The sequence below is a fragment of the Xiphophorus hellerii genome, chromosome 9 (assembly GCF_003331165.1).
Source record: "Xiphophorus hellerii strain 12219 chromosome 9, Xiphophorus_hellerii-4.1, whole genome shotgun sequence".
NCBI lineage: Eukaryota > Metazoa > Chordata > Actinopteri > Cyprinodontiformes > Poeciliidae > Xiphophorus > Xiphophorus hellerii.
In genome coordinates, this window is record NC_045680.1 from 19,678,475 (window position 1) to 19,934,230 (window position 255,756).

At 39.1% G+C, this 255,756-nt stretch overlaps 3 protein-coding genes across 3 annotated transcripts; 1 reads left to right on the forward strand and 2 right to left on the reverse strand.

Annotated features, from left to right (window-relative positions):
- The first annotated feature begins 24,872 nt into the window (after positions 1-24,872).
- On the forward strand, positions 24,873-204,094 carry ncanb (neurocan b). Its single transcript, XM_032572020.1, has 16 exons — positions 24,873-25,248; positions 62,671-62,753; positions 78,794-79,023; positions 79,134-79,302; positions 86,561-86,735; positions 88,168-88,295; positions 91,694-91,987; positions 93,649-94,512; positions 100,130-101,281; positions 121,318-121,434; positions 161,262-161,375; positions 185,643-185,801; positions 187,530-187,612; positions 188,835-188,979; positions 196,259-196,441; positions 198,029-204,094. The coding sequence occupies exons 2-16, from the start codon at positions 62,681-62,683 to the stop codon at positions 198,163-198,165; spliced, it is 4,023 nt and encodes a 1,340-aa protein (XP_032427911.1). The 5' UTR covers positions 24,873-25,248; positions 62,671-62,680; the 3' UTR covers positions 198,166-204,094.
- An 8,428-nt stretch (positions 204,095-212,522) lies between these two features.
- hapln4 (hyaluronan and proteoglycan link protein 4) lies at positions 212,523-222,755 on the reverse strand. The gene is made up of 7 exons (XM_032573075.1): positions 222,605-222,755; positions 221,403-221,535; positions 220,096-220,285; positions 219,713-219,885; positions 219,476-219,591; positions 217,027-217,213; positions 212,523-213,671 (listed from the first exon to the last, which is right to left on the reverse strand). The coding sequence occupies exons 1-7, from the start codon at positions 222,605-222,607 to the stop codon at positions 213,280-213,282; spliced, it is 1,194 nt and encodes a 397-aa protein (XP_032428966.1). The 5' UTR covers positions 222,608-222,755; the 3' UTR covers positions 212,523-213,279.
- Positions 222,756-229,222: 6,467 nt separating this feature from the next.
- Positions 229,223-240,382, reverse strand: tm6sf2b (transmembrane 6 superfamily member 2b). Its single transcript, XM_032571313.1, has 11 exons — positions 240,183-240,382; positions 239,874-239,980; positions 238,039-238,142; positions 236,661-236,758; positions 236,419-236,522; positions 235,088-235,170; positions 234,586-234,710; positions 233,694-233,795; positions 232,515-232,607; positions 230,124-230,243; positions 229,223-229,578 (listed from the first exon to the last, which is right to left on the reverse strand). The coding sequence occupies exons 2-11, from the start codon at positions 239,951-239,953 to the stop codon at positions 229,342-229,344; spliced, it is 1,146 nt and encodes a 381-aa protein (XP_032427204.1). The 5' UTR covers positions 239,954-239,980; positions 240,183-240,382; the 3' UTR covers positions 229,223-229,341.
- Between the last annotated feature and the right edge of the window lie 15,374 nt (positions 240,383-255,756).

The following is a 255,756-nucleotide window of genomic DNA, read 5'->3' on the forward strand; positions in this document are numbered from 1 at the left end:
TATTTGGAAGCACAGCTCATTCTGCTTTGTTTGACTAACTCCCTCGAAAAAATGTCAATTAGCCTTACCACATCACCCTCCCCCTACCTCACAATAAGGACGGAGAACCATTATTCACCAGTGTGAACTTGTGAAAGAAAACATTGTACGTCTATAGGAGCTAGAGAGAACGGTTGAATTGGTATTGCAGGCTGTCACCGAGCATAGCAACATACTTCAAACTGAACAAAGCTGTAGAGATGTTCAGGCAGCTGTGATTGTGCATCTGAACTACAGAGGAGAGATGAACTATCATCTGTTTTAACCCTTAGAATTGTTTCTACAACAATTAAAGAAGATAGCGCCTCCAATTAGGAGTTCTCCGTCTCATTAAAGCTTGTTGTTTCTTTGTGAATGTGACAGGTGGCAAAGCCCTGCTTTGTTCCTAAGGGGGGTTTATGTGTGCAGGTTTGCCGAGGTGACAGTGTGGGTACAGATATGTCACTGAGAAGATCTGGTAGGTGTTAATGCTGCAGAGCGAAGCAGCAAAGTGATGAGCAGGAGGGTGATGTTGGTTTGCACAGGCCGATCAGGGGTTGCTTGTGTTCTTGGCGTGCACTGCGCAGTCTGTGTGTTGGCATGTGCTAACACGTGGAGGTGTTTTCCAGCTGTCAGATGGGCTTCCTCCTTAATCTATGCAGACAGGTTTGTAATTGGAGCCCTAAATGGAGAAGGGAGGAACCCGCATCTGATGGTGCACCCCCAGCCTAAAAGATGAAGAAATAATAGAGGTGGAGGATGGGCTTGAATGTGTGTGTTTAGAGGGGTGCAGATGGGTTAGTTGGTGTGGAAGTGGGGGGTTCGAAGTACAAAGACAAGGCGACATGTTGTCCTGGGGATCAGGGGGCTCTCAGTCTGTCTCCGAGGCAACAGCATCAGTGTCTGGGTCGATGTGCTCGATCCCCACCTGCTCGCCCACTCAATCTGGCCAAAACCAATTGAGTGCCTCTATGAATGGATCCCAAACGCATTGCTGATTTTTGTTTCTGTGCGTTTCATATGCATTTCAAACACTTTCGGTTTCAAATCTCCCAGTCGTAGACCTCACAATAATGCGGCCATCTCCTTTGGTCTCGGCTTCCTCTCACAAGCACACCCACAGCACAGGATGATGAACTCACTAGACAGGTGCCATACTGCTGAGAATGACAATTTGCCTTTTGGAAATCAGTTTCTGGCTCCATTGTGTTCCCTAAAATTGAGTTAGTCCATCAGTAGACGCTCAACAGCCCCCCATTTTTCCCTCCCACCTCCCTCTTTCTGCTTCTGTAGAGCCTTTAATGATAAAGTTAGAAGAGGACTGTGCTTTTATGGTAATGTTTTAAATTAGAAAAGCGTAGCACATTATGCAACTCCGAGAGAGAGGGATGCATTTTGTGAAAGTTGTAATAAAAAGTTATTGTGCTGGGGAGCAGGCAACAGTGCACAAATGGTAACATGTAATTATTGTTGGGATTCAAGCAACTCCTACTTAAGGGCTCAAAATGCATAAGTATATAACATAAGTACCATAAAGAAAAGATTTCTCTGTTCCAACTCCATTACAGCAGACTCACAGCAGCTTGTGTGGCATTTTTTCTGATGGGGTCAGGCAGTATGCAGCCAGAGTGAACAGCAAAGACAGCAGTTGGTTAAGCCTCATTAACTACAACATTTAAAAGCAGAGACGTTATCTGTCAAAACAAGTGGTTTGGAGATCCATCCATCTCAAGTTCTCTTGCAGAACCTTCGGATAGACCATCCAATTATGTTGTATTGCTCAGGATGCAGGACCGAGCTAGATGTGGTAAAACAGTTCTCTGATGGCTGGAAGGTGTAAAGAAAAAATCAGGGTAATGTCCTCAGCCAGCTATCTGTAGTTACATTATCTGCTTATTAGTTATAATTTATCACCCGTAGGCATTTTCATACATTTATCTTGACAAATAGCAATGTTACCAAGTCTCATTCTTCTGAGGTTCAATCACTTTTACACTAGTTCTCACTTCGTATGAGCAGCCAAAGCAAAGCAATTTTTCAAACACTGCTGATATGACTCAATATTCTGAACACAGTGGTATTTTGTTACATATTTTTAGTGTCTTGAGCAAACCACGGTGGATGGGTTTTTTAATGTGCAGCTTTTTCAGTTGTGTTCCTGACAAATGTTATTGACCAAAGCATATTTTTAGATGCTTCATGAAAATTAAGAAGTATTAGTAATTTCACACTTTTTTTTAATGCTGACCTCATTCATACCGGTCTCATCCCTTTTGCTATTCAAGAGCAGGCAACTCTGCACATAGATTTAAAAGGAGATGGGAGATTAACCATCTTTTGAGGAAAAAATGCATCAGTTAGAGCCAGTGAAATCATCTTAGATTGAATATTTCACATCCCCATAATAAGATGGAAGCTGGGTGCACCTTTGGGAAATGGTGGTAGACAACAAATTGGTGTTTTCTTTGCTCTAGATGAAACTTTTTAGTGGCTAAAGACACTGCATACCTGCATAAGGTACAGATTTGTAACTTTCTTCATCATCTAGATTAGAAGTTTCCATGCATGGGGTGTCCAATAAAAAAGCGGCATACAATTTAATGTGTGACAACGTTCTCCAGGTGGCAGCACCCATCTTCAACAAATTGCAAAAATCTATCAGAAACTGAACAGCTTTCTATACATCATCAATGTTCAGAAAGAGAAACAACTATTTTATTAAAATGGCAACGGATGCCACCGTCTTGCAAACAAAAGTAAATCAAGAGATTTTGTAATCATAGTATGAGCTATGTCTTATAATTGCTAAGAGAACAAGACGCAGATTGCCAAGTCTTTGAAATTATTTTCAAATGTTTATTTGAACTCTGCCAGAGTTCAAATAATCCCCTTAATTATTACTGTTTCAGTTTTTTTTTACTTAACTGAGAATATAGCAGTGAAAAGTTGACTCAAAATAAGCAAGTAATCTGGATTAACATCACTTGAATGTTGTCATTTAATTTATTTGTGTTTTGACCAACATCATAATTATGACTGAGTGGACTGCTGATGTGGGCTTTATTTATGCCGCGCTCCAGCTATCAAACATTCCTCTGTCCCAGATAGTATAATTTACTCTGAACCCCTCCGGTGCATTTTCAAAACGGGATAATTGTGTTTTTCTGCTTTGTTTACAATTCCGAATTTTTCAACTTGTCTGCAGGTGGTGAAATCTAAATGCAATTACTTGGAGAGTGAATGGGAATATTCTTGACTCAGGTAATGCATCAACATCAAGGGGGACTGATATCTGGCGGTGAAATATGATTTTCTCTGCATCTGCTGAAATAAGTTTCCAACCCTGGTAAAATGAAAACAAACTGCTCTGTTTGCCTTCCACAGCCTGTTTACCAGAAGCTAAGGTGTGGATGGTTGGTGAAGTGATACAGAAAAAGAAGAAATGAACTCTATACACCTAATATCTAAAAGAATATAGGAAGGTGCTCCATTCACAGAAAGTAGACATTAAAGATGGATATGGAAGTTCAGGGCTGCACACACTCTGCAAAGAATGAGATTATGGCGAGAAATTTGATTTGCTCTTTCATCTCTATCTAGCTACTGAGCTTCATGCTCAGAGAGATGTAGGTTTATGAATGTGCTATAACAATAAACCCAGCACACCAATACTTGGTTCCTCGCTGCAGTGCAGACTGTGATTCTGAAGGGTGTAGTTCAGATGTCTTAAACAGGGTGTAGTGGGGAAATTTTAATCAACTGTCAGTCAGACAGCAGAGGCAACAACCTCAGTTATGAATTTCGGAAAAACTTTCTGTCAGGAATTTTGAGTTCAAGACTTTTCTTTTCTTCAAAAAAAAAAAAAATAAACGTAAAATTCATGTGAAACCTTTAATGTAAAGCTTTATAGAGATGTCAGTTTTGCACTTCAGATTTATCTATATAGAGATTACAGTCAAATATCTTGTAAGGAGCCTGTGGTGTTTTACACTAAACTCTTTTGTTGCAATTTTTGCCTAATGAAAAACAAATATTTCTCCAACATAACATGGCGAGCATAATTAAACGATCATTATGTAAAGCAAAAGTACACTTTTACAATAAGAAAAGAATAATGGCACTGGCTGTATTTGTCATGACTGGATATGTTTCCAAACAGCATATTTGTTTTTCCTATAAATGTGCAAAAGGTTAGCTGGTCTGGATTGTATAACCAGTAAGTAAGGATTTTAAAGGGACTGATGGAAAACTGCATTTGGTTTTGATAGCGAGGTGTTTAATATTCTCGGTACACTCATCCGTTCTTAAGTCCATACCCAACACATTCTCTTTAACATCAGACACTTTGATAAAAGAAAGTTTGAAACCGTAACCAGAGAAGTCATTAGAATGATAAAATATTGATAAGCATAAGCTTTCAATTAATTGACACCAAAACAAATGTAATGACTTTTATAAGCTTTTTGACACCTGTCCCTCATACCAGCGATTTCAGTTTGTAAATCCGGTAAACTCTTAATAAAGTGCTTGTAACCTGAGATTAATGTCTCCGCCTGGCTCTAATATCAAAACTGAAGCTATCTTTTTTTGTGAAAGACTAAAAAAATAAAAAAAGATTGAACAAATATTTTTATCAGAAGCCCACAGGGCATCTTTAACTAATAGAGCTGAAACAATCCTTCACACCATCATATTCTGTCAGCCCAGTCACATTTTTGCTATTGATTTTCCAGCATTTAAAGGTACATTGGGCTGAAGGGCTGTTTCTACAGCAAGGGTCAAGCCGAGCACAGGAAAGAAAATAGCTTTTTGCTGCTTATTTTTGTGTTTATTTCTCTGCCTGACTTGCCTCCTTCTAACAGTACATATGTGCACTAGCATGGCATATCTAAGCCATGATAGCTTAAATAATAGCTTTCTAGATTAATTGTGATTGATCCATTCAACATGCATGTGTAAATGTTTTTCTGGATATGAGTTTTACTTTGATGCTAAACTCTAAGTATTTGGATTATTTCAAGGTAAAGTGAAATAGACGGTAAGAAGGAGGACAATGAACAATAATCGACAATAAACAGATGTTTATTGTTCATAAACAATAAACATCTGTTTATTGTTTATAAACTGTTCCAGCTGTTTTTCAGAGCAAAGATTTGTGCCATTAACAAAAAGAAGTATGTAATAGTCATTGTAAAAAGAAGTATTCCTTTTTTCAATGTAAGATTTATGCATCAGAATTTAATAAATAATAACTGGTATGCTCCATGTTCTAAAATTATTTAATCTTAGAAGCTGGAAAAGGCAAGAAAAAAAGCATCCAAGAATTTCAATAAGTATTAAAATCTGTGTGGAAAAGAACCAATCTTATGAATGAGTTCTAGTTATTTGTATTCACTCCTCTCCTCATAATTGTTTCAGATCATTGAGATCTGGAGACGTTAGTTTTTGCTCTCTAAACAATCCACCACAGCAGGTCACAAGTGCAATACGCTGATTCTTTTCTTTTCCTGCATTTCTATTGTAGATTTCCAGATGGGATAAAAATGTCAATAAAATAGTTTTGCTCAAAGGTGCCCACATCCTTCGGTAAGTTCAAATCCTCTTCTCCACCCTAGTGCTTAAAAGCTAGTGAAAGGTGTTTGAGCTGATATGCTGTGTCAGATTTTTTCAAGAGATGCCGCTTTGCATTTTTAGTGAAGATCTTAACATTGGTGTCCTTTGCTCAAGTAAGTCTTACGGGTCACTCAGGGGTGACTTGGCAAACCTAATTCATGTTGGCGTATTCTTTACAGAAAATAGGCTTTCTCCTGGCAACTCTTCAAAAACAAGTCATACTTGTGCTATCTTCTTCTTTTTGTACTGTCATGAATCGACAGTGAGGTCAATTTAATTGGACATTAAAGCTCCAGTACGTAACTTTTATAAAACAAAATGTTTCTATTTTTTTTACACATTAAACTGAGTATAAATTTTAACTTCCATTCCCCCATTATCCGGTTTCTCCACTCCCTGTCCCCTTTATCTCAAATCTCGCGATATCTTTAATGTAATGTCAGCGATTCTCGCGAGACTTCCACATAGCCAATCGCTGTTGGGAATTAGTGTCACATGTACCATCGCAGCCTATCTGCTAGGCATATTAGCATTAGCCGGGATGTATGAAACATTAGGACGCGTTGGGAGGAGCAGAGCGGCAGGTTAGTTGAGCGTCGTGTCATTCATCATTCACCTTAAATCTGTATGATGCTTACATAATGTGCTGAACTGTAGGAGCCAACTACTGAGAGCCATAAAGGAGGTGAAAAAAATCTGTTTGTGTGAGATAAAACTGCGGAATTGGTGAGTGTTTCCGTGTGTGATTTAGCATTAGCTCATTGTCACTGTTTGTTGGTGTAGCTGCTAAATGACTGACTGCTAACCCATTTGATGGACAATGAGGTGCCTTAAATATTTATTGAGCACTTGTTTAGATTTTTTTTTTTTACATTTCATGTTAACTAATTTATATGGTGCATATTTATTGGATTTTTCATGGATGTAATTTATATTGAATTTTATAATTATTGAAAATGCACATTAACTGAAATTGACTGTTTTAGAATTATTTATAGTGCAAAGAGTGCCATTTAATGAATTTGTGTGCACACTAGAATGTTTTGATTATTTATATATACAGTATATATATATATATATATACTGAGAAAATGGTCCTGTTTATTATTTAGGCCAGGTTTGATGGCGAGCTAGAGCCCAAGAAAAGATTGCACTTTTGGTGCTGGAAGATTTCTGCCTCTCCTGCCAGGCTGGTAGGAGGCTCCTTGCAGCTAATGAACAATTTTGTCCCCACTCTGATCTGACTTTAGTCAGCTGATGACCTGCACTGCACCAAGCACTTTAATTGTAATCTGCTTGGGATCTCTAATCAACCCCAGCTTGGGGGTAGATGAACTGAAGGGTGTGAGTCCATTTATGTTGGAACTGAGGGATTGATAAATTTTGGTTTTTGTTTATTTTGTTTTTCTTTCTTTTTTGCGCATTTTTATATGGCCATTTGGATGTTTCCACTGTTGTAAATATGTATATAATTTTTTTTTTTTCACACTATAAATACAAGGCACTCGCAACTGCAAAATTCTAGTCCGTCTGCTCCTTCATGAGTCGCACTTACCTTCTGTGAAAACTAGCCCATTGATCTTATTGGTCACAATCCATTTGCATTTATTGAAAATATAGTATATTATCTCTACAAATATGCTACAACTGTCTCTAAATTGTGACTACAGAATATAAGACAATCTATAGAATCACTAGAAAGCAGGAGCAGCTACTACATGGAGTTCTGCTGATAAAATCTGCAGAATCGTTAGGCTGTGGATTTTCCATCTGAACACCAGGGGCTAGGTATTTTTCCATTGTTTTAATTTTAAGAACAGTTACTCACTTTACTCTCCAATAGCCAAAATGCCATTTCTCACAATGAATAGAAGAATCAGAACATGACAAGATGCCCCAGAAGAAATCCACCAGCTGACGCCTTTTGCTCATGGAGCTCCACAATGAGGTAGACTATTTCCACATTTTGCATTCCCTTCACAAATTCAGTAAATTACTCACTTTGTTTTACAAAAACAAGGAAAATGATGTTTCCTGCAGCTGTGGTTCCATTTAGAACTGAAAATTAATTAGGACTAATATGTGATTTGATCTTTCTGCATCATAAAGCATCATAAAGGATTATTTGTGGCGATTGCATAGAACATTGTGGGAAATTCCTTTTTAAATTAGTTCATTATTCTTGATTACTTCTGAAACTTAAGTGATATAGTTTCATTTTCTCAGCTGCGTGCCATAAACGTTATTGCCCCTTCTGGCATTTTCCTGCACAATTATCAGTCGGTCGCTACACCAACTCTAAAATGAGACAAGAGGTGCCAGTTCATGAATGTGGCTGCATTTTTTCCTTATGAAAGTGGGAAAAAATAAAATAAAAAAAATACTCTCACTGGTTGTGCAACACTAATGGACTTCTGGCAACATGTCTGCAGAAATGTTGTCAGTCTGTGTAAGTCCAGGGTATTGTTAGCATACATCCTCACAATCAGCTATTTGTATCACTTTAAAGCAACTGCACAGTACACATAAGGACCAAACAGTTTAGTTGGTAATTGCAATTGCTAACCTGTTATTTACTGAAATAGCCGTAAGCTCGCTAGGCTGTATCTGGGCATTATGACCTTTTGTTATTTTTAGAACTTAGCTGCTAAGTTGTGGCAGGAGGAAACATCTCCTGAAAAGACAACACAGCTTCTGCTCTGGTCTGTCAGGCAGAATGTCAGCAATGAGACGGGCTTGCCTTGCTGGTTCTGGCTCCAAGAACTAAAGACTACCTTTAGTCTTTAAAAAAATACAAAATTATATGCAACAATGCAAAGGGAAAAATCAATAGTTATTTGAAAGATAAGAAAAATTCAAATTTTGCCAACATATAATTAATTCCTTTTGCAGTAGATACCATTTTAATACCTTAAAAAAACATTTGGCAATTGGACCCTGAAATCTTCATTCTGTTATCAGACATAATGAAAATAAAACAAAGAGAAATTCTGACCCATTTACATTCCTAAAATGCAAATATAACAATTTTAGCAGTTTGTAGTTTTAGTCTGTTGAGAACATTCATGATCTTGATGTGGACTGACAAGAAAATTAGCTTGACACCTCTGCTGTAGGAGATCAGTCATTATACATGTCAGTAAGCCATATACTGCAATATTTGTCAGTCACACATAATCATACATCCCAGAACACTCACTGTTTTACATATTAGAAGCCTTTGGCTCAAGTTTCAAAGGTCATCTGTGAGGCAAAAGGACAAGCTATTGAAAGGTTTTGACATATAAACACAACCTCTCCTCTAAAATCTCACTTGCCTTGCCACATCTATTTAACTAATGTGTGTTTTCATGATGTGTGTGTGTGTTCACAGTTGTGTTTTAGTTCGAGAACTCATGAAGCAGAGCCATTTCCATCAAAGGGCACGACATATGAGCACATCTTAAAAAGGGTGGCACCCATTTTGGTATCTGTAACATCAACTTGTACCAGAGGAGTATAAACACACACAAAAGATACACAGCTTTATCTTTAACACAAACACTTCAGCAAACATCTGTGGGTCCTAAAATGTATTCTTTATCAAGATCATCAGGGGGGAAACTGGAGGTAACAATATGGACACAGCTGCTGCCCGGGTCAGTCCATTTTATGACAGACACACCCTTCAGACACCCCAACGGAGGCAGAGCAGTAAATTGACGGCTGCGTCTAAGGAAAGTGTCCATTATGAAAAACGGATACAAAATTTAGTTTAATTTCAGATGGTTTAAAATAGTTGACATAACAGAGCTAAAGAAACAGAAAAAGTTGTAAATTTGAACTTAAAGTGGCTTGGTGGTTTTGCCATTCTGTTTGAGTCATTGCTAGAGATTCCTTTTTTCTTTTTCTTCTTTACGCAGGCCTTTACATTCATACAGATTCATATGATATCTGACATGCATCTTTAGACAGCATGATGCCTGTCTGTATAACATAACTGTAATGATATATGAGGCAGCATTGTGGCTGCTCTTATATTTCATTTGACTCGCAAAGAAAAAGAGAAGGATCAACATGAAACAGAAGCAAATTTATATTGCCCTAGGTTTATCTCCTCATGGTGAACAATCCATAGCGAGATGGGATTATTGTGGTTTCCTCTCTGTGCAGAATAATCAGGAAAGGTTATTTACTTTCCATTTCATAATACCAAATAGAGCAGCTGTTCTGGCATTAGCCCGTCATTGCCTCAATTTATTTACTGTTGTAAAAATTTGCTTTCAAGCAAATTCTTAATTTTGCACAGATTGCTCATTTAAATATAGCACAAGCAAAACAGGTTTGTTGTCATGTGTCTGGTATGCTTAATCCACATTGACTGTATGCTGGTTTGTGGTAAATTTGTCTTTAACTCAAAGAGTTTAAAACATGCAAATAAACACATTTTCTAATTAATTTATTTCAAGATATTCAATAATTGATCTCTACAGCTCCTCCAGAGTTCACATGTGCCTCTTGCCCAAGCGCACTATTCAAGATTTTAATTTCTAGAGCAAACTAGATAGCTGTTAATCATTTTACATTTACTCCGTGTTACTTCTGTCTTTATATAAAATCCCAGAAAAATATACAGAAAGTTATGGTTGCATTGCAACAGCATAAAAGTAATTAAAACAGTGTGAAACGTTCCGCAGAGCCCTTTACAACACAGAGTCTTATCTGTGGTTCATCTAATTTTTCATGATTTACCTCAAGTAGCTCGCAGTAGCACTGACATTTTAACGCTCGGCTCACGTTGCTTAATAGAGCACCAGAAATCGCTGAAGGTCAGAGAGAACGGCACAGTGAAAAAGATGAAAGAAAATTATGTGCACGATGTAAGAAAAAAATTCTGGCATGTACAGATGAATATAACCCACCGTGTCGCAGTCCATAGGGGGGCTCTACAGCTGGACACCAGGCATATGGACTAAAACATACCAGGGCTTTTTGTGGCCCTCAATTTTACAAATAGTTCTCTGCGCCAGTCTATTCGCACATGCTGTCTCCTCAGATAAAGCCGGGCTGAAGGGGGTCTGGACCGCATGCTGCGACTCCAGGCTTAATAGACCCTTTTCACATGACGTCACACAACTTCCGTTTTGGCTCGAAGCTGTGTATCCTTAGTTCCGGTGTACATAGTAAGTAATGATAAAGTTGTCTATTTCATATATATATATATGTCATATATATATATATATATATATATAGAGAGAGAGAGAGAGAGAGAGAGAGAGAGAGAGAGAGAGAGAGAGAGAGAGAGAGAGAGAGAGAGAGAGAGAGAGAGAGAGAGAGAGAGAGAGAGAGAGAGAGAGAGAGAGAGAGAGAGAGAGAGAGAGAGAGAGAGAGAGAGAGAGAGAGAGAGAGAGGTATAAATCTGATCTGACAGCATATGTTGATCAGACAGATCACCGGAGCATGGAGTTTACACAGTCTCTAAAACATTTGCCTAAAATAAGATTTGAAGATATATCACGATTTGCAAACCAGTTCTCTCTGACAAAAAATCTAAATTAGACAAAGGCTACAAATTCTTCACCGAACAATACCTGTTTGACTATGAAGGTAGGTATTTTTGTTTTGCGTAACCGTTAGCTTAGCATTAGTGAATTTTGTTAGCTAGCTAACTACGTGACATAACTGTTCCTTAACCAGAACTTTTTACTGTTTTTGAACTATAACGTTTTAGGCTCTAATCTTGATCAGATTATTAAATTATAGACTGGAGTTGCCACTCATCCCATAAAATAGGGATTTGTTTGTTATAAGCAGAGATGTCCGGTGCCGCCGCTGCTTTGTAATGCCTTTAATCGGACCACTTTTTCGGTAACGAATAATCTAACGAGTTCGTATTTCAAATCCAGTAATCAGATTAAAGTTATTTATCCAAATCATTGCACATTAATATTTTCTTGTGTATTTATTTTTATTCCTTCTTTGCGTCTTTGGGAGAGACTCTGTGACAGTTAGCAGTGACAGAAACATGAACAGTGCATGGAGATGCGCATTTTGTTGCTGGAAAAACAGAAATATCGTCAAGCCCAACTGTTATTTGTGGCTTTTGTCTTGTTTTTTCTAAACTTATAAAAAAGTAATAAAAAAGTGAACCTCTAACGTTACAGCGCTGACAGGCGGCCGTGTATATCTTTCCTAACTGTGGCTAAAGCTGCTGCTAGCTGGTTTACTCATGATCAGAGGCTGGTTCCTTTGAATACAGTTGGAGAATGGTAAATTGACAATGACTTATAACGGTTATCTAGCACGTAAACACTGTTTTATAAAACACAGAAAGTGAACCTCTAAACGTTACAGCGCTGACAGAGAGTATATTTTTCCTAAATGTGGCTAAAGCTGCTGCTAGGTGGTTTACTCTCCGATCGGAGGCTGTTTATTTTATACACAGATAGAGAATGGTGAATTTACAATGATTAGTAACAGCTATCTAACACTTAAATGCTGTTATTATTAAACTTACCTTTTATTATATCCTTAAGATTATGAGAATGCGTGAAGTTTTCAGCTTGGTTCCCAAGGCAAAATCACACCGGAAGTAAAGATACCCAGTTTTGAGTTATGGCGGCCATTGTCTGACGTCACTGTGAAAAGGGTCTATTATGCCAAGCAACAGACTGAGAGAGGCATTCTCAGACGCTTCAGTTGACAGATCGCTCCGCTGAGCCTCTACAGGGTGCGCTTTCACCGTCCAGCAGGCGAGCCTTTACAGCGGGTTTGCTTCCCAGTCGACTGCCGGCTCTATAAACACCCCTGGTTTGTTTGGATTCTCGTTGGGAAGCCGGAGAGGATAGGGGAGAAGTGTTCAAAGAAAACACTTTTGGGGGAGGCAAATAAATAAATGACAGAAAGGGAACATTTAGAAGAACAAAAGCTGGAAGCTTATCACATCTTTCGCCTCCGGTTTCATTGTTTTTTTCGGGGGGGTTTTGTTTGAGTTTTTCCTTGTACTCAACTCTGCTGCTCTCATTCTTTACAGGCTGATGAGCAGGACATACTTACATAGTGAAGCACTTATTTTATTGTTCCTTTCATCAGTCACTACTATCTTCGTTGAACAGCCTGAAAGCAAAGCACCCGCCACACGGATGGCAAATTAACAGGTTCTGGTGAAGAAATGACGAGGAAAAGATGATCTGGTGATATGTGCCGCTCGCCAGGCTGATAATGAAAACTGCATGAGATCTGCCATTATTTACAGAGTTACAGTGTTCGTGAAAACCATATGCTAATTAATGCTGATCCCTGGCTCATTATGTTGATTTATAGCAGGTCTTCAATAGAGCTGTTGACTGCAGGAAAAAATAGCGCTCCATTAAAAGACATGGCGTTAGCATTACTCCTGTGTGTTACTCAGGGTGGCTCAGAAAAGCCTTTATGTTTTTGACTGAAGATATGTCCATATCATTCACACTACAAGCGGCGCTACTCTGAGGCTAGCAGCATATAGTTTTGTGCAATTACAGCTGTTATCTTGAAATGATCCCTGTGTTACCGATGTCTGTTTTCCGAACCATATCTTTGATTTTCTGTTCTCCGCTCTGCCTTTTTGTTCCCTCAATGCTAAATATTACTCAGCTTTTAGAGAGTTGAAATTACGTGTAATCTATCACAGCAACCTTCTTTTGTGTCACAGTCTAATTATCAGAGGGTGATTCATTTGGAACAATGAGGCTCTTGCCACATTTTTGTGCATTCAGTGATTGTGTTTCTGCTTGTAAAACATATGATACAGAATTTTCAATTGTCGTCGAATTGTGGGTAAAAGTCTGAAAACCTGAAACCCCAGAGAGTAAAGTGGTAAAATAGTAAATACATTGCATTTGCTGATATCATAGGATTCCATAGCACATTACATTACAATCAGTCATTCACCCATTCAAACACTGATGGTGGTTTGCTGCACTGCAGCCAAAGCTACACTAGGTCAGACTGACAGAAGCTGCTATTCAATCTGCACCAGTGGATAAAGTGAGTAAAGTGCCTTGCCCATGGACACAACAACTAATACCTACAGATGTTGTAGCAACGTAGAGCATACAAGGCTTTATCTAAACACTCTTTTCCTTATCAGTGCACTACCACTTTGTTAGAAACATTGTAGACTCGCGTCTAAAACACAAATTTATTTATTCCACATCAGTCCTTTTGTATTTTTTGCATGAAATCAAACTTCTTCAAAATGTTCCCATTTTCATTGTGTGGAATATTCACCATCATCAGATCTAAATATCTAAAGACATCTAAATATCTTTAGATTCTCAATTTCATAAAGCTATTTCACTAATTCTCTTTTCCCTTTCCAATCTTAATTTACTGAACTGAAACCTTCTATATACAGTATATTCCAATGTTGGATTTTCCCCTCCACTTACTAAAAAACAAAACAAAACAAAAAAGCAATTTCTTCCACCACAGGAACATATTTGGATTCTGCCATTAACTACAAAGGACACATCAATCTTTGTATTTCTCAGGTAACCAGACTGTGAAGATCATTAAACATCAAACCAAAGCCTTCTTGCTTCTTGCACCTCTGCCAGGTCAGTCAGAAAGCTTGTGATTGGACGAGTGTTTATTACAGACCAAGGAAGGCCCAGATAACAACCTCTTTTCTCCCCCCCCAGCTTCATTCATTATAGATCGCCTGCCCCCACCAGCACGGCTTCATTACTCCTTCATTTACAGCTCCTCTTCTCCCTCATTTGCTGACTCCTGTTTTTTTTTTTTTTCTTTCACTGGAGCCTAACAGGCCTCCTGGTGCTGCTGTCTCAAACCCCCATCAGCAACCCTCCTTTCTTTGCCTTTGTCTTCTTTCTCCTCTTGCCGTCCTTAGATCCCTCTACTGCTCTCCATTTTCACTTTTTACCATCAGGTAATTTAACTCCTCATTCAGGCAGGGTCCCTCTTGATGATAAATGACTGAGCGCAGTGCACTGATTGCCTTTTAATGCTGGAGTCAGTCTTTTCGAGGTCACTGACCCAGGTACTGGGATTTCCACGGGTTCCGACTCCAAAACATTACACACGAGCACGCTTACCAAAAATGAAGGTGACAACAGACCTTTTTTCCCCTTTTTTTTTTTTTTTTTTAAACTTAGTTTTTATTTATTTTTTAACAACAGTGACACTTTTCCAGTTACATTCTTCTGTCTCTCACCGATGTATATCTTCTGCATTATAATTTGACAAAAGGAGATGAGACAGCAATAATACTGACAGACGTTATAACAATGAATACAACAGAGAGAGTGATAACAAAAGAGGGATGAAAGCTAAATAAAAAACACACAATGAAGTCCCCTGTGATGTAAGATGGTCCACACGTTCTTAAGCGCAATGATGGTTTATACCGGTACAAAAGGGCAATCCTCTAAGTTTGTCACTGAATTAATTAGTCCATCTTATATGAAAAAGTGTTTTTGAAGCCTTTCTTCCATCAAATAAATATCCCAGACTATTTTCATCCATGTGTTTATGTAGGAGGCCCAGGTTTTAGCCATCTGATAGTTATGCATTTCAATGCTTCTCTTTTGTTGATGTTTTTTCAGAATACCTTTCTATTGATAATTCCTTCTTAGTGGCTATTGAAAGCTGATTCTGAAGTCACACCACCTGGTCGGGTATCTTGGAAATCAGAAAATAGCCAATACCAGAGGCATCTTTTCCCTCAGCCTGCAGTTGAAATCAGACATTTACACGAACTGTATGAAAGCACCAGACTGTGAAGTAAAACCTTTTTTCACCGTCTGACATTAAATTAGAAAAGACTAGCTAGGGTTTCCAAAATTATTTTCATGTTCTAAAATACCAGAATAATGAGCACTTTTAAATAATTTCTTGTTGCCTTCTTTAAATTCGAAGGTTTACATACATTACTATTACTACAGACTGTGCATATTTATAGGCAACACTTCAAACTCATTGCTTCTTTTTTTTTTATGACATCATGGAGGAAAACCAAAGGAAATGAGCGTAGATAGCACGAAGAGAATTGTACGTCTCCACATGTCGGGTTCTTACTCGACTACAATTTCCAGATGCCTGAGGGTGCTACGTTTATCTGTTCAAACAGTGATATGAAACACCATGGGGATGTTCAGCCATCATACCTTTCAGGAAGGAGATGGCTTGTGTCTTAATGGATTCTAAATAGGACAAAGATGTTAATTTGTTGAAACACATCATGTGGTTTGGTTATATACGTGTGTGTGTGTGTGATGCTACAATAGCCATTGTTACCTTTAAGGAAGAAAAGGCGTTGTGTGCATGCCTTTAGAACCCAATTCCAACTGTGAAGAGGCACAATATGACGGCATCATATTCTGTGGGGGTTTTGCAGGGGAAACTAGTTGACGTCACAAAACAGGAATGAGGAAAAAACATTTTGAAATACTGAGGCAGCTTCTCCTGTTATGTGTGTTCTGTTATACATTATTTTATCCCCTTGTCACGTTAATAGAACTGGGCTTGGAGTTTTAATCCTGCAATAAAATAATCATTAGCTGGCCTAAACATTGTACAGCTATAGGATCCATTTATCATAGACTAATTGACCTATAAAAATGTACATCTATTGATTGGCCTTGAGGTTGCTTTTGATTAATATTCCATTACCTTGTTTGGCCAAGTCTCTGTTGTTACTAACCTGATACTTGTACCTTTTTTTTATTCTTTAAATGTTGCCTCTAAATGCACTTGCAGTGCCACGTAAAAAAAAAAATCAACCAGTTCCACCTTACACTCTCCTATTATTATTCTTTTTGTGGTTTCAGCTCAGGATGGGGGTGCTTTAAATGAGCTCCCTCAGAGGAGGACCGCTGTTGGAGTTTGTGCTCCACCTCTCTGCAAATTAGCATCAGTTTGTCGGGAATGGTTATGCAACCTGTTAGGATATTCTACCTCTACATGAAAATTTAAATGCAAAGATTTCTCAGGCTAATTGGAAGCAGGAGGGCAGAAGCAATATCGGTGCCAAATGCTTTCTGCTTTGTTGATCAAATGTACCATGTGCATGTATTTGTGGGGATAAATGTATTTGTAGGTGGGACTGCGCTGAAGGCATGGCTCCAGGGAAGGGGTTAAGTGCTGGGAGCTGCTGTGATTAACTGTTTTTCCTTTTTTTTTTGTTCCAGGTATGTCTAGCTTGCTCACTGTCTGACTGTCTGACTCCCTTCTTTTTTTTCTCTCCACTGGGGGGTTGGGGGGCTGTGCCCCCCAATGGTTTTCGAGGCAGATGGCTTCCCTTTCATTGTCTGGTTTCTGCAGGAGGTTGCTTCCCATTAAAAGAGCGTTCTGCGCTCTGGTGTCGCCTGCTGCTCTGTGCATGCTCCGGACGGGGGTTTGAATTGAAGTGAAGGTTTAATGCAGTTAGCTGGCTTCATTAGCAGGACAACGGTTTGGGATTTTGTGATGGTCAATTTGACTTTATTTTATAAAAAAAGTATGTCAAATTTAATACAAATGGACAACATAGAAAAAGACTTCAGAAAACTACGGGGTTACATTTGAAGCTAACAGCACTGAAATAAACTTGATCGAAGTGAAACCAAAGGGGTTTAATTTGGACACATTTACATTGTACAGTATTTTGATATGACTTCTAGTTTGAATAGATGTCGGTTAAATACAAAGAAATTAAGTGAATCTTGTTCTGTATTTAATATTCTTAAGTCTGGTTGATTGGTTTTTAAATTCATGGTCCATAATAATTTTTAACCATAAAGTTCTCAGTATTTTTCTATAAAACCCATATTAATAATATAGATGGAGTAAAAAGAAACAGAATAATAATTTAAAAAAGAATCAATGGGTGATGGGCTGTTCATGGAGGAGTTGAACATCTGCTCTGGGTCAGGTCAGAGGCCTGGTGTGTCAGTGATTGCTCTGGATTAGGAGGTTTGCTCCACCTCACCAGTTGGTGCTAGTGGAGGAGAGTGACACTCCAAAACTCCCCAGAAACACAAGAAAAAGTGGCTGGATTTGTGCTGTAAATGTTCAAACTGGAAACTCGGTCTCTTTCAGAGCATCTTTTTTTAATTTTATTTAAAAAAAAAAAAAAGGTTTTATTGGCTCTAGTGGCCTTTAGTTGATAGTTTATTTGATATGTCTCCATACAGGGGTTGTGCTTCACCCCTGCGCCACCACAGCACACCCCAGAGCATCTTTTTGACTCTTCAAGCGTCTTCCTGGTTTAGATGATCTCTGTAGTGCGTACCTGGAAAGAAATCACACAAGAACTACAGATCCAACATCCTTAATCTACCTTCTTCTGTCTTTCTCACTCCCCTTGCCCACAAACACCAAAGGAAGACATGAAACGAAGAAACATTACATTTGTACTTCTGGTGTTTTAGTGCATTTGAGTCATAAAGCAAACCTTTAAACATGACAAACTTCCTCACGAAGGCCAGCAGGGACATCTAGTTCCGTACACAGAGGTACTAGAAAAGTAGGAAAAAATGTTTGTCTAAAACTATCTCAGCATTATAATATAACAATCTGCAATATCTTTGGTTATGACATCTTCACAATCTTTTTATTTTTTTTAAATAAGTGTTGAACGTTCAATGTCGTTGAGCACAAAACAAAAACTAAGCAGTGACATCTATATCTGAGCTCTGAAATGAGAATGCTGCTGTAATTCGGATGCTTGCGTTTGTGTACTTTTGATTAAAGCTTATAAGTGAAACTCATAAAGATGTCAGATGACAAGATTTTGTAAAATAAATAATATGCTTAATATAGAGTTTAGACCTGTAAACTTAGTGTGTAGACAGAAGCGGGCAGAAGACAGAAATCAATGAGCCGATTGCTACAGGATGTTAAAACTTGGCAGAGTGCCCTGAAACAAACTCAGGCAATATACAAAACAAAAGGTGGAAGGAGAATTATCAAGAAACATTAATTAAACACAGAACTAGAAACGGAGTCATAGATAAATAATTCAAAGCAACAAAATGCTAGGTGGATAAGACAAAATATGACTGGTGATACCAGCAACAAAGATCAAGAACACGTTGACAAAAAACAAAGGCATGTATGGCTGTGGGCTGCATGGTAAACAGGTGAAGGGCAGATAAAACTAATAAAGATGGAGGAAGCAATCTAAAGCCTCAAAGAGAAACGCATACAGAGGATGCAAAACCCTAGAAAGCAAACAGAATGATTTAAGGTATGAGAAACGTAAAACGTACAAAAACAAAGGGGAGATGCAGAACGGGAACAACAGACACAGAACGAGAAGAAGGCACAAAAATAACAAAAACTTGTTCAACCGTGGAGGAGGACACAGAAATGAATGAATACATCCTTAAATTGTGCCTTGTAGGTTAACTTGAATAGTTGTGAGAGGGTTTGTTCACCATGCAGCATATGTCCCCATAAAGCCCCCTTCATAGTACTGCATATCTGCTTTGCATTTAAATTGAGTAGAATGATTCTCTGAAGGTAAATAACGCTCAATAATTGCCTTCCTATGGAGTTCGTACTATAGTCTACAAAATGTAATCATTAGATAACCAAGTATCCCACAAGTTTTTTGTACCTCTCAAAACAACTGTGCAGCATGAGGTTCTCTCACTCAATGTGAGCCCATTCTAAAGCATTTACATCTGTTAGAAAAGTGTTGCAATAGTACCCTTTAGTTAGTTTTATTTTTCAATACACAAACACTCTGTGGCGACACAAAGTAATGTACCCTGTTCTAACGCAGCAGAACAATGGGAATTCCGCACCTTTGATCCCAGTAAACATGAACTATTCAAAGCCGTGGGTGCTTTAAAGACTAATTCAAAAACATTTCAGGAAGTATGTTGCACAAAATCTGCCTCATTTCCTCATATTTACACTTTGATACATTTTTCAAAATGCCAATACATAGAAAATAATCGCATCTCCTGGAGCAAGACGGCAGGGTGTTGGCTTGCACAGATTCAGCTATAATTGGAAATGATAATGTTCCTGAATGATTGCTCGAGGGTCAAACAAGCCAAGTTATTGTGCGAATGAGAAGAGGCCCAGTAAACAGATATGTTTTCAGAAGGTGAGATAGTTATGTAAATTGAAAAAAAATTATATTTCAAATAAAGTTATGGCAATGATCTCCTTCCATGTTATTTCATTTAATATCACAACATGTGCAAGATATCTGTAATTAAAAGAAGAGACAAATATTAGTAGAGTTTAAAAACAGAAGTGCATTTTCTAATGGAGACTGCAGCTAAATTAAAATCTCAAGTGATGGGAAAACAGAACAGCACACATTTTCCTCAGTGTCATTATGTCTGCTGTTAACAAATAAATCGTCTGTCACTAAAAATAAAAAAGTAACAACACAGCTTCAGTGACTTCGTTGGAAAAGCCCCAGCAGCAACAATGCTTTTAAACATTCCCTGTGAGTTTTCGGTTGCTTACTGTTCCAGCTCATTTGTACTATGTGTGTGTGTGTTTTTTTTTTTTTGTTTTTTTTACAGCTTACAGAGTTAAGCCGAAATGCAAATAAAAAAAATCCCTTGTCACAAATGAAGGGGCAGAAGCAAAGTTTACTCCAAAGTGCTCTAGGGAGGGGCTGGGGAAAATATTTCTCTGCTCTGCCTAATTATTCCTCAGGGTATCAGGGGTTGCTTGACAGTGTTCTCCGTGGATTTATTTATCTCTTAGCTTGGCTTAATTAAGGTATTAACAAAATCCAATAAACTTTTGCCAGAGGACTCTTCAAAAGAGAGCACAGCTATATGGATGCACTGAGTACGTGTCAGACACGTCCTGTAGGGATTCTGGCCATCACCGCCAGACAAATCTTCTCCAGGTCTTTCAGGCTTTGTAGCTCCCTCCAAATATTCTTCATACTGTTTAGGTTTAGAGCAAACACTGAGCTACTCCACTCGAAATGATTCTGATGGAGCCACTCCTTAAGGTTCTCTCATACTTCACCCAAACTGTCGAAAGTGGCTCTTATTTACTTACTCAATGTTCGTAGGAAGACATTCGCCTCCCCTTTTCGACACAAGGCGCAGGTTGAACTATTTTGCGCAGTGTGTTGTGTGTTTGGTCAGAAGTGTATTTCCTTGCTTTATACAGACATGTGCTCCAAAAGCAATGTTGATATTTTGCGTCAAGTAGTCCACTATCCAGTTTTTGTATCTGCAGGAGACATAAGCACTTTTGAGGAGCCGCTGGTTGCATCACAAGAGTGACTCTCGTGTTTCTGCCCACAGCCATCTCTCGCTCTTTTTTTTGATTCAGATAAAAAGTCACAGGCAGAGCCGACTGTTCAGCGTAGCTTTCATGTCCTCCGTTGTAGCACTGTGTTTGCATAGCATACAAATCATGTCCCACTACTTTTCGGACTCTGGGGCTGCTCACAATATAATGACTCCACCCACTGGACCTCTCACTCGATTGTTATGGAAAACCACCCAAGTTGTGTAGAGTGGAGTCGCGTCAAGTCTCACTGAGGATTAGCTGAAAAGGGCCATAAGGAGTGATTCTATAAGATGTAATTGTAGTAAAAGCTTGTACTACAAAATTTTGACTGAGAAACACTGAATATAAATGAATGGTACATTTTTCAGATTTTTTAAAAGACATTTTTCTCGCACCTCACTGATACATGCTGCTGATGGTCTATCAAATAAAATCCCAATGTGATGTATTAAAGTTTGGGGTTGTTATGTGCTGATGTGAAAAACAACTTTTACCTTTTACTAGGCACAAAACAAACCTTAGTGATACATCTTCAAGACTTTTAGACATCAATATTTCCCTAGCCTTTATGGCTAACTCGGGGAAAGTATTGTGCGTTGTCCAGTTTGAAATAAATAAAGAACAACAACAAATATATTTCACTGTGTTTATGTGTTTGCTCTCAGTATGTGATTGGTTGGATTTTAGGAAGTGAAAGTGATTCCTAAAGCTCATTCTATGGGGAGTAAGCTCCCGAACAGAGCTCATGAACCAAGTGTGCAGCTTTCTACGATAAACTGAGGTTTATAAGCAGGCATCATATAGATTTCTGATTTGAACTATGAAAATGACTGTTGTTCTAAAAAAGGTCTTTCATCATCTGAAAGGGATAAGCTCTAAGCCTATCTCTCACAGTCAGGCACCGAGCAACTATTTCATGTTATTAAAACACCACAAGCCACAACTAATATTCTCTTTTATGCTCTGTGAACGCTTTGATTTAACTGCAGACAAAGCAGAATGTAACTTCTGAGCATGAGCTTTGATTGAGGTGAAAAGGAAGGAAATCCATTACCACCCTTATGTCCCTGAATCTGCTTTTTAAGTTTGTCTAACAAAGTTAAGGGGTTAGCTGCATAACCCAGAGTCCTCCTGTGGCCATTATTTGGCCTTTATGCGTTTTCCTGGCCAGGACTTTTAGAATCCACTCTTCATCTACAGAGCACCAATAGACGGCCAAATGAGCTAAGGTCAATAAAACTGCTGACAGTTTCTCATGAGTTAAAGTTATACTTTGTCAGCATAGTATTTACATAATGACAAGGATGAGATAAGGCCAAGGCAACGTATTTCGAAAGACCTCTGCAGTATTTCTCACTTCACTTTAACACTGTCTTTTAAGCAGTTTCTTTTGGTCGTTTTGAACATTTGAGCCAAACACTTATTTTTCATGTTTCTATTGTTGTATGCCAGATTTTTGGTTCATTCACGATGCATAAAGAAATACTGACGTAATGACAGAAGCTGCATTTCTATCACCTGAGTAATTCCAAAGTGTACTCTGAAGTTCACATTAACTCACCAAGAGCACACAATACATTGATAAAATCAAACTAAATTTGATTTAAATTATAGGTGATTTCCAATGAAAAAGGGCCACAATTATGCATACATACTAAAACCTGCATATACATCCTCATTAAAAAGCTACATAAATAATCATGGCTGAATGTTTGAATAGTCTTCATATTTGGTAAAACTAATTTAAACTGTCCTAATTCTCAGCTGTTTGTGTTTTGTTTCTCACTTATGTTTGTATTTTGATCATTTTAGTGTTATCAGGGTCTCTCTAGGTTAGTTCATTTCTTTGTGTTTAGTTTTTGATTCTTTCTTGTTTTGTGTTCTGGACATTTTGTGTAATATATTGGTTTCAGTCCTTAGCTTTAGTTAGACAGCTGTGCTGTGTTTTCCTTCAGTTTCTGCCCCAGCTGCTCTGCATTTTGATTTTACTCACCTGGTCGTCATTTCACCGATTGCATCTCCACAGTATTACAGCTCCTTTGTTTCTCTGTCTCACTTCTCTATTCTTCTGTATCCTCCATCCTGGTTCTTGTATGATCATGTCCTGCACGGCATGGTGCTGTGTGATGGATCATTGTTACAGTCTCGAAGAAAGAATAGTTCAAACATCATCAAAAGCCCAGAATTAATGACAGTAGTGTGTATAATGAGTAAGGACAACATTCTGGGATGCACTGCCATGTGATTTAAACAATAAAAAAAGTACGCGTTTCTAAAAAACAGAGAGAAATTTCTATGCCGGTTTTCTTTTTTCTTCTTGTTTAGCTTTAAATTGCATGATTTTAAACCTACAGCTGGATTATTTCTTATTGGACTCAACGACCGGTTTTTGGACTCAATTTTGCTCTTTTGTTGAATTCTGAAAATTCTGAAGAAAAAAATAAAAGGCTTCCAGGCTTTTAACTTCTGATGCAACAGTTTTATTCAAGGAGACATTTTCTCATGTCTTTAAAGCACCGCAGTGCTGCTGGTTCAGAACCGTGGACAGCTCCTATAGTCCAAGGACTAGTGGCGATGTGTAGCTTTTAAACTATTAAGGGTCACCTGCAAAATGCCTTTGGATCATTTTGCTGCACATGGAAATAATGCGCTCTGTGAATAAATATTTCATACCAGAAAAACAATAATACAAACAATCCCAGCCATGCTTGAGCAATATGAACAAAGCCTTAATCTTCCTCTCATGGCCATAGAGGCTCCCAGGGAATCATTAGTCCTCACATAGTGGCTCCTAAAGTGCGGGACTTGTCTTTCCTATGAATGTATACAAACAACTCTTTTGCAAGCAATTTTAAATTAGTTTTAAATTAGTTTGCAAGCCATTTTAAATTAGTCCAACCCTATATTTCATTTTTTTTTCCTCCACATGTACCCTAGACTTTATAATAACTTCTATTATGCAAAGAAGGCATTTGAAACCAAACCCGATTGTTGCCAGTTCAACCTTTAAGCAAAATTCTAGGATATTTTCTATGTAAATCTAATTTGATAGCCTTAAATTGGCTGTTACAAGTAAAATCCTATGTTGAGATCATTGCTACATAGCCAGAAAACATTATTTAATCATTATAGACCAAAAGGGACTGTGTGGAGCACCTTAGCTTGAGGATATCAAAATTATAACTGCATCTTATTGTTTTCTAAAAAAATTTAAGGACTCAGTGAAGCGCCATTCACCAAGAAGTCAAATTATTTGTCAATAGGCACCAAAATTCAACAGGTCAACATTTAGTCACTATATAAATGATATTATGGTGTTTATGGACACAGAGCTTTGCAAAAGTATCTGCATTGTACATTTTGGCCTCTGTGACAAGTTCTGTGTGGCAGAAAACTAAAAGTTAGTAGACATTAACAGACTGTGACCACTTTGAAACACTGCGATGACAGCATCATGCTGCAAGGGACCTTCTCTTTAGCAGGGACCTGGAGTCTGGTCAGAATTCATGGGAAGAAGAATAGAGCTCAAGCAAGGCGATACTAGAAGCAAACTTGATAAAGACTGCAAAAGACTTGAGACTTGAGTCTCAAAAGGTTGTCCTTTTCAGAAGGACAACCTTGAACATATCAAACATAAAAACCAAACAGAAAATGGAATATTTTCTATCCACCTCAGAAGGATGAAATATTTTTATTTCATTAAATGCTTAAAAAATAAGTTTTTGATGGTACAGTAGAATCTCGGGGGAAAAAAAATTGTAAGGTATGTATATATGTATATATATATATATCATAAAAAATGTTTTCGAGTTTCCTTTCATAGTGTTCTGTAGAAACTCCTGGTCTTTGTGTTATCCAAAGACATCCCCCCCCTCCCCATTATCGACACCCACAGTCTTTCTCACGCTGGGCCCCCTCGTCTTCCGCCTCCTTCCCCCTCCCCGCCACCCCTCTCTGCTATTTGAACAGAGAGCCCTCGGAGCTCTCTTTTGTTCAGTAGCGCTCAGCTCCTGGAGAGGTGAGCACCACTCCGGCTGACGCTCATCCTCTCGACGCGGCTCCTCCTCTCCAGAGGACGCGCGGACTCGGTTGGAGCTCCAGGTGCATTTTCACTCACAAAAAAATAACAAACCTTTTCTGCCGTTCTGTTTGCCGACGTGACACCTAGAAGCGGCACTTTGGACCCGACCGAGCAGGACTCAAAAGCTTTGATATATAATTTTTTATTATTATTATTATTTTCTACGGCGTCCGTTGGATGGTTTAGCAGGTTCACTCTCTGTGGCGCCACCACCTGCACTCTATCAAGGCGACGCTCCTGTTAGAGAGCCTCAGCATCACTCTGCATTCCTGTGGACGGAGCCGGATTCCTCAAAGGTGAGCGCAAGTTGTTTCATCTGCCTCTGATTTGCCATGATGGGAAATAAAGTCATTTTAGGTGCTGACTGAGCCTGTAGAATGAAAAGTAAGAAGGGTTGCAGATAAATTAGGCATAAGGTTGGACAAGACGGAGCTGTGAAGCTGAGTCCACTTTCGGCAGCACCCACACTAAACGAGCGCACTTTTGATTTTTATGAGCATTTTCAGTAATTGCGTGCCCGTAATATCTAAGACAGTTCTATGCTGCTAACCTTTTCAACAGCTTTGCTTCATGACAAAAAGTGTCTTAGTATGCAGCATCTGTTAATTGCAGAGGTATGTTGAAAGTCACATTCCCCCTTTTTTTCCTTCACATGCTTAAAGCTTAAAAAGACATCAACTGTACACAGACCACGTTTTGTTGTAAATCCCACTTTCTGATCTCTCGAAAAGCTTCAGACATGTTTTGAATGAGACTAAAGTTGATAGGCAGTACTGTGTAAAGATGCCACAATCAGAGCCGACAGCAAAACAAAGGGGGAAAAAAAACCTGAGACAGTATCTTGGGTGGCGCTAACAATCAGCCAAAAAAGTCTGTGAATACTTTCTGCTGGAGGAAACTTCGTCTTCTAGGAGTAAGCGTGTGCAAAAAACCACCAAAGAACAGGAGGTCCGAGCCACAGTTATGTTCTGCGGCTCGGTTGGATATCTCCTAGTGAAAGGTGTTGTTGGTTACCGAAGATGAAAAGGGAAACTCTGCGGCTTCATTTCCCTCCTCTCCCCTTTGTTTTAATTTTAACGAGTATATGGCATCATTTCAGATTTTGGATGGTGGAGGGTGGGGGAAATAGAGGAGAGCTTCTTATGACCCCATGGGAAATTAAGCAGCGGTCCAACCAAGCAGTTTGTGAAACAGTTTCTACTCCCTCTTCCTTTCTCGTGCCTTTTTTTTCGGTCTGTCTGCCTTGTGCTCGCGGCATGTCTCAGGTATTTGCTCACGCATGGGTGCACAATCATCTAAGCTGCCTTTTGTAGGAGTTTGAGACAAGGTGTCCTTCTCAAAAACTGATCCAGAGCTCCTTTTCATTATTAATTTACCACCCATTATCCACACCGACCTCCTGCTACAGGTATATTTTGCCTCGGATTGTTGTGTGCTTGTGTTTAAGTGGGCAGGCCGCTTCTGAAAGCCAAGTCAGAACCTACAAACAAGCCAAACTGTTTTTAATTGAGCAGCCGTGTGTGGATTTTTGTGTATGCGGTACGTGCCAGCTGCTGCTAGTTTCTAATTCGCTTGGGCATCCTTTGCTTCTGGCGCATGAATAGGGAAGTGGTTCTACACAGAACAATGTTTAAGTCCCCCTGCTGCCATTTAAGACTACCCTCTTCTTGTGCTTCCATGCATATAATGCAGATCATCTTTTGTGTTTTCCCTCCTTGTCCCCTCTGTTCTCTCAAGATCTTAGTCTTTTTGCAGCCCCCCGCTTATCAATCTTGCGGCATCGTCATTGTTCTCAAAAGAGGTGTTCTCTTCTTATGTCTTTGCCAGCTCGCTGCTCCTATTCTCACATTTTGTGTGCGATGAGGCATCGCAATGGATGAACAATATTTCTTCTGAGAGAGGCTCGCTGCCTCTTTGTGGCTCTGCTCCAAGTGTGGTCAAGGCCAAATGCGGCGCTGAAATGCTGTCATTACATCTCACCAGCGATGGAAGGAGGGGAGAAAAAGGGAAACGGAAAGAGCCCGGGGCCAGTTTGACGGCATTATCTGCTCCTTGCATTGGGTTGCATTTGTCACATATTTCAATAATGTGTCTTTTCTGGCTGGCTGTACTTGGCTTAGTGCAGACACTTGTAGCTGAAGATGGGGGTGGAGGCGTTGGCACAGATTCAATTGTGCTCTTGAGTTGCGTCCAAGCAAATTGGTAAACTGTGAATTTTTACAGCGATTTTTTGCTAATGTAAGACGTTAATATCCCAACAATGAACCTTCTGCTACGCTTAAACCAAACAAAGCTAGTCTGGCGTGGTAATGGAGGGCACAAAAAGATTGAGAGGAGCCAAGCGGTTCCAGAAAGACGATCTGTTTGGCTCAGTTCTGGTTGCTGAAGTCAAATTCAGCTGAAAATCCAAATCCATTTGTGTTTATCTCTTTTTTTTAAAAACCTACCTTGGAAATAAGACTTTTATAAATTCAAACCCCCAAACATGCACACCCAAAATGAAAATGCATGAAAGGGTAAAGGATTTGCTGACTAATGGCATATGCACATTCTCCAGCCTGTTTTACAATTCACTCCACCACAATTTGCGATGTAAATTTTGCTGTCCGTTCAAATGGCCATATGTAGCTCAGACTTTTGGAGACTTTCAGACACCTGTTGTATTATATCCTTCGTTACTGTCTTCAAGAATGCATCTTGTGAGAAAGACTTCAACGACCCTGCTGGGTGGATGGCTGCTCTGTCACTTAGATTTCTGTGTTGTTTGTTAAAATTTTGCACACAATATTAGTGGGATTCCACAAACAGGAAAAGGACCAACAGAGTCTGAAACCATGTTCTCTTTTTCAACCTTCAGTACATTTGAATTTAGCCCTTGAATTTCATCCAAGAAAATTAGTGAAGTTTGAATTTTTGCTATTATTTTGGTAATGGACGATGTTAATATTCTAACAATAAAACTACTACTACATTTAAACTAAAAGCTGACTTAGTGTGGCAAAAATAAAGGCTGAGTGTAGCCATGCAAATGCAGAGTATCAGAAAGGTCAATCGGTTTGATTTTTGGCAGTCCACCAAAAACCTGGTCAAGTCCAGCCTGAAATAAAATTTTTAGAGCTGTGGTGCTATGAGTCAGCTGGGGTCCTGTGGTGCTAATAGCTGAATATATTTCCTGTACTTTTATAGCAGAAAAATGTGTGACTCATTGTGCAATGTACAGAGAGGAGTCCACAACAAGGAGCTCAAAGCGGGCATAGCAACGAAGTCTCAGAAATCAGGACCTGAATGTGAACCCCTCAGTCGTAGAGAGAGCGGAGAACATTAGGTTCCTCAGAGCACAGTGTATGATGACCTCACCGTGTCAAAGAACACCATTTGGATCTGAAACAGGTTCAGGAAAAAACTGGGAACCCGGAACAAACACCTCTCCCTACCAGCATGCTAAGCGCCCTGCAGAGGAAAGCAAGAGAGGATGTTAGAGTTTATGGAGATCACTGCCTTCAGTCCAGGCTGCATTTCACAGCCACATCAGGCAAACAGCGCAGAAGTAGCCTGTTGGTGTAAAGCTGTCTTATTTTGCTGATGCATTGCTTCTACTCTGGACTGGCAGTTTATTGCTTTTAATATCATCAACTGTGATTTTTACTCGTGTGTTTTTCGCTGCAATCTTGCAGAGTGCAGGTTTTAGTGTAGACAAAAATGAATATACGGTTTTAGTACAAGGTGGCAGATCAGAAGGGAAAGCCAAAGACTCCTGCATAGAAGAGGTAATTCTCAGACTTGGATAGCCCTGATCCAATTAAGCAGTGAAAGCCCACACAGCAGCCTACGTACACCCTATTCAATGCAGATACTATAAACAATCATGACACTATGTGCTTTGACTTGCCTGCCAAAGCTACGTAGGTGCAGTGTACATGAGGGTACGTCACCATTCCGACTGCCATCCGCTTAGTTTCTCCGTTGCTTCAAAGAAGCTAGGTGGGATGCAACACTTAGTTTCTCCGGCTTCAAGGTAGATGCTTCGCTGTCGCTACCTCGATGAAGTCCGTACCTGTCCTCGCAGGGGCACTTCACTCAGCTTGAGTGTCAGCCGCACGTCCACCGGAACCCTCCAACCCTGTGCCACTGAGCAGATGGGGCTGAGCAGGAGTGGGCTGCTTCTTGGTTCACTTTGGCTGAGAATAAAATAGCCTGGTGTGGCACTTTGAGCCAGCTACTGCACATATAGGAGCCAAGCAAATGAGCAGCGCAGCTGGGCCATCGTTGGTCAGCGGCTGAGCACACAAAGCCCAGGAGACGCAGAGGCAGAAAAAAAAGGTAGCTTACCACAATCCCTTCAGACACTGCTCGTTAATATTCATCAATCACCCACCTCCCATCCGCCCCCGAGGCCCCCGCTCTGCACCCCTCTCCCACCGAATGCATTATTCAAAGGTAGCATTTTCCCTATTAAATACTTTTAATAAATAATGACATCTGGTAACAGTTTTGTCTGCTGAATTAATGACAGCTGAGTGTATTTTGTAGCAATCGGAGGTGGTGTTGAGGTGGATTTCTGCTCAGCCATCTCTCCTCTCAGTGCTTTCTCTTTGTCTTGGCTCTTTTGTTAATGTCAGCCGGGCTGTCAGTGGATCAGAATGGGACCGTGTCTGTCTCTATCAGTCACCTTCAACAGCACGCCGGAGAAGAAGCAAATATGCTGAAGCTGTTTATTTTGCCATTATCTCTGTGTTTTCCTGGCTGAGATAATACTTGGAAAACACAAAGCTCCCTCCGGCCGCTTCGGCATCGGGCACCAAGTTGTCTGTTTTGTCCGTTTTATTCCCTTTCCCTTTCATGTTTATATAAACTCAGTCGGGTTTAAACATCACACACATAGGGATGCGTTACTTAAGCACACTGACAATGTAAGCATCACTGTGTACAGGCTGTAGCTGTCAGACTCTGATGAGCTGGTAAACACATAGTGCTTGAGAGGCCACAGATGGCCAGTGTTTTCCCTGTCTTGTGAGCTTAAATTCCCAAAGGAAAGGCTTGCTTCTTTTTTTTTTTCCACTTTAATTTGTAGCATCTGAGGGATGCCGCAGATCTCGTAGAGTTAATCCAGGCAGGAGCATCGCGACTAAAGTTGGAGAAGAACAATCTATTGTTCCCGAGAGTGATTTCTGTTTGTCTTCCTCCGCCTCACCCTGCCTGAGTGGATTCCACACAGAAGGTCTATTTATAAAGCCGAGGCAGCCGTGCGACACTTATAAAGTCTCCCTCACTAATCAGAGACGTCGCTCTGGGGTTGTCGAAACCAATCACAGGGGAAAGTGAGGGAGAATAGGAAAGTTGTGTGATTAATTTCATTCAGAATGCTGCCACTGGTCTGGTGCGTTGTCTTTGGTGGCTTCTGTTGTGTTTGTTGGTCGTTCTTATTGAAGGCGAGGGGATCGAACATGTGGACTTGCTTTGTTTAAGATTTGTCTTTTGTATTTATTTTACTGGGGTTAAAACGTGAAAGACAGACACAATGTAATGCATAATTATGAGAGAGTGAAAACAATGACATGGTTTTCGAAATTGAATATCGAAAATGTGTTGTGTGCATTCGAGTTGAGCCCCATTGAGTCAGTACTTAATAGTTTTCTGCATCTTGAGACTTAAAACTTTGCCCATTCTTCTTTGCAAATCAGTTCAAAGCCAGTCTGACTGGATGGAGAGCATGTTTGAACTTCAGTTTTCAATTCTTGAATTGAATTTAGGCCTGGACTTTGAATGCAACATTCTTATGTGCTTAAGACCTAATCTCAACCATTTCTTTGTGGCTCTAGCTCTATGTTTAGAGTTGTTGTGCTTCCATGACTTCTCTGCATAAAGTATCTTCCAGACTTCCCATAATCTCTGTCGAGCTTCCCTTTCCCTCCTACGGTTTTTCTATGTTTCATTGTGATGTTACTGTATATTTAGTTTATGGGGCTCTATTTGTTTTCCCCCACAAACCGTACAGCTATAGGTCTCATCTGAAGACACCATTTTTCCTTTAATCCACTTGTCTGTCTATCTGTGCGTTTGAGTTATGTATTCTATGTTTTTACATTTTCTTAATGGATTGGAGTTTATGCCGGCTTTTATATTTTTTTCAGATCATTTGATATTTAATTTTCTGAACCAGCGACTTTGTCCATTTCAGTGGATTCGCATACAGGCAGCCAGACGTATAAATAGATGATGATATAAATAGATTAAAACACCTGGATGAAGTTACTGTGCCTGCATAAAAGGGCAGCAGAATCAAAGCAAAATTCTCTCTTTGGTGACATACTGGGTGAAACGTGTCATAATTCAACATGATAAATGGATTAATGTGCAAGACAATTGTGCCATAGCTGGCTGGTGTTTAAACCTAAAGGAAAGACTCTGATACTGTCTCCAGTTATGGAAAAGAAGTAATTCTGGATTATCTTCTTTAGCTAACACTAAGCAGAACATGTTTGACTCAGCAACTTCATAAAACTTGACAAAATAGATAAAATAAATGATCTTAAATGTCTCTCAGCAACTTGTGTCTAATAAAATAAGTCCAGAAGTGATCTACTAAGGTGTTAGCTTCAGTTTCAAAATCCTATTGTTCAATGTTCTCATATTAAAATGCTGAAAAACATGTTGACGTGACCAGGAGTTTTCATTGGCTGAAATCAAGGAAGCACCTGTTGACACTCACTCACAGTCAGCTGGCTGAAACAAGGCTAGTACATCTTTCCATTGCTTTCAAGTAAGGAAAATGTCCACTGTTCTCAAATATTTACAGTTGGAAAAAATACTATATATCAAACCTTTGTTGGAAACTGTAGTTGGCAACATAGAAGCAGCATGTCTAGTAATTAAAGGCTAAACTCCAGCAGGTAGTTGAACAAATTAATCAGCTAACATCAGCTCATAATATCAGTGTTACTCTATGAAGAGAAGTGCAGCTGAAAGATCAAAAAGTCTACAATGTCTACTTGAAAACTTTTATCCATTTTGGAGATTACCTTTTTATATTTTCATTTACATTCCAGTAAAAAATCAAATGCATAGATATTATTGAATTGTAATAATAATATGTTGTAATATTTTTAAACATGCGCCACACTCTGCCGGGGTATTTTGCTTTTTAAATTTTGTCATCTGCTCCTGACCACCAGGGTCCGCCAAAACTCTCCACCAGGGTGGGTGTGAGGCACAGATTTTTGTAACTGCACTAAATGTGGAGGGTGGCGGTGAGATCAAATTCAGATGGTGTAGTCAAATAAAGCAGACAGAGGAAAGGGTCAGACAAGGAGCAGAAGAAGAAATCAAGCGTCCAGCTTGTTCTGAAGAAATGCAAAGTGGGTAGGTTTGTTGTTTTCCCATTTTGGATTTGAATAACTGTATTGTCGGATTCAGTGAGAGCCTAAATGCATAGAGAAAAATCTGAGTGGAAAGCTGTGGTTCTAGCAGCCCTAAAAAGACCCAAATATGGGCACATTTGTTAGCGACCCTACAAATATTCAACAAATCAACAAAAAATATCTTACCACAATCACTTGATCAAGAGATTTAGAAAAAAACAGATGCACAGGACTATTTAGGAACAGCAGCAAACCTAATCTTCAGGGATTTTGGTCAGAATTGGACAAACACCTGGTTTAGGTCTAAAATGTGTTTGTAGCTCATGCCAGTTTTGCTGCTGATAGCAACGTCACTCCAACCCTTTCACTATGTGTGGTTTTGTGAAAGCAATCTGTGTGTGTGGGGGTGTGTGTGTGTGTGTGCGTGTGTGAATAGGTTTGAGAAATCCACAGATCTGCTGAGCTAAACAGACTGAGCAAAGGAATTAAAAAAAGGGTGAAAAGGCCAGTGAGAGAGTTATGTGCAAGCGCTGACATCCCTGACATTCACTGCTAGACGTTGACTAATCTTCCCACCTAATTTGCTCACAATTAGTTCTCCCAGGTTTTCTCTGTGCCATACACAGCAGTGAAATGATAACATCTTGGCCCTTCTCTGATCCTTTGTGAACGTATATAAAAAAAATCTCTTCTGAGTCTCGTTCAAAGAAATAATGAAAAAACAACACTGAATCTGATTTAGCTCATAATTTGTAAGGCTCGTAGCAGGTCAGATGTCCCATCGGCGTAATTTGCAGTGTGGTTCTGGAGTTGGTATGAGATTGCCAATGTTCCACCAAAGTTGCTTTTATGTGGAACCATGAAGCATGCTTCCTCTAAAGCTCTGAGGCATTCAAGTTAAAGGTAGCAGAGGAAGGCAGTGCGGTACAGGCGTGTGTGGGAACAAGTAAAGGCCTCAAACTTTCTCTTCAGCCATGTTCCTAATGTAAGACTTAGTTTTTTGTGGAAGGAGGGCATTTGTTTTGTTTGATCCCGCACAAGAAAATTGCACTTGTTAAAGGAAATTTACATTTAAATAGCTGTAGGTCCTCAATTTGTTACAAACACAAACGTGTACAAGTTTTGACAAAGGGAAGCTACTGAGCTGTTGAGAGATGTGGACATAATGTGGATTTCAGTTTTTATGACACACAATGCTTATTCGTTTAATCTGACAAACAAGCTTCATCAGAACACATTTTCGAATTTACTGGAGGTCACTGTACTTTTGTGCAGGGCTAAGCTTTCAGGATTAAGCAGATATGCAACGAGCTGAATTGTCCAATGAATACTCAGCAAAATGAGGAAAGCTGGTGATAAAACATCAGTTAATATGTTGTATTTATATTTATTCTTTGTTTTTTTTCTGTAGACACTGTTATAATCTGTAGATACGTAATGTAAGAGCAAAATATGACGAGGTTGAAAATCACTGCTTTTGGTTAAATCCTATTTATTTGTTGGAATAGTGCCATCAAAATCAAGACCTTAATGCTATTGAGACTCAGTGGCAAGACTTAAAAAAAACATGACTTTTCACAAAAGCTTTTCGTCTGAGCGTTAGCTGTTACAGAAGGGAATGGGCAGCTGTAATTGCAGTGTAAGGTTGTTTAACGTGCGTGAAAACAAATTTATAAAGCCAAAAATGTTAGAGTTTATGTGGAAACATGTTGAAAATGTGTACTTTTTAACATGTATGTTCTACTCTGTGTTGGGCCATCAAATTATTTCTCTATAAAATACTCTTTACTATATAAAATACTAATCTCTTTAGCTGATTAAATAGTTTGTGGTGGCAACATGACAAAAAAAAAAATCAAGGGGTTTGAAAACTCTTGCACGGGATTCTGTGAGCTTGTTCAAGTTTTACCACTTTGCTTATTAGCATGCGTCCTCTGCATGCACGTTCCTCTCGGTGAATAGTGCAGCTTCTCAGTTCTGCTACAATAAATTCACAATGAGCTGCTGGGGTGCATACCACTTCTGTTTTGTAATTAACTGTCACCCTGCAGAATTAATAGAGATGAAAATGAAGAGCCTTTGCTACAGTCACTCAATCGCTAGTTCGGCAAAAATTATACTAATCGTCTCTGTGTGTTTGTGAGTCTGTCTCTTCTTGTCTGCGTGTGATTGTGCAACTGAAACATCTGTTTCCGGCTTGAAGAAGGCTTCATTTGCTCCGTCCGTGTTCGATAGGGATTCTACCCTTCAACAGCTGTAATTAAACAGGCTGTCTGTCCTAATAATACCCTTTGAGCCTAAGTGCTGGAGCCCCCTGGATTGCTCCCTTACTCCTTTGATAAATTTGGCTACTGCTTTCAGATGCTTTGCTGGGCGGCTGCTGGTGAGTGGGTGTGTGTGTGTGTGTGTGTGATAGAGTGGTTGGTGTGGGAGTTCTGCTGCTACATCCCCACGTGTCCACCCCCTCAGTGCAGAGATTTATGGGTTAGGGGGGCTTCTGTCTGTGATGGATCTCTGCTGGACTGTGGGCTGAGCCATCTGACTCGAGTCTGTCGCTGCAGGGGTTACAACAGCTGCTCTGGAGACCGTCGGAGAGCTGGGTGTGCTTAGTCTTTAATAAATAAATCTAACTTCTCCACTGAGTCCTAACTCGCTCCCACTTTTACATTAGTCTTCCATCTTCTTATAGTGGAGAGCAGCTGAAAGAAATTCTGGAGGGAATTTACAAAAGCTGTGCAGTCCTTTCAAATCTTAGCCACTTCGGACATGCTGTCTGCTTTATTTCTGCATCAAATTCACAAAGCAGATTGCATTAATTATGTGCAGACTCGAGTCCAGCAGTTGGGAGTACTCTGTGCTCGTTTTGTCTTCAGTCAAAAACACAGCAGATAGCATTAAAGTGATAGAGATAGGGGAAAGAATTTTACTATTGTTATTTCATTTAGCAGAGAACATCAAATTCAGGCATTCAGACTTTTAAAAACATCTTTCTGGAGGAATCCTTGTCAGAATGGCATCTCTAAATCAGTAAGGAATGCTGTAAATTTTGAAAGATTGTGGAATGATACACGCGTTTAACAAATTGATTCATTAAAAAAAATGTATCGGACTATAAAATTATTATGACTCTACACCTATATACTGGACTAAGCTGTTACATCAGAATAAAAAAAACACTTGTCCAGCTGTCCATCACTTGGACAGTTGGACAACTGACCTACCAATACTTCCATGACCTACCAATATTCCAATAATCTTTCTGCAATGTGTATTTTTGTCATGCAATAAATGCAACATAAATAGCTGTTGTCTTACAGAATGTTTCGCTGTTCACTCTTGATCCAATATACACAAACACGGGCATGCTTTCCCACAAATGCATGTGTGCCATTTCATTCAAATGTGAGCAAACGACACAAACAAAAAGAGAAGCTATTCGCTTGGTAGCGCTATTTTAGAGTTGCTTTTTAATATATATATTTTTTTACATTTAGTGCCTGCTTTTGTTGATATCCTTCCTTTTTCTTTGAAAGCCCTTGAGATGTGTACTCTACAAGCCCAGTTGTTTGTACAAAACCCAACCAATAAACACATAGAAAATAAGTATTTTTCAAGCTCGGAAGGCTGCGGTCACCTCAGGCATTTAAGGCTGAGCTCTAATTGGGCCTTGTCTTGGCATGACCTTCATTCTTTGACAGAAAGGGAATCGGAGGAAGACGCCCTGAAGCCGAGGTTAGCTCCTCTTTCCTGTTACTGTCCTCTTCATGTCAAACCACGAACCTTAACAGGGGAGGAAAGGATGTTCGAGCAGCCATTAGCTCACCGTTCCCCTTAAGTTTTTCCAAAACGATCAAAGCTGTCTGCGGTTGTGGACTAGATGTTTTAGCGCTGTGTATCTTTCTCTCTCTCTCTGTCTTTTAGACTGTATTTTGTGTATCTCCTGATTGTGAAATCGCAAGCCTTGGATCTAGAGAGTTCACAAAAAATGAATTGGCTCTGCAGTGCATTATACGATTTACCCCAGAGCCATTAGTAGTCAAGTTGTGTGTGCTTCAGGTGTTTTGGAAAGGCAATGCGCCCTGCTACCTCTGTGCACTGATTTTAAAAGGTCCCCCATGATTTAGCTGGTAAACATTTCTGAGACCACCTGCCATTACTTTACATACCTAAAGGCAATAGACACTGTGGGCACATACTTGAGTGGATTTCAAGTGGTAGGTAGAAGTTCACAGGGAATCATTAGTTCGTCCTTTGAGCGATTTGTGCCCGAGTGTATAAAATTGTTTGCTATCATGGTGCCTTAAATTTATTACTCGAGTAATGAAATGTCAGCTTCTCCCCTTTGTTCTCCTTTTAAGTTGATGAATCAAGGCAGCAACTGAACTTTGGCTCCGTGAAAGAGGCCAATCATGCTTCCTGATTGGAGTGTTTATTCTTAATCAGGATCTCAGACAGGACAGCGTGTTCAACAGCTCATCAACACACCGCAGTAATCACAGCATTTGTGATTTCTTATGTGTTACTACAAACAGCCTTAATTGGGGTTCGTATCTCCTGCGACCACAATGCATAAAGAAGGAACTGATGAAGACCTTTTGCAGGTTTAACAGCACCATTTCCTAATGGAGATGGGCATTAGCATTGTAATTCTCAAGACCACAATTGAAGTGATTCTTTTTCTTATTTTTTTTTAAGAACTCTTATTTTTGTGTGCATTTACAGAGTACTTCCCAGCAACATGTACTCTATAGTACATGTTGCGGCGACTACGGCCGTTTTGGCAAGTAAGAATTTGCAGCGGCTTATCTTGTCATGGATCTAAACTGCAGCACCTCGTTTCCCCTGTGGCATCTGCTCTTTACATTGGCTGTCAGATAAATGAGCTGTTTGCTTTTCTTTGGCAGAATAGTACCTTTCAAAAGGTCAGGGTGGCTTCACTGGGGATAGGAAGCTCTGCTGATCAGGCCAGGCTCTGCTCTTTGAAATACCCATGACTCGAAAGTGTTAGCCTATTACCACAAATCATGTAAGGTGACTGCCATCTGTGTCTCAAACCTAGCTTTTAGTATTGCTTTTCATTCTCCTACTATTTACTGAGCAACTGGTTTTTACTACTGCAGTTGCAGCAGCACAGAGGTCTCCAACTGTGATCCCAAATCTAAGAAAGGCAACAGATCGGATTGGAATATTTCTCTCTTTCTACTAGACCATTTCACTGTACTGTATCTCATTTACAGAAGTTACTGTATCTCATTTACAGAAGTGTTCACATTTCTGAAGAAGTATTTTTTTCAAAGAAGTTATATGAATGATCAGGTGTTTCTGAAACATTTCAAAAGTGAATCAATATGACAGCTCTTCGCTGGAAAATATTGGATATTGGAAAACATTGCATACTTTATTTTCCATCCATCCATCCATCCATCCATCCATCCATCCATCTTCCTCCTAATTATTTTCTTTTCAAAGCTCACCCTTACTTCTCTTTCTCACTTCTTCAGTGGTTGTGAAGACCTGCACGATCAAAATTGATTAGTTTAATTTTCTAATTATTTTGCATATATATACTATACAGTATATATACAGTATATGTAAATAAGAGGAAGGTGTTAATGATGGGGATAAGTCAAATGTTACATAAGCAAAGAGACAAAGAAGTGGAACATAAAATGCATTAATGAAAGTCATAAAGTGACTTTGAGCGAGCTTTCCTAAACTTTTATGACTCCTGATGTAATGTTTCTCCTCTTGCTGTTTTGCTAATTTTGGTTGCCTAATTGGACATGTCTTAACCCCGAATTGTAATTTTTTCTGTTTTGTATCTAGTCAAAGCTTCCGTAAATGAGATACAATACAGTGAAAAGGTCTAGCAGAATGAGAGAAACATTCCAATCCATTGCCTTTCTTAGATTTGGGATTGCAGTCTTTTGTCTGCTCCCGACAGCACAGCACATTCTGTCTTCTGGATTCCTTCAGGATGTTTCAGGGATTCTTGTAGCTGTCAAAATGGATCAGATGTAACACATTTCTTAGGCAGAAAACATCAAGTCTGTATCCAGACAATTCTTTTATCAATTTTACAGAGTTTCTATTCCCAAACTGCACTGCCAAATGTTGCCCAACCACAAACTTCATTGTATTTTATCTTTATTTTAAGTGACAAACCATCACAAAGTAGTCCACAATTGTTAAGTGGAAGAGAAACTGTAGATGATTTTGGAAAACCTTTACAACCAAGAATCCTTTAAGTGTGATGGGAATTTACATTCAGCCTCTCTGAGTCAAAACCACCTTTCACCGCAGTTGCAGCTGTAACGTATTTAAGGTATGCCAACTTTTCTTATTTAAAATTTTATTGTTGGTGTGAGGTTTGGCCTTTAACTGGACCATTCTAGAACTTGAATATTCTCTGACCTAAACTATTCCTTAGCAACTCTAGCTATATGTTTAGATCCATTTGTCCTGCTGTAGGGTGAACTGCTTGATGCCTCTGATATGTTTTCTTCCAGGTTTGTCCTATCTTTAGCTCAGTCCATATTTTTGCCAACTCGAACTAGCTTGTACAACTCCCCTAAGCATGATACTGCTACCACCATGTTTTACACACAGAATAGTGTTGTCTAATTCTGCAACTCCTCCAGTTCAAACAATATGAAAAGTTCAAACAGTTTGCATCTTTTTTTCAAGACACTGATTATGAAAAGTTTAATTCAGACAATTAAAAAAAAAAAGGCTTTTAAGTTGTCTACATTCCTTGTGCACTTTGTGTTAGGAACTTAAGACTTACTGTATGTGTTACTTTTGGGGTGCATTTACTCCATGTGCTTTTTGGGCAAATATAAAACCACAAGAAGTAACTGGCGAGGCAATATTATTTCCCTCTTTTGTGCTCAAGTTTATCTAATAACGTAAGATATCGCTTGGCTTTCGTTTCCTCTTGATTCATAATATCTGGGTAATGTGAGCGCATTTTGCTAAATGTATGTGTACATTTTTTAGCACATTTACTCTTACACCTTCATTCTGTTAGTTTTTGAAAAGAAATATTCGGCTATAGCCACATTGTTTATTTACCCTTGGCTGGCAGCTTTGGCAGGTCTTGGCCCAGCTGTCTTTGTTTTGGGGCATAGCTATTAGCTGCTAGCATTTTGCCAGAAAACTCGTGTTCCTGTTATCGGAGCTCATAGCTTTGTGCCCTCGCCATTGGCAAAAGACACCTATGTTTTAGTTTGACCTTCAGATTATCATGTTCAGTTTTGTCTCTCTCTCTCTTTTTTTTTTTTTTTTTACATATTTTTCTGCATATTTGTCATTTTCTACTCTGTTAGCTCCTCACAGTGACATAGTTAAACAGCTAATTTAACACTTAAAATAGAAACAAAAATGCATGGTTGTGACTGAACTAAAAATGCTCATAAATTTGAAAACAGATTTTTAATCATGTACTGTATGTACTTTAGTTAACATGAAGTACAATTGTAAGGTAAAGATCCATAACACTGGGACAGTTCAACCCAAAAATCTGTTTTAAACAATATTTATTTAAAGTATGCTTTTGCTACATAAAAGCTAACTAAGGATGCTAAAGGAGTAAACAAACTTCTATGGCAGATCATCAACATATTCTCATATTTTGTTCTGCAATCAAATAATGAAACTGCACACCCATAAAATGTAAAAAGAAAAATCAATTCCAAACCTGTAGGTTGCATTGTCTTGATAAAAAAAAAAAATATATATATCCCTTTAAATTTATTTCCCCCTGTGCCTTTTTACATGGCAACAGTAGAAATATTAGTCAGTGATGCTTCTCAAAAAGGGTTATTTCCTGCTAAACATCTCCACCAGCAGTATTTTTCCAAAACTTTACCTCTCTGAAGCATTGAAGCTGAAGTAAGGTAATCTGTTCTGTCTAGACTCACTTCCTATGGTTAAGGTACCAGGCAATGGCCATATACTGTATTAACAAGATGCACAGCAGTGCTGCCAATATGCATTTCCCTTTATAGTCTTATATTTTTGACGGCAGCCTATACTTTTCATTGCAGCTTGCAAGCATGGTACGGAAGCCTGGAAAGCCTATTTTTAAGGCATGATGCAGAAACTAGAGAAAAACATATACTTCTTCTTCTGACATTTGAGTTTAATAGAAAGTAGCTTGTACATTGGTCTTGAAACTAAAATCAGTGCATTTCTCTCAGAAATCAATTGAAGTGCATATGTGAAGCAACGTTTGGAATCAAATACATCCCCGTTTTTCCCCCGGATGAAGACAGGAAACGGAGGGAGGAAATGAAGCCCTTAGTGGAACAGTTGGCTGCTCTGACAGGACAGCATTTATCAAGCTTGATGGATCACAGCAGGTTACCAGGTATGAGACTAAAGAAAGTAATAGCACTGAGAACAGGCATAGGCCTATTCATAAATATCACATCAGCATTCAGCTGATGTATCACATTATTGCTTGCAAAGATCAAACTTGGTTTGATTTTTTTCCGGGAGATAATTACCAACTGTGTTTGCAATTTGACTCAGTTGCAGCAGTGGGACCTACAATCTGATACAAGAATCAGAATCGTGCATCATGCCTGCAGAGTCCCATTACTGCTGGAAATGCGGGAGGACGGGCGAGGGAGCCCGTGGCTGTGTGTGGTCATAGCGAGGTGTGTAATTATCCAAAGCCGGCTGACAAACTGCTGCAGGTGCAAGAGGGATGGCGGCAAATGAGCCTGAAGAGAGGTCAGAGGAATGCGCCAGTGACGCAGCATGCCAAATTCAAGGTTGTGCCGGTTTTGTGCAATAACGTGACAATATTTCTTTGGTTTACCTTTCTGCCTGAGTGTCGATATGCAAAAGCCGTGTTCTCCTGCTGTTGCCACCGTACAGCGTATTGCTCATTCAGAGCGGATGAATAGCGCCGCTGCAGCGTGAATAAATGGTACACAAGGGTGCAAGGCTACAGTATGAATCAGGCACCTTGTTTGCACTGCTAAGAGTCCAGGTGGAAGAGGTGGAGGTTAACATCACCAATCAGGGTAATTAATTGCTCCAATTTTGTCATTAAGTGCCGAGTTGGAACTGAGAGCTGGCACCTGCAGGGTCTCGGAGAGGGGAAAGAGTGAAGAGGGGAGATGCTGGTAGCACAGGAAGTAATGACTGCGAAGTGCCAAGGAGCAAATAAACTTGCAGAAACTGAAATTAAATTTCTCCTGAAGTAAGTGATGTTGTGATACAAAAAGAATATGGATTTTGTTCGTATTGTGGTTTTGGTGTACATGAACACAGACTTGAACTCTCATATATAGGAACGTCTTTTCTTCAGGTAACCTCAAAATGTTCTTACCTTTCACATTTCACCAAATGATCATCCCATGGTGATGTTCGAGAATCTCTGTGTATATATAATTTTTTGATCCATAGTTTGTCATAACTTTAAAAACATCAGTTTTTTATGCATTAAACTCTAAATGCGAACTTGACTTGAGATCAAATTTTAGATACGGCTGTGGTTTATGTTGATGTAACAAATAACAGAGTCCTCTTCTCCATGATGTTGCATGAGAAAGCTGAATGCAATCTGAATAATTTCTCTGAATGGCTTGTCAGCCTCTGTGATGGCACCACCATGGGAAGTCTGGCACTCTGAGGCAGCAGACCGCACAAATTCAGACATGAAAAGAACCAAAACCCAGCAAGAGGTTTCTGTAATCCTGTAAACGAATGGCCAGATCAACTTGAAGGATTTCTCTGTACTTAATATAGTCTTTATTTTACATTTTTGTGCATCATATACTTGCACATTGCTATGTTTGTAAATTTGTTGTGTCGAGTTCCTTACAAAGATGCTTGTTTTACTTTTCCTCCAAGTCTTGGGCATGTTCTGTCAATAATAATGTCCTTAAGTGCGTTACCCAGTTCTAAATCCACAGCGGTCAAATATCAAGATAATGAAACAAACTTAGTCAGATCTGAGACTTTCTTGTGCCTTATTGGCCAAGAACTCTAATTTTTGAACTGGTTCCATTCAGGTGCCTTCAAACTTCAGTGCTTTGTTGAGAACTGATGCCTGTTTCCACCATATGGGGAAACCGAGCATGCACCCCCGCAGTGCCAAAACAGTAGAGCTGGCATTTTTAGCTGAAGGATAACTGGTTTTGATTTACACTAGGAGAGTTATTTATTCATGTAAATTCATATGGTAGCACTCTAGATGGTGTGAAGCTATGCACATTCGCAGAGGCTTATGTGATTGTGTTTATTGTGTTCCAGGCAGAGCTACTGTGTTTCCGTCTCCTTGCAGACATTAGGCAGACATTTTTTTTTTTTTTTTTACTTTTGCAAACAAAATGTAAGTTGCCATAAAGAGCATCAATAAATTCTGTGGTGGAGACTTGTTTTAAAAGTGTGGGGTTTGGGTTGGCCCTATAATTATTGACCTCTAAGTCTCTAGGAAAAAGAGAAAGTCCATGCAGTGTCCTCTGTAGTCAGGGATACGCAGCTGTGTGTGGAGGTGTATGTGTGGACTGTGTTTACAGCTCCTGGGGGTTTGGACCTTCAATGGGCCCTGCTTGTGCCAAGACACTCACCGGTGATCACACAGAGAGTGAACAACAAGGCAGGAGCCCGGAAGGTGAAGAAACAGTTCAAAGTCAAGATGGACAATGAATGTTTGCAGAAGCATAAATAAGAGACAGACACATTTCAGGATAGTTTAATGCTCATTAAAATTTCTTTACAGTGGTCGACGCTTTTTATAACACCAATTGCTATATTTAGATACAGAAGAGCTCTTAAGCATATGATGTGGCTGGAAGGTAATTAGTTCTCACTTCACAAAATGACGATATACATCGAAAATTAGTTAATTGATACCTTTGTTTCTACCCTTAAAACTTGTTCATACATTTGATTCAACATGTGAGATAAACTATTATTTCTCTCATTATGCTCTGAAGGATTTCTACTTGATTAACTTTTCCATTTTTGTCGTACTGTCATAATTTTCTTTGGATTACCGGTGACAGACCAACACACATAATTCTATAATTTTTGAAGTGGATTAAAAACAAGGCATAGTTTTAATTTCATTAACAATAAAAATTGAAAAGTGTTGAACGCAGCTACATTCTCGTCCCCCTTTTGTTTCTTATGTGCTTAAATCTAGTGCAACCCCGTTATTTTCAAAATTTATCCAATTGGTAAATAGAGTCTGTAAGTGAGTCATTTAAATTTTGTATGTGTGCTCAAGAGAACATTCTCATTTATCATGCAGACCAGAACAACATTTTAGAGAAGTTTAAAGCAGGATTAGGTCACAAACCAATATTACAAGTTTTGAGAATCAAAATATCTGGAAATAGAGAGAAAATAACAAAAATAACTTTAAGCTAACTAATACATGACATGGGGCTCGGGTTATATTAAAATTGAGCTTTCTGCTACATAGCACATTTTGCCTAAAATGCTAAAGAAATATAAGTGGGTTAGAAAACTAACACTGTACTTTACCAGGAACACACCATCTCCTTCTTGAAATCTGAAGTGGCCAGCATTAATGAAAAGATGACTGTGCTAAACAGAAAGTAATACTGGAAGAAAATCAGACGCTGTAAAGGACCTGAGAAACCTGCAAAGGTTCACTTATTAATGGGACCGTGAACCTAAACAAGCAAGGAGTCAGAGCTACAATGGAGTGGCTTCGATCAAAATGTATGTTTAAAAAAAGGACATAAACACTTTTTTAGTGCTGAAGTGAGCTTTCAAAAGAGTGGAAAAGAAATGTCCCATTTTCAGACTACAGATGAAGGACAAGCAGAAAAAAACGCATTATAAAAGTTGAGGAGACACAGCACATTAGAAGCATGTGAAATCAAATACATTTGTTTTGCATATTCAGAATCGCTAACGACCCTGAGTTAGATTAATGTATCCCAACGAGATGAGAGTAGGACGCAGCAAGCAAAGAAAGTATTTGAAGCAGTACCTTTGATAGACTTGCATACTTATGCACACACTTTGAATATAAACTACATAAAAGTCAGTTTGTATCCTGAGTGGGGTTAGACAGAAAATATTAGTTCAATAAACCTTTAGTTCATTTCAATCTGCAGGTTTAAAAGCCTTTTGGTTCATTGGTTTAAATGTTCTTCATTCCCATTAAAAGCACCTTTGTGCTTCAGCAAATAGTTCAGTGAGGGAATACAGAGGAGCAGGGAGATAAATCTCCACTTTAAACAACCCAATAAGTAGGGTGTCATCCACAGAAATAGGCTCTCCATCTGTGGTCGTTGTGTACATGTGGGTTTCCGTGTAACAGATGGTCTAAACAAAGTTGGCCTGATAAGGAGGAAGAAAGTTAACTTTGCCCACTATCTCAACTCCTAAATAATTTCTTACATTAACGATTTCTTCCAGTTTTTAGTCTGCTTGGCTTTGCATTCTTTTCTCTTTTATTATTATTCGTTTTCATTGAATGCTTTAACAACACTCTCTGTGCCCCCTCACCTGCTCTTCTCTCTGCTGATGTGCCTCTCTGGTGATTTGTAAACTGCGTGTTTCTACTTTTGCGCAGGCGGTCAGAGGTCACACTGGCACTGATGCCCAAATGAAGCTCTTTGTTTAACATCAGTTGCAAAAGTCTGTCTTTGTGTGCTTGTGTAGTAGTGCATGGGCGCCCTAATCTCTTCTTTAGCGCACCGCATGGGAAAGACACTAAAATGAGGTTTGAAATTAGAAAATGGACTGAATAATTTTCTATAAATAAAGATATATATAAATGTCAACGGGTGCTTCCCTGCCAGAACCTTTGCTTAGCTACCAGGATTTACTTGCAGTGTGACTGAATATGTCAGGAAAATTCATACTGCCGTGAACTGGTTGGTCCTGAACACTAAGCCATTGCTCATGAAACCGAGGGTTTGATATGACACACTAATAGCTCTGCTTTCAAGCAATAATAGCGTCGTACAACAATAAGTACTTTTAGACTTTTATATTATTACAATACATTTAATTAGCAGAAGTGCTGATCTAAATGGCTTCCTTTGGGGGGCATTGTTGGGTTCAGTGTCTTGTCTTTATGATTAAAAGGAAACCTCTCCACCCTAACATAAGCATTTTTAGTTTGAAGAAAAAAGTGTAACTGCAGTTTCATTTCATTAAGCTGATTTGATAAAGAAGCAACCAAAGGAAATAATAGTAGTTTCATTCAGTTATGTTACAGTTAGTTGCTTTGCAGTTTCGTTTTTGAGCTGCTCAGTTTCTGCTTTGCTCTGTTCCAGGGTTGAACATAGTTCCTGGGAAAACACTGACACTTTGGACTGATCAATAAGACGAGTGAACAGTTCTGGCTACGTATTCTCTTTCAGCCGCTAACACTGTTGTCAGCTGTTAAACAGGCCGTTTCTCCTTCAGTAAAATATCAGTGGTCACTTTGTTGCTGTAAGGTCAGACTGGGGCTCATTATTTTTTTCCTGAAGATGGGTACAGATGTGATTAAGCACTTTCTGCATGTCTCTAATTAGACTTGAGCAAGAGTTGGGTTGCATTCTCTTAACAGATTTTTTTAAAAATTACTTGTTTAATGTTGCAAAAATAGTCTCTGACTTTGCTTAAAACCTTTCAATGGTTACATGAAAGTGTAGCTGTGTTATTTAGGACACAGCTACACTACTCCAGATGGTTTTAAAGATATTTACAGTAATTTACATGAGTACAATATTCTCCCCAAAATGAGAACACCGTCCAAATCATCCATTTTGACTGACAGGTGCTTCACATGATCCACGCTAAGGTACAAAAATCCAGAGAAGCAAAACTCGGTGTTGCGACAGGTAGGATGCCATGATTGGTACGCATTCCTTCGCATCCAGTTTAATGTGTCAACTATGAGTTTAGCTTAACATGTCTTTGCTATCACTGTTACTGGTAGTGGGTTAGTAAGTTAGTAAGTATTTCCTTCTATCCCTGTAAACATTTCCCCCACTCTTCTCCCTTTCATTTCTCCTTTTTTCATCTCTGTGTCCATTACAATTAAAATAAACCCAAAGCAATATCGTTATTGTACTACTGCTTCTGCTTCCCCTGCTACTACTAATGTACCCACTGCTACTGCTGTTTCCTCCGCAGTTAAATCCAGCGTTTTAGCTGGATCTTTACACCGTGGAATAAATGGTAAAAGCAATGGCGAAATATTTATTTGATTAACGTTGTCTTACTGATTATCTTTTATGAGCGGGGCTGTCTATGTGGTGTGCTGATGTATTTGCCTTCTGCCAATTGCATCCTCTCTCTCTCCCATCAGTTTGTCTAAAAATGTATCATCGGTGGACCATCAATGCAAAAGCCATAATGCTCCACTTGTGAAAGTAAAACCTGTTAGGCCTCGACACTCAGACAACCACCAGCTTATAATACACTGGAGGAAAGTCTGAATAATGGTAAGTTATTACATGAAAGCTTAACTGCATACGCAGCGGCCAAGATTATAACATTATTACCAGATATTACTGAATTCCTCATTATTGCACTGTTGTTTGGCACAGATATTTTTACAGGACTTTACTGCCGGTTGTGCACACGCCTTGTTAAGGCTCTCTGAATCATCTGAGGTCCATCAGAGCCTTTATTAGTTGCAGGTGGAAGAAGAAGCATCCAGGATGTGAGGGACTGTCAATTACTGGTAGGAACATGTTAGAGCTAAGATGATCAAAGACCTGCCTCATGTAGTCTGCTTTCTTTGTTCCTGTCTCAAGAGATGAGGGAAAGCAGGGGTGTTGATGCTCTGCTGCATCTGGCTCACACTCGAATGACTTCTCACCAGATCAGGAAGTGAGCTCACATGGCGTCACACCAACATGTGCCCATAGCTGCTGGTGTACCAACATGCACGTCTACATACAGTATGTAAACAGTATACATTCAGTATACCATCCTTTATCCTGCCGCTCTGCCAGAGAAACTGGCAGAGACAGAGAAATGATCGCTGTGCCGAAGATTGATTCAGCGTGTTGCTGCAAATTACTTTATTTCAACGTCTCAACTGTCTGTTGAAATCAATTATCAAGCAGTCTGTGGAGTTTACACGACCGGGGTGGCCAAAATCAGAGTCCAGGATTTGGGTTGTGTAGAAAGATGGCAAGTAAAAAGAAAAGGTAAAGACCTTAAGAAATCGGTTGTTTTACAAAATCAATAAAAAAAATTACATTGCATCGATGTTCAGTCCTAGTCCTTAAATGCCATATATGCATTAAACAGTTTTGGGGGCTATTTAAGGTGGCAAAATCATTTTACTCATTTAGCCCAAATATGTTGAACCCAGGCAATGCTACGTCAGTAACAATGTGGCCCTGTATAAAAACACCACATCAGCACGTACTACATCGGTAAAATGATCGATTTAAAGCAGTTTTCCTCCAAACCTATCACAGTCACCAAACAATGGAGCATGTGGGCCCAACACACAGCTGGTTACACACCCAGGAAATTGACACTTAGCCACCACCCTGCCAGTTACTGGCCGTAAGAAGGGTGCGACACCTTATAGATTTAAAAGGGACACAAACTTACAATAAAACAGGAGCAATCACATTTTCCTTCTGAGACCTCAGTCCACCCTATTAGCCTCACAGAAAACAATCAGTTTTATGACCAATTTACTAACCATGGTGATAATTAGGAAGGGTTAAAAAGTGCTGGAAATGAAAAATGCTGGGCTGTATATCTAAAGAGAAGATATCCAGGCCATAAGGCAATGTCAATAGAAGAGAAAGCCTCTGGGTATCTCAGCTGAATTACAACGATGACAGCATGTAAACTTTGCAGCGCAGAGTAAAGGCAACAGCTGGTTAAAAATTGATGCCGGTGGCAGCAGACAGGCCCGTAAAGACATTGCAAAACAGCCCAAAACTAACAATCAAGCGCAGCTCGAAAGAAACCCTCCTGCCCCTTCCCCGGGAGATATCTTTTTTTTTTTTTTTTTTGTTTATTGTCTCAATTTGATTTATGTACAAGCCTAGCCAGCCCACTGCATGCTCAGTGCATCACCATCTACCATTAGTTGTCACTCTGCGACAGCGCAAGCTGCTGGAAGCCACAGCAGGCACTCCTTTATCCTCGGACCGAAAAGAACAGGGCAAGGGCAAGCGTCAGATAAATAAGTGAAGGCAGGTCTCATCAGTTTGCATTTTCTCAAATGAGTGCGCTTGAGGATCGATCCGGCTCAGGGCTCGTGCTCTGCCTCCACCTCAGACCCAGGAATTGTGCTTGCACTGAGGCATCGCCATTTCCCTTTGCAATAAAGCTGGAAATAGCAATGTGTTGCCATGAAACCCCTCTCTGCCCGCCTTTCTCCCGCTCCATCACTTTTCTCCTTCCTCGGTCTCTCCTCTCATCTTCTTGCTCTGAGGCCTCCCCGCAGCTGTTTGTCTCCTCTGCATCTTCCCTTGCTGCACATCGGAGCACCGTCTCACACCTTCCTCACCCTCCTTATTTACACTTTACCAGCACTCTTGCTGCTTTGCCTCTCTTAAAAAGGAGTCTGGAAACATCTGCACACTTTCATGACTCATTAGCCCCTCAACATGTGATTATTTAATGAGCGGGGCGCACGTTGAAGCCACTGCCACAATTAGCATGCTTACTCTCCTTCCTCCCTTCCTCGCCTCTTGGCATGTGTTTTATTAGTGTTTTCAGCATTTGATTTATTCTTTCATTCCAGTACTTTGATTTTTTTTTTCTTCTGCCTGCACAGAAGAAATTGCACTGTTTTTGCTTTAATGCCATTTCATTCTCTAACCAGTTATTCCCTATGGCCTCAGTTTGAGTATGATTTTTTTTTCTTCCCCCTCAGGTTTTCAAATGATCTCGTCTCACGTCCAGCATAACATCTCATTTTGCTTTTTGTGCCATTCCCCTAAATCTACATCGTAGTACATTTAGCAACAAACAAGAGTTCAGCATATCCTTTGTCAATTTGTCCCTTCTCATTGTGGAACGTTGGTATAATCCTTCTCAGATTACAGAGTGACAATAAATTATGTTTTGTTTCCCCTATAGAGTCATTGTCTGTGTCTCTCCTCCTTGGCATTGTGTTGATATTTAACTGAATCATCAAGACCTGGACAAAGCTAAATGCTCTATCGCTGTTCCCATGAGCCATGACCTGTATGAGATTCTCAGGATATGATGACCTTGAGTAAAATTACTTTTCTCGACCCAATTGTTCTAGTATTAAGACGAATATATTTCTACTTCTGACTGAGTTAAACGAAGGATTATTTTGGTTCTGTTGAGTAATAAACCTTATTTATATGTCGAAAGCTCATCTGGGCTGATTTCACACCGTTGCTGTTTGGCTCACTTTGAACTGGTCAAAGTTAGTTCCCTTAGACAGTCGACTTTGTTTGGGAGCTCTAATTGCCCATCTGAACTCTACTTCAGACCAAACAAGGGAACAAAATGACTCTTGGTTTAATTTGAAAGGATCTCTTATCTCAGTTCAATTACCACAGGAAATCAAACAGACTGTCGTGAACCAAAGAGAGGAAGCGGGAACACAGAAAGGGTCGACATATGATTGAAATTATAAATATATGATCTGAACTTTTTAGTTCTTGCAAGACCTCCGTAAGCATCTATATAACCATAGTTGTATGTAGTCCCTTGCTCTCTGTTGTTTTTCTCAGCAGTGCGGCTTCCATTGAATGTATGAAGAGCAGCATGCTGTGTAGCCGCTGCTTCTGCCTCTGCTCTTACTGAGTAGCTTGTTGTGATTGTGCCCCAAGTGAGGAGCTGATATAAGTGTATTAATTTGTCAAACGGTTTTGTCCCCTTTAAAAAGTGCAGCATGAAAATGAATTCAGCCTGATTAGCATTTCCGTCCCAATTAAACTCGGTTCTCTTGGCTTATCAATGTTGAGTTGATGCGTAACCCCAGTTTAGATGTAGATATTTTATCTAAATTTAGATGTAACAAACCATCTTGGCATAAACGTGTTCTAAATGTGGCCTGGCTTAGATATTTTAATGTGAGATATTTGTGTGATCCAGTGAAAATCATCAAATGGGCAATAATTTGGATTTTTTTTTTTCCAGTTGTGATAGTGTGGTAAAAAAAATATTTGAAAAATGTATTTTTTGTATTTTAGAGTTTTAAAGAACAGGTGTCCAAATGGTTTTTTTACATTTTGTTTTGGATATTTTTGTGGTCCTATTTACTATGCAATTACAAATAAAGTAAGATTTTAGTTTGTCAGAAAAATGTTGCCTTAATGGAAAAAAAAAATCTCCCTCAGCCTCAACTGCTTGTACTGACAAGCCAAATATGCGCCATTCTTAATTTGCAGTCGGGAATCGCACAAGATCAATTGAGGGGCCACAATTGTCCGCCGGGGGCCACACTTTGGACACCTCCTGATCTAAAGTAACTGTTTCAGACATAAAAAGTGTTTTACTTGAAAGCAATTATATACCAATTGAAGCCGAGACGTCGTCACAGACTTTTATGGACCATTTAGAGCTTGATTAGACGTATTTTCAACTGACAGCAGTAAGTGCTCACCGTCGCACTGCTTCTGACATTTTACTGAAATGACGTTTAACTGTAGAGACAGAAATTGTATTTCTGAAATTGCCTGCCAGTTTCAGATCTGTTGTTGCTCTACCACAGCTGATTCATCAGGGCCATATGGCCCAACTATCTCCTCACCATGTCAAAGCTCTGCAGAGGGTTTGCCAACAAATTTGATTGCGTGTGAACCGAGGAACGAACTTAGAACATGCAGGATGTTGGCCTTTGAGAACTGACTCTGGACATCACATTTTAATGCACTTTTATGCCTCACTGCACCAATCAGCATTTTAGTTTTTGCAGAAGGACAAAGGATCAGTTTAGTTTTTCACAAAGTTCTCATGCATCTCATTTAAAAAAAAAAAAAAATGATATCATATGATATGTAAAGGATTTTGTTCATGTGAAGCTGAATTTCCCTAATTTTAGTAAAGGGGATTCCACTTAAACAGCTAGTTTAAGTTGAATGCTACTTTTTTCCACTACAGCTAATTGATTGATGCTGTGCCTAAAGGTTTTCAGTCAGTCTGTAGCTGATGTATGAGGTCAAGTCTTTCTTAGCCTTTTGTGGCTAAGAGGCTTTTTCATAAATATTTGTCGTGCTGGATCAGATATCCACCTCTGTGAATATTATGCGAACACGCCTTTCAAAAGTTGGCAAGCCTTTCCTTAGATTGTTGTGGGGTTCATGTTGTGTGTGCGTGTGTGTGTGTGCTTCAGATTGATGTATCTGTCCGGCAGACACAGATACTGTGCTTGTTATAAATTGAATACTGCTTTAGCCGTCTATCAAAGCAGCAGATTGTGATTTTGTGACAGAGGTCGCAGATCTGGATGGTTCCCAGGATTTAGCCCGGTTTAGATGTCAGTATACTGGCAAGATGAAAGTTGATTTAATGACTTTAGATCTTTAAAAGCGGAGCCTCTGGGCATGTCAGACATACAAATTTATCTGTGTGCACACAATTTGTGCCATATATAGGTACTCCTTTCTTTATATCTGACTGATTTTCTTTTACTGCTCCTCATCCCCCACAATTTCTGACCTCCTGAACTCTCCCGTCGCTTCATCTGTGTTCTTTTTCTCTGGCTGCCTCTTAGCTTCTCCTTGGGCAAATAAAGGGCAAGGATATACGAGCTTCCTGAACGACGAGCAGCTCTCATACCTCTTTTAATTAGTCTGGTCCCTCAGTGTGGCTGCACAGCATGACAGGGTAGGTGGAAGGTAGTGAAGAAATGAAGTCTGTATTTTAAAGGGTGATGAATGTTTTACCTGCTTCCATGGGCTGGTAGTGGATATGATATGATTATTGTCGGACACAATACAAATGAACCTTCGAATATTATACTAGATGAGCTGACTGTATGTTGTAACAGTAGTTTGGTTTTGAGTTTAAGTGTGTTTATTTTGCTCTGTATCATTTTATTTTTCACTCATTATTTGTCAGACAGCTTATACTGCTGCCAAAATGTTAACTATGAGTTTGTTCATTCATAAAATTTGATCACTTTTAGTTTATTTACTCTAAAGGACATTGTTACCTAAAATGAATTGTTGATAATTAGAAATGTAAAATACACAAAGATTTGTTTATAACCTGTACAGCACTGTCATGTGGGGTTCTGGGTCAATTTGCATCTTGATTTTGTAACCAGCTGATACCACTTCATACTATTTTTAGTAAGAAAAATAGTATGAAGACACATGAATAGTACGACACAATAAATTATACTGATTTATTGCGTTCATTTCTTGGTAGTTACGTAGACGTGTGGCTTATGTACATAATCATAAAATGCTAAAGTATCACATATAATTTGTGTATATAATTTCTCTGGATTTTATATCGCACCTAATTTCCATTAATCAAACTGTAATGAATATCAGTTTTACCAGGTGACTCTAATGAGAAATGAGAATGTGTGACCCTTGATCAAATCAAAAATAATTAAGTAATTTACTGCTAGCTCAAAGCTCAAAGTAAACATCCCACTTCCATTTCCTGTTTCAAAATAAGAGCTTTTTCTGCAAGCTTTAAATAAGGCATTTCAAAAAATTCCAGTTATCTTACTAACCTGATGTTCCTGAGTAAATTCAGTCCTTTAATCTTTATGAACCTATAATTTATTTATTTAATGTGAAATCTGTGTTTTGTAACATTTTTACAACAGTAAACTTGAAAATGAATTTGCAAGTTTGAACATTTTTATTTGAAACATATTTTTGGGTTAATGCAGCAATTTGATTCGAATATTTCAAATGCTAGCTTTTATTTGACTATAGGTATGTAGTAGCATGACTGCACAAAAAACTATAAACCAACACAATCAGCACATCATTATAAACCTGTGATCGCGTCCTGTTGGTCAGAGGAATGTCACAGACTGTAAAACGTGTTGTGGCTGCGGTGCCGGGTTGATAATGCTGGTTAACAGGAGCAGCTCCGGAGCCTTTACCCCGGCATGATGTAATACCTCTGCACCTCTGAGTTTGATTAACAGGGGAGCCTTCACAACCTGCAGTCAACAGCTGGGATTTATTAGCTCTTATTCACACTGGGATCCCACAAAGACAGAAAAACAGACAGAGATGTTCAGGTGTGAGAGAGACAAAAATACCAAGACATATGGACTGGAGTACAAGAGAGGGGGACAAGAAGCGACATAGAGAAAGTGAAGGAGAGGGTGAAGGAAGTGCAGACAGGACAAATCTGGCAGCTTTCCAACCTGAAATCTGTCCCGCTCCCAGCTCTGCTGTGATAAATTGACATCCGTTCACCACAACTATCTGCAACTGAACATGAAACATTTTTAAACCTGTGTGCTCAGTGATCTGTGTGCTCAGATCAAGACAGACGCATTTACTTTTAAAGAAATGATTCAAAGATCATTTTGAGACAAGATAACTTACTGTGAAAACACAAAATTGTTAAATTTTCATGTTTTGTCGTGAGTCCAGTGGATTGTGTAGATAAGGAAATTCTAAATAAAATAACTATAGCATATAGGATAAATACTAGACACTTGATCATACCCAATTGGTTAAATTGGGTATGATCAAGTGTCTAGTATGTTAAAATGTCTAATTGTAAATAACAAATAAGATTAGTCAGCGTATTTATTTTGACCATTTTATTTCTACAAGACCTTTAAAACAGTTGACCAAAGTAACAATCAGCAGTAATGTCATAAGAAAATATAGAGTTCACAAAAAATAAAAACTGAATAGAGGATACCTATAATTAGGAGAACAAGTACCAAAGTTTGTGTTTGGTTGTCTATTTCTGTGTCATAATGATTCTTGGCAATGAATATTACACTGTTGGAAAACTTCTTCTTTCCCTTTAATGGTATTATGTAAGGAAAAATACACCCATGGCTTTGTTACAATAATTTTATGCTAATTTTAGATTTATAAAAACCTATAAAATAATATTAAGAATTTCAGAATAACATGATGTACTACATAGCATTAAATGTAAAGTCTATAAATTGACTAACGATACAAACAGTTCTAACTCAGTACAACACAATAGAAGAAACAAACAGGAAAGCTAGTAAAAAATTTACCAAACTGTGCAGCATTCACTAACTCTTCATTTTGCTTTGGTCTAAAATCCTCATTCATTCATTGATACACCTACAGACTCTTTCCTCAGAGGTATTTACCACACTGCCTTTATTCTGTGCTTGTGCACAAAACGTTAAAATTGCTTCTTTTCCATGCGTTCGCCTCGAGCTACATTCACATTCAAGGCGAATGTGGACGCCCAAGGAGACCTTGATGTGCTCACAACAAGTTTAACATTTGCCACCTTACAAAGTGGCTGTGCAGGCCAGCAAATGAGAAGTCTGAGACATTTGAAAATTGCCATACCCCCACCCATCATGGATGTAAAAAGCTTTCTGTCACCTCATATTTCTGGAGGAGCTCTCTGTTCCTCTGTCTGCTTTCTCCTTGCCCCTTTTCATTTTCTCATTGCGGTGTCTTCCTCCCTTTCTCAATATGTTTTTTTTTTTTCCTCACCCAATCTGGCCCATCTTTATTCACAAATAAGATGAGCTTGCTGTTTCTACTACTACAGAACCAGGTAATATGTTTGAGGCAAAGTAATGGAAGATATTTTGCTATCTTTACAGGGGGCCTGGCCGCATTGACGGTTGTAAATAAGAAAGACCTGAGTGGCTTTCAGCTGTAAGTAATAGCTCTCTATATAGTTTTGGGCTGCCCTCTTTACCATCAGGGTGCTTCACATGTTCAATTCAGCTAGCAATCCTAGATAAGACACCCGTCCTAAATGTGTATTTTTGCCTCATTGATTAAAATTGGAGGTCAGAATTGAAGAACTTTATCAAAAATGGATCAAAGTGTGAGCTTTCAGTCCAACAACATTCCTTAATGAACAGCATACAATGTTCTTTTTGTGGGTTTCGGTTTTCGAGTTAAGGTGAGATTATGTGGGGCAGCACTTCATTGTGACTGACAGCATTTTTGCTTCATGTAGTGAAATTTCTGCAACAATCTTAGCCTCATTTTTTCCTTTAAATCTTTTCTCAACAAAGAGCCCTTTCATCCCGTCCTTCTCAGCTAAAGTCTAGATAAACTAAGCATTTCCTGCCAGCAAAAGGAGCTCATAATTCATGTTCAATGGTCAACATACAGTACAGACCAAAAGTTTGGACACACCTTTCTAATTCAATGGGTTTTCTTTATTTTCATGACTATTTATAAGGCAAGAAATCCCACTTATTAACCTGACAGGGCACACCTATGAAGTGAAAACCATTTCAAGTGACTACCTCTTGAAGCTCATCAAGAAAATGCAGAGTGTGTGCAAAGCAGTAATCCCAGCAAAAAGTTGCTACTTTGAAGAAACTAGAATATAAGGGGTATTTTCAGTTGTTTTACACTTTTTTGTTTAGTGCATATTTCCACATGTGTTATTCATAGTTTTGATGCCTTCAGTGTGAATCTACAATGTCAATAGTCATGAAAATAAAGGAAACTCATTGAATTAAAAGGTGTGTCCAAACTTTTGGTCTGTACTGTATGTGTAGCAATAGTAAGCACAGTAGCAAAAAGGCAAGTGCAAAAAAGGTTTAGATTTGCATGACACAAGAAAACTGGTGAAATTATCACACAAAAGCTGACAAACACGTAAATTCCTATATGAAGGAAAATGGAGGTGAAGTAATTTTAAAGTAGATCTTTTGGATTTATGGATTTGAATGTGAGAGTATAAAAATTTGAATCCCCTACCAAGTCTCAGATTGTGTAGCAGGTTTATACAAATATGGACTTGCAACACATCATAGAAAATGAAGATGTGGAAGATGTGATTAGTCTATACCAGCGCAAAATGAAGTTGATCAGAGCAGGACTTTAAGGGATATCTTTGCTGTGGCTTAAATCTTGTTACAATGATTCATGGGCTGCACAAAATTGTATCATTTCAGTAACCTACATTTTGTGGAAGATCAAAGCAGAAATATTGTCCTTTTATTTTGCTTGCTTATTTGACTCGATGGAGCATAATGGAAACAAATAAATAAGTAAATAAAACATTTAGCTCTAAAACAGGAAATATTTTTAGACAGCTGTGACCAAGCCTCGAATTTCTCAGGATGAGGACTTAAACATATGTTAATATAAACTGGACCGTGTGACTATAACTGCCACTTGATTAATTGCTGACCGTTTTCATGGAGCATTAAATAGCACAATCATGTAAGCTGATTTAAAATGTCAGTGCTGTGAATATTTTGTGTGTCGTTGTGCACCGGAGGGAAGGATTTTATAGATCCAATCAGTGGCTATTAAGTCAATTTCATCATCCACAATGAAACCAAGTGCTGTCCAGATTGGAGTTTTTGGACAGCCTGACCTCTTCGAAGGTGGCAGAGGATGCACCATTTATAGATGGCTCTCATCAATCAGTACTGATGGACAGATGTATCTGCCACATGTCAGATACATTAACACTGTTTAAGTGTTTGTTTGTTTACCGCAAGTCAGATTGTTTCAGCAACATTATTGAACATGGCATGTTTCTTTAATATCATGCTACTTTAGTCTAATGGCTGTCAGATGGAAGTTGGACTGAATCCAGCTTTTAATGTGTGACCGTTAAATACTAATGATGGACACCTCTGCTATTAAAATAATAAGATTTTAAAGAACGTTGGCAGATGCATTATTTGTGCGAGGATTTATGCCTCAGGTGTCGTTTGTCTCTAATTATTAATGCTTATTAGAGATGTTGTCACTTCAAAATTTAAAAGAAGTTTGTTTTTTACTGTCTTCTATTCATCCGTGTTGTAAATAAATGCATGAGTGAGATGCACATGGTTTGATAAATTACATATAAAACTTGTCTTTTGATTATTTCTGCACCTCCATGTATTTGGCACATATTTCTCTTATTTATATATAATGTGCAATAAGTAGTCCTTCCTCTGTCCATATTAGTACACTTCATCCTTCTTACTCAGCCATATTTATATTTGTATATCTGCATCTGTAAGTGTTTTTTTATGTTCAGGATTCAGTGTTCCAAATATATCCAGCATATTTTTAAAAATTGATATTTTTTTTCTGTCACAGCATGCATATTTTTCCAACTCAGTAAATAAGGTACTATTATTTGAGTGTGTAGAATCTGGGCAAAGGTGTTATGGGATAGGAGTGTGTCAGGGTAGAGTTTTCTGGATTAAACTCGCATGATCTGGATTATGTTCTTAAGACACAGTATATTTTTTTATACTACAGCACTAGAATACTCTTGCCTAAATTTTAGATTTATTTTTTATATCTTAGACTTTTTTTTCTGTATTTGTTTCCTCTCCCTTGTCCCCTCACAGTATTTGGCTAAATACCGACCATTTTATTTATTTTTTTCCTGTCTGCTCCAAGATCCCTCCCAATTTTCATAATAATAGGGTTGATAAATAAGTTATCATATCAGTAAGTCTACCTCAGGTTGCTCTAGTTTATGTTTCTTTATTGAACTTTTTGTTTTGAAAATTCTGGGAAAGTATAAAATTGGATTTTCCAATTTTCAATTACAATTGACATTTATTTTCAAGTCCATATTTTCTGTCTTGTCTTGTTTAGAATTCATACTCACTCACTCACTCACTCACTCACTCACTCACTCACTCTGTTGCATTTGTAATTTCTATATTTGAATCCTATATAAATCTTCTGATGAACATGACATCATTCTAGACTCATGCCATGAAGCAGACGCACACACAGAACGTTCTCCTATTGCGAGGGGGAACAAACCATTTATGTGTGACTCAGCGTGACAGGTTGCATGCTAAAACCTTAGTAATGTCTCTGTGGCAGAGAAACTGGCCTTTGTCACCTGAAGGGTAGCCTCATTTTTCATTCAAAGGGACTTATTCACAGACACTGATTGGCCTAACACCCCCTGTGATAGCAGTTCTGGTGTGTGTGGAGAAGAGGAGGTGGAGGTGGGGTGGACAGCAGCGATGTGGAGTGATGGAGAGACTGACAGCCGCTTGAGTGATTAATGAGCCTTTTTGGTGGTGCACTATTGTGAGGAAAGGCTGTGTGGACAATCTGAAGGGGGAAGAAAGAAAATAGAGGATGAGCACATTACAAAAAACAAACATGAAAAGACTTCAGGAAAAAAAAAACGTTGGCAGCCAATTTTGTCCAAATATAGATAGACAAAAAAAAAGGTTGCAGGGAAGATTAGGACTGAATGACAGATGGGTTGGACGAGTCATCCACCATGAAAAGAGAAGGTTGGGCTTAAAAAGGCTTCTGACAGGGATTGAAAACAAGATGTAACAGCTTGTCTTTTTCTGTTTGTATGTGCGTCTCTTTGTCTGTTGATCTGTATATAACAATCTCAGCTGTCTTTCGTCCCATCACATTTACAGTAAGTGCAGGAAGGGAGGACATCGCTGTGTTGTTTCGCCTAGCAGACTGCATGTTGTGCCTCATGGCTGGTCAGCAAGTGCTGATGACGAGGCAGCGTTGACTTCTCAAATATGCGTTTAATCTTGAACTGTTGGTGACTAACTGTTGACGATGAGTTGAAACATTGTTTTGAGTAAGTTCAGACTTTCAACACAGGACTTGAGCTAAGAGGCTGAAACACGAGATCCTTCAAACTTGACAAACTTTTGCTTGTTTTTTTTTTACTGTGAATTTTTATTGTTTGTTTTTTAATTATTCCTGGCGAGTAGCTCAAGAATACTGACTTCCAAAGGCAAATTGAATGCACCACCGAGGAAATCGTTTAGCGATAAATCCACACACAGAAATGAGAAAATAAAAAAACTTCTGTTTTTGCTGTTTTCTTTTGCTCTACTTGCTGCTGTGACCCTTAAAACAAATATTATTTGGCTTCTGCTTAGTTTCCTTCTGGTTAAATTGGATCTTCCTGTTAATGTGCTTGCTCACAATGACGGATTGCTGCAGAGTCAATGACTCAGCTGAACTTGCTCAGATAACTTTGTAGCTACTGGCATATTATTAGCTAAATTTTTTGTTGTATTATAATAACAACTAGATTGAATTGTATCTCATTGTAGTAGAAATCACTGGACAGATTTTATTGAATATTTCTACCAACCTGGGCAATAGTTGGACAAGTTTATAAGGTGCCTTGAGATAATATTTGTTCTGAATTGATACCATTTAAACCAACTGAATTTAATTTGTATTTCTACTTAAGTACGCAAGTGTTGTTGTCATATTGAGTGGATTTAGAGGAGGACCAAAGTACAAACTGGAGACTCAAATGGACATAAAGAATTTATTAGCAAAATGGAGAACTTATAAAAATTGAGCCAGGCAGGTAGCAGCAGGGCAAAAACAACGTAGGATTTAAGAAACAGGATAGCAGATGAACGAAATGAAAGGAGCCAGTAGAGAACAATTTTCACTGGGGAGCTTAAATATACTGCGGAGGGAGTGGAAATGATAAAGAACTAGGAGCAAATGACAGATAATTGGTTGCAGTTGGGGAACGGAGCATGGATGGGCAGGTGAGGCCAAATTTATTAACTGGGATCGGGACCAGGAAGGGTGAGATTAAGGAGACAAAAATTAGTAAAAGCCAAGATAAATCAGAAGGGGAATAAGAAAACACTTGGACCTAATAAAATAGTAAACAGAAACATTAATGTAAATAAATAAATCCAAAATACTAACCACAAGACTAACTGAACTGACACAAGGGATAAACCGAGATGGTAAGAAGTAAGAAAACAAACAATAAAAAAAAAAAAAAATAACACAAACATTGATGAAAGTAAAAGTATACCAACCATCTATGGGTTATGAAAGTTACTGGCTCTTATTATTATTATTATTATTAATGCTTTGCTTATTGACAATTCAGCTTATGAATTCAAAGCAAGAAATCCACTTTGAAAACACCCGGTACTACTCAGTAGTTGTATTGTATCGGGTCAGTGTTTTTGTCCTTGGCTGTATCTTTGGTTCGGAGTCAAACGGGTCGGCACCGCTGCAACTGACACCGGCTGTAATGTTCACCTTCTGCTCCACCATCTGTTGAAACCTCCTCTCGCCTTCCTCCCTGCCCTGCGGCCTCCATCGGCCCGTTCCGTCTCCTGAGGTGCCGTCTTCATTATTTACGCTCGGGACCCACGGCAGAGGCCGCCTTAACTAATTTCGTCTCCGCCGGCTGCCTCTTGTGAGACGCACATTAAGTGATAGTCACATACAAACAAAACAAATTTGATATATAAACACAGGCAGACATGGTAATTACTTGAGCCATGTGTGTCTCCACCTCTTGTTTGCTCGCTGCTATCTTTACGCTCTGAGACAACTTGTACAAACCTGAGAGGTTGTGAAGAAATTTGTGCCAGGAAGCATTTCACAACTCTGACAGTAGAGATAGTCCCTTCATAGTGTATATTTTATACGAGGCATCTTCATTGAAGAATCAAAGGCGGTGTATTTGTTAGACTTGGGGGGGAGGGGGGATAAAAACAACAAAGTCCCTTGTTGGCTTTTTTAACATACACATATTGTTTTCCCAAAAAATCCTATGTAGATGTATCAGAAACAGCTTCTGGCAGCCCAAGTCTCAAATGAATGTTGCTCTATTTTATGTGATAACATCAATGCAACTTTGATACTTCTGCTCATTTGAGCTTTAGCTCAGTACATTGCAGCCAGGGACACAGCCAGTTAAATTCTGCTGTTGAAATGCATCATTATTTGTCTGTGCTGTTCTTTAGCTCTAACTTTCTTTTTGCTTTTGTTTGGTTTATTTACTAAGTACATTTTACAGTGCCTTAAAAGCTTTGGCATGTTACAAAAACAAACTTCAGTATTTTTGTTGTTCAGATTTTGTGTGACCAAAACATAGTAGCACATGTCTGTGAAGAGGATGGAAAATGATACATGGATTTCAAAAGTTTAAACGGACAAAGCAAAAACTGGTTTAAGCATTTCTACTTAGCAGCTCGTCACTCGGCTAGCCCTAAAAGTCTAGTGGAAATACTTCCACTCAAAAGTCACCTCAGTAAAACATGGTGGTGGCAGTGTGATGCTGTGAATATGCTTGTTTTTTCTCCCAGCACAGCAGGAAAGTTGGACACAGTTAGAAAGATGGATCAAATTAAATACTGGGGAACCCTGATTAGAAACCTGCTGGAGACAGAAAAAGACTGGAGAGTGGTTTCCAATATAGCAGGATGACCCCAAACAGTCAAATCTGAAGTGGAACTGATTAAATCAAGGCACATTAAAATATTAAAGTGGACTAGCCCAAAAACTATGACCACAATCTTTGCCAATGCTTGAAAACTGATGTACACTGAGACTGTCCTTTCAACCTGACTGATCTTGAGGTATTTTGAATGAGCAAAACTGGTAGACACACAAAATCATACCTGAGGCTACAACATGAGTAAAAAATTAGTCAGTAAAGATTTACTCAGTACAAATATGTTACAAACAACAGTTTTTAATTGTTAATAATTTGGTCTGTCAAGTGAAATCCCAATAAAATACATTATTTTTGTAACATCAGAGTGTGAAAAGGGTTCAATGTGGATTGACACTTTTTACAAGGTGCTGAATGTTTAGCACTTTTACCAGGTTGTGTCGTCAGTAGTATCGACTCAAAGAAAGAAGTACCAAGCTTTACTTGGCAGGCTTTCCTGTGTAAAGTTTTCAATTTTTCTTTGTTGCATATGTTGGATTTTTCACAAGATATTCCAGCTTCTTATGTAAGTGTAAAGATCATACTTAATAAATGTGCTGGTGATTACTGACATAATACGTGTGCTGGATTTTGCAGGCTTTATGTCTAGTTTTTCCCCAGTGCAGCCACTTTGATGGACTGATGACTTGTGACACACAACCAGCTTTTGTTAAGAAAATGAATAATGTTTATTTGAATGTTTGCGACTTGACATCAGCATCCTTAAAGTCTTGTCATCTATGAAAGACGGGTTGTTTTCTTTCCGTCTTCGACATGGCATGTTGCTATTGGTTTCATCACCTTGGATACAAAGTAATTTCGAGCACTGCTGAGTGAACCAATTTATTTTCAGCAACACTTTAATGTGAAGTAGGAACACAGCAGATTCAACACAAATCCTTAATTGTAATCTCAATGGTTCTGTCTTGTCCGTGTCGTGAAACGGCTAACTGCAGTTCATCATGACCTGCTGCAGTTCTCTGCTTAAAACTCATTCATGGGGAAAGAAAAAAATAATCTAAAGTGTGTGAATTCACATTCTCTTTTTATTGTTTTTGTCTTTGCCTTCAGGTGCAGCAAGATGCTGGGTGCGCAGCCTGTGTACGGACTAAAGCTCTTGCTGGCCCTGATAATGCTTCATACAGCCGATTCAGGTGAGTGCTTATTACCAAGGGTAGACTTTATAGGAAATAGCTTGCCTGCTTTTAGATTTTCATTTTATAGCTTGGCAACAACTGAGCTGTTGAGGTCTGAATGCATCGACTCCATCTCAAAGTTAACTTTCTCTGTGTTCAAGGTAAAGAGCTGAACAGTTCAACAAGACAATGCTGCTTTGTCGTGATTTTCTGTTTGACTTATAGGCTGGTAGAGAGGCACGAAAAGTGTTCTTCCAAGTCATTATTAAAGAAAAAAAATCCACATTGCTTTAACATTTCCCACGGTAACCAAAAGACTAAATGGTTTAACCCTTCTCTTCCAATATCTAAGTCACCCTCCTGCAAGGCATCCTCATCAACTTGTAAGAGATTTGGGGTTTTAGTTTAATTTAATTTAATTGGTTTATTTTGGTAGGGACAGACATACAGCGACATAGACAAACTGAACAAGACAGCAGTCCCATGTTTACGTCATAGTGCAATAGCAACAGCTAATTCGCAGCACTTGTCCCTAGATGGGCTTTTTTTTTTAAAAAAAACCTCTAAAAGTTAAAGTAATAATCGAACAAACAGTGAAACATGAAACATCAAAAGTGGGTACAGTTCTGTTTTTGACATAACCAGAGTTTTGTTTCACAGACCTCAGCCAGCTGCTGTTGTGTGTAAATAATGAGTGCTAGGAAATCAGCCGACTGCCCAAAGTCTTAATGATCATTCGACAAGAAAAAAAAAAGCTTTCAATAAAACCTCCACATGTTGAAATGTTAACATTTAAAAATCACACATGAGGTAAAATTTCCAGTTTTGTGACCAACTGGAGAAGCAACACAAAACCATGGGAAAACTCAGCCTTTAGGTCTAATTCTAACCAAGAACATGCTTTAATAAGAGCTGTCACATGATATAGTTGCTTAAGCAATTCATGAGCTTGAATTTTTTTTTCAAATCCTGTCAAAGTGACATCATCAAAAATGGATCACAGCTTGCTTTAAACTTTGCTGTTGTTTTCCTTTTGAGCTTAATTATTCATCGTGCAAAGCTGATGAAGAAAATTGCTTTTCAGCTCCTTCAGTTTTTTCTCTCTACCAAACTGCCAAATTGCTTGTTTGTTTATTAGCATAATTAAAGGTCACTCTGGTAAAAACAAAACAGCCAAGAATAAAAAACCCCCCGGAGCATTCAAGGATGATTTACCATAAAGGTAATATTAAAGCTTGAAATGCAAATACCTTTGGTGGGATCAGACCCAACCAGGCACAGTTTTTTGGATCCCTCAGTCACACTGACATGTCCATTTTCTGCTTTGTCTCTGGCTCCTGTCTAAACACTCGTCAGACGTCCACAGCGTATTGACCATCTCTCCGACTTTGGCTTGTAATTACCCCAGCAACTCTAAGAAGAGAATAAAAGCATGAGATGTAAAGATGCAGAAGCATTCTGATCCACAGAGCTTACATTTATCTTCTAAGCCACGTCTAAGAAATTGAAATATATTTTAGGCCTGATTAAACCTCAGAGATATTGTATCCAATTCCAGTGAGGAAAGCTGATTAAACTTTCTTTTGATTCGTCTGAAAAAAAATAATAAAAGCTGAAATTTAGGATGTTAATTATGTAATTATACATCATCAAGTCATCCAAACTTTGGCAAGAGTTTTGACATTTTGCGTGTGTTTGCCTGTCTGTCTGAGTGACCTTTTGAAACCGCTGATGCTGATGAGCGAAGGACAGTGTGGCAGAGGAACAAGGCCCGGGCATTCGCAGAGAATCGTGTGAAACTGTGAGTCATTTGTCAATCTGTGCCGAGGATCTGGTTGCCCCAGCTGCCTCCCGATCTGTCTGTTTGGCAGTTTTATCTGTCTATTCCAGGGGGCTGTGCGGGAAATGGAGGGCGGGGGAAAGTATTCACATCCGTCAGTCATTCTCCGGCCTTTCTGCACCCTGCCTGTGCACTGCTGATGGATATCTGTGTGTATCTATATGTGTCTTTGCGTATGTAGGGCAGACTTCACGCCCCCGCGCTGCTCCCCGGTGTCCTCGCCGACCGTCTGCTTCGCTCCTCGTCGTAGTTTTTCTGCTCGGTGTTGACTCGGGCCTCAAGTTTGCAAGAACGAAGACAGTGAAAAATCCAATCAGCTTTCCTGTGTGTCTATATGAATGTGTAAAAACACCCAAGAAACTCTAACTGTGTTACAATACCCTGATTTACCTTGTGTTACCTCCTCCCTTCATGGATTTTGCGCTTTTATTTTTCCAGCTAAGCAAAAAGTCACAGGGAGGTAAGCGGACCACTGGGAGGGCTTGCATTAATGCTCACCCCGTGACACCTCGCTTGACGGCGCAGAATTGGAAAAAGGGTGGGATGTGAACGCAGAGAGCAGATTAAGGAGCGGGGGTGTAAGCTTGTTGCAGGCGTGTGTGTGTGTGTATATGCGCTGGTAATACTGTGCTTGCACTTTTAGCGCCACTACTCCATTGCCTGTGTATCGTGCTTATAAATTTTAAAATGTTGGGAGCTTGTCACACAAGATAAATGTACTAGAACGCCACAGAAGGTGCAAAATTAGTCACGGCAGAAGCTTCAGGGGAGTTTCTGTAAATCCCGGCGCAGCCTGGTCTGAAACGGCTGAGATGGGAAGAGAGCTGCTGCGAGAGGGTTAATATCTGTCTCTGAGAGAGAGAGGTGGAGGAGATGGGAGGATGCTGGTGGGGTCAGAGAGGATTTGAGGGATCTGATTGGACAGCAGCACTTGAGGATTTTACCTTGGTGATATTCAGAGATTTGCTCCTATTTGGCTGCAAAGGTTTGTCGGATCAGAAAGAGGATCCAAAACGTTGGTATCACAAATGTTAACGTTTTTATATGGGATTTTATATGACGTATCATATTAAAATTACTTAAGTTTACAGTAGAAGTGGAAAAGTAAATGCATTCTGCTCCCCATCATTCTGATGACCCTAAATATAATCCATTTTGGGTTTATAAATCCATTTCCTCCAGACGTCACCTAATTACTAAAAAGGTTTCACTTCTCTGAAGATCTTAGAGATTTGTAAGGAAACATTAGTTAACAAACAGAAAATAAACATTCTTTCTAAAAGTTACATACTGCAGCTTTAAACATTTAAACAGCTCTCATAACACAAACATGAACACGTAGCAGCCAGTAGTCTTTCTTTAACTGTGAAAGTTGCAGTAAAGACCGTAGGAAACTCAGTAGAGACATAAACAAGCTTTTACAGATTTGCATTAAACTTACATTTTCAAGCCTGCCTTCAAGTTTTCTTAGAAAAGTTATTAGTGAAGACATATATCTACTTTCCTCTGGTGATAAACTGTTTATCTTATGCTTTGCTTCATTTTGTTTGCCATATTTTCTATAAGTTAGTTTTTGGCGTACAGTTGAAGTTGTATTATTTTTTGACTAGCTTAAAATTGTTGTTGTGAAACTGAGTTGTTTTTAAGTTGTAGAGAAATAAAGGCATGTTTCAAAATTATTCAGGGCAGGGTTGCAAAAAAAAAAAAAAACTAACTGAAGGAGTCTCCAGGAGGCAATTAGGGGGAGAAGTAGAAATCGCAGACCCGACCCCATACAGTCTCTCCAGACATAAGCTTATGAACTGCACTTAACAAATCTGTTTGCTTATCTTTTGCTTACTTCCAGTGGAATTGAACTTATATTTACTTTATAAATCTGTATTTCTACCCTTTTTGTATATTCAGCAATAAATCATATTAACACAAAGGTGCTCTGTGAGTGCAACATGTCAAACCCAATTCTGACATGCTGGAGATATTTTTATCGACCACAATCTGACGGGAATGCATCAGGATTTTCACAAGCAGTACAAGCTTGGAAAAACGAAAGCAGATAATTCATGGGGATAGAAACGACTCAAAGAAAAACTAGAGATGACGCAATCCAGCATAAGATGTTGGTGGGAAATACAACGGGAAACGCAGACATGGAAAAGTTGAGAGGATGACTCCTTGGATCTCAAGTAAAGGAAATGAGAAGCTACAGAAACTATTTAGGGAGCGGATCTCGTGTGAGAGGATGTCAGCTTTCAGACTTTATTTCTGAGCGGGCTTGTTTTCTTCCAGTGAACATGAGCACACAACCAAATAGACACAGAACTGTTGCTTTAAACAGCTGTAGTTACAGCTGGTGGTTGGAATCCATCTTAATGTTTCTATATGCGCCTTTCGGATTGTGTTCACTTTGTGTTGACGTATGCAGGCCGGCGATCAGACAAAGCAGACCAGTATGGTTATTCATTTCATCTGATTTCTCAAAGCCTTGTACTTTATACCAGAAGTGTGTTTCTTGTGTGAGTTTCCACAGTTGGGTACAAAACTGTGATTTTTGTGTTTGTCTGATGATAAACTCGGAGTTGCTCCTCCCAGACTAAGAGTTTTGCTGAAATTTGACTTCAAATACGGTTGAGTACGGAAAGAGGGCTGGCTCCTGTTTTGAGAATGAAAAGATTTTCAACATTAAAACTGTAATTGATGACTTATTCTGTGACAATCATTACACTTATATAAAGTGTTGTGCCAGTTAACACTTAACAAGATATAGATCTCTCAGGCTAAACAACTTCACTCGGATTAAAATGAATTATTTTATGTTTAGAGCATGCAGGTGGTGAACTTTTATCTCCCACATGAATTTCTATTTTATTGATCATATTTTCTGAAATAGCTAGTAAAAATATGCATCTAGATGTGACCTGGCCTTGCCAGATGCTTACATCAGTTTAATTATCATTATCTGGTTCTCTTCACTCATAAACTACAGTTTTTAATACCTGCCCAAAACCCAAAGTCATTCTAAAAGATTGACAGAGAAGATGTCCATCAGGACACTGTTTCTAATTGTCTCTTTTAAAAGCACATCTACGTTGATTTTCTTTGGTGAAAATCCAGATTTTATTTAATCCTAGTTGAAAAAATCAAAGATAACATCTGTGCTGGTATTTCAGTTTCCTGTATGATGACCAGAGAGAAATGTTTAACCTCACAGACTGCATACATTTGGAAAAAATAACCCCCCCAAAAAACAAAATGTTTAGGGTGCAAGAATTTTAAAGTGATGCGAGAAGCATATGTTTTCTGTCAATTCCCTACAAAGGGTGCTTATGTGTTGCTTTTATTTGTGCCTTGAAACATAAACAGTTGAAATTGTTAACTTGACAGATTCACTCCGTCTGTCCCCACAGACAGCTGAAAGCAGTCATTGGCAATTTAAATCTTTATTGTAGTTTTTTTTCCGAGAAATATGAGTTGTAGAAGAAGTTAAAAAGAGATTAAAAAAAAAACTAGTGGTGAAGAAACTATCGATTTAAAATATGAATCAACTTGCACTACATTATACTCCACCCAATGCAAGTCAGCCATAAACTTTGCATTTTAATCTCATTTACCAGAGTAAACGTTATAAAGTCTTATAAAAAAACACCTGTAATTAAAACATATTATTTAAAATGTATAATTTATGTTTGACTTAGTTTGTCTTTACTGTCATTATTAAAATGTTGGCGTACATCATTGTTCGTACTGTTGAAAAGAATTGTTAATAATAACGAGAGAAGCAAAGGCAGGTGAAGAATAGGGAAGGTAATTGCAGAGAAAAAGAAGAATAGGCATATATTTAAAAGTCAAAACAGGATACCCAAGACAGCAAAGAAAACATGGAAAATAAAGTGAGGCAATTTTAAACTGAAGCAAACCACTCAAGAGATCGGCGAACAAAAGATGCATCAAAATATGCCGGTGCACAAGAGAAATTCACAACTTCATAAGTTGCGTAAGGGGATAATTGCACATGAGCGAAACATTGAGCGTGCTAATTACAAATCGTGATGAGGCGAAATGGAGAAACAGGATTCAAAATAAACCAACAGAGACAAGAAAAAAAAAAACAGCCTTGCAGTTTAGGGGAATGTACTGGGAAACAAACTTTCACCTGGCTTCACATTCACATTTTATTTGTATAGCACATTTCAGCAGCAAGGCATTTCAAAGTGCTTTACATCATATCAAACACAGAAACACAATGCAACATAGAATCAACAATCAAAACACGACATTAAGTCAGGTTCCATCAATAAATTTGTAATTGATTACGTTTCAAATACAATTTGGATTTACCTGTTACACTCCTACTGTGTTATATGGAACAAAACACCTATTGCTATTTTTATTCCCACTCACGCTCACAATCGCACAGTTTAAAACGATGCAGACAGCATTTTAATGGGCTTCTGGCATGAGGCTCCGTACACCTCTTTCACAGAATTTCGAGCAGGGACTCCGCCGTCCCTCACGGATATTTGTGCAATTCTATGGTACCTGTTAGTGTCTAGAATTTACAGGGTTTGTGTTACGCGCAGTGACCCTCAGTCACTCGCCGCTTGTGTCTGAAAGAGTGGGGTCGAGTAGTTTTGCAACAACTGAAGGCAGAAGTTGGGACATTTACTCAAATGTTTTGTTTTGTTTTGGGGGGTTTTGTAACTTGGTAGTACTGCTTTGTTATTGGTACATATCAAAACTCAAGATTCTTCAGTACATAAATCTGTACCGTCTAATTAGGAGAGGTGGCTCTGTGGTTGGGATGAACCTGAAGTCTGTGGAGACCGTGGTGAAAAAGAAGCCCCATCCTATAAAGGCCCCTATCCAAATTGAGCGCAGTTCTGGAAGATACCAGCCAGCTCTTGTACACTGTTTTGTCCCAGCAGAGGAACACTTTCATGGACAGATTCCTGTCAGTGGGCTGTTTAACTGAGAGGCTTAGGAACTCCTTTGTGCCACGGGCCATTAGACTCTGTAATGCTCCTGGTGGGAGGAGGATGGGTGGGAAACAAGGAAATTAATGTTTCTTTTTGTCATAGTTTTTATGTTTTTATTGTGCGTTTTTATTAAGTTTATTAAATAATGTTTTTCATCTTTTTTTGGTGGTTGTGTCTGTATGTGAGCAACAGACTACCTCATAGTTCCTCCAGATTAATAAAGTCTCTCCTAACTGAACCTATTGTTTATATAAAAGTGTAAAATTTAAGATTCCATTGGCGTCTATACATGCCTCACTACCTTCGCTGTTCCTGTTTTTCTTTTAGGGAGTGTTAATTAAGGCTTATTTAGAACAACTAAAATCGTTCTGCCTCCCTGTCTGCAGACAGACCACAGACCAGTTATGTGTACGTGATCTAAATGTTAATTTTCACTGTGTAATAGTGCAAAAATATGTCACCAATAATATTAAATACTGTTATCTTAGGTAGTCAGTGAGGACTTATCAAATGTGGCTTTTTGGCATGCAGATGATGATCCACAGCTAAATCTGATTAAACTGTGGAAAATCTGGAAAATTGATGCTTACTGATAAAGTGTTACTGAGACTGATCACGTGCTACATTGTGTCTTAATTCTTTTATAATACACATCATTTTTTACACCTGTTTTCTTTATTTCCTTTGATTTTCTTGTTTTTTGAGAATTCATACTCAGAATTCAGATTTTTTTTTTGCACAGAAATCTAAGAAAAAATTTTAATTCTGACTTTTTCCATAAGAATTTAGACATGTTTCCTCTGAATTTAGATTTTTTTTTCTTTGAATTTTTCAAAATTAATCTTTAGTAACCACTTCAGTACTTGATATCATCCCATCTGTCAGCTTTATTAACTCTTCTAAAAAGTAATCTAAGATGCAGCATCTTTAAAGACAAATATGTAAATATCATTTAATTACATCTGAATTAATTTGAGCAGCGCAAACAACTTCCACCACTTCTAAGCAAACCGTCAGCCACAGTCCGGTTGTTTTGTTGTTTCAACTGTCATTTCCTAATACTTTGATCAACTAATGACAACAAGCTCCTGTCAGACACTATTGTGTCATGACTCATGACCTGCAAATCCTTCTACACGAACACACACACACACACTCACACACACGTAATAAGCTGATATACAGCCGAAAGGAACGGACTGGCTGCAGCTGCGGTGGATGCCCTCGATCAGTTTCGGTTGCTCTTCAGTTTAAATGATCAGCTCTGCACAAACTGTCTTTATCTTAAAAAAATGTTTCTGCAAGAATTTTTAAAAACAACCGAAGAGAAAAAGAAGAATGCAGAGAGGGAGGCTGCGGAGCGGCGTCTGCAATTGTGTTCCTATTAAAATGAAAATGCCATTGCCGCCCACCCTGTGTCTGTGTGCAACTTGGCATCAGACACCCAAAGCCTTTGCAGCTGTTTTTGGTCATTTGCATACATCTACGTAGAAAGGGAAGGAAGATGAGGCAATGTTGACAATCACCTTGGTGATCAGGTTTCTCTATCTGCAAGCTGCAGGAGGAATATCTGTCCTCTCAAAAGACAAGGTTATTAAAAGACCTCTTATCAGTCTTGTTTTTTTTTTCATTTTGTTGTTGTACATATTTTCTAATGGGGATATTTACATGATAATCACTCTATATTTCAGTAACAGCCCAAGTGACTTATGCATATGAAAAATCTACAAAAATTAGTAAATGTATAAAGTTATGTGCACTGAATAATTAAGTTGTATCCTGACTAATATAATTTAATACATGAGGAAAAGAAGTTGGATAAAGAAAATCAAGAAAAATATTTTTGTTTTGTTTTGAAACTCTGGATCACACCATGAGGCAATACTGACCAATAATCTGGTCAGTCTCTTGAAATTTTCTTGAATGATAAATAACACCAGAGATGTGCATTGTACAATTTGCTGAGTCATTCTTCATGAGAATCTGTTAAAATATGAAGATGGATTTCTCTACAAAAACTGGTTTTGTGGGAAAATTATGCTTGCAATTAGTTTCTCCATACAGGGAAATATCTCGAAGGTATCAGAACCAACAAAGACTTCTCTATTAACTGTATTTTTAAATTTCAGTGAATATGTTGAACACTTATTTACTCTGTCATTTTGCAATACTTTACATGAAAAATCAAAAGTTAGCTCACTTTTGCTGACAGTAAATCAACACAAATCAACTAATCTGTGTTGATTTTTATGTGTGGTATATATTTGGGTTGTTATTCCTGCCTTGTATAGATTTAATGTTACTTGCCTGATTAGGAATATATTTACAGATGAAAATGTTGTTTTCAGTAGATATTTACTACACTGAGTAGGTGCTTGTTTTATTTTAAAAAAATACATCTTTTTCAGAATATTTGTAGAGTGAAATTATGTTCTGTTATCTTTACTTTCAGAGCTAGCGGGGCTTTGCTCACTCAAAATAAAGCATAAAGACAAATATGACACCCAGACAGATAACCAAACAAAAGGCAGCCATGTGAGAGTTGCGCCTCTGACAATGTTTCCATGTAAAAGCGGATTTTAGACAACGGTGATGTTTCGGTCCGTATTGTTTTATATTTGCCTACATTGAAAAAGAAAAATGTTCATACATTCAATTTTCAGAAGTGAAGTGCATTAAAGGGAATCTAGCCTGATTGGGTAGGATGAAGAATGCTTCAAGTTTTACCTTAGGTTTCATCTTTGTGAAAGAGGTTTTAACCAGTCCAAATAAACAGAGGATAATAAAGTGCTTACCTCCGCAGTAACCTGAGAGGACATTTTGGTTTCGCCAAAAGAGACAAAATTACCGACATCTGAAGCTACTCTTTGGATATCGGAAGCGTGCTCTAGTTCTGTTTTCTACAACTCCTATTGGGATTAAATCATTTTCTTATACTAGAGTTATATTTCTATTTCATCTCTTTCAGAACTCGTTTTCAAAGTGCAAATACCAAAACCATTATCAGATGAAAGGTTGCTTGTGTGATCAGGCTAGTCATTGTATGTTTTCCTTCCCAATTCTTTCATTTCCTCCTCTTATTGTGCTTTCAAAAACCCTCTCACTCTTTTTTTTTTCCACAGGTCATCTCAGTTGATGGGCTGAGCTCCTCTTGAATGCTGAATCAGAGGCCATTTCAGAGCACAAATCCTGTTTCATATTGCCAGCCAAAGTAATATAGACCAGCTGGGGTGGGAGTTAGACAAGTAGCGCTTGTCTAAGCGATGCCACTAGGAGAAGCAAAGGAGTGGATATTTATGTGTGTTTATGCGCCTGTGGGGAGAGGAAAATGTGATGGGAGGGCTGATGTTAAGCTATCAGGGAAGAAGCACTCAACCTCTTACAGTGAACAACTGAAAAGGCATAACGGCTGCACGAATGAGCAATGACAATTATTCATGTGCCTTTTTGTGTGTGTCTGTGTATGTGTGTGTGTGTGTTCAAAGGCACATTGGCCAAACAGCAAGGGATAATTCATGACTATTGTACATTCACATGATCTAATGTTGTCATGTGAAAATATATACAATATGTTGCTAAAATTTAATGTCTAATTTGTCAAAGTTTTGTCACAAAGTGAAATTTCTTCTGTTTTGGTTCCAGTGTCACATCTAAATGTTTCGGAAAATCAACCAAATTTTAATGTCAGACAAATATAAGCTGATGAGTAAATACATGTACTCAAGTTATATTACTGATATTGCTTCCAGGCCTATGTAAACAATAAATTACTGAAATGAAAGTAGCATAACATGAAGCAGGCTAACAGGGCTCCAAACGCACCATGTCCTGATGAAAGGAATTCAAGAACAGATGAGAAACAAAGTCACTAACATCCAAAAAGGTGATGGAGTTTTATTTTTATGACTTTTGGACTCTAGCAAGCCAGAGTGAGAGCAATTATTCACAAAAACATAAAAGATGGAAGAGTGGCGAATCATCTTATTCAGTAGCTCACAAAAACAACAAGAACAACATCTGAGCTGCCGGCCTCACTCCCCCTTCCTTAAGGTCAGGGTTCATTATGGCACAACAAGAAAGAGACCGGGGTAAATGCCTTTCACAGGAGAGAAAATAACTAAAGGGAACAAAAGTGTCCCTTTCACAATTGCAAGAAAATAACGTGACGAGCCCAAGACTTTTTGGAAAACATTCTGTGAACTAATCAGACTAAAGTCGTACACTTTGGAAGATGTGTGTTCAGTTACATGTGGTGTCAATGAAAACAGCAATTCAGAGAAAGAACCCTATACCCACTGTATGCCACGGTGGTAGAAGTGGGATGATCTGGGGCTTTTGTGCTCCTTACCACAACTAAATGGTACTAAATGGTGAATATCCTTAAGCTTGAGCTCTCTTGGGTTATACAGAAGGACCAGGATCTGAAGCATACCAGCAACTTTGCCTCGGAATAACTTAAAGATTTCAGAGTCTGGGCTTAAATATGTTTGAGCCTTAAAACACAATGACCTGACCTGACCTTAAAACACAATGCTTAAAAATGGTTATACACTGAATTAAAGCAATTCCTCAAAGAAGAGAGGGGCTGGTTTTGTTTTCCACAGACAAACAAAAATGTTTTCGAGACCTGACACTTTATTTGCCAGGTCTGTAAAACACTTGGTGAAAGATGCTGCTGCCAAAGGTGGCACACTCAGTTACTTGGCTTAGCAGGCAATCACTTTTTTTACTTAGAGGTCGGTGGGTTTGGATAGATTTCTTTTCCCCTGTAATACATATAATCCGTGGTGTAAAGTCATGCAGCCCATGGAATCTGTTGAGGAAAGCTACATCATAAAAACACATTTAAATCTTAAATGATTCAGCTCCCGTTCGTCATCTAAACTCATTGCTCTAAGACAGGCAATCACTGCAGACTTTGGTCATCCAGTTGTTGGACATGTACAACAACAGCATATATACAGCCCTACAGTTTTCAAGATTTAAAAAAAAATGGCAATATATATTTGCAAAGTTAGAGGAGAAGCATGTTCAACGAGTTTAAGATTTTCGTTAGACAATATTTATTTACATCGATAGTGTGTGGCTTTCCAACATCTTTTTGCGAACGCTGCCTTATAATCTCTGGTATTATTTAGAAGGTCTAAAGCTGCTCCAAAGAACATAAGTTAATTTAACTCAGTAGTTTGCAGGAGATAAGAAATATTTCAGTTTTCATATGTTCACTACAGACGATAAATTTGATTTAAGGATCGTCAGGAAGATGGGTAACTTGTGAAAAAATATCAAACAAAACCATGAATGCATCCATGCCTTCTCTTCTTTACCTTGTTCCCATCATGTGATTCCTAATGTAAATGTATCTTTTCAACAAGGACAAATTAAAAAGTAAATCTGTCATACAAAGATAAAGAGAAAATAGAGAGAGAAAAAAAGATGAGTTGAAATAATGGGTTTTAAAACTGGCATGTAGCCTGAATTGTAGGAAATGAATAGAGAGAAGAGAATAAGCAGGACTCGGGGGGGCAACATGACAAAACAGCAGTGTGTCTGTGATTGCTGCAAGTTTACTGTTCAAACAATCTGACATTTAATTACAGACAGGACAGGCTGGTCCTGTGGGGAGTAACGCTTTAACATGCTTTCAGTCAAGTGAGTCTGCAGAAGGACAAATAAATAGTTTGTAGTGGACGGTAGCACTAATGGAAATAAATCAGTGAGCTCTTTCTCTTCCTGGATGTCCATCGTCATCTGTGTTTCACTTGTAATCAACAGACTTCATAAATGTTCATCGGCTTCCTTCAAAACTAAATATCCAGACAAAAATCGGTGGTTGGGATTGTTTGTGGTGACTTTGGTTTCAGCGTTGCGCTGTATTTACTAGCAGCTGATTTCATTTTGCAAACAACTTTGACACATTTCCAACATTTAACTGACTCTGCTGAAGAAAAGAACAAACATGATCATTTTACCACCATCATGCTTCAGGATGGAAAAGGTTTGTTCACGTTGTTAGTTTTCCATTTTAGCATTTTGCAACTTGAACGCAATTTATTTTGCCATTCTTTCAGTGGTTGCTTCCTTCTATCCATATGTGAAGTACACATTTAATGGTTGGACTTTTGACTAACCTGAGGCCTTCCCAGAACAGCTGTGCTTAAACTGAGATTAAATCACTCAAAGGAGGAGTCTATTTACTATCATTAGTTCAACAGGTAATGGTTTGCTCTAGAATTCAATCAATGGGAATCAGTGGAAAGGGCGCCGAAAACAAATGTGTGCAACACTTTTCAAATTTGCAAAATAAATTTGAAAACTGAGTCCTTTTTTTAATGATTTCAGAATTGGGAGTTAAATTGGTTTGAAATAGAAATAAAATGTATCAAAGTTTGTTTCTTGTTGCACCTTGACATAACGTGACGAATTTGCATGGCAACGTAAAGATTTTGAATAGTCAAAGAATGAAACAAGGAAGGTCACAGTGAGTTTATTCCACAAATAAATCCACAAAATTATTCCACAAAAAAATCAAAGGAATGAAGATCCAAACTAAAGAAACAGTGAAAATTGGAGCAGCACATGCCTTCCACCCCCATGTCTGATTGCATCTCTTTGTCTCTAAAAAAAATAGAAAACTAAGAAAAGAAAAACAAAGAAAAAAAAAGTTTCCCCTTTGCTGTTAAGAAGGGCAGAAGTTGTGACAGGCAGCTTCTGCTCCAACACCACTCCTGTGAGAATAACCCAGCTGTCAGAGATGTTAGCTGGGATGTAAAAAAGACGGAGCGAGGCAAACACGGTGAGAGCCGCTGTCACAATGAGACTGTCTGATGAGGGGCTCAAAGCCAGGGAGATCATGACAGCAAGTGGGCATACAGTATCTGGGATGCCTTATTTTTGACAGATTCACGATTGAATTTGAATTATTTTGATCGTGAAAAACAACAATAGAAAGCTGGATCCCTTTTCTGTGGAACGTGTTATAAGTATAGATTTAACCATTTGCCAGCTGACTGCAAAGAACAATGAAAGGGTGTGATTTTGTTCATCACAAATGTTGACATTCAGTTTCGATTCCATTTATGTGTGTAGCACCAATTCTCAACAAATCATGTCTGAAGGCTCTTTACGACACAGACCCAGTTTTTGTTCTGATATTTATGCAATGTGACAATATAATTTCATGAGAGACCAGTGGAATGTTTTTTAAATGAACATCTAACCCTAAGGCTATTTATTAAAATAAAAAAGAAACAAAAAAACATTTTTTATTGCTGCAGAACTCCGCTCTAATGAAAACAGAAATTAGTTGTTTCAATTCAGCTGTTCGGGACCTGCTGTATGGAATATCTCAGCTCGTTTCTTCATTTTTGCTTGTTTCTTTTTGCGGTCGGGTTTCTCAGCATTGTCTCTCTAGGCCAAAAAGAATTGCCAGCTGTGGCTCACTCAGACGCCGTCTGCCCGGGGAGTGTAAACTCAGCCCGGAGGGCTGCTGGATGTTTGGAGCAAATTTAAGCAACCTGCAAAGATGTCTTCCCAAAAACATAAAGTGTGTTCCAGTGAATGACACAACATGATTAAATTGTAATCCAGATTTGTTTAGTTCAACTCCATGTGCTGCGTGGTTTGATGTGTGTGTAGTTGGTCAGAGAGGCATCATGGTCTCGTTCCATTGCTTCATCGTATTACTGATTCCACTCTCAGAAGCAAACAGAAGAATAGTGTTTCCGCCATGTCTGATGGCAGATTTCGTTTAGGGAAATTTTTTTAAATATAATTTACTTTTTTCAATGCGAGTGTTCTAGAGAGACTCGATTAAAGCATCACCATGTCGAAGCTCTACATTCCCTCAAAGTCTGAAACCTGCTCTGAGATTGTTACTTGTTGTTACTATTGTTACTATTATTACTTTTCTTTCTTTTTATACTTGGTGTATTTTGAATGTTTGTTTTCATGCTTGACTCTGTGCACTTATCTTTAAAATAGCCAATATAAATGGTCAGACTGAAAATGCCGCTAAATTTCAGGTCAAAGAGTATCAGAAATATACAACAACTAAAATGTAATTTATTAGATCTCAACAAAACTTGATGAAATAAGGGTAATGTTAGCATTTTAGTTCTGTTACTGTCATGATTTCTAGTGTGAGGTGGTGAGGCAGATGCAGTGGACCCAGTAGCTGAGAGAAATGATGATGACAGGACAACACGGACACTCAAAAGACACAGAAACCCCAAATAAACACACAGAAAAACTCAAATCAACACAGAGAAAACCAAATCCATACAGTTATATCTTTAGTCTGCAACAGTTGTTGAAACGAGTATTTTGAGATACATCCACCAAAACTAAATTGTCTACCTGAGGTTGACCAAGCGACAACAGACAGTACTTTAATCAATTTGTAACGTTGGGATCATCTGAGCAGCGTGTCAGTCTGCGAGTGAGGATTATACCAAAGTGCTCTACTGAGTGACAGATCTGCCTCTAGCAGCGTGGCTAACAACTTGGTCAGCTGATTCAACATGCATGTACTGCCACTGGGATTTGTAGAGACTTCATTTAGAGGAAGTGCCTTTTTTTTAATACTGTTCTTAGATGTAACAGGAAAGATAACAGGAAAAGATAAGGGAGCAAGAAAAAGAAGAAAACAAAAATCACTGTGTTGGATATAAAGAAGCACATATGGATCAGAGGTTGGAAGCGCTTTTCTAAGGTGTTTACTTCTGCAATGCAAATGATTCAATTCTTTTATGTCAAACAAGGCATTAGAGCATTTTGATAATGTATTATAGGTGTTGTACAAGCAGACAAATATGAGATCTTGTTAATAGTTATATTATGACAAACACATTTTTCTTGGAGGTAATGCTTTAAATAGCAAAGAGGTGTTTGGTATTGATTTTGTGATGCACATTCAAGGGGTGATGTAAGGTTTATCAAGCATGTTTGACATTTTCCCTATTCACTGACTTGTTCTGTCAGCTACAACAATAATGCTCTGCTAGATCACTGACAATCATCAAAGACATTCAATGAGTTTCTGACTATTTTGCTTTTACTCCACAAACAGCAGGATCATAATGGAACTAAAGAAACTGGAAGGAAATCGCACTTTTCGGCCACGGGAATCAATTAACCGAAACCTTTTCAGAGTAATGAGGAATAGCGTTCAGCGGCCGCATTTACGAGAGCGGATTGATTAATCTCGCTACTTCTCTCTTCCCCTTTACCTCTGCTCTCCTCAGGTTTAACCAGTGCTGACACTGTGGTGAATATGCGGAAGGTGACTCATCAGACCATTACCGAGGAGCTGTCTAAGACGGTGCTGCTCCCTTGCCTCTTCACCCTTCGCCCTGGTGCCAGCTCTTTCCCCGAGCCCCCCAGGATCAAATGGACCAAGGTTTGGGGTCAGCGAGGCTCCGACGGCCTGCAGAAGGAGCAGTCGGTCCTGGTGGCCAAAGACAGTGTGGTCAAGGTATAGCAGTGACCGATAAAATATGAATCACTTCGCTGGATATTAACTGTCTTGCTCTACTGTTATTTCCATCTCTTCTTTTTTATTCACTCTTTCTCCACATTTTTCAGGTGAAAAAGGCCTTCCACGGTCGTGTGTCACTGCCTGGGTACAGTAAGGACCGCTACAACGCTAGCCTTGCTCTGACTGGGTTGCGGTCCAGCGACTCTGGACTTTATCGCTGTGAAGTTGTGGTGGGCATCAATGATGAGCAGGACACCGTTCCACTGGAGGTCACAGGTAAACAAAGTGTTATCTCTATTTGAACAGTTAAAGACAAGAAAAAACGAGAAGCTTGGAAGCACACTGTAGTGCTGGTTCAAGACTTTTCAAGGATTTGTGAAACTGCATATAATTGTGACTATTTCCTTTTGTTTTTTTTACTTGTATAACTGTAAATTGTTTTTGGTAACACTTTATTTGACAGGAAATGTTGCTCCTTTGTTGATTTGGAAAACCTATAGTACAGAACAAGACTGTGTCATGAAAAAGTACAAAATCAAAGTCTTAAGGCTCATAACAGCTTCACTGTCATTTCCACTCAATTATAGTTTAATCAATTAAGCACGTTCTCCTTCATGTATTTAAGTCTTATTTCTTCTCTGTCTAGTAACTTTGCTTAAAATAAGTTTGTACACATATCAAAATGATTAGATTGTACTAATATCAAACACTAAGAGCATTAGATTACAGAATATGCTAAAACTTGAGCTTATTCTTAAGCCAAAAATCAAAATGTTTGTAAAATGAATTAAAAAAAAGAATCAATTCTGTATCCTTGTGCCTAACAGTTTGATTGACATCTTGCAAGGATTAAAATGGCTCTCTGAGCCTTTATTTACTGCTGTTTATAAGATTTTGCTTTCAAAATTAATTGGATGTCTCACATACAGCAGCTTGATCGATAAGACTGCCTTCAACAAGAGACAGAGTGCTGATTTACGGCAGCTGTAATTTCTTTGGATATTTATAATTGTTTAATTGATTATTCATAATTACTCATCAACCCAGATACTCGGAGAGGATCAGTGAGGACTATGCTGCACATAACAATGGATTCCTGTATAAACGCTACGTCATTTTAAAATACCTTCTTTGTTCAAAATAACATTTCTGCACTTGCATCGACTCAGGCTGTGTTTATACAAGATCACTGTCTGGAAACCGTGAGAATTTTTGGATGATGATTGGAGAAACGTTCCACGTTGAGACAAGCCTCCTTCAGTCGGCTGTAGTTGTCATGCCAGGCCTCTACACGGATGTTAGCATGTTATCGAAACGCGCGGTGACGTTTTACCCTTAGCTTCCACCTCATTTAGAAAACGCCCCTACAAGCCAAGTAATCATGTAACACACATATACTCATCAGATTTTGTGCTAAACTGAACACATTAAGTAGCACACAAAGCACAATGCTATCTGTCATTGTCTTTGTTGTTATCCGCCCAGGCATGCGTAGAACGAACCCAGTGTCTGTGCATTCTGCGCAGGTGCGCCTTCACATCTGTGGACTATCTCCCACCTCCACGGTTTGTGTTCACAAAACGGCTCATTCTGACACCGGGTTGCAAAAGTGCCAGCATTAGAGACTGTTAATCGTTTTGCTTTGTCTTATGTCATGGACTGATTTGACAATAAAGGCGTTTGGTGGTTTAGTTTCTTGGGGGTGCTGTGCTTGTTGGGCCAGATAGTGTTATTTGTGTTTTGACTTTGTTCCTGAAAAACTAAAATTCTTCTAAATTCTCCTTTATTGGGATTTCCAGCTGGTTCTGATCTTTTACATTTAGCTACCCACAGAGGTTTACTCTTCCAACAGTTTTAAGTCTGTTTCAGTTGTGTGAGATTGATAGGTCTTTGCTGATCAAGCTGCAAACAATAGCAAAAATTTCTATAAAATTTCTGCAGGGCGAGTATTTGGGGGCCGGTGGACATGTGGTTAATTATTTTTTAGCATAATTAACCATCTCAAAGCCATCTCAAAGTATTCCCAGAAGGGGGAGGTTTTGCTCTTTTTTTTTTTTTCTTAGTTCCATTTCAGCCACTGCTGATAACAAATGCTCTCCTCATATCGCAAAGCGGTACGGTTCATCGCAGTTTTATTTTGAAAAGAAACACGCACAATAAAGCGGTGGCATGTCCAATGTAATGTGAGGTATCGTTTGTGTTCGGTCACGTGGTTTTCAGCCGGACAACACAAGCATCAGATTTCTCATCACTAAAAGGTGACGGTTTCACTGAAAATCGGCTCTGTGTAAACAGAGCCTTAGTTTTATTTATGGCTATACTAAACAAAGAGTTGGCTCCATGGTTGGGTTTATTAAAATGCCAGTTTGAGGTATAACGTCTTCAACTAACATTAGATTACCAAAAGTACAGAAACCCTCCTCCAAATTATTGAATTCAGTTGTTCCAATCACTTCCATGGCCACAGATATATAAAGGCATGCAGACTGCTCTTATAGCTGCAAGGGGGATTCAAATCTTTAAGCTCTTTTAGCCTATGTGTCAAGACTGGAATTTTATTAAAGTTCATTAATATATAAAGTCAGGCGTTCAGTAATAGCTTGGAGAGTTTCAAAGACTTTGTTAAGGTGTTGTAGTTATAAAGCTGTCGCCACATTATGTCCAGTTCACTCAAGTTTATGTTTAATGGCAAGCTGCTATAATCACCAGAGCAACTGCACACCTTGGAGCAAACTTTGCTTGTATAAATATAGCCAACATCAGCTCTAAATGCAGTGACCTTATTATTTTTGAGAGGCACAGCATGCTACAATAGCCACTGTTTTAAGTAGCACAAACATCATTTTCTCCTTGTCCATAAATTACCCTTAAGGGAATACGTGCAAACTACAACAGGGAAAAATCTGGCAATTGTGTCTTATCTGTTTTCCATTTTTCTAGGTTTTTTAGAGCCCAGTTTTCCCTTCTTAAATAGCAGCATCTTCATTAACCCTGATATGATGCTTTTGAGAGCCTGTGTCCTGCAACTCTTGGCCAATCAATGCCACTTGTTCAGAGTGAAACTGTTTATGAAGCCAGTGAGGAGCAGCCGCCTCTGCTGTTTAGTCTTTATTGGCAAGTCCTGCGACGTGACAGTGCTCAACCCTTCTCGCTAATTCTGTTCAGGTATCAAATTGGTAATTTGCAAGTATTGATACTGCTCGGCTGTATCATTACATAATACTCCACACCACTCATTTCATCCTCAGAACTGTGCTTTATTTTTTAATCTTCACTTTCTTCTCCTACATATTCATTCTATCTCTCTCTGATTGCCTCTGTCCTCTTTGCTTCTAGTGCCATTTTTGCTTTTCCTGTGTTCTCCTGGGCTAAACCGTCATGTTTCTTGGATGCAGCCCAACAGCTACATGGATAGTGCTAACATATGACATCATGTCACTGACTGAGATGGTGTGTCAGCCCTGAAGATGGTTAAAAAGCAATTGTGATTACTTATTCATATATTTGCTTTACAAGACTTATCCATTTTAGATTTGTAAGTGGCTTCATACAACTAACATAAGTCAGGAGGCAGAGATTACGTAACTCTGAAATGTTTTCTGAAGATATTTGGGCTATGCTCCATAATAGTTTGAGCCGCTTTAAATACAACTCTGAAATTTATAAAGGAATTTTGTTTGCTATTACTCTTGAGGCATAGATATTGTGTATTTCACATTCATTGGTAGTCCTTGTAGATGTGTTTAAAAAAAAGTTACAAAATAATTTTGCACTGACATTAAAAAAAAGCGATGTCCCCGTTGGGCCAATTATTGGTGGGCTGGTGGAGAATCTGTTCACCGCTATTCTCCATAACTGTTTAAAAAACAAAATAAAATAAAAAAACAGAGTTGAGTGAAAGGAGAAAATGACTGCAACATGTTAAGAGGAAATTGTTGGTTGTAAGAAAATAGGCTCACATCTTGTTTCTGTTTCCGTTCCTCTAAATGATGAAATTGCTGTTGTCACTGTGGGAAAATGAAACTTTATTAGTAGAAATTTCATTTTTGGCCCTTCTTTACAAACAAACATCTCACTTGAATATCTTGTTATACTGTTTTTTCTCATTTTTTAATAAATAGTAGACACTGATCAACTTGAAAGTTAGTCTATATTAAAAAAAATCAATAACTTTGTAAATCTAAAGAAGAAATGTTATAGTCGCTTAGTATAACATTTTATTTATTCTTATGTGACACGTTTACATTTATTTATATCTAAACCTAAATAGTTATTTAGTATATGTTGGGCAGTAAATACAATCTATAATAATTCTTAGTTAAAAAGCAACACAACAACTTACTGCTTGTTGGAATATTATTTTAATGATTAGAAACTATAGAGACTCGTATGTGCTCTCATTGTGATTTGTTTCATGACATTTTGCATTAAAGTCTTGTCAGTTTAATATCTAAGAATGATTTTAGAGATAATTACATTATTTTCTTCTTTGGATTTTAAACTGGACTGTCTTAGTCATTCTCATAAAACTAACCAAGGTATAAAAAAAATCCAAGTTAGTAGTAGGCTATTGCTGTGATAATTTATGAGTTTTAAAGCTCCACATTAAAAAAAAATTTATTAAGCAGGTCCTGTCTAATTTCCAGTTTTTATTCTGTAATTTTGCACCAAGAATCAAGAGCAGTTTTCCCTCCTAACTCTTAGCAAGAAAGCAGATGAGCATATTTCATAGAATTATGCCCTAACCTTTATGTTTTGGATGCAAGTTTTATTCCTGTTGTTTCAGAGTCATCTTGAATTGAAATTCTGCGTGTGCTTTTTCTGCTTTCACAAATTAATACTGTTTTTTTTTGTCTAACAATGACAGACAGAGTTTGCCTAGTATCCTGCACCCTGCCAGGGGGGCAAAGAGTACCAACTACTCACCATGCTAAAATGAGGGCATCATTCAGTCACATATGGTGCCTCTCTGCTCTTCCCCTTAGAGACCGTGTGAGAATGTGCAAAGATGCTGAGGGTAAAAATAGACATAAGGTGCTGGGCATTCAACCCTCTTGTGGAACAGGACAGGGTTTCCTCTTACTGAAAGGAAAGTTATTTGTATCTCCTGCGCACATATTAACGAGCAAATTAGCATCTGTGTTTGGACAAAGTCCCACAGCCTCAAATCAAAGGGATGGAGGATGAAAATAAGGGCAAGAAAAAAAAGGAGATATTTCAGAGGGTTTATGCTCCATATAGCTCAGAGAAGGAGAATGACCGAATAGTCAGATAGTCTGCAGAGACCGAGGAGAATTCTGTTTGCATCTTATGTTCAAAACACTGGTGCTAGCTTTTTCACACTCAAGCCTGTACTGTTATTCTTATACTTAAACTGCCTCTTTGGCATCTGTCTCACATGGAATCTCTCACTTTCCCAGACAAAGTCATAGAGGATAAAGGAGGCAGAAGCACACAAGCTTGCATGACACTGGATGGTCCTCAGGGGTGTGTGAATGTCAGGCAGAGATTGGTAGATGGACGTGTGGACCTTTCACAGTTCAACTAAGCTAGTTTCTTCTAGTCAATTTTATTTTCTCACCACCCGTTTTCAGCATTTGTGCGTACCCTGAAGCCTTGGTTTGCACACTGTGGCACAAGCTCCGATGACAGTATTTCGACTGCTTGTTATCATTCTTACTACAATTTAACGGTGTCATAGTTTTAAGAAAAGGTAATCACCTTATGCTATCTTTTTTTTTAAAGAACAGTTTGCCAATCATCTTATACTAAGTTATTATAAAACAGCTACGCTTCAGTTACAAGTATTGTGAGGCTCTCCTTCATTTTTCATGCCTTGAGTGTTTATGGTTGTTTTTTTTTAACTGAAAACATATCCAAAAAACAACATTTCTCTTTGTGATACTCATAACAAAAAAAGACCAAAGAAGTCATGTATCAGCCAGCTGACCATCAGTGCACATCAACATTCATATGATGTGCATGTTGTTCATGCTATGTAACAAAGCCAGAGCATTTCCCAGTGTGACATAAATTATGACATACATTTTTAGCTGGTTTGAAATCATACCTTGTTTATTATGAGATAATTCATGCTGATGTAAGAGTACAATCAAAGCATAACAAACTGCTTCAGTTCAAAGATTATAATTTGTGGGTTTTTCAAATGGATGTGCTCCGTGTGTCCAGGTGAATACCAATATGTATTTCTCTGATTTGTATTCACACAAATGGTTGTACATAACGGTGCCTGAAAGATCTAACAAGATACTAATCACCAAAAGTCTGAATAAATTTTATTTTTCTTTTCCCTGTGTTTTATATGCAAGACAGCCATTTTGATTTTCCAACCTGAAATTTAGAATTCTGACTGTGAAACTTTTAACTTTGATAGTTTCATTTTAAGACAACAGAACGCAACACTAATGTGATACTTGTCGTAAAAATGCTAAAGAGTCACTGCCTTTAAAAATCCAATACACATACCTGCTGAAAGCTTTCCGTTTATGCATCTAACTTTAATATGCGACCTGACAGCGCTGTTGGTACCCACATCCAGCAGCCGCTGAGTGACAGGGATTTTACCCCCTGGTAGGATTGCCAGGCTATAGAAAGCATTGTTGCTCTGTTTCTTTGTTTGCCTTGCTTGTCATTCCATCATGAACTTAGGAGCGGGCGAAATTCAGCACAGGGACTCTGTGTGTAGAGCTAAAGCAGTAAGATAAATATCCCCACTGCTTGTCACACACTGTATACAAAGGGCAACATATGTTTCTTTTTTGGTTTCTTTTTTTCATTGAGCCAATGGACGACCTGATGTAAATCAGAGACGTGTACATTACACACAGGTTGCTGAACCCCAACTCTGCTGGTTTGTCCTGCACAGATGGAACAATGTCAACACATGATGACTAGAGCTAGAGGGCTCCATTGTTTACCTCCGCGGATGAACGTGCTCGTGCTTTAATGGCACGAGGTTGCTGTTCATAAAACGTGCTTAGATTTGCAGGGTGCAGGCCGTAAATTTGTATTGTTTTCTGGCGCAGCCTCCCTGCTTGTTCTAGTGTCTTGTGTCTCATCCATCAATCAATCACTTTTATTTATAAAGCACCCTTCCTACTAAAAGCAGGTCAAAGTGCTACACAGAACTAGAAACAATAACCCCACAAAATGAAATGTACCTTTTTAAAATGTGTGGAAAGTGGATGGACTGAGCGCGGATGATCCGGTTCAGGAACTGCAGCCAAAAAGTGTCTGAGTGCCACATTCTCTGTGGCACTCAGAGAGCACACTATTCCACAGATGGCTGTCGTAATACTGGAGAGCAGTATTTCCTTAAGTATTCTTGGGCCTGTAAATAGACACTTGCCTGAGGATCTCACAGGTTTGTAAGTTAATAGCAGCTCTGCAAGAAAGGATTGCCCAAGACCATTAAGACTATTTAAAAGTCACTAAAATAAATTTAAAACATATTCTGAGACTTACAGGGAGCCATTGCAATGATTTTAAAACGTTATCTTTGTTTATATCTTAGGTGTAGTGTTCCACTACCGGGCCCCTCACGATCGCTACGCCTTGTCCTTCGCTGATGCCAAGAGGGTGTGCATAGAGAACTCGGCTACCATTGCAACACCTGGCCAGTTGCAATCAACTTTTGCCGATGGCTATGAGAACTGTGACGCCGGCTGGCTGGCAGACCAGACTGTACGGTGAGGCAAAAAGATTTCCTCTCCTATACAGAGTTTCAAAAACTATGGAAATAGAATAAATAATACTCGAGTCTCTCTGCAGCACATCGTCTTTTTCTGTTATTTCTCCTTCGGCGAAAATGTAGCCAGATATACGATTGTCTGGAATCCAAGTGACTGAATAGAATGCTCTTCATGCACACTACAGCTATATCTGACTGTCAGTTCAGTTACGAGGCTTTCTGCAGTAAGTGAATATTTTAAGAACTTCCAAATAGCTTCACTTCTTATCTTGTCAAAATATGTGAATTCTAAATTAAAACCATGCAATAGAATTGAAACTGATTGCTTGTTCGATGACTGGAAAATGAGTTAGTTACATCTGCACCATTAGAGCCGTCTGTAAGGAGGCTCGCATGTGCTTTATTTTACCATTTTCTATTAAATCCCCTGAAAAAAAAAAACTCCCAATGAGATCTTGTCTAATTCCCCGTATCTCCATTTTAATTCCAAATCACTGTTGCTTCAGCAGGCAGACATGCTGTTTGTTGTCCTCCTGACAGCTTCTTTGCCTCCTTGCAGTGACACTTCTTTCTTCCCAGTTGTTCCTTCTGTCCTGCAGCCTTGCTGTTTTTACTTGGTAGCTAACTAATTGGTCTAGATTCAAGAGTTTATGATGGCATATCAGCCACGAGGGAGGTGTCCAATTAATCCAAGAGGAAAAGCACAAAGAAAGCCATTGTTGTTTGTTCAGCCACAAACAGAAATAGAGCAGCAGAAGCCACAGACACCAAAGGTATATATATATATATATATATATATATATATATATATATATATATATGCTGTATATATATATATGCTTTTTTTTTTACAAGTCTCTGTATACCTATTGAAATCTTTTAATCAGCTTCTTTGTTGTGCCCTGGTGCTACAAATCAATGTTCTGGAGGAATAAGTATAAAAGTTTGTTCAGGCATACCGAGTCACTGAAGGAATTACTGATTGTTTTACCCTCTTCTTTGCTTCTCGCCTCTCCTGCTCTCACTGTTTCTCTGCTTCTGTCTTATGAAATGTATCACAACAGTTTATGCATAACTTGACAGTAAAATATAGCTGAAAACAAAACAATTAAAACGAGTTAAGGGAATATACACAGTGTACATCCTGCTTTTGGCAGGACATAGATTCTACTTTTTTTCACTGCCAGGGTTCTGGATTTGAGTTTTTTGGGTTTTTTTTCCTTGGGAAGATGTCTTTAAACTTGCTGTATTCAGAGCAGAAAATGATAAAAGTGTTGCTGGGTTTTCATCTTCTACTCGGGAGCATGGACCCATCCCTGGGGGACTCGGTCTGTCTGCGGCTGCTTTTTTTATGGCCAAGCCATATAAATCTTGCTCTTTCTTCTTTAACTCTCTCTGTGTTTGCTCCTTCCACTTGGTTTCCTCTGCAGGTATCCCATCCAGTCACCTCGGCCCGGCTGCTATGGTGATCGGGAGGACTCACCCGGTGTGCGTAACTATGGCAATAGGTCTCCTGATGAGCTGTTTGATGTCTACTGCTTTGCAAAAAAACTTCAAGGTAAGTGCTAGGAAGCCATTAATTTAAGTTAATTCAAGCAGGTCTTTTGGTTCTGGTCTGCTTTTCCATCTACAGCACCAGAACCAAGCACGGATTATCAGCATTCAGCTTCTATGTTCCTTAAATCTGGAACAAACTTCTAGAAAACGGCAAAACAGCCAAATATTATAAATCAAGGGTAAAACCCACCTGTTTAGGGTTGCCTTTGATTAATAACAACTGGAACATCATAAAGTGTAGTCAGTTTTTTTTTAACCTGCGATTGTTTTCCTTTACTTGCCTCTGCAATGCAATGGGGTTTGTCTCTGCTGTTTGTTCTCTTGCTTGTTTGGGGTTTTCCTTCTAATCATGTGAAATAATTTTAATCGCCTCAGTATTGCGTTAATATAAAATTCAGTACTTATAATTGTCCATATAAACATACACTAAAGGATTACTGATTCCTAAGTAAACTGTCACAGGCAGCAGATTGTGTACTCCTAAAGGAAGTATAACATTTCTTTCATTGTGCGATTTCCAATCTCCAATTTCCAGAACAATAAAACGGTATCACTTCTACAATGTAGTTACAGCTACAGATTAAATTACTCTTGCTCACCAATCAGTGTGTCCCTGTTTTCATTAGTGGTCAGATACAAAGCTACCAAATTGCAAAAATATAAAACGATGTCGAAACAAAATGACCATTACTGACTGAAGTCTAACTCTATATCGCATGAATAAACCTCTATTTATTTTCCTCTTTAAATGCTTCTTACACCTTTTGGAACATTTAATATCTTCGCGCTATAGGAATTTTACCAGTGTTATTGTTATGCAACCTATTAGTGTCCAGTGCCTTCAGTAATTAGGAATATTGTCTTGGCTTATGCTGAAAACTGCAGCAATGCTCCACTGAGTGGGAAAAACTCCCCTCAAAATGACTAACTGATTGACAACACTAAAAACCAAATTAAAATACTGTTTGGTTTTCAGTAGATTTGGAGCCCTTCATGTTAATTTCTGAACAACTTCACAATATTGTGTTAAACATTACACAGGAGAAGTTTTAGTAACCCACTATTTATTTTCTTCTCATATGGCTTTACTGTTAAATGATTAATTTCTCCCCTTTTCCTCCTGCTTAACATAATTTAAGGTTGGCATATAGAACGGTATTGTAGATTCTCCCTACAAGTCACTGTAAATGTCAATGTTTGCACAGCAATTTGAGTTGTACTGTTCGTGGGAGAAGAAGCTACAGCACCTTCATTATTTCCCTTTCGACACAGTAGTTACAGTTAAAAAAATTTAAAAAGTTACAGCTACCACTTAGAGCATACTATTTTTCTTCCTGAGTTGCCGCTTAAGCTCCTCCCTTGTGTAATGTTCATTCCAGAGGGGAAAACTCCACCAAAATAAATATATCCCGATGCTGCAGGTGTTTAGTTTTGTCTCCTTATTCTCTGGTTTGTGGTTAGCCTTACGTTCCCATTCTCCTTCCTCTTCCTATTCCTCCACCAGCAGCTTCTCAACTGGTTTTTTTTTCTGTTTTTCCCCAGAATCATGCAGTGAAATGGTTCTGCTCAAACCCAGCTGTGAAGAAATTCCTTTAAACATGTTCAGACTTCAATGAATTCAAACTCAGCCGTGCGTATTACAACTGTAAACAGCATTTTAGCTGCTCAAATCCAGCGTTGGAGGTTTAGTTTTGCTTACTGTGAGATGTAAAGCAAACCTTTTTCAACATCTTCATTAATTTTGCATAATGCACAAAACTTCCTGTCACTGTAAACTGCATTTGCATTCCCAGAAGCTCGACACTTGCTGCGGTAAATACAAGGTTCTTTTTCTCTCCAACATGTATGTACAAAGTTTCAGATTTATTATAAATTTTAAATGGGTCTAGTAAGTGTAATGAACTCTGAAGATAATAAGAAGCAAGATCGATTTACACTTATTTTTTCTTATATTAGACTCTGAACGCTTCGGGAGTTCAGACTTTGCAAATATTTGTATTTTTAAAAATCTCAGGGGAAATGATCACAGCATTTGCACACAAAAAGTTTGGCACAAAAAAAGCACAGAATTACTTATTTATCATGAGGCATTCATGTTATCAACTGGTTAAATCTGCTGAGGCGACCAGCCTACAGTCATCTAATGGCTTATGACACTTATAATTTATCTGCTGTATTTTTAAAACAGTGTTAGTTTAATAAGACTGGCTGGTCCTGCTATTTTAATGTTTCCACCAGAACTGTTTTCCATGACTTTAAATATTGTTTGCATTCTAAGAGGAAAAAAAATAGTAGTAGCCCTCAAGTTTGCCTGGCTGGGCGCCACAGCAGGTGAAGAATGGCGACTGCCTTTCTCACTTCTCTAAAGAAAACTGGTCACTCCAGCCTGTTCTCTGCCAAAAGCAATTTAAACCATACAACGGTATGATAAAAAGGTTTGTTGGAGTTTTAAAATATTCTCAGAGTACTTTATCTGCAACCTGTTTCTGATCTATATAACAGTCTGTACGGACTTGAGTCAGCCATCAATGCTAATTTTGAAAGGCATCTCCAGACCAAATAATAACCCAGTACATAATCCACCTTGATATTTTATTAAATTTTGGTTGCCAGGCTGAAATTAGATGTTTGCTGTACTTTAATGACCTCCTCTGTACTCCGGAGAACAACTAATACAACAGCAGGCTTTTAAAACCACAGTCTGACCTTCTCAGTGGGTGAGCTTATTTGGGTCGTTTATTAAGAGGTGGTTCAGCCGCAGGTATCATCAAATGTAATGGAGAAAGGTCAGAGTTTTCTAAAGCTATTTACACTTTATTTATATGTAGAATGCCACCGAGATGCTAAGGAGGCAAAGGTTGACTGATTCAATTAATTATCTTTTTTTCAATAAATGACTCAGTAGAACATTGTGAAAAATATGCATCCGTCTATTTGCCTATATCTACTGAATTTTGACGGGCTGCTGGAGGCTGGTGCTTAGACCTAGAGGGCAAAAGGCAAGCTGCATCCTGGTTGCCTCGTCCATTACAGAGCATTATTTCATATCTGCATACGTAACATTCTTTTTCTTGCTTATTTTCATCACTAATGGCAACTATTTCTAACAGTTAGTTTCCTTTTTAATTGGTTCCCCGTCATTTCATTTCACTTTGTCTTGATTACTGAGTTGAGCTGAACACAAAATTGCATTTTCTTGACTGTTGGCTTTAACTGTACTGAAGCAATTTTCTTCCTGTTTAAAGATATTTGATTTTGAAAAATGTGAAACGAGGGTGCTACTTTCATGCCTTAAAAGTATTTACTTTTTCATCATAAAACAACAAAAAGCTACAGACTCAAATGTATTTATTAAGCTAAATCAACCATGAAGCCTGTCAAAAATGTCTCCATCTCCAGGTGAAGTGTTCTACTCCACGGTGCCAGAGAAACTGAGCCTGGCCGCCGCCTCCACCCACTGCCACTCTCTGGGAGCCCAACTGGCCACCGTCGGGCAGCTCTACTTGGCTTGGCAGGCTGGTCTTGACCAGTGTGATCCCGGTTGGCTGGCCGATGGCAGCGTCCGTTACCCCATCAACGTCCCACGAAAGAACTGTGGCGGAGACGAGCCCGGGGTGCGGACGGTCTACAACAACCCAAACCGCACCGGCTTCCCGGACACCACCGCCCTCTTCGACGCCTTCTGCTACAGCGGTACCGAGAGCTCTCTGGTGTCTGATAAAGCCAATGTAAAACTGTTTGGGTAATTGCCATAGCAACAATTGCGAGGTCTCGGGACTTGCTTTCCATTCAGATTTTTAATTAGCACTAAGTGTGTGTGTGTGTGTGTGTCACACATGAAGGAGTTGGAGGAAGCCTGTGACATTTGTGTTCCTCCTGGTGGATTTGAGAGCTGGTGTGTTGGGTGCAGAGGAGGCTGAGAGACAGATGAAAAGAGGAAGAGGCGAGAACAAAGAACATTGCTTATTGGCTGACGTTGCCATTTCATCTTGAGTCAGATGCAAGTTGAAGAATTTACAGAAAAACTATCCACATCTTCTGAGCTGGTCCACATTTTGTCACGTTGTGACAAAATGCCGCAACATTCTAGCACATAATTGTGATTTAGTTTTTTTTCTTTTAAACACTTTTAATACTTTACTCCTAAATATTTACTATATTTACTACTAAATTTTTAACTGAAATTGAATGAAAGGTTAGATTATTAAAAAAAACAAACATTGATCATTGATCATCTCAGGAGCTGCAAGGAGTAGACTAACGCTTCACACTAAACAAACATCTAGACACTGAAACATGACAACCTCATGTTTCAGTGTGGGGAAGCGAATGAAGCTAAACACGTGGCATTGCTGACTTAATAAGAGGATGCAAAAGGCTTAAGACTATGACAGAAGGATCAGACAAAGTGCAGACCTAAATTTAATAGAATATAGTTGGCAATAATTGAAAAATGATATTCCGCTTTGCTTTGCCATCCAATTTGATGGGGATAAAGTTATTTTGCAAAAAAAGAATAGGCAAACGTTTAAGTGTATAAATGTGATAATCTAGACTAGACCTTCTGTAACCGTAGAGAAAAGATGTAGAGCATTAACTCAGCAGTGCTGAATACAAATGAATGGCACGCCTTTTACTTTTGTGAAAATAAAATAAAAATAAAAAACATGTATTTTTTTCCATCACCTTTTCAAATATGCGCTACTTTATGTAATCTGAAACTCAAAATACGCCCAAAGTTACTGTTTGTGGTCATGATGTGACAAAGTTGCAAGTTACAGTTTTATTTTCACATTGATCCCAATGCACTTCAGCTGGGTCACTGATTTATTGCTTCTAATTTTATGGCCTCGTATTGGTTTGTCGTCTTGCGCCGACTATAAAATGTACCGGCTTCATTTTCGAGACTGACATTTCCATAGATGAAGAAAAATGCCAGTTTCATCTTTCAAAGTGTCATCGCTAAAGTGAACCATTTGCATTACCTCAAATCGTTTTAAGTGAGCAAGAGCGGCGTGGAAACAGAGCGCCTGAGAATCTGTCAAAACAAACATATGATGGATGAATCCATCTGCACATTTGCATTAATATTCAATACAAATCATGCCTGCTAAAGTGAGATGTTAAATTGTAATGTGATTTGTTTGATAACAATTTTTACTTACACGAATCTCATTAAGACCTATTTATATTTGTTAGTTTAAAATGACAGGAGCTTGTTTTGAAAAATCAGAACCTCAAGCAGACGTGTCGTTTTTATGTTTTGCATTCACTCCAGCACTGATTATAATGACAGGTGTTGTGCAGCTGCAGATAATGCAAGTGAAGCGAAATGTGAATGTTGTGTGTTGCAGCCCACCAGCCAGCAGCGATCCAGGCTTCTGAGGCGAAGGCTTCGTTCCAGCCTCGGAGACCAGCATTGGAGGCCTCGTCTTTAGTCACTGAAGCCCAGAGACGGGGCCCCTCCGCCCGAACGTCCATCTGGGCTGACTGGTTTTCCTTAAACAAAACCGTAAGCCCCTCATTTAGTAAGAACGACGAGTCGTCCGAGACATCCGAAGAGCATGATTTAATCGACTTGAAGCCTGAGGAAAAGTGGGATGAAAGACACAATGGATCCACGATCAGCCCGATAGACGCTTCTGATGGAGCTGGCAGCAACATCACTTCTGGCTTCCCGGACCTCGAAAGTGCAGAGAGGCGTGGGGTTTCAGCTCATGAGGACCTGGATCGCAGTTATCTTGGATCAGACGCGCCAGTGTTGTCCTCCGTTGATTCTTCCACCCCTCAGCCTCAGGCAAGTTACAGTCTTCTCACTGAATTTGTTAACACTCTCATGAGGCCCTTTAAGTTCTGGACAGGGAGCAAAGGGACTGACAAGACAGAGAGGGGACCCACACTGCCTGAGGAAAGCGCTGCAGAGAATCAAACGCAGGGAGAGGCGTTTGGCAAAAATCTGAGTATCCCTAAACCCGGCGGAAACAAGGGCAGCATGGACAATGCCATCCTGGAGCACAGAAGTGGCACTTTCCCCCTCAGGGCTCCCAAAAGCGGACTGCAGAATTCAGAAAAGGGGCTGTCAGAGCAGGAAAAAGAGCTGATGCCTCTCATTAACCTGGTGCCTACGATCCAAAATGCCGAGCAGAAGCCCAGCAGCGCTCACCCTGCGAACGGAGGAACCAGCTCGATCAATGACAACCTGCAATCCACGTTTAATGGTAAGACCTCATCTGTGATTTTCACATGTCCGACATGAACTTATTGTAACCCCAAAAGCAATGCTGTTTCGTTTGAATTCAAGCCGAACAGAAACTGTTTGGCTTTGAATGGAGGCATGGTGCATTTAAATGCTGCTGGTAAATACGGGATCTAGTTACGTCACCCTTTTCAAACAGTCTCAGCCTCTGCGCTACACTTTCAATTCTTTCCCCTCGAGGATCCTGTAATATATTCCTCCGCAGGGCAATTTGAGGCATCGCGTGAAATTTAATTAAACTGTAATTGCAAACAAACAAAAGGGAGGCGTCATGTAGTGTATAGAAACCTATCGGCGGTGCTTTGTTTGCCGTGCAAGCCTGGCGAGCTTGAATTCCTCTCGTTCAAAACAAAGCCGACCTGCATCCAAACTTGAAGCTTATTCCTATGAGTCAAAGATGCATCAGGCTTAAAAGATTAAATGTGGTGAATAAATTAAATGAAAAGGAAGCAAAATAGAATTTTGGTCTTTGTTAACCAAAAACACAAGAAGGCCTTCTTTGAGGAATGTGTGGCTAGTAAAGGTCAACAGTTTATTTTCAGCTGATATGCTTTAAAAACCCTAATTTTAACAGACTTACTGCGTCTTCACTGAGAGTTAATGTGGGAGGGATAAAGTATGCAGGGTTTTTCCCATTTCCTGAATAGTGTGGATTGGATATATATTCAATGAGTCAATGTGGGGCAAACTGCCAGTTTCTTATGGTGTTTCTCTATCAGCTTTTCTCTTGTTGAGACTGAAATTATTGCCCATTCTTCTTGCAAAATTGCTCAAAGTCAACCAGACTGAATGAAGGACGTCTGGGATCATTAAGGTTCAAATCATGCCACAAATTCTCAAGGTAAAGGGTTGTCCTGCTGGAAGGTGAAACCTTGTCTGAGTGTTTTTTTTTCTCCCAGTGTTTAATAGGCTTTCTTCCAGAATTGCTCTGCATTAAGCTCTATTCATCTTCCTATAAACCCTCACCAGGTTCCCTGTCCTTGCAGAAGAAAGGAGTCCTCACAGCATGTTGCTGTCTACCACATGTTTTATGAGTGAGGTCTTTTCAGAGTCTTAGGTTTCTACCGCATATAGCCTTTTGCACACAAGTCAAAAAGTTACATCTTTTGCTTCTTCCGACCATCACCTAGACATCCACAACATGACTTTGCAGAGCAGATTTCTGATTATCTCCTTTCAATAATTAAAAAAAAAAACAATTTTAATTCCATAAACATCGCATTGTGGAGTGTTTCAAACAGATTTTTCCCACCATAGCAAAGGATATTTGCAGCTCCATGAGCTCCTTTTCATTTAATGTTTTCCTTTTCTGGCCCATAAGTCTACACTCTTTTCATTTCGAAGATGAGAAAAAAAACAGGGCCTCCAAGCTTTAGATGTTGCTCTAAATCCTAATCCTGCTTTAACTTTTCTTCTGGCATGTCCGCCATGTTCCTTGGTCTTCATGACTCTGCTTGTTCCATAATGTTTTCTAACAAACTTGCTGAGGACGTCAGCAAACAGCTGCAGTTAATCTGGGATTAAATTACAGACAAATGGATTCTGTTTACTGTTCAGATGGCTCCCAGAGACACCTGGTTGCACTGGCTTTCATTTATGAGGACTACAGTGAAGGGGGGTGAATAAATATGCATACCACACATTATTTCTGATCATAAAAGAAATCTAAATCATGCATAATTTATAACCCAAAACTGAGAAAAAAAATCGAATGAAATTTTAGGTTAAAAAGACGATTAAGAGGTATTATTACTTCTCTAAGGCGTCGTACAAGCTAGAAGAGTCCTACACCAAAAACTAACCAAGCAATACATCTACCGTAATAATAATAATAGACTGGGGAGACACACAAAAGCTGTAGAGGAAGGTGTAACACAGCTCATGGCGAAGGGAGGCAGCTTTGCTTCTAATAGCCATGACAAAAGGAGAGGACAGAGAGTAAGGCAAACACTCTCACGCAGACAGCTAGAAGAATTATTCAATAAGTGCTCTGCTTTTCTCACCTTACAGTTCCTGGCTTTATTAATATTAATACTCACCGTTGTGTTACCTGAAATCCCCTGGCAACTCCATATCAAGGTATTAACGAAAACTCAAGCTTTAGTCGCCATGCATTATTTACAGCCTTATCCAATTAACGCGGAGGCAGGCCTGCGCCTCTGCTCACTCCAATCTCCATCTACGTCTCAGCCAATTAAGGGCCCGGCTCCTCTGAAGGTAGACGCTAATGATCACAGTAGAGGGTGGGGAACAAACAAGACCGCAGCAAGGAATCGGAGGAAACGAGAGAGATGGAGAAAAGACGGTGAGGTGAAGAGTTTTTTTCTCTCTCTCTGTCTCTCTCTGAAGCTGCTGTGATGGGAAACTGCCAAGCTTAGGTTCCTTCCTATGGACTCATCAGAGGGTTGAGCTAACTCTGCCACAGCACACTGCAGGATGTCTGCTGGATCACAGCGGTCCTTTGCAATTAAAAGTGACATGTTGAGTTTTTGATTAAGTAGAACGCTTTGCTTTGCTTTGCCATGGATGCAATGCATTCTGGTGAAACGTTCATTGCTAAAGCGTTGAGGTTGTTGCCAACTACTGGCACAAAATAGGTATTGTTGATATTTGATTTGCTGCAACATTAAAAACTGCATAAAAAAACTGAGAGTGGAATCATTTCAGCCAAATAAATAGCATCTTCATAGCAGAAAAAAAAAAATCAAATACACTTTTCATTGTTGCTACAATAGCAGTATAAAAAAATATGTCAAAACTGAAAACAATATAAATGAAAACGACAGATTGAACAAAATATAATTACTATCCAGTGGTCTATGCTTTTTACCTGAATCTTTTACCAGATGGTAGAAGCTCAAATTTTCAACACGTTCAATGGAATCATGGTAGGAAATGGGAGACGATTCGATCTCCACCCGTCCCTCCTGCCTGTTAAAGGGGCAGTATTTTGTAAAATCAACTTTTTTAGGTTTATATTGTGCTATAATGTTATTTTCTCATCAAAATCATACATGGAGTGTTTCTCTGATTCTTTCATGCATATTTGGAAAACAAATCCTTGAAACTTGAGATGTCAGATTGCCAGTTAAGTTTCTTTTAAGTTATGTTTGCTATATATTGCATTTTTCTAAAAAAAAAAAAAAGTTACTTGACTATGTTATAAAATGCCACTATGTGCCTGGAAAATACACGATGTCACTCATTTGAAAAGCACTTTGCAGATTTGCACAATCACATGACTATCTCCCTCTGGAGACGTTCAATTGACAAGGTCTAGGTCAGGATGACTTTCTAGAAACTAGCCACTGATTATATTTGGACAGCTTGACAACCAGATGAATTCACAATGAAGGGAAAGCAGCTTGTGGTAAATTCTCTCTTTTGTCATAAACTAGACTTATTATTCAAAAAGCAGATTTGGAAATTACTTTTAATTCAACATATTCTCCATTTCGGCATGCTTGGCGCCCTTAAATTGAAAGAGAGTATATCTTGCAGGCTAACAAACAAATTTTTTCAGTCTGTAAGTATTGTTTTTTTTTTAACTATCAAACAATTCTTTGATTCTATTAATTCCACGTTTTCCCTTTAAAAAAAAACACACACATACACTACACGTCTCACATCAGCCCAGTCACCCCTGAGCCTGAACTGGTTCCATTGAAAAATGTAATGTAGATGCTCCTGACATGGTTCATAGATCCCTGCAATAAGTCCTCAGTGGATTTTATTAGACGCCGTATCTGTAGATGGTACGTTGTTTCCAGCTCCCCTTCCCTTCTTCCCTTTGTCGGGCTCCGCTCTCACAATTTAATATCATGTCTGCCTGACCCAGGAGATTCTTGCAGCCCGCTTACCCTGGTGAAGTGGAGTGAACGCAGCCGAGGCAGAAGCACTTACAGTTGGAAGCACGCAATTACAGTCTGAAAGGGGCTTATTATAAGTTTGTTTTGCAGCGTTTCTGCTTCGGGTTGATTTTTCCTTTCTTCTTGGTCTGCTGCCGACAGATTTACAGCAGCACAGATGAACTTAACCGGTGCTCTAAATGCTGCCATGAAATCATCCAAACCTACACCTAATCGTCACATTTTATTTATTACATGGGTCATTATGTAGATGATCAAACCAGATTAATGTGTTTAATTATTCCCACTTCCATCAGCGTGCAAAATAAAACTATGTAATTACCTATTTGGATTATTAATAGGACAATTATGTCTGGCTACAAGGCTCTTATGGTAATGAACCCGCAACTCATAAACCTCACTTAGGCATAAGGCAACGGAGCACCTTCTGAATAATTTACGTTCAGTTTAATGTTTTATGCATGGACATCTTTGTGTATGTTCTGGCTCGTGCTGTAATTTGTTGTGCCGCTGCACTTTTAGGACATGTTAAGCAAGCCGGAGACAGAGCTGAGCGAAGATGAATGCTGCATGCACCGGCCCCTCACAGATGCAGCTGCAGCGCTGCCCTAAAAAAAAGCCACCTCATACCAGCCATGACTCACTCATGCAGGCAGAATGAATTATTGATCGTGTTGACAGAGTCAGGTTTAAAGCTTGTAAGCTGATGAGGTACAGTGGACCACTTAATCTAAATAAAATGACCCCAGATGGAGCTGGTTGCAGAGCTAATTATTTGACTATTGTGTTGCAAACGCTCCTGTTTGTTTCCGTATGGCCTCCACCGCTGCAGGTAACTGTATATCAGCAAGAGGCTGTTTGGAGTAAAACACTCCTCAGGGACTGAGAGTAGTAGATGAAATTACGTTCAGGTATAGGCTCTCATTTGATGTGTGTGCATTTGCTGCATATTTTTGTTTACTTTTCTGCATTCCAGTGTTAATTTTTGTTTATTTGCTGTTAGCAAACCTCGTTGTCAACAACAGTAGGTTGTTCAAACAAAACTTTGTGATCAGTCACCTGTTCCACCATCCCTTTCTGTCACTTTGAAACGTATCTCCTCTCTTTAGCGGTCTATTTTAAGTCGTTTTGCTACACTTTACCCACTTTCACAGTTATACTTTTGTCTACAGATGAACACTAGTTTCGATTTCAAATATTTTTATCTTCAATGTGAAAAAAATATGAAAGAAAAATTCCTTTAGTTTCCTGCTGGGGACCACAGAAATGACATTAAAATAAATGAGTAAATACAGAACATTTTTATAAAAAACATCTTGAATAAGTTATGGTGAGGTGTTGAAAAGGAAACCAAGGATAGCAAAACTGTGCAAAATTGTCAGAAAATATCTGTGAAGAAATCTGTTTCATTTGGTATTAGTCAGACTCCATTAAATTATATTTCTATAATTTTAAAAAGGCAGTTTAGTTAAAGAAAAATAACTGAATATATAAATACCATTGAAGAAGTTGCATTGGTTTACCATTAAGCTGAGAATGGCTCGCCTCAATAAAGCCAAGCTGGTGCTAAGATGTGGTCACCTTTTCCTAATCATTGTAAAACTGTGATCTGTTTTTATTGGCAATTACAAATCCATAGATTTAGATCCTCACCACCCCAAGTGTTCAAATCATATTAATCACTTCTCCATGTCTTTTTCTTTCTTTCAGAATTTCTTCCTTCTGATCCCATTGAGAATTCCTCACCTTACAAACATGTCAACAAATCTGGCCTTCAGGGTTCCAAGCAAGGCCATTTCCTTGCTTCCGTCTCCAATGCTCACTTCCATTGGCCAATTAAGTCAGAAAATGGTCCCAAACGAGGTCGTCCTGAAAATGTGGCCTACCTGGATGAGCAAGAATCTTGGGAGCCAAAAGAATCTAAAGCAGGACCTCTGGAGTTGATGACGCTGCCCGACTCCCTTCATCAGGAGAACCTGGAGAACTACTCAGGTGAAGGCAAAGATCAGGATCTAGAAGGTGCTTTGACTGACAAAGGCAGAGCTGTATCAGGAGAAGAGAAAGACGTGGAGGGAAGTGGAAATGGAAGCAGCTTTCCGGCTGGCTTTGAAGTGAAAGTCAACACACTGTCCAGCATTGGTGTCAAATTAAGTCCCACATCCAAAGTTTCACCCAAACCAAGTAGTTTTGTGACAGTGGGAGAGCACACTACTCTGTCTCAGTGGCTGCTGGTTAATCAACCCACTGCCTCTCCTCAGGGTGCCATGGAGTCAGACACAGCTGAGGAGGCAAAGGGAGAGATACTGTATGTCCACAGACCAACTGAGATGCTCTCTCTGCCGTCTTCTTTGCAAACACAAGATGAGAGTAAAGAGATGGGGATGGCTTCCACACCTGCAGCTCTGCTGGAGGTACTGACATCTTCTGAGGTGACCACAGTCGAGCCTTTGGCCACAGAGCCACTCAGAACATATCCTGCCACCACAGTCCTTATCTCAGAAAATACTTCAGACACCTCTTCTACAGAGGAAGCATCTATTTCCATTTCATGGGTTCAGGAAAAGCAGAACATTAGTGTACCGGACCAGCAAAACCTTCTCCCTGTGACTCTGTTGCCTACTGAAGGAGCTCAAACTGGAGTCGTTCAATTGAGCACCAAAGCCATAAACTCTGAAATTGGCCTGACAGAAATGGAATCCAGATCTGCAGTCACTGAATCTTTTGTTGTGGGAAATGTCCGGACACCTTCCACAGAGTCAAAACCAGAGGAACACAGAACCACAGAGGCTACAGAGGACAAGGATGCTAGCAACCCGTTTGGCAGTCTTGTACCTGACTGGGCTTTCGGCCTCATTCCATCAGGTAAGTTCCTTTTTATATTACCAGAATATGAACGCATTGATAATGTCCCATCTATCAGTGATTTTGCTTATAAATAGGAGTTTTCTTAAGTGCTTTGCTGTGGAAATATGTTTTACCTCTGACTGAATTAATCTATTTTTGAGTTTGTGTCACTCTTAAATGTTCTCCAATTGTGAACAATTACCCCTCGTTAAATCACATTTTGTGGTTGACATTGATCTGATTGCGCTCAATTATGTATAAACAGCTTTTGTATGAAACCTTTTCTAACACATGAAGAAAGGTCTCTAAAAGCCCTTCCTTTTTTAAGGTTTTAGAAGGTCTCTAAAAGCAACACATCATGCCCCTGTCCAGGACCTTGAGTCACAAATGAGATTTATAGATTCAGAGAAAAATTTCAGCTGTTAGTGCAACTCTATGTGGCACATTGACCTCCATGACAGGTGGTGTAAAAATAAACAGTGGGAGGACATGAAATGTCAGGTTGTACCTTTTTCTTATCCTAATCTGCTGTCTTATTAATGGAAAAAGCAGGGTGTGTGTGTGTGTGTGCATGTAGGGGTGGGGTGTGCAGGCGTGTGTGTGTGTGTGTTACAGTCTTACACCTGGAGTACACAAGGTTTTGATTGGTTGCTTGTCTGTTGCTCTTTCTTCTGAAAAATGACCAGTTTTTCAGAGCTAGAATATGAAGAACTGGTGCAAAGCAAGAACTAGCATAACTTTTGATATGGAGGCAGTTTGGTGGTAGAAGCCATTGCCCACCAATCAAGATCTTAGAGGTTTTAGTCTTGTGGTCATCATAGAATAACTGCAAACAATACATCCACGGTCATACACAATTGTGTAATCCACAAAGAACGCAGAACATCATTTAAAACACGGTGGGTCTGACTTGTGTTCAATATTCAAAAACGAGAACGAGGCAAAAATTGAATCCATGGAAAAAGTTCCATAGTGAAAACTACAGGTTGTTTAGGATAACTTTTTTTTCCCTCTTAATAAATAAAACCATAATTTTGTTTGATATTAAAATGTATTTTAATTAGATGTCTAACATCTAACTGTGGCAAAAAAGTAATAACAGAAGATATCTGGAAGGCACTGTCTGTAGGGGACTTGATGAGAAGCAAAGGATTAAAGCGCCAGGAGGATGTTATCATTGTTGCACGGACACCATCTGACTTCAGAGTCTCTATCAAATGTCTCAAATTTAAAACATCCACTCCCCTGTTTCCTCCCCTGTGTTGCCTGTTGTTTCATTTTGCCAGTCCCCTCTGCTTCCTTGTCTAAAGGAAGGAATGGATTTTTATTCAACCCTGGTTCTCAGTTTATTTATTTTTTTAGCCTTTTCCTTCTTTTTCTTTTCCTTTCTCTCACTCCCACGCTATTACAGAGACAGCTGCAGACAGCGAGGCACTGCAGCGAGGTGAGACCAACTAGGTCTTAGGCAAGTAATTAGTGGGTCAGAGTGAGTGCAATTAGATGAACTGGGGAGCGACGGAGAACCTAGTGCCCGACAAATCAATGCAGACACAAACTACAAGATGGGACTTGTAATTGACTGCGGTCTCTTCTCATTTTCCAGTTTGCTCGCGTTTACTCTGTTCCAGTTTTGGGTGCTGGCCTCAACTTTTTTTCTCACGCATTCATTGTGCACCATGACGGGAATATTCTGGGGGGGGGGTTTGTCTCTGTGCGCTTGAATTGATTTTCTCTCTTTTATTTTTTTAATTGGACTTGCTACTGTGGCAAGATAAATGAACAAACATTGCTTTCTATAGCCACTTAGTCCCTTCTTGTCTAAATTATAATAAACATGTGCAGGCTCAAATGTTATATAATGTGATTTTTAAAGAACCTCTCTTTTTTTATTAATTAAATTTTTTTTCTCCAAGATATTTTTATGAAGATTTTCCTCTTGAAAATCTGATTACGGTATATTCCAATCAGAATTCACTTTTTTTAATGAACACTGGATAAAAGCAGTTTTCAAAGCATTAAGCCCATCTTTGAAGCTATAACAACCAGGAAATAAGTGAAAAACAAGATTAAAGACTAAATAAAGCAACCAAATAAAATGGGAAATAACGTTTTAACACTTTTATTTGACTTAAAGCACTGGGGGTTCTTGACACTCAAGAGTGCAGCACACATAGAGAAACACCCAATTATGAAATGAAAACAAAAAGGTCTGAACTTTGACTGGGGCATTCTAGCGTGTGTCATATATGTTGATCTAATTCGTTTTCTTGTAGTTCCAGTTTTATATTTAGGATTGTTGTGATGAAAGGTGAACCTCCTCTCCAGTTTCATGTCTTTTCCACCCTCTAAAATATTTCTTTCTTGGATTTCTCTATTTTTAGCTCCATCCATGTTTTCTTAAACTAATACCGTATGGAGCACATTATCTCCATACTCTTCCACATTTGTTTTGTTCTCTAGGTGGTTTGCAAACAGGACTTTTTAAGACTTTCTTTCAACAGTGGCTTTCTTCTTATGAAATGCTGAAGTTCATAACTATTAGTTGCATTGTCAAAAGGTCTTTAAAGATATGTTGAACAGTCTTTAGTAAGAGCCTCAACTGTTGTTGTTTTACAACCAAGACTTGATTCAAACTTTCTCCTAGCTTGTCTGCTGTCTTCCTTGTCTTCATGATGGTGATGAGCTGTACCGACACCGTTTGCTGATCGGCTTACCTCAAATTCTGATTCATGTTTCTGTGTATTGGCACATAACATAAAAATTTTATATATTTTGTGTCTTGTGGTTGTGAAGTGATAAATTGTGAAAATACTTCAGTAATGATATGTCAAAAAAAAGTTTTCATTGTGATGTTTCACAGGGGAAGTATGTTTTACTATTCTATTACTTTGTTTGTTGTTTTAAAACGTTGCTTTATTGTTTTTGCATAACTGGATCTACCACAGAGAAGGTAATTTGCTGGGATTAATAAGTCATTTATGTCTATGTTTTATCTACAAAGACCAGAGTACTGCACGTTATTGTATTTTTTTTTTTCTTCCCCAAAGCAATTGCCTTTGTTGAGAATTGTGCTCATGTTTACTGTGTGATTTGAAGCAGGGGACTCACCTGAATCCATATAATAAGAGGAACAAGGGAATATTCTGATTAGATCATGGTCTCAATAGATCACAGCAGACCAAATAACAAAAGACCAAACACTGTTTGCTCCAGACTGAGTGCGTGCACCTAATATATTCTGTGTGCTTGCTGTCTAGCCTGACAGTGACCCATTATGCAGCCATTTAATTTGGTGAATGTGTAAATATGTCAGATTGATTTGTTCGCAGAACAAAAACTGATTCACGTAGCTACGTGTCTGAAGGTCATTTTCTGTCATTTATTACATAAAATTGTTGCCATGTCATTCTTCTGCGGGTTGCATAACAACATTTAATGAAATCAGTCAGGACAAGAGAATGTTTTTCTCCATCCAGCTCATATTTAATTGGTGCGACTGGCCTTGCAGTTGGCAGGGAATAAGAAGCACAGTACCTAGCTGGTGTCGTTTGTAGCTGTTGCTTTTTGGTGCAGCTGAAGTCACAGCAGCCATTCATACATGGGGATGGAGACAGAAGAGGGAAAGGGAAGGAGGACAGACAGCTCTTGGAGAAGAAGAAATGAGAAAGCATGTTGTCAACAATGCTGTCTGTATGAGTACATACATCTTTTTAATCAATGATCAGAGATTACACTAACACACAACTACAGAGACTAAATTGCTTCTCTCTGTCTTTGCCTTGTTTTTTTTCCACATTTCTTTTTTCTGTTTCACGTGTCATTCATTTTTATCAGACCAGGCTCAGGCCCCTCTGTGCTCTGTTTGGCAGTATATTGTTTTTGGTAAGACACTGGACTACATAACTCCACATGAACTTTTTGCAATTCCCCAATGTGGTAGCCTCCAGCTAAAAACAACACAAAGCAGGTCACACACACGCACACACACGCCCACACGCATACACACATTATCCAGCTAAATCTAAGCAAAGAAGCACAAGCGAGGCAAGTTCACGCTGGAGAAAAATTCAATAATTTATCTTTTGTGTCACACCATTAAAAACAAACACAGAAACACACTCAGAAAATGTCTTAATCCCTCATTTCATACCCTGCAAGGCAGTACACACGTTTCATTTTATATTTCTTTTGTAATAACTCTTTCTTTCATACTGTGCAACTCCCAACCCGAGATTTCACAAAGTTTTGTAACATTTAGTAAAAATTACAGAATTGATTTCCAGTCCAAAACATGCAAGCTATAATGGAAATTTACAGCAAGGAGGCTAGGCAGCACTGACATCCAGCCCCTCTTGGGTGATGAAGCAACGCTGGGGCATATAGTATTATTGGCTATCTATCCAGCTTCTAAATTACTGATGCCAGTCTGATGCTCTGGCAAGCAGGGAACAGGATGCCTCTGAGTTATTGTCATCTTGACTAAAGCCTTGTCCCAGACTAAAGATGGATCAGACCCCTGGCAACATCAATAACACGGCAGCCAGCCCACAACCAAATTAGAGCGCTAGATTTGGAGGAGAAGAGCCTGTACGATGAGTGTGTGTGTGTGTGCTTGTGTGTGCATGTGACAGGGACAGCCTGTGGTGGCAAATTGTCAGATTGGGTCTGTGGATGGATGCTCAGTCTGTCTGTTGGGGACCTTGGATAGGCTGTCTGGAGCAGAGCGAGGGCATGTTCTCAACACTGCATATAGAAGCCTATTGATTTTTCTACTGTCTTTCTCCCCGTTGCTCCCATCTTTATTCCCACTAACCCTCTTTTTCTCTCCCTATCCCCTACTTATTTTCCTTTTTTTTTATCTCCCATGCTTCTCTTATCCCTGACTTTTCCTTGTATTACTCCTCTGGTCATTGGTGAGGCAGCCCCTGGCATAATGTTTTGATAGCTTCCTGAACTCCAGCGTGCTACAACATGGCGCGGTCAATTCCTGTCGAACTGTAAATGTCCTCTGGACTCGTCGAACCTCACCAGTCACCTCCCTGTAAATCTATCCACGGCTTAATCTGCCATTGTTCGCTCTGCTGCTCCTCAGCAAGTTTCTCTTATTCTTTCTTCTAATGGTGTAATGGTGTAATTCCTCAATTTGTTCATATCAAACACTCTTGCTGAATCTAATCCGGTGCACTTGGCAGCCCCCTATTAAATGAATGGGATTTGTAACAATGTACCCTTTAGGGACACCAGGTTCCATCATAGAGTATGATGAAATGGATTTACACACCACTGTGTGGTGAGAGAGAGAAAAGATTTTCTGTATCCCCTTGAAAAGTAAAGACGGTAGAAAGTAGTGACCGATTATACTGTGGAATTATGTTTTTATGCAAACATGTTAATCGAGTGTCTGTGAGATTCTCATAGTCTGATTACCTTGAGTAAAAATATCAGTGCCAAAGTATATTTACAAAACTTAGAAACAAAAATCTAGGATTTTTTATATCATTTTAAAACAATTTAAAGCCAGATTTGTCTTTCTGTTGATAAGACAATACAACATGTTGACTTCTGTAATCTTATCAACCACAGATATTGAATGTTTTTGTGTTTTTGGCACTGAATTATTTCCAAAACACACAAATTGGACTTTGCTGTAAGCAAGAAGAAAGTTGAGTTGCCTCCCTTCAGCCAGCTAACCAGCAGCCCATGACAACATTTGGGTTAGGGGCGTTGCTTTGCTCCATACAGCCAGGATAGACTTTAGTCACTCCTGCACTTTCTGTGGCATCTCATTAAAAGGCCTTTAGCCTGTAAAAACCAGAGAAGTGAAAATTTAAGCAGCTTTGGTACCACAACTTTTTAAATCTTGATAACTTTAGTTAATTTCAGTAAACTCCAAAAGAACTAATACTTAAGAATTGGTCCATTCCTGATCGCTAATATTCTGTAATAGCATGTAATGGCACACGATTTCTGGTAAACCTCGGAGCGTATTTGGCAAAAACTGCAATGAAAACACCTTTTTCACATCACAAGAGCCATGTGGTCAACAACCGGATGTTACTATTTCCGGAAAAATGAAGACGACAGGAAGTGGTAGGGGGATGATGGCGCTGTATGATTTTTAATGACTTATTGCCTTAACAAACTTATTCAGATGTAATTTTAATGAAAACAGCACAATTACAAAATAATGTTTTTTTAACATTACCAGAATATCAGTAAAGTTTTACTCACATTTGTAACGGAGCGCAGTTACATAGAGAGAGGGACCTGCAGCAGCCAATACACTCACAGACTCTCTGTGGGAATAATGGAGTACTTTATCATGAAAGATTATGTATTGAGGAGTGTTACATTTTATACATTTGTACTAGTTTCAAAACACTTTGAATTTTAATCTATTTTGCACAAAATGACTTTGGTGTTCAACGATAGAAAAAAACAAAACATTTCTGGTCTTCTGATGGAAAGTAGCCGTTATCTTTGCTCAGTGACATTTTGAATGAAAGTGTTCATTTAGAGATGTAAAAGTCAATCAAACTGTTATGTTTGTAAAGCTAATGAACCATCAGGATTTTCACTTAACGTACTAAAGATAGTCAGAAAGGCAAACAAAAGCTGTTTGGAATCGACTTTTCTTTATAGCATCATAAAGTGCTTTATTATCTTTGCTGGCGATTATTCAGCCTCCAGGAGTCTCATCACAGGAAGCTCTGTTTTATATTTTTGGACTGCATCACCCAAAGCTGCTGTTATGGCAGAGGAATGACTGAATCATTGTTTCTCGTAGAAAACCTCCAGGTGCAATAAAAAATAAAATGCTATACTGTTATGAATATTTTCTCATTTTGTAGCCCTGTTAAGATGTTTTGGAGGGCAAGACATGTGCTAAATTAAATTCACTTCCTGGATTTCTTGAGCGAAAAACATGCTGTTAAACGATGTTTTTTTATTATTATTACACAGAATAAGTTCATATATATATATATATACAGTACATTTTCTTTTTACCTCACTGAATGTTTCATACAAGCCAAGTATGAGAAACATTTTCTCCTTCTTCTTGTAATTGTATCGGACTATTTAGATCAAATGATTCACTGAGGGGAAGAACAAAACATTTAGCCACACAGCAGATGAAGCCATCAGCTACTCCGGGTGCACCTTTTTTTATTGCAGTCATTTTCATTTAAACACCTCCTTAAACCAGATAAAAGGAGACCTCTGCTGAGCCTTATGTCACCCCATTAAAATCTCAGGCTGCAGTTCAGTGAGAGAGGCCTTTTTATTTCTTCCCCACTATGAATCCCTTCGTGTCAGTGTTTACTGTCAGGTACAGCCTTGGGGCCCCCGATGGTGCGTAGAGTTTCATAAAGCAAAGAACAACATCACCTCTGTATGCCACCAATTGGGAGATTATGGAAGGGATGGATTGAAACAGATAGCTTGACAGCAAACTGTCAGACAGAATAAAATCCTCTGTGTGGAGTCGTCGTGTGTATGTGCAGACTGGAAAAGTCTAACCTGGTGAGGTTATGCAAGCATCACAATGGAGCATTGAGACTAAACCAGATTAAAAACCAGAAAATCCTTCCTGCAGGTGAAAGAATATTTCACTTTTCCACCTGTATCCAACAGCTGGTCCCTCAGGAGATCAGAGACAGGAAACAAGCTGAGATTTCAGATCACATTGCATGTTTGGTGCCCTGAAAAGTATTCATACCTCTTTTTCGCACATTTTGTGACATGTCAGACCAACACAAAATAATGCATAATTGTGAAAGGGAGAGAAAAAGATATATAGTTCTCTCTGTGACTTTTATAATCTCAGCCAGTGAAGACACACATCAGATTTGAACAGCAGTGCAGTTGAAGTCCATCCAAGTGGCCAAATAAATTATCAAAATGTGGTAGTATGATGAGTTCAAGCTTGTCTTGCTAAAAATGGAGGTGCAAAACTTTCAATTTCAAGATGCACAATTCTGGTAAAGGCATAAATAAGAAGCTTCAAACTCCCACATTCCTTCCACTTGACAAAAAATGTGCCTCTTCATGTTGGTATGTCACATAAAATGCCACTGTGACAAAATCTAAGAAAAAGCTGTATGAGTAGCTTGAACGGCATTGTTCAATGTTACATCTGACATACAAGAATCCAGGCATGGTGAGCGATGGCGTGGATTTGAAGAGCTGGATCCTTGTGCTGTTATTCAAGGTCTATTTTTAAAGTTGTTGTCAGACAAATGCATATCCATCAACAGTTTAGTCAAAAACACGCTAAGGCTCATGTCCTCGGAAATGGAGTCAGCTGCCATGAAGGTTAACACTGAAATGTATGAGTCCAAATTGAGGTTACTTTGAATCTATAGAGAAGTGTGAGGTGGGGAGCACGAGTGCACCCATCTGGAGTTTCTCAGCTTTCAAATTGCCTAAATGACTTCTCTCCCACTCAGGGCGCCGGGGTGGCTGAGGCGTTTGGTGGTCCCGGGCATCAGTCAAAACGAATCATGCAGCAGCCAGCCCACAGCAGGTGGATGTGATGAAGGGGGTCTCTCTGTGCTCATTATGACAGACACAACCACTGATCTGTCCTTACAGCAAAGATTTGTGGGAAGGCAAGAACATGACAAGTAACAAAAGGTGGAAGGTCTCTAAAAATGCAGAGATTATAGACGGCGTGTTGTGAATTATGAAAAATGTTGAGCTGTGCTAGAAAGTCTTTTTCAGAGCTGCTAGTGGCAGGAGCTCATTCACATTGTATAAGATGGGTCTTTGCTAGGATTCAGAGATAGATTTAAGCCAATCTTTCTGTCTACCCTGCTGTCAGAATACCTCAGGAGTTCAGTGAAACTGGAATAGTATGTTTACTTGGGAATAGGCATTCAGCGGCTCGGAAACTTTAACTGTAATGCTTCTATTTATGGTCCTTTTGTTGAACTTTGTAAAGTCGATGGAAATGGCAAAATTTCCATCAAAATCTTTTCAGCAAAAGAGAGACAGATTAACCAGCTTTGAGTCAATCAGGGTCTCTTAAAAGGTCAATAATGGGTTGTTATGAAAGAAAAATCTTTGTACCACATAACTTATAGCCTATTTTGTTTAAACCCCACAATTAAAGCAAAACAGAAGAGCATCTTTTATGAGCAACTGAAGAAATCAAACTTCAGACATAAACCAATGTGCTTCATTTAGCAGAAATTGATACAAACAATGGTATTGCACTCAAAAAGTAAGAAACTAAGCTAAATATTGTAATCTTCCACACAATTTGAATGTATGCTGGACACAGGCTTGCCTTTGTAGCAACATTTCACTTCAACACAGACTCAAATATACCCTGCAAACACCAGGGGGAGGGGAGTGGTGCTTGGCCGCTGGGCTTGGCCTTCGCTGGGGGACGTGGCGATGCGTTGGTGTTGGTTCTGTTCTCTGCATCTCTCTCTGTGCCTCTTTGGCCTGGGGGCTGTTACTCCTACGCTTCACTGCTGACCTGCCTCTGTGCCGGGTGTGCGGCTACTCTGTGGAGGCGCCAGGTGTCTTTCTGCCTGAGGCTGCAGCGAGCTCCAAGAGCCAAGACTACCTGCCCATGGCTGTTTTTTGTGCCAAGTGGTGCGAGCTACCATCCTCACCAGTGTAACTACCAAAAACCTTTTCCACACACACACACACACACACACACACCCACACCCACCCACACACGCACACACCCACACACACACACACACACACCTACTCTGTATAAACACATGTACACACACGCCCTCACCCCCTCGCACTTATTCACCCACACAAAGAATCCAAAGGAGAGTATAGAGTTTGATTAAAGTGTTTACCAGATTTAGATTAGGCCTTTGTCTACATGGAGTATCCATTCATCCACCAATGGGTCAAAACTGACCAAAACTTTTGCTTAAAATTTTATTTAAAAACTTTACAAGAAAAGCCAAAACATGGGCCACTGGCCAAAGAGAAGGCATCTCAAACTTCTAAAGCAGCATTTCAAAGTTCTTTTTCCATGCATAGCTTGGACAGCTTTTTAAGGTCTGTTCAATTATGGCATTTTTAAACATAACATAAATATCACTTCAAATATTTGTGGAAAATAAAGTGAAAAGTGTAGACAGACAGCATGAGGAAATAAGCTATTCCAGCAAGTGGACATAAATTGCAGCAATAACAGCTAAAGGTTTATATTTTTCTTGCTTACAGATTCACGTTGACCTCAATGCAGGACCAGTTGAAATTACAGGGAAGTTCGAAACACAAACTATAATCAGAGCAGATCACTGCTTTCCATTTTATGCTCCCATCACATTCTGCCCATTTCACACCCCACCTGGTACATACATTAGTTAAGAGAATTGTGTTTCCTCGAATTTCCAGTTGAGAGAAAACACATCAACAGCAAAACATCTACTGTTTTTTTAATTTCACAGCTAAAAAGCATAAATTCAGTCAGTAAGTTGGCTGAACTGGTTAAAAAACATTGTAAACTTTTTACATATTCTTTTGCTGCCATAACGCCACTCTAAAATATTATCTGAATGTAATTTCCCTTTTCACATAATCACAAATGGAAATACTTGAATACTGATTACTCAATTGTGCACAAATTATTTTTGATTTAACACATCTATCTGTATGTTTGGGGTTTCCTGCACATTAACTGATCCACTGTGAGACAAGTCAGCTTAAACTTTTCAATGTGCTACATTTGCGTGTTGAGCACAAAATGGAATAATGAGAATAAAAATGTGTTAATGTAGGGGTGTGTCCTACTTTGCATTGTCTTGAAAATATCCTGAAAAAATAACCAAAATAGAGGAAAAGACTACCGCAGGTTATTTCCCTGCCAATAATGCTTTTTATTCAGGATGAGCAGGGATGCTACCAGGCCGGTGTTGTAACAATAGACTCTCAATTTGTGTGTCAGTCTCACCGTGGAGGCCAGCGGATTGAACTGCCGACACATTACTCCTCCCTCAACCTTTCCAAGCCGATTCACTGTGATGCTCGAGCTACAAGCTTCTCACTGCGAGCACATCTGCTGCTTTCTGCTGTCTCAGGCTTCTGGCCGTGTAGCTGCGGGCTGGAGACACGCTCTTTTCTGAGTTTGTGTACTGGTGTTTCGCTTGTGCTGGTTTGATGAAAACAGTATGCGTTGCTGAGAAGAGGCAATGAAGAAAGTAATTTACAGTAACTGGGTGTATCCAGAAAACAAAAAAGAACAACTGGTAATTCTCAGAGTTATTTTATCATGATTCCTTTTTCATGTTTTTAATTTTTGTGTTTGATAACTCACATGCACTACATGGCCTTTCAGAGGTATTCATAGGTCTTCTTGAATGTCAAAGCACAAACGGGATGAGTCGGGGATAAACAGAAATTTAAAAGGGGGCTAGGTTATATAAGAAAATCTCGACTTTTTAAATATTTCATAAGATGTCGGTCCATTATACCAACGCTGAACAAAAAATGTATATCTGCAAATCAATTGAGAGGATGGTAATGGAGGTTGTAAATCAGAGCAGTAGCTAAAGATAACTATGGAGGAGCTGCAGATATCTTCTGCTCATGTTGGAGAATCTGTTCACAGGATAACGTTTTGTCAGCGAATGCAAAACTGTTGGATGCTGACAAAGACTTGAGACTGAAGAAGGAGTCCCTCTTCCAGCAGGATAACAACCCTAAACATACAGGCAGAGCTACAATATATAAGTATTCAGTATGTTGATGCAAAGCTATTGGTTGCCTCCCCAAAGGTCATGCAGCTGAAATTGCAGCAAAAGTTTGTTTTCTAAAGTTTTAACTCGGAGGCAGTGAAGACAAATGCGTTCAACATTTTTCAGATTCTTATTTGTAAGAAATGTTGGAAACCTCATCTCATTTCCTTTCCTCTTCGAAGAAGCAATGATGCACTGCTTTGTGTTGGCTGCAATGAAACACAATATGAAAAGTGTGTGGAGGCTTTTCAAGGCTCTGTACCTTACTGGGTTAACTTGGAGCATTAAAGTGTCAACCAAATTAACAGTGGTCTAATAAGTAACTGGCATTCCCACAAATATTGACTGAGCTGGTCTAAATAAACTAAACGGCGAATGGTTTAGAAACGAAATGCTATGCCTGACATAGTCGAGCAGATTCAGCATCCAGAGATGTTTTCATCCCCGGGCACTCTGTTACACAGACACATACAAGTGTGTATGTGCAGTTGGACTCAGAGCGCAGCATGTGGTCAGAAGAACTGAAATAGCGGCTCTGACCCCTGCTGTGCTCATCAGTCCTAGTTTGTCAGAGTCTGCAATGCTCAGGAACGGCACAGTAATGACGGCACTGTGCCTCTTCCATGTGCAACTTTCCCTTTAAAACATGAACGCACTTCCAAACTGTGCAGGGGGGGAATCCGGAGACTCTGGTCGAGGTGGAGTTGAAGTTCCACCGTTTCACTAAAAATCACTTTTGTAACTCGGTGGGTGCTCACCTGATCTTCAAATAGTGATGAAAGAACTGTACAGCCACATGTACTGATTGACCTTCCTTCTTTTAATGCATACATGTCTCGCGTTTTTACCTTTACAGTAATATTTTGGAATTTTGGAGATATTTATTTTGAAGAAATTCTATTGCACATTGATAAAACAACCTATATTTATTTCAAATATCTCTTTTTTCCCAATTTGATTTTCTGTTTGAACTTCAGCGAATCAGTTTTGATCAAGTCCAGATGCTGAAATGCAGTAAGGATGCGCTTTCATGGACCAGTTGGTTTTGTTTTTAATTGTTTTTTGTATGTTTCTGGAGTAACGGTAACTAGGACTTCATCCTTAACCAGCTACCGGCTGGTCTTACTCTTTGCCTACATTATCCATGGAAGCAACACAGCATATCATATCAATTGGGCATGAGGATGAGCTTTTAGTTTATATTGTTAAAATTAAAGCAACAGGAGAGGCAGACATTAAAAGAATAATTTATTTCCATGTGTAATAGCTTCTACTGTTCGCACATAAACACACACATACACAGCAGTCACAAGCTCTTACCTTTTAAATGAATTCCCACATCTATTATTTATATTAAAAAATTGGATCATTATCTCCAAAATCAAGTTTTATGAAAGATTAAGTTGGAGTTATCCAAAATGTTGCTGCTGCTGAAATGATGTTCAGATTAACAGCAAAGCTGCACAAAGCTTTTAAAATTTTCCTAAGCTCGTATAATTTATGTGGCAAGATTTGAAAAACATGAGACCCTAGGTAACGTGTACTGTATTTTAATAATGGAAGTAGACTGGTTTGACTGGCTCATTATTCATCTCTAATTAATGTTTGGCATTTATTTAGAATGACAACCAAAGAGCAAAAACGTTTTCAGTAACGTGAAGTCTTCTCTTTTGGGAGCATGACTTGGAGGAAAACCGGTTCCAGATTTTAGAGTAAGAACAACAGTTGTTTGGCTTCAATGGTGACTGCTGTGACATCTGCTGACGTCACTTGCTCCAACACACAGTTTAATATATTTGCCTGTCCTCTACCTCTTGCCCTCTGTTTCTCCTCACAAGCCAGCTTGGTAAATGAACCAGTTTGAAGAAATCCAAGGATGCACTGGGTTCTTTGCCCCCATATTAGACTGCATTTTGGTCTATATTTCAAAAATATGGGTCTCCTGTTTCCATCCCTGACTTGTTTAGTTTGCTGTGGCAGAAATTATAGCTCGTCTGGTCCAATGAGTTGCTTGATTTTGGAATGCTGCCATGTGACTCCAGCTTGAGAGACTTTTTATTTTTACAGACTTATTTCAAGAAGGTGCATGTATTCTTCTTTTCCTCCTCAATTTCTTCAACCATCTCATTTAACACTTGATTATTTCAACTTATAACAAATCAAATTACAGTTTCCTATTTAAAAATAGCATACGGTGAAGCTTATCTTGGAGCAGGAAAATCACAGAAATTCACATTACTTTTTGCTGCCCTACACATAGCAACAACCTTTAGATGTTTTGCAATGTTACAATCTCTAAGACTGTATTCCTGTAATTCTCTATTGAGTTATAGATAAATGTAGCTGTTACAACATTTTCTGATAAGACATACTTCAACTTTTTATTTTGTTTTAAAATTAACACCACGTTTTCTTATCTTTGTTCATCTCAGACGCTGAAAGCTCCCGACTTACTGTGGGCTTTCCAAACGTAACTGTATTGTCAGACCTTCGAGGTGAAATATAGTTTTGTTGTTATGAGGCTGCTTTTGCTGATGCATAATTCATGCCTTCTTAAATCATATAACACATGTTTTTGCAGCCATCATGCAAGTGACGGTATGAATATTTTACACCTAGGACTCATCAAGCTTGCGCGACGATCACAGCGGCCCTCGTTTAAGTCCTTACTTTGGAGATTATTTCCGCCGTGCATATGGCTCTAACCATTCTGTGCTTCAGTACCTCTTAGCGACGTAGTGTAGCATTAAAGTTTAAAGCTCTTCCCGGGCCCAGGTGATGGCTTATCACTCTCATAGATGGGCAACACTTGAACAGGCTGAAGCATGATCTCTGTCTCAGCAAAGCTATTACAAGGTTCACTGAGTCTAAGCATAGCCACGCCGCAGCTGGATGAGCAGGTGTATATACAGTGCATGTGCAAGGTTGCTTTGTGTGTGTGTGTGTGTGTGTGTGTGTGTGTGTTGCACATTTATACATGCAGAGTTTGTTATTACGGCATTCCAGTTGAATTTGGAAGCAATTCAGATTGAGAGTTTTTAGGATGTGCAACATTGCATACACATGTTCCTCTGTTCGGTACATCCCAAGGTTTTCAGTTTGCCAGGAAGTTTTAAATTTTACAAACTTCGCTGAGTTCGATATTTGTGGCAGATATACTGAGTGTCCCACAATCTGGGAACTCAACTCCCAAAGCTGGAACTCTGAGAGTCTTACATAATCTCTCTTCTACTGTGTCTGCCCTTCTTCATTTGTCTGTTTCATCCGGCTCTGCACAGGACATCCGTGCCCTTCTTTGGACTCTTCTCTCCTCTGCTTCGTTTTCTGTGTGGCAGAAGACAGACACAAAGTAGGGAATGGGGAAGCAACCTATTTTAAGACTGGTGTGTAATTAATCATAAGCTGCAGCCAGCATTAAGACATGAAGAAATGTATGATAGCTTCCCTCATCCCCCCCAGATTATGTTTTTTCTCTCACCCTCTTCTTCATGCTAAATTTTAATCCTCTCATCCCATTTTATTTATTTATTTATTTTGCAGACCAGGGCATCTCCCTATCCCATTTTCCCTTCTTACATGCTCTTTTCATCTGTGTTTCTTTTGCATATTAAAGTTTTGCTCAATCATTCCTCATTAAACGGCAAAAGGCGTTGGGAAACTAGAAAAGAAAATGTACTAATCTAAATATTTTAACACAAAACCAGCCATAAGAGTTTGTGTATTCAAGCTAAGCATTTTCCTTGTGGTAAGATGTTGCTTTCGTCACACAATCGATACCTGGAATTTTACCACGGAGCCTGCAGGCTGTTCTTCTTGGACAGATGGTGATGAACGCAGCCCCATTTGGGTGTAATAAGTCGTTACTAATTGTCTGCAGATTGGATCAATGTCCTGTTCTGTTGCAGCTCAGCTCACTGTGTCACCACAGACAGCGCGACCGCCATATTTCACTTCACGCAGATAGCTGCTAGAGGACAAGTCCTTTTAAAGTCATTATTAAGGCAATTTCGCTAGGACCAATTTAATTAGGCTGAGAAATGGTTTCTTTTAAAGAGGAAATTGGACCAATAGAAGGATGCTTTCAAAGGCGTAAGAACATGCTCAGCCTCAGAGGAGTAAATACAAACCATCAAAATGTTCTCAAATCCCAAACAGCTTCTGAATGACAGATTTTTTTTATTTTTTTGACATCGGTAAAAAAAAAAATGCTGTGTGTTGCATTAATGGAGATTGCGGCAGGAGCTGCAGCTACTTTATCACCCAGTGTGGAATGACTGACAGCAGAAACCATGAGAAGCTCACATCTGCGGCTCGTGAGACCTTACTTACTATGACAGCTTGATGAACTGGTGCTCAGCTGTCAGCTATACTCTATGTGTACCACCACAGTTTTTCCTTGGCGGACACATGTGTCTGTCTCAGTGGTCACATTCCTGCTGTTTGAGGTGTTGTACTAATGCTGCATGCAGGGATTCACAGATGAAAGAATAATGTTGTCAGTACTCTGCCTACTACCCTTCAAAACAATCTGCACTAGTTTTGCATTTTGGAAGGGTTTCCTCAATACCTGACAAGACTATTCATAACACTTGAACTTTTTTTTTTTTTTTTACATTTTATCACATTACAATCTTGAGCTTATGTGAATTGCATAACTGAAAAACATTGTGGTATATGGTTCCAATGTGAAACAATGAATATCTTTGCCAGGTGTTAAAACTGTGTAGCTACATCACAAGTCATTTAATCCTGTGTAACTGCTGGATTAACGTTAATATATATATAACTTATAATATTTATGAAAATCCCACGTTTTATACATGCAAATAAATGCAGGCAATGTGGGGCAATGATTGTGAATATTGTAAAACTGTGCAGATTTACATTTCAGTAAAAGCCGTAGAAATAAACTGCAACATGAAAAGCAACTGTGATTTTTACTGTAATCTTTTAGTTCTTGGGAGACGGACACCGTGTAGGTATTATTGTTCTCGATGGAAAATCGCCTCGCTGTCCACCTCTGCCACCCACACGGCTGAGTCGGTCCTCTGAAATTTGTCGAGTTTGTCATTCACAGCCAGACTGTTTGTCCCACCGTAGCTAAAAGAAATGACACTATCGCCCCACAATTACATAACATGTGGTGTCACACACAGAGAAGACTTGAGTCTCCACGGACAAATGTGGTCCTGTCTGTTGTGAGCAGCAGAATTTCTGTGTCCTCTCAAAGTTGGCAGATTATTATTTATTTTTTTTGGTCCAAACAGATGAAACAGGAAAAAGAAGTACTAAGTCCTGACAATTGACAACTTCTTTGTTTTCATATTAGCATTTTTCGTTTTTGTTGCATATTTTCATCTTAAGTGAAAGAATAAAAATCAAGTGAATATGGGGTTATTGTAGAACTTAGTAAAGTCAAATTGATTTCTGGCAACCACCTTCGTATGACTCTTTAGGTCTATATAGGGTTTGCACATTTCATAAGATCTCACTATTCTTAATGATCCAGGATTATAGAATACCATAGTTTACATAACAGTAGTCAAGCAGACTTCAAATGAGTATTCAAAACATTCATCTCAGTAATTATAATGCTGATGTTTGGATTATTGGGATAAATGGGATTTTGAAAGATGTAGTTTTACTAACTGTTTAGACGAGCCAAAGAAGTCCCAAAGATTAAGTCTTAAGTCTTGGTTGTCTGCAACGTGTGGCTCTTTGGACCTTCCATAATGGCTCTTAATAACTCTGGTGAAAAATACTAAAGAATCGGTTCAGGTTTTTAAACAGTTTTTTCAGTTTTTTTAATAAAATACCTGCAATGAATTCTCCTAACAGAGTGACACTAACACTATCTATTCTTCTTCTCATTAGGTTAGAAACAGTTCTTTTTTTTTTTTTTACATCATATTGCACAGATATCAACATCCCATAGAAGACAATGTATCCAACATGTTTTACGAAAGTTTTCTGGTTTTATTTATTTTAAGCCAAACCAGAGAAATGATTTTTTTGTGGGGTTTATTTCAAATAGTTCAATTTCCCGGTGGTAATTCATGTTCTGTTCAGTGAATATTTCTGAAACTTTACAGTTTAATTTCCCGAGTTTCTGTGTCACAAGGATTTACCCATAACTTGCCCTCTGTGCCTCAGCTCCCTGTTCTGCCTCTGCTGTTGCTCATTCACTAATTTAACTAATTTGTTTTACATTCCAGTAATGACATCCCCAAAATTGAAACCTCTCTCACTTTTGATTTAGATCCCCCTGTTGCCTGTTGTCTGTGGTGACCTTTTCGTCTTCTCATTCCCATCGATGCACCTTGTTTTTGTTTTTTTTAAGTCATTTTATCTTTGTTACTCAACTGCACCATGATTCTGCCTGCCTCCTCCTTCCATTTGGGTCATACACTTTGCAAAAATGTGACATCCACCAGGTTTCTAAGCTTACGTGTTCTTTATGGCATTGTGTAATATCTAATTATCCCCTAATTAAAAGTGGGGACTTGCACAAGCTTTATTCTAATCTGTTGCACAAATATTTTCTTATTTGTTTTCTGGGCTCCTTTGCTGCTATTTTTAAACGGAGAAATTGAGAAAATACGTCCTTAGAAATAATATTTAGTGATGATAGTATTTTGTTGTCATGCCAACTTAGTAATTGACTTGACATGGCAAAGCTAGAAATCTTGAGATAATTCGTGTATCCTGGCAAATACGGTTACAGTAACATGACTCTTTTTCTCTTTCTCTTAATGAGAACTGAAATTGTTCAAAGTGACTCTTAGGGATGTAACATTTTACCAAATTTACAGTCATCATGGGGGAAGACAAACTTCAACACAAATGAATCGTAGTGTGTTGAGAATGTCCAGATCTACTTTCCTTTTATATTTGAACTACTCTCTGAACACAGCATTCCCAAAATGTTGACAGTGGCAGCAGCATGCTGTGGGAACTATGTTCTTGAATTGTTTGTTGAAGGTGGATGGAGCTAAATTTTGGGGCATGACTGTAAGAAAAGTGGCTTAGAGACTGCAGATAGTTTAACATTAGGATGAAGGTTCACCTTCCAGTGGGACAAGAACTTTAAACATGAAACCAGAGCTGCCATAGCTGGTTAGATTAAATCACAGTCTTGTTAGAATGTCCCGGTCAAAGTCCGAACCTAAACCCTCTTCAGAATCTAAAGATTTTAATAGCTGTTCACTGAAACTTTCCAATACGACTGAATTTCGAGTTGTTTTCAATGAAGAATGGGCAAAAAGCTCAGTTTCTAGATTGCTTTGTCAACCACAAAAGACTTGTCACTGTGTGAAGCTGTATGCATCATTTCCCTCACATAAAATCAAAAGAAAATACAGAAAGGTTTGTGGTTGTAATGTAGCAAAATGTGAAAACGTATGTGGATACAGCATATGTGTTGTATTTGTCTGCTATACAAAGTCCCTTAGTTATGGTTAGACATATACAGTGTGTATCTTGATATACACTCGCTTATCTTTGCACAGGTCTCCATGAATAAACAAACTCACACCTAATTGAGGGCATTTCTGTGCTTCCATGTGAATTGCACTCTGTGCTGCGCTCAGCATCCTCCATGCTCATATATCATTAAGTGAGTCTGGGTGTTATTATGGAGAAAGAACACCGTATATTAGATGGCCTGACAGATTGTGTCAGGGCCGTGCAATCCTATCAGGACTAGAAATTAAAAAGACACTTAATCTACCTAGTGCCTAACAGTCTCTTTTTTTGCACACATAGTAGGAAACTCTGTGATAATCACTCTTTGCTCTAACTGTCCTTGTCGTAGTCTCCTTCTCTCTCTCAGTCAGTCCCCTTCTAAAATTTAAGAGCAGTGATTATAACTTAATCCTCTCAATCTCCAGCATTTATCCGCCAAAGCATTTCCCATGAAGAGAACAAAGAGCAATCGCCAGCCACCTAAAATGAGTGTATTGCACTTGGTGCACAACAGCAATATAGAATATACATGGATTTCTGCACCACTTATGAGCAACTAATTAATTTGGATGTGAACTCACTGGAAATACTTGAGTTGTGAGAGAAAAGAACAACAGGAAAGAGGAGGAACTCTTTCAAACAGACATGATCTATCACCTTGTGGAAAGAAAGAGAGGCAAGGACAAATCAACGGTCTGTCAGCCCACTCTGCTGCTCCATCTCTATTAGACAGCGTGGGCCATCTGTCAGACAATGACTTGCTACTGCTCATGTTCTAGCTAATTAAGGAACATTTGTAATTCTTTTTCTTTAAAAAATAAATAATTTTAAGTTAACCTTCTTATACCTTCTGCCCATCTCTTTGTACAGTGGAGAGTAACCCGTGTCAGACCAGCCCCTGTCTCCATGGCGGAAGCTGCCTGGAGGAAGGCGATAGCTACAGCTGCTACTGTCCTCAGGGCTACTCTGGAGAGAACTGCGAGATCGGTAAGTCTCGGCCAGGTTAAGCCAGAGTGCAGACACCTCGTATAGGTCAGCATACGCATGCGGCGTCAGTGTGGCATAAGGGGAAATAATGGCCGTCATATGCTGAGGCTAACATCTGTACTCTGCTGTGCATTGGGTTCATGAGGAAAAATGCCAGCTTCTCTCTGCAGGCTTTTGTTTCCAGTCTGTGTCTGGAACTCTGGATCCAATCTCAGAGAAGCGACTGGTACGCTGGCAGGTCCAGGGGTTTTGGGCCAGGCTCCCTGATTGAAAGTGAAAAGGGAATATCCATATGCTGGAAGTCAGTCGTGTGTGACAGAGACTTTTGGTGGTGTAGATGCTCAACTGTGTGTGCGATTATTTCCGCACGAATGTGTGTGTTTTCACCTTCTGCCCCGTGAGAAGTAGGCAGCTCATCTTTCCACTCAACTGTGAGATGGGAGAGTGTGGCTGACAGAAAATGATGGTGCAGTGATTTAGGTGTATGAGCCTTTCTGTCCGTGTGTGGGGGTGTTTGTGTGTGTGACAGAGGCATGCAAGGACAGACTGTCCACAGAGGAGCTGTGAGCTCAGCGAGGGGTGGAGTAGCTGATTAAAGTGCAGTGGCAGCAGGCAGCACAAACTGCTGCAATGACGAGACAGAAAACAACAAAAGAAAGAATAAGAAAATCTGTGAAAGTGGATTTGGAAAAATCACCAACAGCATCTCAGCTGAAAATAGCTGCCTTTTAAACAAGTCAGTTCATTATAGTATTTGGACAAAGATGCATTGTCGCGGATTTCCAGCCAACAGCTTTGACCTGCCAGCACTTTTTCAGCTGTTTCTGATTGCTCTTTAAGAACTACTGAATATAATAGGATGGTGTGTAGCACATTGAAAACATGGTGAATGGCCTCCAAATGACTCCAAAGTGTGTTGTACTACAGTCAGTGGTTCACCCACTCATATACACATTCAAACACTGATTTAGGTAAGCTACATTGTAACCACATCTGGGACCGACTGACAGAAGCGAAACTGTCATAAAGTCAGTGCCACTGGATCCTCTGGATATTTCTGGTTGCTACATTTAGCGTGGTTAGCATTACTGAAATATTAGTTTCCATATATATTCCCAAGGAAGGAACTCCTTACCCTAAGTCAAATACTTAAAAAAAAAAATCATCAACATTTTTAAATCCAGCATCTTCCATAGCAGAGGTTAAAGCTGATATTTTCTCTCTCACACTTTCTCTTTCTATCTTTCTCTCTCTCTTGTCTCTATTTCTCAAGCATTTTTTCTGTACATCTTTGATTTTCAATTAAAAGAAAATATAAACCTGACATTTCACTTTATTGCAATGAAGACACGCTTAACCATGTGAGAGGAGAGCCTTCATTAGTCAGCTTTGATATTTTACTCGGGTCAGTCAGATATTATATAATGCCAGATTCTTCATACATGGGAGCTTGACTTGAGGTAATTTTATTCATCGCACACAATTCAGAAAAAGTCAGAGAACAAAATTCTGAGAGGCTTGGATATAAAGAGCAGTAAAGTATAAGCATTTTCGACCCAGTCAGCTTATGGCAAGCTCAAGTGCATTTCTCACTGACTTACTTGTCCTCATCCAAGCTAATGTTGAGATCTTTACATAGCCATCTTGTTCCTGAAATTTGCTTGGTTTGGGTCATAATGATTTGCTTGATGGTCAGGTCACAGTTTAGCTTCTGTGGTGCATTTGATAAACCTACAATATATGAAGCCCATAGGAAAACAAATGATATAAAATTTTGTTCATCTACTTACTATAATCTAAATAGAGGAGTTGGGGTCTTCCAACTTTCTTTCTGTTGAGTATAGAAAGAAAGTAAGATGCAAAAGTTTATTAGACTAACAAATGCAGTGCACTGCACAATAAATGCACTTGCAGCCCCGCATTGCTTCACTCCTATTAATCCCACAAAATGGAGCTGAGAGACATAAAAAAAAAAAAACTTAATAATGGCAGAAGTTGTATTGCTTAATCAAACAGTAATCAAAAAACAAAAACAGTAAAAGCTTTTTTAAGAGAGAGAAATACAGATCCAAGCTAATGTTGAGAAATACAGTTCCTGGGATTTCTTCTTTTTTGGTACTTGCCAAACTTCAGAAACACCCAAACGCATCTTAATGAGCAACCTGAACCTCCTTAGCTGACTTCTATCAAACAGGAGAAGAAGCCATTTTCCTTAAAATTCCCTAACGGTACCTTACCTTATCTCAGCCACTCAATGGAGGAATTTAATTTCACCCATTGTTTAGCCGTATCTCGTAGCCATAGGTTAGAGTCAAAGCGTATGAGATCAGTAAATTGATAGCTTCTTGGTTCAGCTCTTTCCTAAACACAATAAATTGCAGCATTTACTCCATCATTGTAGATGAGGCCCCCATCCATCTATGTCCTGCTCCATCCTGCTGCTTATAAATTAGACTCTTGAAATCATTGCTTAAGGCTGAGACTGATCCTTGACCTGGAGAGAGGAGTTCACCCTCATAACCTTTGCAATAGTTTTCTTCTTTACTTTAACCCTTCATTTTCTGTACTACTGTAGAGTTTAGTTCGTGTGAGTGTTACTTTTGATTATCTCAACTGTTCATGGATAAGTCCGTTACCCTGTGTCTATCTATATGTTGTATCCTCTCACTCGGGTTTGCTGGGGGGCTGGTACCTATCTCAAGTAATCAATGGGCAAAAGGTCAGAACACCCTGGATAGGTCAGCAGTCTCACCAGCAACTAAAAGCATTTCAGGCCGGAGCAATCATTAAATCCATTTGGTGTGTCAAGTCTGCATATCGTTCATGCTCTTAATGCCTTTTGTGAGATTTTTTCCAAACCGTGGGTTTTAAAATGAGAGTGTGAAGCATTAATTTCTTCAGGGAAAATGTTTCACATCCATTCTTTTTTGTCTGTGCCAGACGCTGTGTTTTTCTCAGACTTGTTTTTCCAGAGGTACGTAGACCTTTGTTTTGTTCCTTTGTTTCAGTAATTATTAAGTAATTGCTAAAGCAAAGTATTATTTGCAGTAAATGTGTAGGTTTTCCAGGTTTAACATTCCACAGAGGATCTCGATGTTGATGCACAACCTTGTTCCAGCTTTTATTGATGCAAAGTTGTTGCAAACAGCACTCAATCTGGCACATCGATTGTGGCTCCTGGGGAAATAACTGTGGGTTGAACTGCTTAAAAAATATGGATTGCTTACAGGAACCACAGTATGCTAGTATATAGATATTGAAGAAACTCCAGTTTAATGTTTTTGCCCTTAGTTTAGTCTCAGTTTATCCCCTTACATTTCTTAAATTAAACCCTAAGAGTTAAGAGTTCAAGGTTATTCTACTGCTTATTCCTAAATGCCTTTATGTTGGAGCTCTGTAAACCTTATTGATCCACACAGACACAATACTATGAGCTGCGGCTTTGGGACTCACTATTCAAAAAAGGTCAAAGGTTAGATGAATAAGGACAAGAAGGGCATATTTTCCTTTGGCTGATTATCAGTAACCTTTAAGGCCCAACAAAAAAACCCTCATTATTCACTTGGAGATCAATCAACCACAGGATAGATCATTTTTAAATTTAAAAGCATGTTTTACTTACACACACAGGCTAATACAGTAATGCCTTGCTTTGTCTAGCTTATTTGGATGTTTTATTAGGTTTAAAAGAATTTCATCAGTTTTCCATTGGAACCTGAAGTAAATGCTGACATTTATATCAGGGTAAAGATATATGAAAGTCCATTAGTACTATAATTTCCTATTAATTGATTACTTCCATGTCCTTCTCCCTGGGCATATTTCTCTTTTTTAAAGTTTAACTGCACTTGTCAAATATTTTTAAAGTGTGTTCATGCTGATTAATCAGTTTAAGAGCTGTGCAGTTTATGGTTTTTATGGCCAAAATGGTTAATTTACTCAATCAGTAAATGGTTCAGTTTGCTTTTGCCAATGCAACAAAACACTACCCTGAGCATGGCAGTGCTCATTGTAGTACTCAGGGTCTCCCAACCCAAATTTTATCCAAACCAATACAGGATTCACCATGACATCTGTTGTAGGTAAAAGGAAATATATTTTAAGCTAATATTGCACTTGAAAACCCCAGATTTTGCCCCAAAACAATGGACAAAGATTATACATTGATATAAAAGGTAACATTATTGTGACACAGCTTTGTGGTTCTGCCTCTTATCTGGCTGCTATTTAGTAGATTGTCAAAGATAAGACCTGGATATCATTTTCAGCAGTGAGAGTAGCACATTTTAAGGTAATTGTGGTACAACACAGAAAATTATCTCATCGTGATCAGTAAAAAAAAAAAAAAAAAAAAAAAATTCAAGTTTCACTGTGCTCTGTATTTATACAAATAACTACAGTAGCTTGCATGCATTCTCTGACAGGTGGATTAAAATGCTGTGCTTCCTCTTACACAGAGGCTGAAAGCAGTTTTAGAGGAAAAGAAACCTGTATTTATAGGGAAATGCAAGTTTCGCTGTAAATAGTTTATTAGAAGCCACAAATGTGATTCTCATGGCAATTACATAGTAACAGAAAGTAACAAGGTGGTCAAGGAAGCAGCAGAAATTTTTTTTACCTATTTCGAGTGCTGAATGGTCATAATTGCCTTCACACTGATATAAGGTTTTCTAAATTTTCTGCAGTCCAGTGACACTTGAACTCGTCTTTGAGATGCAGTAGACCATCAGGTGGTTCTAATGCTGTGTAGAAAGATAAAAAGATTTAATGGAGATAAATGGATTATGGCCTACTATGTGGTCATAATCCATGAAGTGCAGTATACACCATTTTTCTATCTGATAAATCCTTTTTTTTTTACTTAAACCGCCAGTGGCTGTCAGTCAAGACACAAGCAAAATTAATCTAAAGTTCTGCATTTTTTTTGGGAATCCCACTGATGATAAACTGTAGATCCTGCAGCTGAATATAAATGATTAGTGAGTCAAGTCCCAGCTTGACAGCTTGATGGCTCTGTGTTAATGTGACAATAATACATTCTATAGTTCTTCTAGCATGAATATTTGTTTACAATTGCATGACATGCAGACAGCAGATTTTATCCCAATGACTAAGAAAAAAAGGTGAAAAATAAATAAATAATAATAATAAAATTGTCCATTTTCATGACATCTGACAAAAAACCACCTAAAGGTTTATACTCAAGGAGTTATTGCCCATCATTTCTCATGCCACACCAACAGCATGAAAAAATTTTATTTTTTCTGTCTTTCATTTTTCAAAAAGGAAATACAAACAAGTGCATTATACTGGATCTTTCTACATGTTTTCCTTCCGTTTATGAATATTCTAAATGTTTAATTCTCAAACAATTACTGCATAATCTTTAATCCGTTTTAAAATAATATGGTAATGAGCCATGCTTACTATTTTGTGGAGATTAAGATTCTGTAGCTTTAAAAAGATTCTTCAGCGAATGCATCTATTGTGGAATTATAAAAGCAGACTGACCAAGGAGAATCTAAACTTAAGTCCAGTCATGGTTTGCTCTGCAAGTAATTGCAACTTAAATTCATGCTTTTATGTTTATATTGCAATGTTATTTACAGTTATCAGTTTGTCACTAAAGTCGGTTTTCTATGCAGTTTGTCCTTTCCTGTTTTGACAGCAGATTAATTCATTCTGACACAAACACTAAAAATAATATGCAGCCATATTCAATAAATTAGAATATTAATGAAAAGTTAATGTGCTTCAGTAACTCAGCTCTCAAATAAAACATTGACTGATGTAGTAAAGCTTTTATTTCTGTTAATGGTGATTATTTCTCGCTTACAGTTAATGACAACATGACATTTAAGATTTTAATAAAAAAAATAATGCAGAAATGTAGCTTTGATGAAAAATATGCTAAATAGCAGCTTAAAGTTTGTTTTCTAAAGGTACTTTTAATCTGACAAAAGTTCCTCTTTGGAACCCATTTTCAAATTTATTGACTATGACTCTACACTTGAAAGGTGTACATACATTTCACTTATATTTGCTTCTATTAATAGAAAGTGAATAAACAGAAACAAAGATGGTCATGATGTGTAGGAAAGGTGCACACTGCTTTTCACAGGTTTTCTTTTGTTTCTTTAGCGGTGAAACCTTGATTTTTGCTCCGTCTAGTTGATCCAAAAAAATCTGCGGCAACAACCAGTATTTAGGTGTCTAAACACCTACATCCAAAGTACAGTCGATATCTCACTACTTAGTGATCCATGTCTAATATTTTATTCAAAGTCTTTCCTGCTTTCTTACATTTCTCATCCTTCTCTCAATCTAAGGTGGTACAAAAGCCTGGAAATCACATTTTTCCAGGCTAAACCATTAATAAGGGCTTGAGTGATCACAGCATTTATTTTAAATGTATCTTTGTTCAGAGTCAAACAACACTAGGTTTGAAGTTCTATCATTGAGTCAACTCAATGAATGGACATGGAAACAAGAAATAGAACATTTTTGGGATGCCAAATTAGCAAGTAACTGTTTTTGTTTGTTTGTTTGTTTGAATGTTTCTGCCACCCCCTGACAAAATGGCACCCTGAGTATGTAGTCATGTTAAACCCTTCCTCTGGAAGCAGGCGAGTTAATAGCCCAACATTCATGTTCTAATTCACTCTTCCACATTGATTTTAGCAGAATTTGTGTCTTTTGATTATTTAAAGATTTGATCCTTTCAAACATCAAAGATAACGCGAATAGGCCAAGAATGATGGACACTACAAGAAATAAAAAAAGATAAGCGATGAAGTTCCAAGACCTTAAAAATATTTCAGATTCAAGAACCTAGAAATTGCTAGGATTTCTAATTGTTCTCTGTCCGGGTTTTGCTTGGTCAGAAGCACCTGCTCCTGCTCTATTCAAACATGGATTTCTGTGGTAAAAAAAACGTATTAACCTGTCTCATCTGTCTCTTTTTGTGGGTCAGGAAATCGCTTTGATTTTAAATGGAACACAAGTTGGGCAAATTATTTATGGTCAGCTGCTGGAAGACCTCAATCAGCCCATCTGTCCACAAGTTAAGCGAGAGACAGAGAGCTGGAGGGTGAATAAATTCACTCCGTCACCCATTTATATTCCGCTGGATGATCAACAACATTAATAATATTAAAAACAGGCAATCGCTGCCATTGTTTGTTTGGGGTTTTTTTTCAGGGTTTCCAACAACAGAATCAAAATAAATTGCTTTTAGATAAAGTGTTTGTTTTGGGTTTAAACTCAGTCTGTGGAGTGAGGTCAAGATGGTAATTGATCCTGCTACACAGAGAAAATTACTTTAGAGAGACCTAATGGACACCCTTCTGTCAAAATTTAATCGGAGTTTGATGGATGAGTGATTAATGACCCTAATTAATTGATATTAATTTCCGGTCACATGATGCCCCTCCCCCCATCAGGTCACATGACACCCCTCCCCCCATCCGGTCACATGATGCCCCTCCCCCCATCCGGTCACATGATGCCCCTCCCCCCATCCGGTCATATGACCCCCCGGATGTCTCATGACCTCAGCGTGCTTAGCACGTGTTACATTATATTCCCGCTAATTTCAATTCATCCAATAGAAACAGAGACAGGCTCCGAGTTTTATGACTAATACAATTAAAGTATAAAAAACAATAAGTGATAAATAATCTAGAATAATATACAATATGATATATTTAAATAGAATGTTGTAATTAACTCCGGTTTTGCTCACCAAGCCGTTCATGTTTGTGCGTGTGTCCGGGCAGAATACTGTACAGAGATGTCCCTCAGGATGTCTCAACGCCTTACAGTGTTTAAGGGGAACTCCTTCTGACCTCTATGAGTTTGAATTAGCCAATAGAAGCAGAGACAGGCTCCGAGTTTTATGGGTAATACAATTAAAGTATAAAAAAAAAACAATAAGTGTTAAATAATCATTAGTAACATACAATATGATATAATTAAATAGAATGTTGTAATTAACTCCGGTTTTGCTCACCAAGCCGTTCGTGTTTGTGCGTGTGTCCGGGCAGAATACTGTACAGAGATGTCCCTCAGGATGTCTCAACGCCATACAGTGTTTAAGGGGAACTCCTTCTGACCTCTATGAGTTTGAATTAGCCGATAGAAACAGAGACAAGGGGTTCGGTGTTAGAAAATCATTAGTAACATACAATATATTATATTGAAATAGAATGTTGTAATTAACTCCGGTTTTGCTCACCAAGCCGTTCATGTTTGTGCGTGTATCCGGGGAGAATACTGGGCATACATGTCCCTGAGGATGTCTCAACGCCATACAGTGTTTAAGGGGAACTCCGCGTGACACGTGTGGCTATGTATATTCCGATCATCTCAATAGGGTCTCTATCGGGGGTTGATTGATATGATGTTAACGCCAGCACAGGATTCATTCTCGTGACTTTAGGGAGGGTGGGGGTGGGAGGCCCCATGACAGTGCTGTTCACCAGGCCATTTGTGTGTGCGTGTGTGTGTGTGTGTGAGCGTGTGTCCGGGGAGAATACTGGGCACATATGTCCCTGAGGATGTCTCAACGCCATACAGTGTTTAAGGGGAACACCGCGTGACACGTGTGGCTCTGTATATTTCCGATCATCTCAATAGGGTCTCTATCGGGGGTTGATTGATATGATGTTAACGCCAGCACAGGATTCATTCTCGTGACTTTAGCGAGGAGGCCCCACGACAATATTGCTCACCAGGCCATTTATGTGTGTGGGGGTGTGTGTGTGTGTGGGGGTGTGTGTGTATAAAGACATATAGAAACAAAAGTCCCCTCTTGATAGGGTGGGTGTGCTTGTCCAAGCAGATGAATGGACAGAAACCTCTTAGGCCTCTTTAAAAGGAGCTAGCATCTCTACGGAGAAGAACCACAGCTCTGCACGACGTCAAGTGACTTCTGGTACAACAGAATTTTTTTTTAGACTTGTAAACTTATTAATTTTCTTTAAAGAAGTATTATTTTGAATTATGTCTGACTTTTCAGGAAGATCTGCATTTTTAAGTTCCCAGGTTCTTTCAGGGTTGTTTAATCGTAAGTAAATTCAATTCTTAAATTATCTTTCTCTAATCATATACTGTACATTTATATATATATAGAAATGCATCATGCTTAATAATGATTTTCTTATTTTTAGATGCAGCCTCAGAAGATCCAAACATCGTCTTAGAATCGGAATTTATAAGCGGTAAGTATGTTTTCAGCATAGCTTTTCCTTTTTTCTTTTTAGTCAGAGTTGTAACATAATTTAAAATATTATTTGCTTACAGATCTTGCAAATACTCAGGAGACACACCAGGATCTTACAGGCTTAAACAAGACAATCGGTAATTTATTTTCCTTTTTTCTTTTTAGTCAGAGTTGTAACATAATTTAAAATATTATTTGCTTACAGATCTTGCAAATACTCAGGAGACACACCAGGATCTTACAGGATTAAACAAGACAATCGGTAATTTAGTACCTCTGTAACCAGAATTCTAAAAAGCGGGAAAATAAAAACTAATATCCATTTACTATGTATCTATCTTCTTACAGATGTCCAGGACAACCACAGAAAGTACCGCTTGTCGCTGAATAAGAAAAGAAATCACTCTGAACCTATCAGAACATCACCTCACACAGTGAATGCAGCTGTGACACAATCCGGTTCTGCTATTACAGGAATACAGAGTAAGTTTTTTTTCTTCTAAATAATAACCTATTTGAACCAATCAGGAAACTGATTTTTTTTTCATTTTACAGGCTTAACCCCTGATGAAGATGATGTAATCATTATTTCATCTGAATCAGAAGACGAACTTGTGGCAGACTTGCCTTCAGGGCAGAGATTTGATTTCAGCCCCGTCACGCCTCCTCCCACGCCACGGGAAGCTGCCGAAGCAAGGCCAGAACCTGAAGCGGAGCCAGAATCGTTACCTGAACCGGAACCAGATCAGCTACCTGAGAGGTCTACTAATTCTCTCCGCCTATGTAAGTTTAATTATTTGTTTTAGATAATAAAGATATATACCTTAAATGCTTCTCATGTCTGATTCCAATGCAAGTCCCTATTTTCAAACTCTTATTTTAAATGGAAAGAAAGATATATATCCGTAACAGAAACGCTAATAAAGTTTGTCTTTATAACACCTCAAAATGCGAAATATGGGGAGGGGTGTGAATATTTTTCTACACTGGGAACATGTTACTCAAGCCACCCCGACACACAGAGACAGAGACAGCAGAGGGGAGGGGTGTGTGTATGTGTGTCCAGGGGTGTGTAGGGCTGTGTGTGTGTGTGTGTGTGTGTGTGTATGTGTGTGTCCAGGGCTGTGTGTGTGTGTGTGTGTGTGTCCAGGGGTGTGTAGGGCTGTGTGTGTGGGTGTGTGTGTGTGTGTGTGTGTGTGTGTGTGTGTGTGTGTGTGTGTGTGTGTGTGTGTGGGTGTGTGCATGCGCTTTTTTGTCTCCAGGACATAACAGCCGATGGTCAGGGGTGAGTGACCCCCTCCCCTGCAGAAGATCCCTTGCTCTCTCTGTGCGTGTGTATGTCTAATGATTGTGCCATGATGTAATAAAAATGAGTTTGTGTGTATTTATTTCCCCACACACCATAATTTAAAAAATAAATAAATAAATACATAAATGCTTTTTCAGTAAAGTATTGTTTAGAATTAAAGCAGCCTTACCTAAATGATTGTAATCACATTAAATATATTTCACAGCTTTCAACGCTCGTGAAATACGAAAGAGGCTCACTGCAGAAAATCTACAAGCTCGAGTTGTTTTGCTGGACGGATTGATTACAGGTACATTATTTGAATTTATCTAGTAAAATCACATCTCATAACTGTTAGAAGTTTATTCCTAATTATTTATTCCTAATTATTTATTACAGAATCTTTTCTACTTCTGGACCGACCTCCAGCTCGAAAAAGACGACAAGCTCTGGCTCGCAACCGAGAAAAAGTTAAAATCCTGCTACAAGCCGTCAGAACAGTGCTGCAAAATGTTTCCTCCGATGCAAAGGTGATTGTGAAATGATCCATGTATGATTTGTCTCTTATAACTCAGTAAAGAATGGAAGACCAACAAGCTAGAGTTGAATCATCTCAATCAGATTATTCTCAACAAATAGCTGACAATATCCAAACTCTGCAAACACTTGCATTAGCATTGAATACTGGGGGAAATGACTTTTCACAGAGCCCTGCTCTTAGCCCTGCTAGGTCATCAATCTCTGATATTTTAAACGCATCTGAACTCTCAGACTATTTCAGACAAATTAATGATGCCGTTCACGGTTTAAATGACTACATATCTCCGCAAAACTCACCGACTGCCTCATCTGCGCTGGATGAAACTTTTCAAAATACAGAACCTCAATCAGATTATTCACAACAAATTATTAATTCCATCCAGATTCTACAAACAATCGCTTCAGCTTTGAATACCGGGGGAAATGACTTTACACAGAGCCCTGCTCTTAGCCCTGCTAGATCACCAATCTCTGATATTTTAAACACATCTGAAGTCTCAGACTATTTCAGACAAATTGACGATGCAGTCCGCGGTTTAAATAACTGTATATCTCCGCAAAACTCACCCGTTGGTTCACCGGCTACTTCGTCTAGCATTTCATTAGATGAAGGTTTTCAAAATACAGAATCTGTGTTACCATCTGAAACAGTTTCTGCAGCAAATGATCAAGCACAGCAGCAACAGCAGCAGCGAGGAGGTAATCTAGATCAAAATCAGAGAATTGAACGTCAGCGTTTCAATAACATTGAAATAAGGAGATCGTTATCAATCGCGCCTCCAACCCACGGTGTACCTGACATTGCTGAATTCTACACCGCAGTTATGAATGTTTTAACTGATCTAGCTAATGCTGCAAGATCAATAGCTGTACGTAATGACGTTGTACAGTTAGAATTAGCATGGGGTAATATTTCTCATCACATAAATATCTCTGTTACTGATAACGATGCAATCCTGCCTGCATTTGAGGAATTTTTAGATGAGCTCGTTCAATCTAATGCAGAGCTGCCCTCAGAAAGTAATTTGGAGCTGATTCTCCAGATAGTCAAGAACCCAACAGGAGGTTCAAAACGCAAGGCTGAAAGAACATTGGAATGTGAATTGATTAATAAGAAGAGGCGTCACCTGTATATTGTAGAAAATACAGGAAATAAATTGTGTTTTGCTACCAGCCTGGCACATGTAGCTCACCCTGAATTTACAGATAAACAAGCTCTTGAACAGGGAAGAAAGTGGCAGCATCAGGCAGGTCTAACTGATCAGACAGCGGTTACATTCAGCGACGTCACAAAGTTTGAAAACATTCTACAAAGAAAAATTGTAGTGTTTCATCGAACCTCAAAAGATAGGGCTTTATCTAAATTTGAAACAGATTTCCAAAATCGTTCAAATCCCTGCTTTCTCCTCCTCCATAATAATCACTTCTATGGCATTAGGAATCTTGCAGGTTTTACCGGATCGAGATATATTTGCAAATTTTGTTACAGCGGTTATAAGAATTCTAACACCCATCATTGCCAAGGCTACTGTGGTGTCTGCTGTTCTTACAGTTGCACACAATTGCAGTACAATCCAGTACGCTGCGATGACTGTAACAGAATATGTCGAAACTCTACATGCTTCGATAGGCACAAAGAACCTCGCAACAGACCTCATGCTGAAATGCTTGTAAGTGATTGTGAGATGATCAAATTATGTTCTACGTGTAAAAGGCTGTATCACGTACCTATGACCAAAGAGAAAACTCTACACATATGCGAATCAAAATGTGTCGTCTGCGGTGAAAAAAATCTACCTCCTGGTACAGATGTAACTCTTAACGATCATCAATGCTACATTCAAACCAGTACTACTGATGACAAACTTCATGACAAACTTGTGTTTTACGATTTTGAAACATTTGTCGATCAGAGCGGCGTACATAAACCCTTTCTAGTCTGTTCAAAATCCATGACAGGTGTTGAATGGCACGCTTATGGCCTGGATTGTGCACAGCAATTCCTTCTTCATTTTAGAAGAACTATGTTTAAGGGATACACTTTCATCGCACATAATGCTCGTGGGTTTGACAGTTATTTAATGCTTAACTCTATGGTGCAGTTAGGTATCAAGCCTTTTCTAATCATGCAAGGAGGAAAAGTTCTTTGTTTTACAGACCCCGATTACAAATTGAAATTCATTGATAGCCTGTCATTTCTGACTATGAAACTGAGTGCCATGCCGAAAGCACTGGGCTTCCATGACCGCTCGAAAGGATATTTTCCCCATGAATTTTCCGCCGAAGAGCATCTCAAGTATGTGGGTGTGTTTCCTCCTTTAGATTCTTACGGCATCAAACTTATGAATCCAGATGAGCGGCAGAAAATTACTGATTGGTACGGTGAAGCATCCAAAGGCATTTTTGACTTTGAGAAAGAATCCCTGCATTATTGCAAAAATGATGTGGACATTCTTTTTCAAGGTTGTGTTAAATTCAGAGAGGAGTTTTTTAAGGAGACAAATGTGGATCCCTTTAAGAACATCACAATTGCTTCTGCATGCATGCAGGTTTTTGTGACCAATTTTCTTCCGGAGAAATCCTTGGCGATCCCATCCGCTGTAGATTACAGGCGTGGGTCCAAAACTTTCTCCAATGCTTCAATTCAGTGGCTAGAGTGGAAGATGGACAGTGAGAACTTACATATTGAGCACGCGCTAAACTCGGGCGAACGCAAAATCGGACCCTATTTTGTCGACGGATTCGCAGTAATCTCAGGTTTAGCCACCGTATTCTCTTTCAACGGGTGTCTTTACCATGCCTGCCCTCGGTGTTTCAAGCAGACTGAAATGTGTCCTTTGAGAAAAGTGCCGTTTGAACAAATTTATGCAGCTACGATTGAAAGATCTAAGATTCTGCAAGCCGTTTATGGTGTTCGAGTCGAGACTGTGTGGGAACATGAGTGGGATGAAATGAAAAAGTCTGATCCAGGGGTAATCAGATTCCTGGAAAAATTTGATGCGCCAGAACCTTTGACCCCCCGAAACGCTCTGTACGGAGGTCGAACTTGTGCTCTAAAGCTCAGGTTCACAGCTGGACCGGGTGAGTCCGTGCATTATGTGGACTTCACATCTCTCTACCCTTATGTAAATGCTACGTGTGAATATCCGCTAGGTCACCCCACCCTGATTTACAAAGATTTCGATGATCCCGTCAACTATTTTGGTTTTATCAGAGCTACCGTTTATCCTCCACGAGGCCTGTTTTTTCCAGTTCTGCCCTACAAGACATCTAGGGGTAAGCTAGTTTTCACTCTTTGCCGCACATGTGCAGATATTAACAATCAAACAGGGATCTGCACCCATGAGGACGATGCTCGATCTCTGACAGGTGTTTGGGTGAGTGCGGAGTTTCAAAAAGCATTGCAATGTGGTTATCGTCTTGGAAAAATCACTGAGGTCTGGCATTTTGAGAGAAGCAGTAGCTCGATCTTTAAAGGCTACATTCACACCTTTTTGAAGGGGAAACAGGAAGCCAGCGGTTATCCCCCTGAAGCGATGGATCAGGAGAGCAGGTTGAAATATGTGAGAGATTATCAAATTAATCAAGGTATTCAACTAGATGCTGGGAAAATTGAGGTGAACCCTGCTAAAAGACAAGTAGCTAAACTGTGTCTCAATAGCTTCTGGGGAAAGTTTGCGCAAAGAAATGATCTCTCTCAGACCAGCTTTGTAAGTGATCCTGATGAATATTTCAATTTTTTTTTCTCAGGTAAATACGTGGTGAAGTACTTTCACTTTATCAACCCTGAAACCTGTCTGATCCAGTGGAATTACAGCAAACGTTGCATCGTTCGTCCTAACAAATCAAATAATATTTTCATCGCAGCATTTACCACAGCTTATGCTCGTTTAAAACTTTTCAGCTGTCTGGAGCGTGTGCAGGATAAGATTCTCTACATAGACACAGACAGCCTGATCTATGTGGTAAAAGATGGTGAGAGTCCTCTAGAACTGGGAAATTATCTCGGTGATTTAACCGACGAATTAGGAGGTGACACCATTCAGGAATTTGTAGCAGCGGGGCCTAAAAGTTATGCTTACCAGACCAAAAATCAAAAGAAAGTGGTGATCCGGGTGAAAGGCATCACTCAAACTTATGAGTGCAGCAAGAGAGTCAATTTTGACAGCATCAGAGAGCTGGTGGGAGGGTACTTAGAAGGGTCCCGACACGGTGTTATCAAAACACCGCAACACACCATAAAACGCGATAAAAAAGGGTTCGTTTTAAGAAACGCGACATTTCTTAAAAGGTTTCAGGTTGTGTATGACAAACGCAGGCTTTTTCCTGATGGTTCAACTCTACCTTTTGGTTATTAGAGTTTAAGAGACAAGGAAAAAATAAAAAAATAAAAATGTCTTATTCCAACGATGTTCAAGAGGTATACTTTGACCCCAGATTCACGAAACCGTTCTCATGTATGATCGTTGGGGCAAGTGGTTGTGGAAAATCATACTTTGTAGGGAAAATGTTGCAAAATCTTGAGCATGTCATGAATGTTGTACCGGACAATATTGTTTGGATTTTTACTTCTTTTCAACCATTATATACTGAATTGCAAAAACTGAATAAAAATATTAAATTTGTGGAAGGACTACCTGTTTCTTTTGACGACGAAGATTTATTCCCTGTGAATCAAAGTCACTTGGTCATTTTGGATGATGTCATTTTCCAGGCTTCTAACCACCCTGAAGTAGCCAAATTGTTCACCCAATATCGACATCATAGAAATATGTCTGTTCTATATCTCACCCAGAATGTATTTCAGCAGGGTAAATACAGCCGCACCATTAGTCTCAACAGTAATTATATGGTGCTCTTTAAGAACCCTCGAGATAAATTACAGGTGGATATACTAGCGCGTCAAGTCTTCCCATCAGCTAAAGCAAGTTTCCTGGAGAGTTTTGAAGATGCAACCAAAGAAGCTCACGGATATTTAATCGTAGATCTTACTCCTAGCTGCCCAGAACGTTACAGGTTAAGGACGGGGATATTACCCGGCGAATGGCCAGTGGTGTATGTACCTAAATCAAAGTAAGTCAGAATGTCTGCACGCATAAAAAGGAATGCTCCGATGCTCAGGGCTCTTTACCAGGCCACCCCTCAGAAGCGTAAAGATATTTTAGCTCATTGCTCACCGGATTTTCTTAAAACTTTATGTGAGATTGCTCTGAACATTCTAAAAGGAAATATTAAACTAACACCTTCTCAACACCGGAAATTGAAAAAGCAGCGAAAAATTATCAGACTGTTGGCGGATAAAAGAACCGGATTAAAGCGTAAACAGCTGGCTCTTAAAAGTCAAGGAGGAGGATTTATTCTCCCCCTGCTAGCTGCTCTGACTCCGTTAATAGGAAACTTAGTGGGCGGAATCCTCAGCAGATAGAACAAAAGCAATGGCTCTTAAAACATCTCAAAAGATGTTTCTCATCTCACCTCATCAGTTTAAACATTTGAACTCCTCAAAGACTTCAATCAGAGATGCGGCGGAGGAGGATCTGGATTCTCAAATGAGAGCCATTTTGAATGAATCAGGGCTCACTGCATATGAGAAAATTAAGAAATATGATGCTTTGCTACAAAGATCTCTATCTTTAATCAAGCAAGGTCAACTAGAAGAGCCACAGTTATCTGTGACTGTGCAGCGTACCAAGGATGATCCTGAACTTAGAAACCGTGAAGATGATTCTATTCAAAAAACTACCGAATTGGATGAAACTGCTAATGAAGTTGTGAAAGCGCTTCCTGAAAGAGATCGTAAAAATGCTGAATACATTTTGAAAAAGCTGTCCAAAAGTAACAGCGGTTGGACATCTAAAGCAGAATTTGTTTATAAAGGAAATGTCACGAAAGGTTCTCATTTGGTTGATTTACTCAAAAACCTTCTGCTTCCGTTTAAAAGAAAATCCCAAAGCCTCCTCCCTGCAGGATGGACCGATTTCCTTTCCACACTGGATGAATTAAATTTCCCGGTATCGTCTGTTAATAATCCACAAGCTCGTGAACAATATTTGCGTGTCAAGACAGACGGTGTCAAAATCCCTTCCAGAAGAGAAAAAAAGAAGAGTATCCTATCCCCTAAATTTGATTTCGGGGATGAGGTGACGGATGTAAAAAGTACGCGTAAAAAGAAATTTATCTTATCCCCTAAATTTGATCTACAGAATAAGATCAGAAACAGACAAAGTATGCGTAAAAGAACAAAACCATCACGTTGGATTGCTTTCACTCCATAAACTCTCTGACAACAATTCTTTTTTTTTCAATAAAATATTTTATTAAAGAATTTTTCAGGTGTACAGTCTCTTGTTTTAATACAATAATATTAGAAAATCACGTTAACAATTTGTGACAATCTTTAAACATTTGCATAGAACATGTTCCGTGGTGAAAAGAACAAAACTTTTGGTTTTTTACACAGCGTTGATATTTTCTCACAAAATCTGAAACCATGACATCATTTTTTTTCACATCCCCGGGGTATGAATCAAGCACTTGTTGCATTGATAAACCACATGCTCTATTACATAAGTAATAAACACAATGATGACCGCAGACAACAGACAGAGTATCTTGAAGTTGATTATTATGATATATTATTTTTGAAGACCTGTCTTTCAAAAATTTTACGATGCTCGTTGGATAGAAATCAAAGTCTGGCCGAAAGCCATAGGAGTCAAAAAACGTGGCAATCCCGTTCCCTTCCAAAGTAAGAGCTAGCCAGTGTTCTCCGGGCATGTGAGCAGGATGTGTGTTCACAATAAAATATGCGGGTCCTGCGTACTCGTGTGAGAGCAAAGACAGTTCATCGCATGCCCAAACTCCACAAAATACTTTCCCCAACAGCTGGTGTAGCAGACTCTCAAGTTGATGATTATTCATGATTAATAATAATCCACCAAAACCTCTCTTTTAGAATTGATCTCCAGAATGGAATCGTAACACGTATATACGACCAGCGTGGTCGTGTGGGGTAATGGTACTCTGAACCGGATCTCTAACCTCAAGTTTCCGTTAGAAACCGGTGATAAAGCTTCTGTGTCCTCTCCCGGGTTGAGATTAAAGACAAACAGTGAGTATCCCTGGTTAAAATCAGTTCGGTCTATGCTCAGCGGAAGGTCTTTAAGATGACGGCCTGATGCAGAGAATATGTTGTAAAATTCTCTGACCGATATTCCTTGGTTGAATTGGGGCTGGAAAGCTTTGCCCGGGATCTGTCTGCCCTCCTGACACAGAGCCAAGTACTCAACATCCATATGTTTAAAATGAAAAGGTGACAGGTCCCTTCTTCCTGTGAAGGCCTCGTGATGAACCATTCCCAGAACTATATACTTTGGTATAGCCCCCAAAAATAGGTTCTCCTGAGTACATATTCTTGAGTTTTCAGGGATAGAATATGTTTTAACATTAACTCTGGAAAGTGGGTACAACGCATTTCCCCGCATTAAAGCAGAAGCGTGTCCTAAACGGACCGCGGGAGAAACCGATACTTTTTTCACAAAAAGAGAAGCCCCCAAAATTTTCAATCGAAAAGTTGAGTCACGGGCTCCCATCAGACAAAATGCATCGCTGGCTCTTGTTAATTTAATCCTTAAATCCACAGAATTAAGCAGCACCCTCTCACAGAAAAATATATCAGCATGCAGTGCCCCCAACAGGTGCACTTCTCTGGACTCAGCGGTGAAGGAGGCCCTTTTATTTAAACCCTGGTTTGGACCATTATTTACAACTATAGAGTCTATGGCTCCCGCCGTATCTTTGTAAAAAAGACCTGCGCTAAATTGGCTTCTCAGCGTATCTTGAGAGAAATTAAGTAAAGTTTCAATCACTGCCCTGTAAGGATGGGTGGAACTCGACTGAGATATCAGCCGGTCTCCCAACGTAACGTCGCATTGGGAAAATATTGTGTTAAGAGGATAATTAATTAATCCCACAGCAGCGTCATTAGCCAGGTTGCTACCATCGGCGTTGGTGATCTTGATGCGTAGATGAAGCAGGGTGTCATTTAAGTCCAGATATTTCTCACCTCCCGGGATCATAAATTCGATAGGACCGTTGTCCGTAAGAGCTGACAGCGGTAAAATTTCAGTGTAGACCTTGTCCTCTATAGATAGCTGAGTCATAGGGGCTGAAAATAAGTCTAATTCGGCTAAAGTGCATTCCGGTGATTTGTGATGCAAAAGAGCCATGTTTTATTGAAATATATCTTTGCTAGGAACAGAGTTCCTCGCTTTAGCCTTCCTTCTCCCGTTTGATTTCTTTCGCTTCAGTGCTCTACGTATTTGTAAGTTTCGCGCACGCTCTCCCGGTGGGCGCGTCCTTGCTCTTCTTGACAGAACCATAATTCCTGACCCTTCTTGACCCTCTTTAGAACCAGATATTTTATTCATAGCTTTGCCTAGAACATCCGTGGCAATATTGGCGGCTGCTCTTTTTAAGTGAGGTTTAGCCAGGGCGAAACCTGATTTGACTAGGGGCGACACAAATCTGAATAATCTTGAGAATACCGCCCCTATACCTCTGCCGTACATCACCGGCGCCCCATAGAAACCAGGTAATGTGCCCCCTACCTGGTTATGGTAATAATGTACAAACCGGTGAGGATCATCTCTCAGATTTATCTGACTCATGTTACCTAAGATTTATACAGTTCTTCTGTTAAGGTAAATACTCTCTTTCACGCTGCGAGGGTGAGCCCGTATGAATGATGACCTTATCATCAGTCGTATTTTATACGAATGTTTCTCATCGAAGTTCATACAGTTATTATCTCAGGCTTCCTCGTGACCTCACAGGTCGAAAATGTAATTTCACGATTGCCTTTCCGTAGGTAAAATTTATCGGAACGTTCTGGTCTGATTTCAGTTCTATTTGAATAGATTCGATATGTTTCCGCGCCACAGGAAGATAATCGGGGGGGTTAAAGGTTTGAGTGATTATATCACCGAATTTACCATCCACTTTAACCGTACGCAGCAAAGGAGCATAACTATCCCCCACTATTTGCTGTTCGACCACGTCGCTGTAACAATAAATCATGTAAAATCCTGCTTGCATGTCCGTTGGTTGAGAAGCTTTTCTATCAAAAGTTAACCATTTTCCAGGTTCCATGCCGAGCATGTAAGCAATCGGAGCATGGAAACGTATTTGATATTGTCCTCCTGCTTGAAAGAATAATTTATTTACAAACGCGTAAATCGGTTCAAAGTAAATGTCGGATTTTATTTCTCTAAGGATAGGTTCGATTTCTCCAACCAGATGTGTCGTGTTTTTGTAGTGTCCGGGAGTAATACTTTGCCGAAACACCTTTTTCACTTTTCTTTCCCTCCATTCAAAGTAAGCTGATTCTTCCGGGACATTATACCAGGTGTGAGGATAAGAAATCTCTGTCAAGGCAACTTGCCAGGAACCTTCTAAATTAATATGCTGCGCTAAATTCACACGAAAACTTGAAATGGTATTATCCTTAAAAACATTTAAACCCGCGTTTGAGGGTAAAGTAACGTAGAACCCTTCATCCTCTACCGAGCGCTCCATGGTGTTGTGTCAGGTGTAAGATTTACTGCAGGTGTCTTTTATACATCTTGAAGGTCAGCCAGTCTGATCCAACTGTTAAATTTCTGAGGCCAATTTTTCCACCGCACAAAAACCTGTTTAACCCCCCTTACGGTGCGTCGGCTTAATATCTTTTCCACTTGGTACATTTTATCTTTACACAGTTTCACTTTCTGAAGCTCCTCCTCGTAAAAAGAACCTTGAATAGGTTCGTTATCAAGATCTTTGAGTTTATACACAGGAGGAGATCGAAGTATGGTATCAGTCACTGTAAATACTTCATCCGTAAAACTCTGCTCATATTTTTTATCAAAAACGCCGCGTAATTTAGATAATCGAACCAGATCCCCGGGTTTAAGCTTAGGTTTGGCATTCTTGCGACGTGTGCTCGAGGACGTACCATACAGGTTCTGAAAGATTTGAAAGGCATTTTTTGAATTCACTTCCATAGGGGTAGTTTTAATACTTGCATGGTAGCTGTGGTTGTAGCTTTTCACCAAGTCTTGCACAACATCGACGTAACGACGGGTATTATTAGCTGTGAAATATCTCCACATTCTTGTTTTTAACGTACGATTAAACCTTTCAATCACTGAGGCTTTTGTTTCGCTTGCTGTGGCAAAATGCTCAATGCCGTGCTTTTTCATTAAAGCTTTAAATTTTTGGTTAAAAAATTCTTTACCCGCATCTGTTTGCAATTTTTTAGGAGTCTGACTATCTTTGAAAATGGATGCAAAGGCTTTTACCACTTCATCCGCAGTCTTCCTCTTTAAAATTCGTACGTATGCTCTTTTAGAAAATATGTCAATGACTGTTAATAAGTAATTATAACCATCATTTTCCTCAGTCAAAGCTTGCATGTCACAAAGGTCTGCTTGAAACTGTTTTAAAGGCCTCGTGACAAAAACTCTGTTTCTTGGGAAATTTATGCGTGCAGGTTTATGCAAAGTATAAGTGTCTTGTTCCGATAAAAAACCTTGTACTTTTTCCACCTTAACCTTCTTTCCCGTTTCATCCTCCAGACCTCTTTTCAATCTCTCTATTCCTCCTAAACTACCGGGATGTGATGGAGTGTAATATACTGTCTTCATTAACCTTTTCTCCGCCATCCTTATGTCAACTGCTTTGGTGAGCGGATGTTAAATAATGAGAAAACAAGATCATGGTACAAAGGATTTATTCTTCCTTTAATAGTAAGAAATCACAAACAGTACAATTATTTACTAGAAATTACAATTAAATGTTTTAACGATAATACGTGTATAAAGATATATTTAATGCTAGTCAATCAGTCATAAAACACAGGTAAAGGATAATGAATAAAATACTTAAACATGCTAAATAAGATGAAAAAAAAGGATAATAGATGTACGAATTAAATACTTAAACATGCTAGATAAGATGAAGAAAAGGATAATACTTAAACTAAATCTATAGAACTAGAAAAATACAAGTCAGAACAGAAGAGAGATTACTTTTCATTCAGAGTGTAACACTCTGAAACAGAACGAAGCTGGTTGAGTTTTTCATCAGTGGACATGTTTTGATACATGTCGTTAATTGCAGTCTGGATTCCGAATGCCGATTTCAGTTCGTGTAAAACTGTTTCTGCAATCATCTTCACTTTTGCATCCTCAACCTGTATGTGGCGCTGCTTCAGCAGTTTCTGGACAGCCGGAATGAATCGTGGAGTCAGGAGTCGCTGTGTGATGCGATGAAAGTGGAGTTGGTAATATTCTTCCTCCGGTATTTCCAGGCACTGATGTTGTCGCTGGCTTGGGTGATCTGTTTTGCACCCGTAGCAGGTTTCCTTGACATATTTGGCACAAATTAAACTGAATAGATGTAGTAAGGCTGTTTTTACACCACCAATCAGCGTGCTCGGTATCCATCCATCAATTTCATCTTCTTGTTGAATTGGAGAAGGTGGAGGATCAGAGTAGCCGGTTGCATGCTCTCCAGAATTCTCTGCTGCCGGTGCTGGGGGTTGGGAGTAGCTGGTAGCAGGTTCCCCAGAGTACTCTGCTGCTGCTGCTGTCGGAGGGATACCCTCTTCAGCTAGAGTACTCGGTATCAGAAATTTTGTAGGAGAGAGTGCCGGAGATGATGCTGATGAGGAAGAGTATAAAACAGGAGAAGGCGGGTAATATGGACCCATGTTGTAGCTTCCGGGAGACGGAGGAGTGAAGAGGCTCTCTGTAGAATAACTGGGCTCACCCCAGTTTGATCCCCATAGTCCATAGCTCCTTACTTCTTCCATTCTAAAGGTCTGGTGTCAGAAGTCCCCGCAGCGCTCTCATTATATAGGGTAGAGGGGGGGGGGGGGCGGGTCCTCAGAAGAGGGTCGGGCCAGAAGAGGATGGCAGGACAGGAAATGTCAGAGTTTTCTTCACTGACAAAATATCGAGCCAGCAGCGAGATTTTCGGAACAGTTCTGAAATCCGATCCCCGACTTCCGTCATTTTCTCAGACCAGGCCTCAAATGGGAGAGCCAGCATGGTTCTGAATACACCACAGTCCACATTGAAAGCCTCCAACACAAACAGGTCTGGGGAATTCAGGCTCTCGCCCCTCCGTCTGCTCGCCCTTAAGGACCAGCGCCCGGATTCTGTAGTTTTCGATTCCCACACTGCGCTGAAGAGAATTTGTCCCTTTCCAATTTCAGTATCAGTCGGGAAACACTGTCTTCTGGTTTTCTTTGCAGATCGAGGGTCAGCCTCATCTTCTCTTGTATTTCGCTCTAAGACCAATTCCATATCTTCATTGGCACGAGGAATTGCAAGCCTTAGCACTGCCCAGTCATTATAGGTGAGGCTGCATGTATCCGATATCGGTGAAAGCTCCTCATCCTTGTCCAGCTGGTACAGGTAAAGCTCTCCGGTCTCATAACGGAAAACATAACCCCATGACCCCCATAGACCATGAGGTTTTAAAGACCAGTCTGCCTTGAGGGATCCAAGTACCGGGCTCTGCACGCGGCACAGATAAAATTTCGATTTCTTTGGGGCATCCGCTCTAGGCCCGGAGTTGTCATAGATGGATATCGGGGTCTCGCATAGAAGAGATGTTCCGCCTGTCACTATTTCTCTTTTATCCACAGTATTTGAGGCAGATGCATCAGGTGACGAAGGTGAGCTTACAGGTTTATCCAACACTGGGCCCAAATCCGGTTTCACTGCTATTGGGATCTCATATACAACAGCACGTTCTTCTTCAGCAAGCAAGTATTTGTTCATTAACGGTGTTGACTTCATCATCTTAGCGAATGTCTTAGGGCTAGGTAACTTCGAATCCGTATCAGCTGATGCAGAGGAGGTAGGTCCATTTTTCTCAGCAGCAGGATGAACTCGTTTAGTTCCATTCATTGTAAAGTTCTTGAACAACTCTTACAAGTAGAGTGCTTGATTTTTCCAGCATTACTTATAGCAGAAACAGTAAAGGTCAAACCCCCCTGTCTCTGTTTCTATTGGATGAATTGAAATTAGCGGGAATATATTGTAACACGTGCTAAGCACGCTGAGGTCATGAGACATCCGGGGGGTCATATGACCGGATGGGGGGAGGGGCATCATGTGACCGGATGGGGGGAGGGGCATCATGTGACCGGATGGGGGGAGGGGTGTCATGTGACCGGATGGGGGGAGGGGCATCATGTGACCGGAAATTAATATCAATTAATTAGGGTCATTAATCACTCATCCATCAAACTCCGATTAAATTTTGACAGAAGGGTGTCCATTAGGTCTCTCTTACTTTGGTAACTCTGTTCCTGCTTTCCATTATTCAACTCCTGTTTCCTCCACATGGAGCTTTCTCATGTGTGGAATCCCTTCCTGCTTATTTAATTTTTATTATTATTTCCTCATTTCAACATTGATTTAGTAAAAAAGAAATAGAGGCAACTGTGAGGATGTAAAAAAAAAAAAAAAAAAAGAGATAATGTGGGTGAAATAAGTTTTAGCTTAATTTCCATTGTTTTTCTGAATTAGACATTGATAACTTCATTTTTGCAAAGAATTAAGTCCTCTGAAACTGAATTAAACACTCTGGGTGAGGAACCGTGAAGAATACTATGTCTCTGCATTCACAAACAAATGAAGAATTTCATCATCAGTTGCAATTATATAATTCAAGTAGAGACATTTTCATTGCACAAGGTGGATTGCTAAAATCAGTAAGTAAATAGTGCCTTCGGCAGGATTCTGTTTATCTACTGCAGAACGACATTTAGTTTTATTTTAACATTTAATAATATTCAGCAGACAATTTAAAGGATAAAAATCAATTATTTTAATTTCAACTTTTTTAAAGAGATCTTAATTTTGACGTCAATTTGAGCTAAGAAAATTTTACATCGACGTCTCCAACAACAATCTGCATGCATGTCCTGAGGGTTGGTTTTTCCTTGGCACAAAACTTGCTGGGTTTTTTTTTTTTCTTAACCCGCAACTTTGCACATTTTCTTGCCTCTCTTCCAATCATGCTGATTAGATCTGATTTACATCTCCCACTTCTCTTTCCCCTGCCGGTTCTATATCTTTATTTTATCAATTGTCAATTTTCCGTTCCTCAATTGATTTCTCACATCCAATTTTCGTATTTGCCGCTTTATTTCATCCCAATGTTATTTTTTTCTTTACTTATTTCATTTTTTATTCCATCTACAGCACCATCCATTTTAATTGGCACTCCTGTTAAAAACGAGCAGAAAGCCTTACAAGGCAAACTCATCATTCGTTGCCCAAAGTGAGGGAAAAAAAACTGACTTTGATTCAGTGGGACATTTTAGTCCAAAGACCTAAAGCTTTTTAAACATCTTTGCCATCCCTTCTTCCTGTGACTGTTCCAGTACATTCCAGTGCTACTTGGCATCAGCTATGGTAAATATTGAAACTGCTCAGCACAGCAGTCATCGAGCTGAATACAAGCATGGAGCCACCTCAGCACGTCTCCAAAGTAACACATTTCATTTTCTGCCACATTTCTTGACTCTCCTCCAACCTCTAACCTCTCCCCCTCAACACTTCTCTTTTTCTGGCTCATTTCCCTGTTTTTTTTTTTTTCTTCCATGCACACTATTTTCCTGTGAAAGGCCAACACAATTATTTATTGCTGTACTTATGCATAAAAGTAAACTTATCCAAGCCCCTCGACTCACTCACCTACACATTCCAGTTGCTAAATATACTCAAGGTAGTGCAGCAAAAATATATTCTGCTGTCTCTCGTGGATCTGACCTCTGATACTTGGCACCTGTTTTGGGCTATCATACAAAAAAATCAATATGTACCAGAGACCGTATATGGAGCTGATGCATAACTCATGTTCTAGGAGGCTATGAGAAATCTCGCCCTGCTGCATTTCTGCATTAACTAATTCATCCTCTGAGACGGTATCAACTCATATCAGCTCATGTGATTCAGTCTGAAAGATTCATGAGTTCGACGCTATTAATATCGTTTCCCGGAACCGACCTCGCCAAAGCGTCCATGGATCTGTGCAATGAGGTCAAAGACAGGGGAAGGGCAGGAGGTGGTTGAGCGTAGTTTCTGTTCTATTGTGGTCTACTGAAGATCAGTGGCAGCTGGTGAGAAAAAGAATTTGTGGTGGGGCCCATGGATTTCCTTTCCTAGTCCAGTATAAGGTTTCAAATGAACGGTACAAAAATGATGACATTTCCACACTAATATAACATTCTTCATACAGGAAAGTAACACGAAGGGTTAAACTAGCTAAAAGTAAAAGCTTTGTTGAGTAACTTGCTAAATATACTGTTTTTAATCATTAATTAAGTGCCAAAGGCTAAAACCAAATCAGATTCAAAACTGTGAAGAACTAAACTAATGCATACGGGTTTAAGTCTGAACAAACAACAAGTTAAATTCTACTAAAACTGAAGAGAATTGACTAATAACACCGAGCAGCAGAGGCCTTCCTACCTAAAAGAACTAAATCACATTGGTAAAGGATAAAATGATCATGGCTACAAACAAAAAAGTAACCTAGAAACACAAAAAAACTTAACCAGGTTCTGAGGAACAAAAACACCAAGTGATCCTCCTGGATTTATCTGACAACCAGGCTCTCAGTGAAATCTTACAGACATGAATGTTCACAGATCTGAGTCAGCAAACAGGACTTCAACTCCTCTTGTACATCACCACAAAACAAAACACCATTATATCAACCAGTATGTGTGTCATAAAAGGCAACATGAGCATCACCTTTAATAATAATTTAAAAAACAACATTTTAGCAACATTTATTCGGAGCAGCATTGGCATTGTGCTAACCAGAGCAACATAAGCATCAAATAAACCACTTCAACATTCATGACTGATTAACTGCAAATGATGGCACTTGAGGAACGGGAAAAGTAAACAACAAAAAAGAGCAGAGCAGTATGGTAGCAAGAACTAATAACACATGCAGAGGAGTGGAGGGTGTCACTTACTGGACACCTGGAAAATCCTCTGGTGTCGTGCAGGTGGAGAAGTCAGAGTTATAAGCTTCAGCTCCAACTTCATCAAGCGATGAAGCAAAACTTTTTTGCATAATTCATCAAATTTTGAGTGCCCCAAAGACATAAAATTCAGTGATGCTGATTGGCCAAATGCTTATCAATTTTCCCTAGCAACCACACACAATTGGTTATATTTAGCTTATTTTCTGGGGTGTGATCAGCATGCCATTCTAGCGTGATTCATCCAGCTGGATGTTGTTCTGAAAGTTGTGAGAAATGTCTCTTTCTGAGAACCTTGAGTCCTCTCTTAATTATGATATTAAAATGTCAAACTTTTTTTTATATTCATCTAATCAGTTGGCTGAAAAGAGCTTAATCAGATTTACAAACCTGCTGCAGGGGAAAAACAAATCAAACGTAGGCAACACAAATGACAGGAAAACTTGAAGAGACTCCACTGCTTACTAAATTCCCCCAATTATGTATTGCAGCAGTTTATGCAGAAAGACAGATGAAAGGAGGCATTTCTGCCATGCTGCTCTTTCAGGATATTCTACTTAGCCTTTCATTCGTTATGTCTTGGTTTTACCCTTTTTGGCACCAAGTCCTCCAGGTTTCAGAGGTTGGATTTATACCCTGTTGGTTTTTTTGGCCCCAGTTTCTTGACCTTCACCCCGCTGCCATGCACCGTTGGAAAATGATGCATTGCTGCACGTGCAAAACCTAAAAGCTGACTTTCAGACCGCTGTAGTTTCACCATAAATTTAAGAGCTATTCTCATTTCTCCCCCACGGTAATTTTGGTGAAATGTTCTAGGTCTTCCTTGCAGCCACAGCAGTGTGAGGCTGATAAAACAACAATCGACTCAGCGAGGTGACTCTAGTGAGTCACGCACGAGGCTGAATGTGACAGTAAGTGTGCAAATGACAGAAGACGTGTCTTTTGTATGATTGATGGCTTGCAGTTTGTCACAGTTTGTCGGCAGCTGAGGGGCTCTTAACAGGCCATGATTGGCTGGCACAGCCTGTGTCCCCATGCCTCATTAATTCCTCCATGCCCGTGGAGTCTTCAATCAGCATTAGAGTTGGCTATTCCCCTTCACCCCTTTGCATCGTTTGTATCATGTATGCTCTTACTCCAGAGCTGGAAAGCCAAAAGATTTGGTACTGATTAGAGCTGCTGGACCTGCAGCTGTCTGAGAGGCTTCACCTTCTTTGGATAATGAAATTAACACAAGAAGACACACAAGATGCACGTGACACAGCTTAAACACCGCTGAATCTCCTCCAGATTAAAGTTACATTGCATTCATTAAAGAAAGGACTGTGTGCAACATTTAATTTTCAGTTTTCAATCAGGGTGGACTCTTCCTGCTCCCCTCACTTGTCGGGACAATGAGAAGTAAAGGACATACTGAGTGCAGAGCCGAATGAGAATAAGCTGCATGATGTCTGCGGGTGTGTGTGTGGGTGTGTGGACGTGTGTGTCCAGTATCTTCTTTTGTGCAAACACATCCGTAGATTAATGAGCTTCTGGCTGAGTTGCCAGAATTCACCGTTTTTTGTTGTTATTTTTCGGGGGGGTTTTTCTTGTGCTTCAGCAGAAATATTCTCACCTGCCACCACCTAAAAATGCTTCATCTTCTTTCTAATTTACTCTTCAGCTTCAGTGCCAGGTAGAGCGAATGAATATGTATGAATATGGCTTACATGTGTTTGATTTAGCTGAGGGGGTTTGTATATGTGCCTCAATACGTGCAGGGGTGTTTGGGTGTGTGTGTGTGTGTGCGTGCGCGCGTCAGAAGGAAAGTATCTTGATCCGCTGGATGACAGCTGTAGGAGGAGCTGAGAGATATAAAGGCTGGTCACATATAAGAGGGTCAAATTGATTTCCCATGAACACCGGGAACAGGCTTTTAAACATGGGGGGCCTTATCAGCGTTCCAGAAACACTCACACAGTGAATAACAAGTATCTGTGAACTCTGCTGTCGGGGAAGAAAAAAAAAAGCTCATTTGTATGCTGCTTGATAGATTTCAAAAAACTACAACAGACATTTGAGTACATTGCACAGGGGCAGGAATCCACAAGCTGTACCTAGACAAGATCACAAGCTTTCTGACTCTGTCAAGGTGGAGACAGAGTTTCTAGACCTCCTCAAAACACACGAAGAAAATTATTAGCACTTACACACACATAGAATAGAATAGAAATGCTCTTTGTTGTCACACAGTTGGGAAATTTGGGTGAAACTGCAGCAAAAGTGCATGTAAGAAATTGAAGCCTGTGGGTTAATGTAAAGATAAAAAGTATAGAAAATAAGCAAAAACAAAAGTAGCAATAATATATTGAAAAGTAAGGACAAAATGGCAACATAAATACTGTACAGGCTTCAAAGATAGCAAGGAAATTTGTTGCGACAACTAAAATCAGAAGACAAAATATAATAAAATAGTGGCAAAACACCTTTTAGTAGAGGTAAATAGTGTGGGCTGTTTCTTCTTAAGGACTGATTTGTTGCGGTTTTGCCCTAAACCGTAGGAGCCATCACTGAGGAAATATTGCTGCTTCACTGCAAGAACGGCTGCAGTAGATGATTCTAATGGCATTTCATTAAGTTAAGATGTGCTGTAAATGCTCACATCTTAACTTAGTTCAGGTTGCATCTGTGTTGTATATAGCTGTAGATCAGATCATTTATCCTGATCTACCTTATGGTGAAGGCTTAAAAAAAAAAAAAAGAAAAGCAGGTGAAATCAAAGCACCAGTGTTAATTGCCACTACCTCTTAGGAGAACCGATAGTAGAAATTTTAAAACCGATGTTGATGTTGCTGTCTCTAACTGATCTCGTCAGCTTATTTCTACTCATATTCTTTCAAAATGGTTCAATTACTTGGCCTCTCTGATGGATTGTAATCTCAGCTGTCATTTTTGCTCAAAATGCGGCGGAACGGCCCTCGAGCGGAGTGACTGCCAAATACAATTAAGTCTCATTCTGAAAATATTAATCATATCTGACATGAGTGTGCCGTGTAAATATAACATCGGCGCCAACATTTAGACATGTTTGAAGTGACAACCTAAAATGGCAGCTGTTGGTTCCTGCTATGCTGTGTTTAAAAAGATCATCTAATGGTTGACAGAATAATGATGCAGAGATAGCAATATGCAGTGTTGCATTTTACTATTGCCCTTGTAAATAACCAGTGGCGCAATATTCTCAGCTTGGAAGATTGTAAGTGCACTGTGATTTGAAGTCATGCAGGAGATGGAAATGAAGAGCCCTGTTGAGGGAAGCTCTATACCATGGGAACAGATTTAAATCCTAAATGATTCAGTCACCTAAAGTTTCTCCTCCAAGATCAACAACTACTGCAGACTTTTGACAGACTTGTGCGCCGTCAGCACAATATGTCAGTTTTACATGTGTAGATCCAATGTTCGAGGAGAAGCCCGTCCGTCCACATGTCCACTTATTCTAAGCTTTTTGTGAAGGGCTTTGTAAACAATTAGTTTGCTCTTAAACTCAGTTCATTGAGCAAAGGGTAAGAGTTCAGAACTGGACTGAGCTCCAGATATGCTGATCTCTTGCGTTTGTAAATACTCCAGCCGCAGCATTTTGAAGAAGTTGGAACAGCATTGTAATAATTGAGTCTGCTGTAAACAAAGACATCAACTAATGCACTTGGTAATAATATGCTGCCTTTATGATAAATTTCATGTGGTCATCAAGATTCAAATCACCCTCAGATTTTTGACTTTGAGCTTTTTAAACCAGCAGACCGAAGGTGGGCACTGATTCTTAGTATTTGGGGTACAAAAACTAAGACTTCAGTTTCATCTTTATTTAGCTGAAGAACATTTTTATACACCAACTATTAATCTGCTCAGTGTTAGGGAAAGAAAAATAAAATCATGTCATCAGCCAAAGCCTGAAGCCGTTGGTCTTCCTTCCAATGCTTGCCCAAATCTTACACTCAACACTATTTATGCACTTCCCAGTTAAATCAGTCCTTTGTTTGTGTGTTCAGCTGATTATCCAGACACCTGCTATGCTGACTTGTTTCCTGTGTGCTTCTTATCTTCATTAAATAAATATTTACCACGTTTCTATTGACTTCCTGTCTTCGTTTGGATCCAGCCAAAGAAACAACCATCGATCACAACAGGTTGAGACCTGCAGCTGTGACAGCAGCAAAAGACAAAGTATTATCTGAGAGAGTTTACTGCAAATGTACAGCAGATTTACAGTTTTTTATTTGGGAAAAAATTCTGGAAGCCATGAATTATCCTTAAAAAACACACTGAAGTTAGGATTCAAATTGTGATAAACGGTGAAAAATTCAGTAGATATAAATACTTTTGAAAGGGATTGTATTTGAATATATGTCAATTTCACTTGTACTATTTTCAAAATTGTCTTTACTAACTGATTGAACCAAAAAGGAAGAGGCAATATCATTGTCTTGTTTTTTTTTTGTTTTTTTCCTTGAGCTGATTTTTGGTCTTCTTTCTAAAGCAGCTGCTTAGAGATGAGGAAGAATTTGGTCAAAGACAGAATAAAAGGCAGAGGTATACAACTTGAAAGAGAGTTTAGAGAAAAAGTCTTTTAATATTATATGCTGGAGTTCTTATTGACTGCAGGAGCCAAACAATCTATAAAAAGAGTAAATAATTCTTCCTTAAGAGGGCACTTCTTTGATTCAGGAGGCCTCTCCTTACAGAAATAGACGCAAGACTTCAGCATCGCTCTGCGCTCTGAAACGCAATACTATATAAACTCACTGTCAGTGATGAAATGATACTGACAGGGCTGAATGGGAAAAAAAAAGATAATTTCCCTCTAATATTACCACTTTAAGTGTGTCAGAAATAACGACAGGAGGCAGAGAATAGCCTGTCATTCACCCCTCCTGGGAACTGTTCCACTTAAAGTTGCTGTATTTTTTATTTTTTTTCCAAGTTTGGACATTCACAGATGTTTGCGCAGAAAGAAAAAGAAGTTATGAAGAATAGATAATAGAGAAAAGTGAAAGCATCTGTTTTAAGATTTTACCCTTGGGTGAGCTAAGTGAGAAGGTGAGTGGCTTTACAACCGGGCGCAATTGCTGCTAATCAGATTTAACACCACACAGCCCGGAATAATGGTTGTCCGGTTCTGCTCTGCATTTGCTGTCATCCTGAAGTCCTGCATACTTCTGCTGCTCACCGCTCCTTCTCTGCGCAGAGACAGAAATAGTGTGTGGTTGAATGATACTGGTGGCAGCTGGCGTTTCTTTCTCCTGGTCACCTGCATCCCCATCCCACACAAAATATAAACAGACTCTGAAGACACAAGCAGTAAATACACATGCACACACACGTGCGCGCACGCCCACCCCCACACACACCCAGACGTACAGCATTGGTGAGCAGAGTCAGGGTGTCAGAAGTGAAGGCTAGCCCGGCGATGTGAGATATTGTGACATTTTACCTCATTACATTTTCCTAGGTTGTTATGAATGTCGGAGCAGTGCTGTCAAACAAAGCACAGACCTGTATGAAACACATTGTGAGCCTCCCCCCCACTCACACACACATAAAAATAACACACACACACACACACGTTCCCATATTTATATCTCCATCTCGCTCCATCAGGAAGCGAGATGGAGCCATACCTTCTCTCTTTATTTGATGTTCCTGTGTGATATTCTGGTAATGTCCACCAGCCAGTTTCTTAGGCTCACTTTCCTGACATTTCCTTGATGTGTGGAAATATCTGTTAAACCACAATGATTCGGATCACTGCCTGTATGTATGCGGCTGCACATGATGTACTGTACCACTCTGTCTGAGGGGAATGAGGAAGAGACATATCTTTGTTCATCCTTACATGTTAGCCAAGTACAGATGATGAAATGCTTAAACCAGAAATACGTTATTTTATTTTAATGTCAGAGGTTGATCAGGGTTTCTCAGATTTCCCTGAAGAATAGCTCAGAGCTTTCAATCGCGCTGCATTTATGTTCTTGTTTTCTCTTCTTCCTACTGAGCCTGTCTGTGAGGCTGCAATAAAACCCAGAGCAAATACACGGAACTATTCTGATTATTTGCACACCTACTCCTCCGTCAGTCTTCACTTAACTCAGTATGAATGCTCTTTGATTGCCTCTAAGTGCAGTGTAGTGCTTCACTTATTCCAATATGCATGTGTGGCATTTAAGATTTTCCGCAAATTTCTCGCTGAACAAGGCTGTTTCTTATTTAATGAACTTGCACTTAAGCGACATTCAACAATATTCCTTGGAGATCAAACAACTGAAAAGCACAAGATTTTTAAGGACGAATCTCGGCGACCTCATCCAGAGAAACTTTTCTCTTATCACACATGTAAACATCGTCGAAGCAAACACACACGTATCTGTAATTTTGTCATCATGTTTAGGTGGTGGTTGGACCCAAAAGCAGACAGGCTGAAGCAATATTCATTAATTGGTGAACGTTTAATGAAGAATAAGAATAATCGCATTTTACATCCTTCTCCGATCCCAAAGGAGTTGAAAAATAGTCTTAATGGATGCAGAGCAGAACTAAAGGGCGGACAGAGAAGGAGGAAGCTAAAGCCATCTCTTCCATCAATCATAATGAGAAACGATCATATCCCCAACTTTGTCTCTCTGCCCAGGTTTCTAACCACATGGACAGAGAGTTTAAAAGAGGAGAGGCAAAAGCAAATGAGGTGGAATAGCAGTATTTACCAATAACTGAAAGTGTCATCCAGGACATGTTGAATAGCATCTCTGCTGCCCAGAAATTGAGCTGTTAGCATGTTATGACAGTCATGATGCTGTCAGAGAGCAGCGGTCTTCAGTCAGAAGCCTTATCAGATTCACCGCAAGACTGACTGCTACCGGAGAACCTTCCTGCCCACAGTCTCCCTCATATGATCCAAGTATCTTTGAAGGTACTCGGATGATATGAGTTAATTTAATTTTCCCTTCGGATTAAATAAAAATACTTTTGAATTCCAGTACAACAATATACCTCTCTGTACTTTAAGAAATATGGACATAATCTTTCTAACTCTGTTTAGTTGGTATTGGGGAATACTATGCTGTATAGCTGCTCTGAACACTTAAATAGTGATTGATAAATATTAAATACTCATGATCTCCTCAGTAAACAAAATAAGGTTTTTTCTTTTCTCTTTACATCATCAAGCAGTAAAAATTCTAAGAAAACTAGAGAATAAGTATGCACAGATGTGAGCTGTTTGGTTTAGTAATTACACCACTGTTTTCTATGTTGATCTGCATCCTTAGGGGGAAATATCTGGATTCATTCATTTTACCCGGTGGCATTTTTCGTGGAGTGTATATTTTCAGACACTAACTGAAATATTAAAGTGCATGCTCGAAAACAACAAAACAATTAGCTGTGTGCCAATAAGCAGTAATGCTCTGCTATGGCATAAAGGGAGAGAATCGTTTAAAGAAAGTTATTGTGTAATTAAAAAAGAAAAAAGGAGTTTCTGCTGATAAAGATGGTTGTAAAACGAACATGTGAATTAGTAGCACATATTTACTCTGCAAATAAATAAAATAGCAAATGAAGAGGTTTACAATGTTTACACAAACACTTGTTGCTGTTCCTGTCCTTGTTGTTTGCAGCAAAGACAAGTAAACCAAAATTTATAGTGTGTTCAGACATACTCACGCAGAAAATCTGCTTTCTGAAAAAGCTCAACATGGCCCATTGAGCGTTCACGGTGTCTGGATGAGCAGCAGCTAAACAGAAAGGTATCCATCTTTGTAGAAGGCTTTGGAAATGTCAATGCCCCTCAGCAAACCAAAAGGGAAGTCAATCATCCAGGGTCGCCGCTATAAAAGACGACAAACACAAAAAGCCTTTTAACCAGAACCTTCGTGTGACAAAAAACATTTCCATTTCAAAGCCTTTATTTTACAGCATGTTATGTCGGTTTATTTTTTACATAACGGCAGCTGTGGTTCAGCTGCAATTAGGAGAACGTAGAAAGCCTGACCCGATTTGTCAGAGTTCCAGGGAAGCGGAGGGTTGCGCTGGCGTACCGTACGATTTTTAGCTTTGGATTCCGTACTGATGCTTTTAGCACGAGAGTGCGGCTCTGGCTTGCTCTGATAAATGTACATTTTCCTCTGGGTGTCTGCCAAAATAAAAAGTCTTCCTCTTTGATATTAATATCGTCCCCTCATGACCTCTGTAGAACCTTGTTAGACGTGAAGTCTTTGGGTGGCATTTACTGGTTCAAAGGTTCTCTGTGTAATTGATCAGTCGGCTGTTTGATCTGTAGCTACGGCTGGCATTTAGTCTCGTACAGGAAAAAAGGAAAAAAGGTGCCTTCGTGCTCTGTCGGGGTTTCATTTATCCGTGGCTGCCACCTACTGAGGCTGGTTGTGGAAGAATGCGACTCGTAATGAGATCTTTTCGCACCCTCCAACCTTTGTAGATGCATATTTACATAATAAATCTGCACAGAACAGAAGGTAAATATACACAGGAATACTGTGTTTTGTATTTGTTGCCATCGTTTTTTAAAATTTGCTTGAATGTTAAATTTTCATTATGTCTAACCAGCTGTTCTCCTTCTTTCCCACTCCATGTTTTATTAGTTAATCTTAGATAACCAAAGAGGGAACACTTAAGACATTTTGAAAGATGCTTTCAAAATTGGGATCTTTAAACAGTTATCAGTTTGATAAATGAATAGCTGTCATCATAAACATTAGATAAGAAAAAGCCATTAGTTTTTGCATTCAGAAAAAAAAAAAAACAGTTGACTCCGTCTTCACAGGAGCAGCATTTATTGAAAAGCGACTTCAAGAATAACAGAAAAGGAAGCTGCGGTTATTTTTGTGTTACAGAAAGGGTAAAAATACTTCAAATGTTCCCCTTTTTGACGTTTCTTTTCATCAGTTGCCGCAGATCGTTTTTACTGTTGAAAATAGAAAATAGGGCATTATGCAAAACAGCTCACTGTCACACATTTAGAAAAAAATAAAATGCAGATAATGAGTGAACGCATCCACACGCGAGCACTTATGAAAACTAAGTGGCTATAAACATTTATATCATTTATATGTCTGTAAACATTTGTAGCTCTCGTGTCGAAGCGGAGTGGTTGGGAGCAAGAGCAGCTGAGCCATGCAGCGGTGAATTGGGTCAGTGGATGATGAGGTGCACAGCGCACAGAGGTCAGCAGCTTTTCTGCAGTCAGTAGCTACAGATTTACAAACGTGACGCAGCATTTTGATTCACTCAAGAGCAGTTCACAGAGAACTCAGAGGTTACAGCGGCTGAGCATCTGCTTCCTAGATGCATCCCCTGCATTAGCCTAACCAGTTAGCCTATGCTAATAATTACCAGTGTTTTGATCAATACCTAGGTGAGAAAAGAATAACTGTTGCACATTATATGCTCTCGAAACAAAACATGAAAACAGAATATGTAGGGTATATGTCAACAGAAATAGATTTTTAGATTATCTGAAAGATGGGTTATTTTTAGTCTGGATTTTATTTCATTATTAGTGCGTTCCTTCGTCCATCTGCTCGTTATACACAGTTCATCTTTCACAGGGTTATGGGGAGCTGAGACATCTCATAGGGTAGAAGGTGATCAGGTCAGAAAGAGAAAGAGAGAGACAATAATTGACACTCACTAAAACCAGAGACAAAAACAACTAACTAGTCAAAGTAAAAGCATTTCTTCAGAAAACAGGAGGAAAGCACAGCAGACATGATTGACTTTTAGATTTCAGGTAAATTCGGGTAAAGAAACCACATTTAAAATTACTTTTCCTACATCCCATACAAAGAACCGATTGTGAAGCAAATGGAGAGATGGATTTTCACCAGAATTCGGTAAAATATAAAATGTTATGCAGTTGGTATTTAGTAGAGATAGATTACAAGTTTAGTGAAAGCCAAAAAAAAACCCCTATGGAGGACCGCAGACAAATTCATGGGTTCACGAGCGTGAAATTGTTCATATCTGTTAAACACTTTTATATGGCAATGAGAAAGAGTTGTCTGGGTTTATTTGGCTTCAGAGTTCACTGGTATTTTACAGGAGAATTGAAGACATAAATCTGAGTGCTGGAAGGAAAAGAGACCGCAGGGGAGAGAGAATGTGGACGGTTGGGTAGAGGTGATCTTTAACTCTGTTTATCTGAAATAAACAGATAATTAACACAACAAAATGAGAAATGGTAGAAATATTTGTTAAGGCGAGCCCAAGGATTTTTCTTTCCTGGTATTTTTTTATTTCCTTTTTAACTTTTTTAATCATGTTTTATTCACAGACACAACCTTTCTGTAAACCTACAGATATTCTTTGAACTAGTTTATTTGGGTTGAATGCACTGACAGTGCTTCTCAAAAGTATTCATGCCAGTTTACCTTTTTTATGATGTTGTCACTTTAAAACCTCAAACTTCAATTCAGTAGTAGTCAAGCACTCCTCAAATCTGAGGATGGACAAAATGAAGCCATTGTTGAAAGAAAGTAATAAAAAGTTCTGTTTGTAGTATGCTACAAGACATGTTTGGGACTCGGCAGGTGAAATAAGGTGCGCTGGTCAAATGAGACTAAAATTTAACATTTTGGCTCACATGCAAAAAAGAATGACTTGGACTAAATATGAATTAAGATTAGGACTAAGTTTCATCATCCAGTTGGATAATAATCCTCAACACACAGAGCTGCAATTGAATATATCTGATCAAAACATGTTTATTTTTTGGAATAGACCAAAGTTTGTGTTTGTAATTTTGGCAAAATATGAAAAGGTTTAATGGTTATGACTACATTTGCAAGGTGAAACATGATTTTCACAGCTGCGTTGTTTGGAACCTTTTCAGATTCCTGCAGTTTGAACATGAAAGGAGAAGAATAACCATTTAAGACAGTTTGATGCAGCATGTGAAGTTCATTTTTATGGTAGATAAAGTAATTTGTTTTTTGTCATTTTATCATCATTTCTTGTCTCATGCCAGACATACATTAGGACAGACATACACGGCTGTCCGACCTCAGAATAAATTGAGTGTCTTATTCCATTTCCTCTGGATCGATATCTTTTGTCCGCATCGACTTTAGCCTTTGAGATCAGCCGGCCCTAAGCGGAGCAATAGCAACGAAGCTGTCATGCTGTTCGCACCAAACGGGCTGATCCGCCCAAACGCTGCCGCCTACAAAGCTGCTGTAATCCGACCCCAAAAATCACTAACTTCCTCGCAGAATGGTATCACCTCCGCTCCGTCTTTCCACTTCCACCCTTGTTTCCATCCCCTCAGCCTCCTCACCCAGCTCTGCACTGCTTTTCAGCATCCTCTCATTTCCATATCTTCCTTCAGCCCTCAGACGTTGTTCTGCCTCCCACCATGACCTCTTGTCAGAGCTTCAGAGAGTCTCTCAGAGCTTGTGATGGTTGAGGATTGTTAAGTTGCCAGCTGCAGCTTTAATGATTGTGCCTTCAGGCCGAGATCAGCCAAAAAAAAGAAGAAAAAAAACATACAATTGGCATTTTTCTACTGAACATGAACTTTTGTGGAATATGTGGTTGAATTTGTTTATAAAGCCAACATAATTCTTAAGTTAGAATTAAAGAATGTTTGCCTAATTAAAATTGATCTGTATATATGTTTTGTGGTTCCCAATGAGTGAAGCATTTGAATTGGGTCCACTGGTACAAATTGAATCTTCTGTGTGTGTGTGGGCGTGGGGGTGTGTGTGTGTGGGTGTTCGGTGCATGCGCTCTCCGTTGCTTTTGCTGCTCAGGGTTCGACTGCAGCTCTGCGCCACGTCCTGCAAACACGTTGCAATTAGCTTCATGCGCTCCACTGCATCCCCAAACAGCTCGCTGATGAATTCAATCAATTTGCCCTAATTATAGCTTTCACAGAAACACCTCTAATCTGACTAAAACTTAGCGTTGAGCTGTGGCAGGTAGCTGCATAAACTGCTGTTTGTAGAGGGATGTTTGTGTATGAAAGAGTGTGTTAATTTGTCCTAATTTTCACACATCTTCTGACATCACAACCTCAAATATAAATGGGGTTTATTGGCATTTTAAATGGCGGACTAACACAAAGTAGTTTAAAACGGTGGCCGCTTAAAAAAAAGCAATCTGGAGAGTTTGGCATTCACTTTGTCTTCACCTCCTCTACTTTGAATAAATATGCTCAAAAAACTTACAGGGCAATCCTGTGGAAGAGTTGAGGCATGTATTGTTATGGCCTAGTCAAAGCCCAGACCTAAATCCAAATTAGAGTCCAGCGTGACACTGCACAATCAACGTTACATCCTTATCTAATTTGATGATGACTTGCGTGATTTACAAAGGCGAATGTTTATGTATTTTACTCGCTGGAAATGGTAGAAGCATATCGCTACACTCATGGCAATTAAAAGAGGGTTATACAAATATTGACCAATGTGGGATAACTAAATATGCAGTACCGATTTTCAGATTCTTATTTGTCAAAAATAAAATAGATAATTGTAGGCTTTTCTATCCCCTTGCCAAGTGTGCTCTGCTTTGTGTTGCTCTGTCACAGAAAATCCCATGAAAGTCCAATGAAACATGTGGTTGTAGTGTCTCAAAATGTGAAAAGGTTCAAGGAGTACAAACACTTCTTCAAAGTAAACATGTGACTTTGACTCATCTCCTGTTCTCCCTTCAATCTTTCCCTTCAGACATTGACGACTGCCAGTCTAATCCGTGCCAGAACGGAGGAACCTGCATCGATGAGATCAACTCCTTTGTGTGCCTCTGCCTGCCCAGCTACGGCGGAGCTACTTGCGAAAAAGGTAACAATGCATGCAGCGAGCGCTGCCTTCCTCTTTTTGTTGTGTTGCGTGGCAGCAGAAGAAGAGCAGAAAGATGATAATGAAGAGATGTAGATGATAGAGGGGAAGGAAATAATTGGGAGCAGAGCAAGAAGTTTGGAAAATGAGTTTAAAAACAGAAAGACAAGAACACAAAAATGAGATGAAGAGGCTGCAGATGCGAGGTGGTGGAGTAGAGGTTGAAGAACTGGAAAGGATGCGGGGAGATGCTGATGACATGGGCATAGGAGGAGAGGAGCATGCTTAAAGAAAGTGAAGAAAACGAGACTGAGATAGAAGTTTAATGAGGGTGTGTGAATGGAGGGAGGGAAGAGGGGGAAGGCAGGAACAAGAGAGGAGGAAGAGAAATAAATACAGGGAAGCCCTGAGAGATAATATGATGGATTAATACAGAACACCTGCGTCCAGATGGTTTCGTTTTCTATGAGGGGAATTTCTGTTTTATGGAAATTACCAAAATTCCCACGTGAGGAGAGGGCAGTGGAAGAAGGTTAGATGGAAATATGACAGACATGTTCACTCCAAAGCTACGGGGAGGGAAAACCCACAGCTGCTTTGTTTATTAGTATTCCTTCTGACCTGATTTTGACCCTCGCTGTGTGTTCCTGTTCAACACAAACACAAGAATAGCCCGTTTCATTCAAACTGAAAAAAAAAAAACTGACAGCTGGGGAAGAACAGAGTAGCAGAAATTCAGGAGAAACTGATTGAAAGTTTGTCTGTTTTTCTATACTAATTCCTATTTTATTAGCAGTTTGCAATTAAAAGGTCCATGCAGTCCTCTACCTATTTTCAATACTCGTTTATTCTTGTAGGGTCCCAGCAGGGCTGGAGGCTAAATTCAGGGGTCATTGGGTGGGAAACGGGGTCACATTGACAGGTCGCCAGTTCATCGTAAAAACATCAATTCCAAACTCTTACATTTACCAAATACGTACATCTGTGGCATGGCGATAAATCAGCATTCACGTCAAACGCATTAGTGATTCGGTTCAACTCATCTGATAGAAATCATTTCCAGAATTTCATCTTGGGGATATTTGCAGAAATATTAGAGAAAATATCACTAATATATTCCATCATATTTCAATAAAATAACACGCCTTGCTGTTTTTCAGCAACGGCATGAGAGAACATAAGAAATAGGAGGTTTTAAGAAAAACATAAATTTTGAGTATGCGAGAGAGATCAACGTGCAGAAAGATGCTCAGAGACTTTGATTTATGACTCATCGTTCATCTCGACTTTTGAGTTACTGCAGTTTTTCATTAAAACAGTGGAGTACCTTGTCTTGTTACACTCTCAGGATGGAGCAATCAATGCCAAACTGACAGAGTGCAGAAAATGAAGCACAGTAAATAACGAACTATTAAATGATAAATGCCATCTAAACAACAATGGCTTTATTTGGCAGATTTAAACAGAGAAAACTGACCGATTAGCCCAGAATGTATCTTATTTTTTTATTTTGCTTTTGCAACAACTGCATGTTCTCCATTCCTGATCCAGTTTATTATATTTGCCTCTGTTTATGAATGATCAGTTGTTTGGACACAAGAAAGTGCTGGAATTACTTGGGGTGACAATCTAATTTGGGTTCATTTTAAGTGTAGAAGTGCATCCTAACCAGTCTGAAAAGAGATCAAAAGGTTTGCTTTTTACATATTTTGTGTTTTCAAACTGTACATTAGTCTTGGTTACACGTCTTTTAAAAGTGAGAATTTTTACCAGCCCTGAAAATGCTTGGGTGTGTGTCTGCGCTGTGACTTTTGGAAACGTATCGCGACTGATTTTAATACACTCAGATGTCAACAACATCAGCTGAGCAAGCATGTGACATTTGATATGAAATTTGACAATTTATTTTCTTCTTTCACCACAAAGATGATGCAAGCAGATACCCACATTTCAAGACCATACTAAAGGGTGTTGTTCCCTGTACGGTGCTCTGTGGGAATCTAGTTGGCAAACATAGATCTTGGATTTCCATTCCCATTGCTTGGAAACGCAATAAAAAAGGTTTGAGGTTCTCCCCACGTGAAACCAGACATTTTTTTCCTCGATCTGCATCCACCATCCACATTATAGCTGTATACTATCAGGAAAGCATGTTATCGGGACAATGTTGTTCAATACTGCAAAGAAGATATCGATTAAGATTAGCTCACATTTTACTGACTCCTTTCTTTAACATCACATTGTTCCCACAATTCTCAATAAGCGTCAACATCAGGCAATAAAAGTACTTTTGTGTATCGAGGGCATGGAAAATCCACCCAATTCTGCAAATATTTTACAAGCAGGCCGAATATACTTACATAGCAGTTTAAATGTAATATTCAACTAAAAATCAACAAAACAAAATTTGCATTCAAGCAGTCCTTTGCAAGTGCAGTATTGGACACATTAATGTTGTGTGATTTGTCATGTTGTACATTTGTAATCCACCTGCAAAAATGTTGATTTTTAGAAAAATTCCAAATGAGAGCTACACATTGAATCACATTTTACATGTGCAGCTTTGGTTTTGTGAGAATCTCCAGTCTAGCTCAGCTTTGGTCATCCTCAAGATCTACTTCTTCTAAATTTTAATGTAGTCAATGTCAATATTACTGCCACCTTCTGGCAGAGCACATGTATTACAGCATCAGCATCCTTTCTAAAATCACTAACAGTGCAGCATTAGGAAGCATTGATTTCTCTGAAAATGTTTGTGTTTAGCTCTAAATGTGTTTGTAATGCAGCAACTTTAAACCCCCTGCTTCACATATTGATCCTGGTGTGTATGTTGACTTAATGTCCTTTTGACAATTTTTACAGCACTTTACTAAAGAAGGTTCAGGTTGAATAAAATAGGTTTCAAGTACCTGTGCTACATCAGCTGGACTTTGTCCAAGTGTGCCATAAATTGATATATTTTAAAAAATACCTTTTTATTATTTCAGTTTTTATCAGAGGATCTTCATTTGATCTGATATAAATGTTTAAATACACTGCCTGGCCAAAAAAAAAGTCACCACCAAAAAATGGTCACACTCTCTAATATTTTGTTGGACCGCCTTTAGCTTTGATTACAGCCCGCATTCGCTGTGGCATTGTTTCAATAAGCTTCTGCAGTGTCACAAGATTTATTTCCATCCAGTGTTGCATTAATCTTTCACCAAGATCTTATTGATGATGGGAGAGTCTGACCACTGCGCAAAGCTGGTTGCTGGTTTCTCGATCAGTGACTGCATGTTGTTTTTTATGACCTTTTATTTTTGTGTTTTTATGCTGCCTTGCTGCTGAAATGTGCTATACGAATAAACCTGATTGATTTTTGGATTGATTGATTGATTGATTAACTTGCATGTACTGTGACCTCTGGTTAAACTAATATACTTCCTGTTGGCAGATGTTATTAACTGGAGTCACACATTCATATTTATTCATAGATTATTGGTAAGTTCAAGAAATTTTTGTAAAATGGACAGACCTTAAATTATACTACAAGCTGCAATGATGCGGTAAAATCAGTGTTACTAACGTCGGCGTTCAGTGGTCATAATGTTATGCCTGAACATTCCAATTGCCACAGTTAATGTACTGTATAATGTGCTTTTTTCGGAAACACATAGATCTTCCCAATTAATCAATAAAAACATGCTACTTGCAAGAATATTTGTTAGTTTTCACCAGAAGGATTTATGTCAAACGTCAACATTTTAAAGCCGTTTATGATGAAGTTATCATTTTCACATATAAGCATAAGTTAACGAAGGTGATGCAGAACGTTATGTCCTATATCTTGTCCCATATCAAAGAAATTGAGAACAGATTGTCAAAAAGAATCACTAAAATTTCATAATAAGCTGATCATTTACAATTCATAAGGTAAAATGAATCAAACTGCATCAGATTCATTTCAGTGCAGACACATAAATATTACAAAGTGGATTCTATGTGAAAAGTAAAATGTGGAAATCATTGCAAATCTCTAGAGCGGCGGTCCCCAACCTTTGTATTACTGCGGACCGGTCAAGACTTGGGAGGAGGACTTTATTCAGCTGATTTTAACGCTGTACAAAAGCTGCTGGAAAAGACAAGTGATTGGTTGTTGACTTACAATCCAGAAACCACGTGCTGCACTCTTGTTGGTTGTGCAGGAGGCTCTACTTCTGCTTTTCAAAGCTGTACAGCTGTATAATTGTGCATCAGTTTGCGGCCATTTTCAAATACGAGTGTAAACGTGATGGGGACGTAGCTAGCGGCAGCTTAGTTGCATTTAAAGTAACAAGAAGTCTTAAAACAGCTCGTTCTAAAAGCTCAAAATAGGCCGAACTGATTAAACTTAAATGACCCGAAGAAGCAGCACAGGAGCTTTTTAACAATAAAAACTCCCCCCAAAATTTAAGATAAAACAATATAAGACCATTTTGGGAAATTAAGCACCATTTTTAATTTGAGCTGAGGTGAAAACCTGCTGAGAGGCAGGAGAGGAGTCTGCCATGAAGAGGAAAACACGGTGGAAAGTCAGATAAGCTAACTAGGCTATTATGGGTTTCACCTTCCTGTCGGAAGCAGTCTGTTAGTTTCTTTACCAACAACATAGTGTTTTTATGTATTTTTTTATAAACAACTACCAAAGTAGTTTGAAAGTGAACTGAGCCAAGTGCTAATTCTTCACCGTTCATGCTCGGCTCTGGAGAACTCGAACAACTCTAAGTTTGTTTGTTTTCACTACATGAACTATTAGAACTAAAACCAGAACCGGCTGCGAGCTGAAAAATAGAGCAGAAAATGTCCAAACAGCAAAGAAGCAGGCAAAGAAACCAGAGGCATACGGACCGCTCCGGCCTATTGTCGCTGACGTCACATAGAGCCGCCATCTTAGAGCGGCCCGCTCCACTCGGTGCTACGTTAGTGAAGTATCAGCGCATTTAATTCATCATAAATCGCTAAATACTTAACAGATTTTCACGCCTTTTTGCTGGAAACCTTAACTAAACAGCTATCATAGCTATTAAGTTTTTTAAACAATAAAAAAAAACACCGACTCCAAACAACTTTTAAAAACTATTCGTCGCTCTGTTCAATACTCCCATCCTCACTTCCAACGTCTGTCATGGCACCTCGAATGATTAAGTGACACAGTTGCAAAGGGTCAATTTTTTGGGTTATGTGGAACTGATCTGAGCGTTTCCATAGAAACGAGCAGAAACGAAACATTGCCTCAGAACTACTGTGACCTCATTGTAGCTATGACCTCATCTGTGATGTGGTCAAACGATCAAAGAACTTCTGAGGTTATGAGGGCTTGTATTTCAAATCATCAGTTCATATTCAGTCATCTCTTCGAACTTCAACACTGTGTCTAGCAAAGCTTTTCGTTATGAACAGGATTTTAGTTGGCGTGTTTTTTCCCCTGGGTTTTGGACTTGGATATTTGGTTAGCACCAGAATGCAGAAGGTTTTTGACAAAATCTTTCCTGGTAGCGATTCAGACGAAAGTGTCTCTAAGGACGAGAGCACTGAGTCTGCATATGATGATTTCGATGCGTTCCTTTTTGAACCTTCCTCCACTGCGGAGGTTCCTTGCGAGCCTTCCCTGACTGGGAAGCAAGCTTCTCCGGCTGGGGAAGCTTGCTTCTCCCAGAATGATGATCTTGATGCGTTCCTTTTTGAACCTTCCCCGGTTGGGGAAGTTTTAGAGGAGCCTTCCTCGCCACAGAAGCAAGCTTTCCCGGCTGGGGAAGCTTGCTTCTCCCAGGATGATGATCTTAATGCGTTCCTTTTTGAACCTTCCCCGGTTGGGGAAGTTTTAGAGGAGCCTTCCTCGCCAGAGATCCAAGCTTCCCCGGCTGGGGAAGCTTGCTTCTCTGAGCAATTGATTGATTGTGCTTTTCCTTTTGGTCCTTCACCGGCTGGTAAGGACCCCAAAGTTGAGTCCGAAGGCTCAACTTTTGCTCGGACGAAGATGGCACAAGAAGACTGGACCCATGAAAAGAGCGCTGTCCAGACCACTGATATAGGGAAGGATTTCTCCAATCTTCCCTCAGAGAAAGAAACAGTTGAGTCTGGAAACTCAAGTGCTAGTTTGTCAAACGCAGCAATATATTGGTGCCATGCGGCAGTTGATACCTGGATCCACGAAGCTATCCAGGAAACTGTCCGAGGGAAGGATTCCTCCAATCTTCCCTCGGAGAAAGAAACACTTGAATCTGAGAACTCAAGTGCTATTGTGACAAACGCAGCAATAGAAGATTGGTGCCAGGTGGCAGTTGGTTCCTGGATCCAAGAAGCTGTCCAGGAAACTGTCCGAGGGAAGGATTCCTCCAATCTTCCCTCGGAGAAAGAGACAGTTGAGTCTGAGAACTCAAGTTTGACTTTGACCAAGGCAGCACAAACCGATGGGACACAGGCCCCCACTGATTGCTGGATCCAGGTACCGAGTGCTGCCCAGACCAATGACATAGAGAAGGATTCCTCCTATCTTCCCTCAGGGGAGACAGTCGAGTCTGGAAAGTCAAGTTTCGGTTTGACGAGTGATCAACTAGAAGCTTGGACCTGTGAAGAGAGCACTTTCCAGACCATAGTGGTACAACTTCTGTTACTGTTGTTTTTTGTTTTGAGTTTCTTGTGCTTTTTATTTTTATTACGGTTTTGCTTTTACTTTAGTGTATTTTTCTGGGGTTTATTGTTTCTGTACACTGTTTATAAACTTGCTTCTTTTTTCAGTTTGGTTTCAGAAATACTCTAATGAGAATGACTACAATTGGTATTTTTTTAAATTGTTACCCCGCTATAAAAATCCCAGTTTTAGAACATCCTATGTGTTGATGAACTGGACTAAATTGTTCAAAATGGGTAAAACAGCAGTAAGTGTGAACCAAAAGATGAACTGCAGTGTAAAGATTGGAAGGTTATTGAAAGGCAGAACCCTGTGAAAATAAAAACTTCTGAACAAATGGATAGTAAATTATGGGTTAATATGAGTAAATCATTTATATAGAATTGGGAACTGGAACATTAGATGAATATATGAATTATTTCCCTCCATGCTGAGAAGGTAGTAAACATTTAAAAAAATGCTTCAGCAGGAATATTTTATAAAAAGGAGGTTTTAGAGGGAGAAGAGGAAATCTAAGATCAAATAATTCAGGGTGTTGTGGAAAAGAAGGACATTTGGCCAGAAACTGTCCTGAAAAACAAAACGCCTGAGTATAATTAGAATCAGCTCTGAGTGAACCAGAGTCTTATAATGAGACATTGCATCCCAAATGAGATGAAGTGAATGAAATGGAAATTGATCAAACAAAGGAAGTTTTGCTAAATTTACACAATTTGCTATCAATGGTTAACATTAAGCCTGAAATAACTATTGGTTATTGGGGAAAAGATATTTTTGTGTGACACTGGTGCATGAGGAACTACTTGTAGAGAATCAACACTAAACTGTAATAAGACATGATTAAAAGCAACTACAGAAAGAAGAGAGTGTTGCAAACAAAAATAAGCAGGAGGGAAGCAACAAGTATGTTTATTTAGACTAGAGAACAATGAAGCACCAGGGAGGAGTTGCAACTCCTGCTCACAGCAGCTTGCAACAGCTCAGCAGGGGAGAACAGGCAGAAGCTGCAGCGGTGCTGCAACTCCGACCCCCACCAGGTCCAACTGACCACCATATGAAGCCCCCTGGCAAAACACTAGTGCATGATAAAAAAAAGTTACAACTTTAGAAGTAAAGCAACAGAAGACTCCCAAATTTTAAAATGAGATGAAACTAAAACATATCTCATGATACAAGAGCCAAATGCTAATGAAGCAGCAGAAGAATTAGGAGTTTCTCTTGAAATCCTTATCAGCTCTTTTTCCTGCCCCTGCAAGAGGTGAGAGGAGGTTCATGAAGGGGGGAGTGGGTTTGTTTTGTGGTCCATCTGACAATAGAGATAACTCAGGCTAGTGGAGTAACCTTAAACATAAATTGTGAAATCTAAAATCGCAAAAGATCCAATGAACCTTTTTCCTAAGGAACATAGAAATAGGCTTTTTAAACCTTTGGGTTTTGCTTGGAAACAGGTTATAGGAAGTTGTAGAGAAGTCATTATCATCGCATAACGCAGGATTTTGATGTAGTTTTTGTTTCCTAAATTCAGGAAACAATTTCCTCCATAGAGTGGGTTGTTTAAGTAAGCAAATGATTGATGAGTAATGAAATAATATGGAAAGTTTTAATTGATATCAATTAATTGATATATATTTAATTTGTATTTAAATATAAATTTATAAATCATTACATTTATAAATGTATATTTAAATGAGAGGATTTGAGATTTTGGTTTAATTTCAGGATGGTCATTTTTAACTAAGCAAGAAGAGATAACTGTGGCCATCTAGTGGTGTTTTACCTTGATAAATTTGACCATATTTACAGGTAAAACAGTAACAAAACGCCCCTTTGCTAATAGATCTTCTATAAGCAAAACAACTGCCAGCTAACCTAGCAGTTTGTTAGTGTGTAGCTCACACAATAGGTACCAATGAGGTCTCTACTGGAAATAGGTTTACTGATCAAATAACAAAAAGCAGCAGCAGAAATAAAAGTGTTAAATATAGAGGAACAAACTATTATGCACAAAAAGATACCTAGAGATATGCAATAGTGAAGCCCTGAAGTAGAAAAATGATTGTGGATAACTAAAAGGGCAGCTTTGAATACTGGTAGAATGTTTCAGGTAAAATAATAAAACCTGTTTCATCGAAATCTCTATTCATAGTAGTAGAAATTGTGATACATTAGCATGTAATGCATCATCAGGGGGGATAATACATTACGGTTTGACCTTTTATACAATGCCTGGCCAAAAAAAAAGTCGCTACCAAATAACGGTCACACTCTCTAATATTTTGTTGGACCACCTTTAGCTTTGATTACAGCCCACATTCGCTGTGGCATTGTTTCAATAAGCTTCTGCAGTGTCACAAGATTTATTTCCATCCAGTGTTGCATTAATCTTTCACCAAGATCTTGTATTGATGATGGGAGAGTCTGACCACTGCTCAAAGACTTCTCCAGCACATCCCAAAGATTCTCAATGGGGTTAAGGTTTGGACTCTGTGGTGGCCAATCCATGTGTGAAAAAGATGTCTCATGCTCCCTGAACCACTCTTTCACAATGTGAGCCCGATGAATCCTGGCATTGTCATCTTGGAATATGCCCGTTCCATTTGGGAAGACAAAATCCATTGATGGAATAACCTGGTCATTCAGTATATTCAGGTAGTCAGCTGACCTCATTCTTTGGGCACACAATGTTGCTGAACCTAGACCTGACCAACTGCAGCAACCCCAGATCATAGCACTGCCCCCACAGGCTTGTACAGTAGGCACTAGGCATGATGGGTGCATCACTTCACCTGCCTCTCTTCTTACCCTGATGTGCCCATCGCTCTGGAACAGGGTAAATCTGGACTCATCAGACCACATGACCCTCTTCCATTCCTCCAGAGTCCAATCTTTATGCTCCCTAGCAAACTGAAGCCTTTTTTTCTGGTTAGCCTTACTGATTAGAGGTTTTCTTACGGCTACACAGCTGTTCAATCCCAACCCCTTGAGTTCCCTTCGCATTGTGCGTGTGGAAATGCTTTTGCGTTCACAATTAAACATACTCCTGAGTTGTGCTGTTGTTTTTCTTCGATTTGATTTGACCAAACGTTTAAGTAATCGCCGATCACAATCATTCAGGATTTTTTTCCGACCACATTTCTTCCTGGAAGACGATGGTTCCCCACCATCCTTCCAGTTTTTAAGTTGGACAGTTCTTAACCCAATTCTAGTAGTTTCTGCAATCTCCTTAGATGTTTTCTCTGCTTGATGCATGCCAATGATTTGACCCTTCTTAAACAGACTAACGTCTTTTTCACGACCACAGGATGTGTGTTTTGCCATGGTTGTTTAAGAAATGAGGAGTTACTCATTGCATCAGCTGGGGTTAAATAACTTGTTGCCAGCTGAAAGATAATCGCCTATGCAGTACTTATCCAATAGGAGGCTTGTACCTATTTGCTTAGTTAAATCCAGGTGGCGACTTTTTTTTTGGCCAGGCAGTGTACCTTGACAATTTTGTTAAATTTATGTTGAGACTCTCGTTAATGTGCATCTTCAGTACAAACGCTTGATTGGTTTCCTACATTCCATTCTATTTAACCTTCAGTTTTGTGAACACTTATCTTCTGCTTTTTTGTGCCTTACTCTGTCCCACACACACACACCCACGCACCCACCCCCACACGCACGCCCCCACACACACGCCAACACAACCTTTGTGTGCCACACGTTTTTACATTCGCTGGAGCGGCGCCTCTGTTCCCCCTCGTGCTGTGTTGCTACCATCATGACTGATTGGGAGCAGCAGGGCTGATTGTGTATAACTAAACTCTCTGTTTTCCTGTTGCTTTTATCTCTCGTTGCCCTGGGCCTGCAGAAATGGGGAATTCAGCAGGGAAGAGTACAATTCTCAACAGACGTCGCTCTGTCATTTCAGCGGGATCACCATTTTATATCCAGAGGGAGGTTTGAACTGCAACTAGAACAGCAGAAATGAACTCATTTGTTCCACCAAAGCCTCCATCCATTTAAATGTCATCCTGTTGGTCCCTTTCCCACTAAAGTGCTCCAGTTTCTCTTCTTTTTTTTTTTTTTTTTCGTTGTGTGCTTCGGTGCAAGTGTTCCCGAGTGTTTGTGCTTGATTATGTTTAGAGGTAGGCATTGCGAGCTTCAGATGCAGGCCAGATACGGTCCGCTGCAGGCTTCCTCCAGTCTGTTACCATGGAGATCCCATCTTGGAGTCAATAAAAGTTAGCTGACAGTGCTCAAGTCCTCAAGTGACCATACTGCAAGAAGAACATTTGATAATTCACAGGTTTTATCGGCGGATTTTACATTTGTTTGTTTTCATTTTCAATTTCCCACTTTGAGACTTGAAGTTTAAGGATTAGAAATCATCTTTTGCCTGTAGTAAAAATAATTGTACTATTAAGCTTTACTTTATTGCAGCTTTTGTTAAATTTATTGAAGGTAAATACATTTTAACAGGAGATAGAGTGGGTAAATAAACCTCAATTTAGTGTTGACTCATGCAAAAACTAAAGCAGAGTCTCTCCTGCGGATTTTTTATTTTTATTTTTTTGCCTAATCAGAGAAGACACAAATGATTCCTCTGCAGCCTGACTGGGACGAAAATCGACAAAGAAAGCACAATACCTCTTCAGTCGCTTTGTTCCAATCTCATTTTTAATACATCTATAACTTAGTGATTCGGGTTTTTTTCTTTGCTTATGATTCTTCCTTCTCTTGTCTGTCTAGAGAGAAAAAAACTGACAATATGTGTACATCTCTGAGTGTGGATTTGCTGCTCTGCTATCCCGCTACTATCTCTGTTTGATGTTTCCCTCCTTGCCGTTCTCCCTCCGCTTTCTGCATTTCTGTCTCTTTTCTTCTGGTGCGGCGGTAAAATTATTGTTGTTGTACTCTGTTAGCATTCGCATGTTTGCACTCCCGTGTGTCATTCCGTGTGGGAACTTGTCGCTTTGTTTCGCGTGGGGCTGAAAACAATGATTTATGTCGCAGGTTAGTAGATGTCTGTATGGCGCTTTAACACTGTCTGGATGTGTGAAGGTTGGAGAACTTTTAGCTAAAGCAAACATCTTTTCTCTAACCCATCAGCGTGCAAACACAACATTTTACGTTCTTTATGTTACAATCACAATCCTGGGGGTGTTTTATTCGGCTGCAGTTTTCGAAGCATTTAAAAAAAAATAAACATTAGAAAATTGACCCAAACATATATATTAAACCTCTTTTTATATGGTAGTCCTAGTTAAAAAACTGTGCAACTAATTACCTTAAGATGTCAATTTAGTCTGAAAGAGAGTTCGACAACCTCAAACCTGCCGGGACTCTAAAACTAAATTAGCATTTAATGACAGCATTATACTACTGGACTGGACATTTTGTGATTAACATGCAATGCACACGCACCATTGCAATGCATTACGTCAGCAATACTGGTGGTTGGGAAAATGACAAAATATCTCAAAAATACCTGAAAAGGGGATAAAATGTTTTACTAATTGTCAACACTACAACTAGATAACAAGATAACAGTGTGATCCAATTTTGTCACATTTTGCAGGTCAGTAAAAAGTTTAAATTAAAAAGGGGCTAATAATGGTGGCTATATTTATGAGTAAAGGTCAGTTATGCTAGCTTGACTTTTGCAATCTTAGCATGTTCATGTGTTGTGTATTTCGGGCAGGTCAGGGTTTCCCCCAGAGTATTATAAGCCTGGCGGGCCACCAGGCTAAGCACTGCTTATTTAAGTCTTTTTAAAATGTTTGCATTTTTTAAGACTTTATAGTTGATATCCAGGTGTTAATCTTCCAATCTTTCAATAAGACATGATTATCAAGTGATATTTTCAAATTTCCTGTCAACTTTAACCATTTTTTAACTCAAAAACACAGCTGACCGCTGGATGAATGATTGCTCTAGCACCCTACCACCGGGCTTAGCAAGTTTTAGCTAATCAACCTTCCCTGTATTGGACCGAATGTTAACTTTGGGGTATTATGTTCTGGTCTTTGTGTGGGAAATCTTTACTTTTATGGTTCTGATACTGCAGGTACACTTGAACGTCATCTCTGTTTGGTCGGTTAGTGGAGCTGTTGTCAGTCTGTTTGACAAATGTCAAAATCTTTACCAATTGGCTCATTCGTTTGTAGAATGTTTTGATATTCATAACTCATCAAATGGGATTAAATATTTAATAGTGGATGTGGCTCCTACGATGTGTATTGTATAAAATTAAATTCATTATTCAATATAAAAGAGAAATTCATTCAGTCCTCTGATGCATCTTGACTGAACCGACAGAAACCAAATTTATAAATTTATATTTAGGGGAATACCTGTTTTGTGTATCACAACATCGGTTCATTAAATTTTATGCATACTCTTGCCTCATCAAAACCTACTAGGAAAGACGGGTTAAGAAGGTTATAACATCAGAATTTACACACAAAACATGCATTTTTAGATATGCATTTGACAACTACGCTCTTACTGCAGCAATAGTTCAGTTTTGCATTCAGTTTTTGACTGAAAGAATTAAAGGAAAACAACGCCCTTGTTGTGGAAAAGTCAGCTATTCTTTTCAAGCACAACGAAGTTGCACCTACTTTAGACACAGAAAACTAAACTTGCTTTTGACAGGGAAACAAAAACTAGACAGCATAATGGGGAACCGAAGGCAAAGTGGAGCACAACCTACCTCCTAAAGAGGTGAATCTGGGGCAAACAGATATACTTTTGAGTGTGTCTATGCCAGCAGCAACACTAGTGCAGTGAGGTGGAAGCAACCAACAGATGATTTACTCTGAAACTAATGAGGAGCAGAGCAAGACGGAAGTCACTAACAACAGCAGGGAGTGCATCACAAGACAGCAGATCTCATCCTGTTGCCACTTTTAACACTTGAAGTCAGTCTCTGTCCAAATTGGACATTTAACCTAACATAAGAGTCTTTTCTTATTGTCTGGAGACAATTCCACTGAGTCACTGGCTTTGCAGCAAAGCGTGTGGGGGACAGTGGAGAGCAGCAGTTTCCTTTCAATAAGAAGCAGCTCCAGAAAAATCTGACTCAGTATGAGTGACCAGGTCTCTGTTTTACCTAAGCACACAAGTTAATGACGGTAACTTTATTTGGCAGGGAAATGCTACAACAAGCTGATATTAGCTTATAAATTAGTGGAACTATGTAGCTGGGTTAATGAATGCTCATCGTGGCTGTCTGTGGTTTTTTATTATTATTTTATTTCCTTTATCAAACCTCATTGAGATTCACATCTCATTTTCAAGAGGGACTTAGGCAGAAATCTGCAACATGCAGCAACCTGGTTGCACAAAGGTAAAACAAGTTGAAACCTATGCACAAGTTTAAGACAAATTGAAAAATAGTTTAAAAGCAATGACACTGATAGATAGATTCATGTTGCGTGTTTTTAAGAACCGCTCAGAAAAAAAGTCCAATGAAATAAGATCCAACATCTTTAGTTCACTCTGTAGGAGCCATCACCCTGAGTGCGTGCTTCCCTTTTTCTGTTTGAACTCGTGAGAAAATTTTTTTTTGTTGGAGCATAAAGAATTTAAATAGGCTGGAGCCAAACTGTGTAGAGTTTTATGAATCGGTATCATCAAGTGATTGTATCTCCGTACGCTTTTTCACAACATAAACACTTTTCTTGTTTGTGTGGCAGGTTTCTCTCAGCCAGCTCTCCATGAAAAGCTTCATACTGTACAGTGGAAAGAAAAACTCCAACACTTTCTTTGGCATCTTAGTATTTTCACTTTAAAGATTGTAATGGCTTGACAAAAAGTTTTCTGTATATTTGTAACAGGTACTTTTGTAAACCTCTGTATTTCGTAATATCTGTATCTGGCTGAAACAGGATACAGGCTAACTCTATTTTTTCAGTTTTTCTTAAAAATATTAACAATCTAGCCAATATATTTACCTTTTGACTCAAACGTGATTCTATCCAGCTGTAAAACAACTATTGGACATTTTGGAGTGTTTCATTTTGTATACTGTAAACTGGAAAACTGTGTTTGAGTTATTTATTTATTGTTCTTTATATAATTTAGTGATCCTAGATTAGAGTAAGAGACACATTTTCTTCACGTCATCACAGATCCTGCAAAAGCTCTTTACATCTGTAACCAACAAGCTGCTTGGAAGATGAAATAAAATTTTGCGCATCTCTACAATTCTTAAAACCCATCTTTGCAGTAAACATTTCTGCTTCTAACACGTGTAAAGAGGGACACACGGTTAAGTCTAAGAAGAAAAGAAGCTGGAGCCCATTTGGTTATCTCGTCTGCAGCAGTTGCACGCAGAGAAAAAAAATACACACACACATGCACACACACATATAATTTTCCTGGAGTTTAGTCTAAACCAAGAGAGATTATTCAAACGGTGTCACTCTCACCCCAAGATTATATTAAATGCAGCTCTTTTCAAATCTCACATCATGCAGAAAAGCAGGAGAGTTATTCCAATTCAAGGTGCATAAATAGACATATTTTTTCTTAAGGAACTGTTTTTCTCTTTCCTCACTTAAAATAAGTTCAGACAGAGGGGAATGAAACTGTGAAGAAAGAAAGGAGACACAAAACTGGGGGGAGAAAAGCACAATAGTAAGAGCCGTATCTATTTTTCTCTGCTGTGCAATAATGAACATGTCTGATGGAGAGGTGTAAAACAGTCCTCTGAGCAAAGCTTCATGTCGAATCTGTTTCTTTTCCTCCTCGTTCTAATACCCCTTTCTCGTCCTAATATAAATCAGATTCTGCTCAGAAAGCAAAGTTAAAAACAGATTCCTTTTCTTGATTTTCATTTGTTGTTGGAGTTTCTGTCTCAAACATTATTCAAAGAGCTTGCTCTATTTTAAGATCTGCAACAGAATGCCTGCTATAATGTAAGAAAAAACTCCAAAACATTTGACTGTTAAGTGTTTTGATTTAAGCATTGGTTAATTTTTTTTCTCTCTCCTTTTGATGTAGTTGAGTAGAGAGCCAACAACTGGGTTTGTTTTTACGCAATCTTCCTGAAGTATATTAATGAAGTTACTAAGCTGAATTGCTGTTGATTAACCCGCTAAACCCAGACATGCTATCACCTCTGGGGTTAGCAAAGTAATTGCAATCAGATTTCTGTTTACATTGAATAGAATTGGATCAGTCGTGGGCATAAAACAGGGACAATCTGGTGACTTTGTCCTGCTTGTTGCGAAATTAACTTTTGATTTAGCTGAGTTTTAATTGGCTCTCTATTTATTCCAAACACACTCTCACTGAAACGTTTTTATGTCTTTGAGAAGATGTAGAGGCACATGTGGAAATAAATTCACTTCCCCAGAAGATGAGCTGTCTAAACAAAAAAAAAAAAACGATCTGGAAGCTTTTCAGTTTGATTTCCTTAATATTTACACAAAATACAGAGCAAGTAGGTAGGTTAGGTATCAAAGCTGGGACCAAATTAACAAACAATTCATTAATAAAACAAGTGTATTTGGGCTTGTGATGATTTGTGTACCTTTGGATCTTTCACACAGGAAGGAGTAGCCAGTTGAAGGTGTTGCTACAGTATTTGAAAGTACAAAATACAGAGAAAAGACAAGATTTCTTCTGAGTGGATGGACAATCAGCAGATATTTTAACAAGGAGAACCAGAGTTTCATATTACAATGCTTCAGAATTTATGAGAAATTACATTCGGCACGTTTTTCAATTACACGTGTTTTCTTTTTCATTGTGGGCACAATCAGGTTTTATGGAGATTCAACAGTAACCAACTTGCCGTAGAATTGGCCATATTTTTGCTAGTGTTGGGGAAAAAAACTTGTACAATTGTATAATTGTATCCCAGTACAATTGTATAATGATGACAGCATGTGATATGGGTCCAAATATTTCCCTTCTTCCTTTAGACCTTTTCCATATATTCCAATTTGAATAAACTTTGGGGCTTTGGCTTTATGTATTTCCTTCAATTTTCATTTACCTCTTTTTCATTCTGTGACGTAAATGCTCTTCTAGTCTTAAGAATAGTCACCATGTGTTAACTGAATTACAGTCTGAAGCTTGATTAAAGTTAGTTACACCAATCCCATGTACATGCTCAAATGTAATTTTTAAATTGCAGTAAAATAACACTGTTTAATGGGTAACACTTCACTAAGAAGTCGTGTGGTGACTTCAGTTTTCTCTTTTTTTCTACCTGTCCACTGTTTTCTTGGCAATTACATGTTTTATTACTTTTGCAAGTAATTGTTTGTACATCTCAACAATCTGGCCTTTCATCTTTTCCATGAAGGAGTCCTGACAGTGTTTTAGCCTGACAGAAAATGACATGAAAGCCAGATTTATGTGCAAATTAAACCTTTGATGGGCCAATAAGCAACCTTTTAAATCTACATGCTATATTTAACCTGATATTCAATAATTTACTATTTTTGTCTTTTGTTCTTGTTTCTACTTTGTATTTTGAGGCTCCACTTACAACCAGGATTTCTGATCCCTCCCCGCAGACTGTGAATACTTGTAATTTCTTCCATTGTATTAAGACTTTGATGAGAACTGTACAGTTTTTTTTGTTGTTCTTGTTGTTATTTTTAGCTGTGCACATGAAAATTATTCACAACTGGCAGGGCAAAAAAAGCCTGACAAACATCTTGCTTGGAGTGCTCGAAGAAAATCACAGACTCCATGTACAACACATATCGGGATCTGAGTTTTTCCTGATAAGGATTAAAAACCCAGTGAGCCACTAGCTAAAATCCCTGGCCTACACACACACACACACACATATTCTGGATTTTTTTCCCCTTCTAGACAAAAAGGCATCAATTTCGTGTGCTTTTATATCAGCCTGCTCCATCGGCATCAATCGGCAAAGACTCATCTGGGGTATAATAATGCAGAATGAGTCCTCAGACTGGCATCGGTCATTCCTGTTGTGCTCTCTAGCTCCAACGCGGTAACATTCATTAGTGCTAATTGTGAGAATCACACTATTAAGATGTTCCATTAATCAACACCACGTTCATAATAGCCATTATTAATTCCTCAGCCATTTGCACATTCCTGACACACTCGCACTTTTTGACACTGGCTATCAGCAGATTCTCACTCTCACTCATTCCTTTCCTCAGCGGACCACTGTCATCTGCCCTCTCGCGAACGGCACACTGAGCTGTCAGCTTTCAAAGACGGCGGTGCACACACACACACACACACACCCCCACACCACGTGTGTAAATGCAAACAGCCGCTTCATCATTCGGGGGGATCTAAAAGAGCCAGGCACCCGACACATCACTCGACGATGTGAATAAACGACCCAATCAGTTCGCTGGAAGTTTATGGCCTTTTATTTCCTAACTGCTGTTCGCTAGAGTCTCTGGGAATATTAATCGGCCCCCACCTCCCTCTCGCTGTCTGACAGAGTAAAAATGAGAAAAAGGAGACAAGTTGAATAATGTCTAAATATTTGAAGAGGTTGATGTGATGTCGGGCTTTGAGTCTCTCTGTCAGCGAGTGGGAGAAGAAATCAGCAGAGACTTCGTTGAAGATCTGAGGGGGAGAAAACATGGCTTTTTATTTTTGATCTCTCTTTTTTATTTCTCTTCTCATCTCTATATCTTTTTCTTCTTTCTTTGTCTGTTTTCTTTACACCCACTCTGGAGTTAGCTGCTCATTTGGTTTTTTTAGTCCTCCTGAGGAATTTGCTTTTCTGCTTGCAGCTTATATTTCAAACCCATTGGTTAAGGCTCTAATCGGAGCAGCACTGGGACACCAGTCAGGTTTTTTTTTCCCCCTCCCCAACATAGGGTGTGTATAAAAGTGTGAATTTCTGTGTGCTTCCTCTCTCTTTCCCCTCCTGTCACACCTACCCCGAGTCTCCTGTCCCTGTTCTTGTAGATAACAAACCTTTCTCTACCTCCATGAGCCAAACTGGACCAACTCCCAGGGCTAATACAATGTACCAGCTGCCATGTGGGTGGACACTTTTAGCAGCCAGCAACCAGGTTAGATGCTGGTATAAAAGCCAAAGTTGGCTGTCAGCAGATAAAATGACAACCAGCACTGCCTGATTCTGGTTCCAAAAGACCTGAGACAACACTGGGCTGGTTGCTGCTCATCGGTTGTTTGTGCTTGCAAGCATGCTGAGAAATGTAGACTCTCTTCAGCTCTTTGCCGTCCACACCTCTGAAACAATTACACGTTGAGTGATTTCTTTAATGGAAATTTGAAAAGTGTAGCATACATTTGTATTCATTCCCTTTGAGTCTTTAAAGGACCACCATTCGCTGCAGTTAAAGTGCCAATTTTGTTGGTTTTTATTTGTTTCTACCAGCTGCTGTACATCTAAAGATAAGAAAATGTTTCTTTTCTCAAGATCAATTAGATTGGATTCACAGAATCACCTTTTTAGTCCTACCACAGACCCGTACTTAGATGTAATACTTTAACCAGGACGGCCCACTGTAATAGATGGTGGACTCCATGTTTTTACGTGTCATTGCTCCTACACAGCTGTGGTAATGAATGAAACACCTCTTATTCTCAAGTTGAGCAGTGACCTCACAATGAACCTTTTGATTCAGCTGTGTTTAACCAAGAGGCCATCCTAATGGTGCTCCATACTGTCTCTTGCAGTTTGGAGTTTGTTGCTCCTAAACCGTAGCTGTGGTTTTATATTTTGGGTTTAGTTTCATTGTCGGACTAAAACTTGAACATCTGGTCCACCTCTAACAGGTTTTCACCCATCTGCCAATCATATTCCCATAAACTCTAACCAGCTTCCCTCCTGAAGACAAGCACCCACCATAGCATGACGTTGCCACCACTGTGTTTCAGTGTGTCAGTTTAACTTTGGTAGTTTTGTGCCACAAAAAGTTTTCTACTTGTGAGTCAAGAAGGTAGATTTTGGTCTCCCTACCAAGTGAAGAAATATAACAAACCTCTTCACTGTTTGTTATACTTAGCATGTGGCAAACTGCTCACGAGTCAACAGACATTTTCTCCTTTTCCTAGTATAACATCTTAGTAGTAATACTTGGGTAGTTTTACAGCTGTGACATAATCTTTTGTCTTCTGATGCTGGACCAGTGCTGGGAAATAAATCAATAACAAAATACTGTATATCGCAATAGATGCATCATGATAGATTATTCAGTAATTTCACTGGACTTTGTCTCCAATTTACAACCGCACATCATTCTGGGGAATGTAGGCAGAGGAAAGACTTTAGTCATTCAACCTCTCACGGCCAACTAAGCAAGATGGGTGGCATCAGCTAACTCACACTCACTCTTTGGTTACCTAGCAATAACTTGTTGCGTATCTTGCGCAGCAGCAGCTTCGGGTCCTGCCATCGTGCTTCCTAACTGGAATGAAAACTGTGGATAGGATAGGAAAGGTCACACCGCCAGTATTTCAGATATTTAAAACAAAAAACTAACCAATAATTATCAATATCGACTGATATAAAATGCTTGTATTGTGATACGTTTTTCAGCTGTATCGCCCAGCCCTTTGCTGGAATTAGCATTACATGCACACTCTGTTTACTAAATAGGTGAGTAAAGTAGGCTGCCTACATGCCACGATTTGCAGATTTTTATATGTAAGAAACCATGTATCGTTTTTCTTTCACTTCACAAGTACTTTTTGTTGGTCTGTAACATTAAATCCCAATAAAATAGTTGGCATGGAAACTTTCGCGGGGCGATGCTTTAAAAAAACGTCCATTTTCCTTTTACAGATTAAACTTTTTACTAAAGGTAGAGGATGAACCACTACTGAAACATGGCAGCAATGCCTTCCAGAACACAACAGCCTTCTCCTGATCCTTAACGAGAATAAAGATTTCCTGCAGAGTCCAACTTACTGCACAGGCTTTGAAAGCCCAGTAGCTCACACCAACTGGATATGCAACCAAGTCTCAGTTCAGCTGCTCCAGTCACTTTTCTCAGTTGAGTGCTGGAGACAGAAATGGCTGTAGGTGAGGCTCAGGTAGCTCACTGTGTCCTGGTGAGTGGGGCATTATATGTGACGCTGCATTAAGGTCCCGAACTCTGTTGCAGGGTGTGACTGCAGAGCTGTGACAGGCTCTGTGTGGAAGATGTGAGCTCTGGCAGGGACCTGCCAGGGGCAGTGGGTGAAGACAGCGCACAGTGTCCTACTGAGATGAAGCTCTTGAAAGCCACGCTCAGCTTCTTTACTCTGTCCAGGATTTCGTCATGCTCTTCCCCGTTGTGGTTGAAGCCTCGGATCTTTGTCGTTCCCGTCCACACAATTCGCAGAGAGTCCTGTCAGACCTTTGTTTTATATTTGTATTTGTTTTTCATTCTGCAAACTTTCTTGCTCTTCAGTAAATCTTTGTGTCATTCCTTTTAAGTTCTTTGAGTTTTCATATCTCTTCAAATCTCTATTCTGCAGTTGGCATCATTAGTGTGTGCAAAAACAGCGGTAAAAGTCCTTTCAATTCTTTTTTCCCCTAGTGTTTCTAGTGAAGCACATTATCAGCTTGTCTCTGAGCAAGAAAAAGGCTTTTTTTAAAACACAGTGGAAAAAAATGTGACTTCTTTATTCTGTCTAACAAAAGATTGAGCTCCAAGTCTTCAGGGAAAGATTAAATACTAACATCCAGAATGTCAAATGAACGAGAGTCTCACTTCATGTTGAACCCTGTTTCGTTTTGCCCTGAATTAATGAGCCGGACCGGAGGGGCTGCTGAGTACCGGGAACAAGCCAAACCTGTTAAGATGGCTAATTGAGTTTTATGTTTTCAGCATATTTTGAGGTCTTGAGACTAAAATCTCTTATCACCAGGAGATATCTGAGGAGGAGAACTACACCGTGTTCCAAATTATTATGCAAGTGATATTTTCTCAGATTTTCTTAAATGGTCACTGCAAATGATAGTCAGTATAATTTTCAAGTCATGAACTATTACAGTATAAATCAAATTTTACTGAACAAAGCTCCCCATGAGAACAGTATTTTTTTCAAAAGTAAAAAACTCAAAATGCACTGTTCCACAGTATTATGCACGGCAGATTTTCTAAACATTTTATGGATCATAAAGAACTGCAAACGGTCATTCTTTGAATGTGCAGCATTAAGTGGTCACATGTACTAAAATCAAAAGCTATTTCAATCAAAAACATCTTAACAGACCGAGTTACATGTTAACATAGGACCCCTACTTTGATATCACCTGCACAATTCTTGATCCATTGAACTTGTGAGTTTGTGGAAAGTTTCTGCTTGAATTTCTTTGCAGGATGTAAGAATACCTTCCCAGAGCTGCTGTTTTGATATGAACTGCATTCCACCCTCAGATCTTCTGCTTGAGCAGGGGTGGGCAACTCCAGGCCTCGAGGGCTGGTCTCCTGCAACTTTTAGATGCGTCTCTACTTCAACACACCTGAGTCAAATAATGAGGTCATTAGCAGGATTCTGGATATCTTGACTGCATTTAGGAGGTGATTCAGCTGTTGGATTCAAGTGTGTTGGACCAGGGAGACATCTAAGAGTTGCAGGACACCATCCCTCAAGGACCAGGATTGCCCAACCCTGTGCTTGAGGATACTCCAAATAATTTCTATTCGGCCGAATAGTAGGTTCACGCACCGCAAGCCTCTGGAGGATCCTCCACCTTGAGGTTCCAGAGGCTCCAGCAGCTTCAAATAACTGTTTGCTGCTTTGTAAAGGCATTTTAACAGCTGCTCTCTTAATCCGATGAATTTGTCTAACAGTAACCTTCCTCATTATGCCTTTATTTGTACAAACCCAGCTTTGTTCTGAATCAGCCACAAATCTCTTCACAGAATGATAACGCTTCGGTCACTTGGAGGAAACTCAAAAAGCAATGAAACTAAAATCCCACATGCTCAGTTGATCCTTAAATGCAGAAAAACTTCAAACTGAGACAATATGGCAGAAGTAACGCATCCTGTCTGGACTCAGCAGAACACTGTGAATCCCACACCCCTGATCCCAACACACATCTACTGATCAGAGCAAGCCTCACACAATCCTTAATGAGATGGCAGGCCTCAGTCCTCCTTGTTTAGAATACCGTTATCACAATAATGTCCAGCAACACAAGACTGAAAACTGTGTAATATGAGCTTAAAAGTACCCAGAATAGCACAGTTAGCATGTTAATAAAACCATACGCAATGTGGAAAAATCTAAAAAGTTTGTATTCAAGAGAATCTTGCAGGGAGCCACAAAATGATCAAAATCAAGAATTTTCTCTCCCCTCCATTTGCAATTAACAAAGATGGAGATGAGGATGGTCATAATTCACTGGTAAAGATGCATTTTCAAACAGTGCAAAAGCGGCCAAAGCATTAAGTGATACTGTACAAACTTACTGAAAATCGCCAAAAAATATTTCAAGTTCAGACATTTTACAGACCAGCCCTCATTTTATTTATGGAGTTATTCAGACTTTGACCTCGGTTGTAACTTCACGTTTCATGTTTTTCGCAGTGAATTTCTGTGTCCAAACTCACTTTGTTTAGTTTGAAGACAACATGCCTGCAAAGCTGGAAACACAAAATATGCTTTATCTCACCCCATGAGGCAGGCCTTGTCACAATAACATACTCCACTCCTTTTGATGAAATTATGTCATTCCTCTTCATGGCACTGAACTCCAAAAAAGGTTGCAGTGAGTGTGAGATTTTCAGGCTCTTACTTCGTATTTCGTCTCGAAACATCCAATTTTGTAATTCTCCACTATTTTTTGTCCTTATGTCCTTCATGGTTAAATCTAGATATTTCTTCATACTAAGGGGGGCCCCATAAGGTCCAACTTGAGCTGCCAAAATTAGCGATGTTGCTTCATATTTGTTGTTGGAGAAGCTTGGGCTCTTTTTCTGGTCATCATACCATTGGCAAAGACTTTCCATCGATTATACATAAACCCGTTTACAAGTACGCATTCAAACGGTGCAAAGCTTAAGCTGAAAGGCACGCACACATCACGTTTTACACCGTGACACAATGCAGCCCTCACCGAGATGACAGAGGAGGGAACAGATGTAAAAGATGAAAGGAGAGAAGGAGGAAGAGATAGCAGGATGGGTGGAGGGAGAGTAAGTGTGCTGACAGGACTGTGACGGGGCTTAATTACCAAGCGAGCGCTGCATGCTGGAAGCAATTTCTAAGGATTGTTGTCATTTGAATGGATTAAAACGCCTTTCCACTGGACTAGGCTGTCTCACTGCCAGTTTGTTTCTGTGGTGGATTAGAAGTCGAGTCGAAGGCATAAAGTAGAAAAGGGACGGAGGCAGAGAACAGTGTCACAAAGGGCACTTTAAGGCAACACGGTGCAAGAGGGGGGAAAAAGATTCACGAGAGAAGAAAAACCGCGACAATCCTGTACGCCGCAAGACAGGAAACGGGCTGTGTGAACACACAAAGAAATCTGAAAAGATTAATAACCTCTCCCTTTTTATAGTCTTACACTCTTCTTCTCTCTGTTTTGTTACAGTGTGGATGTTTACCAATTTTAGTAAAAAGGGAAAAAAAAAGCATGCATAAATTTTAAGATGAGTAACGTGCCTTTTATGGTTAACCCTTCTTGTCTCCCTTCCTTCTCGCAGACATCGAGGGCTGCGAGCACTCGTGGAGAAAGTTTCACGGCCACTGCTACAGGTATTTCAGCCGCAGACACACCTGGGAGGATGCCGAGAAGGACTGCAGGGAGCACAGCGGTCACCTGGCCAGCATCCACACTGCAGCAGAGCAGAATTTCATCAGAGGTGGGTGGAGGTCGCAATCTATTCACAGAAAGAAAACCCATAGAAACCACACCTAGGAGGGAAATTCACCAAGCAGTGCAGTCTCTATATTTATTTGAAATTGTTGCTTATATGCTACTTCTTTTGTTTTTGCTGCTGGATTCACTGAGCACATTGTAATAAATAGTCACAAATACAGGAGGTGCAGAAGTAACTGGAGAGAGAAAGTGTTTTAATGTTTTTTTATATATTTTTTTAATTTACAAAGAACTTCTAATCCTCAACAGAGGAGCAAAAACATATATGACTGCAGAATTCTTAATGACCTTTGTAATCAAGACGTGACCATGTACTTTGCAAAAGAAAGTGAAATGACAGATTAACTATGGAATAAAACGATTTGATTGAAATCAAAATTGTATTAGACATGTAGTCTATTCAAAGTTTTTAATTTGGCTAATTAAGGGAGAAAATGGTCAAAGCAACGCTAAACTGATTTCATAATTCATTATTTTTTATTTTAAAAGTACAGTGCAAAACTGACAGATACTGTCCTTTTGATGATTGTTTTTTGTCGAGCAATCTGAAGGTGATCAGTTCACTTTCAGCCTTCTGAGGTTTTGATCCAAGAACAAATCAGACAAAGTTCAAGTTTTTTTCCCCTGGATGACTTCTTTCACAATGTCACACAAGGAAGTAGTGTGTTTGAGGTGATTCTTCAAAATACATCTACAGATGTGCCTCCAGTTAACTCAGATCAGTTCATTAAAGTAAAAGATAACAAAGCCATAATATCAACATCTGGGTCTCTGTATATTGTGCAAAGAAATAGTAACCTCAGCTTATGTACGCTACACTTACTTCATTTAAGGCAAATACATATTTTTAGCTCTTGGAGTTTTTTATGGCAAGTAAATAGAGAATTGCAAGTTTTCTAGTCAAACGAGTGTTTGATTCTTATATTTCTGCCCGTCTTAGACTCACTGTACAGTATGTTTGTTGACCACAGTCAGCAGTTTGTTTCAGAGTGAGCATACTCTGTTCTGTCTCTCGGCGCCTCGTCTCTTCAACCCCGTCGTTTTCCCCCTCCAGCAGCACTCTATCGCCACTTGAGTTATGACATCAGGATCACCAGCAGCATGATCCTGAAATGTTCAACTCGCTGTCTGTCTCAGTGAGACCACAATACCATCCATCTACCGCTTCTTCTTTTTTTTATTTTATTTTTTTTTAATTTCCAAAAAAAAAATAAAAAGTGCTCAGTTGCCTTGAAAATCGGTGTCTCCACCCCTGCAATAAAGGGTTCAGAGCCATTAGCAAGATTAATGGACCCATTAATGATATTAATCATCAACGTGATTGAAATTTTAATACGTACAGTATGTGCAGGGACTTTTGCACGCCCACACATGCAAATGAGTTTAAGCCAAAATTCCATTAGGAAAATTTCATTCACAAAAAACAAAACAAAAAAAACCCCACTGAACAGTCATCCTTTATGCATCTCAGACATTGCTGGTTGCAGTTATTGTCTCTCTGCTGCAGCCAATAAGTAGGACCTTCAGTCTTAATGCAGGAAACTTAATTTCTCAACCGAATAAATGTTTTTGGACATTAAAATCATATGCGATCATACATTCTTTGTGTTTTAGACAGACTTGGAGAACACCATTACATTTTGGCAAAAGTGTTTGTTAAATATAAGATTTCTAAGACTTGGTTTATTCATTTGTCTTACATCTGACGCAGGTCTGAGCCACGACAATACCTGGATTGGGCTGAACGATCGTACAGTGGAGGATGACTTTCAGTGGACGGACAAGACGGACCTGGTGAGGAAGCAATTACTGCTAACCAGCAGAGTTTAAAATGCTACATATGAGGGATGTGATGAGACACAAAATAATATCTAATTTATACAAAAAAATATTCTGATCACTGATGTACTTTTTTTTTTAAATAAACTTGATTATCATGTAACGAATCACTTATCAGAACTGAGTTTTCCTGTTTAGGCTCTGTTGTCTTATATGTAATTTCCTCTACCTTTAGCATGTATCGATTTATATGATATGCACTTGGATTTATTTTTTGCTTCACCGCTGACACACAAACTGTCTCAACATTAAAACCAAGCCCTTTATTTGTTGCCAACATCATTGCAGAATTTGTCAGTAACATTAATATAAAACTAAAGGTTTATATTAAAGGTAAATATTTAAACTAAAGGTAAATATTGGAAAATAGTCCACACCAATGGAAGCAAACACATCAGTAAATGCAGTAAGAACTTTATAAAATCCAAGTACTGTGAACAGATACTTGGATCAGACTGCGCAATCCTGGTTTCGTGAGAATTTTGGTTGTATTTTTGGAAAAATACAACATTTGTTTCTTTCCACAAATACTGTAGAGGTTTTATGATTTACAAATTGTTTTAAATTAAATTAAGCCTGATCTAGTGGATCCCAGACACCTTAAGAAAACTGAAATGGCCCTTTAGTTCCAGCAGGAAGCTACATTGTAGCAGATGCCGGGTGCAGTTTTCTCAGACTACTTGCGAAATAGTTTTTACCTCATTTTGTTCGCCTGCCACCATTTATCTGTTCTGCAGATAACCCAAAGTACTCCCACAAAACTATTTTAAGGTAATGGATGCTTTTCCAATGTTAATGTAACCAAATTTTATCAGCAAGTCCTACCAAGTCTTCATTAGCTGACTCTGTCGACATATCAGGGCAGCACAAGAACTACTTCCTTTCTCACTTCAAAATAAACATCTCAAACATAGTATCTGTTTCAAAGCGCTTCAGAGCTGACAGAAAGCACAAACCCATTACAGCAGACAACTAGAAATCACTTTTAGAGATGGATGACACTTTGACAAGAAATCTAATGCCGTTTTAATGAGGTCTTATTGCCTCCCATAGTGAGTAAAACTGTATAATCAAAAACATTCAACACATGTTTTGTTTATTTTTTTATTCAGCTGTTCAGCTGTTATTCAGCTTCATTCTTAACTTTCTGCATGTGTACGTTTCTTTACGTCTGTAGCAATATGAAAACTGGCGGGAAAACCAGCCTGACAATTTTTTTGCCGGAGGAGAGGACTGCGTGGTAATGATCGCCCACGAGAACGGCAAATGGAACGACGTGCCTTGCAACTACAATCTGCCCTACGTCTGCAAGAAGGGAACAGGTGAGAGCCTGGGGCTGCAGTACGGAGCAGCACTCAGCAGGATGGAGGAGAAATTCATCAAATTTAAAGAGTGAGACTGAGGAGCAGGGGCTGAGCAAGACGGATACAGTGGAAACAACTCTGCTCCTCTTCTCAGTTTGAGATTTAAAAGTGCAATTATGAGGTATAAAAAAAGGTGAGCAAAAGTTCTTCAGAGATTTTTTTTTTTTTTTAGTATATATATATAAATAAGTTCAGAAGTGTTCCAGCCCCTCTGCTGTTAAACCTCAGGGATTGATAAAAAAAAAAAAAACTTAAAATGATTATGAACACCCTGACTATGTCATACTTTACATTACACACGTCTCCCGTAAGGAGGAAGAGATTACCTCTGAGCCTCTTCAATCAGGACATGTTCAGCTCTTCAGAGTCTCATCATCCTCTTTCATTGACATTAGGCAACTTTCAGCAAGCTGCTCATAAATTATTCTTATAAAGCTTGGTCTTCATAGACAACAGAGCAAACATATTAATTAGTTTGTCCCTTTGTGAACTTCTTGTCACCTGTTGAGGTTTCTCTCTGTTCTACAGCCAGAAAACTGCCACTGATTTACATACAGGACGCATTTATGGTCAAAGGCTAAGATACTGGCATATGAGCCTCCTTCTTTTAGCGACAACTTCCACACCACACGTGTTTTTTTGTCAGTGCGACCAGGAAGCACCAACAAATGACACATCGGTGAAAGATTTTTGACTTTTTGTCCAGCCTGTACCAGTGAATTTCTGGTCATCAGCCAATTTCTCTGCACGTCTCTTTGACTGATCTTTAAATCAAAAATTAACTGGTTGTTTTAAAACACTAGGCTTTATGGTAATGGAGATGAGAAACCAAAAACACAAATAGAGCTACAACTAATTAAAAGTTTTGCTGAGGATGTCGCAGTAAAGAGCTTTAAAGGAGAAAGCTCGGCCTTCTTTTAGACAGTCACTATGATAATTTAACCAAATCAAGTCTGCTTCTCCAAAACACAGAGAGCGTTCCTTCTGTCGCTGACGTAACGTGGAGCCCTCCGGAGGCGGTCCTGCTCCATTTCAGAATAAGCGCAGAGCTATTTCCTTCACAAGGAAGGTGTTGCACCACCTCTGAAGCACACTCTCACAAGTCCCCAGCATCGGGCCCACCTCTGACCTCAATCAGTCACTTGAAATCACCAGAATCTTTTCATCTTCCCGCTACTCCCCGCCGTCAGCCCCTTCTTCACTCCAAGTAACCCCGTGCACTGTCTTGTCCGATCAGTGGAGTTTGTCAGCGCCACGCTGCGAGTTCCCTGCCGGATTTCTAATTACCCCCGCTCAGGTGATCTATTTGTCTTCTCATCACATTAACCTATCAGACATTGATCGACCACCTGGGAGGCAGCCAAGGAGGCGCATCACGCAGCTGGCAATGATTTTTCTTCCTGCTTAACTCAGAAGAGGAAAGAGATTAAAATGAGTAACATTATATGCATATATATGTACACACAAAACAGTCTTTTTAGATTCTGTTCAAATACCGAGCCTCATTAGTGATCTACTTGTTGAAACTGGGAAAATTGTTTACCTTCGGATTACAGTTTCATTACTAATACATAATATTAAGTTGCTAAACTTGGTGTCAAATTCTACATGTTGCATTTTTGTAGAAGAGATAGAGTGCGTTAACATATTTTAGTAAAAGTATGTTTTTGTTGACATTTTTATTATGACAATAATGCACCACTAATTAGCATTTTGAGGAAAATTGGAAAACTAGACCTATTAGGGGTTAGGCTGTGCATTTGAATTTGGAAAGCCTGCCCGGGAAATCTCAGTCATTTGCTTTGAGCTCTTTCATAAAAAAAGAAAAAAAAGAAAAGTGTGAGGGGGATTCACCTTCAGATGACATGCAGTCTGAAATTGTTACACTTTTGATGGATTATTGTGTGCTAGAGGTTGGAAGCGGAATTTGCATGGTGTCCTGTGAGCCCTCCATAGTTCTTCAGCTCCTCTTGTTTTTTAGTCTCTTTTTTGAGAATTTCCATAGTCTAAAAGTCTCAAGAAAAGCAAAGTGGCAGAAATGACAACTGGGATATGCAAAGAAGCATTAAAGGTGGGAAGCCAGAACATGGCGGTTTATATGCATTGTAAGCTGAGTAATTGGTATCTCTGGTGGGGCTGCGGAGATCTGCAGCTCAGGTGGGAGAATGTTGCGTATTAAACAAACGTAACATTGATGGAAACGTGGCCAGAAGAAATTCACTGCTTGAAAAACCTCTGTTTAGTCTCTTTCAGTTTGCCAAAAGCCACTCTGTGTTGGACTCGCACAAGAATCGAAGAATATCTTAAAAAGTTTGAGGGGTCTGAAAACGTTTGCAGGACACACTAAGATTTTTGTGTTTCTTCAGTATTTTTGGTTCTAGTGCAAATATCGTAGTACACTCGAAATGAGACAAAACTAACTTACAAGCAACTTTTCAACAAGATATGAGACATTGTATTAAGTCAGTAATTTCTTGGTGATGAAAAAGTTATAAGTGAAATAATCTGCCAGTGAAACTAGTACTTTTTCATCAATATAAAAGAATTATTTACTTAAAACAATCTCCATTTCTTTCTAAAAAGTTACTTTGAACTCAGTTTTGTCTTATTTCAAGTGCACTAAGTTATTTACACTAGATTCCTCCATCCATTCATCCATCCATTGTCTAACACCCTTGTCCCTAGTGAGGTCAGGAGGGGTGCTGGTGTCTATCTCCAGCTAACGTTCCGGGCGAGAGGCGGGGTCACCCTGGATAGGTCGCCAGTCTGTCGCAGATTTACACTGGATTCTAGACCAAAAATACTTTAAGGTTTTGTGCTTTTGCAATGTGTATTTAGCGTTTGTTTATGCTCTAAGAAAGGTTCATACGTTCATCTAGCAAAGGTAAAGCTCAAAACTGCACAGACATGATAAGAGTGCTATAGGAGAACAGCTCAGGCCTACTCTAGTTTGGGGATGTTGTTTTAAAAAGTCGCTTTGTATCTCTGCGTTTTAACAGCGCTGCACAAATGAAACCATCACCTCTCAGTTGCCCCCAGCAGCCTGTCACCTGCAACATTCACAAAGACGAGCATTTTGCATTTTGGTCTTTAGTAACAAAAAAGTGAATCTGTCCACATGAAGCTCTTCCACGTGAGCTTCTCTCTCGATCTCCTGGTCGAAAATGCACACATGCAGCCGCTTTACATCTCTCTTGTTTTTCCCTGTCGTCATTGTCAGTTGGTGTGCGGATGCTTTGAGGCCGTAAAGGAGCGCTGAGAGGACCTAGCGTCAAGCTGTCTGCAGCTCTTCGCATTCCTCCGCCTCACACTGACAACCCCCCGCTACACAGGAATAAAGGCGCAAATAATCCCTCTGTAGCTGCTCACAGCATGAATAAACACAGCCAATGCATGCAACTTTTAGAAAACATAAACAAATGTGTCTGGGTAAGCTTTATGAAGTGTACATTTTTTTGTATTATTTAAATGTATGTACAATTCCTGAACACAAGAGGAAAATGTATAAAATAGTCAACGTAGTCCTGCAGTTTCCAGGCGTATGCCTGCGCCTCCGGTGTGCCGCTACCTTGTGAACAACATTTTTTGTGGATTTTCTGGTGTAGATCTTTTCATTCTGACTTATAGAGTTTGACATCCAGGGCTTTATGCTGCAAAGACCTTTTCTGACTTAAAAAGTGCTCTGTGAAATCTCTGCTTTGGTTGCTTCTTCTGGGTTTAGTGACATTTGCTTTCATCCATCTTTCAGTATATCTGACTTGTCTTGCCATCGCTGCAAAATAAAAAAAACGAAAGAAATAAAACTCCACATGGGGAAAAGGCTTGTAGGCAAAGAGAAAACTACCTTTTAGCGATCAGTCTTCGTTGACTCAGTGATTTTCCTGTGTCAAAAAGAGTCTGATTTTCCCCTCCCTTCTTCTTTCACAACCCATTAAACTGTAAATGTGGCATTAGGATTTCCATCTGAATTAATGATATTGCTTCGCCTTTTAGAGGGTGTTAAATCATTTACGTTGGGAAAACGTACAAAGATATTCTGATTGCATATTTGGTTATTCCTGTGATGCACGAATAAAGTTCACGGAAGAAATCGGCGGTAGTTTGACAGTCGGACAATATTTGCAGTGAAAGTCACATTTATTGGCACCATGCCGCATTTAATGGTAACATGATGTGAAGAACACCTGACAATATATTAATCTTTTATTGCAGCAGCAAAGTCGAGCATGAACAATTTATAAAACAGAACGTTTAATTTGAGTACATTTCTTCATTGGAGGAAAATCCCGTCTTCTGGAAGGAATTGTTTTGAGCAGAATCACTGGTGGCGCCTGCTCTAATAATCCATTTCAAATGAAAGTAAAGCATTTTCATTCATACTTGTATTTATTCATTTATGACTAATTAGTAGCCCTCTGTTTCTCTGGACTATAAATATGATGTGACTCAGGACATTTCTCATCACCACTGATCACCAAGGTACATGACATATATTGTGTTTATCTTGCCAGTGACCAGGATGTTAGGTGAGGTAAAGAAAATCTCCAAAACTCACAGTTGGAGATCTACAGACAGGGGTGACATCTTGAGTTTATCAAATCTCCAAAACAGCCATTGGAGCCCAGAAGAACCCAGGTTCTGACATTTTCCCAGGAAAACAAGGTGATATTTATACCGCCATCACAAACGTTAACATGTAGAGTTTCTTCAGCTTCACTGATGCTGGTTAGATGAGTCAGTGGTTGATCGACCAGCAATGTATCTTGTGAAAAATCACGCAGACCCATAGGAGCCCTGTTATGCACGGCATTATTAACTTTTTACATTTTTAATGAAAAAAATCTGGTGAACTCCACCAAAAAAACTAAAAATGCGTATGAGTACCTATTAGCCTGCTGATGTACTTCGATAGGTTAATGATTCAAAAAGTATAAACAAGCCAACACAAAAGTGGATCAACAAGTCTGAGCAAAAGTTATTGGAGAAAACTGAATGCTGTCCTATGGAAGAGTGGTAGTTGTGCAGAGTATTAACAACAAAGGTACCAAAAGCTTTGATGACACAAAAAAAACCTATTAATTCTTAACGTTTGATTTTTCTCACTTGTTGAATAAATGAAGTCGATTTAACAGTACTTTTTAGTACAATTTTTTTTTTGTCGTATAGATTTTTTCTGTCTAAATGCATGTTTTTAATGTCTTCTTTATATTATTTATCTATTCGTGATGCTCAGTACTTTGTTTCAGGTGCAGCTGGTGTTACAGCGCTACGTAAAGTTGTTGTTGATGATGATGATGATTTTTAGCACAATTCTGCCTAAAAAGACATGCAGTTCAGGATTAATATGAAATAAAACTGTACCATTGTGATTAGTTCAGAACTGATCCTGAATGTCCATCACTAATATTTAGTTAAGATCTACCTGTGAGTTGTGTTTGCATTAGCTTTTAAGTGTAGAATAGATGCATGTAACGGAGATTATTCCCCATTAAATGTGCAGCAGGTGACAGCTGAGTGTCAGCTCTGTGACTCCTAACCAGACAGTCTCAGCCCATCCAGCATTACCACAGGAGACTGTTGGAGTGCTTCCCTGTGGCTTTCCCATCCTGTCAGTCTCTGCACAGCGTGTCGGTCCCATCTCCTGCAGCTTCTGTAAACATTTTCCTTATCCTCGCTCCTCTCCTCATACGTCGAAATTGCATTTTTACCTTGACAGGCGCCCACTCACACTCAAGTCTTACACTGACTTTGCTGTCCTGCAGAAACGAAATCCAGATTATGATGCTTGCAGTGCGGTAATGCTCTAAGAAAACTGTAAGCCAAAGTCTGAATGTGTGTCTGTATGTGTCCTTAAATTTGGGATTTTGTAGGGATGATGAGCCTATAAGATCCTTGCAATTTAAAGACTACTTGTGTAATGAAGAGGGGGCATAACCAAGCTAAAGCAGACAACTTGGAAACTGTTTTTAAAAATCTAGATAGAGGAAGTAAGATGGGATGTTTTTAGATTTTGTATTTGCTAAAGAAGTGACATCTAAGTTTTGAGTTGTGTTCTGGGAAGTCAGTCGGCCCCAAATCAGGTTAACAATCATCATTAGTTAAGTGTTTAAAAAAAACGACTTCAAAAACATTTAATCTTTTTCTCAAGTCTATCTTACTTTGTGTTGTTTTACGGATTAAAATAATATTAATAAAGCCTACAGATTAATTACCCGCAGTCAGTCTGATCTTTGATTGGCAAGTGAAATACTGAAAAATCTGTTTGTTTCCACCAATCATTTTTCATCTATTAATGCATCAACCTGCATCATTTACTTTGAAGTAAGTCTCTTTGAGTTTAATAAAAAAAAAAAAGATGTAAGTAAGGCACATATGCATTGAAGTATAATCTTTTCATTTCTTCATTATTAGTTTATTTCTTTCAAGTTGTTGCTTCGTCATAAAACTGGGAACACAGTTTTTAAAAATTATTATTTTATATCTTAAAGGTATTAAAAGTCGTTCTTGTTGTTTTTCTACTGCTCTAAATGACAGAGAGCGCTCGCTCATCAGAAATGGAATGGGTATTTAAAGCATTACAGCTGCTGCACATCAACAACATCTAAACAATGTTTGGTAGCCAAGTTATTCAGCTAATTGAGTTTAGCTGTTAAACCTATAAGGTAGTTCTAGTTTTAGCACTATAAGGCACTGTTTACATAAATATTCAAATGGGCTAAAAGAACATTTTCCAATAAATGACAATCGAAAGTTTAACGATTTTAGCACACCAGTAATTTTAGTAAATTTTACTATTACTTGATTCTAGATAATAACATTGGGGGGTAGCAAGGGAAAGGTTAGATTATGCAATATGATTTATCTGTATACTTTTTTGCTATATGACCTGTTTTAGTTTATAGTTATCAGGTTTTTTTTCTCAAATGTGTTTGTGAAGTGACTTTTTCACTTCTCCTAATCCTTCTGAGCTTTAAATGCTGCAAAGAAAATCCATGTTTACATGTTGTTCAACATTTGTCCGCGTCAGCATTGGCTCATGGTCTTTTGAAGGCATCAGTGAGCATGTACCTAATCCTGGCATAAATCAGCTGCTTTGTTTAAGCCCGGTTCGCTGTTTTTGAAACTGATTAATCCAGGACCTTTGTGCTCGCCTCAGTCAGGCCCAGCTGTCTTTTTTTTTCGCCCTGGATTCCCCTGCTCTGAACTTGTCCTCTTTGTGCCCCTTGTGTCTCTCCAGTGCTTTGCGGCGCCCCTCCCAGCGTGGACAACGCCTTTCTAATTGGTCGGAAGCGTTCCCACTACGACATCCACTCCATAGTGCGCTACCAGTGCGGCGACGGCTTCCTGCAGCGCCATGTTCCCACTGCTAAGTGTCGTGCCAACGGCAAGTGGGACCGACCCAAAATCATCTGCATAAGATGTGAGTTTCACGCAGCAAGGTTCTCACAGACGTTACTTAAAGCTGTACTTTCGTTTGTTTTATTTTTAGCACGTTCCCCGCCACAGGTCCCCAACATCGAACCTACATTAGCAGCCCTGAGGCTCGGCTGTCACTGTGAGCGTTGTGGCTCGCCAGCCCTGCTCTCATTATTAATAATTGCAAGCAAAAACATTACCGTGGCTGTGGCCTGAATTAATTCCCCTGGGCTTGCTCAGAAGTGATTGGGTATCCTTTGAAGTGCGTTATGCTCAAGGTTGTTTTTTTTTTTTGGTTTTTTTCCTTTAAAAACATGTTTTACAACAGGTACAGACTCAATGCAATACAATAGATGTGTGCTGAAAGGGAAAATGTTCAGCCTTTTTTACTCTTACTTTTATTTTGCATGTTCACGATGCAAAACACAGGAATAAAACAGTCAGGCACTCGCTCATCCATCTTAAACCCTTTCACATCTGTTATAATCACTGTGTTCAATGTATTTTTATGGGATTTTAGGTGACACACCATAACACAGTAACAACACTGTGAAAAAAGATTTTAGAAATACATGTTTGGTTTTTTTAACAAACAAAATCTCTAGAGTAATCTCTAGCCCACCTGAGTCGATACTTTACAAGGCCCTATAAAATGTCAGATTTCATACCTCATCCTTTTCAGGTTGTTCTGTCAGCCTTCGAGAGCCGGTACATCCTGCATGTTACATTTCTTCCCCTGGTCCAACACACCTCAGTCAAATGATGGCTCGTTTGCAGGCCTCTGCAGAACATGCAGAGGAGGTAGCAACTACAACCAGGAAGAGAACTAAATCAAGCAGGACTCTGGAGGGCTGACTCTGGACACCCCAGATGTAAAATATCCTCCCTCCGTCACACACCTTCCCCTTGTTTAGCGTTTACAGAGTTAATTTTGTCCTGATCAGATTTGACTCTCAGATTACACAGGAAGCAGAACGTCTTTCCTCTTCAAGAGGACACATAAGGAGCAAGATTCACTTTAATATTCTACAAGCCGAGGCTCGCGTTTCACGTCGCTCTGCTCAGAGAGTGACAGTAATGATGAAATACTGAAATAATGTAGCTTCTGTTCAAACTGATAAAGACAGCATTGCTTCTTCTGACTCCTAATGTGTGGAAGCGGGCTGTTTTGACGCGCCGCAAGTTATAAAATTTGTAAGCGTTCGTCGCAGATGACATGTCGGACCGATGCGATTTGGCACCGCACCCCGGCACGAGCTCTCACAGAGGATGGGAGTGGGTGGCTATCTCAGCGCGCGCTTGCTAAAGGCGCCCGGTCCACACAGTGTGAGATTAAACAGATAACCCCTCAGTGTTTCAGACACTCTGCACGGAGAATAGGACGCTCTGACCTTGCTGCTCTTTGATCCCCTCTCCCTTGCGTCCTACCTGGTTCCACCTGCCTTCGACAATCCACCTGAAAGCCTGTGATGTTCCCCCTGGGATGCATGTCTGTCTTCCTGGTTTTTCTCTTTTTTTAACTCTAGAATTCTACTTTAATAAATCACACTGTTTTTTTCTCTGTCTCTCTCTCTCTCTCTCGTTTCGCCAGCTCGGCGGGCCCACCGTTACCGACGCCACCACCACAAGGCGAGGAGGGAGCGCAGGAAGCACAAGCGGCATGGCCACAGAGAGGGGGGACACCACGGAGGGGAGTTCAACCAAGGCCACAACCACGTCCGTTTCTGAACCAAAAAACACAAGAAAAAAGATTGGCACCCTCTTTTTTTTCTCTTTTTTTTCTCCCTGCTGCAACCTGCAGCTTGCTTGTCTCCCCGTTGTCCTCATTTCCCCAAATACCACTTCAAACTCTCAGCCCATAAACTCCCTGCCCCCCTTTCTGTTCTGCCCTTACTCCCCCACCCACCTCCTCACCCCCTGGTGCACAGAGGCAACCTGCTTATTACTCCCCTCTGAGGCCTGCCAAAGTGCTGCCAAGGTATAGCCAGGACTCTAACAACCACATTGACATCCCTTCTTCTTCCTTTTCTTTGTTTCATTTTTGGGCTCCAGCTCTTTTGTCTGTCCTCTCACATGTTCCAGTAACTCTCCCTTTGAGCTCAGCCCTTGACCTGTTTTATTTTTTGTATTTTTTTTGAGTACGAAAAGAAAAAAAAAATTTTTTGTTTGAGTATGGACTTTGTTTGGCGAGAAGTGGTTTTAGTATGAACTGTAAATAGGGGTGACATCACTGAAAATGCCGTATCAAAGTCAGACGAGTCAATGGGAGACGTCGTGATATTGACTTGAGCCTTTTGTCTATCGAACAGTTATTTTTTACAAATGCTCTGTGTTTATCTCCTGATCCTGCTGCTTTTCCGTTTGCCCCTTTGTAAGACACTGCTGCGGACTCGCAGCGCCGCCGCCGCTGCGTCGTTCTGATACAGATTTCGCTGATTTTTCAACCAGAGGCGGTTGTAATTGAGTTATTTGATTGTTAGCGTTGTATTTTTCTTGTCAGTGTGAGACAGTTGCTTTAGATCAGATGATGAAAGCCCAGAGGAAAAATGGATAATGGCTCCGATTTCTGGCTCACCTAAATAAATCATCTGAGGCATCCCGAACGGTTGAAGGTGTGCCAGCACCTTCTCTCCCCACCCACTCCCTATCACTTCCAGGGTTAACCTGCACATTTGATACCGATTGTCTCAACTCAGCTCAAAACTTCCTCATTTGTTTTCTGTTCTCATAACGAAGGGGAAGTAGAACGGTGAGGGTCATAAGATTTAGACAGTCTTCCTGCTCCATGTAAAGATATCTTGAGTTACTGTGATTTCATCTGCTGAAGTTAAGCGAATTTAACTTAAGCTAACATTTAAGTGAGTAACTAAAATCCCAACACAGAAGTTCCAGTGAAAAGTTTTCAAACGTTTGTCGTGCCAGAAATATCACTGTAATATGGATTTAGTATGAAAATATGATACAACAATTACTGTAGTTGCACAAGTAAAAATGTCCAGTGGATTTTCTCAAATTCATCCGTCTGTTCATTCGTTCGTCTTGTCCAGATCACCTAAACAAGCTTCAGCGATTTAACAGTCGCACTCAGACGACGGAAAATCAATTTGGATGTTCAGAGAAAATGATAAACCAACTCATGTTCAAGCGTTCCATAATGACAAATCTGCTGGAAACGATACAGATGGAAATCATGATTAATATATTTTTTTAAAGGACTTGGCTAAACAGATTCTTCGTTGGCTACTGGGTCTGGTTGCTGCAAGGTGAAGCAGAAACACTGTGACGGTTGTGAATTATTGGTTTACTCATCACAAGTTACACAATTGTCGCAGCGTTCTACATGATCATGTTTTACTTTTGTCATTCAGCCCTATTGTACACATAAATGACCAAATAGACGGCTACCTCTAAATTACTTTAATTTAGCTCAAGTCACAAGCTAGCTCAAACTTGGAAAAGTTGTTTTTTTTAACAGAATAGTGATAAAGCATATTTCCATTTCTCAAATCTAAGTCTTCTATGGATTCAATAAAATCTACAATGAATTCACACCTGTGCACCCAATTCTAGTTTCAGAAAACCCTTGAGTCGCTGTTATCAGTCTACTCTGGAAAAAGTGAGTTGAGTTCAAATAATGCAAAAATTCAAATGCATTCATCTTGATGTTGAGTCTATATAAGCTTCTAATATGAAATGTAGACTGAAGGTAAGACACACAATCAAATCTAATTGGAGCAAATCTACTTTATACCTCCACTGTACAGGAAATGTTTGTGCTATTTTTTTTCATAAAAAGGAAACAGATGGTTTGCCCAATCAGCTGTTTTTGAGATAACCAACTTATCAAACTGATTTTCCTGAGTGTTTTGTGTAAGAAACCATCTCATGTTTCATCAAAGTAAATGCATCCAATCCCCATTTGTTTGTTTTTTTGTTTGTTTTTTTGTTCTCTTTCTTTATAATCAATCTTCAAACACATTGATATGATATAACCTCTTTTTCATGGCTTAAAGATGAGGTGGATTTCTGGATCACCAGTAAAATTCACTGCAGTCCTGTTTCTTGTGTTAACTTTCCTCCTGACATGTGCTTAGTGTTGCTCTAGCAACTAAAATGACAAAAGAGTGAAGACAGATCCGACATGATTTTATCAGATAAGTTACACATCACATTAGGTTGCTCAATAATATTTGCTTTTATCGATTGTCAGTAAAATGATCTCCCCCCAATAGCTGATTGACTTGAACAGACATAACCAACTCAGACATACACTGACTGATGTGAAGCCATTTGTCAGAGCTGTACTGACTGACTGGGGTCGAACATTATCACAGGGAATATGAAGCTGTATCGTTGAGTGTAGGAACTCGGCGTTCATGTGTTTTTACGATACGAAAGAGTGATGGCGGCTGAGGCCGTTGTTGACCATGGAAAGGGTCAGTGAGGTTAAGGCTTGCTGTTTCTGGGTCAGACAGAAACTCCCACCTGAAGATGGCCGTGCCGCGTGTTGTGCTTTAAAGAGGAGATTGAGGTGGACTGAACAAAAAAAGAAAGAAAGAACGCTTTGCTCTGTCTTCTCTCAGCTTTACTGTCCAGATAAATCGTTGCTCTTCTTTTTAAAGCCGACCCTCGAGGTTTGTGCTTGTGGGATTATGACCCTCATTCTGGCATGTCTAGCTTTGATGTTTCTTTATCTTTTGCTGGATCTTTTTTTCTTACTCCTTTAGTGCCTATGTGCTTTTGAAGGATTCATCCATCTTTGCCGATCCACTTTCCTCTTCTTTTTTACAATTTTATTTTGAACAGAACGTTAATGTTTTCAGTACTGTAGCTTCCACCTGAGGCTGCATGGATCAGAATTTTGAGCCCGATTTTTTTTTTTTTTTTTTTTGGGTGGTTTTTGTAAAACTAGTACTTACAGATCCTGACTTAAGCTGATTTAAGGGTTTTTTTTGTGCAGAGAGAAGAGGAAGACATGCAGTAAATGGTAAAACTAAGCTGCACTGATCACTGTAGCCTCAGCACATGGTGCCTGTGCTCCATACGCAAAGCACTACAAAGCCATGTAGTGCTTTGTCTTTTGTATCTTTATATTAGCAAAGAGGGCAGTTAGCATGGCTATCATTGCAAAAATATGCCTGTGTCTGAAGGTATATTTGTAGTATAACTTTGTCATCCTACAGAGACAGGAGTGGAAAGCTCAAAAGGATTAGAACAGCTTACCTACTTTCTGCTGAATGTCTTGCTCTCGCTCGCTTTCTTGCAGCCTGGACTTACCACGGACTTGTCTCAATGTGTCTTTGAGAAAATAAATCTTAAACAGCTTCTTACATTTCTGAGCATCATTTTAACCACACTAAATAACCTAAAATTAGCTTTCAGTCTTCTTTGCCCAGTTGCATCCTGACTGCTTCAGTACGGCACGTTCCTCAGTCAGAATAAGATGAGATTTTTCAGTTTCCAAACTCTTGCTCGCCGGTCGGTCCCAGTCGGCCACCGGATGATTTCTCTACGTGCTACATGTTATGAGCAGCGTTGAGGCGAAGTCTGCTATTTGCAGGTGATATCTTTGCCTTTGTTTGTCTCCTCTCACCTTGACTGGGACAACAACAGTAATCGTACACCTTTGTATCAGTTCAATTAATCTCCTGCATGCCTAATTAACAAGCTGCATTATCAGCCCAACCACAGAGCTGCCATGACAGGGGAAGGGTAATGCTGATGGACAGTCAGAGGAGGGTACATGGTGGCTGTCACAGCCATCAAACCCCTGTTGCTCTGCAGATGTCAGGCTGCTTTCTCTCCTCCCCCTGCCCCCCTGTCGCTCCTGTAAAATAGATTGACCATGGGTGGGTGAATAGAAGGGCAGACAGACGACCCTCTCACTGCAGACTTGATGCTGAGAAACAGGGTAATTACAGCTGGGTAAAGGTTCGGCCGCGTGACGAGACCTAAAACAAAATAATGTGATAAAGTTGCAAGAACCTGAGTTGAGCTCCGAGCCTAAAATCCACGAGGCAAGCACGTTGAAGAAACCAAAATCCAACGTGACTGAATCGGATCATTTTGTAGCACAAAAACAGACCATGGGATCCTCACGCAGAGATGCCCTCTTTTAAATCCAGCCATCAACGCTTCTCACAGGAATACAAAACAAAAGCGTTTTTACCTCAAACATGTTAAATGAGCTCAAACACACACACACACGCACACACACACACCAGTTCCTCCTCTGACTTCAAACACAGTGTTTGGTTCCTTTCAAAATCCTCCTTTTAATCTTCCTCACTCCCACTCGGCTCGCTTTTCCTCTCCGGGCGCTACAGTCAGAGGCCTGAGGGCAGACAAACACACAGCCACAAAGCCTTATCATTGCACATCATAATCATAACATTGAGCTTGTTAAGATGTTTCGGCCAGCTGTCTCTCAGGTCAGAGGCGGGAGCGACTCCTTGGGGGAGCCGGTGGGTCCGTTTCTGCTCGTTGAGTCGAAGAGAGGTGTGAAATGTTCAGGGCGTCTTCACGCCTGAAATTTCACTAATCAGCTCGATTTTCAGTATTTAGCTCTTTGAGATGTGGCTAAATATGGAGGGGTTTTAACAGAAGGTCCATCTGAATCAATCAAGCAAACATGCAGCGGGTCAGTCGAAAGATGGGCTGACACTCCACCTTGTCTGTTTGTCAAAAAGCAGCTTGAAGGAGGCGCATGCAATAAAAAAAGAGAGAGTCGGTAATGACAGCATGACAACAGCGATGCAGTGGCTGCCGTCCTTCTTCAGTTGCACACAGACAGACTATTGATTTCATGATTAGGCAGTCTGTCTTGTGCTCTTATTAAGTCTGTCAATGGTATCGACGGCGCAATCGCATCGGCTGGCTGCTGAGTGTTTTCTAAATGACAGGAAAACAGACACAGTTCTCTGCGCGTTTCGTTGTTTTCACAGGTTTTCGTTTCCATTCCGAACTCTCTTTCACTCCCATTTCATTCTCCGGCCTTTCCCCTTGTGGTACCTGTAGAGCATTACACCGCTGGAACTGAGCTGAGACGATTTATCATTGTCAGGAAAGAATGACTGAGACAAACGCAGTGCAGGAGCCGGTGACAGATGTTTCCCCCTCTTTCCTCCGTTACATATCTCCTCACGAGTTGCTCTCCTCCTTTCCTTACGATCCATTTATACTCTGGGTGTGTTTGTTCGTTGCTTAGCCTCTCTGGGCCGCATTCACACAGCCGGTGAAAGCTCTCCCGAATCCCAGCTCCATCTGATTTTTTTTCTCTTTCTTGCACACAGCCACAAACACCCCCACACACACACACTGCTGCTGCTGTTGTGAAACTGCTGCAATAGGTACACAGAGGTGCTTTGGTCAACACGGGCACTGCAGGAGAGCCCGAAGCAAAGCTGGGCATCTACAGTACAAACTTCATTGTTGGCTCTGTTCCCTCTGCGCAGCGTCTCAGCTTGCAGGTTTCTACGGCGAACACAAATGCAATATATAAAAGACTGAAGCTGACGCTGCATATGGCTGTGTGAATGTGGCTCACCAGTATTTATTGATATTTATCAGTGTATGTTCTTAATTCTAGTACTGTTATTGTATTCTATTCTTTACAAGACAAATGACCATTAAAGGAAACCCTTGTTTGGATCCATCACCTGTTTGCCTGGACTCGTTGTTTTGATTTTTGTGAAGTTATTTCAAAGCCATTATGAGACCAAGCCACTTATTATACAACGCAGAAAAGTAAGAAGGAATAAAATATTAATATTATAAATAAGTCAAATGACCTTTTCTCTAGCTGGAGCAGAGATTTATAATAAAAAAAACTGCAATCAATGCAACTTACATTTTTTAACTGGGAGCTTCTTTTTTTTTCAATTGTTCTTTGGTCGCACAATTAAACGGTAAATTGCCTGTAGAGTGATTTATCTAGTCTAGGGACTTCTAAAGCACAATGCACCATATTTAGTCTTTCAGCGCCACAATTATTGGTGCTCTAAACAATTCCTTTAAAATAAATTCAACAGAAGTATTTTATAATTTGGGTTGTTTGCTTTGTTTACTCATTCTAAAAGAATAAAACGGCAATTCTGAAGGACGGGTTTTTTTTAAGCAGTTTTCAATATTAAACAACTTTCAAAGCCCACAGCGTGGCTTTCTAACTTATGCAGCGGCGCAACAGTAATATTGCTGACCTCTTTGCCTTTTCTCTCCGTGTTAGCATTGATTTTATCTGACATACTTTCAGTCTTTTTATTCCAAAACCCATTTTACGACCTCTATGTGCAGAGGAGATCCATTTCCAAATCTGGGTGAAGAGGCAAGCCATTCTCTCCTGTGCCAAGAATATTGTATGAAGAAAAAAAATGCAGTTTTGCTCCCGTTTTTCTTTTTTTTTTTTTTTGACGTTCCAACAATTTCTGGCTGAAGCAAACAAAGCGGGTTGCCAAGGGCAAATCCCTCAGCAGCACAAGAAAAGCCGCGTAGGATGAAGAGCAGCAGAGACAGACAAGTGGGAGGGATAAAAGACATGCGATGGGACGGGAGGGGTGGTGTATTTTGGCAGCAAACAGTCTGTGAATACATCTACTGTTCAGCTATGTAACCTTCAGCTCAACCTGAAGGTCCGCCACTGAGCCTTCACTTGTGAATGGACGGTTTCATCGCCTCGCAGCAATGTTTCCTGCAAAACACTCACACCGTCGTATCTCTATCTTTCCCCACTGCTTTGTTGCACCGTTCTCCTCGTGCCCTTTAATAGATGACTGACTCGTTCCATTATTATTCCAAAAACACCTGAAGAAGCTGCCGTACTGGGTTCTGTTTGGATCAGACAATCAATCACACTTATTATTTCATCTCTTTAATGCCCCCCCTCCTCCACCTCCCCTCGGTTCTGGCCGGCTGAGCGGCGATTTCAGCCCAGCACGGCGAGTTTGCACAACGCTCATTAGCGTTGCTTAACGGGAATTTTCTCTCAATCTCTCCCTTTCGAAATGACCTTCAGCTCTATCCTCTGCTGCTCTGCAGCTACGAAAGACAGCCACTCGCATTCAGGACCGAATCGCAGAGCAGAGCTCTGCAGAATCAAACGTTTTCCAACTGGATTTTGTCACCGTAGGAAATGAAATGCACGCTCTTAACGCTGCAAAATTATGCCTACACTTTGAACTTTTCCACATTTTGTCACATTAAAGCTACACAAAAAAATCTGTGTTTTTGGTATGTTATATTTTTTTATTTTTATATGCTAGACAGGACTGTAATTGACAGACTTTGGATCCCTGGACTAAATCCAACTTTGTTACCTCAGTGACAGATTTTTCTTCTAGTCCTGCAAATTACAAAAAACTGATCATGTTTAAGGTTCATGGCTCCTGTCCAAATATCCATCCATCCATCCATCCATCCATCCATCCATCCATCCATCCATCCATCCATCTTCTGTTCACCCTTTGTCCCTAATGGGGTCGGGAGGGGTGCTGGTGTCTATCTCCAGCTATGTTCCAGGCGAGAGGCAGGATACACCCTGGACAGGTCGCCAGTCTGTCGCAGGGCAACACAGAGACATACAGGACAAACAACCATTCACACACACACTCACCCCTAGGGAGAATTTAGATAGACCAATTAACCTAACAGTCATGATTTTGAACTGTGGGAGGAATCCGGAGAACCCGGAGAGAACCCACGCATGCACAGGGAGAACATGCAAACTCCATGCAGAAAGACCCCGGGTCGGGAATCGAACCCAGGACCTTCTTGCTGCAAGGCAACAGTGCTACCAACTGCACCACTGTGCAGCCCCCTGTCCAAATAATAATAATAATAATAAAAAAATAAATAAATAAAATAAAATTAAAAAAAAAAAAATAAAAAAAAATATATATATATATATATATATATATATATATATATATATATATATATATATATATATATATATATATTTTTTTTTTTTTTTTAAATGATATTTAAAAGTTTTAAAAATATCTTTCTTCAACCATAAAAAGAAAGATCAGAACTGATAGAGGCAGACCTGTACATGTTAACACAATGCAGAAAACAAATAAGAAATACGGTGTCTTACATTGTTGAGAGTTGATCTGTTGAATAACATCCAAACAAACGATACTGTGTGTGGTTGTAATAGTACAAAATGTGGGAAATGAGAAGTATTCATACATGTAAGGCATTGTAATCACATTTAGGAGCAGCATGCAACAGAAACCCCTGCAGAGCATCTCTCTTTCCAACTGAATTTTCTCACAATACACAATGCAAATATATGCTTAAATACCCAAAGCGTGCAGTGCTTCTTGTTGTGTAAGTCGGGGAGGAGTAGCTGGAGAGACTGCTTTTCATAACCTTGTTCTTGGATCAATATCGGGCTCATCTGGCAGGCGTGGCAAATCAATGTGGATCGCTGGTATTATCCTACATTATTGCCTAATGGCGCTGCCAAAGTTCAAGAAGATTATTATAATCAACATTAACTTTAGCGCCTGACAGTCACTCTCTGCCGACACCTCAATAAGTTCTGTTTTTAATCTCTTGAAGGCTGCACTCAAAAAAAAGAAAGAGAAAGAGAAACACCCAGAGACTTGCACAAATCTAAGTATCCAGATCCAAACAGACAATCTGCTTCCTACTTCTGTTTATCTTCCTAATCTTTATTGCAGTCAGGTTGTTGAATAGCTTCACCCATGAATCTGCATTTGCACCCATCTTAACGACGGCACGCTGCAGATGGTGGAGCATCATCTCATTACTGGCTTGTTTTTTGTTTTTTTTAATACAGTGATGTGCCTTTGTGTGCAGGAATCAGACAAAGAGCAAAGCCAGAAAAAGCTTCAGACTCAGCCAGGTCATTCACACACCACCGGACCAGCATCCTGCTCTTCCAGCTGTGTGTGCACTGCTCAGTGTCTCGTTTTATGACCCCATCTGATGATCTGCAGATTTGGCTTGGCTGAGTTGGTTTTTGCAAGCTTGTCATGAGTGGCGAAAGGTAGCCGACTTCATTTGCTCCCGTCCTGTTTGTACGCGCAGTTGTGTCTATTATTTGCATTTTGGGCAGAAACAACCATTTTTCTTTATGTCTTTAAGTAAGTTGACTTGTGATTAACAAGTTAAAATAAAATTGTCATAACAGCAACTTTTTGGTGGCAAGTATCCAGTGGCTTAAGTGTTTTAATTTGCAGTAAAAGTAATGTCAGACAGATGTACAGTAGAGCTCAGCACTATAAAACTGAAAGTAATAAGGCTGTTTTCATCAAAGTCGCACTAGCAATAATTCTCAAAACTACTTTTGAATAACATTAAAAAGTAAATGAATAACTTGCTGGAAATGATTACTGTAAATTATGTTTCTTTTCTGTGCCACAGTTGGTGCATTCATTACTGATGAATGTGTTTTTATCTTATGTTAAAAAAAAAGAAAAAAAAAGAACATCTGCAGACTTTGCTGCAAAGAAAAAAGATTAATTGTGCAATTTCACAAAAGTGAAATAAAAACAAAGGGGTGATTTTAAAAGTCAGAGTAAAATAGCATAATTGAGATGCTGTAAATGACTTTGACGTATATTGACAATGAGACGAACAGATGAAATGAAGTTTGTAATCACAGTATTATCATTAAGTTAAATTACCAAAGTCAAACGCTTTGTTCTTTGCACAAACTTGGCCAACAAAGTTGATTCTGATTCTGATCATGTAAACCATGGAGCACATAGTTTACATAATCAGAAGCAGAAAAGTAGATTATTATGAGGATATTATGCCAAATCCACATTTTTAAAAAAATTTTGATGGGAAACCTTTCCAACTCAGAAGCTGAGGTTTTCAGTAAGCTCGAACATTCCTAATTCATTTTACATTTTACATTTTGTGTTTCAGCCAGCCTGGTGCCTCTCATCATCCATAATTGGTAAAGGCAGCAGCATAAACTTGCATATTTAAAGATGGAGATGTGGAGGCATGAAATCAACAAGATATCCATGTGTTGACAAAGATAAATGAAAGCATTTTGCTATGTTAAGACCTCTCTATCCATTTATCTATCAATCGATCAATTAATTATATTCTGATGTTTTGTCGTGGTTCTAATGATCTGTTTTAAATTGAATGACTCAAAGTGTTTCCACGTCTAAATAGCACAAACTTTTCTCAAATGTTGGCCTCAGGCAGCTTCAAGTTTACTAAAAGAGAAAAGTGAACAGAGGCCAAGTGCTAAGCTGTAACTTTTTCTTGTGACTAAAAGACGATAAAGTTTGGTGGTCTGTGCACTCCTGAATTTATTCAGTTTCATATTTTCTTAACAGAGCCACAATAGCTTGCTGACCAACCAATTTCTAGGGCCTGTCAGTGGTTAGATAGCCAGGTCTTCTTGCGGCTACCTCAGTTCTGAATTTCAGAGACTTCTTTGCCTCTTCCCCCTTTTTTTTATCGTTCTGCCTCATATTTTCCAAACAAATCTTTCTCTTCGTCCATGCAATCTCTCCTCTACACTTCCTCTTCTCCAGCGGGTCTCTGCTTCCTTTTAGACACTATGCTATAAATTTGCCTTAGCACACTAAAACTCTTGATTTACCTATTCCTTTTCCAGGGAAATAAAACCAAATCCACTTTTGAACTAAATGTTTGAGTGACAGCTTGCTGCTAAAGACAGTACCCAGAGGAACAATAGATGGCCCGTATTATGATGAAAGTAAGCTACACTCCTTATCCATGGATATCAGGTCAAAACTCTTCCCATTATTTAGCCCGGTACACTCCATTAGGATGGTTACCACTTTCAATTAACTCAACACGAACGCCTGCTTCATGCACCCTGACACTAGAGAAACCCCTCACAAATTGGCTAATTGCCTGTCACACAAACCCATTACTTCCCATGCATAATATCTATCAGCAGCAGCTTACTGCGGCTGAACTACACACAGAATGCATAAGACGTTAATGGAGATCGTTTGGGGGGCAGAGTCATTTCTTTAGCTGTGTCCCACAATGAGCTAATGGCGTTTGGTTTACTTGTACGCTCGGTCTTAACAATATGGCATCCTAATGTGATCTAATGATGTGATGCAGATGTGAATGATGTCGAGTAGGTAGCTTTCGTCATCCAAAGTATGTAGTCTGTAAGTAAATCATGGGGTCAGGCAAATTACAAAACATCCTCCAGATTTGAATATTAGAGTGATTCCCAATGGGTTCCCAACATTCTACCCTCCATCCATCCATTGTTTTCTACCTGTACGAAACCCTCTACTTAGCTCTACAATCAGCTAAGTAGAGTGTAGAGCTCTACTTAGCTGAGTAGAGCTCAGCTGTAAACCACTCCGGCGCACACTGAAAGTCCAAAGAACTGGTCATGAATACCAACAGCAGAGTTGGGGTCAAGAGGTTCAAACAGCTACAAGGTCGGGGTCACCTGTAAATCATCCCAACGCAAAATCCCTTGTGGGATCACCTTCTCCAGATCCACAATAGGCATTTACACAAGTTTTATTTAATCAAAGGCAAATCCTTTGTTTCTTCTTACATGTTTTTATAGGCCTTTAAATTTCCCAAGTGGCCAATCACTGAGAAACAGACAAAACAATGGCGCTCATATAAATAATGAGTGGCACAGCGAATGACAGAGCTGATAAACCATATTACTGACAATGATGGTTTGGTTTGCCTCATTTAACTTGTTCAGTCATTCTTTTAGCCTACTTCTCTGCTGCCTGTGCACATTAATTCAAGATGTGTTCAAATTCTGCTGCTGCTGAACTAATTAGTATGCTGGTATTACAGGTAATGGAGAGGAACCCGAGGGCAGAAACAGATGGAGTGAGTACAAACAGCGAGGGGCTTTTGGAGCTTTTCAGGAGGAAAATGAATGAAGCGGAGCAGATAAACAGGCTGAAAGGTTGTGGCTGTCAGAAAACAGCAGCCAAGGATGGATTCCTGGGGGGCGCAGGTGACATCATTTTAAGAGAAAAATCCTAGAAAGAAGCAGCTGTAATGAGTAAAATGTGACATCTGATAAATAATAGCAATCTGAATATGAGTAGAGGAGTGAGGTGTGGGGGGAATACACAGTATGTGTTTTGAATTCCTGTTGAGTCTCATCTGACCGTATGGTTCTCCTGGCTTGTGGCAAACCTCTTAAAGCTTTCTTTCATTTCTTAAATCATCCTCAACATTAGCAAAATATTACTCAAAATAATTTTTTTTACAAGTAACAAAACACAATGAGTTACCTGCAAGCCAGTCATTTTCTCACAATCCTAAATAATTGTGTCAATGAGGACACAGTTGTTCTCCCAACATTTGGCTGCACCCTTTGGCCAGCCTCGGTCATTGTGAGACTCCGTTTGCCTCCTAACTGCTCCGCCATGCAGCCTTTCTCCTCTTCCTCTTCCTCTTCTCTCTGGCTATTGATCCCATCCGAATCCCTTTTCCTTTCATTGTCAGAAATGCAACATCGTGTTGTGCTCCGGCTATGCTCTGTAACGTACTTATAGTAAGCATAAGTTAGGAACAAATATACATCCCTCACCTAGAGAAACTCCTGTTATTTTACAAATCTAGAACAAACTCAGAAAGTACCATTGAGTTTAAGCAGAACAAGAATCTAGAGAAACCCCTACTAGTTTGTAAATTAAACAAAACGTTTAAAAAATTTCAAAAGGTGTGAATGTTTTTGTGAGACACTATAAAACAGATTTAAAAAAAGAAATTCATACAATTACAAAATAGCATTTAAATTAATGTGAACTCTAATATTCTACTCGTTTAAGGAAAAGGTTTTCACTCAGTGGAACTGTTTATTTGTTTGCTGATTTGCTGCTATAAGCTACGTAGCTACGTCTTATCCTCAATACCACCACAAGAACATTGTACTCTTCACATATCTACTTGGCAATAAGTTGGCAGGCAAAACCTTTGCAGATCAAGTTACATTGTTGATATAACTTTTGCACGTTAAATGTCAAAACTTATTATGAATGGCGTAGCAATCTGACTTTTTTTCTATACTGATGTAAAACCTTCACAGATTTTAAATGCATCATTTATCAATGAAAATTTACTGTTCGTTCATTTAATGGTTCGGACTTTATTTTCATACTGCAGTGTGAAGAGTGGGAGGAAAAAAATGTATCAATGCCACCAGATTTTATAATCACGGTTCTTTCCTGTTTAATAATCAGAGATTAACACAATAAGCAGCATTTTTTTCTCCCGTCTTAAACTCATCGCCATCGTTGGTAATGTCATTCTTCTTGACTTTCCGTGAACTTCACTGTGTTTTGTGCAGGCAGTTGCTATGACAACAGAACGGTTTTGTTCTTCTGTATTGGCAAGAAACCAGCAGCTCCCACTCTTTCAGTGCTGTCTTTGCAGCTCAGTAATCACACAATCACTGGCAAACATCACAACACGTCAATCAGAGAGCCACAAGTTACTCGTACTCAAACATTTACATCAGCCTCACCAAATCATTTTACTGATTTATGTCTTTTAGTATGTTTTTTTTTTCCATCAACTCTCGTTAATTAGTCAAATTACCTTTGGTGATCATCAGTGTATTCTTCTGATGAATCGTAGTAGACTGCGCCGCTTTCATTACAGCTTAAGGTTTTATTTCCGACAGTCACCTCAGAATCAGGATGCAATGAATTAAAGCAGCATTTCGAAGCAGTGTTATGGAGTCGGTCACAAACAAAAACACAGCACGTTTTGATAAAATGCTGTTCATCAAGAGAGAGACATTAAAAGAGGGCTGATTATAAAAAGCCCTATAACCTTTTTTGCATAATAATTGTCATGTTTAGTGTTATGGTACCTGTAACAAAAGTGACAATGTGAATGGCTAATAGTTTACCTTAATATGTGGAGAATAGAAAAAAACGGAAACTTTCTTGGATAAAAATCTTCTGCTTATTTGCAATACTTCCTGTAGTAGCAACCCCTAGTTATTGATGCATTCAGATGTTCATTTTTTATGACAAAAGATACGTGAAAACAAAGAAAAAAATGTCATCCATGCATTATTTTGTTTCCACGGAGACAAAATGAGGCAAGACCAGCTCTTGATCAGGTAAACAAGTTCAGGACTTTTTATTTTCTTATCGAGCGCCATAAACAAATTTGCAAGCATATGCTGTTAATGCGCATAGTCTTACCTTTGACCTTTGGAGTGTAAATGACTATCATGTGCTTCAAAATTATTGCAAATTCAGCCCCAGCAGCAGCTCTCAGCCATAAACGTCATGCACGCTTGATCTGTAACTAGGACGCGTTTATAAAATTGAGCTCTTTAAATCTGAAGTGCAACTATCATTGTGCTAGTGCAATATTTACTTCACTTAGTTCTAAAAGATGAGATTGCAGGACACTTGCCACCCGAATGTGAAGCACAGGCACTGTAAACTTGAACTTCTCAACGACGTTCAGGCAGTTCACGTTTTCACCCTGGCATCAAGGCTCCAACTTAGACTTAAAGCCCCTGACTCAAAAATATCACGTAAACAACTATACTCAGTCGATTGCTTGATTTTGATGTGTGCCTGACTGACGATTAAGCTGCTATTTAATCTTACAATTTTCCAGATGACAGATCTGTGCTGACACGCTCCCTAAGATAATCAACTGACTGCAGACAAAAGGGAAATCGCCTTAATAAAGACGTCACCATTAATTTTGCACGGCCCCCGTCTTTCGCTCTGGCAAATCAGCAGATGACTACATCATGTTGGTGGGTGTTTAACTCTAAAAGCAGTGAATGGACACTGAGCGATTGCAGTCAAATCTATAATTGTACGCCCCTCGGCTCCCAGGCTGTCAGCTTTAAATAGCGTTTGTGGCATTCACTGGGATGCTGTTGCTGCTCTTCCGTTTTACCAAACTTTCTTTCAGGGGTTTTGTCACTTTGGTACCACCTGCTGTTTCATCCATGTACTTGCGGAAACAGTAGACCCCGTACAGCCTGAACTTTTTGTCAGGGAAGCCCAAGTGTCGGACCCCTGGGTGGGAGCCTCCGCAACGAGAGCGAGGGTTGACGATGGGGTACCGAATGCTGCCGTCTTCCAGCCACCCTGCTTCGCAGCGGTCCAGCAGCTGGAACTTCCATGCTGCGTAGAGCTGACCCACTTTGGCCACAGCCGATCCATCTCGAATGCAGGCCTTCACAGCCTCGGCGTAGTTCACTTTCTTGAAGCGTTTGAGGAAGTACACTTTGCCTAAAGGTACATTAAGAAATGGAGAGGTTGTGTAAACGTGTGAAAATGTGGATGAAACACAATCCATGTATTAAAGAGGCAAAACGTGAATAAATCATACCGATTAAAATGAGATTAGTTGAGCCTGGGGACAGATTTTGTTCCCCTATGCCTGGTTTTGTTTAGAGATTTGAACACAGTGAGTTGCCAGTAGATTAATAATTACCTGTTTACATTTTGCCCTGTAAACAAGTTGCACCATATCTTATTTGGATTTTACGTGACAAAAAAAAAGCATAAAGCAGCAAATAAGTGGAATATTTTAAAACTATAACATTGGGAAGTGAGATAACCCCAAATAAAACTTAGAGCAGCCAATTGGTCTCAGAAGTCGCCTAACCATCAACTGAAAATGGCCACCGTGACAGGGTGGTGCCAGCAAAAAATAAATAAAATAAAAAAGAGACTTTTAAAATGAAATTACAGAAAAAAAAATTCTTCAAAAATAAAACCCCAAATCTGACCATAAAGATCACGTCAGCAGCCTCAGCTTCACTCGTGGCTCAGCTATGGATTTTCTGCTTGTTTATGTGACTGCTGACTATTAGTGTGGCAGAATATTGTCTCATATTTCCCCAGGGGACTTTCAGTAAAACGCCTTCCAGCTGGACTGAGATACAGTATCTGACTGGGCCACCGCTGAAACCTCCTGCCTGCAACAGACTGTCCGCAGTAATTAACACACATGGGAAGCAATGAGCGGTTATGTCAGCTTCCTGTCAAATCAGCTTTTTCTGTCTGAGGAAAAACATGGATGCTCCTTCTGAACGCCAATTATGAAGCCTATAAGAAACTTTTATCTTAGTTTGAACTTTTTTTTTTTAATGAATGTTTTCAATCCTCAATATAGGTCAAAACATATAATCATGAATTCATGTTTCTTTTTTTCAGAGCAGAAATTATGTTTTTAAAACTGTTAAAGTTAAACATTTTAGGAAGCACAAATGATAATTTCCCCTTTAAGCTTTTTCACGATTTGTCATGTTGTAGCAACAGACTTCAATGTATTTTATGGAAATTGTGTGTGATGGATCAGTTCCAAGCAGTGCATTGTTGTGCATTTTGCCGAATAAAAATCTAAGACGTGTGTCATGCATTTTTACTCAACAACAACTCTTTTTGAAGAACATTTGGATAATATGAGTTCCAGTAACATTTAATTTCCCTTTGGGAGTAATAAAATATTTTTAAACTGAATTTGAATTTCCTATATTTTAGAAACAACTGTGATTACAGCTGCACCAATTCGGAACATGTTTCTACCAGCTGTGAACTTTTAGAGGTCCAAATGTTATTTTTGTTCCTTTACAAACTCAGCCATAAACTGCCACCAGTTTCCCTGTTTAGACCAAAAAAAGTGTCATGATCTGTGTTTTTCTGTGTATTTATTTCGAGTTTCTGTGTCCTTGAGTCTCTTCCTTGTCCTGTCCTCCCCTTGATTGTTCCCTGGTGTGTCTCGTTTCCTTGATTACCCTCTGTGTATTTAACTCCACCTGTGTTCCTTGTTCCTCGTCGGGTCCTTGTCTAATGTGCGCTCAGTCCTTCTTGTTGTCCATTCGTTTAATCAGTTGCTACCGGCGTTGAGCCCTGGCTTCCGCTCAGTCGTGCTGCCTGATTTTGTGGATTATGTTGGACTATTTTCATCATTAAAATATCATTTTCCTGCTATACCTGGTTCCATCGCGTCTGCCTCACCACCTCACACCACCAACTCATGATGGAAACTATCCAAGGAGTATGATGTGATCAACACAATCTTTCACGAGCTCTTCATTTTTTCTCTGATTAATGCCCTCCTTTCCCAGTTTGGGTAGAAAACAATGTCTTGGTAGGTCTGGAGCTGCCATACTCTTTCTATTTTCAAATGACAAACTATGCCCTAAAGGATGTTAAAAGCTTAGGATAAATGTTTTATTGCCCTCCCTTCATTTCCAGCACTACTATCTCTAATCTACTCTGTCCCCCTACTCTGTTGCTTGGTTTTCATAATGCTCTTGTTGATCAATGTTCTCTAACAAACCTCTGAGATCTTTACGACTCAGCTTAGGCAAACTGAACGGCATGATCGATTACCTTGCTGTGTCAGTGGTAGATTTGCTTTATAAAAGGGGGAAAATAGAATATTCATCCTGATCCAGTTGACTTTATAAAATAAAAGGCAGTGCAGGCTGTATGTCAAGGACAGAGAGCAAAAATCCAAAAATGGGTTGGGAGAACCTTTTTAGAGCCCCTGTGAGTATCTCAGTAGGTGTGTGAAAGGGGGCACAGATGTGGAGGTCGAGGTTATCTGTAATTAAGTTGTGGAGAAAGGACGACGGAGGGGTTACATCCAAAACAATCTGGGAGCAGTACCCCAAGGCTGCTGACATGGATAAAACCACAGCAGTCCGGGGGCAAATATGGACAGGAGACACATTGTGAACCACACAATGGTCAAGGAGAAAAACCCAGGAGACCCACAGAGGTCAATACCATTCCCACTACACTCTCATCATGTAGGAATGGTTTTAATCCTTTAGAAAGGCACTGTATGCTTAATCCATACCAAAAAAAAAAAAATTAAGTTGGATTCATAATTTTAAAATTAAAAATTGTATTTGTTTACCTGTTCCACGCTAAGATACGTCTGGTTGTCTGGTTCACTCGACATCTTAAAGCTTTTCATAATCCAGATCATAACTAATGCCTTTTAACAAACATAATGACTTGCATCTAACTCTGCAAGAATATAATTTCATCGTCTAAATGAAGATTACAGTAAAATATGCTTAAATATTTTCTGTATCTCCACAAAGCAAGCAACAATCAAATTTCTTGTCAGACATTTGTCACGTTTAAACACCCCCATGGGAGTGTGCATGCCTTTGACTGAGCAAACATGAACCCAGTGTTTGGCTGTTCAAACTCTGTTTGGGTGTATGAACCTGAAAGGACCGTGCTCAGACTCGGTTTGGGTATGTGATGTAAATTAAAGCTCTGGGAGATGAAAGGCAACGATTTGCACACAGAGGACACCGTGTCCCTTACAGGACTGAGTACTCATAGTCTGATTTAAATCTAGCAGCCTCAGGCGTCCAAGATCACAGTCGGAGATCAAATCAAAATAAGCCTCAGTTCCCCCATCATCAAACCGCACTTCTTCTTTACAGTGACGCTTTTACAATGCCGTTTCTGACAAAGCGTTGTTCTCCCTCAGTCAAGCGTAGCCACAGATACCAGTTCTGGCAACCACACTGAAACTGTGTGATCAAACCGTTGGGCTGCCAAGTGTAAAGGCGTGTGCACGCATCTGTAGTTTCTCACTGTTTCATCTCACCATTTAGCTTAGAAGTGAAGCAGAAGGCGTCATAGCGCTCATCCTCCTTGTGCCTGTAGCCGTAGTTGCGAACACCAGCCGGGTTGTCCTTGCGGCCACACTGGTCTCTGGGACTGGAGATGGGATACTGGACTGAGCCGTCCTCCAGCCATCCAGCATTACACCAGTCCAGTCCTTCCAACCAGGCCTGTTGAGGAGCACAATGTGGGCCAGTGGGCCAAAGTGAAGGATTAAAGACATTAGAACCAATAGAGGGGATAGAATTGATTGCCTCTGTCATAACTCCATTACTCTTACACTTAAATGCCTGAGGCTTTTTTGGAGTCAGTGGGAGAACCTGCAGGAAACTTTCTCACATGACTCAGACTTTCTACAGCTGTAAAAAACTGCCAAACACTGTTGTACCTTTAGACAATTAGATCTGAAGGAACAACTTCAAGGAGACAATTCGCTGATTTTAGGATCTAGTTTATTTTTCTCCACATCAATGTGATGGTTACATCTGACTGACCCTGGTGACAAAGTTCAATGTAGACATAAAACTTGAGTTTCACCTTTCTTTCTTTGTTGACCCTGTAGTTGAACTAGAAGCCCTAATTTTGCATATTGCCATCATTTAGTGTTGTTTTGCTGTCACTTTTTAAAATTGAGTGGTGGGAGGTTAAATTCTGCAGATAAATGTTGTCCAGGTGTACAGGGTTAAAACAAGGCTGTATTTCATTTGATACACATTGCAAATTGAATGTGAATTCACCATTTTCCAGGTCTAGATGGGTTTGCGGAGAAAAAAAAGAAAATAAAAACATTTATATTTCCAGACTTTATTCCCTATACCTTTATCGAAATGCTGTCCTTCCTTCCTTGCAATTTCAAGACATAAGATTTAAACAGACCAAAGCCTTGTATGGCAGACCTGTAATCCTTGCAAGGTAAAAAAGAGACATTAACACAACAGACGCTACAGGTAGCTATGCGTAAGCTCTGACACCGAAGATGGTTTTTGCTTTAGATGTTAATCCATTTCCTCAGCATATAGAGGAAATGGATTTCCATTTCCCAATACAAACTCCACAGCAACACCGGCAGAACCTGCAAGGTGCAGTGGGCACCACACTTTGCTACTTGTTGTAAGATTGCCGTAGTGGGATGATTGGTGTGCACAAGGAAGCACCATGTAGTGTCAGTCAAATATCTCACTGCATCCTTCAGTGATAGACATAATGTACGTCTCTCACACAAGACTGTGACAAATTTATCCTCTCACTTGACACTTTCATGGAAGAGTTTCTGAATAAAAATAAGAGAAAAAACAGAAAAGGCCAAAAGTTTTAGTCCAATATTGAGCCAAAGATAACATGAACATGGAAGGACGGTCCCAATGTGCAGGGTTTTGTCAGGCGACAAGATGAAGGCTGATCTGACCAGCTTGTATCAAGAACAGAACACTCAAGTTGGCCATCATCTCTGCTCCAGAGCACACATGAGTGACAAAGATGTGCTTTTTAAGGATAAAATCCCAAAGAAAGCACTGCATGTTTGATCTACCAGGCTGTCCAGACATCACAGCAAACCCCGCCAGATGCGGGGAAGACTTCCTCATATACATGTCTTCCTGTTCTTCATGAACGCATGTAAAATGCTAAGTAAAGAGCATGGGGGTTGCCATCTTTTCATGTCAGACTACTCTGGAAATGTCTGGCTGAAAATGTGTACAAACAAAGGCAGAAATACATTCCATCAGTTCTCTTTTGATGGAAGTTATGCCGACTTTTCCTGTAGCTTTTTAGTCTTAGCTCTCAATTAGTTTGTGCTTACTTGTTTTACATTTATATTTTACTGTGAATAACTACCCCCCTAAATGCTATGCACATGTTAACTATCTAGAAACTGTGGTTATTTTTCTTCAGGCATTTGTTAGACATTGGCGATCTACTGCAGACACATTAGGTTTGAAAACAGCCCTGGGAGTCAATGTTCAAACCTAGGTGTGAGGAGAGGTTAACTAATTTTGCTCTCCTCAACAGGATGAAATTACAAGGAAAGGACAGCATTTCAATAAAGGGATAGGGAATAAAGTCTGCAAAATCAGTTAGATCCCCTGCAGAATGGCTTCCAGAGGGATTTAAATGGACTGTATTACATATTTTCCAGGCATATGGTGCCATTTTATAGCACAACGGATTAACTTTGTTATTATAAAACATCTGTAGTGGAAGAGTCTTGCTTTAGGTTATTGATAAGCCAAGATCCTGATGAATGACAACCATTGGGTAGAATCAACAATAGCCACCCAGATCTTAGGAAGATTTAAACATTCTTATCCTCATTAGCTGCAACATAAAGTTTCTAAAAATCCAGTTTTACTCCCTAAAAACATCCAGCTAAATTCCATACCATCCCAATCAAAACTCATTCCCAAAACAGAACAAACACCACAGTTTGAACTCACTTTGTGCAGCTGAGAATGAGAGGCCAGAATGGCGTCCTGATGTTTGCAGGCATCCTCTGCCTCGTGGTAGTTCAGCTTGTAGCGCCCGTCGCGGGGGTAGTAGGGAAAGACCACTCCTGCAGGCGACCCAAACAGAAATGGTGTTGGAGTGAAAGGCTGCCAAGATTATGAATCTTCATTAGCTGAAAATGTTTATAGATGGAAAAATGTCAGCAGGAGGCGGAACCGATTCCTGACCTTCTAAGTCAAGGTTGACGAATCCCGTATCATCCTCCATGTCATTAGTGACCTCACACTCGTAGCGCCCATAGTCCTCCAGGGTGACATTTTGGATGATCACTGAGGCATCACCTGGTCCTGCCCGCTCCAGAAACACACGTCCCCGGTATGAGCCAAACACACGCTGCTGCCTGGGGGAAGCAGCAAGATCAACGAGTGCAATATTCCAGCTCTTTCAGAGTGAACTCTGCTTGGCATTTATTGCTGCTTGAAAAAAATGTGTCAGGAGTCACAATCATCTCGTTAAATCCTACGTCATCACTTGATGCTGTTTGAAGATTAAAAGCTTTTCTAACAGCAAAAAATACATGGAAATTTAGAAAGAAGGACGCTGAATTTACTTTCCGAGTGCAACAAAGACGTCCTCGAACTGCAGGGCGTCTGTCACTTTGGTCCATTTGATCCGGATGCGAGCGGGATCTGTGTTCTCCGGCTCATGACGAAATCTGCAGGGCAGCGTGATGGAGCCACCCCGATGTGTCACCACCTTACCCGGGGCTGTCTGCACAATCACAGCTCCAGTCTCATCCTCTGGGGGAAGGAAGAGGACGAAGCTCACCGTAAACAAACAGCATTTTAAATGAAACACTTGCATTTATGTAGTAAAATCTCATAGATTCTTTTAGGCTTTTTGACACAGAACTGCTATGTGAAGCTTTCTGATCATCAGTTCAAATGACACTTTTATGCACATCACTCACATTTCAAAAGTATATTTGTGGGCCATCATGTCATTTTTTTCCCCAAGGTTCAATTCTTGCTAACAGGGCCTGGCTTTACAATGAGTTCTTGTTTGAGACCAGCTTAGGATTGGTAAATAAACCCATTTCAGCAACACTGGTGAGGTACCATTAGAGCTGCACAATATGTCACGGACATATCCCCATCGCAATATCACTGTATTCAAAATTCATATCACAAAGAACTGTTTGGAGTGCAATAATTGTTACCATTACAAGTGTTGCGAACTTGTATTTTTCATGCTAATGTAATATTTAGTCCCATGACAGCAGATGCTCATCCTGGACACACATGACATTGCCTAAAATACCGAAGGCCACAGAAGATCACAGTTGCCTAAACTCTTACACAACATGACTCACCAAAACGGTCCAGTGACTGTACATTGAACCTAATAGCAGGCAAGTATAATTATTTCTTTTGGCAGATGTTGACTTGACTTGTGGCATAAACATATAAATGTTTAATTCAGAGCTGCAAAAGGCTTTTTGCTACATGACACCCAGATAACGGCACCTACAATTATCCATGCCATAATAGCAATTAGACCCGTCCCTGCTTGTTGTTCTTCTCAAACTTGTGAGTCTGCCATGAAAGTGTCAACGACTGTTTTGAACATAAAAAAGCTCAATCTTTTTTTGATTAGATCATAAGAAAATTTTGTGTTGCTTTGCTTTGTCTTTATGGTTAGCTAATATATTATGCTTCAAAAATGAGAAGTTTGAAACATCTTCAAGGGATAAAAGCATAACTAAGTCGACTTTGTGCAGAAGTTGTTGAACCTGAACAGGCCTTTTGGAAATGTAAAAGTTTTTACAAAATGTTCCAGGCATTCTCCAATGTTAATTGAGCGCGTATCAGACTCAAATCAGACTTGCTGCTGTTAGACACGTGGAGGTATCATTACCGAGCACGTGCACCACTCGTCTCCTGGATTCCATCAGATCCTCGGGCAGAGACGACACAGAGAGGGCAGAAGTCAGGATGAAGATTACAAAGGACATTTCACCAAAGATCTGAAGCTGACGTTGCTTTGAGGACTGCAAAAGGAGAGCACATTAAAAATCAGCATCACAGCCTTACCTAAGAAGGAAAAACCCTTAAGTAGACCTAAAAAGAGTTAAGCTGCGGGATATGTCACAGAAGCATTTATTAAAGATATAAATTGTCTCAAAAACATAGTCTGTGGTTGAACCTTTGCATTAATGCTGAAACTCTTTGAAAGATTTAAAAAAGAACTGCCTGTATGGGTACAGAGGAAAAAGTAAGGCAGCAGACAGCAGATTACTCTGGCCTTCTCAAGGTACGGGATTAGAGGATTAGTTGTTTTAACTGTGTTTGATTTTAAACAGAGCTTTGTTTAAAAAAAAAAAAAAAAGAAGAAGAAGACAAGAATTTTACCCTGCTACCTTTTATAACAAATGCCAGGGAGAACTGGAAATCTCTAAAATGTTGGGGCATAAAAACAACTCGTCCCTTTAATTTCCAATTAGAAAACAAATGATCAACGGGGGAACTGGCATCTGCACCAACACATATGAACAACATGACTGCTTTGCAGTAAGCTTCTATTAGTTAAACAGGTGCTTTCAGCTCATTTTACTAAAATGCTCACTAACTGTCATTGCTTTGGATGCACAGAGCTCTGCAGTTGCAGACAAGTGTACAGCTTGACTCAGCACATAAAGCTAGTAAAGGTGCTGCATCATATTAAACTATTAATTCTTGCATGGGAGAGAGGGGCATTCTGCGAAACACAACTGAGAACACACGCTCAGGTCCATTGTTTGGTTTCTCATGCAGGTCCTGAGGGGATAAATTCATCACCACAACAAAAGCAGTGCCAAGTGGGTCCAGTGCAACTGACTGTTTTTCTCCTTTACTGAAGCGCTGCTGCGGCATATGAAGACTTAACATGACCTGAGGCCTCAGTGGCAAATGTGCTAAATTTGCCATTTTGCATGCACCTTGCACATTGCAAACAACCCTGCAGCATCATTCCTCTTGAGGTTATTCCAGAGATCATCCTAGCAGTTGTACAGTCATGCAGTGTGCAGAGCTGCAGAGCTCAGCCATACTTACAGAGTACAGAAGTCATTTTCAACTTACCATGGCTGTCAACCCGATTTAAAGCAGATGTTCTGTCGCTTAAGTCCTCATTCGGGTTAAATGTTGTTCTGCTGCTGCAGCACTCGCCTCTCTCCCTCCCTCCATCGCTGCTCCCTCACACTGCAGGGGAACCACCAGCGTTTGTGGGTCCCGCAGTGCTTTAGTGACGCAGCACATTATTTGTTTGAGTCTATGTGAAACATAGCAGAAGTCTGCCACAGGAAACAGTCACTGTGTTGTGTTTGTGTCAAGCTGTTTTCATTGAAGGCTTTCTCTTTATGTCCAGTCTTTGGTTTTTGGACTAATAAAATTGACATAATCAGATGTACATGACTGAGGAAGAGCAATAACAAACAGGCTTCAGATCACAGTTTTGTTTTGGGTTTTTTTGTTGTTGTTTTTTCCTTTTGCGGTAACATAACCGTTCTTATATTATACAGAGTTTGGGCATTTCTCAAAGAGCAAACCTAACTCCAAAAATTCCAAAACAAATTGTGTATTATTTCTGTTATAGTGAGAAAAATGGGGAATGCTGCTTTACAAAAGTTTGGACAGGAAACAAAAAGGAAAAAAGAGGCAATAATTCTCTGATAATACAAAGCATGTCCCAACAAACAGAAAACAAGCATTATTATAAAATGTTCTAAACAAATTTCACAAATTCTACACATTAAATTAATTAAAGTTTGAAAGTAGTCACTTTAATTTATTGGGTGGTCTAAAACAGGTTACAGCTTCACCGCAGTATCAGAATATTTTGTATTTGGAGTGTTTGCATCCTAGAAAATAGGTCAAAATATATCTATGAACCATAATGTGATTGTAATTACATTACATTTTTAAAAGCAAAATCATGTTTAAAGTGCCTGTTGAAAGACATATAGAGTAAGTTTAAATTTTGTTAAAGCTGTAATTCATGTTTTATGATAATTGCCTTATGCCTGCATCACTTTGAATATTTCCAGTAATATGAAACAAGCTTCAATAAGCGTGGGTTTTTGCTTATGATCTTGTCATTTAGTTGTTGGATACACGTTGTTATGCTGCTTCAGAGAAGAAGCATATCTGTTCATGATTCTCTAAAGAACTGACATATTTTCTCAGCTACATCACTCTTTCATTGATATTTCAACACTAAAAACTCTCTAAGACACGTTACATGCATAATGTCCTGAAAGTAAATCCGTTTTCCATGCGATGTGATGAGAAAGGCCCTTGAGATGATTGCAGCTGGCAAAGTGAAGGGACGCGAAATCCACCTAAACGTTGTATGCAGATAAACTTTTTCAAAATGAAACCATTCTGGTGGTTCTTTACAGCTGAGATTTAATCTGACTAGGAACTTCTGACAAAGCCGTGAACAGGACCTGCCAAGTGATCTGCAGCTGTTTCTTTCCATGCACCCATGTTGCTTCTCCCTCTCTGAGGAATAGCAGATCCATCAATATGAGATGCAAACACAACAAAACTTTCACAATGAAGTGTTGCTTTATGAACGTGAGCCAAAAACCAGAATTGAGTCCAAAGCCATAAGCATGCAGTGGTTATCATTGGACAAGGTATGTATGTACCTTTGCTCAAATTTACATATTCTCTCGCAAATGGGAAATTTGCAATTATTCAAGCTAATAATTTTAAGGCATGTTTTTGTTTGAGTACAATTAAAAGCATTGATTTTGTCCTGTAAATCAGAGTGGAGACCATTTTCTTATATAAAATGCTTTTAAAAAACTGAGAATTTCTGCCATAAATTTACAAATTTGAGGATTATTTTACATGGACAATAATGTAAAATAATGAAGCCATCTTTTTGAATTTCCCGTAAAGTTCAATGTGAAAAGGCAAGAAATTGTCTGAATATCAACGATTGCATCTTCAAGCAGTTAATGTCGGCATGTAATGTCCAGAGCATGCTGACCAATACAGAAGCCTGCCACTCACTGGCCTAAAACTGGAAAAACATTTGCATTTTATTGTAGAAGTAATAAACATGCTAACATGCTAAAGCTTGAGTCATACAACCAAACACAGAGGAAGGTTTAGGGTATTTGTCAGTTGCACTGGTGTACTTTTTATCCATAAACACCTGTCAAAGTAAACAGAACTACTCATTATTCACTGAAGTACATTTTCCAACTATCAGATAGATGGTAAAATCTATGCTTCCCTGCAAGTTTTCCCCCCCAAAAAAAAGCAATTTTTGGAAATTCTGGGACATTTCTTACATAATTAAGATGCATATAAAAGTCTGAAAATAAAAGAAATCTCATTCTCAAATATTAAATAAAGTCACAATGTTCCTTTTCCAAGAAATTTTGTCTGAATGATACATTTCTCTAGTTTTTTTCAAGCATGAGCACCGCTCTAAGTTACAATAAATGTGGGAGGCATGTGTCGTAACAGTCTCCCCGGCGCACTGCACACAGGCTATTAGCCCTGGACAAAGCCATCCAGGGTTTAATTCCTGAACTCCAGACCTTTAACAATGCCTTCTCTCATCTCTCTCTGACCGGTTTCCTGACTGAAGTATTAGTGATAAAGAGCCATTAGTGCCAAGAAAAGTTAGTCCAAGTATTGTTTCCCTTTCTGGAGAATGTTCAGGAACACTGAAAACGGCTGTGCGGCTTCTTCACCCCAAATGCTGGGTTTGTGCTGTTGAGCTAGAAGATGGGTGATTTAAAGAAACATTTGGCCAACCACTCAGTTTTTTTGGGTTACAGATGATTTGAGAAAGACTAATGTCGTTTTTCACAGGCTTGTGTTCTCGTATGACGTCCTGACAAGACGTCAGACATTCGTGAACATCTTTCACTGGATGGAATAAAAAAAAGATGAGATGATCCAAATGGGCTTCTTCTAACCCAGCAGTTTTGGGATTTCTTTTGCTTTTTTTTTTGAGTGGAATATAGAAACATTGCACAACCAACCTGTAAAAGGGCTTTGATAATGTGATGGCAAAGTAAGGAGCCCAAAGCAATCATGGTCAGTGCTAAAATATATATTTTTTCCACAGTGAATCCGTTGTATTCGTGGGGGTTAGGGACCACAACTGGGTGCAAATAGCTAAAAGCTAAAAGATATTAATAGCTTGAGACATCACTTTAAAAATGGTTATAGCCGCCTATTTTAATGGTTTAAACATATACATGCCAGTGGAGGTACAAGCTGATATCTACATTCTTCTTAAGCTCTACTCTTGGGGATACAGCAAATCAATGGCAAGGAAAATTGTTCAATAATATTTTCTACCAAATTCTGATAAAAAAAGTTGTGCCCTTTAAATAACAAAGTGCCAAAAGAGCCACTAATAGAGCTGACAACAAGGGTCGACTGCTTGGAAGTAAAATATATCAGAGGAATGGACTTAAAGATTAAATTTCCTTCAGGAGCCAGTTATATTTCAAATATATATAGAATGTAAAATTAAAGGTCAGAAAATTTAAGGCTATTGCATTCAAACTTATGTTTCTGACTAAATGACAGCCATATTGGGAACACAAAAATACATTGGAGCGGAGACAAAGAGAAGGGATTGTATTTATAAGATTAAAACATGCAAACAGTAGGTCTTGTTTTCATTTATGTTCAGATCTTGTGCCCAGCGTTTGTCCTGTTTGTGTGAGTAACTATATACTTGATAGTCCTGTTATGCTGACGTCGAAAATGTTGAGCTGCATTTTTCACAGCCGCAGCTCCACAGATCTTCGGGGCCTCCTGCACAGCCGAGCAGACATCTGCAGCTGAGATCCCCCATGACTCTCATCATGAGATTATAGAGCTGTTTTGGAGAGGCCATATTTTGATTTAAAGCCTCTGTCACATGAACATAATGCAGCCGTACAAGCAGGAGAGCAGGCACACTTCAGCACATAAAAAAGCTGCTGAGGGAGAGCAAGCTGCACAAGTCTGCGTATTACTCAGCAAATCACTAAAGGTAATTAATTAGCAGTCGGTTATGGAACATGGATCAAAAGAAGGGTTACACTGCTGTGCTTAGAAAAAATGCTGTAAACAGTCATCAGATGAAAAGTATTTGGCAATTGTAATTGGTACATTGTTATAAACACTTTTTGTACGTTTATAAGAACCACAGTTGTCATACATCAACAATGCTTTATCCTAATAAGGGGAAAAAAATCTTTTAGAATGTGCCATTGCATTTCATGCAATTGCAAACACATTTGATGCCTTTGTCAAACAGAATGGTGAGAAATGAAACAGACCACTTATTGTGCCACCCACATACAACTGCTGCATCCAGCATCAGAAAGCAAACAAAGACGATCGCAAAACCAAAGAGAAAAGATGAAATGCTGGCAATCTGGGCACCAGGAATCAGACGGGGGAGAAAAAAAAACAAAGAAAAAAGCTATCCTGTTGTTCCTACTTAAGCTCTATAAGAAAAGCTTTCAACCTAAAGCTGAAGGCAGACAACAGATGAGAGCAGAATTTGAGAGCGTTCCAAGCGCTGCTCTTGGCAAACGCATTAAACTCCGAAGATCATCTCAGGATATCCTTGTCATTGTCATTTATCTTTTTAAATAGTTTTGGGCTGACATATTTAATTTTGGGACCAATTTATCATTTGAGTGATGCATGCATTCAGTCTGTCATTCCGTGTTGTGCAAACATGTACAAATCTCAGTTAAGATATTTGTTTGCAAACGTTAGCTGCGGACTGCAGGCCTGTGAAGAACAGAAATTATAGCACACTTCTACGAAATATGACCAGATACATTCACATTTAAAGAAACAGATTAAAATTTTTCCAGACCAATGAGAGTGACCTCAAGAATTTTTTTTTTTTTTTTTTAGATTTGCAACATGGCCAAATAACATGTATAAAGCTAAAGCTCCAAATCCTGTAATGAAGGTAGGTTACAAGACTGAAGGGAAAAAAATATTTTCTGTAGATTATGTGTAAATTTATTCATTTTTAAATGAGTTTGGCAGGGTTTCCCGCAGAAAACTGCTAAGCCCGGTGTTCAGGGTGCAAGGGCAGTCATCCGTGTTTCTGAGTTAAAAAATGTTTAAAGTTGACAGGAAATTTAAAAATACCATTTGATAGTTATGCATTTTTGGAAGACTTGAAGATTAACACCTAAACGCCAACTATAAAGTCTTTAAAAAAGCCAGTCATTAAAAAGAAACTAATAAATTAACAATGCTGAGCCTGGTGGGGGCACAAGTGAAGCCTGGTGGCCCGCCAGGCTTACAATACGCTGAGGGAAACCCTGGTTTAGGAATTTCTGCTGGCTCCACAGTCAGTCCTTGCAGAGGTAATCTCTGTGTATGTGCAGGGCAGAAGAAATGCCACTGAAGTTAGATTGAGTTAACCATTGTGCCCCCACCAGTATAAAGCTGGCAACTTTTGGAAGAGACTGAATATAACTGAAAACACTTTTCATATGCCTCTTTTAAACAACTAAAAGTCCTTGAAAGGTAAGGATGATGCCATTCTTCACTTTAAGCACTTCCATGGTCTCCCCTATCTTTTGGATATCTGCTTTTTCATTGGGTGAAATATTGATTTCTTTTCCATTCAACAGCAATAGCTGGAAACCTATTGTGTCTTCTCGGCCCTAAAAGATATCACAAAAACACATGATATCGCCTATGAGCACTTGGATTTATGCACAGGGTGGCGATAGTGCTGAGAAGCACAGGAAGCGAGACAACTCAGTCATCACACACCTGCTTACGTCTCCGGGTTCACACACTGGTGATAAGCATTTAACACAGTGAGCCTTCAAATACAGAGCTGAGCAAATCAGTTAACCTTTGCAGCAAAATGCGCTGCAGTCAACAAAGCACTTCATAATTCACCCAAAGGTGACTCGTGTTGACATAATAACAATGACAAATGTTGGCACCAAGGAAAGCTGCTGGGGCTATGATAGTTCAGTGAGCTAAAAACAATAACTTAACAGGTAGCCTCTATACAGCACGTGTGTCTTTCACTACCCCACAACTCAGTTTAATGGTCATTTGAATATTAAAATGACATTTAAAAAAAAGACACAGTAGGCCTATATTAAAGGAGGGGAGAATTATGCATATTCCAGGCACATACTGTCATTTCATCCCACAATCAAGCCATCCGTTACCTTCAGTGGTTATGAAAAAGATTTTCCAGATGAAGTCTGCAGGAGACAGAAGACTCCTGAAGCTGAAGCTTTAATTGTGCGACACCAAGACACGCATGTGTACTGTTGGATTCACATGTGTTGCCATGGAGAATGCTGTCATGTAGCTGTTTCGACCAGGTCGGCTCTAAGTCGTAGCCTGTAATGACTCTGGTGCCAGGCTTCTGTATCCAAACAGAGCATTCCATGCATCACCACTCAGTAAGCAGCTGACAGCCATTCTCCCCAGCAGTTTGCCATCTTATTTCTCCTACTTGTCCATCATCAAACTTGTATCTCAATTAATCACTGAAAGAAACCTTCACTATAGCACACAGAGATAAAAAATAAATAAATAAATAAATAAACACTATTCTCCTGGAGTGTGAGCGGTTTTCTGAAATATCAGTCGGTTTTGCTCATTGCGACGCATTTTTCTTGATATCTAAACTTGTGCATCATTTTGCGAAACGATTTGAGGCACACAAACATCAAAGATTTTGAGCAAAATAATCTTTTATTTTGGAATTTTCAAGTATGACATTTGTGATAAAGGCTCTTTATGAACCTTGGCATAAGTGATTATCTCCAAAGGTCAGTGAGAATTCAGATTTATTTTTCTTTGTACTTGGTATCTTTCTCCTCGCTGTTTGGCAAACCAGTCTGCCCAGGAAAGGGGGCAATTTTTAGAAAGAAGTAGGGGTTACTGTGAACCCGCATGGCCACCAGGATGGGGACGGCTGCGTAGAGCAGATTAGCTCCCAGGACTGTCCAGAAAGCATCATTCGGGATACGAAATGGAGTTGTGGTGCGAGAATGGAGAGACCCCCCGATGTGGGACCACTGGCACTGAAAGAAAACACAATAAGATAAAGAGTTGTGCCTTAGGGAAATAAAACAAACAAATTTGATTCCATTCGGCTCTGTCTTGTTCTCTTTTCAGACTGATGGTAGGTGAATGCATGCCTCCCTTTTTGTCATACATTCCCAGCGGAATGTCTTGAATGTTTTTCCCTAACCAGAAAGATTAACCGCTGCAGAGGAGGTGTTCAGACTATACAAGCTGACTGTTTGGAAGGCAGGGAGGATGCAATCTGCAACCAGCATCTGCAAGTAAAACAAGCTTTAATCAAGGACATCCTCTTAACTCAGATCAATACTGGGACTTTATTATAAAGAATATGCTTTAAATGATAAATATGGTTCATGTTCTATCTATACAAGGAGAATGTTTTGGGGGACATTGTTTCACTGGCACACCAGCAAGTCCTATCGGTATTTGATGCAGCAAAACAAATAGTCAGTACAACCCAATTGAGCGTGCGACAATTTCATCATTAATCATGCATTCAGAGCCATCCATGCTTTTTGAACGTCCGCCATTATGGTTCTACCTGGATGATGGCACCAGCAAAGAACGTTGTCCAGTCTGACATCCACGTACACCCAGGTTTGAGGAGGCCATAGACAAACGCACCCAGCAGAGGCAGCCCATAGAAGAACAAATGCAGCATCTAGGAAAACAAATACAATCTTTTTTTTCATAGAATTTGAAGTTTGTTATAATTATGTCCTTCCTGTTATTTCTCTCTAATGGTTCTAAATTTTTACTCTGATCTATAGCTAACAATAAAATGTTGATTTCACTGCGTACTAAACTTTGCGACGCATCACTGTTGTTCCGGGCCGTTGCCAGAGATTTTACCTCTGGATAAAGAGGGGGGTGCCGAGCCAAAGAAAACAGACTCCATCAATGTCGTTCTGTGTTGTTGTTTCGTGCCAGCCAACACTTCAGCAGAGTATTAACACAGTGAATCTCTTTTCTCTTCTGGCAACACTTCACCTACACTCACTGAATACAGAGCATAGCAGGCTTAAGCTCGAAATCCTGATACCGTCTGATCATTTATTTGATTTCATGTCATTTGATAGGAATATATATCAGATACCATTAAAGTGATGGTTGTGTGTATATTATTATTTATGGACCTTTACAGTTTTATCTTATTTGGATGGGTTTTCCATAGAAGCCTATTATAATTTAGACAAGAAATGGAAGTAGGAAGGTGTTCACTACTAATCTTTCTGTCAATCAGCTTCTGATAGTAGGACAAGAAAATTGTCTAATTGTCTGTAAATCGGTGTAAACTGTAATAAAGTAGCATTTACACCACCATCATATGTTTTGGGTCTTAGACCGCTTCACTCTGACTGGAAACATAACCTCTATCTCTTTTATAGATAATCATTGGCTTATGTGTAAATAGCAAGCCAAAAACAAAAATATTCAGCGTCATAAATTAACTTTCATATATACAGTTATGAGGATCTTTAGCAATGGAATATGAGTATGTCTTGTTCTTGGTCTCTCTCAAAGTAACCATTATCTTCATCTTCAGGGACCAACTAATCTGGATTTACTCAAAATTAAGGTACAGGTAAGATATTAATTGCTAAGAGTCTTTAAAGAGAACCTCACTTTAAAATTTCTGAACTATCCTTGTAGTATAAAGTAAATAGCTTTCAGGGTATCACCAATAAGATGCAGGCTATTGGCAGATTGTGATCTTTCACATCACTTCAGTCCTATCTAGGATGTAACATTGTGTTGTCAAATTTAATTTATCAAGTACAGAGTTCAATAAATGACCAAGAACAAAAAGAACAATCAAAAGTGAGATAAAATGACCAAATGGGAACACTGATCATCTTGATATCTTGGAAGCGATCATAAAGTCAGTGCAGCAGTATCTTTTGTTCCTTTCCAGCTCTCCACCCTCCAAAACCCTCCGTCTGCAAACTCAGCAGAAATGATTCCTTCCATACAAGGGTCACTGCAGAAACTTTCTTAACCTTCAGTCAAAAACATCTGGCTTATGAAAGCCACTTTGCCACTTTATAAAACCCCCAAATTACAGCAGTAAATGGTTTCTTTTCATTGCCGGCCTGAGGTCCAGATGAATTCTAATGAGTCCAGCTCAAAGCCTAAAAGCCAATCATGTATGCCCTTCAGTCTTTTGTTGAAATGTCTTTGTTATTGCAGCCACGTTAATCTATTAAATATCCTACATCATCAGTGAATACAGACGCTGGTGAGTTTTGAAGAAGTTTAACAATGTGCCTAACTTCATTTTGTTTCTTTCATCCTTTAATACAATTATAAGTCAGGCACTGATGATTTAGGCACGCAGATCTGCAAACACAGATAACTAAGACATAATTTCACTTGCTGAACACATACACACACACACCCACACACCCACACACACCATTCTCCCACCCAGGGAGATGTTGATGGGAGGCTTTGGATGGGGGGATTAGCTTATCAAGTCCCCGCTGTGCGGTTTGTCTGTCTGATCAATGATTGCAATTGTGCCCGAACTGCAGCTGCAGCAATGTCTTTGGATAACCTATTGACAAAACAGCACTCGCTAAACAAAACAAACAGAACCCAAATGAGTGAGGGGTCAGAGGAAGAAAAGCAAGCCCGAAAGGGGACCAACTGCCAGTCAGAGTATAATCTGTTATCCATCTTAAGTAAATGAAAGAGCGACAATGATGCGTTGGCCTTTGGACCCTTCTTCATCTGGGCTTTAATGATGAAAAATGGCCTCGTGTTCAAGTGCCAGCTCAGCCAGCAGATGGGATTGGGGCGAGTTTCCAGCATGCTCAGAGTGATACCTATGAAAAAGGCCTTTCATGTGGCTTGTTATTCGAAACAAGACAGAGAAGAGATTTCAGACACTACAGCAGCAGCAAAGGGAGGCTGAGAGAAAAATACCCACCATCACCTTGGGATAGCCCACAGGATCCTTCAGGTAGGGTTCGTACTGATTCAGGTATACAGAGCAGGCTTCAAGTGGGGAGTCCAGAGCCACCTGCAGATAGACAATGTAATTACAGCGTCAACAAGAATTACAATTTTTTTTTTTTTTAATCTACGTTTTCTGGACCATAAATTTTAATGGATTCTTTATCTTGTCACAACAGATGTCTTGATATACAGTACAGACCAAAAGTTTGGACACACCTTGTAATTCAATGAGTTTCCTTTATTTTCATGACTATTGACATTGTAGATTCACACTGAAGGCATCAAAACTATGAATAACACATGTGGAAATATGCACTAAACAAACAAGTGTAAAACAACTGAAAATACCCCTTATATTCTAGTTTCTTCAAAGTAGCAACCTTTTGCTGTGATTACTGCTTTGCACACACTCTGCATTTTCTTGATGAGCTTCAAGAGGTAGTCACCTGAAATGGTTTTCACTTCATAGGTGTGCCCTGTCAGGTTAATAAGTGGGATTTATTGCCTTATAAATAGTCATGAAAATAAAGAAAACCCATTGAATTAGAAGGTGTGTCCAAACTTTTGGTCTGTACTGTATGTGATTATCAATTATGTAAACTAGATTTTAGAGTAACACACTGTATAAGTAATGAAACTTTCTTTTTAAATCATGCAGTTATTGGTCTCAGACCCCAAAAAAGTCAGTTTTTATGCTTTTAAACACAGATATATTTACAATAAGTAGCTTTTGCGAATAAGATGGAGTGAGGTTCAATTTTACAGTACAAATATGTATTACAAAACACATGCAATCTCTCTTCTATTCTTTTAGGAAGCCCAAAATATATTGATAAAAATATAATTTCACATGTTGATGTTTTTTTCCCTTTAAAGCTAGGGGATGTAACTTTTATCAAATAAAACATTGTTAAAACTGTCACTATGTCATGGTAATATAGTATGAGACAGATCATCTGTGAAAAAATTTTGCTCCTCTACCATCTCCCAGTGCTCCCAGTACTAACTACAGTACTGTTGTTTGTTTGCGTAAGTAGTTTCGTACATTGTCTCTCTGTAAATGCTGACCCAATTTGAAAACTGTCTGACTTCCAAAACTCTTCCTTGAACTCTGGTAATAGCGGTAGGTACGTAAGTGTAACGTACTCACCAAGCCTCTGAGGGCGGTGAAAGCCATGGCAGCCAACAGGAGCACCACCAGGATGAGGTCCAAGGGACGCCAGATTAGCTTCATGGTCTGAGTGTGTTGGGCCTATGAGCAGGCGTGAAACAAGGGCAGAGCACAGAGGAGCTTAGCCCAGGTTGATGTTTGATCGTATTTTCAACTTTACATGCACCATTTTACCACTCAAATGTAAAAGTTTACTCTCTAAATTTGAAGCAGAATTGGATCCAGTAACACGACAATGGACCAAAACATTCCAGTAAATGCACGCTTGTGCTTTGGATTTATTTCAGACTGGCTATACATGCAAGAAGTTCATCAAATGTTTCATAGCTGAAGGTGAGGTTGCTACAAGAAGCACCTCACTGCTGTTGCAGCTATTGCTGCACGAGCTTTTACAGAGTAATGTGTTCCAAGTTATTTTTTACAGTCGGAATGCATAGTTTTGTTGATATCCTTTGTTTAATAGAGTAAAAAGCTGGTTGATCATTGGCATTAACCAGCAATTAAAACTATTAAACTTCTATTTCTGAAGATAAATAAAAAATAAGATTAGACATTAATACTTGAACACTTGTTTTGGAAAAAAGTGAATATTTAATAGGGCATCTTCATTTATTAACGAGACTGCAATGCTAACATTTCGCTCAACAACTCAACTCTCAGTTTTCGGATTCAAGTAAATGCAATGTGAATTCACACTAACACATTGCCACTGTGTATATAAAATACAGCATCAGACTTATAGTGCGGGCATGAGTCCCCATCACAGAGAAAGGATGGTAAAGTTTATCAGGCCGATCAAAAAGCATAAACACTGTACCTATAAAGCTCTTCAGTCACATCGAAGGTCAAATCACTAATGCATCAGACTCACATTGTATCCACCGATAAGTGGTCTGTCCTTGGGCCGAGTGAACAGGGTGATGGCTCCCAGCACGGGCATCAAAAGAAAGAGAAAATTGAGCCAGAAGGCTGGACGAATCTCTGACCCGTATTTACCTGCCAGAAGCACACATCTATCAGCTTGTACTTAACATTTCAAACAAAGGCTGCAAACATATCTACGTAGCCCAATTATTGAACTTCCTGATAAAATCTCTCAAACATGCTGCACAGTCTGCCTTGGATTGCACAGCAGAGCGAAGAGCACATTGCCAGCAGAGGAGTTTGATCTTGTGACACTTGTGCATGCAGTTAGAAATGCCAAGAACAGATGCTTCAAGTTGGTTTTGTGCTTTGTTCTGTGGGATGTGTAGGCAGGCGTGCACATGCTTTGTTTGCCGCCTGAACTGTGATGCTGATGGTACATGGCGGGGCAGATGTTTGCTTGATTAAAGCTGGGACTGGTGGGAGACAGGATGGAATATTAGGCTCACCTGCCACTATCCCAGTAATAAACACACTCATGTTAGAGCACAAGGAGCCGGCCCAGAACAGGCCCAGTGTACGATAGGCTCTCCTGTGGAAGAAACAAAAAGATATTTGCTTTTTAATGATCTTCAATTATATTTACAGAAACAATTTAAAGGACTAAAGGCGCTGCTTTCCTAAACCGAATTAAACAATGTTCTACATGTGACTTGAATGTATCACAAGGCCTCATTTTACAATTTAAGATTATAATCAGTTTTCAGATCCAGTTAATTATCTACAATAAATCAAACAGGCCACTGTGTAGAACTCGCGCATAATAACAAAGATTTTCTACAAAACTTTCAGACAAGCTCAATAAAGCTAGCTCACCATTTGTTGTCTCTTTTGGCAACAAGCAGCCAATCATGTATACACTGGTCTAGAAAATCACTGCTACCTCTTTTTCAAATTTTTTGTCACATCACACTGGCAAACTTCAGCTAATTTTATTAAGATTTTATGGGGTAGACCACCCATAAGGACAGCATTATTGTGAAGTGGAAGGAATACAAGGTATTATTTTTAACTTTTTTCTTTAATCTGATATCCTTGCACAAAATCCTGCACAACAAATTAGTTTCAGGAGACCATAATGAACCAAAACCAGAAGAACAAAACCGAACTCTCTGGCCGACAGCCAAAATTTTGTTTGACAGAAAACTACCACTCTACAACCCCAAGAACACATAGTGAAACGTGGGGATGACGTGAGGATACTTTTCTTTAGCATGGATGGGAAGTTTATAGGAAAATAAATCTGATTCTGAAAGAAAACTTATGAGAGGCTCCAAAATACTTAGGACTGGAGTGAATGTTGCCATTCCTGTAGAACAACAATCCCATATACATACATACATATATACATACAGACAGAGCCATGGATATATTTAAAAATCAGTGATAACAGATGATTTCCATCATATCCAACTGAGCTTGGGGTATTTTGGAAAGAAGAATGGGTAAATATTTTCACTTCTAGATGTGCAAGTCTGGTAGAAACACTCTACAACTCTAAAAGGTATACAAATAATTCACACAGAGGGTCTGGATATAATGTATACTGCACTTGTTGGATTTTTATTTCAACAAATATGTCAAAAACCTTGCATCATTTCCCTCTGACGTTACAAATGTGCACCACTCTGTGTTGGCCCGTCACATAAAATTCCAACAGAAAAAATTACAGTTTGTGATTGTAACCTGGTAAAACATAAAAAAGTGTATGATTACTTTAGCAAGACAGGCAAAGATAAGTGAACACAACTTGACTAGAGCTGCATTCAAGACCACCCACCTGTCTGTTATCCTGCTGATCATCATCAGGTAGAGGATAAAGTGTGCTATTCCATCCCAGTAACACATCATGATGGCATATGAAGTCCCCAGGTACGGCTCACCCTAAAACATTAATGAACATTATGCCTTAAAAATTCTTGCCATAAATATTTAACATGGATTTCTGCTCTTTTTTTATGAAATTATTTCTGGATTGGTGTTGTTTTACACGATTATTAACAGTAATAAAATATAACTTACTGTCTTCTGGTAGAAATCCATAAAGCCAGAAATTATGCCATCATATTCCAAGGCACTTGTCAGGTCAATGACACATGTAAAACAAAACTCTGCAAAAACTGTAATGGAAAAAGAATATTAGTTAAAGGTTTGTTAATGATATATATCTTTTGTTATCCAATTCTGTTGGGGAAAAGAAAAACATGAAAATTATTATTATTATTTTAAAGTTATTCATGTATACCACTGGGAATCAGAAAAACTATTCAGACTATCAACCTTTATCCAGCTTTTCTGTGAGCTGTTTTTGAGCTCTGAAATGTTTGCCTTCAACTAGCAAGCCATTGATTTATTGGACAGTGTGGGGAGGTAAATTAAGTCTTGAGTAGAATGGTAGGCTGGGGGCATGTTTTAATCACAGTGAGAAGCCTATCCTCAGGTTTAACACCCAGCAGAGCTGAAAGGACTTGTCCTGCAGGCAGAATTTAATAGAGGAGGCAACATAAAACTGTGTTAGAATTCAGCTAAAGCCCTCACACCATAATCTCTGAAAAGGTAATAATTTTAATTGCTATTTTGTATCACCTTGCTTTTTTTTTTTTTTTTTGCATTATTAGGTGCCTCAAAAATGTTAAAAATAGTTCATATTCTGTGAACACTGCATGTACGAAGCGGCTCTGGGGTGCCATGTTGGGCTATTATGACACATTAAAGACGCATGCCGACTGAGATGTTGACAGCCATAATAATGTGGGCTGGACTGAGTGTTTTAAATATCAGAAGTAAACAGCATGATTTCCTCTCAGTCCCGTTGGTTTTAATTTCAAATGGCTACTGCAGCCACTCTCTTCTGCATCCCTGCAGGAACAGAAAGTAAGAAAAGCATGCAAAGAAAAACATCAGATATGTGTAGCTCTTTTATTAGCATCTTCGCTTTATCACTTTAAATTTCAATCAAATTCATTGACGTTTGTAGCTGTATCGCCAACATTTTTAAACTCTGAATGTGGAATCAGTTTGTGTTATATATGTGTTTAGAAACAGCTTCACACTTTCCACATACACGGTCATATTGGGACAAAATCTTAAGACAATGGCTAAAGACTCCCAGTCTGTGGAGGGGGGGAATTGAACCAGTCATGCCATAGAAAAGTCTGATTAGGCTTTGCTCTGATCCTGAGCAGTATAAGCAGCTTTGAACATATCAAGCAAGATCATATTGGGTGGAATTCTTGTTTTTCACTCTGCTATAGTGAGCAGTGGGTGAAGGTTCTGGAAATCCTTGAGTTCAGCTCGGTACCCAAGCATAGAAGGTATTTAAGGTTTTCAAATCTGGAGAATTTCGAAACCTTGTATGTACGCAAATGGGTTGAGAAATGCACATAGTTGCGTTGATTACCAAAGAATAAGAAGTCTTTAGGTGGGTTGCCACGAGTGATGAGGTAGTAGAAGAGAAACACAATTACCAGCACAGCGACGCCAATCTCCAGGATCACATAAGGCCTGTGGAAACAAACACGTGACTGGAAATACAGCGATTCCAGCGTTACAGTACACCTTTAGGTTCTCAACACAGTTCTTTCTCTGCCTCATTCTTTTTGACTGAACAGTTTCTTCCGGGGGAATTGTGCTAATCTTCTCTGCGAAGCTAAATTACCGACTCACAGGAATCCAGATTGCACAACATACATGCTGAGATTTGAGAGAAATAACTGGTTGTTTGGTTTTGTCCCTCCTTCTTTTCACATTTATCATATTTTGCTTTGCCAGGTAGTAGAATAATAATAAAACATCAAGCACATTCACATTTCAACTTAGGTAAATGTTATAGCTTAACACCCAAATATCTTTTTTTTTTAGCTTTATAACATTTTAAAAGAAGAGAGCGGGGGAAATGATCCATAATGCTAATAGAAAGCATTTTTTGCACATGCAGCAGCTTCGGAGCTTTAAAATGCTTGTGCCGTGTTTCTTATAAATATTTATGCTCAGACAAAATATTCCCTATCTATTGTTTTAAAACTACATCATGTTAATTAGTCACATCGATCTGAAAACGCATCATCTCTGCAACACGCTTACCAAATGTTGTGCTAAACCAGAATTACAAGTTTGACTGTGACACGAGGAGCCATTTTAAAAAGCTTTAATCAATCATAAGCATCAAAGAGAGGAAACGCTGAGGTAAGGCTATGTAAGTTCAGCACAGCTCTCAGTGTTTACTGGTCAAACGTGCCACTGGAAAAGATTAATGTGGCCGAGATATCTCCAGGCAAGCAGAACAACAACCGCAGGGAAACTCTCCACGTCTGCTCGCAGAAGGAAAACAAATGGCACCAGCGTGGAAGGCAGGCCTCCCCAACTCGACTGTACGGGAAGATTTATGCACACTATACTGTTTGTTTGGAGAGTGTAAGAGCACAAGGCATATGGCCTGTCAAGTGCAATTCATCAAACTCTTCTGGGCAGTCTGAATTGACTGTCATCACACACACACTTGAAAAAATAATAACAATAATAATAAAAAAAAAACAGAACCAGCTGAAATATTCGCCTAAGAGATGCACAAGAGTCCTTGGAGATAAGAGATGCATTGTAGAAACGCAGAGAAGGATTGTGTGGACACCAACTAGGGCTTTGTTTATATAGAGTTAAGGGTTGCCATGAGCAACCGTGAAAAGCTGCAAATGCTATGCAGCTTTTATCCAATGGATTGGCTGGAACATGTGACCAGTAAATGGGAAAATTATTCCTTGCAGCTGAAAGAAGTAATTATGTTCAAGATGATATCAGAATGTCTCCACAGGTTCAGCTTGCTGTTTTCTATTGTGACATTTTTGCTTTCCTATACCCCCCAGAAAGTCAGATTTCTTTATATTTTGGAAGGGCAACTAAAATAGTCTCACGAAAGTAGTAATTATATGATGTATTGCTTAGTTGCGGCTGATAAAGGCAATTGTAAGCTTGCAGAGTCCTCTACTGGCGGTAAAGTTCATATTATCACACGACAAAGGAAGGATTACAATATTTTACGCTGTTCTCCAAAGAAAATCTATTTTGATTTACTGCATATTATCAACTGTTTAAATCATTAATAAATACAAGTATTGCGAGCACTTATTAAAAAATACCACTTTGTGATACAATAAATTATTGGATATGCAAAACTCTTGGACTCACTATGTATTGAAGCAAAAGAATAACAAATAAATCACTAAACATATTATTACTTACTCTTGAAACTCAGAGGTGGTGTTCATTGCATAAAGAACACCAAGGGCAGAAAACGAAAATAAAAACACTAAAGTCTCCATTTCTTCAAGTGGTTATCGGCCCCCTCCCTGAAGAAAACGGAGAAAAGTTGAACATAAAAGCTGATTATATTATGCCTGTTGAACCAATATCAAATCATTGATCTGTTTCTATAAACTAATATTCATTAAGTGTGCTATATTTGGAAAAAATAAGATATCTAAATAATTTATTACGTATTAAGATAAAAAAATAAATAAGATTTACTATAGAAACAGAGCAGACTCTTACCTTCTGGCTACCCTTTTGGTGGATTAATCGAACTACAGCTGGCCGGAGCCACACAAGGATTTTGCTTGGAAAAGAACGAAGTGGGCAACAAAGAGACCCTTGAGTCAAACTTATGCAATCTGAGTGTTAGCAGATTTACCTAAGTCGTATTAGAGGATTTTAAGTTACACTCATTCCTGTGTTGTGCTGCAATTAGTGCTGCGTTTGATAAAAATAAATGGTACTTTGAGTTAATGCTCCCAGAGGAATTTACAGACTCCTTCTGCAGTTCTACCTTATATAGTAAACATAGTGCTTCCTCCTAAGAGCTTGCTCTTGTTGTTCCATAAGTGAGCTATTTATTGTGTTCAAATATCTGCTGGAATGCTTTATGTGTTTTTGTGTGACATGAGTTTATTGGGTTTCCTCTCTACCTGCAAAACCCTCTGAATGTGTGCTGCTCTATCTTGCACCATCTGTTTTATATCTCTGTTTCTCCAGAAGAACAGCAAACAGAGATAAAAACACAGAATGCATCAAAACACTAACAACATAACCACATAAAAACAACAACATTTTTAAAATACCAGAATTTAATCAATTGTTAAGCTAAGATGTGAGAGAAATGAGAAAGTAATCTCTGACCGTTAAGGGTCCAAGACTGGCCAGTAAATGGTCAAACCAGAACAGGATCTTATAAATTCTGCAAAATACGCAGTCAGGCAATGAGCCTGGCTTGTTTGTCCAGTGCGGGTGATTTATTGGATTCAGATGTGGGTTATCTGTTGACCATGTCAGCATTTTGTTGTGCTCTTCCAACCAATCTTGGACCGTGTTTTTGCTTTGAGGCGGGGTGCAGTATCCTGCTGAAAGAGGCCAAAGACATTAAAGAATACCATTTACGTGTAAAGGTGTACAAGGTCTGCAGCAATCCTTAGGCTAGAGACATAAATGGCATGTCCTGTTTTTTTCCAGCATCAAATTTCCCAAAGCATCATCCTGATTCTGCCATCTTTCCTTCTTCCCAAAATACATATTTGTGTCAAGTGATGTGCAGACAAAAAACTCACAAAAAGGCACCGACGTGAGTTAAACGGCAGATCAACTCACCTCCATCTACTGCTCAGTTGCTCTCATACACATTTCTAGTGCTTTCATTGATTACTATTCTTTTTTCATAGAATCACTTTTGATAGACACTGACTACTGCAGACCATGGATACCAAACAAGAGATTTAGCTTTGGAGATGTTCTGAAGGGAAATACAAAATTATGCCCTTCCTAAAATCTGCCCAATCATTCCATCCGACCCACTGAAACGGAACAGTGTTTGGGGTAATTATGCCCTTTCTGCTCAGAATATTTAAAGCAACAAACTCACTCACAGTGACTCATAATCACTAAAAGTTGAATACCAAAAAAAAAAAAAAAAAAGCAATAGTAATGTTTGCTTTCATGTGCCCTTGTTTTACACTTTGTGAATGCAGTGCATTTACAGAAACTCTCCAGCAGGGTGTGCCAAATGATTAAAAAAAAAAAAAAACACATTGTTTTATCTACACCTCTTATGCAAACAAATACACTGGTTAGCATATTTTTGACGAAAAAATATGTGCTATTTGTAGACAGATGTATGTTTTATACTCTCTTTAGTTTAAGTCTGACATGTAGACAAATTACCAAACCACTGCGAAAACGGATTTATTCTGCTTTTACTTTCTGTTTCATTGCACGTAGCTCGTTGACAGCTGGCACTTGAAAAATGATGAAGTATCAGAGAGTATAAGGACAACCTTGTGAGAGTCTTTCACCGTGGAAACACCACTCTCCACTTTCACAATCACACTCCTTTGTTGGGAAAAGGGGAGACTGAGATACCAGGAAAGAGGTGGCAGCGTATGTTTGCGGGAAGCCTTTGGAGCTCTTCCAGCTCTGTTGTTCAATATCACAAAATGGACTGATGAATGCCAAAATCAGACAATGAGCTTAAGATAAGAGAATTTTTACTGCATTTAATATCAGAGATGACATGTGCTTTTAAATATAATTACTTCTGCGCATGTGCTTTTAAATATAATTACTTCTACGTGGAACTTGATTGTTTAGATTGGCTAAAATAAATGGGAAGCAATAAAACAAAGAGGCACAAAAGAAGATGAACTATTCAACAATAGATGGATTGGTCACTTCTATATATGCTAAACCCCAATAATATTGTAACCCCTTGCCTTGGACTGGATGATTCCTCTTTTTTCTTAAAAAGAAAACTCAACTATCATCTAGATATTAAATGAGCACTTTATGAGCACAAGTCATGTCTGCGTGCTGAGGGGCTTCAATTGATGATAAACTTGTATAAAACAGTGATGCAGCAGGTTATCTTACCAGACAGGTGCATTAAAACATTGTAACTATTGTACTGATGCTAACCAAATTTTCAACTTATCTTTAGATTAATTTTGGAATTAAGATTTTTCTTTATTATTCCTAAACTTTACTTTAAGTTTATTGTGTCTGTAGTTTTGTTGCACCTTTACTCTAATTCGTTATTTATTACATTTCACTGCAGTCATAAACTTCAACACCATTTTATACAGTAAATAAATATTAGTTTATACATCTTGTTATTTCTACTTTTTATATCTATTTAATAGCCCTCTGAAGAGTACAAAGCACAAAGGAGATTTGTGCATTTACTTTATATAAAGTAAATATTCGGAAAGCATTGGTCTAGTCTTAAAGATAAGCTCGCAGTTAAACTTGTCTAGTAAAGGTTGTTATAGGCAACAGGAAGCTGAGACATAGTAATAAACGCAAACATGAACTTACCTCTTTTAGAGTTTCTTCATGTGATTTATTATAACTAGGTGTTACCGTGCAATTTAAAGAGATTTGACTATCATTAATCAGTATCTGTGTGTGCTGGTATACATTTGTTTACTCATTATGGACACCACTACAACTAAATGTATGACTATGGTATTATAATTTAATATGCTGTAATGTGGTGATTGTGAAAGTGTTAGGCTTGTTGTAAAGCAAATACTTTCGGCAGGTATGGTCCATTAATTGCCGCTGTGAAACTATTTCTGGCCTGGCCGTTTGCTGCTCTTGATCAACAAGCGGCTCTGCGCGTGACGACAGCGGCGGAAATATTTTTTCGCTATTCAAAATGGCACCGTCTCAATCAGGAAGTAAGGAAAACAACTAGGAAGACTAACTTGGATAAATATCCCAGTTTGAGCTACTTCGACCCGAGTTCGCGTTCAAAATCAGGCGATTGTCTTCGTGGATAAGACTAACTACAAATAGCCCACTCACGGTAAGTCTCAGTCGAGGATATTTTTCACAGACAAGCGACACATCGGCTTTATAACGAGACGCATTCTAGGCAGCCTCTCCTAGGTGCGCACGTTTTTAACAGCGGGTTACCCAGGGATTTGAGCAGTTTGTTTCAGTTCAGCGTTATTACGTTATATGGTATTGGTCGACTTTGGCTGAGGTTCAGTCTATGAAAGTTTTGCATCAAATAAGCAAAGCGGTGTATCGTATACATTTTTAAAACAAGAGTGTGCTAATAATAATACTATTACCCTATTTTATTATCAGAATTTAGCAACTGAAATCAGCAGGCCTTGGGAACTGCCAAAAACACAAACTAAAGTTACGTTTAATCGCTTAACCTGTTTTACTACATTTCTACAAGAAAGTTACGTCTTTGTCACAGTTTTGCAGTTTAGAGAATGTTTTAAAAAACCTTGTACATTTGAACGCGGCTCCATCGATGTTACAAAACAAACATACCCAAAGTCTGAAAAAGGCTATGAGCGATGCTAACCTAGCTATCTCTATTATTTATCTAAAAAGTATTGCTTATTGCGGCAAACTGATGTAGAATTTGACCTCTTCGACTGTTGTTCAAGAAAACAATTTGTTTAACCAGTGGTCGTGTTTAAGCCCCTTTGGTTGTTTTTGAACAGCTTGTTAAATGTATCGTTAACCGTCCGGCTAGCTAACAGTAGTAGCTGTGTAACACTACGTAAAGCTCTGGCTGCTCTCCTTTGTGCTTTGTACTCTTCAGAGGACCTTTAAAATGTATTTGGTGGGATTTGTATCTCGGTTTCCCCTGGTATTTTAAGAAAATTAAAAAAAAATAAAAACCTAAAAGTTTGCAGTAGTACATTTGGACTTCAAACGCAAAAAAACGTACTTTAGTGGCATTTAAATAAAGCCTTCCAGAATAGTCAGAGTGAACAGCTTAAGGTGAAAACTCTTCTCGCTCTCAGAAAGCCATGCTGAGTTGTTCTAACCTCTCTTGTAGCTGCTGGCTGAAAGTGGAGATCATTCTTTCTGGAAACCTGATAAATGAAGTTACAATGCCCGTAATGTGTAACAGTTGTGTTGTATATATCTATATATGAAATAAGGAATGATGTACATTGATCAGTTGTAACCTTGTACCAACAAGGCTTGGACCGAATACAATCAACAAGGTGTACTACAATATTATAAACATAATTACAACTAATAATGTCTTAAGTTTAGCGATTAAAGTATTAAAGTGCTTTTGTTTTAAGCAGACAATCCAGGCAGGAGCAGCGGCCAAATTTTGGCATGGATTGGCTCTACCCCTAAGAGCAGAGATAATAAAAACTGTACATAATAAGTTATGCAGTAGTGTCAAGATGGTTTCCACTATTTATTAATGCACACTAAGATATATTCGTGTCTTTAGAAGGGTCTCAAGTATTCACAGATTTTAGGCATTTGTGCACGGCCGTGGTCCTTAAGTCTTGTGAATATCAGGGGTTCACACTTGTGAAAAACATTGATAGTCATGACTTGGAAACTCTTTAAAAGTCATAGTACTATTTATTCCACCTAAGCTACATGGGGAAAGCAATCAAAGAGGATAATGTAAACTCTTAAAAAATAATACACAATTGGATTTGAGCATTTTGGGATTATTTTTTTCAGTAATTAATCAAAACAACCCAACTACTTAGAGATCATATCAAAAGTCTATTAAACAAAAGTGTGATGGGTGAAAATGATTATGAGAGGGTTCAAAAAGGGCAGACAGATGTGGAGCCATTAAGCTAACATTGTTTTAAAACTGCAGTCTGTAAGTTACAAGCAGGATGATTTTATTAAAATTTAGAATTTAATGAAATCAATTATTAAATTGAACCCCTTTTTGGATTAATAATGTATTTTTCAGTTTGAGTTTGAATTTTAGTTGAATTTGAAATAAGGGAAAATAATTACAGTAAAAAAAAATGGGTATAGATAACATATATGGCACTGCATTAATCCGTATATTTCTGTTGTAGAAGCTATTGTTGCATTTTTGATTTTTAAAAAAGCTAATATTATTCATGTTTCGTTTTTATTTTCTGTAGTTTTCTTAGGTTGCTGTATTTTCTATTTAAGATTGTCATTCCATCAGAATTTCTTAATAGTCTGTGCATCGTATCAATCTTAATAAATTAAGTGTGTATTTTTTTACACATTTTATTTTACCGGTATGTATTTTTGCTGCAAAAGACAGGTACTGAACCCCAAAACTTTGTCCTAATGTGTTAAGAACACTATAAGACATCAGGAGAGGTTTGGAGAGGTGAGTGGTTTACTAGAATGAAATGGAAATGGCTCACCTAAAGCTGTCCCCTCTAGGACTTTTTTCTTTCCTGCAATTTTCACTCTTTGGTTTCCACTGTGTCTGTTGCCTGCAGCAAAGGCTAGCCAAGCCTCTTGCAAGCCTTGACACAGCAGGTTGCCATGGTGGCTGGCTATTTTTCTAATTATGTCATTCCCCCTTGCTGTGAAATGAATAACATGCAAGGTTCCTCTCTCAGTTTTACGCACGTTTCTTAACCCCCTTTCAACAGTCAGTGGCGTTTCTCTTATTTGTTGTGAAATCTGTCTTGCAGTCAGGTCTGGCTCCTCCTCCCCAGCCCAGACTTTTAATATGACAGACAGGGAAACCATTTCTTTGTGTTGTTGTTTTTTTTTACAAGTGTATTATTAGCTTATTATATGTTTTTATAACAAGAGATTCAGCAAAGGGATCTGATAAAATTGCATGTTGCTTACTGACAAGCAGCGCCTAAATTATTGCCTTCATATGTGCAACTGCTGCAGTTGTATGAGCAGCCAGATAGGAACTCATAGCATCCTTTTTTTCCTCCAGGCCAGTGTTCTGCTATGCAGCTTTAATGAAAGTTATCTGGAGCCACGCTAAAATGTGATGGGTCCTTCCTGCCTGTGCTTCTCCTCTCCACCGAGTTTCATTAAATTTGGCTCGGTTAGTGTTGTGTAATCCTAGTGACAGGCTGATAAATGGGTAGCAAAACATATTTTTTATCTTCTGATCTTCTTAACAGAGGAATATTAGTAACTTCTGTGTGTTGCGTGCTAACGTGTAGGCTTCTGCTGCATGGCTAATTTTCCAGTGAAACAGTCTATGACTGTTTGCCCTGCAGGGATGTTAAGGGTCATGAAACACAATATGTGTTGTGCGCTGTTTATTTTCTTCAGGAACTTTAGGGATGATATGCAGTGAATGTGGAGGCATTTAGCAAAGCAGGAACAGTCCGTTTGAAACCTTATTCGTCTTCTTACTGGTATTGATGTTGATGGAGCAATACTCAAGATTTGTTTGACAAATCTAATACATTTATCACCAAAAAAATACTTTTGCTTTTTTTGGGGGGGGGGGACAGGTAAATGTATTTGGTGAACAAACAGTTCATGCCCTTTGCTGTTTGTGGCTAAGCCTCCATTCTCCTTCCCCCCATGTCTCTGCTTGCTTTTTTCTTCTCCCCTCTTCAACTGATGCCAGTAATAAATCTTATTTATAGCCCGTTAGTTGATTAGAGTGAGGCTGAAAAATCTGAAGTGGAGGATGTGGATTGTTCCTCAGTAATATCTTTGATTTAGACCTGGATTCCTAGGAATTTAACCTTCAATAGGTACCGTTTTTTAATTAGAAGAGATGAGTGGAACAACTGAACAATGGTGAACATATAATTGTGAAGTACTTACTTTTAATGACAGTCTTAATGTCTCATGTTCTGTCTCTTATATATGGGCGTGAGTGGTGTGTACATGAATATTGTGAAATACTTGGTTATACTCTGGTGTGCCTCACTGCTACGCGTTCCAGTTCAGCTTCTTAAATGTGTCAGATTTGTTACAGGAAAGTCAAACAGGAGTATCAAAATAGAGCTCATCCTGGAAGGAAATATGAGAGAATTATTATTGTTTATGAATAGATGAAGGAGTACAGAGTTTGTTATTGTTTCCTTGATCAGATGAGTTTTATAGCCAAGTGCGTGCAATGAACTGGAAAGGACAGGGGCTTACATGAACTCTTGAACCCATGTTAAATAGGTCACAAGAGGTCACAAGATCTGCTGTCTCATATAGCCAGTGCTCAACAACGCAATGCTTTATAAAAAGGGAGTAAGCCGATGCTAAAGTGTTATGGTTACAAAATTGTAAATTCAGTTAGGTCACTGTCCCAAGTTAGATGGACTTTCCAAAACTATGTTATGTTTTATGCTTGAATAAAAATTATTTTTGAAATTCTGTCTAAATGCTTTTGCAATACTGATTAGGCATGGTTCGGCATTATAGTTTTTATTCTAAATACAAAGTGTCCAGAATGAATCTTATGAGTAATTATTTTATTGCGTTGTCTGAAAGAAACACAGCTAAACAGGGAAGCTTTTAGCTAGCATTGCTTACAATTGGATAGAAGAAACCACTAATATTAATGAAGAAGTGGCTTCTTCATTAGCCTTGTCCAGCAGAGAGAGACAAGGTTGAACCCAGAAAAAAAAAGACCCAAATTTATCATAACCACAGACAAAACGTGAAGTTGGAGGAACAACAATGCATCACTTTATGCCGATCACTTTGGCACATCTGAGACTTTATTAGAAGGGCTTAAAACCATAAAAAATAGTTTCTGGCTTTGAAATTTGAGCTTCTTGATATTTGTAACCAAACCATGCACAATAGTGAAATTATTTTTAAACAAAATATCCAACTTTTAAATACATTAATTTAGAAAATTCATATACAAACATTTGTTTTTTGTGTTAATGGCCGTTTTAAACTAAGTGGTAGCTATGGTTTTACACCTGTTTGTGTTGCTCGCAGGGTCTTTAAAGGAGTTAAGATGTCCAAATAAAATTAGCTAAAATTGTCATTTTAGTAAGTTGTCACTAGAAGTCACCGTCTTTGTGTGTCAGTGTAAACATGATCTCATAACCTTATTATATCCAAAGATCTGCGAGTTGGCTATCATTGTGAGTCAGCATGCTGCATATTATAGGTAACAAACTCTTGAGTCACTTTAGAATCCTTTTCTTGTACATGTGAAGGTGTAACATCGTGCCACTGAAAATACAGGTTGGTCTGTCCTGGTGCTCTGCCAGTCTATTTTCGTATTACCTGTGTCAAATGTTAACCTGCTTCATCCTGTCTAACATGTGTTTCCAAAATCGGCAGTCTTCTGCGGTTCGGTACTCAAAACATTTTCCACTTGGATTAAAGTTTTTCTTTTTTTTTATTTGCAAGATAGCAAGGGATTACTCTTTGTTTTGGTAAATCTTTCAGTTAAAGCTCAAAGTAGAATTACTGGGAATTCTACTTTCCTTAACATTGTGGATGTTAAGGCAAAACTGAATAGAGGAGAATCAGTAGGGAGGATTATTGTAATGACTCCATTGATACTCACATTGATTTTAATCTTGATGTTTGGTAAGTTGACATATTCGTTTTGCATGATTTTTGTCTTAATATCAATGTCATATCCAAATTCTACTCTGTTTTATTACTTACGCATTTAAAATAATACAGTACATTCTATATAATGTACAATAATCCATGAGCTCATACTAAATTTACTGAGATAAATTTTTTGCTGACGTTTAGTTTGTTCCCTGTGTTTACATAAAGCTTGAAATATTTTGAGTAAGTATTTTCTGTGGAGATAAAAATGTGAGCTGCTGATGTCGGTGTAGAATTTGCTGCTCAAAAAAAGATTTTTACTTTAATAAAAAAAAAATTTGGTAAGCCAGCTAATATTTACAGTAAAGTTAACTTTAATTTAAAATAGAGATATGAATTGAAACAGTGAAGAGTCAGAATTTTACAATTGAAGAATATAAATTACATGAAATCTGTCAAATTAAAATCACAGTTTAGTGACAGATCTGGCAAAATGTTATTAAAAATAGAGAAGTGGATGCACTCTTGTCAAGAGGCAGGCCAGCCTTTTTCGATCATTATTTTATAGTTTTTAAACACAAACCGAGGGATGCCGGTTTGTGCGTCCAGGCTAGAGAAAACCTTCAATCAGCTGTAACCTTAGTGAACGAGGAGTTCGACCAGCAGTTGGTCCGAAAGCGAGTAATTCTGATGTCATCAACTGGACCGATCTCTGTTCCTTAGAGGCACGATGCGAGGCAGATCAAATCTTTAAGCACAATGACTGTGGTTCATCTGAAATGTCTCCACCAAACTCTTAAGGCATTGAAAACAAAGCAACTATTTCTTCAGGCGACTCCATTTCAGTGCATTAAAATATGTAGCTTTTTATATATATATATATATTTATATATATATATATATATATATATATATATATATATATATATATATATATATAAATAGTGACAATATCTAAACTAAAAAAAAAGACAGATGTAAAAACACAAATGAACCATAGAGAAAAGAATCAGCCTTGAAAGTCCTTCACGTTTCCGAAGCTCTACAGTTTATCACAGCCGTCTCTTTCTAAGGTTGGCTCATGCAAATATTGTTTAAAAAATTTTTTAAAAAACAGCTCTGGAATGATTTTAAGAAGACATCTAAAAAGATACTCATAGAGCATATTGCGTTAAAAAAACAGAGTGACTTTAAGTCACCCAGTCCTTTGGCTTTGATGGACTATGAAGGTCCTATTATGCTAATTTAAGCATACTTCTTTATAAGGTCATGTCATAGTAAAAACTCCATTATAAATGCAAATAAAGAAGCTAGCAGCTTGATGAATGAAAACATTGACGTGTTGATACTTTTTCTCCCTTCTTGCCTCATTGTTCAACTTACCTTTGTTGATAAAAAAAAAAACAAAAGACAGCTACACTACATGCTGTAATTAAATTTTTTTGTTACTTTTATTCTACAATTGTAAGGAGCACAATTATTTTTTCGTCTGACTGCGACTTTTCTGTTAAAAAGTGTGAACGCCATCTGATTTAATCCGCCAGCTCCGAGCCCAGGAGACGCTATGAACTGAGCTGAACTTTGCTAAGCACGGTGCCACAGATAGACTGAGACGGGTTCCCTGCCGCTGAGCACGTGGCCCGATGTTCTCACGCCTGCCAGAGAAGTGAGGTCAGTTAGAGTGGAGCACAGCACTGTCTGGGTTTCAGTATAAATAGACGGCATTTTACTGAATTTCACTCACCCTTGTATCTAAAAACAAAGACCGATGTGATTTTTCTGCGCACTAATTCAGCAGTCCCCGTCGTTCTGCTTTCTCATTGCTGCGCTCTCGAAATGGAAGAAATGTGGTGGAAATATTACGATAAAAAAAAACAAAAAAAACTGCAACAAACCGTCACAGGAAAGTAGAAGACACGGCACACAATATCAGTGAGATAATATGTGCCGTGTGACGAAAAAGTGAGATGAAGGCGTGGGAGTGTGACATAAACGGAGAAGGAGATGGTCCATGTGAGAATCGAAAGGGCCGGTATGAGTAGATTAGACCAAAGGGTGGGAAGTATCTGAAAGCAAGCCTTGCCACAAGAAAGAGAAATATTTAGTTTGTTCCTGTGACCTATTAAAATGCTCTTTTAACTGTTGAAGTGCCCCTTTAATGTCTTCCTCCATATATAACACTCTACCTCGTTGCGGCTTAAATTTTAAAATTAACTTTTATCCTTTAAGTTTAAATATAAGGCAGTCTTTTTGCATTTGAATAATACCCATACAAGCTCGCCCGTAGTTGTGTAAAACATCGAGCTGAAACCTAAGCAGGAAAGCAAAAAGCCACATAAAGCTAGCATCTGTTTTTGTCCCTTAGTTCTGAGAAAATTAGATGATAGAGGAAACTGGAGCAAAGAAGCAGCTGAAATGGATTGGTTATTCTTTGATCTGTTCAGCCTTTGATCTATTTCTGGTTGGTGATTGTGGTGGAACTTGAAGTAGGGGTATTATCTCTGAAATCAGTGTCATCAAGCCGCTGCAGAGCATCTAATGTTTTTCATCCTTTGCTCTTTGTGCTCCTCAACAACTTTCCTGGTTGTCAGAACCTGCAGTGCACTTACCTTCCTTGCTGTTTGATACATTTTTGTTATTTGTTAGAAACGTGGTAAAAAATATTTGTATACCGTCAACTATTTCACATTTTTGCCACGTTATAATCAAAAACCTCATTAAATTTATTAAGAGTTTATGTAAACGACCAGTGCAATGTAATGCATATAGAGTGAAGTGAAAGAAAAATGATACATGGTTTTGACATGTTGTCATGGTAACTTAGGCTGTTCGTTTTTAGGAACATGTAACAGGTGTCCCTCCAGTATTCCCCTGCATTAAGCTCCATCCATCTTCCTGTCAACTCTCACCACCGTCCATCCCCCTCGTGCAGAAATTCATCCTACTGCATGATTCTGCCACTACTGTACCATACCATTGTGCATGTTGGCCAAGAAGTTAGAAACACTGCTTTAACACACCAGTGGTAATTAGTGTGTAGATTAACTTTGACTTTTGAAGGAAATTCTGTGTGACATTCTGGTAAAGAGAACTGAATACAATTAAAGGTCAGGCTTTTTAGCTTTTTAGAAACAATATGGCTTTCCTTCTGCGTCAAAATCGTGTGCTACTTCCTGCTGGACTTTTCAATAAAATCCCAGTAATATAAGTAATATACATTAACGCCCTCTGGTTTCAGTTTGTTTGTGTGCTCTGTTCCAGTCCGAAGGGACTGCTGATAAATATTTGAATGGTGAAAATGCAATAACAACAGACTCTTAAAACCAAATTTGTTTCCATTTCCCAGCTTTCGATAAGACACCAGACTCACTTACAGTCATCTGATCGCTACACTCTACTAAGTTAGTGTGCAGTTCACAGCCATGGCTGTAATTCTACATGCACATTCAGTCAGGGGAAATTAGGACTGAAAGAAGAAGGCTTATGTCCGTGTCCTTCTTCGATTTACTTTCCTTCAATGTGTGTCCCAGGTTTAGGCCTTTTTGTGTGCTAATTAATAATACATGCTGTTTTGAATCATTGAACCCTGTGTTTCCCTAGGAAGTAACTCGTTCCTTTTATGAATATTTTATCACTGCAGATGATGAATCCAGCCGGTCACAGCAATTATAACCAACTAACGGCCCCGTTGCTGCTCCGATGTTAAAGCAGCTGGCCCCGCCATCATTTCTGACCTGTTCACTTTTGATGCAGATGGACTCAGGCTGGTGATGATTCAGTGTTGCTCAGTGGACCGAAGGACCGTAGTAAGTCGGGTTGTTTGTAGAAAAGACAGATCCAGCAGGACAGAAAATGCTAGAGGGCTTGTATGTCACATGAGGAAAATATGTATGCTGACGCCAATGCAGCAGACGTAAGTGTGTCAAAAGTGTAGCTGTGTTCATTTCATGGTTGGGTTACGAATTAGCTCTACAGGGCCATGTTACCACATGGACCTCTGTGCTTTGCCCTGGAAATATTGCAGAAAGTAACAAAACGGTGGCGGAAAGCAATCTGATCAACCACATTAAAGCTGCAGTGTAACTTTTATAAAAAATATATATTTTTATATAGTTGTTGAAACTCTCTTTACGTCGAGAAAGTATAGTATCTACAACCAATCAGACCCAGGAGGCGGGTCTTAGCACTGCCAATCATGCCATGTGTGTGCCGCTCACCTCCCATTCTCCTTACCATGCTTATTCTCTGCTGCAGTAAAGCTTTTCACAGCAGATTATATGTTTTATATTACACTGTCACATCATGGTGATAGTTTTAACAAATATGTAAAAGACATATTTTTAAAAAAGTTGGATATTGCACTTTTAACCTCAAAGAAACACAAGGTGACTAGACAGGCAAACAGGCAGTCAAAGTGACAGAGAGCGAAGAACAAATACTAAATGTGTTTCTGTCACTCGACTCATTTCTTTCTGTCAGGCAAACGTTGGTGCTCTGTGAACAAGACAGTGGCCAGGTAATTCACATGTATGAATTCTTGGCTTTGTGTCTCATTATTTTGTGTATAATTATAGTTAATCTCACTGTCCCTCCATCTTCTTCAACTATTTTTTTTCTTACAAGATAAATGCTGGCATAATATGCTTAAAGCTGCAAGACTTATGTTTAAAGTTATTTTTGATGAAGAAAATTTTTTCTTCGCTTCATCAGACTCTTTGATTTAATCAGACACAGTGTCCCAGCTCTAAGTGTACATGACCTATATACTTGATCCCTTAATAAGCCATATGTTCTGCTCGATATAAGTATGTATGACTGGAGTACTTTTCAACAAACAATAATAACAAAGGACAGCTTATAAATTGATTGGTATGACCATGGTCCTTTATTTAAATACAGAAATTAGCATAAAAGGAAGTGGAAAATAATTTTGACTCTAGATGTTTTGTGCTTCTCAATTGAATGTAAAACTCAATTGAATGTATTCTTCAATTGTAAAATTCTGACTCTTCGCTGTTTCAATTCACATCTGCATTTTATATTAAAGTTAACTTTACTGTAAAGATTAGCTGGCTTATCAAAAAAAAAAATTTTGTCTCAATTTAGTTGTTTGTTTTTTTTTCTAAAGAATGTAAAGATGAACTTGTTGCTGTTCTTCAGATGATTGTTCTCCTTCATAAGCCCAGTTCACTTGAGCTTAAGGTCACAAATTTGATGGCCACACTTTCTAATTCAGGATTTCCTGTAGAGAGGAGGATTCAGGTTTCTAACTTGTTATGGCAAACTGTCTCAGTCTTCAGGGAGACGAGCAGCCTCTGACAATCACACTATGTTCGAGAGTCAATAAGATGTTTTTTGTCTGAAATTATGTTAATTATAAACAGGAGGCAGTGAAACACAAACCTTCTACAAAGTTTCTTTTGCTCTCGACTGTCGACAAAGTATTTTCCCAAAGGTCTGGAGGATCATTAAGACTTAACAAATGTGAGGAGGAAGAAGAACGTTTCTGTTTCTTTCTGGTGAGCAGTGGCTTAAGCCATGATAATCCGCCTCAGACCTAGACCAGTCAGTTTTTTTATTGTTGAATTGTGATCTTAACTGAGGCAACAGATGTCTACAGTGCTTTGGATGTGGTCTAAGTTTTTTGTGAGCTTCTGGATGAATCCTTGCAGAATACTTGTGATAATTTTGGTGGACAGGTCACTGTTCCTGTTCCTTTGTGGATAATTGCTTTTAAAAAAAGCCCTTTTACCATTTCCAGACTAATAGCTGTCGGTGACTTTCTCATCTCGTCTTGAAATTCTCTAGATCAGGATTAAATGTTTTGCTCTTTGAGATTGTTTGGCCTAATTTGTGTAGGCTGACAGGTCCTATTTAAATTAAGACAAAAATGCTTAATCTGAGAGTATTTCTAGCTGTGCAAAATGAAAACAGGGCAAGCAATAAGTTATTCCCTTTGTTGGATTGTCTGGCATGCTTGTAGACAATACAAAATATAATACAGCAATGGAAGTATAAAATACAATAAACTGTGGGAGAAGCTGAGATTCATCAGGGGCTTCAAGTGTGATATGTGTGAGTGGATTGTGACATCTTCAATTATCAACGTTTTTCAAAATAAAACTGATTTTCAAAATGATAAGATTTATTTGACATTGCTATACATGTTGATTTGCTTCAACACACACATCATTGACACATTTATTTGCTAATTAGAATAGATGTTTATTAATATAGTTTTCTAATTAGAATTAGACGTGTTTATTAATGTAGTTTTCAAAAAGACATAGAAAAAGCTACTTATGGACCTAATATTCCTTTCTTAACTCATTTCTAATTTTTCTTTTGCATGTTGCTTGTCCCCACATTTTAATAAAGTCGTCACACTAAATAAACCAAAAAAGGTATAAATTGGGGCCAAACAGCCATATGTATGGTACAATTTTGAAGGCACATGTGACTGTGCAAACGCTTGTTGGCAGACAACACGCGCCAAGCAGGGCGATTGTCATCCTCACGAGCATTAATTGTGACTTAGCAGCTTAAGGAAGTCACACTACCCAGGGTGATCTCCATGTGCTCTGGCAGGACAGGAAAGGCCACCAGCGCACATCAGGAAGTCATTTCTTGTCACACACTGACTTTTATCCACCTGCCACCTATTGCAAGCACATGTTGGATGCTCTTAACTGAGACACATACACGCAACGTGGTTTTGTGATGACAGGGGGAGAGGTCTGTTTGTTAGCCCTCCTCGACTCATGCAGACCTAAACCAAAGCAGGTAGTCTGCAACATAATACTTCATTTTCCTTCTTTCAAATTTTCAACCCATTGAAGGTGTTTATAGTTGC

Coding starts and splice junctions, on each gene's coding strand:
- ncanb (XM_032572020.1), top strand. CDS start 62,681: ATGCTGGGTGCGCAGCCTGTGTACGGACTAAAGCTCTTGCTGGCCCTG. Junction 101,282..121,317: donor TTTCGGCCTCATTCCATCAG/GTAAGTTCCTTT, acceptor CTCTTTGTACAG/TGGAGAGTAACCCGTGTCAG. Junction 121,435..161,261: donor TGGAGAGAACTGCGAGATCG/GTAAGTCTCGGC, acceptor CTTTCCCTTCAG/ACATTGACGACTGCCAGTCT.
- tm6sf2b (XM_032571313.1), bottom strand. CDS start 239,953: ATGGAGACTTTAGTGTTTTTATTTTCGTTTTCTGCCCTTGGTGTTCTT. Junction 238,143..239,873: donor ACCACCTCTGAGTTTCAAGA/GTAAGTAATAAT, acceptor TTGTTTCCACAG/GCCTTATGTGATCCTGGAGA. Junction 234,711..235,087: donor TATTACTGGGATAGTGGCAG/GTGAGCCTAATA, acceptor TGCTTCTGGCAG/GTAAATACGGGTCAGAGATT.
- hapln4 (XM_032573075.1), bottom strand. Junction 220,286..221,402: donor ACGAGTGGTGCACGTGCTCG/GTAATGATACCT, acceptor TCCTTCCCCCAG/AGGATGAGACTGGAGCTGTG. Junction 217,214..219,475: donor CTCATTCTCAGCTGCACAAA/GTGAGTTCAAAC, acceptor GCTCCTCAACAG/GCCTGGTTGGAAGGACTGGA.